Genomic DNA, 280,434 nt, shown 5'->3' with positions numbered 1-280,434 from the left:
TGTACTTAACTATCTTCTTTCTCTTCACATACCTAACAAAGCTTTTGCTATCTTCCTTTATATTCCTGGCTAGCTTGCGTTCGTACCTCATTTTTTCTCCCCGTATTGTCTTTTTAGTTAAGTTCTGTTGTTCCTTAAAAACTTCCCAATCATCTGTCCTCCCACTCACCTTAGCTCTGTCATATTTCCTTTTTTTAATGCTATGCAGTCTCTGACTTCCTTTGTCAACCACTGTGGCCTCTTTCCCCCCTTTGAATCCTTCCTTCTCTGGGGGATGAACTGATTTTGCACCTTGTGCATTATTCCCAAGAATACCTGCCATTGCTGTTCCACTGTCTTTTCTGCTAGGCTATCCTTCCAGTCAACTTTGGCCAGCTCCTCCCTTACGGCTCCATAGTTTCCCCTGTTCATCTGCAACACTGACACCTCTGAGCTGCCCTTATCCTTCTCAAATTGCAGATAAAAACTTATCATGTTGTGATCACTACCTCCTAATGGCTCCTTTACTGTGAGATCGCTTATCAAATCCTGTTCATTACATAACACTAAATCCAGAATAGTCTTGTCCCTGGTCGGCTCTCGTACAAGCTGTTCCAAGAATGCATCCCGTAGGCACTCTACAAACTCCCTATCCTGTGGTCCAGCACCAACCTGATTCTCCCAGTTCACCTGCATGTTGAAATCCCCCATAACTACTGCAACATTACCTTTGCCACATGCCAATGTTAACTCCCTATTCAACTTGCACCCAATATCCATGCTACTGTTTGGAGGCCTGTAGACAACACCCATTTGGGTCCTTTTGCCCTTACTGTTCCTCAGTTCTATCCACACAGACTCTACTTCTCCTGACCCTATGTCCCCCCTTGCAAAGGACTGAATCTCATTCCTCACCAACAGGGCCACCCCACCCCCTCTGCCCACATTTCTGTCCCTATGATAGCATGTATACCCTTGTACATTCATTTCCCAGGTCTGATCTCCCTGCAGCCATGTCTCCGTTATCCCAACAACATCATAGTTACCCATTCGCACCTGGGCTTCAAGCTCATCCACCTTATTTCTGACACTTCGTGCATTCAGATATAGAATTTTTAGCCCATTTCTCCTCTCTCTGTTTGAATCTCTGCCTATCGTGCTTAACCCAGCTCCCCGAACTCTCATCGGGCTATACGCCCCTAGAATTTTGTTGTCCTTCCTAAATTTACTCATTCTTTCAACACAGTTAACTCCATGTTCCATCAGACCATCCCTCTGTACATGAGTCCTCCTTATCACTTGTTCCGCCCCACCTTCCTCTACTACACACTTAATATTCCGGAACCGTGTAGTCCACACCTGTCCTTTATTCTTCCTCTCACTATCCTCTCTCACATTCTGGATCCCCGCCCCCTGCAAATTTAGTTTAACCCCCCCCAAGAAGCACTAGCAAACTTCCCTGCAAGAATGTTAGTACCACTCCAGTTCAGGTGTAAACCGTCCCTTCGGAATGGATCCCACCTTCCCTGGAACAAAGCCCAATTATCTAAAAACCTGAAGCCCTCCCTCCTGCACCATCCTCTCAGCCACGTATCATACACAATCAATACCCGTTCCGGCCCTCTCCCCATATCCCTCGACCCCGCTATCTATAAGAGCTCTAACTAACTCTCTCTTGAAGGCATCCAGAGACTTGGCCTCCACTGCCTTCTGGGGCAGAGCATTCCACATATCCACCACTCTCCGGAGTCAACGGGGCCTGAGTCCTAGCGTGGGGAACAACCTGATGTTTGGATGATCTAAGTGCCAGACCAGATGGTTTAAAAAGGCAGAGTGTTGGGACTGGAGGCTAGGGTCAGGCTGGTTCTGCTTGCTGCTGCATGAAATTTACTCCACTCTCTACTGAGGCTGAGGCTGTGGGCCTACTCTGGGTTTCATGTCCGCTGGCTTCGTGTCTACGGATTCATTTTCGTTCTCAAAGGCGTTGCTTGCTTTTATTGGTTGCACAATTTGTGTCTTTCTGCATTTTGGGTGCTTGTTGGTCTTTTTAAACTTGGGTTCTTTCAGATTTCTTGTTTTGTGGCTGCTTGTAAGGAGACAAATCTCAAGGTTGTATAACTTACACATACTTCAATAATGAATATATTTTGAACTTTGAAAGGGAGATCTAAATTAGATCACAGTTCAGCGAAGGAGACTACAGAGGCATGAGAGAGTAGCCAGCCAGTTTTTTGGAGGGGGATGCTAGCAGGGATGACCGTGGAACTGCAATGGCTCTGGTTTCTGTGAGTAATTTGGAATCAGGATTGGTTCATTGCAAAGAAGAAGTATTCTAATGGAAGGATGAGGCAACCATTGCTGACAAAGGAAGTCAAAGTGGGGCGTGAGACAATTGGGATGCTTTTAAAAACCAATAGAAAGCAACAAAATAGCCATAAGGGGAGAAAAGACCATAAGACATTGTGGTAAACTATGTGAATACCTGTCTGGACACGCCCCTCTGCTGACTGCTCCTGTGGCTCCTCCCACAGACCCCTGGATAAAGGCGATTGGAGGCACTGCTCCTCCCTCAGTCTTCGAAATGTCGTGGTCACGTTTGCAGCTAATAAAAGCCTATCTTTTGCCTCCCGTCTCCGAGAGTTATTGATGGTGCATCAATTTTATTAGCTGCAATTTTAAACCATGGAGAGCATTTTACGACCGGACTGGTTTGACATTGATCCACAATCTCCCGAAGCAGCTATTGCCTTTAAAGTCTGGCTTGCATGCTTCCAATCATACTGCGAATAGATTCCCGTGACTGAGCCTGCCATCATGCACAAAGTTCTGCTTTCCAGGGTCAGTCCGCGGATATACTCCCTTATCAGAGACCTGCCGACCTTCCAAGGGGCACTGGACGCCCTCAAAAGACAGTACCTGCGGCCGGTGAACACAGTCTACGCAAGACATCGCTTAGCGACACGGTGGCAGTGGGTCAGAGAGTCGAGCGCTGAGTTTGTCTGGGCCCTACAGACACTTGTGCGGGCCTGTGACTGCAGGGGACTGACAGCGGAACAGCATGTGGAGCTCCTGGTACGAGACGCCTTCGTTACGGGGATCAGGTCAGTGTACGTACGCCAGCGGATGCTGGAAAGCGCCAATCTTACTTTACAGTCGGCGATCGTGCTGGCCGACACACTGGAGGCTGCTCTGCACAACGCTGACACTGTCCAGCCGCGCAATCTCCCGCCGGCCCCGTGGACGTTGCAGATCCCGCCACCTACCGGCGAATCGACCACAGCTGCTGCCACTCGCGAGTCCGTGAACTCCCCGCAATCCTCCATGAACTCCCCGCAACCCTCCGGCGAATCGACCACAGCTGCTGCCACTCGCGAGTCCGTGAACTCCCCGCAACCCTCCATGAACTCCCCCCAACCCTCCGGCGAATCGACCACAGCTGCTGCCACTCGTGAGTCCGTGAACTCCCCGCAACCCTCCGGTGAATCGACCACAGCTGCTGCCACTCGCGAGTCCGTGAACTCCCCGCAACCCTCCATGAACTCCCCGCAACCCTCCGGCGAATTGACCACAGCTGCTGCCAGTCGCAGGTCCGCGCAGTGTTACTTCTGCGGACTCAAAAAGCACCCCCGAAATCGCTGCCCGGCCTGAAAAGCTACCTGCTCCAGCTGCGGAAAGAAGGGCCACTTCGCCAAGGCCTGTAAGTCCAAACCACGAGCAGGGTCGAGCAGCGCCGCGTGTGAGGCATGGGGGTCACCATCATGGTTGCCGCCATCTTGCCTGCCCGCCTTGTGCGAGGCATGGGGGCGGCCATCTTTGTCGGCGTCACCTCGCCCCGCCTCCGACCAACGGGTGCTTACCGGGCACCAAGACGGCGATTCAACTCTGGCCTCCGTAACCCTCGACCAAAGTGCCCCACACTGGCTTACAAGGTCAATGACGGACATCCTGGTGGAGGGGCACAGGACTAGCTGCCTGTTTGACACGGGCAGCACTGAGAGTTTTATTGACCCGGACACGGTGCAATGCTGCGGACTCGTGACACGGCCGGTAAGCCAGAGGGTCACCATGGCTTCTGGATCGCATTCCACAGACATCCGGGTGGGTTGTGTAGCAACATTGATGGTGCAGGGCACAGAATATCGGGACTTTGCGTTACTGGTCATGCCTCAACTGTGTGTGCCTGTGCTATTGGGGCTCGACTTCCAGAGCCACCTTGAAAGTGTGACAATGCAGCATGACGGGCCCCTCCCACCACTCACTGTCAGGAATCCTCAGTTTTGTGGAGCTTCGTCATATACCCCACTACTGACCACACACACACACCGAACCACACATCTAGGAGATCTAGGAGATCTAGGCCTCATATGGAGCCAGTGATCATTAATGGAGAATGTGTGGAGCAGGTTAAGACCTACAAGTATCTGGGAGTACAGTTAGACGAGAAGCTAGACTGGACTGCCAACACAGATGCCTTGTGCAGGAAGGCACAGAGTCGACTGTACTTCCTAAGAAGGTTGGCGTCATTCAATGTCTGTAGTGAGATGCTGAAGATGTTCTATAGGTCAGTTGTGGAGAGCGCCCTCTTCTTTGTGGTGGCGTGTTGGGGAGGAAGCATTAAGAAGAGGGACGCCTCACGTCTTAATAAGCTGGTAAGGAAGGCGGGCTCTGTCGTGGGCAAAGTACTGGAGAGTTTAACATCGGTAGCTGAGCGAAGGGCGCTGAGTAGGCTACGGTCAATTATGGATAACTCTGAACATCCTCTACATAGCACCATCCAGAGACAGAGAAGCAGTTTCAGCGACAGGTTACTATCGATGCAATGCTCCTCAGACAGGATGAAGAGGTCAATACTCCCCAATGCCATTAGGCTTTACAATTCTACCGCCAGGACTTAAGAACTTTTTAAAAGCTATTATTAATGCTTTTTGAGATAGTGATTTAGATGCATATCATATTTTTTACTGAGTTAAGTATTGTATGTAATTAGTTTTGCTACAAGTGTATGGGACATTGGAAAAAAGTTGAATTTCCCCATGGGGATGAATAAAGTATCTATCTATCTATCCCACCCAGCACCATGCTGACAGCTGCGCTACTGACACCACTTGCAGCCTCTCCACCCTCAAGATCCCTCCCCCACCGCTGTTAGCCAACCTGACCCCCGACTGTAAACCTGTGGCAACTAAAAGCAGGAGGTACAGCGCGGGGGACAGGGCCTTCATTCAGTCGGAGGTGCAGCGGCTGCTCAGGGAGAGGATCATTGAGCTAAGCACAAGTCCTTGGAGGGCCCAGGTGGTCGTTGTTCGGACCGGGCAGAAAAATAGGATGGTCGTGGACTATAGCCAGACCATCAATAGGTTCACGCAGCTTGACGCATACCCCCTACCCCGCATCGCGGATATGGTCAATCAGATAGCTCACTACAAGGTGTACTCCACCATAGACCTGAAATCCGCTTACCATCGGCTCCCCATCCGCCCGGAGGACCGGCCCTACACCGCCTTCGAGGCGGGCGGCAGGCTCTATCACTTCCTGTGCATCCCCTTCGGTGTCACGAATGATGTCTCTGTTTTCCAGAGGGAAATGGACCGGATGGTGGACCAGTGCTAACTGAAGGCCACATTCCCATATTTGGATAACATCACCATCTGCGTCACAATTGGCAGGATCACGACACCAACCTCCAATGAATTTTCCAAGCGACCAAAGCTCTTAACCTCACCTGTAATAGAGACAAGTGTGTGTTTGGAACCACCTGACTTGCTATCCTTGGATATGTCGTGGAGAACGGGGTCATTGGCCCTGACCCCGACCGTATGTGCCCCCTATTGGAATTCCCTCTCCCCACCACCCGCAGAGCCCTCAAACAGTGCCTGGGCTTCTTTTCCTATTACGCCCAATGGGTCCCTCACTACGCAGACAAGGCCCACCCCCCGGTCAAGTTCACCGCATTTCCACTCTCAGCCGAGGCCCGCGCGGCCTTCAGCCGCATTAAAGGGACATTGCCAAAGCAACGATGCATGCGGTGGATGAGACCATTCCCTTCCAAGTAGAGAGTGATGCCTCTGATTTCGCATTGGCTGCTACCCTCAATCAGGCAGGAAGGCCAGTAGCATTCTTCTCTCATACCCCTCAGGGCCCTGAAATTCGGCACTCCGCGGTGGAGAAAGAAGCCCAGGCCATAGTGGGAGCTATTAGGCACTGGAGGCTCTATCTCACCGGCAAAAGGTTCACCTTGCTGACCGACCAGCGCTCAGTTGCGTTCATGTTCAGCAACCAACAGCGGGGCAAAATTAAAAATGATAAAATTTTGAGGTGGAGAATAGAACTCCCCACCTACAACTATGACATCCTGTACCGGCCTGGAAGGCTCAATGAGCCCCCTGATGCCCTATCACGGGGAGCATGTGCCAGCGCGCAGCTCGACCGGCTATACGCCCTCTAAGCAGATCTTTGCCACCTGGGGGTCACCCGACTCTACCATTTCCTGAAAGCCCAGAACCTGCCGTACTCCCTTGAGGAAATCAGGACGATGACCAGGGACTGTCAAGTCTGCGCTGAGTGCAAACCGCACTTCTACCGTCCTGAAAAGGCGCAACTTATCAAGGCCACCCGCCCCTTTGAGCAACTGAGTGTCGACTTTAAGGGCCTCCTTCCCTCCACCGACCGCAATGTCTACTTTCTCAACGTCATCGACGAGTACTCGTGGTTCCCCTTTGCCATCCCCTGCCCCGATACCACTGCCACGTACATCATAAAAGCCCTGCGCCAGCTCTTCACTCTGTTCGGATATCCCTGCTATATCCACAGTGATAGAGGGTCCTCCTTTATGAGTGACGAGCTGTGCCAGTACCTGCTGGCTAGGGGCATTGCTACTAGTAGGACCACGAGATATAATTCCCGGGGGGAATGGACAGGTGGAGAGGGAGAATGCCACAGTGTGGAAGGCCACACTCTTAGCCCTTAGGTCAAAGGGACTGCCGGTCTCTCGCTGGCAGGAGGTCCTCCCCGAGGCACTCCACTCCATCCGCTCCCTGTTATGCATGTCCACCAATGCCACCCCTCATGAGCGACTCTTTTCTTTTCCCAGTAAGTCTGCCACTGGGACCACCCTACCAGCCTGGCTGATGTCCCCAGGGCCAGTGCTGCTCCGGAAACATGTGAGGAGCAATAAATACTCCCCGATGGTCGAGAGGGTTCACCTACTACATGCGAACCCCCAGTACGCCTACGTGGTCTTACCTGATGGGTGGGAGGACACGGTCTCCGTCCGCGACCTGGCGCCTGCAGGAGCACCAGACCCCTACCCCGAACACTCCACGGTGACTATGAACCCCATACCCACCGATGTATATATATATATACCCACGAGACCCCGTGCACACTCCCCTCTCAGCCGAGGCCCACGCGCACACCAAGCCCTACGCAGACTCCTCACGACACTCCCATACCGGGCGCCAGGCACACGCATGAGGGATTACTGACGCCTAACGGGCTGGCGCCTCAAGTCAGGCCGGAGTCAGCACAACCACTGTCTCCGGTGCAATCGCCACCGGTGCTACGTAGATCACAGCAACAGACTCGGCCACCTGATAGACTTAACCTGTAAATATACTTGTGAGAAACTTCGCCCGTGGGGACTCTCTTTTAAAACAAAGGGAGGGGAGGTGAATGTGGTAAACTATGTGTATACCTGTCTGGACAGGCCCCTCTGCTGACTGCTCCTGTGGCTCCTCCCACAGACCCCTGTATAAAGGCAATTGGAGGCACTGCTCCTCCCTCAGTCTCCAAGATGTCCTGGTCATGTTTGCAGCTAATAAAAGCCTATCTTATGCCTCCAGTCTCCGAGAGTTATTGATGGTGCATCAGACATAGGAGCAGAATTAGGCCATTCAGCCCATCGAGTCTGCTCTGCCATTTCATCATGGCTGATCAATTTCCCTCAACTCCTTTGTTCTGCCTTCTCCCCGTAATCTTTCATGGCCTCACCAATCAAGAACCTATAAGCCTTCACCTTGAGTACATGCAATGATTTAGCCTGCACAGCTGCTTGTGGCACTGAATTCCACAGATTCACCTCTCTCTGGCTAAAGAAATCCCTCATCTCCATTCTAAATGGAAGTCCCTCTATTCTCAGGCTGTGCCATTTGGTTCTAGAGACCCCACAAAAAGAAACATCCTCTCCACTTCCACTCTATTAAGGCCTTTCAACATTTAAAAAGCAAACATGAGGAAATCTGCAGATGCTGGAAATTCAAGCAACACACACAAAATGCTGGTGGAACGCAGCAGGCCAGGCAGCATCTATAGGGAGAAGCAGTGTCGACGTTTCGGGCCGAGACCCTTCGTCAGGACTAACTGAAATCAAAGATAGTAAGAGGTTTGAAAGTAGGAGGGGGAGGGGGAAATCCGAAATGATAGGAGAAGACCGGAGGGGGTGGGATGAAGCTAAGAGCTGGAACGGTGATTGGCAAAAGTGATACAGAGCTGGAGAAGGGAAAGGATCATGGGACGGGAGGCCTTGGGAGAAAGAAAGGGGGAGGGGAGCACCAGAGGGAGATGGAGAACAGGCAGAGTGATGGGCATGCAAGTGAGAATAGGTTAAAGATAAGTGGGGAGATTGGAATCAGAACCTAGAGACAGCACTGGCTCAAAGGACTGAATGGCCTACTTTGTGAAATAAATAGACATGAAGTCAAGTCCTTCCAGATTTGTAAATCAAATTTTATTGGATAAAATCTAAATCCCAATTGTTCCCTATGTTTTATTTCTACTTTTACTCTTCAGAATAAATTTTGCCAATAATAACTTACATTAAACCTTAAAATCAAAGACAATCAAGAACCTCCCCAGCACCTTTACTTAATAACATTTTCCAATACTAGGACATTATTTGAATTTTGTATTTCAATTTAACTGATTGACATGGTCATCAAATAAATAAAAATGTCACAATTATTTTATATAGTTCAAAAGCAAACCTGTCCAACTATTCATAAAGTTGTTTTATACTCTATTTATAAGGCCTTTTAACATAAAATGTATAATTCAGAAACAGTTCAAAAATGCCAACATTTCTGCTGTACACTAGCCCCCTTCGACATTGTTTCAACCAGTCTCAATGTATTCCTTCCCACCTCTTCTATTCATATAGCTCCTCTTTTTTCACCCGTGCAGCCTCGAAGTGGAGATCAACAGTAATTGATTAGTAGAGTAGGAAATGCACCTTAACCATTTCTTTTACACAAACACCTTAACCATTCCATATTTGTGAAATGTTAGTCATAATAGCATACACACCTCAGAAGGTTGTGCATCTGCCCTGTTTCAGAGACAAAAACCTCAGCACCACTTAAATCTATCAGAATTAAAGAACAGGTGCAATGTCAAAGGCTAGCTTCTTCAACTGAGATTAAACATGAGTGGCAACATGAAATATGAAGGTAAGCTAGCCAATCATATAAAAGAGGATTCCAAAAGGATTTTCATATATGTAAAAAGTAAGAGAGGCACGACTGGACATTGAACTGTTGACAAATGAAATTGGAAAGGTAGTAATAGGGTACAAGGAAAGGATGGATGAACTGTATAGGCATTTAGCATTAGTCTTCACTGTGGCAGACACCACCAGCACGTTAGAACTTCGAGAGTATTCGGGAGCAGAAGTGAGTGTAGTTGCTCTTACTAAGGAGAACGTGCTTGGAATGCTGAAAGGTCTGAAGATAGATAACTCACTTGGACCAGATGGACTAAACCCCAGGGATCTGAAAGAGGTAGCTGAAGTGATTGTGCAGGCATTATTAGTGAGCTTTCACGAATCACTAGATTCTGGAATGGTTCCATAGGACTGAAAATTTGCAAATGTCTTTCCACTCTTTAAGAAAGGATGGAAGCAAAAGACAGGAATTTATAGGCCAGATGTTAGAGTCCAATACTAATGATGAGGTTTCGGGGTACTTCAAGGCTTCTGATAAAATAGGCCCAAGTCAACGTGGTTTCCTTAAGGGGAATGCCTGACAAATTTGTTGCAGTTCTTTGAGGAAATAACAGACGGGATAGAAAAAGGAGAATTAGTGGAAGTTATTTGCTTAGATTTTCAGAAGGCCTTTAACAAAGTGCCACACACGAAGCTGCTATATGAGAGCCCGGGAAAGATACTAGCATTGCCTGACTGGTAGGAGGCAAAGAGTGAGAATAAATTGGGCCTTTTCTGATTGGTTGTTGGTGTCTAGAGCTGTTCCACAATGGTTGGTGTTGGGTCCGTTACATTTCACTTTATATGTTAATGATCTGGATGACAGAATCGATGCTTTCTGGTCAAGTTTGTAAATGATACAAATATAGGCAGAGGGGCAAGCAATGTTGAGGTAGCAGGTACTTTGAAAAAGACTTGAACATATTAGGAGAATGGACAAAGAGGTGGCAGATGGAATACAGTGTCAGGAAGTGTATGGTCATCCACATCGGTAGAAGGAGTAAAGGTATGGATGATGTTCCAAACGGGGAACAAATTCGGAAATCAGAAGTGCAAAGGACTTGGGAGTCCTTGTGCATATTCTTGCAAGTTAATTTGCAGGTTGAGTTGGTGGTAAGGAAGGCAAATGCAATGCTAGCATTTATTTCAAGAGAACTTGAATATAAAAGCAAGGATGCACTACTGAGCCTTTATGATGTCAGGCCTGCACAGGCAGGCACCTCCCAGTCTCCACCCAACTAATGAGTCAACAGCCATTCGTTTCCATCTCATCACCTGCAGCCTATTTAAACCCAACTCTCATCCACAGTCCTTGTTCACCCATTGAACCAGCCAGCCTCAATTAATTGCACCTGACCTTCAGGTACCTTGTTGTCCAGTCATGTTCAGTATCTGCTCTCTCTCGTTTTGTGGCCCCACATTATTGATACTTTGGAGTTTATTATTAAAGTTATCACTTACTGCTAAATCATCTCTGCTGCTCTGCTTTTGGGTCAAGCCTTCTCTACATTCCCTGAGAGGCTGAATGAGCCAATGATTGGCCCAGCAGAATTTGCTTGCCCGTAGGAAGTTGTTCATCAATGTGAGAACATGATCTAGAAGGTGCAGGAAACCATTGACCAATGAGGAATTCACTGCTGAGATGCACCATGTTTTCAACCAGTTGGGAAGTGGATCAGATACTTTGCCTGCATTGAGGGTCATACTCTGCATTGGATTACACTGTGGAATTCAGGATCTTCATGGCAGAGTGTATTGGAGTATAAAAGTTGAAATTGTTTGCTGTGTAACCAAAACTATGTAGTCAGCTTTGAAACTTGCTATTTGCTATGCATGTACCCAATTTAGTAGGAGAATGAAATCTTAAGAATGTAGAAGACAATGGTGTGTTAATGAGAGGTAGCTAAGAGATGTAGATTAGAACATGATTAAGTCAATGGGTAGAAACAATAGTGGCGGATGTACTTGTGATAGGCAACTATAGACCGATTGGATATGCTAATGCAACTAAACCAGGAGATTGCTATAAAAAATGCTGTGTCCAAGGATCGGTGGGCAATCAGCGACTAGCTCAATGACTGTCTCAGCTTCGATTTGCAAATTAAAGTTTAACCCTTCTTGAAGAATCTTCTGCATTTCCTGGTCGTTTGTGGAGCAAGAGAAACCACGACAAAATTGGCGATCGCGGCAGGACCGGAAAGAGACCGGTGAAAAGGAAACTGCAGATTGGGGACGCTTCCCAGTCCTCTAGGGACCCCCACAAGGCTAACAGAATTAAGGGTGCACCCAAACAAAAGGTAAACGCTTTTTGCGACAATTTGGACTAAGAATTCTGTTGGCTTTGGGGAGGTCTTGGAGTCTCAGAAGTGTGGAACTACTGCCGAAGTGTCTCTCCGGTCCAAAGAATCTGGCAGAATTGGGGGTTAACAGGAGGCTCGGAGGATTGATCAAGAACACTGCAGTGAGGGTAAGTACAAATAAGCTAATAAGAAGTTAAGAAAAATTCCACGTGGTGTTGATAAGTCCCTGTGGATACCGCTTCGTATGAAACGAAGGTCTGAATGGGCAGGGAAAGGGAAAATAGAGAAAATCCTCGTGGATACCGCCTTAAGAGATAAGGGTCTGAATAGACGAGGTGCAAAGAGAAAGATTCTGTGGATACCGCTCTGAATAGAGGTCTGTACGGGCAGAACAGAATAGGAAACAAGGACAGTCCAATATATGGTTTAAAGCACTGGTAGATAGACGATAGACTAGGCATAGAATTAGAGTGAATAATATTATCCAGTAAACGAACTGTGAATCTCTGAAATACCTTAAAAAGAGAGAACAACATGACAGGTAAAGGAATGGCAGTAGAGATTCTGAGCAAAAAAATCCCGGTAAATAAATATGAGATCACAAAAACTTCAGAAAAATGGGAAAAGAGAACCAAAAACCTGGTCACAAAATGGCCAAGAGAAGGAACGTTTGATGTAAGCTTGTGCAAAGAAATGGAGGCACTAATTAAAAATTACAAAGCAAAAGATAAATCTAAGAAAAGAGGGCAAAAAAGAGAACGAGAAATGGAAGTGCTAAAACTCTTCAGAACGGAGGGAGAAAGGCTGAGGAGGACAGGTAGAATATTGATTACAAGCGAGGATGACACTAAGGTGCTGGAGAAACAGCCTGTTAGAGAGAGAGGAGGGTACGGTGAGAAGCTGGCATCGTCTCCATACCCGGATGCGAAAGAAACAGAAAACCCCCTCCCTATAATGTGGAAGGAACACCTAAGCAGTGCCCCCTGCTGACGGGAACAGTGAACATGCAGGGAGAAGTACAAGTTTGGGATAATGAGGAGGAAAAAAAAACAATACGAGAAGGAAAAAGCGGCGATATGGAAGGAGATACAGGCAGAAAGGATAAAGATGGAACAGGTAAAGAGAGATATGGAAGAAGGGATTGAACGGATGAAATACTTGAGAGAGGATAAGGATTATGAGGAGTATCGGTTATACTATAGAAATAAACAGACTAGAAAAGAAAGTGGCTCATCAGGGCAGGAAGAGATGAGGCATTCAAGAAGAAGTGGAAAAAAGATAGGAGACGAGAGTCTTGGAGAAACACAAGAGAGAAGGGAATCAAGCACGAGTAAGGATCATGAGGAGTCCCTGCCACAGGTGTACAGACACGGACAGGAAGAAAGAGAAGGTGACTCATTGGAGGAGCAAGAGTTAAGTGGAGAGAGAGAGGATGTGAGAATTTGTGGGGAAGAGGTAGGAGGCAGAAGCCTAGAAGAGCAGAAGGAGGCGGTAGGGAAGCGACTTGCGGAAGTAGAGAGAGAGCTAGATAAGTTACTGAGAGGGGATTGCCAGAGGAGATGTGAAAAATACTCCAGGGGCCAACCAAGTATTGAATCAGGACAGAAAGGAAGGACTCCACAGGGAGACTGAGGGAAGAAGAGGACCCCGGAGACATTTGTGTGGGAGGCAGTAAAGACATACCCTGAGACAGATGGGGAGTCAGGCGAGGAGGAGAGCCAGGGTAGGTGGGAAGAAGGAGGAAGAATGATGCCGTTGTTAGTTAAAGGATCAGGACAAGTGCAGTATATCCCTTGGGGATCCCAGGACCTAGAAGGGCTGAAAAACACTCTGCCCAATCTACATGAAGGAGCAGGGAAATGGATTAGAGCCTTTGAAGAAGAAATGGCAGGACGATTATTGGCTATGGGAGATTTGAAGGCACTATTGATAAGGTTGATGGGAACCTCCAAATTTAACGAACTAATGGAAATGGCTGGCATAGTAAACTCGAACGACCCAAGAACTGATGGAGACGGGTTTGACAGAGTGAGGCAGAGGGTATGGTAGGCCCTCAGAAAGCTTTATCCACCCAAAGTGGACCCCAAAGCCTTAAAAGGGGATCCCCTGGGAGACACTGAAAACCCAGCAGCCTACGTAGAAAACCAGTTGAAAAGGTGGAGACTGGAGACTGAGCAAGAGGTGGAGAATAGCTTATTTATGACCTCACTGTTCCGACATAGCATTTTGGATGCAATGCCTCCACAAGTAAAATCCAAACTGGAGGAAGTGGTTGGGCTGACGTCAATGACCCCACAAGAATTTAGAGACCACATAGTCCATGCGGTTGAGAAATACCGGAAAGACAAACGAAGGTTGGCTGAGCAGCAGGAAGTGGTGCAAAGAAAGTTAATACAAATGCAGCTCGAAGAACTCAAAAAGAAGGAAAAAGAGAAAAGCAAAAAGATGCTGCCAGCAACCACTGGTTCGAGTACAGCCATCGAACTGGCTGAAGCACTGCTATATGGAGGAACCGATCATACTGTAAGACAAGGGCTGGAAAACCCCAAGCCAATAATCAACGTCTTTGGAGGAGCATTCCCACAAATGCCCTATCAGGAACAGACTAAATTCAAACAGCCCAGACAGGACTGGAAGTCCCAAGGAGGGGTACAGAGGAGCTATGGGCAGAGGGGACCAGTGAGGAAACAGGGCGAAAGAGAGTTAGAGGGATTGTGCTGAGGATGTAATCAGCCAGGTCACATGAGAAGAGACTGTCTGTTTACACCATGGCCTGTCACACACCAGCAGGAACCGATAAGAAGGGAACTAAAGTTTAGCCAAGGACCAGCCCCCACAGGCCCAAGCGGACCTGTGAACCCCTATGCGAGGTATTAGGGGTGCCCCGAGAACCTGAGTGGGAAGGGACGTTACCCAATGATAACAAGGGAGGCAGATGAGGAACCCATTGTTCAGGTTATGTTAGAAGGGCACCTGACACCAATGATGATAGATACTGGAGCCACGTACACTTGTATGCCACAGTATGCCCTTCACCTTCCCATGTCAGGAAAGTTTATTAAGACGGTAGGGTTCTCGGGGAAAACACAGTTGACACAGTGCACTGCTCCAGTGCAGTTGAGAATGGGAAATAAAGGAATTGTTTTGCCGGTGCTAGTATTTAAAGGAACTCCGATTAATTTGTTAGGCAGAGATGCCTTATTGAAACTGGAATTAAAATTAGAATGCACCAGAAATGTGCTGAGTGTGGAAAGAGCAGGGGCTCAATTGATAGTGCGAGAAGACAAGAAGGCTAATGTCTTTTGGATAGGAGACATTGCAGATCAGATTCAGGAAACCTGGGAAAAATGGAAAAAGGGCGTGCAGGCTATATTACCCAGGGCTGTAATGCCCAAATCTGAGCTACATTGTACAGTGATTTTTGACGAGACTCAGAACAGGGAGTTAGAGGAGAGATGGCACCTGGAGGCATGTACCCAACAGCACCTGGAAGGGGAGGCTGTGACAATTGGAAAGCAAGGGGCAGCTTTACAAGTTAAGTGGAACACCTTTTTAGAAAAACGGTACAGGATACCGGAGGCTGCGCCCCACGTAACACTGTTGGTAAACAAGGGATATCAGTCTAAAGACTTAGGACCTTTAGTTAAGAGTGCTGAAACTGTAACGGTGTGGAGGAAAATCACGCCAGAGGTGTGGATATCAGAAGACAACAATTGCATTAAAATAATAGTAAGTGTAGATATGGTAGGGACAGTGAGAGAGGTCGAAATAACCCCCCCAACCACACCTGCCTTTGCTGGGAAAGGAAAGAGGCCAGCAGAAAGATAAAAGGTTAGATGAGTTGCCGTCTATTCTGTGGTCACAGCATGACACGGACGTAGGGAAATTAAAAACAGCTAGTCCGGTGGAAATAAGGCTGAAAAGGGGAGCAATTCCACCCAGGAGACCACAATACCCTCTAAGACCAGAAGCAGAAGAGGGAATAGCATCCACAGTGCAGGGGTTGCTTGAAATAGGAGTGCTTAAAAGAACAAACAGTCCATGCAATACCCCGTTGCTGCCGGTCTTAAAAGCAGATAAAGCTAAGTGGAGATTGGTGCATGATTTGCGAGCGGTAAATGATGTGGTAGAGGACTGGCCAGCGGTAGTCCCCAACCCACACACGCTTTTGACTAATGTTCCACCAGAAGCAAGTTACTTTTTAGTGATTGATTTGTGTTCGGCTTTCTTCAGCATTCCTTTAGCCGACCAGTGTCAGTATCTGTTTGCATTTACTTACAGAGGTGCTCAGTATACCTATACCAGAATGGCGCAAGGATTTAAACATTCACCACACGTTTTTAATCAGGTGTTGAAGGCAGACCTAGAGGGCATGCCATTGGAAAGTACGTTGTTACGGTATGTGGATGACCTGTTGATTTGCTCCCACAGCGAGGAACAGTGTGAGCAGGACACTATAACTCTGTTAGAGAAACTGGCGCGCGGAGGACATAAAGTATCCAAAAAGAAACTGCAATTTTGCACGCAGCAAGTGGAATACTTTGGCAGGGTAATATCCAAGGGACTGAAGGCGATAGCACCAGATCAGATTGAGGCAATAACTAAGGCCCCCAAACCCCAGACTGTAGGGCAGATGATGACGTTTTTGGGAATGGCAGGGTACAGCTCAGATTGGATAGGAGAATATGCTGAGATTGTGGCACCTTTGAGAAAGATAATGAAAGGAGCAGGACATACCAATTTGAAGAACGGCTTACAGTGGAATGGAGAGGCAGAGATAGCTTTCAATACTATTAAGCAGGAATTGCAGTCAGCACCAGCATTAGCTTTGCCTGACTACGAGAAGGTTTTTCATTTGTATGTATCCAACCGACAGGAGGGTTATGTCACAGCGGTTCTAACACAAGAGACAGGCACAGGAAAAGCAAAGCAGCCGATAATATACTACAGTAGGAGACCAGGTGAGGTGGCTCAGGGGTATCCACCCTGTTATCAGGGATTGGCGGGGCTGTACTATGCATATGAAAAGGCATCATCTGTAACCCTGGGCTATCCTGCGACTCTGTACACACACCACAAAGTAGCAGAATTGCTGGAAAGAGGGAAATTTGTGCTGACGCCAGCCAGGATAGCAGCGTATCAGGTGCTATTGACATTTCCAGACATAACTATACAGAGATGCACTACCAGTAATATAGCCGATTTTGTCCCTTTTTGTTATGAAGGAGAACCCCATGATTGTGTAGGGAAGTCGATGGTATTTGCCAAATTGAGAGCAGATTTACGGTCAGAACCACTAGAGGATGCAGATAAAAAGGTTCTGTTCGTAGATGGCTCTTGTTATAGGATTATGATGGAAATCATGCAGGGTTCTCAGTAGTGCAGCAGGATCAGTCGAGCTATAAGATTATTAGGATGGAGTCCTGTCCCCTACCGTGTTCCGCCCAACTAGCGGAAATCAAAGCCCTGACAGCTGCGTGTGAAATGATGGAAAGTGAGAAAGTAGATATCTATACTGATTCGGTATATGCTCATGGAGTATGCCATTTGTTCGGGGCAGTGTGGAAACAGAGAGGTTTTAAAAAAGGCAGTGGAGATCCCATACAACATTGTCAGCAAATTCTAGACTTAATAAAAGCCATAATGAAACCTAAAGCATTGGCTATAGTAAAATGCCAGGCACACAAAAAGGGAAATGATGTAATAACAAAGGGAAATCAAGCTGCGGACGAGGCAGCCAGAAAAGAGTCTGGATGTACATCAGCTGTCATTGCCCCCCAGGTAAGCCTAACTCCAGAACCTGAGGTAGAGGACCTAATTGAAATACAAGGTAAGGCAACTTTGGCAGAACAGACAATGTGATGAAGGGGGGCCAAGCAGAACCCGGGAGGCTTGTGGAGCATGGAAGACGGTTTGTTGGTAGCGCCCACCCCTCTACTGACGATTCTGATTTCAGAATCGCATGGGATTGACCATTGTGCAAGGGGGGAAGTGATAAAGAAAATAAAGAAGGATGGTTTTTGGTCACCTTATTTACAGGCTTCAGTGGACTTTGTCTTGTCACAGTGCGAGGTATGCGCACAGAATAATGTTCGGAAGGGAATTACAACCCCAATAGGTCACATTCCTGTACCTGAAGGACCATTTAAACATCTAGTGATCGATTACGTAGACATGATAAAGACAGTGAGAGGGAAAAGATACATGCTGGTAGTAATTGATCGATTTAGCAGATGGGTGGAGGCGGTACCTTCAAGAGATCAAGGGGCAAAGACAGTGGTAAAATTTCTGACAAATGAAGTGATCCCAAGGTTTGGAATACCTACAGAAGTTAGCTCAGACAATGGTTCAGCTTTTATCCAGAAAGTGGTCAAATTGGTACTACAAGCGCTGAGGATAAAGCAAAGATTTGGATGTGTATACCACCCTCAGTCGCAGGGCATGGTAGAGAGAATTAATGGAACCCTGAAAGCCAAACTGAACAAAATTTGTGCAGACACTAAACTTAATTGGGTCGATGCTTTACCGTTAGCATTGATGAGTTACCGCATGCAAACTAATCGAATGACATGCCTGACACCGCATGAGATGCTCACTGGGAGGCCCATGCCAGTGCCCCAGTGGAGAGGGCCGTATAAAGGACCTAGTTTGGAACAATTGGAAATAGAATTGAAACAATACATGCAGCAGCTAACTATGATACATAGGTCTATTTATGCACAGGAAAAACAGAAAGAGCCGGAGACCGTACAGGGGGAAGGACCGATCAATCCAGGAGACCAGGTTTACGTGCGAGTTTTTCGGAGAAAGTGGAACGAGCCGAGAAGGGAAGGACTCTTTACGGTGACCAAAGCATCACCCACCGCAGTTCAGGTAGAAGGACGCTCCACCTGGTACCATCTGAACCACTGCACGAGGGCAGTCCCGCAAGGGCAATCAGGTGAAGTGTTCGAGGTAAGTGATGCGGAAGAGCAGTTAGCGGGAGACAGACGGGGGAACAAGAAGCTGACATTGCACAGCAGGAGTTTGATCAATTAGTAAGGGAAATTTTTGATTTTGAGGACGGGCCTGAAGACCCTCAGGATGTGGTGGTGGATAGTAGGGCTTCTTCAGATAATGGGGATGAGCTGGGAATGACCAGTCGTGCCCCTGGGGACAAAGCACCCACAAACTCCAATGCAGACTTGGAAGCCATTAGTGTGGCAGATATGGAATGGGACTGTTAAGTCCCCACAGAACCTACAGAAAAGAAGTAAGAGGAGCACAACACTTACCTCCTCACCATGGTTACAGACACGTACTAATCAGTGGTATCAATGGGCAACTTACACGGCAGGAATGATGAAGAGACAGAATTGTTACCTGTGCTCAAGGGAAAGCCCCACTCAGCATGTAGTTCCCATGCCTTATAACTCCTCCACTTGCACGCGGTGGCGAAGAGAGTATAGGGAGCAATGTGAATGACAGTGTTCAGGTTCGATTAAGGCTTGCTTCCTGAAGCTTTGTGTTATAACAGATCTCTGCTATCAAAGCTGTATGAGAAACGCACCAATGTGCCCATATTGGTGTATGTTATATCAGGCTTCCTCGCAGTTTGATCAACGCAAGCTTGCCTCTGACTGCAACTACAGCAGACCATGGGCTGTAAACAAAAGGAGCAAGACACCTACACTGGAACAGTTTATAATGCAGTATAAGTTGAGCTATGGATGTTTTACGAGGAAAGGTGCTCATCCAGTGGGTCATTTCAGAGGTAGCTGCACTCAGATGTGGGATGTACCCCAGGCGAAAGACACATAGTAGGTTCCCCTCCACCCAAAGGTGCATTGGACGCACAGACCATCCCCTTAGCAGACACCTGGTGGCTGTGTGGTAAGGAAGGCGGTCTAAGATCCACGCTTCCCATCAATTGGGCAGGTACGTGTACACGTGTTATGCTACTTCAAGAAGTTATAGTATCCCCTGAAGTACACTTCAACACTGATATCTCTGAACAGCAGACACTATTGCGGAAAAGGAGAAAATATGAACCCGACTCAACGATCTGGATAGATAGTATAGGACAGCTGAGAGGTATACCTAACAAATTTAAGGCGAGAAATGAGATTGCTGCAGGCTTCGAAACATTTCTACCCTTGATAGGAACTATTAAGAATGTTGAATGGATAAATTATATATATTACAATCAGCAAAGATTCATCAACTACACCAATGATGTACTGGAGGCCTTGGGAGAACAGTTAGATGCAACTAGCAAAATGGCGTGGCAGAATAGACAAGCATTGGACTGGCTGTTGGCAGAAAAAGGAGGAGTTTGTGTGATGTTTGGAGAGAAGTGCTGTACTTTTATACCAAATAACACTAGTCCAGAAGGATCGTTTACTAAGGCAATGTATAAGTTGAAAAGTCTAAGAAAGGAAGTTAAACAGAATGCAGGGTCCGGACATCAGTTATTTGACTGGTTAGAAAGTAGACTCGGAGGATGGGGAGCATGGCTGACTAAAATAGCAATAACTGTCAGTATTGTATTGTTGAGCTGTGCGCTTGTGCCGTGCTGTTTTCTTCCTTGTCTCAAGTCTCTTGTAGTGCGTGCTGCAACCAAACAATTTCCGATGCTCGTGGCAATTACTGAAGCAAGCTTAGCGGAGAAAGAAACACCGAAAATGTATCGTTACAGCCTACAACACCTGCAGGATGAACAAGAGCAAAACGACAGTGTGGGAGTAGATTGTAAGGGCTTCTGAGTTTTTTTCCCTGTCTTAGGTACAAAGGGACAGGTTTTTGGCTCAGCGGCCCAGGGTAACAGGGAGTGAATACTTTGAGGTCTTGGCGCAGAAAATTATAGTTTAACCCAAGATTTGGGAATAAGTGCTTGAGTTTATTGGGGTTTTTGTGCGCGGACTCTTAGTCTTCTTTCTCTGTGTGAGACCCTACAAAGGGGGGATATGTTGGAGTATAAAAGTTGCATTGTTTGCTGTGTAACCAAGATTATGTAGTCAGCTTTGAGTTTGCTATTTGCTATGCATGTATAATGAGAATGAAATCTTAAGAATGTAGAAGATAATGGGGTGTTAATGAGAGGTAGCTAAGAGATGTAGATTAGAACATGATTAAGTCAATGGGTAGAAACAATAGTGGCGGATGTACTGTTGATACGCAACTGTAGACCGATTGGATATGCTAACGCAACTAAACCAGGAGATTGCTATAAAATATGCTATGTACAAAGATCGGTCGGTGGGCAATCAGCGACTAGCTCAATGACTGTCTCAGCTTTGATTTGCAAATTAAAGTTTAATACTTCTTGAAGAATCTTCTGCGTCTCCTGGTCGTTTGTGGGGCACGAGAAACCACGACAGCATTAGTCTTCATTGAAGTGTTGCGCCTACTGTGGCTCCTACTACATAAAATTTATGGCTGCCTTGATGTCTCTGATACCTATGATGCATCTCCATGCCACCGAGAGAATGGTGGATGTGGGCAAATGCCCATTAAAAATCAGTTCTTGAATGGAGCAAAACTATTGATGATACAAAGAACACTAAAATGTGAGCAGTGCCCAGAGTAAGTGGATAGACTGCAGAGTGCTGTGGAGAATGTTAACGAATGGTACTGTGGTGAACTACATATACCTGTCTGGACACGCCCCCCCCCCCCCCCCGCTGACTGTTCCTGTGGCTCCTCCCACAGACCCCTGTATAAAGGCAATTGGAGGCACTGCTCCTCCCTCAGACTCCAGGATGCTGTGTGGTGGGCTCTTGCTGCTGATGGTGCTTTCTTCGAGCTAATAAAAGCCTATCTCGACTCACGTCTCCGAGAGTTATTGATGGTGCATCAGGTACACTCTGAGTACTGGTGGCTTTATGAAGAGTCATTTCAAGAGGAAAATCATGAGCAGAAGTTAATTGCCCTGTATGTGAGTAGGAGGTCTTGTTCTACAGATCAATGAGGTTGAAAATCAGGCTGAAGATAAAAACTGGGCCTTGCATTTTTCATTAATGTCATTTGGGACACTTTAATCAAATTTTATTTCCCAGTTCTAACAAAGATCCTACAGCATATTTCGTAATGGAATTTCCCACTGACTCTAGGTATGCAGAAATATGAAATATTTTATTCCTCCCTGGGCTAAACTTTCTTTCAACTGTATATCACTGTTCTATTGAGCATTATGAGAAACATTTTACATCTCAATGCTTCGTTTGCTCGAATTTTAGTCTTATTCACTCTTAGTGTCTTGTAACCAATCTTCAAATTCTCAGACTCTTCACCATCTCTTTGATTTCCCTCACTTTTTTTAAAAGAAGCATATAGTATGCTTCATCAGGGACCTTACTTCCATCATAGGCTCAAAACTGGGTATGTTCACTGATATTTGCTCAATGTTGAGTTCTATTTGCAAATCTTCAGCAAACGAAACAGTCCTTGCCCACATGCAGCACAATCTCAATATTGCAGGTATGTGCATATAAGTGACAGATAAAACTTATATCAAGGAAATTCTAGTCAATGAGAGAGTCTAATCATTGGCCCATTCAATGGCATTATATCACTATTTCTCCTTTTTCATTATCCTGAGAGCCATGATTAACCAGGACTTCAACTGGACCAGCTACCAAATATTGTGGATACAAGAGCAAGTCAGAGACTATACTATTTGCTATGCATGTATAATGAGAATGAAATCTCATTCTAAGAGATGTAGATTAGAACATGATTAAGTCAATGGGTAGAAACAATAGTGGCGGATGTACTGTTGATACGCAACTGTAGACCGATTGGATATGCTAATGCAACTAAACCAGGAGATTGCTATAAAAAATGCAATCTTTATTGGACTATGGCGAGTGACCCACTTCCTGATACCTCAAATTTATTCCACAAGCTTTTTCTGCAAGGTACATGTTAGGACTGTGATGGAAGATTTCCACAAGCCACGTTGATGCAGATCCAACTATTTTCATGCACTTCAACACAATCCATGATGAAGCAGCCTGTTTGATTGTCACACTATCGGAGACCGCCTCTGTCTGTAGATGGAGTAGCAGTAATTTTGTGCTGCTCTTAGTTTTCTCTCTCCCCCCCAGTTTAAAATTTGTATTTAAAATTTTTATTTGCTGATTCTTGAAGGGGAAAATCTTCGTTTATGTCTACGAGGAGTGGGAAGAATCTGCCTGAACCTAGTGACAAAGGTAATGGAAAAGGAAAGATGCCGAAGGAAAGATCTGATGAAATGCCATCATGGGCTGAAGATATCGTTCGGATACTGAATTTAATTCAAGATCAGAATAGATCAATTAAAGACCAACTGGAAAAGAATAATAATGAAATGAAGTCATTTCTGGGAAAACTTAAAGATGTAGAAACTCAAGTTATTGCACATGAAGAGGAACTGAAGTTAACTAAGCAAAGATTGTCTGAAACTACAACCTGTTTAGAAAGATATCAAAATAAAATTATAGACCTGGAAACTAGGTCTTGCTGAAAGAACATACAAATTGTTGGATTGCAAGAAGGAGCTGAAGATGGAGATTTAACGATTTACTTTGGTAAGCTTTTCCATACTCTATTTCCTACTATTTTATCACAGCTGCCTGCTATAGAAAGAGCACATGGAGCATTTACTTTGAAATTTAAGGATTCAAGTAGACCAAGATCCATTCTGGTTCATTTTCATCACTTTAAAATTAAAGATCAATTAATGCGACAGGCAAGAAAACAGAGAGTTTTTAGATTCAAGGAGTCTGAGCTCCGTTTTTATGAAGATTATCCGAAAGAAGTAATGGAACAAAGATCAAGATTTGCTTTGGTAATGAAACAAGCATATGATAAGAAACTGTTTCCCTCTTTGCATTACCCGACAAGAATTAAAGTTTTTCCTCCTAATTCCCCTCCTCACACATTCTTTGATCCAAAAGTTGCACTGGACTTTGTTCAGACTATACCTGCTGCCGCTAGTGATGCCGCTACTGAATGAACTATCTGAAGAGTTGTTTGATTATTTGTATATTATTCACATTTCGAAAAGAAGATATATGAAGGTTATTTGGATATTTCATTGAGAAATTAATAAAAGAAGACAAGAAGACTTGTTCATTATTGCATATTAATGGATTTTTTTGGAAAGAAGATTTATGGTTCAAGTTTGACTGTTTAAATGGCTATTCAGATATTTGACTGAGAAAAGAGGATAAAGGGATTTGTTCCTTTTATCTAATATTTGGTTTTTTTGTTGTTTCTTGTTTTTCTTTTTTTCTTTCTTTTCTTGCTTTTCTTCTTTTTTTTTGTTTTAGGCAGTGACTACTGGGGTACCACAAGGCTCAGTGCTGAGACCCCAGTTGTTTACAATATATATTAATGATTTAGACGAGGGAATTAAATGCAGCATTTCCAAGTTTGCGGATGACACAAAGCTGGGCGGTAGTGTTGGCTGTGAGGAGGATGCTAAGAGGATGCAAGGTGACTTGGATAGGTTAGGTGAGTGGGCAAATTCATGGTAGATGCAATCTAATGTGGATAAATGTGAGGTTATCCACTTTGGTGGCATGAAAAGGAAAACAGATTATTATCTGAATGGTGGCTGATTAGAAAAAGGGGAGGTGCAACGAGACCTGGGTGTCATTGTACACCAGTCATTGAAAGTGGGCATGCAGGTTCAACAGACGGTGAAAAAGGCAAATGGTATGTTGGCATTCATAGCAAAAGGATTTGAGTACAGGAGCAGGGAGGTTCTACTGCAGTTGTACAAGGCCTTGGTGAGACCACACCTGGAGTATTGTGTGCAGTTTTGGTCCTGTAATCTGTGGAAAGACATTCTTGCCATAGAGGGAGGACAAAGAAGATTCACCAGATTGATTCCTGGGATGGCAGGGCTTTCATATGAAGAAAGATTGGATTGACTAGGCTTATACTCGCTGGAATTTAGAAGATTGAGGGGGGATCTTATTGAAAAGTATAAAATACTAAAGGGATTAGACAGGCTAGATGCAGGAAGATTGTTTCCAATGTTGGGGAAGTCCAGAACGAGGGGTCACAGTTTAAGGATAAAAGGGAAGCCTTTTAGGACCGAGATGAGGAGAAACTTCTTCACACAGAGAGTGGTGAGTCTGTGGAATTCTCTGCCACAGGAAACAGTTGAGGCCAGTTCATTGGCTATATTTAAGAGGGAGTTAGATATGGCCCTTATGGCTAAAGGGATCAGTGGGGTGTGGAGAGAAAGCAGGTACAGGGTTCTGAGTTGGATGACCAGCCATGATCATACTGAATGGCGGTGCAGGCTCGAAGGGCCGAACGGCCTACTCCTGCACCTATTTTCTATGTTTCTTAATTAACTAATTGGTAGTTTTCTCCTATTAATAGGGTTTCTTTTTATATATATTTGAATTTGGGAGGGTTTAATTACTTATGATATTATTAATTAATACTTTTGCAAATTTAGTTCGGTTAAATATACTATTACCCTTTTTTCCTCTGTTTTATTATAGCGTCTTATAACCAAATTTAAAGTTTTTTTAGAGATTTAAGGTTAAACTTAAGATGGCGTTGGTTTTTCTCTCTAAGCGATTACCGTAGATTCCGGACTACAGAGCGCACCTGATTAAAAGCCGCTGGCTCTAATTTTAGAAATAAAATCAATTTTTTAATTGTAAAGGCCGCACCAGATTTTAGGCCGCACCGGATTTTAGGCCGCACCGGATTTTCGGCCGCAGGTGTCCCACGTTGTAATATGAGATATTTACACAGAAAGATATTACACGTGAGGATTTTTTTAACTTTTAATTAAATCCATATGGTAACAAAAACAAATACATATTGCAAATGCTTTTTTTCGAACCGGGCCCGTAACGCGGCTACTTTTAAATATACGTTGCGTATACTTCTTTACTGAACAACATTCCAATATCTCCTAACGACTGGTAAAAAATATATATACTGCAGCCTACCAGGAAAAGTTATTGATCAGCTTTAACTTAAAAGCAGCGTTCGCTCAGATCCAAAGCCGCTCGCGTAATGCGCTCCCTCCCTCCGTCCCGTTTCATCGCAAACCGGCATTTTCCCACAAGACACCGCGAAACCGGGTGTGACGTCATAGCATCCCGCGATGTAGTACAGAAAACAAATATAGTTAAAACTCTTCTAACTTTAACTAGAAAATGAATTACTAAGCGAAAATATTATAAACTAAGTAACTGCCATAAGGCAGCACAATGCTTCGAGTGTTTTCCATGTTGATGAGGGTGAGTACAAATGACTGATTTACAATAATTTAATTGTGAAAGTGCGCTTGATTTATCGTACAATTTCATTGGACCTCTGTGAACTACTCATCAATTTTATTGGTCTACTGTTATGAGGCAAAATGTTTACGAGGCGGCATGAAAAAAAACCATGTATTAGCCGCTCTGGATTATAGGCCGCAAAGTTCAAAGCTGTTCAAAATGTGGGAAAAAAGTAGCGGCTTAAAATCCGGAATCTACGGTATATTATTTTGGGTCTTTTTTGTTTAATAGATGATGGAATGTAAATACTTTTCTTTGCTGAGACTTTACCATTTTTCTTGCAAGGTCATTTTATATTTTTTTTGTGCTGGCTGGGGGGTGGGAGAGAGGAGACCAATAGAGCGGTCCTTGGCTTTGTATTCTATCTTAGTTTGCTTGCCTTTTTTTCGGGCTTTTGGGAGGGTGGGTGGGTTTAGAGTTAGGAGTTTTTTCCCATTGGGTGGTTCCAGAGCATGCATGTTTTCTACGTGGTTGTATTCTTCATCACCGCCATTTTTGATCATCCCATATTGGTATGTGTTCTGCACATGTATAAAGTAAATTAGAATAAAATTATAGTATGGCAGTTAAACGGATTAATGTGATAAGTTGGAATGTACATGGTCGGCATCATCCTATCAAACAAAAAAAGACTTTTAAAATTATTAATTGATTCCAACCTGATATAATTTTTGCTCAGGAGACACATATCAAAATAGGTTTTTTGGATGGTGGAATGACTTGCAGTTCCACTCTACTTCTCAGAGTAAAACTAAAGGTGTGTCTATCTTTATTAAATCCAATATATTTATTCAAGAGGATATTGAATTAGATTCTAATGGTAGATTTCTAATTGTTAAAGGAGTGATTTGTAATAGAAAAGTTGTTTTGGTCAATTTGTATGGTCCTAATTTAGATGATCCTTTTTTTAAAAAGGTATTTGCTTTATTGCCTGATTTAAATGAATATATGTTGATAATGGGCGGGGATTTTAACTGTTGTTTAAATCCTATGATTGACAAGAGCTCAGCTAATCAGCGACTTCCAAATCATTCCGCATCACTCATTAATTCCTTCTTGATTGATTTTGGGCTGATTGAATTATGGAGGCATTTGCACCCCGATAATAGAGAATATTCCTTTTTTTTTGCATGTCTATAAAAATATTCGAGGATTGATTATATTATAATTGATCCCCGCTTTTTGCCTAGTGTTAAAAACTGTGAATATGATGCTACTGCTATATCTGATCATGCGCCTCTGAGTCTGTCCTTTGAATTTGATGATGTCATTCTTACCTGTCCACTATGGCGCATGTCTCAGACTTTATTGCAAAACTCTGATTTTATCAGTTTTATTGAAAATCAGATAAAAGATTTTTTTCTTTTTAATGATATAGGGGGTACGTCCAAATTAATTACATGGAATACATTTAAAGCATTTTTACGTGGTCAGATTATTTCTTATTCAACTAAACTTAAAAAACAGACTAAAGTAGAATTAGATAAAATTTCAAAACAAATTAAAGATTTAGATAATATCTCTGCGACTTCCCCTAATATTGATTTATTTAAACAAAGGGTGGAACTTCAATCACAATATAACCTATTATTAACTCATCCAATTGAAGGCTATTTGCTTAAGTTAAAGAGCCAATTTTATATGTTTGGAGATAAAAATAACAACCTGCTTGCATCTCAATTAAAAATGGCTGGAGCCAAAAGGGAAATTTTGAAAATCCGTAGAAAGGATGGTACCCTGGCTTGGGAATATGAAGAAATTAATAAGATTTTTCATGATTTTTATACTGAACTTTATAAATCTCAATGTCCAGTAGATTCATCTGGAATGAATGCTTTTTTTAATGAAAGATTGCTTTTCTTAAAATTTCTGCTGAGGATCAAAAAACTCTTGATGCCCAAATTACTGAATCCTAAATTCATAAAGCCATTTTTTCAATGCAGTCTGGTAAAGCCTCTGGACTTAATGGTTATCCTGTAGAATTTTATAAAACATTTGGAAAACTACTTTCTCCATATATGTTGGAGATGTTCAAAGATTCTTTTGTGAAAGGTGATTTACCCTCTACTTTTTATGAGGATTCTATTTCTTTAATTCTTAAAAAGGATAAAGATCCTACTGATTGTGCCTCATACAGACCTATTTCATTATTGAATACTGATGCTAAGATTCTGTCAAAGATAATGGCCAATTGGTTGGAGAGTATTTTGGGTAAAATTATTTTTAAAGATCAAACAGGCTTTATAAAGGGTCGCTATTCTTTTTCAAATGTTCAGAGACTATTTAACATTATATATTCATCCTCTTTGAAAACTCCACAATGCGTTGTATCTTTGGAATCTGAAAAAGCGTTTGACCGAGTCAAATGGAAATATTTATTTAATGTTTTAGAAAAATTTGGTTTTGGTGCTAATTTTAATAATTGGATTAAAATGATATATGAAGCTCCTTTTGCTACTGTTGTCACCAACAACTGTAGGTCTCCTTTTTTTCAGCTATCACAGGGGACAAGACAAAGTTGTCCATTAAGTCCTTTGTTATTTAATTTAATATTAGAACCCCTTGCTATTGCTCTTCGTGAAGCAAAAAATATTCATGGGATTTTTGTGAATGAGACCATGCACAAGATCTCTTTTTATGCTGACGATTTATTGGTTTATATATCTAAGCCTGATAAATCTATTCCTGCTTTGCTAAAATTATTTAACGAATTTGGAGATTTTTCGGGATATAAAATAAATTTTAGTAAAAGTGAATTGCTTCCTTTAAATGAATCTGTCTCTATATTTGATAATATTCCCTTTAAAGTTACAGATTCTTTTAGATATTTAGGTGTTATAATTGCTAAAAAATATAAGGATCTTTATAAAGCCAATTTTGTTCCCTTAGTGGACTTTATGAAGTATTTATTTAGTAGATGGAGTCCACTTACATTTTCACTTGTTGGTCGTACTCATATAGTTAAAATGATGATTTTACCAAAATTTTTATACTTATTTCAGAATATCCCTGTTTTTTTGACTAAGAAGTTTTTTGGTAGGATTGATTCTATTATTCTATCTTTTACTTGGAATAATAAAAGACTAAGAATTAGTAAATGTCATTTACAAAAGTTGAAAAAGGATGGAGGTCTTGCTTTGCCTAATCTAAGAACGTATTACTGGGCTGTTAATTTGCGATACATGTCCTTTTGGTTATATTGGGTTGATAGGAATGATCGGCCAATTTGGGTAGACCTGGAACTGAGAGTTGTGAAACAGTTTTATTTAACCTCATTATTGGGAGTTGCTTTACCTGTACAATTAGTTAAAGTTGTTAATTTAAACCTATATCCTGTGATTAAGCACTCTTTACAAATTTGGCTCCAGTTCCGCAATTTTTTTAATCTTAAAAAATTTAAACTTTGTAGTTTAATTTATTGTAATTACTTTTTTAAATCTTCTTTGAGTGATCCAATTTTTTAACTTTGGAAAAATAAAGGTTTTAATTCTTTTTTGGATTTATTTAAAGAAGGCAGAGTGATGTCTTTTGAACAATTAGTAGATAGATAGATAGATAGATACTTTATTCATCCCCATGGGGAAATTCAACTTTTTTCCAATGTCCCATACACTTGTTGTAGCAAAACTAATTACATACAATACTTAACTCAGTAAAAAAAATGTGATATGCATCTAAATCACCATCTCAAAAAGCATTAATAATAGCTTTAAAAAGTTCTTAAGTCCTGGCGGTAGAATTGTAAAGCCTAATGGCATTGGGGAGTATTGACCTCTTCATCCTGTCTGAGGAGCATTGCATCGATAGTAACCTGTCGCTGAAACTGCTTCTCTGTCTCTGGATGGTGCTATGTAGAGGATGTTCAGAGTTATCCATAATTGACCGTAGCCTACTCAGCGCCCTTCGCTCAGCTACCGATGTTAAACTCTCCAGTACTTTGCCCACGACAGAGCCCGCCTTCCTTACCAGCTTATTAAGACGTGAGGCGTCCCTCTTCTTAATGCTTCCTCCCCAACACGCCACCACAAAGAAGAGGGCGCTCTCCACAACTGACCTATAGAACATCTTCAGCATCTCACTACAGACATTGAATGACGCCAACCTTCTTAGGAAGTACATTCGACTCTGTGCCTTCCTGCACAAAGCATCAGTGTTGGCAGTCCAGTCTAGCTTCACACTTTTTACAATACCTTCAAGTTAGGCACCTTTTACAAAAATATTTAAGTAATTTTCCTTACATATTGGAGGCTGACCTGTTAGATACTATTATGAGTATGAACCCTTCGATGAAGGGTTCTATTGGAAGAATTTATAATTTATTATTACAGTCCTTTATTTAAGATTAAACAGGATTGGGAAAAGGAACTCAATTTGACTTTTATATGGGAGGATTGGGTGTGGATTCTGAAGCTGGTTAACTCTTCTTCGATCTGTGCTACTCATTCACTGATTCAATTTAAAATTGTACATCATTACCATTTGATGAAGGAGAGGCTCTCTAAAACATTTCCCAATGTTGATAGTTATTGTGATAGATGTAAAACTGAGATAGCTACATTGACACGTATGTTCTGGTCATGCTCTATACTGGAACAGTTCCGGAGGTCAGTCTTTTTGACAGTTTCTAAAGCACTCAGAATTAACCTACAACCTAATAAATTGACTGTGCTTTTTGGAATAATTCCTCAAAATATCCATGGTATTTCTGTGTCTGACCAACATGTTATTGCATTTGTTAAATTGATAGCTAGGAGGGCCATTTTGTTGAAGTGGAAGGATGTATGAGCTCCTACTTTGTCACAATGATTCTCTCATGAAGCTATGTCTTAATTTGGAGAAAATTAGAAGTCGAACCTTTGAACCTTTATTTGATTTTGAGAAAAGATGGGGCTCATTTGCTCGCTATTATCATTTGAGCTCATTGATAGATCTTCTCCATGATCTAATTGTAAATTTTTTTGATATATTTTTCTTTCTTGCTGGCAGTTTGATGTTTATTTTTAGAAACTTTTTGTATGACGCATGGCTCCGGGGTTGTACCCCTAATGGTTTTTTTCCCCCACTTTTTTGCTTAGTAGGGTTTTGTTATTCACAAAATTTTCAATTTTCCTTGAGGCATTGTAAGTGTTGTTACTTTGATGTACTTGTGTTATTTTTGAATAATATAATAAAAAGATTTGAAAAGAAAAAGATTGTCACACTATCAACAATCCTAAACAGTAACTTTCTCCTCGGGTGTGCCCAGTGGCCATAGTGTACAACTGCACTGCAATTGCTATTGGTCCCACAGTAACTCCTAAACCCATGATGTCTCTCACCAAGAAGGATAAGGCCAACAGGACATTACCACCTTCAATTTCCCCTCCATACCCACCATCATGATTTTGAAATATGTCACCTCTCCGTCATTGTTGGATCCAAATCCTAGAACTCACTACCAAGTAGACTGAAATGTTTCAAGAAGGAAACTCATTACCAGGCTCTTAAGGGCAATTAGTAATAGGCACCCAGTTTCAGATAAATAAATAATATTGCTAATGACCGCTCCCTCCATTTTAATCAGATAAACCAAGGATTCTCCAAGCAGAAAATTTTAAAAAAAGTTTTGGAAACATGACTGACTTGAAAATGCAAATAAGAAGAATTCATAGTTATTAAACTTCACCCTTCCTCACACAAAAAAACTGATATACATAATTAAAGACAACTAAGACGTTCCTACATACCATCTTTTGGAAGTTGGCTAATGTTAATTCAAAAGACGGGTTGATACCTCTTTCTCAATAATGGCTCAACACAGAACTGTTCTTTAAGATGTTACATGGAGCCACATTCTCCAGGTTCACTGCCCTGGTTTGTGCTAAAGCATCTACATTTGGCTTCATAAATGGAAAATGTTAAGAGAATGTATAACTACAAGAGCAAGGCAGAGTAAGAAAATAACTAATAATACCATTAATACTTAATGGTCTTATTATAATACTAATACCATTAATATTATATTCTGTCTTCAAATTTGTAATACCGAAATGACCCACTTCACACTTATATGGGTTGAACTCCATCTGCCACTTCTCAGCCCAGTTTTGCATCCTACTGATGTCCTGCTGTAACCTCTGACAACCCACTAGATTACCCACAACAACCTCAACTTCTGTGACATCAGCAAATTATCAACCCACCCTTCTACTTCCTCATCTTCCTTAATATAGTTATTTAATTACCCTGTAGTTCAAATAGTTAAAATAACTAAATTACAATAAGATTGTTACATATTTGTGTGCAAACAAACATATTTAGATTACTTCATTCAATTATATTTTGTAAAAAGTAGAAAATCTATTGTAATTGATTATGTACTATTTATGGAGTTGACAATTTTGATGTCATGTCAACACAGAACATAGAAATCTACAGCACATTACAGGCTTTTTGGCCCACAATGTTGTGTCGACTATGTAACCTACTCTAGAAACTGCCTAGCATTTCCCTACCGCATAGTCCTCTATCTTTCTAAGCTCCATGTACCTATCTAAGAGAGTCTCTTAAGAGACCCTATTGTATCCACCTCGAACACCTCTTCTGGTAGTGCATTCCACGCACCCACCACTCCTTGTGTGAAAAACTTATCTCTGACATCCCTCTTGTACCTACTTCCAAACACCTTAGAACTATGCCCCCCTGTGTTAGCCATTCCAGCCCTGGGAAAAAGCCTCTGCCTATCCATCCACACAGTCAATGCCTCTCATCATCTTATACACCTCTATCAGGTCACTTCTCATCCTCTGTTGCTCCAAGGAGAAAAGGCCAAGTTCACTCAACCTATTCTTGTAAGGCATGCTCCCCAATCCAGCAACATCCTTGTAAATCTCCTCTGCACTCTCTCTCTATTACCCATATCCTTCCTGTAGTAAGGTGACCAAAACTGAACACAGTACTCCAAGTGGGGTTAACTAATGCCTTATATAGCTGTAACATTTCCTCATGACTCTTGAACTCAATCCCATGGTTGACAAAGGCCATCACACCATACACCTTCTTAACAACACTGTCAACCTGTGCAGCAGCTTTGAGTGTCCTATGGACCCCAAGATTTCACTAATCCTCCACACTGCCAAGAGTCTTACCATTAATGTTATATTCTGTCTTCAAATTTGACCTACCAAAATGAACCACTTCAAACTTACCTGAGTTGAACTCCATCTGCCACTTCTCAGCCCAGTTCCGCATCCTATTGATGTCCCACTGTAACCTCTGACAGCCCTCCACACTATCCACAACACCTCCAGCTTTTGTGTCATCAGCAAAATTACTAACCCACCCTTCTTCTTCCTCATCTTCCTTAATATTGACTAAGAAAATGCAGAATATATTAATGATGAATTGTCTTCATGAAAAGCCATTTGATTTGTGCATTGTCCTCTACAAGGATACCACAAGCAACAATTAAGGGCCATTATGTCTGGAATCTTGTCAAGCAGTAAGTAGTTTCAGTTTGTGGCCAAACTTAGTACTTTAAACCTGGAATCTTCTTGGCATCCACGAGATGGCACCAGCGACCAATGGCGACATCCTGCGGATGAGATGCAAATTAATGAGATGCAAACTTATTCTTCATCAATATGCATCTTCTCCTGAACTGCAATCTATTGCAGGCTGCAATTTTCATTTTGATTGTGTATTTTTGGGCTGATTGATCAATCTGGCGCCTTTGCTATCTCCTTGGGTACTCTACGAGATTGAGAGTGGGGTGTACGGCTATCATTTTCTAGTGGCGGAACATGAACCCACGGGCGGCTTCATTACTCCTCTCTGATGAAAGCATTGAGCAAGATTGAAATGAATGAGGGCGAGAGCGGAAGACAAATGGGTGTTCAGCACCTTCTGCCTATGTTTGACCTCTTGCTACTGCTGGAGGAAGGTGCAGGTTCAATCACCTCACCTCATGGTTGTGGTCCCCTTTTTCGGAGGACTCTGTGGTTTGTTGTTTAACATCCTCAGTACTGAATGCACTCCGCGGCTGTGGATTTGTCTCTGGAGGGCTCTGTGGTTTATGTTCCATGTGTTTCTTGTTACTCTTGTTTGCTATTTGCGTGAATTGATTGAGGCATTTTGGCTTTGCGCTGAGTCCTGCAGTCATTGACACAGCGCTAAACTGAACTGATTCGGTGCTGTCACATCTGGACCATTTTGGGAACTCTTGTGGTTTGATGTTTAATATTCTGTGTGGGATTTGCTCACTTTTTGCTGTTTGCGTGATTTGTTCTTTTTTCACATGCTGGGTGTTTGATCTCTTTGTTCCATGGTGTTTCTTTGTTTCATGGCAGTCTGCAGGAGGGTGAATCTCAGGATGTACTAATCTGTATACATACTTTGATAATAAATGTACTTTGAAACCTTGAAGCATAGGAGCAACTTGTTCCTCCAGCATTGTTGGAGATAAATAGAAAAGTAAGGCCAGCTATGCCATTGTCAAATCTTCTTTATTTAAAATAAACACAACGTGCATAAAACTAAATGTGCTTGAAAGGATTATAGTACCATACTTGTCAGACTACACCACAAGGATTATGTTACTTCCTGCAACATTCTTATTTTAATAATACAGGCAAACAGAAAGACCAGATTCTGAATTTTCAACCTCATACTTGAAAGACCAAATTGAAGTTGTCTTCAGCTTACTGATTTCAATCAATGAAAATGGTAAATCATGCCGTCCTGGAACTTTCTTGCTGTGTATCCTCATGAGCAAAAAAAACAGCAATTTCCTGCTCTTTAATTAAGAATCACCCAATAAATTAGAACAAAGGATGTGAAGCAATCATTAGGAACTGCTTCCTTCTCTGCTGCTTTTGAACATAGCTTCCTGCAAAGGTTGGAAATCCTCCAGGAATGCCTTGGAATCTTAGGAAATTAGGGATTCAACTCATTGGCAAGCAACCTCGGGAGAAAATAGTTGTTATTAAACTTGATTTGTATTTTTTCCATCTTTTGACCCAGCAGTTATTAAATATTAGAAATATAACAAAATGCTGTTAGACTGGATGTACTAGCTAGAAATGGGAACTCACATGAAGAAATTGGTAGGGCCACATCAAACCAGTTTTGTTAAGTAGAAATCCTGATTTCATGTGATAAATAAATAATTTCATTAAAATGCGAAGTTAATCAACTGGAGTTCTGTTTCACACAAGTTACAACTTGAATGTCACTTCCTCTATGTACAGTTTTTAACAGCCTCAGGTTATTGATCCCTATACAATCATGTTATGACGAGTTTGTCAGTTACTAGTTTTGTATGATGCTTAAGCCCAAGGCAAAGCTATGACTAAGCAGTTATGTATACTGATGAGATCTTTCCTACATTAGTAATATTTTGCAAAGAGGAATGGATTGAGAGTCACAGTTGCTTTCTGTCAAAACAAGTTTCTGTTGATAACTGATGTTTATATTCCATGTGAATTTCCACCCACGCCAATTGCTCCTTCCACCTTCTTGCTCCCTGAGCTCACACAACCATTAAAATCACTCTCCGGACTGCTAAAAGACAGCAGGTAAGCAAATTATCAAAATGCGTTATTAAACAAAATAACTTGTCTGGAGAGAGCATTTCATTTCTCTCTGTCAGCTTCCATACGGGCAAATTAAATCAAGCATGCTAATGTTGGATAGTTTAAGTGCACTTGCTCATGTGATCTAATTCTTATGGGGGGGAGGGGAAGTAAGCCTCATACCTTACAACTTGCATTTGAAAACAGTTTCTCTATAACTATCAAAGTCGGTGCTGGCAATATATGGGAGCATTTGTGGGCTGATTAAAAACTAATAGATACTCTACTAGATATACTGAACTATAATCACTGCAAACTGCATCCTGTAACTTCCCATTAAGGAATATACTTTTGAACTGTATAAAGGAATTAGCGATTATATGATCTCCTAAAGGATTTGGTAAACTTGAATCTTGAGAAATCAGGTACGGCCAGGGTGGCCATTCCTGGGGTGGATGCTGTGTCGAGGGTAGAGAATGAAAAATTAACCCATGCTTAGCTCTATTACTCTGTGTTGATTAAAGCGCTGAGCCAGATTAAAATGTTGAGGCCTGAGAGTGGAAAACAAACCGATATTTGATGCATCTCCCTCTCTTCTCACTATACCATCAGGATTTACACTGTCCATGTTTGGTGAGGTAGAGAGAGCAGTGGTAATTGGGGTGAAGGTAGAAACTGGTAGAGAGTGGCATCACGTCCAGCAGCCCAGCTCACACACAATCTTCACTTTCTCTTCAGCATCACTTCATCAAATTCCCAAAACTTTACTCAACACCACTATGAGAGTACTTTCACAGACTGTCACAGTTCAAGTCAGAGGCTGATACTAAATCTGGGCCTAGCCAGGGATTCTCTCATCTTAACATTGACTTTTAAAGCTGATCTGGTGTAGTGAAAAGATATACCAGTAATAGTTTAGAGAAGGAGTATTGTGAGCAGTTTTGGGCCCCTTATTTAAGAAAGGATGTGACATTGGAGAGAATCCAGAGGATGTTCACGAATGATTTTGGGAATAAAAAGCTTATCTGAAGAGCAACTGATGGCTCTGGGTCTATACTCACTTAGAAGGGGGGGGGGGGAATCTCATTGAAACCTATTGAATGTTGAAAGGCCTGGATAGAGTGGATGTTTCCTTTAGTGGGGGAGTGTAGGACTAGAGGGAACAGCCTCAGAATAGAGGGAGCTCCATTTAGAATGGAGATGAAGAGGAATTTCTTTAGCCAGAGAGTGGTAAATCTGTGGAATTCATCACCACAGGCGGCTATGGAGGCCAGATCATTGGGTATACTTAGGGTGGAGGCTAAGAGCTTCTTGATTAGTCTGTGCTGAAAGGTTACAGGGAGTAGGCAGAAGAATGTGGTTGAGAGGAAAATGGATCGGCCATGATCAAATGGCAGACTCGATGGGCCAAATGGCTTAATTCTCCTCCTATGTCTTATGGTCTTATGATCGATGAATGAAAAAAGAACTGACTTTTAAAAGACGATTTAATTACAATTAAAACCAAGAAATTTATCCTGAACACATAGTTCTGATAGAGAGATGTAAATTATTAACAGACTTTATTAATGACTGGACTACATTCAATATGTTATAGAGATTTCCAAAATGAATAATAGATTAGATCTGGTAGTTGTTCAGATATTACGATTGAACAATGAATGCTGGCCTTGGCAGCATTACTCTCATCCTGACAATGGTTTTAAATTGCAGCACCATTACAGACAACACACACAAAGTACTGAAGGAACTTAGCAAGCCAGACAGCATTTATGGAAAGTAATACAGATGACGTTTTGGTGGGACTGGGAGAAAAAAAAAAGAAGCGGGGTAGAGATAAAAGGTGGGGGACAGACAAGGTGATAGGTGAAACAGGACAGGGAGGGGTGAAATAAAGAGCTGGGAAGTCGATTGTGAAAAAGATCCAGGGCTGGAGAAGGGAGAGTCTGATAGGAGAGGACAGAAGGTCATGGAAGAAAGAAAAGGGCGGAGGTGCACCAGAGGGAGACAATGGACAGGCAAAGAGATGAGGTGAGAGAGGGAAAAGGGAATGGGGAATGAGAAGAGGGGGGCATTACCAGAAGTTTGAGAAATAGATGTTCATGCCATCAGGTTGGAGGCTACCCAGATGGAATATAAGGTGTTGTTCCTCCAACTTGAGTGTGGCCTCATTGCGACAGTGGAGGAGGCCATGGATTGACATAGCAGAATGGGAATGGGAAGTGGAATTACAATGGGTGGCCACTGGGAGATCCCACCTTTTCTGGCAAACGGAGTGTAGGTGCTAGGCGAAGCAACCTCCCAATCTACATCAGGTCTCACCAATATACAGGAGGCCACACTGGGAGTACCAAACACAGTATATGACTCCAACAGACTCACAGGTGAAGTGTTGCCTCACCTGGCAGGACCGTTGGGGCCCTGAATGGTAGTGAGGGAGGAGGTGTAAGGGCAGGTGTAGCACTTACTCCTCGAACAGGACCCCACTAAGGAGCACCAGGCTTATTAACTTTGGGCATCTCCTATCCACTGCCACCAACCTCATAGTTCCCACACCCTACACCTCCTGTTTTTACCTCCTACCCAAGATACACAAACTTGCTTGTCCAGGTAGATGCATTGTTCAGCATTTTGCTGCTCCACTGAACTCAAATATCATACCTCAACTCTGTTTTATCCCCCCTAGTTCAGTCCCTCCCTACCTACATCCATAACACTTCACACACTCTGGATCTTTTCAATGATTTCCAATACCCTGACCTCCATCATCTTATTTTCACTATGGATGTCCAGTCCCTATAATCTCCATGCCCCATCAGGAAGGCCTCAAAGCTTTCCATTTCTGTCTGGACACCAGACCCAACCAGTCCCCTCCGCCCACCACTCTCCTCCGCCTAGCAGAACTTATTCTCACTCTTAATAATTTCTCCTTTGGCTCCTCCCACTTCCTTCAAACAAAAGGTGTAGCCAAGGGCACTCGCATGGGTCCCAGCTATTCCTGCCTGTTTGTCAGCTACGTGGAACAGTCTACGTTCTAAGCCTACACTGGTGATTGTCCTGCACTCTTCTTATGCTACATTAATGGTTGCATTGGTGCTACTTCCTGTACCTGTGCTGAACTCGTCAACTTCAACCACTTTGCATCCAACTTCCACCATGCCCTCAGATTTACCAGGTCCATTTCCGACACCTCCCTCCCCTTTCTCAATCTCTTTGTCTCAATCTCTGGAGACAGCTTATCTATTGGTATAAAATTAAAAACCCATAGACTCTCACAGTTATCTGGACTATACCTCCTGCCACACTGTTACTTGAAAAAATACCAATCCCTTCTCTCAATTCCTCGTCTCTGCCGCATCTGCTCCCAGAATGAGGCTTCATTCCAGAATGAAGATGTCCTCCTTCTTCAAAGAAAGGGGCTTCCCTTCCTCCACCAGCAACGCTGCCCTCAACCGCATCTCTTCCATTTCACACATGTCTGCTCTCACCCCCATCCTCCCACCACCCTACCAGGGATAGTGTTCCTCATCCTCACCTATCATCCCACCACCAAGCACATCAGGATTTCCCCCCAACTTTCTGCTTTCCGCAGGGGTCGGTCCCTACTCAACTCCCTTGTCCTTTTGCCCCTCCCCACTGATCTTTCTCCTGGCACTTATCCTTGCAAGCGGAACAAGTGCCATAGCTACCCCTACACTTCCTCCCTCACTACCATTCAGGACCCCAAACAGTCCTTCCAGGTGAGGCAGCTCTTCACCTGTGAGTCTGTTGGGGTCAAATATTGGTGAGACCTGACGTAGATTGGGAGACTGCTTCGCTGATCTCCTCCATCCGCCAGAGAAAGCGGGATCTCCCAGTGGCCGCCCATTTTAATTCCACTTCCCATTCCCATTCCGATATGTCCATCCATGGCCTCCTCTACTGTCGTGATGAGGCCACACTCAGGTTGGAGGAGCAACACCTTATACTCCATCTGGATAGCCTCCAACCTGATGGCATGAACATCAATTTCTCAAACTTTCGGTAATGCCCCCCCCCTTCACCATTCCCTATCACCCTTTTCCCTCTCTCACCTTATCTCCTGACCTGCCCATCGCCTCCCTCTGGTGCTCCTCCCCCTTTTCTTTCTTCCATGGCCCTCTGTCCTTTTTTATTAGACTTCCCCCCCCCCCCACACTTCTCCAGCCCTGTATCTCTTTGACCAATCAATCTCCCAGTTCCTTACTTCACCTGTCCCCCTCCCGGTTTCACCTATCATCTCGTGTTTCTCTTTCCCCTCCTCTCCCCACCTTTTAGCTCTACCCCTCATCTTTTTTTCTCCAGCCCTGCTAATGGGTCTCGGCCCAAAACATTGACTGCACTCTTTTTCCATCGATGCTGCCTGGCCTGCTGATTTCCTCCAGCACTTTGTGTGCGTGTCTTGGATTGTCTTGGACACACAAAATGCTGGAGGAACTCTGTGGAAAAGAGTAAACAGTCGACGTTTCGGGCCGAGACTCTTCATCAAGACTGGAAAAAAAGATGAGAAGTTAGAGCAAGGAGGGGAGGGGTAGAAAGAGGCACAAGGCAGTTGGTGATAGGTGAAACTGGGAGAGGGGAGGGGTGAAGTAAAGAGCTGGGAAACCGATAGGTGAAAGGGAGAAAGGGCTGGAGAAGGGGGAATCTGATGGGAGAGGGCAGAAGGCCATGGAAGAAAGGGAAGGGGGAGGTGATGGGCAGGTAAGGAGATGAGGTGCAAGAGGGAAACAGAAATGGGAATGGTGAAGGGGGGGCAATTATCGGAATTTCAAGAAATTCATGTTCATGCCATTAGGTTGGAGGCTGACCAGATGGAATATAAGTTGTTGCTCATGCAACTTGAGTGTGGCCTCATCATGGCAGTAGAGGAGGCCACGGACTGGCATGTCGGAATGGGAACTAGAATCGAAGTGGGTAGCTACCGGGAGATTCCACTTTTCCTGTCGGACGGAGTGTAGCTGCTCAGCAAAGCGGTCTCCCAATCTACGTTGAGTCTCACCAATATACAGAAGGCCACAATGGGAGTACCAGATAAAATGATTGGGATGGTCCAAAGACTGGGGGCCCAGCAGATAGACTTGGAAACCCATACAAATTAATTTGTTCATTGTTACACTAAATTAGGAGACAGTCTCTTAGAAATTTTCAAATAATATTCAAGCATCATACAGGTCACTAAAACTCTTTATTCTTTCTCCACATCCTCCCATCACTCTCAAATCCTGATCTATATACACCAGAGCATTCCTATGTCAAAGAAGGAATGGATCAAGAACAAAATGAAAGACCACAGAAGTTAGTCCTAGTTTACCCAATGTTCAGGCATGCAGATTTTCCAGCTGGATTTAGTGAATCTGGTGCTGAACTGTTGACAAAGCTCCATAATAGGCTGTAGTGAGTCCAGGGGCTTCTTATTTGGTTCACAAATTCAGGATTTTCATCACTAGGACCCCATAAATATTGAGCATGCATGGGATTTCTTATTTTGTTGGCGATAATTCCCAACACTGGGTTTTTCCCAAAGTTTTTAGTGGATTTCATTTTTAACATAAGATCCTAGGAAATAAAAACAATAGGAGGCTGGCCTCCTACTTTGTTCAATAAGATCATTGTTGATACACTGCCCTAAGTGCATCTTCCCACCCTAATTTCCATTATGATGACCAAATATACATGGTGCATTTTAACCACCAATATAAGTGTATTTGTAGTCCTCTTTGCAGAGTTATCCAAAGGTTCATTATGTTATGGTTACAATGTTTTACCTAAGTTCTATGTGACCAATATTTTATCTTGAAATAATACTCTGTAATTTAGACTCTCCTAAGAGAGGTGTGGGCATCACATTATCTGTATAGTAATCCTTACAAAGTCTTACTGATTTCAATGTAGAACCTCTAACTCTTCTGTCTTTCTGTGGGAATATGTGCACTGGCTCTTCTCATAGGCAAACCCATTGTTACTTGTTGAATCCATGCTGGGTCACTTCTAACATCAAGTATATCTTTCCCAAGGAGCAGAGAGAGCAGAACCACATAGATTTCTCATGGAAAATCACATAAGATAATTTGGTTTCAGCAAAGTCCTGTCTAATTGCAGCAAAACTTACCCTTCTCATTCTTTCTAGCTGCACCTATACCTTACAGTCTCAAAACCCTGCCAATACTAACATTTACACAATTCTACTACATAAATTCTTGTTTTCCCATTCTTCTTCACATAGGTATCTTCCCTTACTACACAAAAATACAATTGCAGATGCTGTGGATCAAAGAATACGTACACAATGCTGGAAGAACTCAGCAAGTCAGGCAGCATCTGTGAGAAAAGAGTAGCCAATGTTTTGGGCCGAGACCCTTCATCAGGAATGGGGGGGGGGGAAGAGAGGGCCAAAACCCAGTAATAGAGATAGGGGAGGGGGTAGGGCCTAGAGGCACCAGGTGGAAAACCAATCAGAGAAAAGATAAAGGGGGGAGGGGATAAGCATGAAAGAAGTGTAGAGATAAAGAAGCAGAAAGTTGAAAGGGGAGAGAGGCAGAGAGGGACCTGGGATAGGGGGAGGGGGAAGGGATTACTGGAAATTGGAGAATTCAATGTTCATACCACCAGGCTGGAGGCTACCCAGACGGTAGATGAGGTGTTGTTTCTCCAACCTGAGTTTGGCCTCATCATGGCAGTAGAGGAGGCCATGTATGGACATATCTAGATGGGAATGAGAGGCAGAGTTGAAGTGGGTGGCAACCGGGTGGTCCTGTCTATTGTCACTGACATCTTCTGCAAACCCACTGACTCCCATAGCTACCTTGACTATACATCTTCCCACCCTGCCCAATGCAAAAATGCCATTCCCTATTCCCAGTTCCCCCGTCTCTGCCACATCTGCTCCCAGGATAAGTATTTCTGTTCCAGGACTTCTCAAATGTCCTCTTTCTTTCAGGATCGTGATTTCCCTTATGGTGTCATCAAAGATGCCCTCACCCACATCTCCTCCACTTCCCACACTTCAGCCCTTAACCCATCCACCTGTCACCACAACAGGGACAGGGTTCCCCTTGTCCTCACCTACCACCCCACCAGCCTCCGGATCCAACACATTATCCTCCGCAACTTCCGCCACCTTCAACAGGACCCCACCACCAAGCACATCTTTCCCTCCCTACCCCCCTCAGCTTTTCGCAGGGATCGTTCCCTCCGCGACTACCTGGTCCACACGTCCCTCCCCACAGAACTCCCACCTGGCACTTATCCCTGAAAGCGCAAATGTTACACCTGTCCCCACACCTCCCCCCTTACCACCATTCCGGGCCCCAGACAGTCCTTCCAGGTGAGGCAACACTTCACCTGCGAGTCTGCTGGAGTCGTCTATTGCATCCAGTGCTCCCGGTTTGGCGAGACCCAACGCAGATTGGGGGACCGCTTCGTTGAGCACCTCCGCTCCGTCCGTCACAATAGACAGGACCTCCCGTTTGCCACCCACTTCAACTCTGCCTCTCATTCCCATCTAGATATGTCCATACATGGCCTCCTCTACTGCCACAATGAGGCCAAACTCAGGTTGGAGGAGCAACACCTCATCTACCGTCTGGGTAGCCTCCAGCCTGGTGGTATGAACATTGAATTCTCCAATTTCTGGTAATTCCCTCCCCCTCCCCCTCCCCCTATCCCAGGTCCCTCTCTGCCTCTCTCATCTTTCAACTTCCTGCTTCTTTATCGCTACAGTTCTTTCATGCTTATCTCCTCCCCCCTTTTATCTTTCCTCTGATTGGTTTTCCACCTGGCGCCTCTAGGCCCTACCCCCCTCCCCTATCTCTATTACTGGGCTTCAGTCCTCTCTTCCCCCCATTCCTGATGAAGGGTCTCGGCCCGAAACACTGGCTACTCTTTTCTCACAGATGCTGCCTGACCTGCTGAGTTCTTCCAGCATTGTGTACATATTCTTCCCTTACTACATCTGCCTATCACAAGCCATTTCACTGTATCTCAATAAATAAAACTAAAACATTTGATTCCTGTTTCTATCCTATATCATCATTCTCATCTCCAAAGGGATCCTATCACCAAACATACCTTTACGTCCCTCCCCTCTGCTTTCTGCAGGGATCGCTCCCTCCACGATTCCCTTGTCTATTTGTGTCCCCCCCCGCCCCCACTAATCTGCCTCCCAGCACTTATCCCTGCGAGCAGCCAAAAGTGCCACCCCTGGCAACTCATCTCCTCTGTCAACTCCATTCAGGGCCCCAATCAGTCCTCCCAGGTGAAGCAGCTCATCACCTGTGAATCTGCTGGGCTCGTCTATTCTATCTAATGCTCTCGATGCGGCTTCCCCTACATTGGCGAGATCTGTCGTAAATTGGAGGGGCCCTTTGTTCAGCACCTCCGTTTCATTGCTGGTCATTGAATACCCCACTGGGAAAAAAAATTCTTTTCCTGCTACTCTGTTTTATGTCCTTTAACCAATCCTCTATCAATGCCAATATATTACACCTGATCCTGTGAGCCCTTAGTTTGTGGAAACTTTTGTATGATGTCTTTTGAAAATCAAGTACAGATCTAAATTCTACAACTTTTTACATTATACATTTGAAGGCAATTTGAATTTGACTTTTATGGGATGATTAACAAGTCTGTCCCAAAACGCCTTTGTTGTTTTTTCTCTAACACCTACAGTGCTGCAGCGGTTAGCACAACATCGTTACAGCTTGCGGCTCCAGAATTCAGAGTTCAATTTTGACGTCACCTGTAAGACGTCTGTATTTCCTCCCCATGGAATGTGTAGGTTTTCTTTGGGTGCTCTGGTTTCCTCCCATGTAAAGACGTACTGATCAGTACATTAATTGATCATTGTAAATTGGCCCATATTGTTCTGGAAAGAAAAGCTTCATTTTGAGGGCAGATGCTGCAGAGATGAAGGAACTGAGAAAAGGGATTGGCATTTTTGCAAGTGATGGGTTGTGAAGTGGTATAGTCCAGATAGCAGTGAGAGTCAGTGGGTTAATTAAAAATATCGGTAGATAGACTGTCTCCAGAGATGGAGACAGGGAGGTCGCGAAAGGGAAGAGCAGTGTCAGAGCTTGTTAGGAATGTGATAACAAGAGTTGATAAGTTAGCCCCAGGGACTTGCTCCCATTGAATTCATGGCTGTTTTGAACCCTAGCTGATCTAGCCCTCATTTGCTGCATGTTCCTTGACAGCCCTACCCAAAAAAGGTCTTACATGACCAGTGGAAAAGCAAACCACTGCAGATGCTGGAAATCAGAGATATAAGTGGGAAATGCTGGCAATTACTGGTGGGCCAGACATAATTGTGAAGGGAGAGTGACAACTTAAATGTTTCAACTGGAGCTAGTGTCAGCTACGTCCGAGTGCTGGTCTGACACTTGCATGCTCTCTAGGTCTGACCAGTAATATATGACAATTTCTACATCCCTGGAGACTTCATGGAGCCACCTGCGTGTAGCCAAGAGCAAGATTTACATCAAAGAGATCACGATCCGATTCTACAAATGATTTTAGGCAAGTGCTCATAGGCACCCAACATCAAGGGCTGTCCGTGTGCCAGTTGAGAACGACAATGTTCAGGTCTCGGAGTGGGTGCTCTCGGAAAGATCCAAAGCATGGTTGATAGGAGGTTCAAGTCCTGTTGGGTTGAGCACTTCAGGTCAGCACTGAGGGAGTGCTGTGTGCTGCCATATTATGAGAGTGTTGCAGCCAGCAGAGTCACCTCCTAGACAAGATACAAAGCTGAAGCCTTTCGAGATAGTCCTTTGTGTACTAATGATCCCATGGCATGATTCAAAGGTGAGTAGGAGAGTTTTCTGTTCAGTACTCCAGCCAGTATCTAGTTCCAATATCTAACCCCCAGCACATAAACTGGTCATTTTTTTTCACTATCACTTGAGGGAAGTAGCTCTACTTAAATTGGTAGCCACATAATTTACAATAGTACTACAAAATTAACCGCATATTAACAATATTTCTGCCACTGCCTGTAAAGAGTTTGTACTGTATGTTCTCTGCATGACTTCATAGGTTTCCTCTGGGTACTCTGGTTTCCTCCCACAGTCTAAAGACGTACCTGTTGGTAGGTTAATTGGTTATTGTAAATTATCCTGTGTTTAGGCTAGTGTTAAATCAGGGGTTGCTGGGCAGCATAGCTCGAAGTTACAGAAGGGCCTATTATGCTCTAGATCTCATTAATTAAAAAAAAACATAGAACACTTTGTAAAGTCCTGGGGGCCAAGAATGGAATCATACAAATGCAAAAAAACCCCAAAAGATAGGAAATAACCAACAGTTCAAGCAGCGTCTGTCGAGAAAGAAAAACTCAGTTAACATGAGAGCTTTCTGATATGAAGTAACATTTCTCATCAAAATCTTATTCTTATTTTTATGACATTTTGTTGCAGAAGAAAGTTATCTTTAGGTTTGTTTCAGTTCTTCTGCCCATTATCTTAAACTGGCAGCAACTTATTAAAGTTGTTCCTTGATGAAATGTTCTTTCAGAGCAACAGGTAAAGTAATAAGAAGATCAGATCAAATTGCTAGAATTTCCAAAATAATTCATAGAAATCAAAATGCTTTAAGCAAAAATATTACTAGTATTATTTATTATTAAAGTTATTTATAATCTGCACTGCTTTCATTATTTGGGCAACACAGTAGTACAGATAGTGGCATTGTTGCCTCACAGTTCATGGGCCCAGGCACAATCTTGACCTCCAGTGCTGTTTGTCTCCCTATGACAATGTGGGTTTTCTCTAAGTTCTCCAGTTTCCTCCCACTTCCCAAGTTGGGAGGTTATTTGGCCAATTACATTGCTCCAAATGAGTGGTAGAATCTGTGTGAGGGGATGGGAAGGTGCGATTAATGTCGGATTACAGTAAATAGGTGATTAAAACATAGAACAGCACAGCAATAGGTCCTCTGGCCCAGAACATTGTGCCGAACCAGCTAAAATCAAATCAGAAACACCCAAAATCGAATTCCTCCCACCTACACAGTGTACATACCCCTCCACCTTCCTCATACTCATGTGCCTATCTCAACATCTCCTAAAAGTCTCTAATGTATTTGCTTCTACCACCACAGTGCATTCCAGGCATCCACCACTCTCTGAGTAAAAAAAACTTACCCCTCACATCCCCTGTGAACCTACCCCCTCTCACCTTCAAAGCATGCCCTCTGGAACTAGACAATTCCACTCTGGGAAACAGATACTCCCTGTCCACTCTATCTGATGATAACATTGTTGGGTTACAAGAAAAGGTCGACTGAATGAATTGAAAAAAAAAATCAAGATAATTGCAATTAATGTTTAATTTGCTACTATGTTCATATTACCATTCTTTGCCGAAAATGACAATAGAAATGTTTAAGCGTACTTAGTTCTGTATACTTCATGCTGCTGTTTCCAAATCTGAATTAAAATTCTACGGTGACTTCAAAATTTCAATTCAGCTCAGTAAATTCTGGCATTAAAATGATGAACTCAGTAAACAGCTGGATTATTGTAAAAGCACAACTGTGTCAATAATGTCCATAAGTAAAGAATCTGTTTCATTGTGATGTTATTAAGTGGTAGTGATTTGATTGTTCTTTGAAATGGCATAGGAAAGTGTTCAATTGTTTCAGCCAAGTAAGGCAGCATTTTCTGAGGGGATAGACAATAAGTTCCAGCCTGGACAATGGTGCTCATGTCACGTGACCAAGCAAATTTAATGAAGTTATTTTGTGTCAGTCTCTTGAATTTGGCCTACCATTCAAAAAAAATCATGACTGATCTTTTTCCTCAGCACCACTTTTCTGCATCAACTTTGTATTCTGTGATTCTTGAATGTTGTAAAGTATTTTCCTCCACCATCTCCTCAAGCAGTGCACTCTAGGTCAGGAAATTCTTCCTCAGATCCACTCTAAACCTCACCTTAAACCTACACTCTCTACCTTTAGACACCTCAGCATGTGGAAAAGTTTCTTATGATCTACCCTATCTTTGTATATCTCCATTTAGATCTGGGGTTCCCAGAGCTCTTTATGCCATGGACCAATACATTAAGCAAGGGGTCTGGAGACCCAGGTTGGGAACCCCTGATTTAGATACCCCCTTCCCTCCAATGTTACTCTGTGCTAAAGAAAATATTCCAGCCTTTCCAGTTTCTCCTAGTGGATGCCCTCTGCAGCCTTTTCAGTACAATTACATCTTTCTGTAGTGTGGCAACTGGAATCGTATATAATATTCCAGTGGTGGCCCTATCAATATGTTTTGAAATTGTATCATGACCATCTGCACTTCTATTCTATACCTTGGCTAATGGAGGCAACCATCCTATATCAATTCTTCACCTACTATCTACCTTCAGGGATCTTTGGACTTGTACACCAGGGTCTCTTCATTCCTCTATACTCGCTATGGTCATTCATGGTTTCTGTCCTATCCCTGTGTGATCCCCTCTCCCAAATGATCTCCCCCTTGAATATTACTCAACAACTGTACCTCTACAGCTTGGGCAGAGTGTTCCAGAAATTCAGCGCACTCAGGGTTAAGAAATTTCTTCTTATCTCTGTCCTAGCTAGTAACCCCTTATTTTTGAGGCCAGGACAAAATCAACTCCACATTTATCCTGTAAAAAAATTATGCTGCAGTGAGATTACCTCTCATTCTATTGTACTCAAGAAAGCAAAATTAAATATAAAATATAGATTTATATATTGTGAAAAGAAAAATAAAAAATAATGCACTGTGCTCTGAAAGGGATGCATAACTCTTAAATGCATTGGTAAAGATTTATAAGAATGTGACTTTCTAAGCTGTATAAACAGGAGCACTGGTTATGAAAGAAGAGCAGTAATTACATGCGACTGATGAGGCTGAAGATGGAAGACCGTGGCCAATGTTGTGAACTTCGAAAACAATATTGAAGTACCATGTTAAATGGCCTAACGTTCTTCATTTGTGAGACAAATAAAGATGGTGGAGCTCATTATATTGGAAATTAAAGATCTTCAAACTTACATGTATGTTGTATATAGAAAAGGCTGGAAACAATATTCAATTTCTTTGTCTTTGTGATTTTGATAAACCATGTCGCCTGTACAACATAATACCTTATTTGACTTTCATTCCACTTGTTCTGGATTTCATCAAATGATCCCGCACTGCTGTTCTCTAAATTGGACCATGTGTGACCCATTGATTCATACTGTTGCAGTATGAAAATTATCATTTAGCAAGACCATACCCAACATACAATTTAGAAGCAGTGTACATCTGAACGGTAGACACTGTCTGTTTATAAAACTTCAGCAGAATAGCTCTATCAGGGAAAGAGAACTATTTATTTCAATAGATTGTATGCACACTCTTGTAATCACTCACTATTGCAGAGATATATAGCAATGCCGAAGCTGTGTACAAAAGGGTTATCAACTCATATGCTTTTTGTGAATTTATTCATTCATGGCTGGGGACCACTTAGCACCTATTGTCTATCCCTAATTCCCCCATCATGCTATTTCAGAGAGTAGTTAACAGCCAAATGTCTTGCAGACACAAACAGGCCAGAGTAAAATTAGCAATTTTCCTTTGCCAAAGGGCATTAATATCCAGTCATTTCATAATCGGTACCATTGATAAATGTTTTTTAATTTCAGATTTATTCAATTACCTTGACTATTGCAAACTACAACTTCCTTTAGTGGGATTCAACCTTTTGATCTTCAGGGCTATTGTCCAGATTTCTAAATGTTGTCAAGTAACTATCAACTATGGTAACATACCAGGAGTGCTATTTCTGAGTTAATTGAAAGCTTAGTTTGCAGTTTAATCAAGGGAATAAGATTATTGTATAAAATTGAATGCTCAAATAAAGAAGGCCAATACTTGTTCACATTTTTATAATAGTGTTATTAACTTTTTAAAACTTTGGAATGTTTTTGAATGAAACATTCTCCTTTGATGGCATTGGTACATTTGTACAGGGCCCTGGTGAGACCATACCTGGAGTATTGTGTACAGTTTTGGTCTCCAGGGTTAAGGAAGGACATCCTGGCTGTAGAGGAAGTGCAGCGTAGATTCACGAGGTTAATTCCTGGGATGTCCGGACTGTCTTACGCAGAGAGGTTAGAGAGACTGGGCTTGTACACACTGGAATTAAGGAGATTGAGAGGGGATCTGATTGCAACATATAAGATTATTAAGGGATTGGACAAGATAGAGGCAGGAAATACGTTCCAGATGCTGGGAGAGTCCAGTATCAGAGGGCATGGTTTGAGAATAAGGGGTAGGTCATTTAGGACAGAGTTAAGGAAAAACTTCTTCTCCCAGAGAGTTGTGGGGGTGTGGAATGCACTGCCTCGGAAGGTAGTGGAGGCCAATTCTCTGGATGCTTTCAAGAAGGAGCTAGATAGGTATCTTATGGATAGGGGAATCAAGGGATATGGGGACAAGGCAGGAACCAGGTATTGATAGTAGATGATCAGCCATGATCTCAGAATGGTGGTGCAGGCTTGAAGGGCCGAATGGTCTACTTCTGCACCTATTGTCTATTGTCTATTGTCAAAAGGGAAAAGGGATGGGTTGCATCTTAATAAGCGGGGGACCAGCATTCTGGCAGACAGGTTTGCCACTGCAACACGGATGTGTTTAAACTAAGTAGTGGGGGGTGGGGGGGGAGGGGATGAACTGGAAATATAAGAATGGAGTTAAAGGGAAAGTGAAAATAAGAAAAGTTAAAAAGGACAACAGAATCAATGGAGTAGAAAGCTCAAGAAGAGATCATACAGTATGGCCAAATGAAATAGGAATTGATATGAAAGGAGAGGGGAGTACCGAATGAAAAGTATTATATATGAATGTACGAAGTATAAGGAATAAAGTAGATGAGCTTGAGGCTTAGTTGGAAATTGGCAAGTACGATGTTGTGGGAATAACTGAGACATGGCTTCAAGCGGACAGGGCCTGGGAAATGAATATTCAAGGATATACATCTTATTGAAAGGACAGACTGACTGGCAGAGGGGGTGGGGTGGCTCTGTTGGTGATGAATGATATTCAGTCCCTTGTGAGGGGGTCATAGAATCTGGGGATGTAGAGTCAGTATGGATAGAACTGAGAAATTCTAAGGGTAGAAAGACCCTAATGGGAGTTATCTACAGGCCCCCAAACAGCAGTCTGGATGTAGGGTGTAAGTTGAATGAAGAGTTAAAATTGGCATGTCGCAAAGGTAATGATACTGTTGTCATGGAGGATTTCAACATGCAGGTAGACTGGGAGAATCAGAATGGTGCTGGACCCCAAGAAAGGGAGTTTGTGGAGTGCAAACAGCTTGTACTGGAGCCTACCAGGGAGAAGACAATTCTAGATTTAGTGTTGTGCAATGAACCGGATTTGATCAGGGACCTCGAGGTAAAGGAACCATTAGGAGGTAGTGACCATAATATGATATGTTTTAACCTACAATTTGAGAAGGAGAAGGGAAAATCAGATGTGTCAGTATTACAGTTGAACAAAGGGAACTGTGGAACTACGAGGGAGGAGCTGGCCGAAGTTCAATGGAACAATACCCTAGCAGGGAAGACAGTGGAACAAAAATGGCAGGTATTTCTGGGAATAATGCAGAAGGTGCAGGATCGGTTCATTCCAAAGAGGAAGAAAAATCCTAAGGGGAGTAAGGGGTGGCCATGGCTGACGAGGGAAGTAAAGGGCAGTATAAAAATAAAAGAGAAGTATAACATAGCAACGATGAGCGGGAAACCGGAGGACTGGGAAGCTTTTAAAGAGCAACAGAAGATAACAAAAAAGGCAATACGCCAAGAAAAAATGAGGTACGAAGGTAAACTAGCCAAGAATATAAAGGAGGATAGGAAAAGCTTCTTTAGGTATGTGAATAGCAAAAAAATAGTTAAGACCAAAATTGGGCCATTGAAGACAGAAACGGGTGAATTTATTATGGGGTACAAGGAAATGGCAGATGAGTTGAACAGGTACTTTGGATCTGTCTTCACTAGGGAAGACACAAACAATCTCCCAGATGTAATAGTGGCCAAAGGAACTAGGGTAAAGGATGAACTAAAGGAAATTTATATTAGGCAAGAAATGGTGTTGAACAGACTGTTGAATCTGAAGGCTGATAAGTCCCCGGGACCTGATGGTCTGCATCCCAGGGTACTTAAAGAGGTGGTTCTAGAAATTGTGGATGCATTGGTAATCATTTTCCAATGTTCTATAGATTCAGGAACAGTTCCTGCTGATTGGAGGGTGGCTAATGTTGTCCCACTTTTCAAGAAAGGAGGGAGAGAGAAAACAGGGAATTATAGACCGGTTAGCCTGACGTCAGTGGTGGGAAAGATGCTGGAGTCAATTATAAAAGAGGAAATTACGACACATTTGGATAGCAGTAGAAGGATCAGTCCGAGTCAGCATGGATTTATGAAGGGAAAATCATGCTTGACTAATCTTCTGGAGTTTTTTGAGGATGTAACTATGAAAATGGACAAGGGAGAGCCAGTGGATGTAGTGTACCTGGACTTCCAGAAAGCTTTTGATAAAGTCCCACATAGGAGATTAGTGGGCAAAATTAGGGCACATGGTATTGGGGGCAGAGTACTGACATAGATTGAAAATTGGCTGGCTGACAGGAAACAAAGAGTAGTGATTAACGGGTCCCTTTCGGAATGGCAGGCTGTGACCAGTGGGGTACCACAACATTAGCAAATTTGCTGATGACACAAAGCTGGGTGGCAGTGTGAAATGTCAGGAGGATGTTATGAGAATGCAGGGTGACTTGGAGAGGTTGGGTGAGTGGGCAAATGTATGGCAGATGCAGTTTAATGTGGATAACTGTGAGGTTATCCACATTGGTGGTAAGAACAGGAAGGCAGATTACTATCTAAATGGAGTCAATTTAGGAAAAGGGGAAGTATAACGAGATCTAGGTGTTCTTGTACATCAGTTAATGAAAGCAAGCATGCAGGTACAGCAGGCAGTGAAGAAAGCTAATGGCATGCTAGCTTTTATAACAAGAGGAATTGAGTATAGGAGTAAAGAGGTCCTTCTGCAGCTGTACAGTGCCCTGGTGAGACCCTACCTGGAGTATTGTGTGCAGTTTTGGTCTCCAAATTTGAGGAAGGACATTCTTGCTATTGAGGGAGTGCAGCGTAGGTTCACAAGGTTAATTCCCAGAATGGCGGGACTGTCATATGTTGAAAGATTGGAGCGACTGGGCTTGTATAAACTGGAATTTAGAAGGATGAGAGGGGATCTGATTGAAACATATAAGATTATTAAGGGATTGGACACACTGGAGGCAGGAAGCACATTCCCGCTGAAGGGTGAGTCCAGAACTAGAGGCCACAGTTTAAGAATAAGGGGTAGACCATTTAGAACAGAGATGCGGAAAAACTTTTTCACCCAGAGAGTGGTGGATATGTGGAATGCTCTGCCCCAGAAGGCAGTGGAGGCCAAGTCTCTGGATGCATTCAAGAGAGAGTTAGATAGAGCTCTTATAGATAGCGGGGTCAAGGGATATGGGGAGAGGGCAGGAACGGGGTACTGATTGTGTATGATCAGCCATGATCACAATGAATGGCAGTGCTGGCTAGAAGGGCTGAATGGCCTACTCCTGCACCTACTGTCTATTGTCTATTGTCTATAAAAGGAATAATGTAGGTGAAAACAGTGTGTGATAAACTTGGGCAGCTCTTTCAGCATGGAAAATATGTAAATGTCTGGGCTGCACATGAGGGGTTTTGTTTTAGATAATGTCATTATCTAAGTTAAAACTTCCCTAAACAATGAGATGAACCTTAACCTTCATTTTCCTCATCACAGGCATTCTCCACACTTGTGGAATTGTGACTCCTGCACAGGAAAAATAGGGGGTAGTTTTGTAAATCTTCTGCCTTCATTTAGATAGCACCTTTAATGTTGCAAAACATCTCTAGGTACCACACAAGGTCTGAGATCAGACTATTTTGGTCTACTTTAGCAAAAAGGAACCACATTTAAATCCTTATAATCCTGACCACATAAGTGTAAAAAATAAATTCCTGCCACCACAAACAATTTGAGCAGGAAGCTATTGCCAGGAAGAATCAAATATTAAATAAGAACCAGGTCAGAAAAGTAGGTGCAAAAGATTTAATCTCACTATTTCAATTGTCTTAAAAAAAACTTATCTCAGTACTTAGAACATTAGCAATGTTTGCCATTCTTGAATCATAATACTGTGGCAACCCACTTCCCAGCGCACTCGAACCGGCTCACAAAGTGGCGCGCGACGGCATAGAGGCCGGTCCCAAAAAGGGCGCCAAGTCTGCTTCACCAGCCAGGGGAAAAGCCCGCGCGCGGGACGGAACTGTGTATACGTGCCCCCTACAGCATTCCCGCCCGGGGAGGGCGGGATCAGGAAGGCTTTAAAGCGAGGCCGCGAAGTTTGAATAAATCTCTTTTGCAACTGCAGCTCACCGACTGCGTGTCGTTATTTCAGCGCTGTGTGTAACACACTGCTACAATTGGTGACCCCGACAGCCCAAACGATATTTGGGCCGAAGATGAACGACGCCGCATCTGTTCATGCAGTTTCGTTAAAACTGCCAAGCTTCTGGACGTTGCGACCTCACCTGTGGTTCCAGCAAGCAGAAGCCCAATTCCACATTCGGCAGATAACCTCTGATGACACAGGTTACTACTACGTGGTGAGCTCCCTCGACCAGGAGACAGCCGCCCAGGTTGAGGAGTTCATACAGTTGCCCCCAGTGGACGGCAAATATAAAGAATTCAAAGCCTTGCTCATAAGGACCTTCGGACTCTCACGGCGCGAGCGAGCTGCCCGCTTACTGCACCTGGATGGTTTGGGGGACAGGCCACCATCAGCTTTGATGAACGAATGCTGTCCCTGGCCAGAGGTCACAAGCCCTGCCTCATGTTTGAGCAGGCATTCCTGGAGCAGCTGCCCGAGGACATACGCCTGCTGCTGTCCGACGCGGATTTCAGCGACCCCCGGAAGGTGGCGGCCCAGGTGGACGTGCTGTGGAAAGCCAAGAAGGAGAGTGGGGCGTCCATCGCACAGATCACCAGGCCACGCTCCCAGCAGCAGACCAGACCAGGCCCAGCTGCAGAGCCCACTAACCCCAGAGGGAGGGGTGAGGAGCCCGACGAACAATGGTGCTTCTACCACCAGCGGTGGGGCGCAGAAGCCCAACCTGCAAGTTCTCGGGAAACGCCAGGGCCAGCTGCCGCTGATGGCTATGGCGGCTGGCCATCGGGATAGCCTCCTGTATGGCTGGGACAAGCAGTCAGGACGCCGCTTTTCGGTCGACACCAGAGCTGAGATCAGCGTCTTACCTCCGACGAGTTACGACACCCGCAACAGGGCACTGGGTCCCACCCTGAGGGCCGTGAACGGCAGCACAATAAGGACTTATGGCACCCGTCCGGTGCAGCTACGGTTCGGCTCCAGCCGGTTCACGTGGGACTTCACACTGGCCGCCGTAGCCCAGCCGCTCCTGGGTGCGGATTTTTTGCGGGCTCACAGCCTACTGGTTGACCTGCCCAGGAAGAGACTGGTCCACGCCGAGACTTTTCAAACGTTCTCCCTGGGTGAAGCCCAGTTGCCGGACCCCCACCTATACTCCATCATGCTGTCCGACAATGACTTCACCAGAGTCCTGACGGATTTCCCATCGGTTCTGGCACCACAGTTCACGGCAGCCATGCCCGGACACGGCGTACAGCACCACATTCCGACCCAGGGACCACCCCTCCACGCCCGTGCTCGAAGGCTTCCCCCAGACAAGCTCCGACTGGCGAAGGAGGAGTTCAAGAGGATGGAGGAATTGGGGATCATACGGCGGTCCAACAGCCCATGGGCCTCCCCCCTGCACATGGTGCCCAAAGCAACCGGGGGCTGGAGACCATGCGGCGACTACCTCAAGCTGAATGAGGCTACAACACCGGACCGCTACCCTGTGCTGCACATTCAGGACTTTGCAGCAAACCTGCACGGCGCACGGATCTTCTCCAAGGTAGACCTCGTCCAGGGATACCATCAAATCCCGATGCATCCGGACGACGTCCCCAAAACGGCACTCATCACCCCGTTCGGCCTTTTTGAGTTCCTCCGCATGCCGTTCAGCCTAAAGAATGCCGCACAGACGTTTCAGTGGTTAATGGATGCGGTGAGACGCGACCTGGACTTCGCTTTCATCTATTTGGACGACATCCTCATAGCCAGCAGCAGTCGTCAGGAGCATCTGTCCCACCTCCGTCAACTCTACGCCCGACTGAGTGAATACGGCCTGACAATCAACCCAGCCAAATGCCAGTTCGGGCTCGACACCATCGACTTCCTAGGCCACAGGATTACTAAAGACAGGGCAACCCCTCTGCCCGCTAAGGTAGACGCGGTCCGCCATTTCCCCCGACCCAACACAATCAAAGGCCTTCAGGAATTCGTGGGTATGGTAAATTTCTACCACCGCTTCCTCCCTTCAGCTGCCCGAATCATGTGCCCCCTGTTCGCCCTGATGTCGGGTAAGGGCAAGGACATTACCTGGGATGAGGAGTCCGCCGCCGCTTTCGTTAAAACCAAAGAAGCCTTGGCAAACGCCGCGATGCTAGTGCACCCCAGAATGGACGTCCCTACTGCCCTCACAGTGGACGCATCTAACACGGCAGTCCGTGGAGTGCTGGAACAACTCATCGAGGGTCGCTGGCAACCACTGGCGTTTTTCAGCAAACACCTACGACCACCGAGCTCAAATGCAGTGCTTTCGACCAGGAACTGTTGGCGCTATACCTGGCAATCCGGCATTTCAGGTACTTCTTGGAAGGTAGGCCCTTCACCGTGTTCACGGACCACAAACCGCTTACCTTTGCATTCACGAAGGTGTCCGATCCCTGGTCGTCCCGCCAGCAGCGACATCTGTCCAACATCTCCGAATACACGACGGATGTCTGACATGTCGCGGGAACGGACAATGTCGTGGCGGACGCCCTCTCCCGCCCTAACATCCAAGCCCTGTCCCAGGGGGTAGACTATGAAGCACTGGCGGAGGCGCAGCAGGCAGACGAGGAGATCCCTAGTTACAGGACTGCAGTCTCCGGTTTGCAGCTCCAGGACCTCCCCATAGGCCCAAGTGAGAGGACCCTACTCTGTGACATCACCACAGGCCAACCCCGCCCCGTCGTCCCGGCAACCTGGCGGCGGCGCGTTTTTGACTCCATTCACAACTTAGCGCACCCCTCCATCAGGACAAACGTCCAGATGGTAGCCAACAGGTTCGTTTGGCACGGACTCCGCAAGCAGGTCAGTGAATGGGCCAGAACATGCATGCACTGCAAAACAGCCAAGGTGCAGCGGTACACCAAAGCTCTGCCGTAGCAGTTCCACCCCACCCGCCGGCATTTCGACCATATTCATGTGGATATCGTGGGCCCCCTGCCAGCGTCGCGAGGAGCGCGGCACCTCCTCACTATCGTGGACCGGTTCACAAGATGGCCAGAGGCGGTCCCGCTCACCGACACCACCTCCGAATCTTGTGCCTGGGCACTGATTGCCACCTGGGTATCGCGCTTTGGTGTACCGGCCCACATTACCTCCAACAGAGTCGCCCAGTTCACCTCCAGCCTGTGGTCAGCTATGGCCAGCCTTTTGGGTACACAGCTGCACCACACAACTGCCTACCACCCACAGTTGAACGGACTGGTGGAGCGTTTCCACCGTTACCTGAAGTCGGCTCTCATGGCCCGCCTCAAAGGGCTTAACTGGGTGGACGAGCTTCCCTGGGTCCTGCTCGGAATCTGCACGGCGCCCAAAGAGGATCTGCACACCTCGTCAGCCGAGTTGGTGTACGGCGCACCCCTGGTCGTCCCAGGAGAGTTCATACCAGCCCCAAGGGGGCAAGAGGAAGAACCCGCAGCAGTCCTGGGCAGACTACGCGAGAGGCTCGGTAACCTGGCCCCCATACCCACTTCGCGGCATGGGCAGAACCCGACCTGTGTACCCAAAGACCTACAAAACCGTACGTTCGTTTTTGTACGACAGGGCGGACATCAGACACCGCTACAGCAGCCCTACGAGGGGCCGTTTACAGTAATCAGAAACAATGGGTCCATATTCATGCTAGGCATTGGGGGGAGAGAGGAGGTTTTCACAGTGGACCGACTCAAACCGGCCCATGTGGACGTGGCGCAGCCGGTTGAGATTCCGGCACCGCGGCAGACCTCCCAAACAGAGTCCGACCCAGACTGTGGACATTGGGGGGTGTATCGCCGGTTCTGGGGGGGGGGGGGGGTTATGTGGCGACCCACTTCCCAGCGCACTCGAACCGGCTCACAAAATGGCGCGCGCCGGCATAGAGGCCGGTCCCAAAAAGGGCGCCAAGACTGCTTCACCAGCCAGGGGAAAAGCCCGCGCGCGGGACGGGACTGTGAATCCCGGGGAGGGTGGGATCAGGAAGGCTTTAAAGCGAGGCCGCGAAGTTTGAATAAATCTCTTTTGCAACTGCAGCTCACCGACTCCGTGTTGTTATTGCAGTGCTGCGTGTAGCCACACTGCCACAATACATCCATTTCACAATCCTTGTTGTTTGCCTAATCAGCTGCATCTGTGTACTTCTCTGGGTCAACATTTACAGATTGAATCACCCCCTAAATGTATGTAAACATGAGAACCGAAGCCAAATATGTTTATTCTGCAAGCATACAAACAGAATAGGTAGCCTGCATAAACTTCAGCTATCAATTTACCCCAATTATAAAAAATATTCTTAAGAATTTTCTGATAATTGAAAGTCTGAATATTATTAGGTAAATATCTCAGAATGTTCTCCACAACACACAAATAAATAGTAATATACTTGTACCCCCCTGGGTCGCCTCAGGCTCGCTCAGCTCATTCTCGTCTAGGGGGAGCAGCCTTCGGCCCCGCCAAACTGGGTAATCAGCTGGTGTGGATGCTGTGTGATGTCCCCGCCTCGCCCAAAACAACAGACAGTACACCATATGTGATTAAATGAGTACAATTTATAAAGGTTACTATAACTGTGATTAATAACGATACAGTATATATGAAGGAAAAAAAAATAAAGAAAAGGCGCCAAACTTATCAAAGTCCAAACCACTTTGTGCACAACCGTTGCAGTTCAATTACTGAAGTCTTCTGGCCACCATTCGATCCCCTCCGAACTCCTCGACTCGCAGCTCAGGACCACCCGAAGTGATCAACCAAGCACATCTATCTTCGTCTCCTCTCCTCGGGGTACCTCCTGACCTTAGACCCCCACTTGGGGTCCGTTCCTTGCCCAGTTTACAGCATCGCGTCCTCTCTCTCTCACCCCCTTGCGCCGATCTCCCCAAAAGCCCACCAACAATAGCTTACAGACTCAGAAGAAACAACAACATTAATCTCAATTGGTTTACAAAGGAATACAATTCTCATTATCAGTAAATTTTAACCCAAACAAGCTTCCAGCACTCTCTCGCAACAAAGAAGCATTCCTACTTTTAATAAAATCACAGGTAGATCCCTCCAAATACAACAGAAATTTCTAGGATAAAACTGAATTATTTGCCATTAGTTGAGTGAAGAATATTGGTCAGGGTGTGAGAAGAACTGATCGATCATGCCTCAGCCTTAAATTTGATAATTAAGCGTAGCCAACAATACCAAGCTGAGGATTTTGATACAAGATTACTAACTTCCACTTCTGGGGTAACGCACAACTTTTGTGAAGAAGTATTTTCCCATAGTCAGATGAGATCACACTTTTTCACCTCTTTCATTTCCAAATTGCAAACTCAAAATGGAGTGCAGATCCCTCAGTCATCCAAGTTAGCATTGTCTGAGCATTTTAAAATAACATTTGATTCATAGTGTTGGCGCGTGGCATCGGATAAGGCATCGGACCAATAACCTGAACGTCACTGGTTCGAGCCTCAGCTGAGGCAACTTGTTGTGAGCACTTAACAACATACTTAACAAAGCACTTCACAACACATTGCTCTGCGACATCACCGGTGCCAAGCTGCATGGGTCCTAATGCCCTTCCCTTGGACAACATCGGTGGCGTGGAGAGGGGAGGGCTTGCAGCTTAGGCAACTGCCGGTCTCCCATACAACCCTGCCCAGGCCTCCGCCCTGGAAACCTTACAAGGCGCAAGTTCATGGTCTTACGAGACTAACGGATGCCTATATGATTCACATTTACTTAAATGCCCAGCTATATACATACAGTTCCTGAATGATAAAAGGACATTTTTTAAATTAGTGATTATGAAAAAAAGGCACATTTTGCTCATAGAATGAGCAAAGACTGTTTCTTGGCAAGATGTTCCATTCAATATAAACAATAGAACCAAACCTCAGGTTTGTTTCATTCAAGGCACTTGAGTTCTTTCAAAGTGTAATCAATAACATAATTAGTTACAATTAATTTGAAACGATTGGATGCGAAACAATCTCCATTGTTATTTGGCTTGGCAACAGAAGCCGAGCTGAACTCCTCGTTGGACTTCTGACTAATAGAGAATTAGATAAACAGCACAGAGCGCCACCAGTACAGGCAAGAATTTCAGCAGGATTGGCCAAGAGGCATTTTGCTGACTACTGGGAACCACGCGTGTTTTAGTGGGCTTGATGGTGCGGTGCCACTGTGTCAAGATGGTTTCCCGGGCTTTTGGCCATTTTCCAGGTCCCGTCAATCGAAACTGGAAAGATGTGCAGGGGCCAAGGAAAACTTGAAATGCCAGCTGTGGATCAGTGAGGAGGAGGTGCCTGATGTTGGGTTTTACACCGATCAGCTCAGCTATCTCATCCATGTAGGGTATGAAATCAACTTGAATGGTGTGCCTTTCGGAGCTGACGTATCTTTTGCATGGAAAGAGAAACAGAAGGGAATTAAAGTCAAAAACAATACAATGCAAATGGCTATAGTTAGAAAACAGAAAACTGCTGAAAATCATCAATGGATTAACAGCAACTGCGGAGAGAAACTGCATTACTGTTAGCAACCTTTCAGCCGAACCTCTCTGCTTCGTATGAAACTTCGTATGAAAATGTAACCCCACTTTTTAAAAAAGGAGGGAGAGAGAAACCGGGGAATTATAGACCGGTTAGTCTGACATCGGTGGTGGGGAAAATGCTAGAGTCGGTTATCAAAGATGTGATAACAGCACATTTGGAAAGAGGTGATATCATCGGACAAAGTCAGCATGGATTTGTGAAAGGAAAATCATGTCTGACGAATCTTATAGAATTTTTTGAAGATGTAACTGGTAGAGTGGATAGGGGAGAGCCAGTGGATGTGGTATATTTAGATTTTCAAAAGGCTTTTGACAAAGTCCCACACAGGAGATTATTGTGCAAACTTAAAGCACACGGTATTGGGGGTATGGTATTGATGTGGATAGAGAATTGGTTGGCAGACAGGAAGCAAAGAGTCTGAGTAAACGGGACCTTTTCAGAATGGCAGGCAGTGACTAGTGGGGTACCGCAAGGCTCAGTGCTGGGACCCCAGTTGTTTACAATATATATTAATGATTTAGACAAGGGAATTAAATGCAGCATCTCCAAGTTTGCGGATGACACGAAGCTGGGCGGGGGTGTTAGCTGTGAGGAGGATGCTAAGAGGATGCAGGGTGACTTGGATAGGTTAGGTGAGTGGGCAAATTCATGGCAGATGCAATTTAATGTGGATAAATGTGAGGTTATCCACTTTGGTTGCAAGAACAGGAAAACAGATTATTATCTGAATGGTGGCCGATTAGGAAAAGGGGAGATGCAACGAGACCTGGGTGTCATTGTACACCAGTCATTGAAAGTGGACATGCAGGTACAGCAGGTGGTGAAAAAGGCAAATGGTATGTTGGCATTCATAGCAAAACGATTTGAGTACAGGAGCAGGGAGGTTCTACTGCAGTTGTACAAGGCCTTGGTGAGACCGCACCTAGAATATTGTGTGGAGTTTTGGTCCCCTAATCTGAGGAAAGACATTCTTGCCATAGAGGGAGTACAGAGAAGGTTCACCAGATTGATTCCTGGGATGGCAGGACTTTCATATGAAGAAAGACTGGATCGAATAGGCTTATACTCACTGGAATTTAGAAGATTGAGGGGGGATCTTATTGAAATGTATAAAATTCTAAAGGGATTGGACAGGCTAGATGCAGGAAGATTGTTTCCAATGTTGGGGAAGTCCAGAACGAGGGGTCACAGTTTAAGGATAAAGGGGAAGCCTTTTAGGACCGAGATGAGGAAAAACTTCTTCACACAGAGAGTGGTGAATCTGTGGAATTCTCTGCCACAGGAAACAGTTGAGGCTGGTTCATTGGCTATATTTAAGAGGAAGTTAGATATGGCCCTTGTGGCTAAAGGGATCAGGGGGTATGGTGAGAAAGCAGGTACAGGGCTCTGAGTTGGATGATCAGCCATGATCATACTGAATGGCGGTGCAGGCTTGAAGGGCCGAATGGCTTACTCCTGCACCTATTTTCTATGTTTCTATGTTTCTAGCTCTTCAGTTTGGTGAAGAGCTAGAAGTTTCACCTACCGGAAGAGGTAGAAGTTTCCTTCTATAACGGGTTCAACTGCAATACTTAAGAGGCATTTGGATATGTACATGGAGGGTTATGGGGTGAACGTGAGAACTGGGACTTGCAGGGAGGACACTGTGATCACTATGGACTACTGGGCTAAAGTGTATATTTGTGAGCTGTATTACTCGAGGAATCTCTAGGTTCTGTTTAACCTTCTCTGTATTTTAAGTACTTTCTGCTTTACAAATCTGGTTTTGCCTTGAATTTACCAAAACCAACTCCCTGATAGGCAAAATTCTCACAATGGGGTGCTGTAACAGAGATAGCATCAGTTTCCACTGCAAAAGGCACCCTTGCTGCATGAGCTTTGACAGAGATTGAGAAGCAAGTGATGTTGCCATCATGTCTGAGACTATCCCCTGTTCTTATTCAATGTTCTCTAAGAGAACCATATTTGTCTACTGGCTTAGGATTACACTCAATAATGCAGTTACCCAGCTGGAAGCTCGCATAGTAATCAATACAGTTGTTGACAGTGAGAACGAATTGACTCACTCACAACAAGTAGTCAGCCCCAGCATTATATGAACTTCATTGCGAGAACATTTTGGGGATATATAAACAGTGAAATAATGGTCAAAGTCATATAGGTCACAGAAAGAGGGATAAAACAGTCTAGTAACAATTTACATTGAGGTCTCACCTGTAATAAAATAAAACACACTAAAAGAATTGGAAAGACAAGCTAGCTCGTTTTTACTCTCATATAAATCCTGTCTGTGATAGATGCCATTCGGAAGTAGCCTCTTTGACTCATATGTTCTGGTTTTGCCCTCTTTTGAAGAAATATTGGAAAGACATTTTTGAGATTATTTCAACAGCTTTGAATATTGATTTACATCCCCATCCTATTACTGCAATTTTTGGCTTACCAATGTTGGAACATAGTTGTCTATCCACTTCAGTTCGTCAGATGATTGCATTTGTCACATTAATGGCCAGAAGATCCATTTTATTGAATTGGAAAGAGATTAATCCTCTTACTACATTTCAATGGTTCTCCCAAACTATATCTTGTTTAAATTCAGAAAAAATCAGAAATGTCATTTTTGACCCTTCGGTTAAATTCGAAGAAACTTGGAGACCATTTATTCAACACTTTCATATGATGTAACTTGACCTTTTCCGAATCCTTTTTATTATCCTTAAATATTTGGATAGAGGAGCGGAGTTATTGACTGTATCCGATGCAATATAATAGCCCAGCTTTGTTTAGCTTAGTTTTGTTTAAATTAGTTTAAATTTTTTTTGATTTCTAATTTGGGGGTTTTTCTCGATATGTTTTTTTCTATCATGTTTAATACATCTAGAGTTTGGGAGGCTTAGTACACCTGGGTTATTTATAGCTTATACTCATATATATTGTTTACCAACTATGTATTCCCAATCTCTCTGTATTAATATTGTAACTATGCCTATGTATTTGAAAGTTAATGAAAAGATTTAAAAAGAAAGAAAGAAAGAATTGGAAAATGGCTTTGCAGACAGGGAGTTAATAGGCCAGGCCCTGAGGTACAAATTAATCCTGATTTTAGAGGCTTATATTTACATTTGATTTTATATTAACAATTTATCTTGAAGTAGTGAAATTTTTGCTACATTATTTTAACCTTTCTTTGAAAAATGAAGAATATTGTGACAGGGTAGATTGAAGAGAGTTGGCAAAAGGTCATTTAGGGTCTCAGAGCAAGGAAACAGTGACCAACATGGTTAACTGAGCATTTACCCCATCTCTTTCTAAGCACTGCCTTTCATATACCTGTCCAAGGGGTTTTTGAATGCTGTCAATTTACCTACTTCAATTACTTTTTCTGGCAGTTCATTCCACTATACTGGCTACTCTCTGGGTGAAAATTATATGCCACAGTATTCCAGCTGAATAAAATAACCAATCTCTGTGCTGTCAATTTTGTACAATACTATGTAATACCATATATGGTGACATATATGTAACATTGATAATAAATTTATTTTGAACTTTTAATACCTTTTGGCCATTTGTTCTTTTTTCTCCAATATTTCTGCCATCATGCTGTTAGCACAGGGTAGTATAGCTGAGCCTACAACACAAAATACAACATTAGAGAATGGGGTTTACCTCAGTGAATAACTTAAACGTAGTACAGCGCTAAATGTGGAAGGAATCTGTTGCCCTAAGTTCACTGATAATACAGAGCAGTCCTATGTACCACAAGTGACTGGCTGCTGACAGGATGGCTTTAGCAGCCAGCAAGGTCCTGCAACACCCAGTTCACCCCCATTCCTGTGCAGCCACTAAGCTTGCAGGATGTCCAAACCACCACTGAATTACCTTGTCCTACTTCAATGCACTGTGTAATGATTTGGTTTGTGTCAATGATATGCCAAACAAGCTTTTCATTGTACCTCAGTACATATGACAATAATAAACCAATTCCAATTTCAACGTCACTGCTTGTGGTTGTGTTTCACCGTCCATAAAGTACAGAAAAATTAACATATTACAAAGTATTCAATAATTTTTACTAAATAACTCACAATTCCCTAAATAATTAAACACATAAATTACGTGAAATAAATCAGAAAAGAAAATTGATAGGCAATGTCCTGGCTGCCCAGATCAGAATCCTTCGTTCAATCCCTTTGTCTACTAAATTTTGCCTTGCCTTCTCAAATGTGTAACAGTTCATAATTGGACTCAAACAAGGGGAGAAATAATTTCCCCAACACAGAGAGCTGTACGTTCAGAGAGAAAAAAAAATTAAAGATGATGGTTTCCTTATTATCATAGCAACCACAACCACATCTATTAATCTGAGAGGTCATCTGAGGAACTGCTCATTAATCAAATCAGGGCTACGATCATTGACAAAGTCATGAACTGTGTCATTTTATGGCAGCTGTACAGCACAAGGCATAAAGAATTACTGTAAATTACAATAAAATAAATAAGCCAGCTGTGCAAAAGAGGATTAGTGAGGTGGTGTTCAGGGTCTGTTTAGAAATCTGATATCGGAGAGAAATAAACAGTTTCTAAAATGTTGAGCATGGGTCTTCAAGCTCCTGTATCTCTTCCCTGATGATAGAAATGAGAAGAGGGCCTGTCCCAGATGTTCAGGATCCATAATGTTGGAGGTTGCTTTCTAGAGGCACCACCTTTTGAAGATGTCCTTGATGGTAGGGTGATTTGGAGCTGCTGGAGTCTACAACCTCTTTTGATTCTGTGTATCGAAGCCTCCATACAAGGGTGTGATGCAATCATTCACAATATGCTCCACTGTACATTTGTAGAAATTTGTTAAGAGTCTTTGGTGGTATAACAAATCTCCTCATACTCGTAATGAAGTATAAACGCTGACGTGCCATCTTTGTGACTGCATCAGTATGGTGGGCCCAGGACAGATCCTCTGTAATGTCGATGCTCACCTTTTCCACCACTGATCCCACAGTAAGAATCGTGTGCTCCCGTGACTTCTTCCTCCTGAAGAGACAACCAATTCCTTGGTAATGCTGATGTTGAGGGCAAGATTGTTGTTGCGACTCTAACCAGACCATCTGTCTTGCTCCTGCGTGCCTCCTCATCACTATCTGAGATTCTGGAACAAGTGGTGCTCTTGATGAATTTATAGGTGCATTTAAGTCGCACCTAGCCATACAGCCCCGAGGGTAGAGCGAGTAGAACTGTCAGAAAGGAGGAGATATTATTACTGATCTGCACTGCCTGTGGTCACCTGGTGAAGAAGTTGCAGTACATAAGCCCAAGGTTTTGAAGCCAGTTGAATTGTATTGATGGAATGATGGTATCAAATGCCAAGCTGTAGTTAATAAACATCAGCCTTAATGCAGGTATTGTTGTTGTCCAGGTGGTCCGAGGCTGAGTGGACAAACAGTGAGATTGCATTTACAGCAGACCTTTCGTAGTGATAGGCAAATTGCATTGCGTTCAGATCCTTGCTCGGTCAGCAGTTAATTTTAGCCATGACCAACCTCTTAAAGCGTATTATCACGGTGGATGTGAGCGCTACTGGTTCATAGTCATTGAGGCAGCTTACCCTGCTCTTCTTGGGCACTGTATGACTGATGCCCTTTTGAAGTAGATGGAAACTTTTGAGTGCAGCAATAAAATATCCCCATAACTATATCATCTCAACAACCAATGGAAAATATGTATATTGCATATTATCAATGAAAAATGCTTACAATGCTTGTTACTGATATTTTCAAAAAATGCCTGCATACCTTTAAGCACCCTTGTGGCCCAACGAGCCTGCATTTCAGATATTGGTATAATGGATCCCAATGTCTGGATAAGACCAATGATGGCTAGAGTCGGCTGCTCCAGCTGAGGTGGAAAGACATTCTTATAAAGAAGGGCATGGTTTCTGTTAACTTTGATGACAGACTCATTCAGAAATGGGAAAGCAAAACTGTATCCTGTTGCAAAAATAACAGCATCAATATCTTCCACTGTACCATCTTCAAAGATGGCTGCTGATTCAGTGAACTGCTTCACATTAGGTTTCACAAGAACACGTCCGGATAAAATGCGATTTGGCAAATCATCATTAACTGCTGGATGTTGGCTGTATAAACTGAAAAAAAAAGAGAGAACATCCCATCCGCACTGATTTTAGGGCATTAATGTTAATCTTTCAGAATTGACACAGATGGTTGATACAATAAAATCAGCATGAGATAATCAAAAGCAAAAGGACTTTATTATTGGACTATATTGGGAAGGCGAGTCCTTTCATGGGATTCTCCCAATTGGTGAAAACTAGTAGCGGATAGAGCATAGGGATAATGCAACAGTGACAGAAGTGTGGAAGTTGATATACGATAGACTGGAGATGCTGTTAGACTATACACTCTAATAGATGATCAGAAGTGGAGAATAACCATTTTGGGCAATGAATGAAAAATTCAAGTGCTGCATTGATCTGGTAAAAGAGAAAACCCTTACAAAATAAAAGCATATAAATAAGTAACTACGTCCACAACTACCTGTATGGAAAGTAAGTTGAGCCTGATCAGAATCAAGGGAAAGGTGATGCTAAGATGTGCAGTAGTGAAGTAGATAGGAAAAAAAGGAAAATTAGCTTGGGTGCCATGGCATAGAAATTGAACACATGTGTGAGTACTGGCTTGGTCTTTGCTCCATGTTCCAATGACTCTTGCTTCTGGACGACATTCGGGATCTGGGTTAGTCTGCTCCGGTATAGAACAAATATACACCAGAAAATTGGGAAATTAGGTAGGGAAGAATAAGTAAGATGAAAGCAATTGTCACAATGAGCCGGTCACTGAAAAATAGCAAACTTCTGCCCACTCACAGTTAAAAATAAAAGCTTATCATTACAACCTACAGCAATTTTATGAACCAAACTCAAATGGTGCAGATGCCAAAAACTCTGAAATAAAATAGAAAATGCCTAGCAGCTCCAGCAGCAAATGTGGAGAAAGAAACAAGAGTTAAACTCAAACACAAGAAAATCTGCAGACGCTGGAAATCAAAGTGACACACACAAAGTGCCAACGGTACTCAGCAGGCCAGGCAGCATCTATGGAAAAGAGCAAACTATTAACATTTTGGGCCAAAACGTCAGGTCTCATCTTTCAGGTCAATGATTGGTTATCAGTTCATGGGAATTCCTTCTGCTGGAGACAACCAGTTCAAGGGAGCACAACTTAAAAGCAATATTAGACCATTAAAGAGAAAACCCAGAGGTTTGTTCAAGGGTTGAACCATCTGCTATAAAATGGAGCAGAAGACAGATTAATTTGAGATTGACTGACATTTGGCCAGAAAAAGATATAAAAGTACACAGAGCTGATTTGAAGTATCTACTCCTCAGCTTTTTTTCACCAGTCCTGCCAAAGGGTTTTAGTCCGAAACGTCGACTGTACATTTCCTCCAGCGTTTTGTGTGTGTTACTTGAAATATTATCTCTTGTTTCTCGCTCTTCACAGATGCTGGCTGATACTGTGATTATGTCCAACATCTTCTGTTTTATTTGCAATTCTATAGCCTTTGAAGCATTCCCAAATGTTTCACATGAGAATGAACAAATAAAGTGTGACATTAAAGCACATTTAAATAGGACAAGGACAAAGTGAGGTTTCTAAGAGCAGTTTAAAGCAAAATGAAGATGAATCTGCATCACAAAGTTTAGCCCCATGAGCAGAAAGCTGCCTGGTATTACAGACCTGTGGGTAGATTGCAAACCATAGTTTGCATGATCAAATCGATTGTTTAGCTTTCTCTGCATTAGTGAGGCAGTTAAAGGTGAAAAAAACAGGCTATAAATGCGACGGCTATACATCATGTCCATAGGGTATCCTCTTTCAGCCACACGATTAATTACCCAGATACCCCTTCTTGTACTCAGAAACACCTGCAAGACATTTGAGAAAGTAAAAGATAGCAAATTGTAAAATTTTGCAACTTGGACAAACGTCAAGATACACTATCAAAAATGCATTTATTTTTCCCTCCAGAGAAAGCTATGTGCTTTTGATTCTGGAGGATGATGGGGAAGAAGATGGCAAAGGTAATGTCGCAGTAGTTATGGGGGATTTCAACATGCAGGTGAACTGGGAGAATCAGGTTGGTGCTGGACCCCAGGATAGGGAGTTTGTAGAGTGCCTATGGGATGCATTCTTGGAACAGCTTGTACGAGAGCCGACCAGGGACAAGGCTATTCTGGATTTAGTGTTATGTAATGAACAGGATTTGATAAGCGATCTTGAAGTAAAGGAGCCATTAGGAAGTAGTGATCATAATATGATAATTTTTTATCTGCAATTTGAGAAGGATAAGGGCAGCTCGGAGGTGTCGGTGTTGCAGTTGAACAAAGGAGACTATGGAGCCATGAGGGAGGAGCTGGCCAAAGTTAACTGGACGGATATCCTAGCAGAAAAGACAGTGGAACAGCAATGGCAGGTATTCTTGGGAATAATGCACAAGGTGCAAAATCAGTTCATCCCCCGGAGAAGGAAGGATTCAAAGGGGGGAAAGGGGCCACAGTGGTTGACAAAGGAAGTCAGAGATTGCATAGCATTAAAAAAAAGGAAGTATGACAGAGCTAAGGTGAGTGGGAGGACAGATGATTGGGAAATTTTTAAGGAACAACAGAACTTAACTAAAAAGGCAATACGGGGAGAAAAAATGAGGTATGAACGCAAGCTAGCCAGGAATATAAAGGAGGATAGCAAAAGCTTTTTTAGGTATGTGAAGAGAAAGAAGATAGTTAAGAACAATGTTGGGCCCTTGAAGAATGAATTGGGTGAAATTGTTATGGGAAACAGAGAAATGGCAGAAGAATTTAATAAGTACTTTAAATCTGTCTTCACTAAGGAAGACACAAGCAATCTCCCAGATGTATGGATGGGCCAAGGACATAGGATAACAGAGGAAATGAAACAGATTGAGATTAGGAAGGAAATGGTGATGAGTAGACTGATGGGACTGAAGGCTGACAAATACCCAGGTCCAGATGGTCTGCATCCTAGGGTACTAATGGAGTTGGCCTTGGAAATTGCGGATGCATTGGTAATCATTTTCCAATGTTCCTTCGATTCAGGATCAGTTCCTGAGGATTGGAGAATGGCTAATGTTATCCAACTTTTTAAGAAAGGAGGGAGGGAGAAAACAGAGAACTATCGACCTGTCAGCCTAACATCAGTAGTGGGGAAGATGCTAGAGTCCATTATTAAAGATGAAGTAGTGGCATATCTAGATAGCAGTGATAGGATTGGGCCAAGCCAGCATGGATTTACCAAGGGTAAATCATGCTTGACTAATCTATTGGAGTTTTTCGAGGATGTAACCAGGAAGTTAGACGGGGGAGATCCAGTGGATGTAGTGTACCTCGATTTTCAGAAGGCATTTGATAAGGTCCCACATAGGAGATTGGTGGGTAAAATCAAAGCTCATGGCATTGGGGGGAAGACATTGACATGGATAGAAAACTGGTTGGCAGATAGAAAGCAAAGGGTAGCGGTGAATGGGTGTTTCTCGGAATGGCAGGTGGTGACTAGTGGGGTGCCACAGGGCTCGGTATTGGGACCACAGCTGTTTACGATTTACGTCAACGATTTAGATGAAGGCATTGAGAATAACATCAGCAAGTTTGCTGATGATACTAAGCTGGGTGGCAGTGTGACATGTGATGAGGATGTTAGGAGAATTCAGGGTGACTTGGATAGGCTGGGTGAGTGGGCAGATACTTGGCTGATGACATTTAATGTGAATAAGTGTGAGGTTATCCACTTTGGGAGTAAGAACAGGAAGGCAGATTATTATCTGAATGGTGTAGAGTTAGGTAACGGAGAAATACAAAGAGATCTAGGAGTCCTTGTTCATCAGTCACTGAAGGTGAATGAGCAAGTGCAGCAGGCAGTGAAGAAGGCTAATGGAATGTTGGCCTTTATTACAAAGGGAATTGAGTACAAGAGCAAGGAAATCCTCTTGCATTTGTACAGGGCCCTGATGAGACCACACCTGGAGTATTGTGTACAGTTTTGGTCTCCAAGGTTAAGGAAGGACATCCTGGCTGTAGAGGAAGTGCAGCGTAGATTCACAAGGTTAATTCCTGGGATGTCCGGACTGTCTTACGCAGAGAGGTTAGAGAGACTGGGCTTGTACACGCTGGAATTAAGGAGATTGAGAGGGGATCTGATTGCAACATATAAGATTATTAAGGGATTGGACAAGATAGAGGCAGGAAATATGTTCCAGATGCTGGGAGAGTCCAGTACCAGAGGGCATGGTTTGAGAATAAGGGGTAGGTCATTTAGGACAGAGTTAAGGAAAAACTTCTTCTCCCAGAGAGTTGTGGGGGTCTGGAATGCACTGCCTCGGAAGGAAGTGGAGGCCAATTCTCTGGATGCTTTCAAGAAGGAGCTAGATAGGTATCTTATGGATAGGGGAATCAAGGGATATGGGGACAAGGCAGGAACCGGGTATTGATAGTAGATGATCAGCCATGATCTTAAAATGGCGGTGCAGGCTCGAAGGGCTGAATGGTCTACTTCTGCACCTGTTGTCTATTGTCTCTATTGTCTATTGATTGCATTAGGGGTTTCCACTTCTAGTCAATAGTCAAAGACAAGAAAATCTGCAGATGCTGCAAATCCAAGCAACACACACAAAATGCTGAAGGAACTCAGCAGGTCAGGCAGCATCTATGGAAAAGAGTAAACAGGTTGGAGGCTACCCAGCTAGAATATAAAGTGTTGCTCCTCCCTGATGGAATATAGGTGTTGAACATTGATTTCTCTAACTTCCATTAATGCACCCCTCCCCTTCTTACCCCATCCCTTATTTATTTGTTTGTTTGTTTATTTATTATTTTTCCCTTTTTTTCTCTCTCTGCCCCTCTCACAATCACTCCTTGCCTGCTCTCCATCTCCCTCTGGTGCTCCCCTCCCCCTTTCTTTCTCCCTAGGCCTCCCGTCCCATGATCCTCTCCCTTCTCCAGTTGTGTATCCCTTTTTCCAATTAACTTCTCAGCTCTTAGCTTTATCGCTCCCCCTCCTGTCTTCTCCTATCATTTCAGATCTCCCCCTCCCACTTTCAAATCTCTTACTATTTCTCCTTTCAGTTAGTCCTGACGAAGGGTCTTGGCCCGAAACGTCGACTGAACTTCTCCCTATAGATGCTGCCTGGCCTGCTGCGTTCCACCAGCATTTTGTGTGTGTTGCTGGAATATAGGTGTTGTTTATATTCTCTCTGGGTAGCCTCCAACCAGGTGGCATGAACATTGGTTTCTCAAACTTCTGGTATTTGCGTCCCTCTCTTTACCATTCCTATTCCCGTTTCCTTCTCTCACCTCATCTCCTTACCTGCTCATCACCTCCCTCTTCCTTTTCTTCAATGGTCTTGTATCCTCTCCTATCAGACTCCCCCTTCTCCAGTCCTTTATCTCTTTCACCTATCAGCTTCCCAGCTTTTTACTTCACCCCTCCCCTCTCCCAGTTTCACCTGTCACCTACACCCCTGTACTTCTTTCTCCCCTCCCCCTACCCCTTCGTTCTAACTTCTCATCTTTCTTTCCAGTCCTGACGAAGGGTCTCGGCCCAAAATGTTGGTTGTTTACTCTTTTCCACAGATGCTGCCTGGACTGCTAATTAATAGTCAGTTCCTTTAGCCTAAGAAAATGTGTAAACATCACATAGAGAAAATAATTAGTCCTTGAAATGCAGAAGGAAGAATTTCTAGGTAAGGTATTTAAATTGGCTTTATTAAAGGTGTTATAAGTGTAAAGGGGGTTTCTTCTTTTTCTTTGTTACTGCGTATGTTAATCAAAATGGCATCTTTGTTTTGTTAAAAGTAAAAATGCTTTGTTGCGAGAGAGTGCTGGAAGATTGTTTGGGTTAAAATTTACTGATAACGAGAATTGTATACCTTTGTAAACCAATTGAGATTAATGTTGTTCTTTCTTCTGAGTCTGTAAGCTATTGTTGGCGGGCTTTTGGGGAGATTGGCGCGAGGGGGTGAGAGAGAGAGGACGCAATGCTGTAAACTGGGCGAGGAACAGACCCCAAGCGGGGGTCTGAGGCCAGGAGGTACCCCGAGGAGAGGCGACAAAGATAGATGTGCTTGGTTGACTACTTCAGGTGGTCCTGAGCTGCGAGTCGAGGAGTTCGGAGGGGATCGAATGGTGGCCAGAAGACTTCAGTAATTGAGCTCCAACGGTTGTGCACGAGGTGGTTTGGACTTTGATAAGTTTGGCACCTTTTCTTTATTTTCTTTTCCTTCATATATACTGTATTGTTATTAATCACTTAGTTATAGTAATATTCATAAATTGTAATCATTTAATCACATATGGGGTACTGTCTGTTTTTGGGTGAGGCGGGGACATCACACAGCATCCACACCAGCTGATTACCCAGTTTGGCGGGGCCGAAAGCTGCTCCCCCTAGACGAGAACGAGCTGAGCGAGCCTGAGGCAACCTGGGGGGGGGGGGGTGCATAAACATAAATCGAGCAAAGAATTCAGAAGAAATTCTTTTATCCAGCTGGTGGCTAGAATGTGTAATTTGCTACTGTTGGAATAGTTGAGACAAACAGCATGAAGCACATTGGGAGAAAGAAAGGAATAGAAGGACATGTTGATAGGGTTAAATGAGGAGTTTGAAGGAGGATTGTGCTGTGGGTAATATAGGAGTATAGCAACAAAAGGACTAACTCCCCCTTTATTTCTGGTATTACAAGGTCGACAACATCCCCTGTTCTCCCTGTGCTCCAAATCTAACAACATTTCTGATTAATGCAGATCTAGCCACCTTAGATTTTAAGTTTTAAATTGCTTTATTATTGTCACATGTACTAAGACAGTGATAAGATTTGTTTTGCAAGCCATCAATGCAAATTATGCCAACATATCAGTACACTGTGTTGAAACAAGGCAAAACCAATAACAGGTTGCAGAGTAATCTGGTTGCAAAGAAAATGCTGTGTAGTAAATGATAAGGTGCAAGGCCATAATGAGTTCAAGAGTCCATCTTATCATGCACGGTTCTATTCTGGTCACACAAATAACCAACGAGAGGAGCATTAGCTGTCATTATGGAGTCACAGAGTTATAGACCATGAAGACAGGCTCTTCAGCACAGCTCCGCCAAGCTGAGTTCATCCCATTTCCCCACATTTGGCCCACATCCCTCAAATATTTCTTATCCATATACCCATGTAAGCATCTGTTCAATGTTGTAATTGTACCCACCTCTACTACTTTGTCTGGCAGCTCTTTCCATTTACTCATCATTCTCTGTGTGAAAGTGCTACCTCTCATACCTCCTTTTAAAACTCCCCCCTCACCGTAAACCTATACCTTCTAGTTTTAGACTCCCCTACCTTGGAAAAAGACTGAGCATTCGCCTATCTATACCCCTGATAATACTGTGTACAGTGGATTCCAGTTAATTTGGAAACATCAGGACCAGTACATTGTAGCCCAATTAAACGGCTGCTCCTTTTAGCTGAAGCTACATGGAAATAGTTAAAAAGGTATAAATAAAGGCAAATTGAGCAATAAATTATGTATTTAAGTGAGTACAGAATGAATCAGAACACTACCAATACTACCACCATACTATAAAACTGTATTAGTTCCTAATACTAATTGACAGAGGAACTCATCTGTCTTGCTTTCTTTTTATCCATGGAAAAAAATCAGCAGATGTAATGGACTGCCTTAATACGATGTTGTTGATGATAGCATCCACCAAGTCTTCATTTTAATTGTCACATTCAAGGTAATTATTGATACCTTCAAATTCTTCATAGTGCCTTACTTGTTGAATTAGAGATTGTTTCATGTTCTATCCTGGCCATTTGTGGCACTGCCAAACCTGAATGCTTGAAACCGCAGCGAACAAAGCAGTTCTGAATGGTTTTATTGCTTACTTCGTAACAACTATCAGTGACAAAAACCAATACATCTTGAAAACAAACAGACACAACTGACACTATTTCAAAACTGTTCGCTCTAAGCATGGTGTAGTGTCTAACAGCAATGCAAGTGCATGTGACTGACACTAGTTAGAAACTGTTCGGTAACAGCATCCTGCCACAATTAAATGGCTTAGTGTCCCAAATAAATGAGGGGATTATTTTTCTAGTAGTGTTTGTTCTTTAAGAGTTGTCCCAAATAAGAGACTGCCCCGATTAGCTGATGGCCCAATTAACCAGAATCCATTGTACCTCTCGAAAAGCTCACCCCTCAGTACCCGATACGTAAGAGAGATAATTCTTTATAATTCAATATAAAAGGATGAGTTAATTTAAGTTTATAATGACTTTTAAAGAAATTAGTAGCAAAGAGGGGAACTTTTTCTGCTGGTGGGGAACGTTTAGTTAGGTCATTATGAAGAGAAGCTAAAATACTTCACCCAGAGAATGATAAAAAAAAACTTCTCTTGAAAAGGGCACTAAACGCTTGTTCAATTAATAAATCTTAAATTTGAGACTAGACTGGATTTTAATGTACAGTGACATAAAGGGATACATATGGATGGAACAATGATATATCTCACAGAACACAGACCAGGTTTAGATATTTTTGTCTGTGCTGCTCCTCACCTGTTTCGCACGTTGACTGATTTCCACTGCAAGGTCGCCCCCAGTGCTCCCAGTTCCAATTATTACCACTCTTTTCCCTTCAAATTTTAAGGGTTCTTTATAATCTTTACTATGCATGTATTGACCCTTGAACTTTTCTATGCCTGGGGAAAATCAGGAGAGACAATGTTAGAGCATTTGCTTGGTGAGTATACTCGGTAATTATAGTAAATATACATTACACAGTAAGCTAAGTAAATTTCATATTTATGCTTGTGCAGTAAATTGTCATCAAAATTTCAGTACAGGAGGTGGTTATTTACTCATTGACTCTGGCTGTTTTCTCAAGTCTATTTTCCTACAGCTTTACATTTTCTCAAATCCCTGGTCAAGTTCCACCAATTGGGCTCAACAAGCACAAACTCCATAAATATATTTTGTAAAGAACATGCTAAATATGTCCACGCTGTCCAATCCCACTTGAAAAGTACTGTTCTTTTTCTCACACTTTTCTGTCTGAATTGGGTGGGATTACAACTAGAGGTCATGGGTCAAGGGTGAAAGGTGAAAATTTTAAGGGAAACAGAAAGAGACACTTCTTCATTCAGAGGGTTGTGAAAGTGTGGAATGAGCTGCCAGCGCAAGTGATGCATGCAAGCTCAATTTCAACATTTAAGAGAAGTTTGGACAGGTACCTGGATGGTAGGGGTACGGAGGGCTATGGGCCCGGTGCCAGTTGACAGGAGTAGGCTGCTTAAATGGTTTGGCACGGCCTAGATGGGCTGTAGGGCCTGTTTCTGTGCTGTACTTTTCTATGACTCCGTAACTCTAAACATGTCATACATGTTAAATATTTTCTTTCTCCCCTATCAAATTGTTTAAGATTTCCCAACACTTAAAATATTCTCTAATTTTCGAAACCTTTCCTGTTAACACTTAGACTGATAGTCATTTTTTCCCCTCATTTCTACTGATCTCCTCGATTTGCTTTTCTTTCTGCTTGCTGTACTTCCACTGTATTGTGAACTCTCATTTTATGATAAATCTTTCAATTGGATTTTATTTTTAGTCTCATGTCTTTATCCCTCACACCTGCAATGCCATTTATATTTGGCAAGCCAGATTAAAGCTGCATCCTAATGTTCCTTTAATGTTTCTTTACTAATGTCGCCACCTAGAAAAAAAGTGTCACTGTATCTCCAGTCACTGAATCCTTCTACATTTTACTAATTTTTAAAAAAAACTTAGAAGTGTACCAAAAATAGCACACATTGAAAATTTGTTGCTTAATCCATACTTTGAGATAATTAAGTTGTAAATTCCTGCTAAAGTCAGGATTTGAATAATGAAAATCATTGTTTTAAATTGAATTCAGAAAATATTTGAGAGCTCCTGGGGCTTCCAGATCTCCATGCCAAATCAAGATAAATAGAGAAAATGTGCAGCAAAGGTATAGGACCTCTGTTGAGGTTGCAGTTGGTGGATGGAGTGGTGAGATGGTTAGGAAAGAGGAAAGAACAGCACCCAGGTCTATTTTCACAAATACACACACACACACACACACACACACACACACACACACACACACACACACACACACACACACACACACACACACACACACACACACACACACACACACACACACACACACAGTTTGCTCTTAATGAAAACATTTAGTGATTTATATATTTGCTCTCTCAGAACCCTTTGACCCACAACTTCATTTATATTCTTTTCTTCCCGTGTAAAACATGGCCTCTTAATTTTTTCTTACCAAAAATAATATCTTGCAGTTGTCTATTTTAAAACTAGTTTCTAATTACACATCCATTGTTCATGCAACAAATTACCCAAAGAAGAAATATTTAACCAGTCATCATCCAAGCTGACCATTCCTCCTCGTATGATCTCATCTAAAAATTTTGAAATTGTTATGGAGTCCGGTTTCACAATTTATATTAAAAATAGGTTTCAGCTGGTGGTGTCAGCTCTCATCTTCAAAGGAACTCGCTTCCCAGTTCCTGCCACTTTGGAAATTACACATTCCTCCTGCTCTGTGTTCTACCAAGGACCTAACAAGCTACTTCACAACTTGTCTCCCAACTCTGGATGTACTGACTTTATCAAAAGTTTTGGTTAGTATCACATTGCTCTTTGGGTGACATTGCTGACCATAGACTAGTAGCAGGGTGACATAAAAAAAACATTAATTATAATATTTGCAATGCAGAAGCTGCTTTATGAAACACTGTGCAAACGGAAATACTTTCACTAATTTCTTACACTGTATGTTCAGCTTAATTCCCTCAACCTGTGCTTTAACTGATGAATTGTGGTGAACTACATATACCTGTCTGGACACGCCCCCCCCGCTGACTGCTCCTGTGGCTCCTCCCACGGACCCCGGTATAAAGGCGATTGGGGCCTGAGCCCTGCCTCTCAGTCTCCAGGATGCAGTGTGGTGGTCAATTGCTGCTTATTCTTTCTTCCAGTCAATAAAAGCCGATATCTCGCCTCACGTCTCGGAGAGTTATTGATGGTGCATCATGAATATACTCATTTTACTCACCAGGAAATGTATCCAGAGGTAAATGATGGTCAGTATGATGACCGATACAGACCAAAATAGCATCAAAGGTAGTCGTTTCCAAATTTCCCTCAGTATCACTCGTCACTACATCCCACTGTCCAGTGGTAGAGAAATCTGTCCGCTGTGTAATACTGCAGACATTGGTCTAGAGGAAATGCAAAGGGAAGTGGTTAGACAGTGATTGTGAAGGGAGTTTTCAAAGACAGCATTAAGATGCAAGTAAGTACCGTAGATTCCGGACTACAGAGAGCACCTGATTAAAAGCCGCTGGCTCTAATTTTAGAAATAAAATCAATTTTTTAATTGTAAAGGCCGCACCGGATTTTAGGCCGCACCGGATTTTCGGCCGCAGGTGTCCCACGTTGTAATATGAGATATTTACACAGAAAGATATTACACGTGAGGATTTTTTAACTTTTAATTAAATCCATATGGTAACAAACAAATATATATTGCAAATGCTTTTTTTCGAACCGTGCCTGTAATACGGCTACTTTTAAATATACATACGTATCGGTAACACAAATTACGTTGCATATACTTTTTTACTGAACAGCACGAACAACATTCCAATATCTCCTAGCGACTGGTAAAAATATATATACTGCAGCCTACCAGGAAAAGTTATTGATCGCCTTTAACTTAAAAGCAGCGTTTTCGCTCGGGTCTGATGAGCTCGCGTAACGCGATCGGGTCTAATCGGGTCTGATGTGCTCGGGTCTGACGCGCTCGGGTCTGATCGCAAACCGGTATCCCACAAGACGCGGCGAAACCGGGTGTGACGTCATAGCATCCCGGGATGTAGTACAGAAAACAAATATAGTTAAAACACTTCTAACTTTAACTAACAAATGAATTACTAAGCGAAAATATTATAAACTAAGTAACTGCCATAAAGGCAGCACAATGCTTTTCTTCGAGTGTTTTCCATGTTGATGAGGGTGAGTACAAATGACTGATTTACAATAATTTAATTGTGAAAGTGCGCTTGATTTATCGTACAATTTCATTGGACCTCTGTGAACTACTCATCAATTTTATTGGTCTACTGTTACGAGGCAAAATGTTTACGAGGCGGCATGAAAAAAAACCATGTATTAGCCGCTCTGGATTAAAGGCCGCAGAGTTCAAAGCTGTTCAAAATGTGGGAAAAAAGTAGCGGCTTATAATCCGGAATCTACGGTAAGAATTGCCACGTCATTAAGTTAAATAATAAATATTCCTCTTCCAGTTTTCTGCATTTTCAATGACCCAAAGAAAGCATTGCTACTTTAATAATTCTCTTGTTTAGGCTGACCAGCTCTTTGTATTTGACTCTCACACTACATCTTTTTTGCTGGATACCTGTTTGAGTTAGAAAGTTAATCAGACAATGAAAGTAATTACATTTAAAATAAGTCTATTCACTTCCCCAATTTGACCTCACTGGAAGGAGACTATTAATATTATACATGAGTCTCATGCATCGGAAATACAAAAACAATGATTTGGGCTTCACCTAGTCCAAAGTAGCTTCCTAGACAAGTTTGCATTTGTAAAGATGTAGCCATCACAGGTTTCCTTTTGACGACAATCTCCAAAAGGCACCAATGTCTAACTAGTTTCAAAGGCTAGTAAGAGTAGAATGTGCCTAATAATCATTTTTCACAATTGTCTCCACTGCTCAGTGACACCCTTGTTTTCCAGCTGAGCCCAATAATGTGTTTGGGGTACTCGCTGAATTACATTGCAGAATCTTGTGCATCTGTGGAGCGTAAAAGGGGAAAAGCTCTTGGTGAGTAAGGGAATTAGGTTAATGGAAAAGGAAAGCTATGTTTGTACTTAGAAACAAAGCATTGTGTTTAGTCAAGAATGCACAGCAGTGCCTCCACTTCTTTTGGAGACTGAGGCAAGTGAGGCTTCCCACCCTCATTCTAACCACATTGTAATGGAGCATCATTGAGAACATCCTGGCTGGCTGTATTACTGAATGGGTTGGGAATTGCGAGGCATCTGACTGCAAGTCACTGTAATGGATCGTGAGGACTTGAGAGAGTCAGAGAGTCATCAGGCTCTCTCTTCCACTCCCCCCCCCACCCCCAGGACATGTAACAGAAGTGCTGTGTTCGCAGTGCCCTCAACATTGTCTACCATCCGTCTCTCAATCTCTTTGACCTCATACCCTCAGGCAGAAGGTACTGCAGTATAAGAACAAGGGCTGTTAGGCTTCTTACCCCAGACTGTGAAATTTCTGAACACCCTATTTATGACAGCACCCATAGCATTATACTATTATATATTTATCTATATGTCATACATGCACTTTCTTCAACTTATACTTCTACAGAATATTTTTTAATCTCTTAATACTATTGTGTAAATATCATTTTATGTGTGGTTGTGATATATGCACTGTCTTTTGCACCTTACTACCTGGGAATATTGTTTCGCTTACCTGTATACATGGACATGGTTGAATGACAATGAACTTGAACTTCAACATTCAGATAGCTGATTAACTGATTCCCTGCTGAGCACCCTGGATTTCTCCCTAGCATCAAGAGTGCTACTGGAATCAGCACTAAAAGTGGTATCTCCCAATAACAGTAATAATGATAATAATCCAAAATAGTGGTCCGTTCTATTATTCCTATTTTTGCAGCATTCAATGCTTTATAGCATGCTGAAGAATTTAAGATTGCTATCCTCATCTTAGATCCTTCCAGGTCCTTTCCTTGCTTGGCTCCGTTATTTTTTTGAAGCTTAGTTCCTTCAACAAGATTCTTACTAGTTTTTTTCCCAGCATACAGAAGGAAAAGGGAGTGAGAAAGTCTATAATAAGCACAAAGTAGTCGGCGGAGGTCAGTTAGAATAAAGAGTGTTGGGCAAGTAGAACAAAGTGCAGAATATAGACCCAGAAGTTATTTTAAGTTCATGAAGATCTGAAAAGGGGAGTTTACCTCATTCAGCCTGGTAGTGGCAGTGATGTGGAGGCATTGGTGATTATTTCTATATTAGAAGTGTTGAGAAATGTCTAATATAAGCAATGTTATAAAGTAAACTTACTCTAATTTTGAGGAAATTATATTGCAAGCTCCCAACAGCATGAAGTTCAATAGTCAGATTCATCATGATAATGGCTGGAATGGTAAAAATGTATGGACCCAATTAATATTGAATAGCTTATAGGAAATGTTCAGAGGTGAGAGAACATACCAAATTCCATAAAATTATGTCATTATTTTCTGGATTTCAATTCTCCAGCATGTCTTGGAAGGCAACAAAGGGAGCCTGAATTGGTGAGGTGATACAACAAGCATGTCGTTTCCATCTGGTTATAGATAGCATCAAACAGAGTCACCAGGTCATAGGAGCACAACACAGAAACAGGAGCACACAAGGAGATCATGCTACTTGCATCTAGCTGAGAAGCACTACCTGTGGAGGATTCAGTTGTTGCTTTAAACTACAAGTGAAGATCTGACTGGAATTTACTCTGCTGGATCACCACTGCCTGTTGCTTCAGTGACAAAGGCTGATTCCAGACACCACTGGGGCAGCTGTACCAAAATACATTAATCACTCGACGTAGTGGTGGCTACATCAGAAATATCGCCAAGTGTGATTATACAATATGTAATTCACTGGTGTATACTGAGCTATTGGGAGAGTATTTTGAACCAAATGAAACAGTGAGTGCCAATTTTGCTGAGCTCATCAGGTCTAAAGGTATCCAGTTTGCTTTGGAGTTTGACTGTTCCAGCTGACCATCAGAAGTGAGCTTTCCTGAGATTGTCAAAGTGATGCAGGAACATTTAGAAACAATACAACACAAAACACTGGGGGAACTCAGCAGGCCAGGCAGCATCATGGAAAAGAGTAAACAGTCGATGTTTTGGGCTAAGACCCTTCATCAGGACTGGATGAAGAGTCTCGGCCTGAAACATCAACTGTTTACTCTTTTCCATAGGCGCTGTCTGGCCTGCTGAGTTCCCCTGGAATTTTGTATCTGTTGCCTAGATTTCCAGCGTCTGTTGATTTTCTTTGTTTTGACATTTAGAACCAAAGCCGTTGTTGATTGTAGAAGATTTTAGGTTTCATAAGTGGAATCAAAAAGAAAGGGAGTCCACTTCAGCATATGTGGCTGAATTGCAAAGATCGTCTGAGCATTGTCAGTTCAGTAATGGGCTTAATGATAGTTTGTGGAATCTTAAAAGAAAGCATTCAAAAACAGCTCCTAACTGAAACACAGCTTACATCGAAATGAGCAGTGGAAATCGCTGTTTCAATGGACACTGCAGACAGAGACACAGTCAAGAACAAAAGTGAGCATAGGACAAGCGACTATAAACAGAAACCAGCCTGGCCAATCAAATTGTGCCACCGTTGTGGCAGGGGCACCCATGAACCAAAGAAATGCAGATTTAAAGACAGAACATAGAAAATATAACAAAGTAGGACAAATACAAAGAGTTTATTGGGCAGACAACAGAAGGAATGTCCAGGGAAGAGAAAAAGCTAAAAAGTCAAGTTGCAGTTTCAAAAAGAGCACTAATCTGTATGCTGTTGACAAAAAAAAAATCTGATAATGATGAAAGTGACACAGGATTGTGCAGTCTTGAGATTTACAATGTGAAAATTAATAATAGAAAGCATGGAAACAGGCCATCTCGGCCCTTGTAGTCCGTGCCAAACGCTTACTCTCACCTAGTCCCACCGACCTGCACTCAGCCCATAACCTTCCATTCCTTTCCTGTCCATATACCTACCCAATTTTACTTTAAATGACAATACCGAACCTGCCTCTACCACTTCTACTGGAAGCTCGTTCCACACAGCTACCACTCTCTGAGTAAAGAAGTTCCCCCTCGTGTTACCCTTAAACTTTTGCCCCCTAACTCTCAACTCATGTCCTCTTGTTTGAATCTCCCCTACTCTCAATGGAAAAAGCCTATCGACGTCAACTCTGTGTCTATCCCCCTCATAATTTTAAATACCTCTATCAAGTCCCCCCTTAACTTTCTACGCTCCAAAGAATAAAGACCTAACTTGGTCAACCTTTCCCTGTAACTTAGGTGCTGAAACTGAGGTAATATTCTAGTAAATTTTCTCTGTACTCTCTCTGCCAACTGAAAGCAAATTAAGGAAGGTACTGGATGATGCCACAGCTCTCTCCATGCTGTATGCTATGAGCCATTGTCCAAAGGAAGACAAACAGGCATTGGTGCCAACCTCTGTGTGCCTCCAGTTGGAAAGCATATTGGATCAAAGAAGGACTATGCTGCTCAGAAGAACTGTGGAAGTGATGAAGGCACAGGTCCAACAACACAGTTTTTCTACGCAACATAACTGAGAAAGCTTCTGATATGTTAATCAGGCAGATACTTGTGAAATGTGGCTTGGTGTTACGTATTGGAGTATAAAGTTGCATTGTTTGCTGTGTAACCAAAACTATGTAGTCAGTTTTGTATTTGCTATTTGCTATGTATGTATCCAATTTAGTAGGAGAATGAAATCTCTGTTTTGTCTCTGTACTATTGAACACATCAGTGACTTAAGAATGTAGCCAAATAAGAAGATAATGGTGTGTTAATGAGAGGCTAGCTAAGAGATAACTGTGGCCAGGGATGAGGTAACACGTGGCCCAAAAAGTAGTTTAGAACATGATTAAGTTAATGGGTAGAAACAATAGTGTGAAGTCGGGAGCTGATGTACTGGTGATACGGAACTGTAGATATTGGAGTATAAAATATTATGAAGTATAAAACTTGTATTATTTGCTGTGTAACCAAAACTATGTGAAATGCTAGGAATGTAGAAGACAATGGTGTGTTAATATATGTTAATGAGTGGTAGCTAAGAGATGTAGTCAGCTTTGAAGTTTGCTATGTGCTATGCATGTATCCAATTGAATGTAGAAGACAATGGTGTGGTAATGAGAGGTAGCTAAGAGATGTTTTGCTTTGAACTTGTCTGCTGTGTAACCGAAACTATGTAGTCAGCCTTGATGCAGATTATGTAGTTTGAACTTGCTATTTGAAATCTTAAGAATGTAGGAGACAATGGTGTGTAAATGAGAGGTAGCTAAGAGATGTGGACTAGAACATGAATAAGTCAATAGGTAGAAACAATAGTGGCGGATGTACTTGTGATACGCAACTATAGACCAATTGGATATGCTAATGCAACTAAACCAGGAGATTGCTATAAAAAATGCTATGTACAAGGATTGGTGGGCAATCAGCAACTAGCTCAATGACTGTCTCAGCTTTGATTTGCAAATTAAAGTTTAATCCTTCTTGAAGAATCTTCTGCGTCTCCTGGTCATTTGTGAGGAAAATAGAATAGAATTAGAGTAGAAAATCCTCGTGGATACCGCCTTAAGAGATAAGGGTCTGAACGGGCGAGGTGTTAGACTAGGCATAGAATTAGAGTAAGTTTAGTGAAGAAAAAGTCCACGTGGTGTTAGACTAGGACTAGGTGTAGAATTAGAGTAAATAATATTATCCAGTAAACAAACTGTGAATCTCTGAAATACCTTAAAAGAGAGAATAACATGACAGGTAAAGGAACGGCAGTAGAGATTCTGAGCAAAAAATTCCCGTTAATTAAAAATGAGATCACAAAAACTTCAGAAAAATGGGAAAAAAGAACCAAAAACTTGGTCACAAAGTGGCCAAGAGAAGGAACGTTTGATGTAAGTTTGTGCGAAGAAATGGAAGGACTAATTAAAAATTACAAATCAAAAGATAAATCTAAGAAAAGAGAGCAAAAAAGAGAACGAGAAATGGAAGTGCTAAAACTCTTCAGAACGGAGGGGGAAGGGCTGAGGAGGACAGGTAGAATATTGATTACAAGCGAGGAAGACACTAAGGTGCTGGAGAAACAGCCTGTTAGAGAGAGAGAAGGGTACAGTGAGAAGCTGGCTTCGGCTCCATACCCGGATGCGAAAGAAACAGAAAAAACCCCTCCCTATAATGAGGAAGGAACCCCTAAGCAGTGCCCCCTGCTGATGGGAACAGTAAACATGCAGGGAGAAGTACAGGTTTGGGATAATGAGGAGGAAAAAAAATACGAGAAGGAAAAAGCGGCGATATGGAAGGAGATACAGGCAGAAAGGATAAAGATAGAACAGGTACAGAGAGAAATTCAAGAACAGATTGAACGGATGAAATACTTGAGAGAGGGAAAGGAATATGAGGAGTATCGATTATACCATAGAAATAAACAGACTAGAAAAGAAGGTGACTCATTGGAGGAGCAAGAGTTAAGTGGAAAGAGAGAGGATACGAGAATTTGTGGGGAAGAGGTAGGAGGCATAACCCTAGAAGGACAGAAGGAGGCAATAGGGGAGAGACTTGCGGAAGTAGAGAGAGAGCCAGATAAGTTACTGAGAGGGGATTGCCAGAAGAGATGCGAAAAATACTCCAGGGGCCAACCAAGTATAGAATTAAGACAGAAAGGAAGGACTCCACAGGGAGACCGAGGGAAGAAGAGGACCCCGGAGACATTTGTGTGGAAGGCAGTAAAGACATACCCTGAGACAGATGGGGAGTCAGGTGAGGAGGAGAGCCAGTGCAGGTGGGAAGAAGGAGGAAGAATGATGCCGTTGTTAGTAAAAGGATCAGGACAAATGCAGTATATCCCTTGGGGATCCCAGGACCTAGAAGGGCTGAAAAACACTCTGCCCAATCTACATGAAGGAGCAGGGAAATGGATTAGAGCCTTTGAAGAAGAAACAATGGGACGATTATTGGCTATGGGAGATTTGAAGGCACTGTTGATAAGGTTGATGGGAACCTCCAAATTTAACGAACTAATGGAAATGGCTGGCATAGTAAACTCGAACGACCCAAGAACTGATGGAGATGGGTTTGACAGAGTGAGGCAGAGGGTATGGCAGGCCCTCAGAAAGCTTTATCCACCCAAAGTGGACCCCAAAGCCTTAAAAGGGGATCCACTGGGAGACACTGAAAAACCAGCAGCCTACGTAGAAAACCAGTTGAAAAGGTGGAGACTGGAGACTGAGCAAGAGGTGGCGAATAGCTTATTTATGACCTCACTGTTCCAACATAGCATTTTGGATGCATTGCCACCACAAGTAAAATCCAAACTGGAGGAAGTGGTTGGGCTAACGTCAAAGACCCCACAAGAATTTAGAGACCACGTAGTCCATGCGGTTGAAAAATACCGGAAAGGCAAACAAAGGTTGGCTGAGCAGCAGGAAGAGGTGCAAAGAAAGTTAATACAAATGCAGCTCGAAGAACTCAAAAAGAAGGAAAAAGAGAAAAACAAAAAGATGCTGCCAACAGCCACCGGTTCGAGTACAGCCATCGAACTGGACAAAGCACTGCTATATGGAGGGACCGATCATACTGTAAGACAAGGGCTGGAAAACCCCATGCCAATAATTGACTTTGAGGGAGCATTCCCACAAATGCTCTATCAGGAACAGACTAAATTCAAACAGCCCAGACAGGACTGGAAATCCCAAGGAGGGGGGCAGAGGAGCTATGGGCAAAGGAGACCAGTGAGAAGACAGTGGTATAATTTCTGACAAATGAAGTGATCCCAAGGTTTGGAATACCTACAGAAGTTAGCTCAGACAATGGTTCAGCTTTTATCCAGAAAGTGGTCAAACTGGTACTACAGGCGCTGAGGATAAAGCTAAGATTTGGATGTGTATACCACCCTCAGTCGCAGGGCATGGTAGAGAGAATTAATGGAACCCTAAAAGCCAAACTAAACAAAATTTGTGCAGACACTAAACTTAATTGGGTCGATGCTTTACCGTTAGCATTGATGAGTTACCGCATGCAAACTAATCGAATGACATGCCTGACACCACATGAGATGCTCACTGGGAGGCCCATGCCAGTGCCCCAGTGGAGAGGGCCGTATAAAGGACCTAGTTTGGAACAATTGGAAATAGAATTGAAACAATACATGCAGCAGCTAACTATGATACATAGGTCTATTTATGCACAGGAAAAACAGAAAGAGCCGGAGACCATACAAGGGGAAGGACCGATTAAAACAGGAGACCAGGTTTACGTGCGAGTTTTTCGGAGAAAGTGGAACGAGCCAAGAAGGGAAGGACCCTTTACGGTAACCAAGGCATCACCCACCGCAGTTCAGGTAGAAGGCCGCTCCACCTGGTACCATCTGAACCACTGCACGAGGGCAGTCCCGCAAGGGCAATCAGGTGAAGTGTCCGAGGTAAGTGATGCGGAAAAGCAGTTAGCGGGAGACAGACGGGGGAACAAGAAGCTGACACTGCACAGCAGGAGTTTGATCAATTAGTAAGGGAAATTTTTGATTCTGAGGACGGGCCTCAAGATCCTCAGGATGTGGTGGTGGATAGTAGGGCTTCTGCAGATAATGGGGGTGAGCTGGGAATGACCAGTTGTGCCCCTGGGGACAAAGCACCCACATGCTGCAGTGCAGACTTGGGAACCATTAGTGTGGCAGATATAGAATGGGACTGGTAAGTCCCCACAGAACCTACAGTAAAGAAGTAAGAGGAGCACGACACTTACCTCCTCACCATGGTTACAGACACGTACTAATCAGTGGTATCAATGGGCAACTTACACGGCAGGAATGATGAAGAGACAGAATTGTTACCTGTGCTCAAGGGAAAGCCCCACTCAGCATGTAGTTCCCATGCCTTATAACTCCTCCACTTGCACGCGGTGGCAAAGAGAGTATAGGGAGCAATGTGAACGACAGTGTTCAGGTTCGATTAAGGCTTGCTTCCTGAAGCTTTGTGTTATAACAGATCTCTGCTATCAAAGCTGTATGAGAAACGCACCAATGTGCCCATATTGGTGTATGTTATATCAGGCTTCCTCGCAGTTTGATCAATGCAAGCTTGCCTCTGACTGCAATTACAGCAGACCATGGGCTGTAAACAAAAGAAGCCAGACACCTACACTGCAACAGCTTATAATGCAGGACCATCTGAATTATGAGTGTTTCATGCGGGTGGGCACTCACCCGGTTGGCCACTTCCAAGGCAACTGCACTCAGACAGGGGATATAACCCCAGGTAAAAGACACTTGACGGGTTCCCCTCCTCCTGAGGGTGCAATGGACTCTCAGACTATCCCATTAGCAGATACTTGGTGGCTGTGTGGACAGGAAGGAGGTCTGAGATCTACGCTCCCCCTCAGGTGGGAAGGAACATGTACGCGTGTCATGCTGCTTCAGGAAGTTATAATGTCCCCTGAAGTACAGTCCAATGCTAACTTCCCTGAGCAGCGGACTCTGCTACGGCAGAAGAGAAAATATGACCCGGATCCGACAATCCGGATTGACAGTATAGGGCAGCCAAGAGGTATACCTAACGAATTCAAGGCACGAAATGAGATTGCTGCAGGCTGAGAAGCTATCATACCTGTGATAGGGGTGAGCAAAAATGTTGAATGGATAAACTATATATACTATAATCAGCAGAGATTCATCAACTACACCGATGATGCACTGGAGGCCTTAGGGCAACAGCTAGATGCAACTAGCAGGATGGTGTGGCAAAACAGACAGGTACTGGATTGGCTTTTGGCAGAAAAAGGGGGTGTGTGTGTAATGTTTGGAGAACAATGCTGCACTTTCATACCAAACAATACTAGCCCAGACGGGTCTTTCACCAGAGCAATGAATAAATTAAAGAATCTGCAGACGGAGGTCAGACAGAATGCAGGATTTGAACATCAGTTATTTGACTGGTTAGAAAGTAGACTCAGAGGATGGGGAGCATGGCTGACTAAAATAGCAATAACTGTCAGTATTATATTGTTGAGCTATGCGCTTGTGCTGTGCTGTTTTCTTCCTTGTCTCAAATCTCTTGTAGTGCGTGCTGCAACCAAACAATTTTCAATGCTAGTGACAATTACTGAAGCAAGCTTAGTGGAGAAAGAAACACCGAAAATGTATTGTTACAGCCTACAACACCTGCAGGATGAACAAGAGCAAAACAACAGTGTGGGAGTAGATTGTAAGGGCTTTTGAGTCTTTTTCCCTGTCTCAGATACAGAGGGACAGGTTTTTGGCTCAGCGGCCCAGGGTAACAGGGAGAGAATACTTTGAGGTCTTGACGCAGGAAATTATAGTTTAACCCGAGATTTGGGAATAAGTGCTTGAGTTTATTGGGGCTTTTGTGTGCAGACTCTTAGTCTTCTTTCTCTGTGTGAGACCCTCTGGGTCTCAAAGGGGGGATATATTGGAGTATAAAATATTATGAAGTATAAAACTTGTATTATTTGCTGTGTAACCAAAACTATGTGAAATGCTAGGAATGTAGAAGACAATGGTGTGTTAATATATGTTAATGAGAGGTAGCTAAGAGATGTATTCAGCTTTGAAGTTTGCTATGTGCTATGCATGTATCCAATTGAATGTAGAAGACAATGGTGTGGTAATGAGAGGTAGCTAAGAGATGTTTTGCTTTGAACTTGTCTGCTGTGTAACTGAAACTATGTAGTCAGCCTTGATGTAGATTATGTAGTTTGAACTTGCTATTTGAAATCTTAAGAATGTAGGAGACAATGGTGTGTTAATGAGAGGTAGCTAAGAGATGTAGACTAGAACATGAATAAGTCAATAGGTAGAAACAATAGTGGCGGATGTACTTGTGATACGCAACTATAGACCAATTGGATATGCTAATTAAACCAGGAGATTGCTATAAAAAATGCTATGTACAAGGATCGGTGGGCAATCAGCGACTAGCTCACTGACTGTCTCAGCTTTGATTTGCAAATTAAAGTTTAACCCTTCTTGAAGAATCTTCTGTGTCTCCTGGTCGTTTGTGGGGCACAAGAAACCACCACATACGCTGGGGGTTCAAAGAGCTTCAGAAAAGTTGCAAGCACTCAGCTTTTGTGAGTATAAAGATCCAGAATCTACTCTGTGTGCATTAAAGTTATTGCATGAACTTCAAATGGGAGACAAAAAGCTGCTTGTAAAAGTAGATGCAAAGACCAAAAGTCCAGCTGGATGAATGGAAGGCCGAAAAGAAAGGAGTCAATAGAGATAAGATAACAGAGGTTTTGTCAGAGGATGTTGTGGATGAGGAAATGGACAGGAGAGATCAGGTCATAAAGGGAGCAATAGAACAGTTAATAAGAAAATACCCCAGTGAAACTAAATGGACCTTCCTAAGATCAAGGTGCACAACCTAGAATGAGAAAAACAAGGTGACGAGAAAGGGAAAGGCGTGAGAGGGAGTGGCGTGAAAGAGAATAGGAACATGAGAAAGAAAAAGAAAGGGATTAAAGTAATTCCAGAGAGGGAAAAGGAGAAGAAAGTTGCGCAGAGTTGTCAGAAATATTTCCTAAAATATCAGAATCTTGCAACCACCATGGAAGAGGCCCCAGAATCTGAGGCTACGTCCACACTACACCGGATAAATCCATAACTGAAGCTTTTTCTCTTCGTTTTGATCCGCCGTCCACACTAAAACAGTGTTTTCATCCCCCGAAAACGGAGATTTTCTGAAATGCTCTCCAGAGTGTGTAATTTTGAAAACGCCGGATTTGCCGGAGCAGTGTGGACGGGGTAACCGGAGAAATCTAAAAACACTGTCATGACGTGCCGGAACAGATGGTGACGGCAGCGCGCCATTTCATTGTTTTCTTGAATGCAACCTAACAATTTCAGAACAGACGGCAACAAGACTGAAGCTAGAAGAGTTAGAAATGTACTCACCAAATACTTTGACCCATAACTTACTGAATAAATAAGTATACTCAGTTTGCCCTGTTTTCTGTCCTTGCTTGTATGAAGATGGTTTACCTATTTATGCAAGTACTTCTCTGACAATAGATGTGTAACAGCCTAATGTAACATTGTATGGAAATACAAGATAATACTGATGCAGACATGTTTTATACATTTAACAAGGGGCTTTATTAATGCGACAGAGTTAGTGAGTTTTTCAATGTTCGTCGTCAGCCGGGTCATACTGTCCGTGAACTCCCTGTCGGTTGCCTCCATACGCTCCAGTATTTGCTTTTTTTAACTTTTAAGTCCTCCTGCGCGAGAGCCAACAGCTGTCCGTCGTGTAAGTTTTTCTAGTCTATAACTGAACAAATGCGCACCAAGACTTTCACAGCGAGATTCGACACCAAACATGTCGCTTCTTTTTGGTAGATGTGTCCTGTGCATGCGCAGTAGGAGGAGATTCGCTGAAATATCCATTTTAATGTGGACAGAGATATTTTCAAAAACGCTTAGTGTGGACGCCTATTGTTCTTACGTGAAACCAGCGTTTTCAAAATGATCCGGTTTAGTGTGGACATAGCCTGAGATTGCTTTCACAGCCACAAGTCTCATCTACCAAGCAGAGTGATCCCTGTTTCAGGAAAGACATTATTCTGCAAGAGTAAGAAATCCTCCACAGTGATAAAATATTTAGGCCTGAATGGGACAATTTAAAATTTACTATGCTGTGGATGTCTCTGTATAGTAGTTGTATTACATAGTACACAGTGTATACATAAGAACATAAGAGATAGGAGCAGGAGTAGGCCAATTGGCCCCTCAAGCCTGCTCCGCCATTCAACAAGATCATGGCTGATCCAATCTTAACTCTAGTTTTCACCGAATCCCACAAGGCAACAGTGCCAACCAACAGGGCACCATGCCGCCCATTTTATTTTATTATTCATCCCGCCCAAACCCATGTGATCACCCGGGGAAAAAAAACCGAGTTGCCAATTGAGGAGAAAAAATCTGGAAAATTCCTCTCCGACCCATCCAGGCTATCGAAAACTGGTCCAGGAGATCACATGGCTGATCTAAACCTAGCCTCATGTCCACTTACCTGCTCGCTCACCGTATCCCCTAATGCCATTTTTATCCAGGAAAATGTATATGTATATAATTAAGATGCGTTCTTTATTGAGTTGGAGTTTATACCTAAACAGGAAGGAGCATTGTATAGTATTGTTGTATTTCAATACACACACACACACACACACACACACACACACACACATGTTAATTGCATATGTCAACATGCTACCACGTGACACCTTGCTAAAAGTAAAGATGAAGCTAGACCTGCTTTCCCGGTCTCCCAGGTTTCCTTTGAATTAATTTAAGATTTTGATAATAGACAACAGATAACTTTCCTCAAAAATAGATGTAAATCTTACCGCAAATTGTATATACTTCCTCAGATTGAAATGTGTAGCATAAAGGACCAAATACTCCTTAACTTTGGAGTGATGCATATAGTTTGAACAATCGTCAGGAAATGGAAAGTCACTGTAGCACATCATCTCTTTAGAGGTATTGCTGATCAGCGACTTATAGATGCTAGATCTCCCATCCGTCACTTTTTCCTGAATAAAGTTAAAAAGAATACATTTATTAGCAAGTTAATACAAAATTACTAGTGTGATTCACCCCACCCTCAAATCAGTTCTCCAGAAAATCGGTTGCTTTGTTTTGAGAATGAAAGTTTTATGCACATTTTCCTTGTACCTCTGTCTCAAAGGTACGGCAACCAAGACTGCAATTTCCCCAAGTCACAATAATCAGACTGTTCATGGTGTGACCTATAATCACAGTGTGGCTTGGATTTTGCTTGGCTTTAGTTCACTTGCAGACTGTTGGCAAATCCAAACACAAAAGGTGTCAAAATTGCTGACAGATTCCTGTGGACTAAACCAATCGTCACACTCAGTTGTTGGTCTTATGTACAGAATCCTGCCGTGTACCACAAACAGACTGCAATTGCCCAGTATTTAAAATCTGCTCATTGATCGTACAACATGCACAGGATCCATAAGCCCAGTGCATTAATGGAAATTTCACAGCAGAAATCATGAAAGCTAAATAAATAAAAGGAATCCAGCTATTTTCTCAATTCGTTTTTGTTCTTTAAGAGTTGTCTCAAATAACTGGCTGCCTCAATTAACCAATAGCCCAATTAACCGGAATTCACTGTATTTTCAAAGGCATCTATCCAATGTCAATTATTCTTTCTCTTGGAGGAAAGAAAATCATTTGTTATTTTTCTCCTTATCATTTGGTAGCCACAGCTTAAGTTTTGCTAGTTGTTCGTGTTACATAAATACAACAATTCGGAATTCTAATTTCAAGGAATGTGGAGGGAAGAAGATCTTAATAACGTTCATGTTCCCCACTTTAACTTCTGACTCTGGATCCACAACAAGAAGAGAATGCGACTTGACGTAAACATTTCAATTTTGCTTCTGGATACATTGAGCATCTTCCTGTACTTAATGTAACCAATAAGTGGCCGTGAGGTACATGCTCATGGTCTTCTAGTGCTGTAGACCATCCACATCAAGGTTCGACATGTTGTGAGTTCAGAGATGCTCTTCCGAACACCACTGTTGAAAACCATGGTTATTTGAGTTGCAGTCACCTTTGTGTCAGCTTGAACCAGTCTGGCCATTTTCCTCTGACTTCTTTGCAGATCAGCTATTTGCATTAATGAGCAGGTATACAGGTGTACCTAATACAGTGGCCACTGAGTGTATATTTCCAATACTTTTAAATGCCAAACAGGTGTGCATAATTTGTGAAATATTTAGCAAACTGTGCTTCAGTGTGCAGGACACCACCAAAGTACAGTTAACAGAGATCATCCTCCACTGCCTACATACTATGTCCTCTTTGTGCTCCCATTGCAAAACCAAGGTTCTCAGTCCCATTCTGAATGGAATGCTATTGGACCCCTCAATGTAAATATTCATCCTAAGTTGTCAAACCCGAACAATGAGAATTCCATAGTTTTGGATCATTGTCACAATTGTACCTCTGACACGTGACAGTGTTACACAGTCCTGGTGTTGTATTCCCTCTTCACAATGAAGCTTCATTGTGAGAGCTGGATAGAGAAGTGGGGAGTCAAGTTCGAGAATTACTCAGATATAAAGTTAAAAAATCAAACCCATGGCCAATCCAAACCAATTTGAAAACTGTAGGAATTTGCAGAAAAGCAGTAAATGTGTTGTTGTGCTAAACGAACTTTGTTCTGGGGCACAGAACAGAAGCTAACCATCTTCATTCAAGATGGTACCAGCGAACGATGATCCCTTGGGCAACATCTTTCAGATAGGTAATCCCTTCAATTATTTCACTTTCTCTGCGATTGTTCTTTTGGTCTTGATTGTGTTACAGAAGCTATTGGAGCCTGCGACATGCAGTTTGGAATTCGATCGAATGTTCTAACGCTCTTGCTGTCCAGAGAGGACCGAGGGCACAAGCTGCATCGTGGAAAAGATGAGAAATGGGGTGGGGGGGTGGGGAGAGGCCATGATTAACTCCATTTCAAAGTGCTGAGGAAGATTGAAGCACCGAAGCGAAGGAGGTCGGCTGTCACTCTTCACAGAGGCCATGGGGTCGACAGCGGCTGGCAGCCTGATCGACAGCTTTCAAACCCGGCACGGCAGTCGCTCCTCACAGAAGGACTGAGTTCGTGCAGCTGCTCTCCTCAATGCTGACAGGAAGGTGTTTCCAAAAATCTGAGATCTCTGTGATTATTGGACTGTACTTTATATTGCTGTCCTTCAGTTTTTGGTGTGTTCTTTCTTGTTGCCGGCTGGCAGATGGGGGATATGTTACTTTCTGTGCAAGGGAGGGGTTGGGTTTTTGATGCTAGTGTCACTATTCTCTCCTGCGAGGGAGGAGGTTGGGGGTTTGATGTTACTGTCACTTTCGTTTTGTGAGGGAGGGGTTTGATGTTACAGCTGCCGTTTTCCATGTGGGTGATCTGTTAGTTTATGTGCGAGGAAGGGGGTGGGGGGTTTTGGGGTCTGCGAGTTTTGTTTCTTTTTCGTTTTCATGTTGGGGGAGGGAGATTGAGGTTTTTTGTCCTTCAACAACCCCCATGGTTTTTCTGTACTTTGTGGCGATCTGGAGAAGATAAATATCAGAGTTATGTTGTACATGCATACTTTGACAATAAACTGAGCCTTCAAATGAATGATTTGAAGTTGAGAAAGTACCGAGTTAGTTTGGTAAAACATGACCTAAACTGAACTCACAATTTCAACCTCAGCGCAAGTCATCAAGGTCCCTTGGGACTGGATAGCTGAGCACCAAGTTAATATACATAAAAATAATATTTTTGTGGAGTTACACCCATTTTAAATTGATCTCAGTGAAAGCAGGAGATTTTTTTTAAGTGCAAATGTTGGATAGTGGAATAAAAACAGGTGTGCAAAAACTCAGGCCAGGCAGCATCTGTGGAAAGAGCAATACAGTTAACATTTCAGGTCTGGGATCCTTCAACAGAACAAACTTTGTGGAAACTCACTTTCTTCCACAGGATTACTCAATAACAAGTAGGTTTCATTGGTGTCTAGGGCAGTGGTCCCCAACCACCGGGCCGCAAAGCATGTACTACCGGGCCGCGAGGAAACGATGTGATTAGGCGATATGAAACGATATGAGTCAGCTGCACCTTTTCTCATTGCCTGTCACGCCCACTGTTGAACTTGAACGCATGCGAGGTCATTACCCATGCGAAGTCATCAGTCGCCTAAACGCAGTGACACCCTCGCGCCAGGGATCACTGGTTAGCCTCAGGTAACCAGCTGGCGAGAAGTGCCGATGATACTGGCCTGGAGCCTGGACTGATGGGCGCTGCCTCTAAACCTGTTTGGTACACCAAACGCTCGTGGGGAACCCGGTGCTAAAATATTCGCTGACGACCTAATTCGGGCTCGGGGTTTCGTAAGAGGCAGAGCAGCTACCTCGCTGTGATCTACTGAAAATCATCCCTCGAGTCAAACTTTCATTAGCCAATAGATTCTACCTACCTACAAGGGGGCTGGGCCGCGCCCTGTCACACCCCTCGCTCGGTCGGTTGCTCTCTCTGGATTACGTCCGCCACGGCCCCCGTACGGGGACCTCCGGCCCTTACCTTGTCCTCTCACTGGTGTGTTGCAATGATTTTATATGTTCATACGAGGAAAATATGTGCTGTGTGTTTAATATCCAAACGTTACTTAAAATGTTACGATGCTATTGACTTAAAAGTGAGTTATAATTAGCTTATCGCTATGTTCATGCGATGAAAACATGCACTGTGTGTTTAGTATTAAATTCGTTAGATAAACCCTTTTAGAAACGAAATTGAGTGTATTAGCCACTTATAACTGACGTAGTAGTTGACTTATCACCTATATTCTGGTCGTTATTAACAACCCCCCCACCCCCCATCGGCCGGTCCGCAAGAATATTGTCAATATTAACTGGTCCGCGGTGCAATAAAGGTTGGTGACCCCAGGTCTAGGGGTTCATGCTGTTACCATATCTGATTAGGTCTCCCAGGCCTGAAACATTATCTGTTTTTCTTTTCACATATGCTGTCTGATCTGTTGAGTATTTTCTCTTTTTATTGGCAAGGGACGGCATGGAAACACCAAAAAACTAATAAAACACCCAAACGTACCTGAAAGTTCCAGAGCCCTCCAATGTCGTTGCTTTTTTCAAAACATACAGGCTCCAAGCCTTCATCCAAACAGCATTTTATACACGCTAGCCCACTGGCTCCAGCCCCAATGATAGCGACTCGCTTGGCCATCTTCACCTAACAAAGGAAACAGCCAGTAGCTTGACTTCATTTTACAAAGTAAGAATAGATCTGGAAACCATATTTATCATGTTCCCCAAATATTTACAGCTATACTTTAGAGCACAGCTACACTATATTTGGGGCAGCATGGCAGTGTAGTGGTTAGCACAATGCTTCACAGTGCCAGCTACCTGGGTTCAATTCCCACCGCTGCCCGTAAGGAGTTTGTATGTCCTCCTCGTGACCGTGTGGCTTTCCTCCAGCTGCTCCGGTTTCCAAAGACGTACTGGCTGGCAGGTAAATTGTCCTGTGATTCGGTTAGGATTAAATGGGGGATTGCTGGGTGATGCTGGTTGAAGCCTAATCTGTGCTGCATCTCAATAAATAAATATTACACAGCACAGCATGAACTCTTTTTAGGGTCGTTACACCAAGCTAATGGAAATGTTGGGCTCTTTTAGGTTTAAATTTTTGTTGAGTATTGTCTATGGTTGTTAAGTAATAATAATGGATAAAATGTGGGGGGTTCCTGTTACAACATGGTACACATTCTGCGTAACAACACTAACCACCCCCCACCTCACCATATGGAGCAAAATCTCGGTTAAGTCCGCACAATGGCATTAGCTGTTCCCAATCAGAATGTCTGTCAGAAATGTGTCTAATTATCACCTTTTTTTAAAATCATCGGACAAGAAAGCATATCCTTCAGAAACACAAAGCCATCCAGGATAACAACACACACAAAATGCTGGTGGAACACAGCAGGCCAGGCAGCATCTATAGGGAGAAGCGCTGTCGACGTTTCGGGCCGAGACCCTTCATCATGACAGGATGACAGCTCTGGAAATTGTGACCCAACCTTTGCTCTGACTGCGAGATCCAGCAGATCATGTTTACTAAGCCTCTAACCCTGGTCTTTCCCCATACCAGAAAAAAAAAGCATTTAAATTTGTTTTTCTGTTCTTATTCTAAATGCCTGTTTAACATGCTGTTTTAAACAATGCACTGCATTAGCCCTTCATATGACAATAAAATCCAGTCGTCTTTATTTTTCTTTGTTCTATTCATTGACAATACATGCGCAATCTTAACTGTGAGATTCTATTTCCATAATGTTAAATCAGACTTTAGATCCAAGTTCCCTTGAAGATTGAGATTAACATAGGATTAGTGACAGTGGATGACTGATGGTCAGTAAAGAATCGATGGGCCAAAGGGCTTGTCTCTATGCCAACCTGGAGCAATCCCATTCCTCCAGTTATTTACTGGAACACTAACTGTCCACACCCCCCCCCACCCCATAGATGCTGTTTGACGAGCTGAGTTCTTCCAGTGTTTCATATATTGGTGCTCGAGTATCATTGGGGTCATAAACTGGAAACACAATAATATTCTAAGCAACAGCTGTTCATTCAGTGAAACAAAACATATTCCAAAGTGAAGGCATCAAAGCTATAATGTTAAACTTCTTCAGTAAAAGCAAACCTCTGCATGGGTGGCATCATTTTCCTCTGATGAAGATGGACATTTAGAATTCAGCTGAGCACAGCAATCTGGTTTACTGGCAGAAAGTCTCCATTGTGGTCTGGGCAAATAAATTTAGGATTCAACCTCCACTTAATCAAGAAAATTGACTTTACTTGCTTTACTAGACACTTTAGAATAGTTTTGGTGTTAGGCAACACTAGGTATGAAATTTAACAGGTGTGTGAGAGTAGGCTCCCAGTTCTGTCAATCACTGTGTTTTTAAATTTAAAATAAGAATCTAAGCCGTTATTTAAAAAAATCTCCCAATTGCTCTTCTTACTGGGTGAAATTTCAGCCATATTTTAGTTCTTTTGTATAATCAAACTTATTTATTTATAATTATAGGGAAAAAATGGCTCTCTGGTGGGAATTGAAGTTGATGTAACAAAGTTTAGCTTTGTGTATTCATTCTTAATAATGGCAAGTAAATAAAACATGGTTAACACAACTGATGCAGACTTTTCTTTTGGAATTTGCATAAATAGTATGGTAGAATCTTCAGATTAGTTTATACCTCAGATTGCAATGAAAATTCTTGCTTGTGTGAAGCTTCTTAATTCCTTGCAGTTTTCCCTGGAAGTGAAAATTATGCCGAATCTATTGCAATTATTTCATCTTATTTATCTCTGAGAGATTGTAACTGACAAAAAAAATCTTCTGTGTCCACTGTTAATAATTGCTGGAATCCCACAATATTAAATAGTTCAACACGTTCAGTGTAAAACATTGAAGTACACTTAGCTTGATGGTCTATCAATATGTAATTTTCTCCCATTTATTTTATATATAGTTGGAGGGAGCACAAATTCTTAAACGTGTTACCATCAGAGGCACTTCCTGACAGATAGGCAGAGTGAGCTTATAATTACCCTGCTCTGCTGCCAAGTATTAACTTACATTGAGTCACTGTGCCACCAGCCGTGATGTCCACAGAGTGGGAAGGTCATGATGTTAATCATCACAGTCTGTAACTAATGCACTCTCTCAATCACATGTGGCTGAAGATACATTTGGCACAGGAGGAATGCCATCTAACTGACCCATCTCCATGCTGGCTGGTAAACTGTTGGAGGGAATCAATGAATCTGACAGATATTTGGATGAATGTCAAGTGCAGTGAGGATTTTAGAACTGGCAAATATTTTGGTGACAAGAAGGACGGGGTGTCCAGTGTTTGAAGGGTGCAATAAAGACAGGACTGGCAGCACATATTGGAGTCGGTTTGTGAAGAGCTGAGGAAGTGAAACAAGAGGGAACTGGCCCAGAGGAGTTCAGCTGAGATCAGCCGTGATCATATTGAATGATGGGGCTGACGGGCTTGAGGGGCCAGGTAGCTTAATCTATCTCCTAGTGTTTTTGTGCAGTCCGGCAGTGGGTAGGAAAGGGTGAAGCAGTCAGGCTTGAAATCAGAGTAAAGTCGAGATTGCAGGTTAGTGTGAACCATGGTGAAGGAGCCAGGTTGAAGATGCTATCACTTTACAGACCTCCCAGCTGTTGTATTCCAATGATCAAGCTATCCTGGAGTGTTCAACAACAGACAACCCCAAGCCAACCCGATCCAAGCTCCAAACTATGTTCCGGAGGGAAAGGTGTAAGGAGAGTGAAGTTATCCCATGTGCTTCATAGCTGGAAATTTCATTGGATGCACAAGTGTGCCTCACATTGGGAAATGTCTGTTCATATTTTTTTCAAGTGACACACTATAATCCTGGAAATGGACATCACTGTGTGTTGGTCAGAAGCAAAAAACAGCAATGACACTGATATACAACTGGATGCACCTGAATCATAATCAGAATCAGGTTTAATATTGTTGGCATATGTTGTGAAATTTGTTGTTTTCCAGCAGCAGTACAGAGCAATACATAATAAAAACCCTATACATTACAATAAGATATATACATACACACACACACACACACACACACACACACACACACACACACACACACACACACACACACACATATATATATAAATTAAATAAGTTAGGCAGAAAAGAGAGCAAAAATAGTGAGAAAGTGTTCAAAGGTTGGTTCAGAAATCTGATGGTGGAGGGGAAGAAATTGTTCCTAAAGCATTGAGTATGTGTCTTCAGGCTCTTGTACCTTCTCCCTGATGGTAGCAATGAGAAGAGGGCATGTCCTGGGTGATGTGAATCCATAACGATGGATGCTGCCTTTTTGAGGCATCGCCTTTTGAAGATTTTATTTATTTAGCGATACAGTGTGGAGTTGGCCCTTCTGGTCCTTTGAGCAGCGCCACCCCGATTTAACCCTAACCCAATCACAGGACAATTTGCAAATGACCAATTAACTGACCCGGTATGTCTTTGGATGGTGGGAGGCCACTGGAGCACTGGGGGGAAACACATGCATTCCATGCAGAGGACATACAGTCTCCTTACAGAGGATGCTGGGATTGAACTCCAAGCTCCCACGCCCCAAGCTGTAAATGCATCATGCTAACCACTATGCCCACATGGTGGCCTCTATGTCCTCACTGTTGTGGAGGCTAGGGCCCGTGATGGAGCTGCCTGTGTTTGCAACCTTCTGCAGTTTTTTTTTGATTATGTGCAGTGGTCCCTGGATACCAGATGGTGATACAACCATTTATCTCCATTGTACACATGTAGAAACTTTTCTGGAGTCTTTGGTGACACAGCAAATCTCCTCAAACTCCTAATTTTCATGCCTTCTTTGTATTTGCATCAATAGATTAGGCTCAGGATAGACCTTCAGAAATGTTGGCACCCAGGAACTTGAAACTGCTCACCCTTTCCATTGCTGATCCCTCAATGAGGACCGGTGTGTGTTCCCTTGACGGCTCCTTCCTATAGTCCACAAACATTTCCTTGGTCTTACCGATGTTGAGTGTGAGGCTGTTGTTGCAACATCATTCAACCAGCTGATCTATGTCGAGCTGTGGGTTAAGCTGCCATCTTTTGAGGTGTGCTGGTGTTGATGGCCAGCAAAGAGGGGACGCTTCTTCTGATCTGCACTAACTGTGGTCTCCTGGTGAAGAAGTCAAGGATCCAGTTCCAGAGGGAGGTACAGAGGTCCAGGTTTTGAAATGTGTTGACTAGTACTGAGGGCATAATGGTAGTAGCTGGTTGGGTGACTCAGGTCCCCAATGATCCTTAAGGCTCTTTCCACATGCCTGTCTTTGTGCGTGTCCTGAATCCATGGCTTTTGGTTTGGGTATGTCCGGTATGTTCTCGGAGGCACACACACATCCCCATAGGTTCTGATGAAGTTGGTGACAACTGTGGCGTATTCACTCAGAATCCAAGATGAATCACTGAATATTGTCTGGTCCTCTGAGTCGAAGCAGCCCTGCAATCGCTACTTTGCTTCCCTTCATCACTAGTGCTGTGGGTTTTAGCGTCAGCCTGGAAGCCAAGAGTAGAAGTACAGCCAGATAATCGGACTTGCCAATGTACAGGCATGTGATAGCACGGTAACTGCTCCTGATTGTGATAAAACAGTATTCAAGTGTGTTGGCTCCTCTGGTTCCACAGATGATATGTTGGTGGTAGTTATTCAGAGACTTCTTCAAGTCGACCTGGTTGAAGTCCTCTGCAGCGACAGGGAAGGCATCAGGGTACACTGTTTTATGACTGCTGATCACGGTGCTCAGCTCATCCACTGCAGGCCTGATGTTGGCCAGGGTGGAATATACACTGCTACCAGGATGACAGCAGAAAACTCACTCGGCAGATAAAATGAATGACACTTGGCTGCTAGAGGTTCCAGTTCTGGTAAGCAGGACTGAGATAGCACTGGGTCTGTACACAACAATGAGTTAAACATGAAGCACACTCCACCCTCTCTACCTTTAAGAGTCTCTCCAATCTGTGAGTGCAGTGAATGGTGAAGCCCTCGGGCTGCAGCACTGCGTCTGAAACAGTAGGAGTAAGCCATGTTTCCATGAGGCAAAGTACACAGCGGTCCCTGATGCCACTCAGTTCCTGCAATCGTGCTCTGAAGTCTTCAGTTTTAATTTCCAGAGCACGTACATTCATCAGCAAAATGCAAGGGGATGGGAGTCTTAATCCTCTGTGTGTCAATCTTACTTGCAGCCCAGTACGTTTCCTGCATTTCCTTTCTCTTAAAGGGAAACAGCACTCGTGACCTGAGTCGACAGTCCAGGATCCATCAATTTTGAGGATTAACAGATTTTTTAAACAGTTGCTAACTGATCTACCCAAGGCTGTGAGTGTGAATTTTGTAACACCAACGGTTCTAAACAAAAGCCCTTATCTGCACTCATTGTCATATAGATATCACATTGTATATCATCTTTCATTTGTTTTACTGATGATAGGATACCAAGGATAATTAAAGTCACTAACGGTTATTTTTAAGTTGAAGATATAGATAGATAGATAGATAGATAGATAGATAGATAGATAGATAGATAGATAGATAGATACTTTATTCATCCCCATGGGGAAATTCAACTTTTTTCCAATGTCCCATACACTTGTTGTAGCAAAACTAATTACATACAATACTTAACTCAGTAAAAAAATATGATATGCATCTAAATCACTATCTCAAAAAGCATTAATAATAGCTTTTAAGAAGTTCTTAAGTCCTGGCGGTAGAATTGTAAAGCCTAATGGCATTGGGGAGTATTGACCTCTTCATCCTGTCTGAGGAGCATTGCATCGATAGTAACCTGTCGCTGAAACTGCTTCTCTGTCTCTGGATGGTGCTATGTAGAGGATGTTCAGAGTTATCCATAATTGACCGTAGCCTACTCAGCGCCCTTCGCTCTGCTACCGATGTTAAACTCTCCAGTACTTTGCCCACGACAGAGCCCGCATTCCTTACCAGCTTATTAAGACATGAGGCGTCCCTCTTCTTAATGCTTCCTCCCCAACACGCCACCACAAAGAAGAGGGCGCTCTCCACAACTGACCTATAGAACATCTTCAGCATCTCACTACAGACATTGAATGACGCCAACCTTCTTAGGAAGTACAGTCGTCTCTGTGCCTTCCTGCACAAGGCATCTGTGTTGGCAGTCCAGTCTAGCTTCTCGTCTAACTGTACTCCCAGATACTTGTAGGTCTTAACCTGCTCCACACATTCTCCATTAATGATCACTGGCTCCATATGAGGCCTAGATCTCCTAAAGTCCACCACCATTTCCTTGGTCTTGGTGATATTGAGACGCAGGTAGTTTGAGTTGCACCATATCACAAAGTCCTGTATCAGTTTCCTATACTCCTCCTCCTGTCCATTCCTGATACACCCCACTATGGCCGTGTCATCAGCGAACTTCTGCACATGGCAGGACTCCGAGTTATATTGGAGTTATATATGATCAATACATGTATTCACCATCCAACAAAGTGATTAAATCAGTAAAAGAGAGATACTTATGTGGAAGTTGAATCCAAAAGAATAATGGGTAACAAATTCAAATAAGAGAAAATTTGCAGATGCTGGAAATCCATGCAACATACACAAAATGCTGGAGGAACTCAGCAGGCCAGGCAGCAGCGACAGTCTGGAGAAAAAAAGATGAGGGGTAGAGTTAAAAGGTGGGGGAGAGGAGGGAGAAACACGAGGTGATAGGTGACACTGGGAAGGGGAGGGGTGAAGTAAAGAGCTGGGAAGTTGATTGATGAAAGAGATACAGGGCGGGAGAAGTGGGAGTCTGATAGGACAGGACTGAAGGCCATGGAAAGAAAGGGGGGAGGAGAGATGGGCAGGCAGGGAGATAAGGTGAGAGAGGGAAAAGGGGATGAGGAATGGTGGGGGAGGGGGGCGGAGATGGTGCCATTACCAGAAATTGAATAAATTGATGTTCATGCCATCAGGTTCGATTGCTTATAAAATACATAATCCTGAAGCTTCAAACTTTGAAACTACAGGTATTCACAAATGAAATCTTAACATAATACACTTGCTGCAGGGAAGATTTAGCTCCATTCTTCACAAGTAGTAGAATGACCTAAAAGATGCGGATTTTTTCCTGTGGTGTAAAGATAATTATCCACAAGAAATCAGAGTGTGTGAATGCGGTCCAGTCTATCACACATACCAGCCGCCCCTCCACTGACTCAGACTACACCACCCACTGCCTCAGGAAAGCGGCTGACATGACCGAGGATCCCGGCCATTCTCTCTTGTCGCCTCTCCCGTCAGGCAGAAGGTACACAACCTTGAGATCACCTGCCATCAAACTCAAGGGCAGCTTCTATTTCATTCTTATCAGATTCTTGAAAAATACTAAAAGAACTCGATCGCCTAAACTGCCTCGTGGCGACCCTTCCTTTGTACTTTATTTGTCGACCTGCAGTATCTCTGTAACTATCACGATATTGTTCTCCTATTACTAACTGGATGTCCTGGTCTGTCGGCGTCGCTCACAGCGGTTTATCGCTGTCTTGGTACACGTGACGGTAATAAAACTATCCAATGGTTTTTTGATTTACTACTTTCAGGAGTTTTGTGGCAGATATCACTTTCTCCTTCTTGTTTTCACTGTCCAGTTTCACTTCCTCATTCTCTTGCAAAGCTTTAATCTCAGGCCAGTTTCTGCAGTTGGATCGCTTGCTGCGAAGAGTGCAAGTCCAATCCCAACACTGACCGAATGACAGGCAGTGACCAGAGTTTGTCCGGTCCCAGTAGGTGGACACGGTCTGGACTGGTTCAGCCCCATTCGGTAGCCAGTCTGATCTGTGTCTGATCCTAGAATCAAATAACGTCCTAACAGTCCCTTCTGCCGAAGTTGCTCGGGCCAACCGTGATGCCTTCTTGACATCCTGAGCTAGTTTCCTTGATCTGTATTTAGCCCACATCTCTCCGAGTCTTTCCTGTCCACATGGCTGATCCTATCTGATGGCCAAGATTTGGATGGGTCAGCCCCGGGCGGGTGTGGGGGTCTTGGTCCAATGTGGTCTCCTCTGGACATCGGGAGTCTGACCAGCCTCGGACCTTGACTTGAATCACTTGTCAATCGGAGACGGTAGCAGGTTGCCGAGTCTCCGCTCCTGGTGGGACAACAGCTCATGACCTGACCTCTCCGAACGGCTGATCTGAACTAGTCCCAATTAACCTGCATCTGACCCCGCATCCCGCCGATCCTTTCCTACCCATGACCTATCCAAATGTCTTTTAAATGTCTGATTCCCTCTAATAGCCAGATTTTGACCATTAGGACATTGACTGCTCATTTCAACGGATGCTGCCCGACCTGCTGAGTTCATCCAGCTTGTTTGTACGTGTTGATTTGACCACAGCACCTGCAGTGTACTTTGTGTTTAGGTCATTAGGTCAACCTCGGCAGGTGTGGAGATCATCGTCTGGGGAATCGGGAATCCGACCAGGTTAAGACTGGGCTGCCTCGGACCCCAACTTAATCATCGGTTAGTCAGAGGTACGGAGTCACCAGCTCTTGAGCAGGACAACAGCCCACGGCCTGGACTTCTCCGGCAGAATGAATGATATTCAAATAGACCAGAGCAGCAGGAAACACTTCTTCCAAGACCGGGGGGGGGGGCGAGGCACACCTTCAGTTATGGGTAATACGAAACAAAAACTCTGTAATTCTGTAATATGCTGTATTAGTTAATTTTCACCTTGGTGAAAATTCCCAGAAGGATGGGGGTGTTATGAGTGATGAATAGATCTGATGGACAATGGGGTGCAGAGTTACCGATTCTCCCCCCCCCCCCCCAGAACTACGAACGATTACTGTTGCTATGCTGCTCATGAGAGAGAGAGATGGAAAGCATGCAAGAACATCTGCTACAGATAAGAGAGGGGAGAGAGACTTTTGATTTACTGTATTATGACTTCTGCAAGGGTTATTTATCTTCTACTATTTTTGCTCATTAACATTCCTCAGTGGACTGCAGGAGTGGGCTGGTTTGATGGACCCAGTCATTCAAAATTGATTGATAGCTGACACCCGTTAGTGGAGATAAAAAGACAGGTCTGGAGAGACACCCTTCAGACACACCAGTGGACCCTGACTGAGGGTTGTGAACCCACAAGGGAGGTGGGGGCATCGGAGACCGAACCAGGAGATCGGTCAGTTAAACTCACAGTGTTACAGCAGGGCCGGTGGGGGCTTGTGTGTGTGTCCACTCATGCCAGAGTGACGAGTCCACCACAGAAGAACGGTCTAGCTGAATGACAGAGGGGTCATAATTGAATGGCCACAACGACACGACAGATCAAGAAAGGAGTAAAAGGTTTGCCTGCCGCAACAGTTGCTGTTACATCTCGCTCGCTCTCTCTCTCTCTCTCTCTCTCCAACGATTACAACACAACAACCATAACTACCTCAGCACGAATGAACTGAACTGAACTTTATACTTTTCTAAGACAATTCATTTACCCCTAGACATTGATACAGCTTGTTTATTATTGCTTATTATTATTCCTACACTTTTAGGTTCATTATTGCTAACTTGTGTTATATATATATATATATTTTCATTATTGGTATTGTTTTGCCTATTTTACTAATAAACACCTTTGAATACAGTACCACCAGACTCCAATGGATTCTTCTTTCTCTGCTGGTCAGACACCCAGTTACGGGGTATGTAGCATCCAGGACTTTTGAAATTTCTGAGTTAGAGAAAGTAGAGCAGGGGTGTCTAAAACAAATGGCGGTCGCGTTCCAAAACAGGTTGAAAACAACGTTCGGGTCAACTTCACCATTCCGTCTGACCAACTCACCCGTTGAATAACCTCGGCTGCCGGCGGAACTCATTCCAAGGACGACCCGACGTCGCTCTCTCTGTGCAATGTGTGAAGCTGCAGCGAATCCGATCTGATCCTTGCTTCGCCACTGTCTGTCTTTTCGGTTGTACGTTCACCCTCTAATCCGGGCTAGCTCCCAAGTGCGTACGGGTTGGTACATTCACTGGTGTGTATGTGAGGCAAAATCAGTGGGTGGAATTGATGAAATCGTTGTAAAGATAAAATTGTATTAGAGGCAACAACTCAGTCGTCCGTTTCAACTACTGATTTGCCTTATTATTGAATTAAACGTCTATTTTTAAATTATAAGGGAAAAAACTGCCTTTTCCAAATGCTACCCAACCTCCTTTCCGATCTACTGGTCACCAATTTGTGTTGAGCTACTAACACAGTATTTTTTGTTGTTTGACATTGGAGACACTTTCTTTTCCAACTGACTTACATTTAAAATTCTGTTCTCTGGTTAACAAATTCTGAAATGTACAAGATCATACTGTTACGAAGCCCGTAACTGGGTCACTTACCAGCAAAGATAGAGAGGTCCGCTGAAGTCTGATGGTACTATTTTTAAACGTTTTTATTTGTAAAGGGGCACAAAAGTAAGGTTAATACAAACATTCAGATAATATACATCGTCAACACTCAATCTAAAGCGCGGGTATAGTAATAATCATCAATAAGAAGTAGCTCTATCGTTTTGTCTGGGGGTAAAAATATTGTCCGATGGAAATATAAAAGTCTTTCAAGTTCATGCAGGCTTTTAGCCTTTTGGGGACCGCTGGGTTTCACTTGTTGGAGAGAGAGAGATTTTGGTGAGAAAAGAAACTTGCCAGTCTTTTGGACGCAAACCGTTGAATCGGGAACGTGGGTTCCCCGTTGTCACTTCGAAGTCCTTTTCGGTGTTATCAGCCACCCGTTCCCCAGGCAAGGGGAGACAAACCACACGTGGCTTCCGAATAGCTTCCCGTTATCACGGGAGCGATGAGCGATGGTGTCTCCTTCTGGTGCGTCGCAAGGGGACTGCCTCCTGCAGCCCCTTTTTATCTTGACTTGCAGAGTTGTAGATGTCAATCAAGGTGGGGTGATACAATCCCCACCCCACATTGCCCGAGGGTGTACACGTAGCCCTGCTAGCTGGCACGTAGCATAGGGTCGCAATCCACAAAGGTGTCTCCAAGAAACAAAGGTCAAATCCGTTGCGTTGTCTTTCTGAGGATTCTCTCTCATTTCCTGGGTCCAAGACCCGAATTAATAGCGATCTTGCGATTCCCAGGAAGGAGGGGGCTGGGGTCTTAACACCTCCCCTCTTAAAAAAACGTTTTTACCAGCGGTTAAAACGGAGTGGTACAGAGTCTTACAGGATTTTAGAATCTAACAGAATACAAAAGCTTTTCTTTTAACTACAGAGCCATACAGTTATACATTTAATTCAGCATCTAAATAAACAATCCGCTATCACATTATCACTCCCCTTAATGTGCTGTATCTTAATATCGAATTCTTGCAGCATCAGACTCCAGCTCAATAACCTCCTGTTTTTATTTTTCATATTGGCCAGGAATACCAACGGGTTGTGATCGGTATAGACCACTAGGGGATTTTGTGTTGGACAAATGTACACTTCGAAATGTTGTATCGCCAACACAAGTGCCAACAATTCCTTTTCCACGGTAGAGTAATTTTTCTGGTGTACATTGAACTTCCGAGTGAAATATGCTACCGGGTGCTCCACTCCATTCCCTGCTTGCTGTAAGCGGACTGCTCCTGCAGACTCATCACTGGCGTCCGTGGCCAAGGAGAAAGGTGCTAACAAATCGGGTGCTTTTAACACAGGGTGATGGCACAATATGGCTTTTAACTTTTCAAAGGCATTCTGACAAGAATGACCCCACTCAAATTTTTCCTCCTTCCGTAGGAGTTTTGTAAGGGGGAGCGCAATGTCCGCGAAATTTTTACAGAATTTCCGATAGTATCCGACCATGCCCAAAAACCTCCTCAGGGCCCTTTTCTTGTAGGGTACAGGGACCTCAGAAATAGCCCGGACCTTCGCCTGCACAGGAGCCAACTGCCCTTCTCCCACCACATACCCCAAATAGGTGATCGTGGCATGACCAAATTCACTCTTTGCGAGGTTTACTGTAACGTGGGCTGCCGACATTTGGGTAAACAGATTTTCTACAGCCTCCAGGTGCTCCCCCCAGGTGTCATTCCAAACTACCACGTCGTCAAGATAAGCCTTGGTGTGGCTTAACTCCTTTATCACAGCGTCTATCATCCGTTGAAATGTCCCTGGTGCATTTTTCATCCCAAACGGCGTAACGTTGCACTCGAACAACCCGGACGGGGTGACAAAGGCTGAAATCTCTCGAGCCCTGTCCGTTAAAGGAACGCACCAGTACCCCTTTAACAAGTCAATTTTTGTGATGTACCTCGCCTTCCCCACTTGATCAATGCAATCATCCACCCGGGGGATAGGGTAAGCATCTGTCTGGGTGACCGCGTTGACCTTCCGGTAATCGGTACAGAATCTTATGGTACCGTCCGGTTTTGGGACAACCACGCAAGGGGAAGCCCACGCGGAAGAGGATTCGCGGATTATCCCAGCAGCTAGCATATGTTCAATCTCCTTTTCTACTAGCTGGCTCTTTTCAGAATTCATCCGATAAGGGGCCTGTTTTATAGGTTGGGTTGAGGTAACTATCACATCATGTTTCGTCCCACTATACCTTCGGGGAATATCTGGACATAAGTCTGCATGCCGGTTAATGAGCTGTTATTACCTGCTCCCGCTGTTCAGGCTTTAAGTGGCTAACTTTATCCGCAAGCCTTGCCAATACGATAGAGTTCTCCAATCTGGTGGGGACTATACCTATCTTTTCAAACCGCTCTGGTCCCTCCTTACCATCCCCCTCTACCTCATCGGTTTTCATGGCCGCACCGACCACCGCGGGGGTGGTTTCAAGGTACCTTTTCATCATGTTCACGTGAACTAACTGGGTCGGCTTTCGCCGGTCGGGGGTTTCAATCACGTAATTCAGCGAGTCTATTTTCTGACGCACTGTATATGGTCCTTGAAACCTCGCCTGAAGGGGGTGGATAACTACCGGGAATAGGACCAAAACCTGGTCACCTACGTGAAACTCTCGTTCTCTCGCTCTCGGGTTATACCACTGACTCATTTTGTCCTGGGAGTCTTTAAGGTTTTCTTTTGCCAAGGCGCATACTTTATGCAGCCTTTCCCGGAATTTCAGAACATAGTCGATCACACTGACTTGAACAGTTGGGCTAGACCACTTTTCTTTCAGTAGGGTTAGAGGTCCCCTGGGCCTGTGACCGAAAACGAGCTCAAACGGACTGAACCCCAGTGAGCACTGGACTGTATCCCTTACGGCAAATAACAGAAGGGGTAAAGCCTCATCCCAGTCTCGAACGTTCTCCTGACAATAAGCTTTAAGCATGGTCTTTAGTGTAGCGTGGAACCTTTCCAACGCTCCTTGGGATTCCGGGTAGTACGCAGAGGCTAGAATTTGTTTGACCCCTAGCTGGGTCATCATCTGCCGAAATGCGCTAGACGTGAATGTACTCCCCTGATCCGATTGTATCTCCTTAGGCAGCCCCACTGTGGTAAAGAATTTAATGAGGGCCTTCACCACCACAGAGGTCCTAATATTACCCAGAGGCACGGCCTCTGGAAATCGTGTGGCGGCACACATCAGGGTGATGATATACTGCCGCCCACTCGCAGTTTTAGGTAAGGGTCCCACAAAATCCACAATGATTCGGGAGAACGGCTCCTCGCATGCGGGGATGGGTCGGAGGGGTGCCTTAGGGATAACTTGGTTCGGCTGACCCACCACTTGGCATGTATGACACCTTTTGCAATACTCAGTAATATCTTTTCTCAGGTTTGGCCAATAGAACTCTCTCTGAACCCGATCCACTGTCTTGGTTATTCCCAAATGCCCACCTAAAGGTCCCTTATGAGCTAAGTTCAAAATTTCGTCCCGATACACTTTCGGAACTACTATCTGATGTACCACCATCCAGTCCTCATCGACCGGCACCGCGGGGGGCCTCCATTTCCTCATCAACACACCCTCCTTCAGGTAGGAACCCTCGGGCTCTGCCTCAACCTCGGTCTCAGAAAGAACCGACTCTCTCAAGGCTATCAGCTCCTCGTCACCTTCCTGTTCCCGTACAAACTCTCTTCTTGCTAAGGGCAGGTCTACCTCCCCCCTTTTACTCTCTCCTCCCTCCCTACTCCCCGGTTTTCCTTCCTCTGACCCTCGCTGGTACAGAGTCGGTAGAAACGTCTCGGCCAAATCAAAACTGCTCAGATTTAAACTGCTCTCGGTCTCAGCTGCCTTTTTCGACATGCTGCGAGTGACCGCGTATGCGGGATAGATCTTAGGATCTGAGGGTGGGGCCTCAACCCTAGCAGGCTGGGTGGTCAGCTTCACGGCTGCACCCATCTTCCCACCCGCTAGGTCGTTACCCAGAAGGACGTCCACGCCTTCCCCCGGCAACTCAGGCAGGACCCCCAGTTCCACTGGTCCCGACACCAACTCGCAATCTAGAAGGAGCCGATGCAAAGGCACACTTCGGTCCATTTTCCTATGCCTCTCAGGGCTACCTCTCCCGTCTGAGGTCCGAACTCTAACACTTTACTGCTAATCAATGATAGCTCAGCCCCACTGTCTCTCCAGATCCGTACTGGAATTTGTGGGCCTCCCTCCTCCACAGACACGGTTCCTTCGGAACTAAACGTCTCACGCCCCTCCGGTACTCCTTCTACCGGGGGCCCTGTCGTCGATTTTCTGATCGACGCAATACAGCCTATAGTGATAGCTGCTTTCCCTTTTTCTGGCTCTTTCCTCGGAGCGGGGCATTTAGATGCAATATGTCCCACCTTTCCACAATTAAAACAGGTCAAACCAGGAAATCTCCAGGTTTCTGGCCTGTTATCCTCACTTTTTCTGCTAGCTCCCGACTGAGTTTCTCCCTTAGCCGGCGGGCTTTCCCTACCGTTCCCACGGTCTCTCCGGTAACTGTTTGTCGAGGAAAACTTTGTCTTGTGGGTTAGGGCATATTCATCTGCGAACCTAGCAAATTCTGAGATGGACTTATTCGGCCTCTCATTCAAATACATCCGCATCTCTTCCGGAACACAACCTTTAAATTCCTCAATCAAAAATAACTCCCTGAGACGCTCATAATCCTCGTCCACCTGTTCCGCGGTGCACCAACGGTCCAAGAGCACAGCCTTCTCATGGGCTAGTTCGGTATACGTTTGATTCCACCCTTTCCTTAAATTTCTGAACTTTTGTCTATACGCCTCAGGTACCAATTCGTAAATCCGGAGAATGGCCTCCTTTACTTCGGCATAATTATCCGCTTCTCCCTCCTCCATGGACAACGCCGCATATGCTCGTTGTGCCTTCCCTTTTAACACACTTTGTAACAACGCCACCCACTGCTCTTTGGGCCACTTCTAATTCAATGCTGCCTTTTCAAAAAGCAAGAAATAACTATCAACATTCGTCTCCTCGAACGGAGGTACTAACCTCAACGCCCGACTAATATCAAACCCCTCCGCTCGGTCTAGCCCTTGATCTCTTCGCTCTTGCCTTAACTTCTCCATCTCCAAGTCATGTTTCCTCTGTTTCTCTGCCTCCTCATACTCTCTCTCCTTCTCGGCTCTTTCCTTTTCTTTCTCGGCTCTCTCCCTCTCTTTTTCAGCTGCTTCCAGCTGCTTTAACTGAATGTCATGCTCTCTTTGCTTCACAGCTTGGTCCTGCTCCCTTTTCACCTCTAACCCCTTTAGCTGGAGCTCATCATCCCGTTTCACCTCTAACTCCTTTAGTTGGAACGCCTGCTCCCTTTCTTTCTCTTTTTCAGCTGCTTCCAGCTGCTTTACTTTGATTTCATGTTCCAACCTTAATTTCTCCAACTCTAACTGATCCGTCCCACTCGCTGGTACCCTTTCAGGGATATTTTCCAAATCCTCAGCTGTAAACACCTTCTTCTCAATGTAATACTGAGTTATGGTCCTTCGCACTTCCCGCTTTTTCATTGACGACCTCACCTCTGTGAGGCTTAACCCCTTCGCCAGATTTACCAAGTCTAATTTGGTGGCCGCCTCTAGCGCCCCCAGAGTCGGGTTTCTCATAAATTCCTCCACGTCCATCTTTGCTGGTTTCCCGTCTGGCTACCCGCGTACCAGATCCAAGTTTTGACTTACAATCCCGATTCACTGGCCTCCCCATTTGGTGTCAAATCCTGAGATGAGAACCCCAATGTTGTTACGAACCCCGTAACTGGGTCACTTACCAGCAAAGATAGAGAGGTCCGCTGAAGTCTGATGGTACTATTTTTAAACGTTTTTATTTGTAAAGGGGCACAAAAGTAAGGTTAATACAAACTTTCAGATAATATACATCGTCAATACTCAATCTAAAGCGCGGGTAAAGTAATAATCATCAATAAGAAGTAGCTCTATCGTTTTGTCTAGGGGTAAAAATATTGTCCGATGGAAAAATAAAAGTCTTTCAAGTTCATGCAGGCTTTTAGCCTTTTGGGGACCGCTGGGTTTCACTTGTTGGAGAGAGAGAGATTTTTGGTGAGAAAAGAAACTTGCCCAGTCTTTTGGACGCAAACCGTTGAATCGGGAACGTGGGTTCCCCATTGTCAGTTGGAAGTCCTTTTCGGTGTTATCAGCCACCCGTTCCCCAGGCAAGGGGAAACGAACCACACCTTCCTTCCGAATAGCTTCCCGTTATCACGGGAGCGAAGAGCGATGGTGTCTCCTTCTGGTGCGTCGCTAGGGGACTGCCTCCTGCAGCCCCTTTTTATCTTGACTTGCAGAGTTGTAGATGTCAATCAAGGTGGGGTGATACAATCCCCACCCCACATTGTCCGAGGGTGTACACGTAGCCCTGCTAGCTGGCACGTAGCATAGGGTTGCAATCCACAAAGGTGTCTCCAAGAAACAAAGGTCAAATCCGTTGCGTTGTCTTTCTGAGGATTCTCTCTTATTTCTTGGGTCCAAGACCCAAATTAATAGCGATCTTGCGATTCTCAGGAAGGAGGGGGCTGGGGTCATAACAATACTACAGTGAAAATTAAAAGTTCAAATAATGAAATGTACTGTAAGTTGAACTTTGTATGTTTAACTCTCAATGCATAATCTTGTGTATTTCAGAATATAAATTGTTTTAGAGTAGGCCTAACTGGTCTATACTAACCAAAGTTGAGCACAATGTGTAATCTTATTGATCTGTATTTGCCCATTTCCCTCTAAAACTTAATTGTCAGTGTAAATTTTATTTCTGTATCTGCCTTAATGACTTCCTCTGTCAGCTCATTCTATACACTAACCACTCTCTAAGTGAAAATTACTTTACTCTTCAGGTCCCTTTTAAAATTTTCCTCTCTCACTTAAACCAATGCCCTCTCGGGTTTGATTTCCCAACCCTGGGAATGAGAATCTCTGCATAAATTACTATTTCCTTACCTAGTAATTTCTCATCCTTTACCTCCCGTTGTTCTATTTTCTGGAGCACGCCTGACCACATGCTTCCCCTGTCCATTTCTCTGCTGCCTGTTCTGATCTATGTAAACTCAGCACTGTGCTACATTTGCTGTGTTTTTCCCGGCTGATAACACACAAATTGTCCCCAGCGTAGACATCAGTAATAGAATCAGCAGAGGCTGAGGGGAGATCTGATAGATGTTTATAAGGTTATGAGAGGCATAGATTTAGCAGACAAACAATGTCTTTTTCCATGGGTTGAACTATCTAATACAAAGGGGGCAATTTTAAAGGAGGTGTTGGGGATAAATTTTTTTACACTGGGGTGGGTGCCTGGAGTGTGCTTCCTGGGGGGGGGGGGGTGGTGTGGTAGAGGTAGAAACAGAGTCTTTTAAGAGACACTTAGATAGGCACAAGGATGTGAGGAAAATGGAAGGATACGGACATTGTGTAGGCAAAGGGGATTTGTTAGGTTGCCTATTTGATTACTAATTTACTTGGATTACAACACTGTGAGCTGCAGGGCCTGTTCCTGAGCTGTACTCTTCACTATTCTATGTAGAATCTGAGGGGAGTTGGTGGGAATGTGAAGAGAATAATATAAGATTGTAGGTTGAGCTTTGGAGAGCTGAGCAGTCTGTATCCATGCTGTGTGACCCAATAGCAGCATCGTGTCTCATTGTGCACACAAGCTTGTGTCAGCTGCTAATTCTTATATTAAATTCCAAAGTCCAAATTCCTCCAACAGCTATCACCAGGCAACATTTATCAAGTCAAGTCACTTTTTATTGTCATTTCAACCATAACTGCTGGTACAGTACACAGTAAAAACGAGATATGGTTTTTCAGGACCATGGTGCTACATGAAACAGTAGAAAAACTACACTGAACTACCTAAAACAACACAAAAAAAAAACTATACTAGACTACAGACCTACCCAGGACTGCATAAAGTGCACAAAACAGTGTAGGCCTTACAATAAATAATAAACAAGACATTAGGCACAGTAGAGGGCAGAAAGCTGGTGTCAGTCCAGGCGCTGGGTGTTGAGGAGTCTGATGGTTTGGGGGAGGAAACTGTTACATAGTCTGGTCGTGAGAGCCCGAATGCTTTGGTGCCTTTTCCCAGATGGCAAGAGGGAGAAGAGTTTGTATGAGGGGTGCGTGGGGTCCTTCGTAATGCTGTTTGCTTTGCGGATGCGGCATGTGGTGTAAATGTCTGTAATGGTGGGAAGAGAGACCACGATGATCTTCTCAGCTGACCTCACTATCTGCTGCAGGGTCTTGCGAACCGAGATGGTGCAATTCCCGAACCAGGCAATGATGCAGCTGCTCAGGATGCTCTCAACACAACCCCTGTAGAATGTGATGAGGATGGGGGGGTGGGAGATGGACTTTCCTCAGGCTTCGCAGAAAGTAGAGATGCTGTTGGGCTTTCTTTGCTTTGGAGCTGGTGTTGAGGGACCAGGTGAGATATATAAAACGATTTGAAAGTTTAGGACTTGTATTTTCTCTTTGGTAAGCAATGACATAACAAAATACTTTAGACAGTGGCTCCATGTGCTGGGTAAAGTCAGAAGTCAGGAGGCATTGTTAATTATCTGCTTAATTACAATACATTACTACAGTTGCCCTTTGTTTGGTCTACTGAAGTGATTTACTCACCTGTTGCTGAAATCTACAGTACCTTCAAAGTTTTCAAATTAGAGTGTTGTGGGCTGAAGTGACTCCTAGCATTAATTTTAAGAGCCTTCACAATCATCCAATATTTCTGAGTTATAGTAAATCATACACTACTCAACTGAAAAGAGGTTGTATCAACAGGAACTGTAATGTTCCTATTGCTTCAACAGAGCAGAATAAATTTGCTGATGCATGCATTAGAGTTACGATTAACATTATTTTAAAAGTTTTTGAGTTTTCTTGAACATTTACTGCTTCTATAACTGGCTCATTATCTGAAACTGTTGAATTAATCTCCCCCCCCCCCCACACCCCACCTAGCTATGGATTTACAGGGCCAAACTTCGTATCAACCCTCAGATCCTCAATCAAATGAAAATGGAGAAAGCTGATCACTGGTTGTTTTCCCATCTTGTAACTGCACAAGTGATACAGTAAACATTGGGGGAAAAAATGTGTGGGAGGCAACAGCACCTATAATTTATATTAGCAGAGCCAGTAGACTTCTGGTTTGCTTTGCCATGTTTGTATGGTTCTTATGCACAGACCTTGAGTTTTAATTTAATTTATTTATTTATCTAGAAATACAGTGCAGAACAGGCATCTCCAGCTGCATCTCCCAACAACCCTCAGTTTACCCCAAGCCTAATCACAGAGCAATTCACAATGACCAATTAACCTGGTCTTTGGACTGAGGGAAGAAACTGCAGCACCCGGAGAAAATCCATGCATTTCATTGGGAGGACATATAAGCACCTTCCAGAGGACAGGAACCGATCTGACCTTTGGCCTCAGCTCCCAGTTTACTCTTTGAATCTCAGTATCCTTGATTTTCCTGTTAATCAATAAAATTAAGTGCAGCTTTGAAAACACAGTTTGAGCCAACCTCTACAGTTCTCTGAGTGGAAAATTCTGAAGATTCATTATTTGAGGAGAATAAATTTCCCTTCATCTTAGTCTTGAGTGGTGAACAATCTTTTTCCTGAGATTCTACCCTATTGTTCTAGACTTTGGACTAGGAGAAACATTCTTACAGCACCTATCCTGTCAAGAACTTTCAAAATTTTCCATGTTTCAACAAGACTCTCAATCTCTAAAACTTCAGAAAGTTTTGGTCCATATCACTCAATGTTTCTTCATATCGTAACCTCACGGCAGGAGTCTTCATTAACCTTCACTACAGAGCCTGGCTATACAAATGAAGGAATTAAACTATATGTTTCTGACTCAAATTGGGTTGTGGGTATAACCTTACGAACCAGTTGGGTTCAGTTGGATCTGGCTAAGTTGTGATTTGAGAAATGAAAAAGAGAGAAAATGAGATGGGTACATGGAGAGAGGCAAACAATGTACATGAAAGAGGTGGAGAGATGGGCTGGGGGACAGGCAAGCAGAGAGAAGGCATTGGGTCAGACTGATCTTACACCTATACAAAACTTTATTTAACTTCACTGCCTCTAGGTTAGTACATGTAGTACTCCAGTTGTGGCCACATTTAAGTTCATAATGGTTAGGCAAAACAGCCTACTCTTATTTTCTATTTACCCCATGTGGTAAACTATGTATATCTGTCTAGACATGCCCCTCTGCTGACTGCTTCTGTGACTCCTCCCACAGACCCCTGTATAAAGGCGATTGGGGCACTGCTCCTCCCTTAGTCTTCGACATGTCATGCTCCCTTTTCACTGTCAATAAAAGCCTATCGTTCACTTCCAGTCTCCTAGAGTTATTGATGGTGCATCACCCCACAATAAGGACCAATATTTAATCTGCCAATTGACTACAGTACTTGCAAAGACTAATCTAACCTTTGGCCTCAGCTCCCATTTTACTGTTTGAATCTCATTATCCTTCATTTCCCATTGATCAATAAAATTAATTGCAGCCTTGAAGACACTAAATGATGCAACCACTAGAGTTCCTCCATGCTAACTTTCTGCAATCCTAGCTGCACTGCACATTCTTTGTAACTGCAACACCATTATATATTATGCATTCACTTTTTAAAAAAAAATCACCTTGACGTAATTGTGTATGGCATAGTCCACCTGGGTGGTATGCACAACAAAAGCAACTCATTGTATCTTCTCACATGCGACAGATCGTTTGTTATGTGCCATGTCTATGATGTGCGAGATCATGATCTTTCCATGACCGTGGTTGTTCTTGGAAAACTTTTCTACAGAAGTGGGGTGCTATTGTATTCTGGGCAGTGTTTATACAAGACAGGTGACCCCTACCATTATTAACATTCTTCAGCGATTGCCTGGCATCAGCACTTGTGATATGCACCAGCTTCTCATATAACCATCCATCACCTGCTCCCATGGCTTCACATGGCCCTGTTCGGGGGGCTAAGCAGGTGCTACACCTTGCCCAAGGGTGACCTGCAGAGTAGTGGAAGGAAGGAGTGCCTTACACCTCCTTTGGTAGAGACGTATCTCCACCCAACACCCAACTTGTGGCAGTAATAAACCAATATTAATTATCTTGTAAAAGGATTTCTCTGAACAATAACTTTTATCAAAATTAGAAATGGGATTTCTAGAAATCTAGAATAATGGCAAAAAAGTGTCAGATAGTCTCAGCAGCTCAGGCAACATCTGTGGAATGAGAAACAGTTAATTTTTCAGCTCTGGGATTCTTTGTCAGAACTGGGTATTTCATGAGTACACTTCTGACAAACAGCATAAAAGGACAGAGATAAATTTTCCATCAGTCATGTTTGATTCCTATTTGGTATGTACTAAGATGTGATTGTACTACAAAATCAGAATCAGGCTTATTATCACTGTCTTACATAATGTAAAATCTATTCCATCAGTATGTGGACTTTGCAATGAGGGGGGAGAACATGTTGAACCTGGTTTACACAAACATCCCCGACGCGTACTGGGCAGAGCCCCACCCCCACATCGGATACTCAGACCACATCTCTGTTATGTTAATCCAAGCATACAGACCGCTCGTCAGGCGCTCCAGACCAGTTCAGAAGCAGGTGAAAACCTGGCCAGCAGGAGCCATCTCTACTCTTCAAGACTGCTTTGAGCACACTGACTGGCACATGTTCAGGGAGGCTGCAACCGATGGCGACTCTACCAACTTAGAGGAGTACACGGCATCAGTGACCAGCTACATCAGCAAGTGCGTGGATGATGTTACTCTGTCCAAGACCATCACTATACGTGCTAACCAGAAGCCATGGATGACCGCAGAGGTGCGTGCGCTGCTGAGGTCCCGTGACTCTGCCTTCAGAGCAGGCGACAAGGCAGCTCTAACAACAACTTTTTTAATAGTTATCAGACCACTGGAAAATGATGCTGTAAAAGTAGTAGTAGAGGACAAGGAAAGGTCTGATGCACTGCAAAATACTTATTGCATCAGTCTTCACTGTCGAAGACACTAGCAATATGCCGGAAGTTCGAGAGTGTTGGCAGTTGCTATTACTGGGGAAAAGGTGCTTGGGAAGCAGAAAGGTGTGAAGGTAGTTGAGTTACCTGGACCAGATGGACTACAGTCAGGGTTCTGAAAGAGGTAGCTGAAGAGATCATGGAAGTATTAGTAATGATCTTTCAAGAATCAATAGATTCTGGCGGCATGGTTCAAGAGGACATGAAAATTGCAAATCTCACTCCGAGAAGGGAGAAAGGAAATTATAAGCCAATTAGCCTGACCTCAGTGTTTGGGAAGATGTTGGATTCAATTGTTAAAGATGAGATCTCAGGATACTTGAAATAGGCTAAAGTCAGCATTATTTCCTTAAGGGAAAATTTTGTCTCACAAATCTGTTGGAATTTGAGGAAATAACAAGCAGGATAGACAAAGGAGAATTGGTGTACTTCGATGTTCAGATGGCCTTTGACACATGAAGCTACTTAACAAGACATGAGCCCGTGGTATGAGAGGAAGGATACTAGCTTGGATAGAGCAGTGGCTGATTGGCAGGAGGCATAGCGTTGGAATAAAGGGAACTTTTTCTATTTAGCTTGTGGTGTACTGCAGGGGTAGGGGTTTGGACCGCTCCTTTTTACATTATATGTTAATAACTTGGATTATGGAACTGATGACTTTGTGGCCATTTGTGGATGATATGAAGATTGGTGGAGAGGCAGGTAGTGATTAAGAAGCAGGGAGACTTAGATCAGAATGGGCAAAGAAGTAGCAGATGGAATACAGTGTCAGGAGTGGATGATTATGCACTTTGGTAGAATGAATAAAAGTGTAGACTTGTTTTCCAAACATGGAGAAAATTCAAAAACCTGAGGTGCAAAATGACTTGGGAGTCTTCGTGCAGGATTTCCTAGAGGTTAACTTGCAGACTGAGTTAGTGGTGAGGAAGGCAAATACAATGTTAGCGTTCATTTCAAGAGGACTAGAATTAAAAAAAAGCAAGGATGTAATGCTAAGACTTTATAAGGCACCGGTGAGGCCTCACTTGGAGTGACACGAGTAGTTTTGGGCCCCTTATCTAAGAAAAGGTGTGCTAACATTGGTGAGGGTTCAGAGGAGGATCACTAGATCGATTCCAGGAATGAAAGGGTTATTGTATGAGAGTATTTGATGGCTCTTGTCATGTGCTCATTGGAGTTTAGAAGGGTGGTTGGGGGGGTGGGGGGTTGAGGGGAGTAATCTCATTGAAACATATCAAATGTTGAAAGGTCTAGATAGAGAGGATATGAAGAGGACATTTTCTACCGGCTGTATAGGATCAGAGAGAAGGTACAACCTCAGAATAGAGGGGGCACAGCCTCAGAATAGAGGGAGATTCCATTTAGAATGGAGATGAGGAGGAATTTCTTTAGCCAGAGAGTGGTGAATCTGTGGAATTCGTTGCCACAGGTGGCTGTGGAGGCCAAATCATTGGGTGTATTTAAGGCAGAGATAGACAGGTTCTTCATTAGCCAGTGTGTGAGAGGTGATGGGGAGAAGGCAGGAAAATGGAGTTGAGAGAGAAAATGGATCAGCCATGATGAAAATGGCAGAGCAGAGCAGACTTTGCTCGGCTGAATGTCCTAATTCTGCACATACGTCTTTTGTTCTTATTATTGAATACTAAGAAAATTCCTACATACCATAGTTTGGAAGGTGGCCCATGTTAAGCCAAAGGACCTGGATATTCCTTTCTCAATAATGACTCAACACAGAAGTGTACTTCAAGATGTTACATCAAGCCACATTCTCTTGGTTCCTTGCCCTGGTTTCTACATTTGGCTTCAGAAACTGGAAGTTGTTTTTACAAGAGCAGTGGCAGATGGAATACAGTGTAGGAAAGTGTATGGTCATCAATGCAAGAAGATCACTGCTGTGAGCTTAACACCCCAAGATACACAGCAGACCAAAAGGACAGGCAAGCGGGAAGAGTGGCTGTGGTGGCTTTATTGCTAACAATGAAATCAAATCCTTAGAAAGAGGTGACATCGGATCAGAGGATGTAGAATCCCTGTGGGTAGAGTTAAAGAAACTGCAAGGGTAAGAAGACCCTGTTGGGAGTTATATTCCCAACAGTAGCCAGGTTGTGGGGTACAAATTAATAAGGAAGACAGAAAAGACATTTAAAAAAGGACAATGTTATGATAGTCATAGTGGATTTCAATATGCAAGTAGATGTGGAAAAACAGGCTGGAACTGGATCGCAAGAAGGAATTTGTATAATGCCTATGAGATGGCTTTTTAGAGCAGCTTGTGGTTGAGCCCACTAAGGGAATGGCAATTCTTGACTGGATGCTGTGTAGTGAACCAGATTTGAATAGAGAATCCTTCAGAGGTAGTGATCATATTATGATAGAATTCACCCTGCAGAATTTATCTTAAACTTCCGGTTTAAGATGGCCCGGCTGAAGATGGGCGACAGCTTACTGGCAGTTCATAAAGCAAGAAATGCAATTAAATGCTTTATTAATAACATTTTTCTGTGGAAAAGTGTAATATGCAATCACCACACTGCAAACAACGAAAAGCTGAACAAAGGTGAAGCTGACTCCAGGGTCGAGGTGTAATGCAAAGTCAAAGTGAGGTCGAGGAGCAGTGATTGGAGTGAGGTGGAGACATGTTCAAGCCAGAGTTGGAGCAAGTGGAGCGGAGAAAAATTGGAGCAGAGGAGTTTTGGAGCACTTCCACCTAAATCGAGAGCGAGGTCTGATTGATTTAAGCGCCGGGCTGATTTGGAAAGGTCGGGGACGGGCCAGAATGTGGAGACAATAGACAATAGATGGTAGGTGCAGGAGTAGGCCATTCGGCCCTTCTAGCCAGCACCGCCATTCACTGACAATAGACAATAGACAATAGGTGCAGAAGTAGACCATTCGGCCCTTCGAGCCTGCACCGCCATTTTGAGATCATGGCTGATCAATTACTATCAATACCCAGTTCCTGCCTTGTCCCCATATCCCTTGATTCCCCTATCCATAAGATACCTATCTAGCTCCTTCTTGAAAGCATCCAGAGAATTGGCCTCCACTACCTTCCGAGGCAGTGCATTCCAGACCCCCACAACTCTCTGGGAGAAGAAGTTTTTCCTTAACTCTGTCCTAAATGACCTACCCCTTATTCTCAAACCGTGCCCTCTGGTACTGGACTCTCCCAGCATCTGGAACATATTTCCTGCCTCTATCTTGTCCAATCCCTTAATAATCTTATATGTTTCAATCAGATCCCCTCTCAATCTCCTTAATTCCAATGTGTACAAGCCCAGTCTCTCTAACCTCTCTGCGTAAGACAGTCCAGACATCCCAGGAATTAACCTCGTGAATCTACGCTGCACTTCCTCTACAGCCAGGATGTCCTTCCTTAACCCTGGAGACCAAAACTGTACACAATACTGCAGGTGTGGTCTCACCAGGGCTCTGTACAAATGCAAGAGGATTTCCTTGCTCTTGTACTCAATTCCCTTTGTAATAAAGGCCAACATTCCATTAGCCTTCTTCACTGCCTGCTGCACTTGCTCATTCACCTTCAGTGACTGATGAACAAGGACTCCGAGATCTCTTTGTATTTCTCCCTTACCCAACTCTACACCATTCAGATAATAATCTGCCTTCCTGTTCTTACTTCCAAAGTGGATAACCTCACACTTATTCACATTAAACGCCATCTGCCAAGTATCTGCCCACTCACCCAGCCTATCCAAGTCACCCTGAATTCTCCTAACATCCTCATCACATGTCACACTGCCACCCAGCTTAGTAACATCAGCAAATTTGCTGATGTTATTTTCTATGCCCTCATCCAAATCGTTAACGTAAATGGTAAACAGCTGTGGTCCCAATACCGAGCCCTGTGGCACCCCACTAGTCACCACCTGCCTTTCCGAGAAACACCCATTCACCGCTACCCTTTGCTTTCTATTTGCCAAACAGTTTTCTATCCATGTCAATGCCTTCCCCCCGATGCCCTGAACTTTGATTTTACCCACCAATCTTCTATGTGGGACCTTATCAAATGCCTTCTGGAAATCGAGGTACACTATATCCACTGGATCTCCCCCGTCTAACTTCCTGGTTACATCCTCGAAAAACTCCAACAGATTAGTCAAGCATGATTTACCCTTGGTAAATCCATGCTGGCTCAGCCCAATCCTATCACTGCTATCTAGATATGCCACTATTTCATCTTTAATAATGGACTCTAGCATCTTCCCCACTACTGATGTTAGGCTGACAGGACAACAGTTCTCTGTTTTCTCCCTCCCTCCTTTCTTAAAAAGTGGGATAACATTAGCCATTCTCCAATCCTCAGGAACTGATCCTGAATCTAAGGAACATTGGAAAATGATTACCAATGCATCCGCAATTTCCAGGGCCACCTCCTTTAGTACCCTAGGATGCAGACTATCTGGACCTGGGGATTTGTCAGCCTTCAGTCCCATCAGTCTACTCATCACCGTTTCCTTGCTAATGTCAATCTGTTTCATTTCCTCTGTTATCCTACGTCCTTGGCCCATCCATACATCTGGGAGATTGCTTGTGTCTTCCCTAGTGAAGACAGATCTAAAGTACTTATTAAATTCTTCTGCCATTTCTCTGTTTCCCATAACAATTTCACCCAATTCATTCTTCAAGGGCCCAACATTGTTCTTAACTATCTCTTCACATACCTAAACAAGCTTTTGCTATCCTCCTTTATATTTCTGGTTCGCTTGCATTCGTACCTCATTTTTTGTCCCCGTATTGCCTTTTTAGTTAAGTTCTGTTGTTCCTTAAAAATTTCCCAATCAGCTGTCCTCCCACTCACCTCAGCTCTGTCATATTTTCTTTTTTTTAATGCTATGCAATCTCTGACTTCCTTTGTCAATCACTGTGGCCCCTTTCCCCCCTTTGAATCCTTCCTTCTCCAGGGGATGAACTGATTTTGCACCTTCTGCATTATTCCCATGAATACCTGCCATTGCTGTTCCACTGTCTTTTCTGCTAGGATATCTGTCCAGTTAACTTTGGCCAGCTCCTCCCTCATGGCTCCTGTTACGAATGTGAAGCAACTCTGAGGGGCCGAAGGGTACAAAGTCGCCCCCTCCTTTTTGAGAATCGCAAGATCGCTATTATTTTGGGTCTGGGACCCAGGAAATGAGAGAGAGACATCCAGAATACACAAGGTTTGGAATGTGTCCTGACATCGGCGGAACGGAACCACTGATAAAATGCCATTGTCTCTTGGAGAAGAAATTGTGTATTGAGTACCGTACTATTCATTGAAACCCCTCAGGGGACAACCAGAGTAGTCTGGTTGAGGGATTGCATCATCCCAACCTGATTGACATCTGAGACCCCGTGAGTAAGGATAAAAGAGGGGTCTGGGGAACAACCCCTTTAGACGCACCAGGAGAAACGCTAGAGATCCCGTGACAGCGTTTTATAGCGAAAGCCGGTGGGGGCTCGTGTGCATCCTCCCTTGCCTGGGTGGCAGGCTCACCACGGAAGAACGGTTTAGCTAAAGGAGAGGCCACAATTGAATGGCCACGACAATGAGACACCTGACGGATCGAAATCATAAAGGTTGGAAAAACCCGTAGGGGTAAATGTTCCCATGATATCTCTCTCTCTCTCTCTCTCTCTCTCTCTCTCTCTCTCTCTCTCTCTCTCTCTCTCTCTCTCTCTCTCTCTCTCTCTCCACACTCTCTCTCTCTCTCTCTCTCTCTCTCTCTCTCTCTCCAACAATTGCAACACAGCGGTCCCCAACGGCTGCAGCCTGCATGAGCTGAACAAACTATATATTTCCATCGGACAATACATTGTCCCCTAGACAACGATAGAGCTTATTTCTTATTGATTATTATTATACCCGCACTTTTAGATTTAGTATTGACGACATATATTATCTGTATATTTGCATTGATATTATTTTTGTGTATTTTTACTAATAAATACTGTTAAAAATAGTATCATCAGACTTCAACGGACATCTCTATCTTTGCTGGTAAGTGACCCAGTTACGGGGTTCGTAACACTCCAAAGTCTCCTTTGTTCAACTGCAACACTAACACCTCCGATCTGCCCTTATCCTTCTCAAATTGCAGATAAAAACTTATCATATTATGGTCACTACCTCCTAATGGCTCCTTTACTTCAAGATCGCTTATCAAATCCTGTTCATTACATAACACTAAATCCAGAATAGCCTTGTCCCTGGTCGGCTCTCGTACAAGCTGTTCCAAGAATGCATCCCATAGGCACTCTACAAACTCCCTATCCTGGGGTCCAGCACCAACCTGATTCTCCCAGTTCACCTGCATGTTGAAATCCCCCATAACTATTGCGACATTACCTTTGCCACATGCAGCTGAGCACAGCAATGTGGTTTACTGGCAGAAAGTCTCCATTGTGGCCTGGGTAAATAAATTTAGGATTCAACCTCCACTTAATCAAGAAATTTTACTTTACTTGCTTTACCAGGCACTTTAGAACCATTTTGGTGTCAGGGCAACACTAGGTATGAAATTTAATAGGTATGTGAGAGTAGGCTCCCAGTTCTCTCAAAGGAAAGCTCACTTCTTAAGAAAACTACACTAAATCACTGAATCAACATGAGGAATTCTGCAGATGCTGTGGTCTTGGCCCAAAGCATCAACTGCCAACTGTAATATGTGGTTCTTTTGTGCAATCAAACAATTCATCCTAGTTATAGGAAAAGAAAGTGGCTTGCTGGTCAGAATGGAGGTGACCATCAGGTTTGTTAATTGTCATATGCATCAAAGTGCAATGAAGAGTCCTGCTTGTGTGAAACTATTTAATTCCTCACAGTTTTCCCTAGAAGGGAAAATTGTTTTAGTGCAATTGTTTTAGCTCGTTTTGTTCATTATCTCTGAGAGATTGTATCCAGCTAAACTGCTGAGTTATCGGCTGATGCCATTACATGACGGACGATAATCAAAAACTTCTGTATCCACTGTCAGTGAATGCCCAAATCCCACAATATTAAATGCATCCTCTTGCTCTGTGTAAAATCTTGATACCCACTCAGCCTGTCTATTCCCCCACATTATGTCCATATGTAGTGGGTGGAGTCGAAATGGTTAAATGCTTTACCACCAAGGACATTTTCTGACAGGTAGGCAGCTAGATTATAATAATTACCCCACTCTGCTGCAATGCAATAACTTGCATTGAGTCACTGTACCACCAGTCGTGATGTGCACAAAGTAGTTTGGTCATGGTGTTGAACAGCACAACCTGCAGCTAATGCACTCTTCTAGTTGCTGAAGATACACTCAGTGGTCATCTCATTAGGCACGATTGTGCACCTGCTCGTTAACACCAATACCTAATCAGCCTATCATGTGACAGCAACTCGAAGCATAAAAGCATGCAGACATGGTCAAAAGGTTCAGTTGCTCACATCAAACATCAGAAATGTGATCTAAGTGACTTTGACGGTGGGGTGGCTGTTGGTGCCAGATGGGGTGGTTTGAGTATCTCAGAAATTGCTGATTTCCTGGGAATTTGACACATAACAGTCTCTAGCGTTTACCGAGAATAGTGTAAAAATCAAAAAAAACATCCAGTGAGCAGATGTGGGTGAAAATATCGTGTTAATGAGAGAGGCAGAGGAGAATGGTCAGACTGGTTCAAGCTGACAGAAGGTCGACAGCAACTCAAATAAACCTGGATTACAGCAGTGGTGTGCAGAGCATCCCTGAATAGACAACACGCCAAACCTTGAAGTGGATGGACTACAGCAGCAGAAGACCACGGACATACACTCAGAGGCCACTTTATTAGGTGCAGGAGGTAGCTAAGAAAATGGCCACTGAGCATACATTTGGTACAGGAGGAAAATCATCCACCTGACCCATCCCTTCACTGGCTGGTAAACTGCCGCAGGGAATCAAGGAATTTTAATAATAATTGGAGGATGTGGTCAGTGGAGGATGGGTATTAGGATTGGTAGATGTTTTGGTGACAAGAAGGATGAGGATTCCAGAGTTTAAAGGGTGCAATAAAGTCAGGACTGGCAGCAAATTGCAGAGTGGATTTGTGGAGAGCTGGGGAATTGAAGCACCATGGAACTGGCCTGGCAGAGTTAAGCTGAGATCAGCCATGACAATATTAACTGATCTGGCAGGCAGGCTTGAGGGACCAGGTAATTAATCCCTCTCCTATTGTTTTTCTGCAGTTTGACAGTTGGGGTGAGAAAGGGAGAGGCAATCAGGCTTGAAATCAGAGGAAACCGGGTGAGGTTGCGGGTTAGTGTAACCCATGGTGAAGGAGCCAAGTTGAAGATGGTATCACTTTACAGACCACCCAGTTTGGTGTGGTGTTACAATGATCAAGCTATCCTGGTGTGTTCACCAACAGACAACCCCAAGATGACCCAATTGAAGCTCTCAGCCATGGGAAAGATGAAAAGAGTATGCGGTGATCCCATGTGACCCAAACCTGGAAACCTCATTGGATGCACAGGACATTTGAAAATGTCTGCTCATATTTCCTGAGTGACGTGACATAGCCTTGGAAATCGATGTCACCGTGCCTCCATCAAAAGCAAAAAAGCATCATTGCAGGACACTAATATAGAACAGAGCTTGATGGAACTGATTTTGTGACACCAACAGTTCTAAATAAAAGGCCTTACCTCCACTCTTCGTCAGTTAGGTGATCACATTATATCATCTTTGATTTGTTTTGCTAATGACAAGATTCCAAGGATAAAGAAAGTAATTGGTATTTTTTAAAAAATTGAATATATGATCAATACTTGTAATCACTGTTGTTACGTACCCCGTAACTGAGTTAACAAACCAGCAGAAATGGAATGATACATTGGAGTCTGGTGGTACTGTAACTGAATGTGTTTATTAGTAAACTAAGCAATACAGTATGAAAAATGGAAATATACATATAAAATAGGTTAGCAATGATATGTATATTTATATACATATCATTGGGAGGGGGAGGGAGAGAGGGAGGGAGGGAGAGAGAGAGAGAGAGAGACAGAGAGAGAGACAGAGAGACAGAGAGAGAGTGAGAGAGAGAGAGAGAGAGAGAGAGAGAGAGAGGTCTCTCTGTAACTATCACGACCTCTGTCGGCGTCCCTCACAGCGGTTTATCGCTGTCTCAGTACACGTGACAGTAATAAAACTATCCACACAAAATGCTGGTGGCCAGGCAGCATCTATAGGGAGAAGTGCTGTCGACATTTCGGGCCGAGATTTTGATTTACTACTTTCAGGAGTTTTGTGGCAGATACCACTTTCTCCTTCTTGTTTTCACTGTCCAGTTTCACTTCCTCATTCTCTTGCAAAGCTTTAATCTCAGGCCAGTTTCTGCAGTTGGATCGCTTGCTGTGAAGAGTGCAAGTCCAATCCCAACACTGACCGAATGACAGGCAGTGACCAGAGTTTGTCTGGTCCCAGTAGGTGGACACGGTCTGGACTGGTTCAGCCCCATTCGGTAGCCAGTCTGATCTGTGTCTGATCCTAGAATCAAATAACGTCCTAACAGTCCCTTCTGCCGAAGTTGCTCGGGCCAACCGTGATGCCTTCTTGACATCCTGAGCTAATTTCCTTGATCTGTATTTAGCCCACATCTCTCCGAGTCTTTCCTGTCCACATGGCTGATCCTATGTGATGGCCAAGATTTGGATGGGTCAGCCCCGGGCGGGGTTGGGGGTTTTGGTCCAATATGGTCTCCTCTGGACATTGGGAGTCTGACCTGATTAGGGCCGGTCTGCCTCGGACCTTGACTTGAATCACTTGTCAATAGGAGACAGTAGCAGGTTGCCGAGTTTCCGCTCCTGGTGGAACAACAGCTCACGACCTGACCTCTCTGAACGGCTGATCTGAACCTCACACGGGCAGGTGACATTTCTCCAAAATCCGGGCAGGAGGAAGAAGCCCCGTGGTTATGATTATTTCAAACTATATTTTCCCGGGAGTTTTGACGTAATCTTTTTCAATCTTATTATTATTATTATTATTATTATTATTATTATTATTATTATTATTATTATTATTATTATTATTATTATTATTATTAATATCAACATAATAAGATTGATACATAGATAATGGGATTACAAACATACACATTTCAACTGAACATGAAAGAATACATAAGCAATAGTTACAATATAAATGAGTCTTCCCAAATCATGGACGATACAAGTAACATATAAACAAAGCAAAACTAGGTATATCATAATATATATTTAAAAAAACAGAAAAGAGAAAAAGAAAAAAAATATGCTAGAAAAACTAATCTAACAATCTAATAACTAATAAGGAAAAAATGAAAAATGAAAAAAGGGAAAAAGAAAAAATGAAAAAAAGGCTGTTTGTAATATCTAACAAAAATACAAAATCATCAGTGTCGTCAACTCCGATCCTCTCAACATATGTAAAATCAAAACTGGAAAAACAAATAGGCTTGGAACAGGGTCATATTACATCATATGAAAATATTGAATAAATGGACTCCATATCTTTTCAAATTTAATAGAAGTATCAAATACAACACTTCTAATTTTTTCTAAATTTAGACATATCATAGTTTGAGAAAACCAATGAAATACGGTAGGAGGATTAATTTCTTTCCAATTCAACAAAATAGATCTTCTAGCCATTAATGTAAGAAATGCAATCATTCGACAAGCAGAAGAGGATAAATGGCCTGAGTCCATCATTGGTAAACCAAAAATTGCAGTAATAGGATGAGGTTGTAAATCAATGTTCAATACTGTGGAAATAATATCAAAAATGTCTTTCCAATATTTTTTCAAAAGCGGACAAGACCAGAACATATGAGTTAAAGACGCTATCTCAGAATGACATCTGTCACAAATAGGATTTATATAAGAATAAAAATGAGCCAATTTATCCTTGGACATATGAGCCCTATGCACAACCTTAAACTGTATTAATGAATGTTTAGCACATATAGATGATGAATTAACTAATTGAAGAATTTTATCCCAATTCTCAATAGGGATAGTAAGGTTAAGTTCTCTTTCCCAATCATTTTTAATCTTATAGAAGGGCTCTGAACGTATCTTCATAATTATATTGTAGAGTTTTGATATTAGCCCTTTCTGAGAAGGATTTAGTTCAAACAAATTCTCCAAAATACCTGAAGCCACAAGATTTGGAAAGGTAGGAAGTACAGTATTTAAGAAATTCCTAATCTGTAAATATCTAAAAAAATGAAATCTAGGCAAATTATATTTATTAGATAATTGTTCAAAAGACATAAAACAATTATCCAAAAATAAATTGGAAAATCGTAGTAATCCTTTAGTCTTCCAAGCCGAATAAGCTTGGTCTATAATAGAAGGATAAAAAAAGCAATTGGATACAATAGGAATATTTAAAACAAACTGAGTCAACCCAAAAAAATTCCGAAATTGAAACCATATACGTAAAGTATGTTTACCTATCGGATTGTCAATTTGTTTCTGCAATTTAGAAAGAGCAAAGGGAAGTGAAGACCCTAAAATAGAACCCAATGAAAATCCTTGTACAGATTTAATTTCCAGGTTCACCCAATGAGGGCTAAAAGATAAATCCCAATCCTTTAACCAACATATCAAATATTGGATATTAACTGCCCAATAATAAAATCTAAAATTAGGCAATGCCAATCCACCTTCCTTCCTTGCCTTCTGTAAATATTTTTTACCTAATCTAGGATTTTTGTTCTGCCATATATATGAGGAAATTTTTGAATCAACATTAGCAAAAAAAGATTTTGGAATAAAAATTGGTACCGCTTGAAATATATATAAAAACTTGGGTAAAATAACCATCTTAATAGCATTAAACCGACCTATCAGAGATAAAGATACTGGTGACCATTTAGTAAACAAACATTTAATCTGATCAATTAGGGATAAAAAATAACCTTAAATAAGTCCTTATAGTTTTTTGTGATTTTAATCCCTAACTAATTTAAAAGGTAAATTTCCATAAATTGGAACCTGTCTAATTAAAGGAAACAATTCACTCTTATTAAGATTTAATTTATACCTGGAAAAATTACTAAATTGAGCCAACAATGATATAACTGCGGGAATGGATTTCTCAGGATCAGAAATAAATAATAATAAATCATCTGCATATAATGATAGCTTATGTATATCTGCCCCACGATTAATGCCAAAAATGTTCTGTGATTCTCTGATAGCAATTGCCAAGGGTTCTAAAGCAATATCAAATAATAATGGACTAAGAGGACAGCCTTGTCTAGTACCCCGAAATAAACGAAAAAAGGGAGAAAGTTTTGACGTCGTCGAGATAGAGAAAAATGAGCAGGGTTAACAAAAGGAAATAGCAGTCGCATTCGAGGAACAGGTTCTGTTTAATTTCCCCATTCTGTGTGCACTACTCACCTGTTCAACCACAATTCACAACGTCCAGTGGAAGTCTGCTTCCAGCCCGAGCACTGTTCGCTTAAATAGGGGCGCGGGATTTAAAGTGCCGCCTTCGAGAGGCAGTGACATCGATCCGATCCCTGCCTGAGCGCTGGGCACGTACGGCTTTACAGTACGTTCACTTTTTGAAGTGGATAGATCGCATGTGCGCCTGGATTGGTGCATTTATTGGTGTGTATGTGAGATAGGTGATTGAAAGGAAAGTGGGGAGAATAATTAGGATTATGCCACTGTTGTGCAAAAACTCAGTCGCCCGCCCATTTGCCTTCTTATTATTAAATTAAAAATAAAAAGACTGGTCTTTCCAAAACTACCCAGCTCGTTTTCCGATCGACTCGTCATTAATTTGGGGTTGAGTTACTAACTGACACGGTTATTTTTGTTGACCGTTTTCAAAGAAAAAGACAGTTTCTCTTCCAGCTCACTTATATTTGAAATTCTGTCCTCGGGTTAATTCTCAATCTTGTATAATGGATGCACAGCATGGAAACAAATCCTTTAGCTAAACTCATCCATACTGTTATGAGTGATGAACAGACCTGATGGACAATGGGGTACAGAGTTAACCATTCCCCTCCTGAGAAACACGAACTATTACTGTTGCTATGCTGACCATGAGAAAGAGAGACGGAAAAACAAGCAAGAACATCGGCGACAGATAGGAGAGAGGGGGAAATTGCTGATTAATCGTATTATGCCTCCTTTTTGAATTATTTACTGTTTCACTGCAAGGACAATAGTTTGCTCATAAACATTCCTCAGTGGACTGAAGGAGTGGCCTTATTTGATGGACACAGTCATTCAGGAGTGATGGATAGCTGAGTCCCCGTGAGTAGGGATAAAAGACAGGTCTGGAGAGACACCCTCCAGACACGCCAGTGGACACTGATTGAGTGTTGGAACCCACAAGAAAGAAGGGGCTTCGGAGACCGAACCAGGAGGTCGGTCATTAAGGCAATCAGTGTAAAAGCAGGGCCGGTGGGGACGTGTGTGTGTCCACTCATGCCAGAGGGACGAGTCCACCACAGAAGAACGGTCTAGCAGAAGGACGGAGAGGTCATAACTGAATGACCACACCGATACGACGGATTAAGAAAGCAAAGGAAGGTTTGCCTGACTGTAGCTGTTACATCTCGCTCGCTCTCTCTCTCTCTCTCTCCAATGATTGCAATACAACAACCATAACTACATCAGCACTCATGAACTGAACTGAACTTTATACTTTTCTATGACAATTCATTTACCCCTAGACATCGATAGAGCTTGTTTATTATTGATTATTATTATTCCTACACTTCTAGGTTTATTACTGCTAACTGGTTTTATATGCATATTTTGCATTATTGATATGGTTTTGCTTATTTTTATTAATAAACACCTTTAGTATCGTACCACCAGACTCCAACAAATTCTTCTTTATCTGCTGGTTAGACACCCAGTTACGGGGTACCTAACAATACTAACTAAGATGTCAATATAAGCCAGTCCCATTGGCTCGTATTTGGTTCATTTCCTTCTAAAATTTTATCTGTATACTTGTCCATTTTTTAAAATGTACCTGCCTTAATCACTCCACCTGGCAGCTCATTCTATATATTGGCCATATTCTATGTGAAGATAATGTTGCCTTAAACCTATGCCCTCTAGGTTTTGATTCCCAAACCACTGGAAAGAGAATCCGTGTTTACTTTTAAACATTCCATCAAGGTCACCCCGCAGTTCCCAATGTCCCAAGGAATAAAACCCTAGCCTGCCCAACCTCTCTCTATAGTCTTCAAGTTTTAGCGATTCAAAAGTTTGGACTTTTTTTTTGGAAAACAAACTTGTTTAATCTCTAACTAGTACTTTCCCCTTCTTTATCTCCCATTGTTCTATTTTCCTGCAGCACACCTGGCCACATTCTTCCCCTGTCCATTTCTCTGTTCTGACCCATACAAATTCATTTGCTGTGCTTTTCCTGGCTGATAACCTCATAAGTTGTCTGTAGTCTATAGGTGACTGACAGAATCTGATGGGAAAGTAGTGAGAATAAAGAGGGATTAGTAAAGAATTTTTTCTCAATGGGTGCTTGATGATGTCTTTGGTGAGGTGAGCAGTCCCTATCGATGTTGCAGGACACAAGTCTCATTGTGCACATAAGCTTATGCCAGTGTCTAATTCTTCTACTGAACTTATAGACACATGAATGTGAGGAACATGGAAGCATGTGGCATTGTGTAGGCAGAGATGTCACAACCACGGATCCGGCAATTGCGCTCGTGAACATGCATGCGTCAGCTAATTGTTATTTAATTGTGGTAATATTTAACTACATTCATTTTGTTGAGGTATTTGTCGAGTCTTGGGCACAGCAATGCTTCGCTGCCCACTTGTAGTCTACCTTGCCTGAGCAATTGGACTGTTGAGTTAACTGACTCTGAAGACTAGCGGTATTCATTTTAATCTTAGTTGTTCTTTTCAGCCGCAGTGTAGGCTTCGTTTTCCATTTGAGAGCTTTAGTTAATGGCCCTGTTGGCCTAGCATTTATTATTTTCTTTTCCCTTTAACACTGTTCGCGTTAAAGTCTGTGAACTATCGACCTGCTTCAGTGTCTCTCACTCGCCACTTGGGCCATATCCGCATCGGGTGGCAGAGGGGATTAGTTAGGTTGCCCATTTGATTACTAATCTACTTGAATTACAACAGTGTGGGCCACAGGGCCTGTTCCTGAGCTGTACTCTTCACTATTCTATGTAGAATCTGAGGGGAGTTGGTGGGAATGTGAAGAGAATAATATAAGATTGTAGGTTGAGCTTTGGAGAGCTGAGCAGTCTGTATCCATGCTGTGTGACCCAATGGCAGCATGGTGTCTCATTGTGCACACAAGCTTGTGTCAGCTGCTAATTCTTATATTAAATTACAAAGTCCAAATTCCCCCAACAACTATCACCAGACAATGTTGATACAAAACAATTTGAAAGTTCAGGACTTGTGTTTTCTCCCCATTGGGAAATAATCTTATAAAATACTCTGGCCCCATGTGCTGGGTAAAGTCTGAGATCAGAGAAATAATGTTTTATAATATACAAACTACATACTCTGTGCCAAGTATGAATAGGTGGAGTCAAAGACCTGCAAAATCTCTTTTCCAAATAGCTCCACTATATTCTCAGTGGTGAAACTTTTTCAGATGCCTGCTTGCTAGACTTCTCTGTAGAAAATGCTCTAGATTTGTTGTATTCAGAACTGTCGAAAACTGTGGTGCTGATTGTCCCTTTCCCAGTGTCCTAATTAATCCAGATTCCAACTGTTAACTGTTAACATACATAAACATACCTTTCCAACCTACAGCACATCGAGAATTTTTTTTGTGTGTGTGTGGTGTTGCTTTGGATTTCCTCATGTTCGTAGCATATCTAGAATTGTTATGTTTGCAGCACAGCGGACTCAAAGCCAGGTAGCCCTTATACAAACTGAATGATGAAAAGGTTACTCACACAGGGACTAATACCGTTTGTCACACATAGGCTGCAATACCTCACAGTCTCCTCGTAAATATACTTTATCGAGTGGTTGACCACGGCAGCAAAAACTGGACAATAATATTCCTTATTACCATAATACTGGAGACCATTATGGTTGAACAGGAATATGCAGATAGAGAGAAAGGACTCTATGCAGTGAACAATGAAAGGATGTATTTTCTTCAAAGTAATTCTAAAGTTGGAGCTCTTGGTTACATACATGTTATAAGCTGGCTATGGGAAAAAATCAACAAATACCAAATGGGCATTGTGGGTCAACAAGGCCTGTTTCTCTGTCTTATGATCAATCTGGATTCAGTCAAATCTGGCCAAGACATGATGTGAGAAAGGAAAGAGAGAAAATGAGGCTGGTAAATGAACAATATATATGGCAGAGGTTGAGAGAAGGGTTGGTGGCGGGCAAGCAGAGAGAAGACACTGGGTCAGACAAACAAGAGAAAACCTGCAGATGCTGGAAATCCAGGTAACACACCCAAAATGCTGGAAGAATTCAGCAGGCCAGGCAGCATCTACAGAAAACAGTACAGTCGACACTTTGGGCCAAGACCTTTCAGCATAAGATGGGTTAGACCAGTATTATACCCATACAGTGCTTTACTTCACTGCACTGCCCATAAGTTGGTATATGTATACTCCAAGTAAAATCACATAATTTTATAGAAACTAGCATGTTCTCTAAATTCTGAACATTTCCTGTCATTTATTTGGCTCTGGTCAGTGAACTAGACTATTCCATCTCATGCCGATTGGAGCTAACAATATCATTTCCCCAGAATCACAGTAAGCACTTATTTACACTATACAGTCGGCCCTCCTTATCCGAAGGTTCCGCATGCGCGAATTCAACCAACCGCGGATCGGGAAAACCCGGAAGTTCTATCTCAAGCACTCGTTGTTTGAGCGTGTACAGACTATTTTTTCTTGTCATTATTCCCTAAACAATACAGTATAACAACTATTTACATAGCATTTACATTGTATTTGGTATTATAAGTAAACAGAGATGATTTTAAAGTATAAGCAGTCCCCGGGTTATGAATGAGTACCGTTCCTGAGTCCGTCTTTAAGTCGGATTTGAAGTTGGAACAGGTACATCCGGTATTATTTAGCGTCAGTTAGTCAAACGTTTGTCTTACTATATAGTATATATTTTACCTTTCTATGCATATAAAACACTTAAGAAACGTATGTATTTGAATAATTAAACCACTGCATTGCTTAGTAATAATTGTAGCTTTCATCCGGGCAGAGCCTTTCACATGCTCCATTAAAATTGTTCCGATCGTTGACCGACTGTAGTCTAACGATTTTCCAATGACCGATGGCGTTTCACCTCTTTCTGATCGCTTTATTACTCCAACTTTATTTTCAATCGTGATCGTGATTACTTTCGTGAACAGAAACACTGTGGATTCAGAGCGGCACCGCTGGGTCCTAAAGACCACCGCACTGAGACAGGTTAAATAAGGGACTCAAGCATCCGCGTTATTTGGTATCCACGGGGGGGGGGGTCCCGCAACCAATCCCCTGCAGATAAGGAGGGCCGACTGTATAACATCACCTCCACACTTCACAAACCAGCCAGTCTCAACAAGTTGCTTTTAGTTTTTTGTTTATCTTGTTGTATTTAATGTCTGTTCCCTCTTGTTTTCTGGCCCATCTTGGATTGTTATTTTGCAGTTTATTACTAAAGTTATCACTCACCACTTAATTGTCTCCACAGCTCTGTTTTTGGTTCTAGCCTCAGCTCATTTCCTGGCTAGCTAATTATATAAAAGAGGTTACCAAAAGTTTATGAAGAGTACAAGAGAGGCAAGAGTGGATATCAAACTGCTGGAAGATGGTGTTAGTGAGGTTGTAATAAGGAACAAAGAAATGGTGGATAAGCTTAATAAGTATTTTGCATCAAACTTTGGAAGATCAGCAGTATGTCAGAAATTCAACAGTGTCAGGAAGCAGAACTGAGTGCAGTCATTATTACTAAGAAGAAGATGCTGAAAAAGTAGATACGTCACTTAGATCAGATGGACTATACCCTGGCATTCTGAAAGAAGTAGCTGAAGAGATTATAGAGGCATTAATTCCCCATAATGGAATGGTTCTGTAAAATTTCAAATGTCACTCCACTCTTTAAGAAGAGAGGGAGGGAGGAATCGGCAGGAAATTTTAGGTCAGTTCACCTGACTTCAGTGGTTGAGATGATGTTGGAGTCCATTATTAAGGATGAAGTTTTGGGGTACTTTGATGCACATGATAAAATAGGCTTAAGACAGCATCGCTTGCTTAAGGAAAATCCTGCCTGAGAAATCTGTTGGAATCCTTTGAGGAAATAACAGGCAGGAGAGACAAGGGAGAGTCAATGGATGTTCTTTAGTTGGGTTTTCTGAAGGCCTTTGACAAAATGCCTCACCCAAGGCTGAAAATCAGGACAATTGCTAAAAAGGATGGAAGATTGGCAGGCTGGCAGGAGGCAAGGAGTGGGAATTAAGGGGGCTTTTCTGGTTGTTTGATGGTGACTAGTGATGTTCTGCAGGGATTGGTGTTGAGTCTGCTTCCTTTCATGATATATGTCAATGATCTGGATGACGGCATTATGGCTTTGTGGCCAAGTTTGCAGAAGATACAAATAGACGGCAGGTGTGGGGGGCAGTGTTTTAGAAATAGGAAGTCTGCAGAAGCGCTTGGACATATTAGGAGAATGGGCAAAAAACTGGCAGATGGAATACAGTGTAGGGAAGTGTATGGTCATGAGGTATGGTAGAAGAAATAAAGCCATAAAATATTTTCTAAATTGGCATTAGAGAGGGTCTGGAGGAGGTTCTTGAGAATGATAGGGTTAAGACATGAGAAGCATTTGATAGCTCTGGGCCTGTACTCACTGGAGTTTAAAAGAATGAGGAGGGAACTCATTGAATATTGAAAGGCCCAGATAGAGTGGACAGTGAAAGAATGTTTCCACTAGTGGGGGATTCTAGAAACAGAGAGCACAGCCTCAAGTCCATTTAGAAAACAGATGAGGTGGAATTTCTCTAGCATGAAGGTGGTGAAACTGTGGAATTCATTGTTGCAGACAGCTGTGGAAGCCAAGTAATTGGATATATTTAAAGCAAAGGTTGACAGGTCCTTGATTAGTAAGGCTGTCAAAAGTAATGGGGAGAAGGCAGGAGACTGGGGTTGAGAGGGCTAATAAATCAGCCAAGATGCACTGAATTGTCTAATTGTGCTCCTGTGTCTTATGGTCTTAATATCCGCTACACAATCCTTCTTGAAATTCCACATTTATCTCTATCAATAAATCCTTTTCTTCCTCCCAATGTGGTTCATGTAATTTGTCTCACCTGTTCCAACAGTAACACATTACACATTATAGCAAGAAGTTGGATAAAGGAATTTCTTCTGAATTCGTTGGTGGATTTACGAGTTCCACATCATTTCCCTGCTGTGCGTCGAGGCAAATATCTTCTTCAGCGCCATTTCCAATCGGCTGTGCACCTACCCAGCAAAGAACATCAGTCCAGAAGGGTGGCATTTCAGGGATGCCGGGCTGTCTGGAGCACACCGGTGTGGTGACACAGGGAGGCCAGAGAGAACAAGGGCAACCTGTCAGTGCTGTGGCTCGACCTGGCAAATGCACAAGCTGGTGCAGCTCACACTGACCAAACATCAGAAAGTACTCTGCAGATGCTGTCATCAAATCAACACATACAAACAAGCTGGATGAACTCAGCAGGTCGGGCAGCATCCGTTGAAAGGAGCAGTCAACGTTTCGGGCCAAGACCCTTCGTCAGGACTGAAGAAGGAGGGAGCAGGGGCCCTATAAAGAAGGTGGGGGGAGGGGAAGGTGCAGGTGATAAACCAATCAGAGGAAAGATCAAGGGGTGGGGAAGCAGGGAGGGGATAGGCCGGAGAGGTGAAGAAGGAATGTAATGGGAAAGCACTATGGGTAGTAGAAGAAGGCAGAATCATGAGAGAGGTGATAGGCAGCCAGAAGAGGAGGCAGAGTGAAACTGGGATGAGGGAAGGGAGAGGGAGGGAATTACCGGAAGTTGGAGAATTCAATGTTCATACCAAGGGGCTGGAGACTACCCTGACGGTATATGAGGTGTTGCTCCTCCGACCTGAGTTTGGCGTCATCATGGCAGTAGAGGAGGCCATGTATGGACATATCTAGATGGGAATGAGAGGCAGAGTTGAAGTGGGTGGCAACCGGGAGATCTTGTCTGTTGTGGTGGATGGAGCAGAGGTGCCCGATGAAGCGGTCCCCCAATCTGCGTCGGGACTCGCCGATGTAGAGGCCACACCGGGAGAACCGGATGCAATAGATAACCCCAACAGACTCACAAGTGAAGTGTTGCCTCACCTGGAAGGACTGTCTGGGGCCCTGAATGGTGGTAAGAGAGGAGGTGTAGGGACAGGTGTAGTACTTGCACTTACAGGGATAAGTACCAGGTGGGAGATCTGTGGGGAGGGACGTGTGGAACAGGCAGTCGCGGAGGGAACGATCCCTGCGAAAAGCTGAGGGGGGTAGGGAGGGAAAGATGTGCTTGGTGTTGGGGTCCTGTTGAAGGTGGCGGAAGTTGCGGAGGATAATGTGTTGGATCCGGAGGCTGGTGGGGTGGTAGGTGAGGACAAGGGGAACCCTGTCCCTGTTGTGGTGACGGGAGGATGGGGTGAGGGTCGAAGTGCGGGAAATGGAGGAGATGCGGGTGAGGGCATCATTGATGACGGCAGAAGGGAAACCACGATTCTTAAAGAAAGAGGACATTTGACATGTCCTGGAATGGAAAGCCTCATCCTGGGAGCAGATGCGGCGGAGACGGAGGGACTGGAACCAAACACCAAGTTCCAGCAGAATCAGAGACCTTATCGTTGATTATTACAGCAACTTCAGGACGAGAGTCTCTTCAGGAGCAATTACATCGAGCTGGCACTAGGTGGAGATCGGCATCATCGCAGGGTGCACTATCTCAGTGACACTGTTCTCCCTAGCCATGAACATGCTCACTAAGTCAGCTGAAACAGAGTGCAGAGGGCCCAGAATGGATTCCGCTCAACGGCAACCACCCATCAGGGCATTCATGGATGACCTCACAGTCACCACAGAATCAGTCCCAGGCTGCCGGTGGATTCTGCAGGGGCTCGAAAAGCTGGTGGAGTGGGCCCGGATGCGTTTCAAACCAGCCAAATCAAGATCAATGGTGCTGAGGAGAGGGAAGGTGGAGAACAAGTTCCGGTTCAGCATCGCAGGCACAGCCATCCCAACCATCACAGAAAAGCCCGTCAGGAGCTTAGGTAAGATTTTTGACAGCTCTTTAAGGGACACAACATCCATTCAGGCGACCCGCACAGAGTTGGATGGCTGGCTGAAATCTGAACAAGTCTGGCCTACCTGGGAAGTTCAAAGCCTGGGTGTATCAGCATGGCATTCTTCCCAGAATCCTGTGGCCCCTCCTCGTCTATGCAGTTCCGATCACGATGATCGAAACCTTAGAGAGGAGGGTTAGCAACCACCTCAGGGGATGGCCGGGTCTGCCAAAGAGCCTGAGCAGCATCAACAGACACAACAAACTATGGACACCACAACAAACTGCAACTGCCCTTCAAATCCTCGGAGGAGGAATTCAAGGTAACAAGAGCCAGAGAAGTGGTACAGTACAGGGACTCAAGTGATCCGAAGGAGACTCGAGCAGGGATCCAAGTGAGGACCGGTAGGAAGTGGAGGTCAGAGGAAGCTGTTCAGGAAGCAGAGGAAAGGCTGCGTCACAGGAGGCTGGTGGGAGTGGTCACACGGGGCCAAGCTGGGCTAGGATCCTTTCAAACTCCCCAAATGGACACCATCAGAGGGAAGGAAAGGCGCCGCCTAGTTCAGGAGGAGGTGAGAGCAGCAGTGGAGGAGACGAGAACCTGCATGGTGGTCGGAATGAAGCAACCGGAAGCTTGGACAAGATGGGAGAATGCGGTGGAGAGGAAAGTGACCTGGGCTGAGCTTTGAAAAGCCGAGCCTCACCGCATCCAATTTTTCATCCAGGCAGTGTACAATGTGCTTCCAAGCGCATCAAACCTGCACACATGGGGCAAAGCAGAGTCATCTGCGTGCCCACTGTGTTCCAAGCGAGGAACCCTGGAGCACATCCTCAGCGGCTACACAAGGGCAGTTGGTGAGGGACGGTACCGATGGAGGCATGATCAGGTCCTGAAGACCATCGCTGAAGCCATCAGCGCAGGAGTTGAGTGGGTGAACGGCAGCTGAAGTTTCCCAACCATATCGCAGCCACCACCCTGTGACCAGACATTGTCCTTGTGTCGGAGTCTACCAAGCAAGTGGTGCTGCTGGAGCTGACAGTCCGACGGGAAGATCGCTTGGAAGAGGCCTTTGAAAGGAAGCTCTCCAAGAATGCAGGACTGGTCAGCAACCGCCAGCAGGCTGGATGGAGAGCAAGGTGTCTCCCAGTGGATGTTGGTTGTAGGGGATTCGCAGCCTGTTCCTTAGTCAGAGCCTTCAGCAATTTGAGCATCGAGGGAGAGAGGAAGAGGAGAGCCATCCGCAGTGCCACCGATGCGGCAGAGAGGGCCACAAGATAGGAACATCATTGAAGATGTGTCGAGGCATCAGTAGATGTATGTACACAGCATGTTTATATACCCCCTTTATTAATTTATGTCATATTTAAATATCTTCTCCGTAAAGCCTTCCTTCTGCAATTTAAGGACCAATAATTTCCCTACCTGATATTTATATATGATTTCAGCTGGAGAAGCTGCTATTAATTAGAAGTGAAAAATCCTACACGAGGAAATCTGCAGATGCTGGAGATTCAAGCAGAGGAACAACACCTTATATACCGGGTGGGTAGCCTCCAACCTGATGGCATGAACATTGACTTCTCTAACTTCCATTAATGCCCCTCCCCTTCTTACCCCATCCCTGATATATTTAGTTTTTTCCCCATCCTCTTTTTTCCTCTCTCTGCCCATCCTCCATCTCCCTCTGGTGCTCCCCTCCCCCTTTCTTTCTCCCTAGGCCTCCCGTCCCATGATCCTTTCCCTTCTCCAGCTCTGTATCACTTTTGCCAATCACCTTTCCGGCTCTCAGCTTCACCCCACTTCTCCTATAATTTCACATTTCCCCCTCCCCCTTCTACTTTCAAATCTCTTACTATCTTTCCTTTCAGTTAGTCCTGACGAAGGGACTCGGGCCAAAACGTCAACAGTGCTTCTCCCTATAGATGCTGCCTGGCCTGCTGTGTTCCACCAGCATTTTGAGTGAAAAATCCTATTGCAATTGGTATCCTTACCCCTCGCCATCCAGATTTGTAAACACATAACTGTTGCTCTTGAGAGAAAAATAAATACAATTTTGACAGCATCTTTTGGTGTTCCTCCAGCATTTTGTGCGTGTTGCTCGGATTTCCAGCATCTGCAGATTTTCTTGTCTTAGACTATTGATTAGAAGTGGAAACCCCTAATGCAATTGATCTTCTTCCCCATCATCCTCCAGAATCAAAAGCACATAGCTTTCTCTGGAGGGAAAAATAAATGCTTTTTTGATAGTGTCTTTTGGCGTTTGTCCCAACAGCAAATATTAAAACTTACTATTCTTGATTTCTTCAAACATCTTGCAGGTGTTCCTGAGTACAAGACAGGGTGCCTGGGTAATTAATTGTGAGGCTGAAAGAGGATACCCTGCTGACATGAGATACACCCACCACATTTGTAACCCATTTGTTTCACCTGTAACTGCTTCCCTAATTCAGAGATCCTTAAACAGTCAATTTGATCATGGAAATTATGGTTTGTAACTTGGTGTGTAATGCTAGATGATGTCCTGTCCATGGGGCTAAATTTGCTGTGCGAGTTCATCTTTGTATTCTTTTAATCTGTTCCTTGAAACCTCATGTTCTGTGCATATATATATATATATATATATATATATATATATATATGTATATATAGCAGTACACAGGGAAATCTTTTTTGTGTAATGGATTTGTTCACTGACTTTTATGAATACTGAAATAGGGGCCCTCAACTCACAAATAGGAGGGGTTATCCCCCACAGCTAGACATTTCCTCTAGCTCAACGCAGCGTCATTTACTAGAGACCTCAGCCTTGGAATCACATGTTCGTTGCCATTTTTGTTATTATTTGAGTTTCTTGGTTCTTATTTGTTCAGGGTGTAGATTGATTAATTTTTTTTCTAATTTCAATGATACATTGACAGATAAATAAAGATGGCTAAGGACAAGGTAAAATTCATTTCTTTTAATGTAAATGGGCTATTAAATCCAATCAAACGTAAGAGAATTTTTATCCAAAATGAAAAAAGAACAAGCCCATGTAGTATATTTAGAGGAAACTCATTTAAGTGACAATGAGCATAAAAAACTAAAGAGAATGGGCTTCACTAATCTGTTTTTCTCCTCATATAAATCAGGACATAGGAGAGGAGTTGCTATTCTTATCTCAAGTAAGCTAAATTTTGAAAAAATATTCGAAATGGGAGATAAAGAAGGCAGATATATTCTGGTAAGGGGGAATATAGACGGCAATTCAGTTACTCTATTGAATATATACGCACCCCTGGGAAGTGATATTGGTTTCTTTCAGAAAATTACTGATATTATGGTAATGGAAACAGAAGGTCTCCTGATATGTGGGGGAGACTTAAATTTATAATTACAACCAAACTTAGACTCTTCCAATAGAAAAACCTATGAAACAAAATCTTTACATAAGAAAGTTAATACACTTTTTGAGGATGTTGATATATGGAGGGACCTTTTCCCTGACAGAAGGGATTACACTCATTATTCTGCTCCACATTCTGTATATACAAGAATAGACTATTTCATAACATTTGGAAAAGACAAAGACAAAATAAACACCTGTGGAATTGGGACAATAGATGTAAGTGACCATGCACCTATATATTTATCTGTTGATTTTGACCTACAACCAAAGAATACTATTTGGAAACTAAATTCAAGTCTACTCAATGACCTGTACTTTAAGGAACAAATTAAAAAAGAAATTGGTCTCTACTTAGAATTTTAATGATAATGGAGAGGTCTCACCTCCCATTTTATGGGATACTCTGAAGGCGGTCTTAAGAGGGAAAATTATAGCGATATCTTCATATAAGAAAAAAATGAGGAATAAAACATTAGAGGAATTACAAAATAGGCTGAAGGAACTAGAGAAAAAACACAAATTGAATTTGGCACAGGATACATTAAGGGAAATTAAAAGAATTAGGAATGAAATAAATAATTTGGCTACACAAGAAATCAGGAAAAACTTAATGTTTCTGAAACAGAGACATTATGAAAGTGGATCGAAATCTATGAAAATACTGGCATGGAAACTGAAAAAAAAGATAGCAGAAAATACAATTCATAGAATTAGGGACCCAAGAATGAAAATGATAAAAATTAAGCTAAGTGAAATTCAAGAAGCTTTTGAAGTGTTTTACAAAACGCTATATTCCAAAGTTCCAGGGGGAAGCATAACCCAAATTGACACCTTCTTGAATTCCCTAGAGTTACCCACTTTAAGCGAAGAACAAAATAGAAGGATGACTGCTGACATAACTGAAGTTGAATTAAAAGCTGCAATTAGTAGGCTTAAATTAAGCAAGTCACCAGGATCAGATGGGTATACGGCAGAGTGGAACAAAGAATTTAAAAATGAGTTAATTCCTGTTTTACTCCCCACACTGAACTGGGCTCTAAAAAGGCACAAATGCCACCCAGTTGGGAGGAAGCGATAATCTCAGCTATACCAAAAGAAGGCAAGGATAAAATGGAATGCGGGTCATTTAGACCAATATCCGTTCTTAATGTAGATTATAGGTTATTTACCTCCATCATGGCCAAATGATTAGAGGAGTTTCTACACATGCTGATACGTAATGATCAGACAGGTTTTATACGACAACGCCAGACTCAAGACAATATACGAAGGACACTTCACATTATGGATCATATACAAAAAAATAAAATTGAAGCAATAGTGATAAGCGTGGATGCTGAAAAAGCATTTGATTTGGTTAATTGGAATTTTCTTTACAGAGTTTTACATAGATTTGGTTTCCAAGACACAATTATTAAAACTATACAGACACTATATGACAATCCTACTGCTAGGATTAAAATCAATGGATATTTATCAAATAGTCTTACCCTAGAAAGGGGCACGAGACAGGGTTGTGCATGGTCACCACTACTCTTTGCGTTATATCTGGAACCATTAGCTCAATACATCAAACAAAATGAAGATATCAGGGACAGAGCATAAATTGGCTTGTTACGTGGATGACATTTTGATCTATCTAGGGCAACCAACATACTCCTACCTAAATTGATGCAATCCTTTGAACAATATGGTCAATTATCAGGATACAAGATCAACATAGATAAAACCCAATTACTTTCATATTACTATAGCCCACCAAGAGAAATTGAAAGTCGATACCCCTGGGCATGGCACACAGAGTCTTTCAAATATTTGGGCATATTATCAGCCTTTATATAAAAAAATTAAGGAAGATGTGGCAAGGTGGAGCCTGATTCCTTTTTTCAGTCTCAGTTTAAGGATTGAGTCTATTAAAATGAATATACTGCCCAGACTGTTATATCTCTTTCAGACCCTACCAATAGAAATTAATCAAAATCAATTCAATGAATGGAACAAGATGCTATCAAGGTATATTTGGCAGGGTAAAAGGCCTAGAGTTCGTCTCAAAACTTTGTAATTAGCAAAGGAAACGGGGGGATGGGGCTTGCCTTCTCTTAGAGATTATTATTTTGCAGCACAGTTGAGAGCGGTGATATGTTGGTGCAACCCATCATATGACGCTCAATGGAAAAACATTGAGGAGCGGGTACTTCCCATCCCCATACAAGCAATTTTGGCTGATACCAACCTGCAAAGGTACATAAATACAATGATAACCCATGGGTGAAATTGACTCTTAAAATATGGAAAACTACTATAAAAGAATATAATCTAGAGGGAGATATTGCAATTCTTAAATGGTGTGCATATGACTCTGATTTTACACCAAATAAATTGGATGCTAGATTTAAGGACTGGACAGCTAAAGGAATAACAGTTCTTTACAACATAATGAAAGAAGGAACACTGTTCAGATTTGAAATGCTTTAAGAGAAACACTTATTAGAAAAAACAAGATTTTTATCGGTATTTACAGATGCGACAATATGTTAATAAGACGCTTAAAAATGTAACCAAGGCAAATACATGCTTGATAGAGCTCTTTAGAAAAGCATATAATTCAGATAATGGTAGTAGAATCATTTCAAGCAGGTATAAGGGGTTGTCAAATCTTAAAACACATTCGACTTCATATATTAAAACAAAATGGGAGAAGGAAGGAGGGATAATTATATCTGAGGAAGAATGGACAACAATATGGAGATATCAGTGGAAGTGTACCAATTCACAGAAATGGAGGGAGTTTGGATGGAAAAACTTGATAAGATATTTTATTACACCCTCTCAGAAATCCCATTATGATGGTAACTTCCCTGTTTGCTGGAGAAATTGTGGAAATCAAAATGCAAATCATTATCATATTTTTTGGGACTGCCCTGTATTAAAAACTATTGGAGGGGGATACACAATGCCCTACAAGACATCTTTAAATGTGAAATACCCTTGGAGAGTAAGACCATATATTTTGGATATATACCTCAAGAATGGTTGAAAAGAGATAAATATTTAATGAATATACTGTCGGTGGCTGGTAAAAAGACTCTTACTAGGAAATGGTTATAACAGGAGAGCCCAACTTTAAATACATGGATGGAATTTACAATGGACATTTACAAAAAGGAGAAGATAACAGCATCTGTTAATCATAAGCTGGAACAATTTGATTCCTACTGGGAAAAATGGTTTAACTACATAATGTCTCATAGGCCTGATTTTATTCTCACAAATCAATGAATCTGTTGTAAAAAAAAAGATCACTCCCTACTTGTACATAGTTCTTTCCTTTTGCTTGTTTTTTCTTTCCACTCTTTTCTATAAGTGTATAGCTCAGATAAATACTTTGTGGAGATTTTGTGATATATATGATTATATGATAAATATGTACAATGTCTGAAATACATCTTATGGAAATATTTGTTTGATGAACTTCAATTAAAAAAATAAATTACAAAAAAAAAGAAACCTCATGTTCTTTTGGTCAAATGTCCCATTTGAATGTGACTCAATCTGATGATTCTCATGTGAAGCCTTCAGGAATTGTTCAGTATTTAACAAATGTGAGAGAGTTGCAAATAAAACAGACATTGTTGTTAGAACCCACAATATCATCCAGGCTCTCTGAATGGTGAGATACAACAGTATTTCAAATCAGCTCTATCTACATTTATATTCTTTTTCTAGCCAACTGTCAGTCAATATCAATCCATCTTTTCCTCCATTTTGCTGGAGATTGTTCAGCTCTTGTACAATTCTCTGGGTGAAGAAGTGCCATCTAACTTTTCTTCTTAATGGTCTAATGCTTATTCTAAGTTGTGCTCCCCTGAACTGAATATCTCCATCAGAAGGAACTCCCATGAACTGATGACCAGTCACTGACTTGAAAGGTTAATTCTATTTCTACACATATGCTGTCAGAGCAGTAAGCTTTTTCTATTTTATTTCAGAGTTTTTGGCATCTGCACTATTTGAGTTTGGAACATGTATTTGCTGTTTGTTATAATGATAAGCTTTTATTTTTAACCATGCGCTGATATAACCTTAAAACCGTATGCAATTTATCTGCAACCAGTTCATTCCGACATTTGCCTCTATTACTTATTATTCTATACTGAATGTCTCCATTCACTGGTGCAACTTTGCTCCAGGCTGGGGAAGCCTGACCCAGATGCTGAATTGTCTTCAGGAACCAAGGATCACTGGAACATTGAGTCATGACCAATCTAATCAGTACTCTGTCGTATGCAGTGGATTCTGATTAATTGGTTATTCAGGGCAGCCACTTATTTGAGACAACTCTTAAAGAACAAAACGTAATTGGAAAATAGCTGGGATTCTCCTTGTTGATTTGGGACTTTAAGCTGCTTAGTTGGGGCAGGAGACGGACGTGGAACTGCTTCTATCTCGCGTCAGGCCCGTGCACTTGTGTGGCCACTAGAAACTACACCATGCTTAGGGTGAACGGTTTTTCAATTGTGTCAATTGCGTGTGTTTGTGTCCAAAAAGCAGCGGTTTTTGTCACTGATATAAGCAGTAAGACAATTCAGAACCATTTTGCTCTCTGCAATTTCAAGCATTCAGGCTTGGAGGTGCTAGAAATGGCTGTGTGTGAAACTTAAAAGATTCCACAACTGCAACTACAAACAATTTGATGATATTGACAATCATCTTGAACGTTACAATAAAAATGAAGATTTGGAGGATGCAGTTGTCACTAGCATTGTATGAAACAGACCATTATCTACATTAGGCATCTGTGTTGATTTTGTTCATTAACATTTAATCAGAAGAACAGGGCAGGGTACATTTGATGAATTATTAAGTTTTATAGTACTGTAGTAGTGTTGCTAGTGTTCCAGTTTGTTCTGTATTTCAATTAAATTATAATTTGTTACTCAATAAAATGGAAGTTTGTTTTACATGTTTTAATTCTTTCCGTGAAACTTCAGCTAACTGGGGCAGATGCTTAATAGGGTCAAAATGTCCTGGTCCTGATGTGTCCCAATTAACCAGAATGTTCTGTACTTCTTTTCTGTGCCATGGGCACCCAAGATATTATTTCTCTTCCCTGTCTAATTCACTGCTGTGCATTCAAGCACCATCTCTCATTTTGATTCCAATCAACTGATTAAACAGAACTGCAATGCATTTTCTTTATCAAACACTGATATGATCTCATGTACATAGTTATCAATTGAAATGTTTTTATTTAGTTTTTCTCCTTCACCAGTTCAATGCTGCATTTGACTTTGCACTCACTGCCAAAATGTTTATTCTCCAGTGCTGTATGAGAGTGCTTTGTAAAATGGTTTATTTCATCAATCATCTGTTAATTCTGAAATATTAATATTCTCAAGTCAATGGAGAGTGGACGTTATCTCTTTTTTTCAGTTTATACAGCCAACATCCAACAGCTAATGACAATTTGCCAAATTGCATTTTATCTGGACGCGTTCTTGCTTAACCTAATGTGAAGCAGTTCACTGAATCAGCAGCCATCTTTGAAGATGACACTGTGGAAGATATTGATGCTGTTATTTTTGCAACAGGATACAGTTTTGCTTTCCCATTTCTGAATTTTATTTGTCATCAAAGTTAACAGAAACCATGCCCTTCTTTTTAAGAATGCCTTTCCACCTCATCTGGAGAAGCCAACTCTAGCCATCATTGGTCTTATCCATTCATTAGGAGCCACGATGCCTATATCTGAAATGTGTAGCAACAAGGATTTCCTGGTGGACAACCGTGTTTATTCCATTCACATCCATGGTCCATATGCCCTCCACTGCTGCCATAACAAGGCCGCTCTCAGGTTGAGATCGCACACCTCATATTCCATTTGGGTAACCTCCAACCTGACAGCATGAAATTGATTTCTCCAGCTTCCAGTAATATCTATCCCACCTCTCTCCCTTTTCCATTCCTCATTGTGGCTCCCTCTTACCCCATCTTTACTCCTCACCTGGCAGTCACCTCTCTCTGGTACGCCCTCCTCTTTCTCGCAAGGTCCATTCTCCTAACAGATTATTTCTCCTTCACCCCTTTGCTTTCTACCTATCACCGCCCAGCTTCTCACTTCATCCCCCTCATCTGTCACCATCCAGCTTGTACTCCATCCCCTCCACCCACCTTCCTGTGCTCACTTCTACCTCTTCCTTTCCAGTCCTGATGAAGGCCGTTGTTCCAAAATGTTCACTCTTTATTTCTCTCCGTAGATGCTGCCAGACCTGCTGAAATCTTTTAGCATTTTTTACATTGTGTTGTTCTGGATTTCCAGCATCTGCAGAATCACTTGTGTTTATGAACAATATTCATTTTACTTTCACACTATTGGCAAGTATTGTGTAATCTGCAATTTATAAATGTTTGCTTGCACCTGCAGGTCAGGTAATTAATATAGATGGAGGCGGGGGAAAAATCAATGGTCCAGTATCATGTGAATGCCAATATTCACCTTCCTTGGGTCTGATCAACAAACATTTACTATGGTCCTCTGTTTACTGTTAGTTAGGGCAATTTCTTCTGCCCACTCAAGTGGTACTTTTTGACTGTTGACTCTGAACTCAAAACCACATCTTCTATTTCAATATTTTACTTACCAACTAACTTATTTAATCTTTCAATATTATTGTTACGCTTTCCTTCACCTCACCCCTCTAGCCCATTAAAGTCCCTACTGAAACCACAGAGTGAATTGTCATAATGTAAGACAATGGGGTTATGTTAATTGGCCTGTATCAAACCAGACAACACTGTCCAACTTATTTAGTTCAAGGGAGCTTGCAGACCAGACTGATACTATCACTTAGCACATGAAATAACTGATCTATCAATAGTTGGGAGATTTGTGAACTCGGTGTAAGTCCTCACAGCGTTAATTGTAGGTGTTTGGGGTTTCTGTTACCAGAAGCTTTGGTGTGAAGTTACCAAGTGGCAGAGAAACAGTATAGATGTTAGAGAGCAGTCAGGCTTGTTAGGAATGTTTACAGTACAACAAGAAGAATGAAAGAAAGAGGAGGTGACTAGAATCCATTTCTTTGCCTTCTATTTCTGATTCAGGCGACTCTTTCTTCAGCAATTTGGTATGTCTTTTTAGCTTAAAGGAATTGTATCTGTGGTTTAGAAATCCTCTATGTTTGTGATGTGGAAATCTTTTATAAGATAGTATTACGTACCCCATAACTATGTTGTCAAACCAGCAGAAATGGAACACTCGTTGGAGTCTGTAATTACTAGAAACTAGTAATGTTTATTAGTAAATTAAGTAATACAGTACACTAAATGCAAGGATATAAATATAACAGGTTAGCAATGATAACATACACATATACACAGAAATATGGGAATAGGAATCAGCCAAGCTCTATCGAAGTCCAGGGGTAAATGATCAGTCTTCAGGTGAAGCAGAGTTCAGTTCAGTTTAGTGTAGTTCGAGGTAGTTGTTGTGGTACCATTGGAGAGAGAAAGAGAGTGAGAGATACAGCTGAAATTTCAGGCAAACCTTCCGTTGTCTTCTTGTCCCATTGTGGTCACCGACTGTGACCCCTCCGTTCCAGATGCGACCATTCTTCCATGGTGAACCCGTCACCCAGCCAAGGGTGGACACACAACAGGTTCCCACCGGTCGTACCTTTACACCCTGCGAGCCTCTGGCTGATTCCCGCGAATAGGTCCTCCAAACTCCCACCAACTTGTGGGGGCACAATGCTCTCTCCAGGGTCTCGTGGCGTGTCTGCCTGTGTCTTAGCAAACTCGCTATTTTATCCACCCCTGATGGGATATCACCTGTCCATCAAACTTCACCACTCCCTGATGTCTCAGCAGGAGTGTTAACGAACAGTTCAGGTTCAAAGCAAATGTCCGTGGCAGTATCAGTGCAGACGCCAAAATACTGAATTAAGTGTCTCTCTCTCGTTATCTCTCTCTCATTAGCATTTTGAATGGCTCTCCCTTATCTCTGTCTTATTAGCAGCATCCGTTCTGCAGCTCTGCTTGGCTTCACACATAACACCCCCACCCTTAAAAGAATTTTTCCGGGGGGTAAAAATTAGGGACATGAATGCACATTACAAAAAACACTCTAATATACAGGTAGTCATCAGCTATTTGGCTAATACAGAGAACTTTAAATTTAACACCTGGATAGACAATCAGCAATGACATTTTCATTTCCTCTTACATGTTTTATCTTTATATCAAATTCCTGTAATATCAGACTCCAACTTAACAAGCGTTTGTTTTTATCCTTCATGGTGGTCAAAAACACTAATGGATTGTGATCCGTGTAAACTATCAGTGGCTTCCGTGCCGGACAAATATAAACCTCAAAATGTTGTAACACCCGAATAAGTGACAGTAATTCTTTTCCTACAGTGGAGTTAATTCTCAGCTTAGGTGTATATTACAAAGTGTGAACCAATACATGTGTGATTATAATGTGGTACATTACAGAAGTGTATGCAAACTCTAATCTCCAGTTTTCTTTTAAACCTAATTAAACAGTCAATCTTCCATGATGCTTTTATCTTTCACATGATTTGTTACAAACAAAAAAAAGTCAAATTCCTGCAAAATCAGATCCTGTTATTCCAATAATGATGTTTGCTCACTCTTGGCCTTTTTCCCACTCTGAAACAGAACATTTAACCCTTGCGTGGTCAGCTGGCTTATCAGCTTGGATACGGCTTTCAGAGACCCCCTTCACAGGTGTTAGCTTATCACCAATGTTGTCCAGACTAAGCCCATTTGCTGAACTTTCAAACAACTCATTAATTTCAAGCAAGTTATTAATTTTATCTTCAGGGTCTTTAATTTGATTAGTTTCCTTAATGACACTAGCAGATGGTCTCTCTGGGTCAAAACAACTCTTCACGTTTTTCCTCTCCAAATCACATACTTGAACAACATCACCACGTCGTTTATCTTTATTTTAAAAAATAAACTGTAATTGACTAGCAGGCATCTTGTTAACAAACCATTGTTTAGTTAACGGTCCCTTCACTCTGATCAACAGTCCTGGAACCAAACCCGACTTTAAATTTATTTTATTCAGAAGTCCAGTAACACTTTTTCCCTCAATATCTTCAATAATATCCATCTCACCAGCTTTCATCTCATCACTAACTTTTAACACAAGTGACAGAATCCTCACTTTCTACTGGTGCCAGGGTTAACCCTTTCTTCACTGAACCAAGTTCATCTGACCCAAAAGGACTGCATTCCTTTTCAACTAAGTCAGACCCCTCAGACTTTTCCTGAGCTTCAACACTAGGTTCAGTACCCTGTGCATCCACAGGTACCTTCACAACCTGCACACAGGCCAACGGGACATCTGCCTCTCCTAGGCTTTCAATCCCAGTCCCCCTTTCAAATTCCAAGTTCCCCTGATCCTCCCAGGTACTCTCTGGGCAGACACACACACATCTGCCTCTCCTAGGCTTTCAATCCCAGTCCCCCTTTCAAATTCCAAGTTCCCCTGATCCTCCCAGGTACTCTCTGGGCACACACACACACATCTGCCTCTCCTAGGCTTTCAATCCCAGTCCCCCTTTCAAATTCCAAGTTCCCTTGATCCTCCCAGGTACTCTCTGGGCACACACACACACATCTGCCTCTCCTAGGCTTTCAATCCCAGTCCCCCTTTCAAATTCCAAGTTCCCCTGATCCTCCCAGGTACTCTTTGGGCACACACACACACATCTGCCTCTCCTAGGCTTTCAATCCCAGTCCCCCTTTCAAATTCCAAGTTCCCCTGATCCTCCCAGGTACCCTCTGGGCAACTCCCCTCCGGAGTAAACTCAACCTTGCAGGTTAAGACAACCTCGTCTGCTAACCCAGCAGACTCCCTCAAGGTAGCAGCATCCTTTTTATCTAGGACTGCCCTCACATCATTGGGAACACACTTAAATTCTTCAACTGCAAACAGCTCTGTCAAGCTAGATAGATCATGTGTCCAACCCAGGACCTTCTAGCTGCCACATCTGTTTCTCATCTTGGCTCTGTGCCTCCATAAATTCCTTCCTCACTCCAAAATGTCCACCTAGGGGTAGCTTATGGGCAGGGCTCAAAATCTCGTTCCTTGACAACCCTAAATTTGCCTCGTCTCTCTTAATTTCCTTAGCTCCACTATTCTCCGTTTTACCACCCTCTAACCCCTCTTGGTACAGGGCTGGTAAAAATGTCTCAGCTAAATCAACGCAGGACTCATTTAAACTGGCGCCTGTCTCTGCTGCTTTTCTGGCCAGGCTTCGAGTTACTGCGCAGGCGGGATTAACTTCAGAAACTATGGGCGGGTCCTCAGTCCTGGCAGGCTTGCTAGTCAGCTTCACTGCTGGGTACACATCCCCACTTGCCAGGTCGTTCCCGAGCAAGACATCTACATCGGGTATCGGGAGTGCAGGCCGTACCCCTATTGTGACTGGTCCGGAAACCAAAGCACACGTCACAAATACTTTATGTAATGGTACGGCCTCGGTCCCTTTTCCAACCCCTTCTATCACGTTCACGTCACCAGTATCTGTCTCGCTATTGAATTCCAACACTCTGCTTAGGATTATGGACTGAAAAGCCGCAGTGTCTCTCCAGATTCTTACTGGCACTGGGGGTGACCCGTCCTTCACAGATACCAACCCGGTTGAAAGGAATTTCTCACATCCCTCCTGAACTCGGTTTAGCTCCTCCTCTTTTAACGGCATTTCAATCAGCTTAACACAGCGCACGGTCGCCTTTCCTTTCCCTGTCTCCTTCTTCAGAGCAAAGCACCTAGACGCAATATGACCGGCTTTCCCGCAATTAAAGCACACAAAACTAGGAGACCTCCTGCCAGACTATTTCCTGTCTTCCTTACCCTTCTCACTGGTCCCCAGCTTACTTTCTCTGCCCTCTCTACTACCCTTCTGGTAGCTCTTACTCGAGGTAAACTTTGCTTTGTGTGTTAATGCGTACTCATCTGCTAACTTAGCAGTCGCGGCGAAGGTTTCTGCATCTTTCTCATCTAGATAGGTCCGCATACCATCAGGGACTCAAACTTTAAACTGCTCAATCAGCAGTAGCTGTAGCAGTTTGTTATAATCCCCAGTGACCCTTTTCGAGGCGCACCAACACTCACAATACATTTGCATCTCACGGGCAAACTGTAAATACGTGTGGTCCCACTGCTTCCTCACCTTCTGGAACCTTTGCCGGTATGCCTCCGGGACCAACTGATAGATCCTGAGTGTAGCCTCTTTTACCATATCATACTTCTTTGCATCTTCTGCTGACAACGCTGAGTAAGCCTGCTGAGCCTTCCCCTTAAGCACACTCTGGAGTAAAACAGCCCACTTAACCCTCGGCCAGTCCTGACTTACAGCGACATTTTCGAAATGTAGAAAGTACCGATCAACATCGGGCTCCTCAAATGGGGGAACCAACTTAACCTCCTGGGTCGCCTTGAACCCTCCACCTTGGTCCGGCATTCGGCCCCCCTCTCGCATTATCTTTCACTTCTCCAGCTCAAACTCCCTTTCTTGCTCCCTCTCTCTCTCTCTTTCCTCCCTTTCTAGCTGCTTTTCCCTTTCCTCCCTTTCTAGCTCCTTTACTCGTAACTCATGCTCGAGCCTTAATTTTTCCATCTGCAGCTGAATCGCAGCCTCACCAGGTTTGCTCTCAGACACCACCTCCAGGAAATACATCCTTAGATACAAAATACTCAGCGATGGTTCTTTGTATCTCCGATCTCCTCATTGCCTGCTTCCCTTTCAAAGATTCAACCGTTTTGCAACATTCACCAAGTCTGATTTCTTTGCATCCTCTAATGCCTCCAAGGTTGGTGTCTTTAGAAATTCCTCAATCTCTATTTCTGCTGTTTGTCCTTTTTGTTGGGTTTTTTTCCCATGACCAAATCAGATACGGGAATTTAACCCAATCAATTCACCCAGTCCCAATTTTGGCGTTCAAAATCCCGGACAGAGCCCCCACTTATGTTACGTACCCCATAACTGGGTTGTCAAACCAGCCGAGATGGAACACTCGTTGGAGTCTGTAATTACTAGAAACTAATGAAGTTTATTAGTAAATTAAGTAATACAGTACACTAAATGCAAGGATATAAATGTAACCGGTTAGCAATGATAACATACACATATAGACAGAAATATGGGAATAGGAATCAGCCAAGCTCTATCGAAGTCCAGGGGTAAATGATCAGTCTTCAGGTGAAGCAGAGTTCAGTTCAGTTTAGTGTAGTTCGAGGTAGTTGTTGTGGCACCGTTGGAGAGAGAAAGAGACTGAGAGATACAGCTGAAATTTCAGGCAAACCTTCCGTTGTCTTCTTGTCCCATTGTGGTCACCGACTGTGACCCCTCTGTTCCAGATGCGACCATTCTTCCATGGTGAACCTGTCACCCAGCCAAGGGTGGACACACAACAGGTCCCCACTGGTTGTACCTTTACACCCTGTGAGCCTCTGGCCGATTCCCGCGAATCGGACCTCCAAACTCCCACCAACTTGTGGGTGCACAATGCTCTCTCCAGGGTCTCGTGGCGTGTCTGCCTGTGTCTTAGCAAACTCGCTATTTTATCCACCCCTGATGGGATATCACCTGTCCATCAAACTTCACCACTTCCTGATGTCTCAGCAGGAGTGTTAACGAACAGTTCAGGTTCAAAGCAAATGTCCGTGGCAGTATCAGTGCAGACGCCAAAATACTGAATTAAGTGTCTCTGTCTCTCTCTCTCTCTCTCTCTCTCTCTCTCTCTGTCTCTCTCTCTCTCTCTCTCTCTCTCTCTCTCTCTCTCTCTCTCTCGTTATCTCTCTCTCATTAGCATTTTGAATGGCTCTCCCTTATCTCTCTCTTATTAGCAGCATCCGTTCTGCAGCTCTGCTTGGCTTCACACATAACAATAGAAACATAAAAAACCTACAGCACAATACAGGCCCTTTGGCCCACAAACTTGTGCCGAACATGTCCCTACCTTAGAAATTATTAGGCTTACCCATAGCCCTCTATTTTTCTAAGCTCCATGTACCTATCCAAAAGTCTCCTAAAAGACCCTAACGTATCCACCTCCACCACCGTTGCCAGCAGCCCATTCCACGCACTCACCACACTGCGTAAAAAACTTACCCCTGACATCTCCTCTGTACCTACTCCCCAGCACCTTAAACCTGTGTCCTCTTGTGGCAACCATTTCAGCCCTGGGAAAAAGCCTCTGACTATTCACACGATTAATGCCTCTCATCATCTTATACACCTCTTTCGGGTCACCTCTCATCCTCTGTCGCTCCAAGGAGAGAAGGCCAAGTACACTCAACCTATTCTCATAAGGCAACATACTGGTAAATCTCCTCTGCACCCTTTCTATGGTTCCACTTCCTTCCTCTAGTGATGCGACCAGAACTGAGCACAGTACTCCAAGTGGGATCCAATCAGGGTCCTATATAGCTGCAACATTACCTCTCGGCTGCTAAATTCAATTCCACGATTGATGAAGGCCAATACACCGTACACCTTCTTAACCACAGAGTCAACCTGCGCAGCTGCTTTGAGCGTCCTATGGAGCGTTAGCATCCTAAGGCTCTAAGATCCCTCTGATCTTCTACACTACCAAGAGTCTTACGATTAATACTATATTCTGCCATCATATTTGACCTACCAAAATGAACCACCTCACACTTATCTGGGTTGAACTCCACCTGCCACTTCTCAGCCCAGTTTTGCATCCTATCGATGTCCCGCTGTAACCTCTGACAGCCCTCCCCACCATCCACAACACCTCCAACCTTTGTGTCATCAGCAAATTTACTAACCCATCCCTCCACTTTCTCATCCAGGTCATTTATAAAAATCACGAAAGGTAAGGGTCCCAGAACAGATCCCTGAGGCACACCACTGGTCACCGACCTGCATGCAAGTCCTCTGTGAGTTTTAAATGTTTTAAGAGATTTACCTAAATTTAAAAACGTATCACTAAAAATAAATGAACTGTATTTAAACTACTTAAACAGCTGGAAGTGCATTCTCCTTAGTGGGAGGAAGGGGAATCCCTATGCTTAAAGAGTGGGTTTTGGCAGCTAAACATGCCATGGAGCTTCAACAGGGGAACGATCAAGCCTTTGAAATGTAGGTGGCTACAGTATAACATCTCTTTAGTGAGCATACCTGTAGCTAGCTATATTGTATAAGGCTTCAGATCTTCGAGTTCAGAATTTCACGGGCAGCAAACCCAATATCATCACACCTAAACTACCTTATTGTAATCCTTACACTTTATTTGCCTAACTGTGCTGTCCCTGTAAATGCAACAGTATAGTCTGCTTTCCTTTGACCCCTTCATGCAATGATGTGCCTACGTGGCACTCAAAAGGTTACCTCTGTAACTCAGAACATTGGGACAGCAAAAATAAAAGTGAATCAACATTTGATTCACTGCTTTCAGGTGCTTGTGTCTGACATTAGTTTCTCCTTCTTGTTTTCACTGTCCAGATGCACTTGCCCTTTCTCTAGCAAAGCATTAATTTCAGGCCAATTTCTGCAGGTGAAACGCTTCGGCCCAACGGCTCACCTGGTGGTTATCTGATTCAGGGCCTAGGCCGGGACAGGGGTGGGTGGGTGTGCATGCGTGCGTGCGTGTGCGCGCGCTGTAACCAGAGAGCTGTGCCTGTCCCGTGACAGCACTGCCCTCACCTGGTCGGAGGTCACACCACCTGCCAGTCAACATTTCGCCCCTCCCAACTACTCAATGCACACTTAACCACTGGCCACTTTAATTGGATTAACCTGTCTAGCACCAAACCGTTGGCCCCCTGACCTATAAAGGGTGCTACATGTGCTTGGCTCGCTCTCTTTTGCCATCCTCGAAGGACCACCCTGCTTCACTCCAGGTAAGGTGTGCATTGAATAGGGTTGTGGGAGCGTTTATTGTTGTCCCTTTAGCAAAGAGCCGTGCTTGCCCATAGCCAAAGGGAGGGCAAGTATTGTAGTTACTTTTCCCCTGCTTGTATGTGTACCTGTACTCCGTTCCCACACCGTTTTCCCATGTATTGTACTGAAGACCCGACTTTTCCCACGCTCCTCTATTCTAAGTGCGTTTGTACGAATACTGTAGCTGCTTGTGTTGTTCCCAAGCTTTTTCTCCCCTTGTAAATAAACTCCTTATTGTTAAAACTGTGTGTCCAGAGCTCTTGCCTTGAGACTCAAAGAACCTTTCTCATTTCATCACAACATTTGGCACTGCGAGCAGGGTCTTATAGGCCTTGGCTGGACACAGAGCACAGGGAAGAATGTTCTGGAACAAGGGGAGAAAAGCCAGTGCAGGCACCCAGAATAAGATCCCCGGGTGGACTGATGAAAGGGAGTGGTTTGAGAGTCCGGCCAGCATGCTGGCAGACCACGGGATACCAGTGGACTGGTCTGAGCAGTTAGACCCCCGTGGCAAGAAGCTGGGCCACCACGTGGTCTCCCTCCTTAAGGAATCAGGGTTCCCCGAAGCCAGGGGGAGTCAAAGGGGTGCCTTCTGGTTGTTTGCGTCCCTGCTGAGACGCCAGGTCAGGATTAGCGACCACATTCAGCACTGATGTGGTCAGAAGGACAAGGAGCCCGAAGAGCTCCTGCAGTGCTGCTACACGCTGTGAGAGGCAGCGCAAGCTGCCCAGAGCCGAGCCAAGGAGCTCGGGGTCAGGGGAACTGAGGCCGCCTGCAGGCTCACACATCTGCTACACGCTGTGAGAGGCAGCGCAAGCTACCCAGACCCGAGCCAAAGAGCTCGAGGTCAGGGGAACTGAGGCCGCCTGCAGGCTCACACAACTGCTACACGCTGCGGGAGGCAGCGCAAGCTGCCCAGACCCGAGCCAAAGAGCTCGAGGTCAGGGGAACTGAGGCCGCCTGCAGGCTCACACAACTGCTACACGCTGCGGGAGGCAGCGCAAGCTGCCCAGACCCGAGCCAAGGAGCTCGGGGTCGGGGGAACTGAGGCCGCCTGCAGGCTCACACAACTGCTACACGCTGTGAGAGGCAGCGCAAGCTGCCCAGACCCGAGCCAAGGAGCTCGGGGTCGGGGGAACTGAGGCCGCCTGCAGGCTCACACAACTGCTACACGCTGCGGGAGGCAGCGCAAGCTGCCCAGAGCCGAGCCAAGGAGCTCGGGGTCGGGGGAACTGAGGCCGCCTGCAGGCTCACACAACTGCTACACGCTGCGGGAGGCAGCGCAAGCTGCCCAGAGCCGAGCCAAGGAGCTCGGGGTCAGGGGAACTGAGGCCGCCTGCAGGCTCACACAACTGCTACACGCTGTGAGAGGCAACGCAAGCTGCCCAGAGCCGAGCCAAGGAGCTCGAGGTCGGGGGAACTGAGGCCGCCTGCAGGCTCACACAACTGCTACACGCTGTGAGAGGCAGCTCAAGCTGCCCAGAGCCAAGCCAAGGAGCTCGGGATCAGGGGAACTGAGACCGCCTGCAGGCTCACACAACTGCTACACGCTGTGAGAGGCAACGCAAGCTGCCCAGACCCGAGCCAAGGAGCTCGAGGTCGGGGGAACTGAGGCCGCCTGCAGGCTCACACAACTGCTACACGCTGTGAGAGGCAGCGCAAGCTGCCCAGAGCCAAGCCAAGGAGCTCGGGATCAGGGGAACTGAGACCGCCTGCAGGCTCACACAACTGCTACACGCTGTGAGAGGCAACGCAAGCTGCCCAGACCCGAGCCAAGGAGCTCGAGGTCGGGGGAACTGAGGCCGCCTGCAGGCTCACACAACTGCTACACGCTGTGAGAGGCAACGCAAGCTGCCCAGAGCCAAGCCAAGGAGCTCGGGATCAGGGGAACTGAGACCGCCTGCAGGCTCACACAACTGCTGCAGGCGCGGGTAGCCCGTCGGTCTGGCTGGCAGCCGGACCCACTAAAGATTCGAGCCTTGGTCCAGTGTGGCGACAAGCTGGACGCATGGCTGGGGGATGGGGACATCTGGCTGGATAGCGACAGGGAGGGGGAGCCCGAGGAGTCTAGGTCCCACAACCACCCTTCCCCCTTCTCACCCGGGCTCCAACATGCCCAACCCATCCCCACGCGGTCCCAGATTCACCACAGGGAGGAAGGGGATGGGGGGACCTGCCCAGACCTACCCCTGGTCACTCCGAGACCACGGCGACCCGGGACCTCTTCCCCAAGGAGCTGACCCAACTGGCGAATCGGTACCGCCAACGACTGGGGAGCACCTCGCTGCCTGGCTGCTCCGGCTGGTGGATGAGGGGGGCCCCAACCTCAGCCTCTCCCATCAGGAGGCAAGCGCCCTGGGAAGCCTCTCTGACCAGCAGAGCATAAACAATGCGCTGCGGGCGCCACAAGCAGAAATCCGCGACGGCACAACCCTGTGGGATCGGGTAGTGACCGCGGTATGAGCTCGCTATCCCACACTGCTGGAGTGGGATCTACACGGGCGGCCGCAATGGGGTACGGTCGGTGAGGGCACCTGGGTTATCAGGGAATGGGCACTGGTCAACGGCATCTATCAAGGTGCCTGCGACCGCAACTTCCTTGAAAACACACGAGTGACCGGTGCCCTAGCGGGATACTTGGTCACTACCGCACGCCCCGACCTGAAGTCAGTCATCCTGCCCCTCATGGCATCAGTCAGCGGTAGGACTGTAGGGGAGGCCATCACCTTCCTAGAGTGTCTGGAATATATGCGGAGGGGTGCACCCGCCCAGGTCCGCGAGACCGAGGCAAGGGCTCCAAACACTATCCCTCCCCGCTTTACACTCAGACAGCTGTACACAGACCTGCTGCATGCAGGGGTGGACCGTGACAGCAAAGATGGCATCTCCACCCCAACCTATGTGCCATGTGGAAGGAGCATTGCAGGGGCAAAACTAGCAAAAAAAGACCACCATCCGCCCCGCCACCAAGCCCGACGCAGTGGGTGCCCCCAGCCCCCAAACCGCCTGGCCAGACCATGCCCACACCAACCCACCCTCTGCACCTCCCTTACCTGAAACTGCCTCGCCTGCTCTCAAGGCAGAACTCATAGTTTCTGAGACAGGAAATGTCCCACCTCCACCACCAAGGTGCCTCACCACAGGGGTGGCAGACCCTTTCCCCCCTCCCATAGGATGAAGGCCAGGGCCCCCGGCGCATTTGCTCTCTGGCCCTCTCCCGCACGGGGGACCTCAGGCCTCATATACCTGTCGTAGTACACTGGGGAAAGGGAAACACGCAGAGGTGGATGGCACTCGTAGATACAGGTACCCAGCACACCATCATCCCAGGCAATCCTGCCGCATGGAGGGGCAACGACATGCAAATTGAGGGGTTGGGGGGGCTCCCTTTTGCCCACCAGAGAGGTCACACTTTGCCTAGCCATAGGCAACCATTCGCCCCCCCACCCCGACCTGTACAAGTCCTTATTGCCTCCTCCCCGGAATGTATCCTCAGGATCAATGTTTTAAAGGGACAGTCCCTTCAAACAAACAGGGGCAAGTTCACCTTCGGCATTGCGTGAGTCACTACTGTCGTTGGGGCGGCTAAGTGGGAGCCCATTTTTGTCCCCCCTCCCTCCAAGGTCATCTGCAACCATCAGTACAGAGTACCAGGAGGACACCGAGAAATCACGGACTCCATTCAAGCCCTGCTACGGGAGGGAGTTATTCGACCCACAGCCTCCCCTATCAACAGCCCCGTTTGGCCCGTCCGCAAAAAGAACGGCTCCTGGTGGATGACCGTTGATTACAGGTACTTAAACAAGGTTGCACCCGCCCCCCCTCGCCACCGCTGTACCCGACACTGTCACCCTCATTGAGGACATCTCAGGATGTCCATATAAACCCTGGTATGCGGTCGTTGACCTTGCTAATGCATTTTTCTCTATCCCCCTGCATCAGGATAGCCAGGACCAATTTGCATTTACTTGGGATGGCAGACAATACACCTTTCGTCGCCGACCCCAAGGCTATGTCCACAGCCCCACTATCTGCCATGGCCTCATCTCCCGTGATTTACACCGCATCCAGCTTCCCTCCGAGGGGTCAATCGCCCATTACGTTGATGCCCGTCTGAGACCATTGTCTCAGGTTACATCCACACTAGACCGGATAATTTTGAAAACGCCGGTTTCGCGTAAAAACGATAGGCGTCCACACTATGCATTTTTGAAAATATCTCTGTCCACAGTGAAACGGAGATTTTGGCGAATCTCCTCCTACTGGGCATGTGCAGGACATATCTACCGAAAACAAGCGACATGTTTGGTGTCGAATCTTGCCGTAAAAGTGCGCGTTTGTGTAGATACAGACTGGAAAAACTTAAACAACGGACAGCTGTTGGCTCTCGTGCAGGAGAACTTAAAAGTAAAATAAAACAAATACTGGAGCTTATGGAGGCAACCGACAGGGAGTTCACCGACAGATTGTCCCGACTGACGGCGAACATTGAAAAACTGACTAACTCTGTTGCATTAATAAACCACCTTGTTAAATGTATAAAACATGTCTGCATCAGTGTTATCTTGTATTTTCATACAATGCTACATTAGGCTGTTACACATCTATTGTCAGAGAAGTACTTGCATAAATAGGTAAACCACTTTCATACGAGCAAGGACAGAAAACGGCAAAGTGAGTATACTTATCTATTCAGTAAGTTATAGGTCAAAGTATTTGGTGAGTACATTTCTAACTCTTCTGGCTTCAGTCCCGTTGCCGTCTGTTCTGAAATTGTTAGGTTGCGTTCAAGAAAACAATGAAATAGCATGCTGCCGTCTGATAGTATTTTCAAACGTCTCCGGTTACCCTATCCACACAGATCTGCCCAAGCAGCGTTTTCAAAGATATCCACCTTGGAAAGCGTTTCTGAAAAGCTCTAGTTTCGGGGGACGAAAACGCCATTTTAGTGTGGACAGAGGGTAAAAACGAAGAGAAAAAGCTTCGGTTACAGATTTATCCGCCGTTGTGTGGATGTAGCCTCAGAAGCCCTTCACATGCTAATTGAATCCCTCAGGGGACGAGGCTGGGCAATTATGGAGAAGGTACAGGGCCACAGCCAAAATGTGCTCTTTCTGGGAATACAATGGAACTCTGGCCATAGAAACATCCCTGATGGTGCTACAAATAAAATTTTAAATTTTGCTGTCCTCTCTAATAAAACGGACACACAGAGATTTGTGGGGCTTCTGGGCTATTGGCGACAGCATATACCCCACTTGACCATGCTTCTTCGGCCACTCTATAGGATCCCCAGGAAAAAATCCACATTTCTATGGGGACAGGAGCAACAGGCTGCTTTTGATACAGCTAAACAGGCTGTGGAACAAGCAATGCCACTTTCTCCCCGCCAGGCAGGTCTGCCCTTTGAGTTACAGGTGTCAGCCAGTGAGACGGTTGCCGAGTGGAGCCTCTGACAGAAGACGCACGGGCGCAGAGTCCCCCTCGGCTTCTGGACTAAGTCCCTACCTGAAGCGGCAGCGCACTACAGCCCCTTCGAGCACCAGCTACTAGCCTGTTATCTGGCGCTCCTCACCACGGAACACCAAACAGGCACCAACCCTGTCATCCTTTGCACCCATCTCCCCATAATGCTATGGGTCAAGTCCCCCGATTCCACCCACAAAGAGGGCCGTGCCCAGAGGTCCTCCATTGTCAAGTGGAAGCGGTATATTATGGACCGGGCTGAACCCGTCCTGAAGGGGTCAGCCGCCTCCATGAACAAGTCATGGCTTTCCCCCAGTCCCAGGACCCTGCCCCGGGCATTCCCAAGATGTGACCCTCCCCAGCGTGTTGGGGTCAACCCTTCGATTCCCTCGATCCCGACGAGAAGCTGAATGCCTGGTTCACAGATGGCTCCAGCCGCTAGAAAGGGGGAAAACCATTGTGGAAAGCGGCAGCACTTCATCCCGCTGTCAACCTGAAATTACTAACCTGCTCAGTTGAGGAAAAACACCAGAGACACGAAATTACCTTTGAAACGGTTTTTGTAGTGTTCTCACACAGGTGTAAAAGAACTCTGAACTAAACACCAAGCATAAACCAGTCAATGAGGCGGTCCCAGTAAGATTAGCCGTTTACTGTTCAAGGGGTTTTTTCCTAAACGTTCTGCATTTTTTGAGGGGGTGGGATTTGTTGTGCAGTGGACAATTCTTGCTAGGGTCATTGTTAGTTGTAAAGGCTTCAGTTTTACACACTGAGACAGATTTATTAATGTTGAAATTATTCGAAGTGGATTTAACTGCCTTGGTGTAAATTGTACTGCTTCCTGGACCCATGAGGCTAGGGTCGTTTCGCTTCTTCGCCTCCTTGCACACAAACCTAGTGAAATACTCAAAGGGAGGAAATCGACCATCGTTCTCTTCCTTGGACTCTGAGCCAACAGACACCCACCTTTCCTGCAGCCCAAATGGAAGTTTGTCCACGATTGGTCTAATCCCGTATGAAGTATCTAGGTATGACAGACCAGTTAAATAGCCATCTTCTTTGGCGCCTTGAATCTCCATGAGTAAATCTCCGAGCTCTCTTAACTTAGTGTGGTCCTTGGCTGACACCTTAGGAAAATTTTCCAGACGTCGAAATAGTGCCGTTTCAATAATTTCAGGGGCCGCATAGCACTCCCGAAGTCTCTCCCATGCTTTGCGTAAGGTTAGCTTGGGGTTGTTAATGTACACTGAACGTATGCGTCTCACCTGTTCGCATGATTCTTTTCCCAGCCATTTCGTCATAAGATCCAACTCTTGGGTTGCTCCGAGCTGGACTCCGTGGATAGTGTTGGCGAATGAGGAGTACCATGCACGGTAATTTTCAGGTTTATCGTCAAACTGATATAGCCCTGAAGTGACGAGATCTCGTCGTGCTAAATACTGTGCCATGGGTTCAACTGCAAGTGGCATGCTGGCTGAGGGAATATGTCGGTGGGTATATGACTGAGGGTGTACATTTGTTATGGGATTTGCTGTTCTGAATTCAGCCTTTGCCTCTCCTCTCGCCAAATCTGGTAAGTTTGGTGTCAAGAAGTACTTGTCATCAGCCCTTTCATTCTTGAATTCATCGCGGAGTTGCAAGGGTAAATTGTCTTCCTCAGATGGATGAGATGCAATTGGGCCTCTCTGAGTCTCCTCCTGAGGTGGGATGTTAGCATATAAGTATGGAGAGGAAGAACGAATCTTCAAGTCCATTGGAGATCGGACATAGTCGCTTGTGCGTTCCAATCTGGTCCTTACTGGTCCTTACGTCATCCAGAACATGCATTTCTTCAGCACTTTCTATTATCTCTGCTTCCACCCTGGCAGCTTCTGCTTCTCGGTGTAGCGTCAGCACTTCTAACGCTGACGCTATCCCTACCTTTTCCAACTGGTTTTCGGCTTCTCTGGCAGCCGCTTCCTTTTGGTTTTCGGCTTCTCTGGCAGCCGCTTCCTTTTGGTTTTCGGCTTCTCTGGCAGCCGCTTCCTTTTGGTTTTCGGCTTCTCTGGCAGCCGCTTCCTTTTTCAATTTTGCTTCTTGTTCGGTGTACAACACTTGCACCTTGGTGGCTTCTGCCTTAGCTCTTGCACGGGCAGCCTTACTTGTTGATGCCCTACTGCCCCTGTCGCTGGATGGCAACGACTTGATGCTGGATCGTGATGCCATTGTAGCACTTGAAAACACCTGGTAATGTCGCCTTTTCAGTGTAGTGTTCTCGCACAGGTGTAAAAGAACTCTGAACTAAACACCAAGCATAAACCAGTCAATGGGGCGGTCCCAGTAAGATTAACTGTTTACTGTTCACTCTTCCACATTAACGTATGGTGAAAACTGTTGATAAAACTATACAAAATATATACAGTATTTGTTTCATTCTTGACATCACATTTACATCATAAATACTTGCAAAAGTAAAACTACAACAACTATATTTACATTAAAGTGCAACATACAGTCAGAATCTACCTACGCCATCGACTGGCTTTAAATACACTTCAACACAAACTATCCGCAACTCTTTAAATAACAAAAAACATAAACTTTATCAACCATCATTACTTTTAACATAATCAGCGTTAACATTTTTAATTCAACATATCAATTATCTCATGAACTTACGGCGTTGCTTCTCTAATGTTTCTAGTGCGTAGAAAGAAAACTTTTCTCGCGCTGATCCTGCACACACATAAGCCCCTCCTTCCCGTTTCTCCAAACCGGTATTTTCCCACAAGACGCGGCAAAACCGGGTGTGATATCATCGCATGCCACGATCTATCACAGACAACGAATTTACTTTAAACAACCTTAACTTTAACTAGAAAACGATAACAAATGAATTACTAAAGCGAAAATATAATAAACTAAACAAATGCCTTAAAGGCAACACACTCCCCGCCTGACCTTCGTAAGGTCACAATGAACATAATACAAAACTTCAGTCTCTAAATCAGTCCTTAGGGAGAAGTAGAATGACTTCTGCAACTGGCCTTTGGTAAATCTTCACATCACCTCGGTCAGAAGTTTTCAACTCAACCTTCCTGACATGTCCATCCCTACTAGGGAATGTGGCAGTGATTCTGGCCATTGGCCAGCAGTTGCAGGCGATTTGCTTGTCCCTGAGTAGGACTAAATCTCCAACTTGAAGATTCCTGCGAGGTTCTGTCCACTTTTGTCTGTGTTGCAACAAAGGTAGATATTCATGTCTCCAACGAGACCAGAACCGATTTGCAAAAGCCTGAACCTGTCTCCATTCCTTTGTGTACAAATTCTTATCAGAGAAATCCCCTGGTGGAGGGGGAGCTCCTGCCTTCTGCGTAAGGAGCATTGATGGCGAGAGTATGAAGGGGCTTTCCGGGTCAGAAGACACAGGTAGGAGTGGTCGTACATTTATAATGGCTGTGACCAATCAAGAATTCTTCTGGCGATACCAATCATCCGCTCCCATGCACCTCCCATGTGAGAGGTGTCTGGTGTGTTAAAACTCCCAGTTGCATCCCTGCTAACTGAGGTACCTTTGCACCATTTTGTCCATTCCCAGCTCCTTAGATGCTCCAACAAAGTTTGTGCCGCAATCAGACCTTAACTGTTTTGCAGGGCCTCTTAGCGCAAAGAAGCGCCTGAGAGCATTAATGCAGCTGGATGTATCCAAAGATTCGATGACCTCAATGTGTACCGCTCTTGAACTCATGCAGCTGAACATGATGGCCCACTGCTTGCTCTCTGCTTGTCCTCCTCTGGTGCGTTAGTAGTGATAGTCCAGGGACCAAATACGTCGAGCCCCACATATGTAAAAGGAGGACAGACCTCGAGGTGTTCTGGTGGGAGGTCCGCCATACGTTGAGCTTCCATCTTCCCTCGCAGTTTCCTGCAGGTTACACATTAGTGAAGTGCTGAATTGATCAGTGTTTTACCTCCCAAGATCCACAGTCCCGCTGCCCTTATTGCTCCTTCCGTCAGGTGACAGCCCTGATGCTTTACCTGTTCATGGTGATGGTGAGTGAGCAGTAAGGACACATGGCTGTCTTTGGGCAGGATTACTGGCCTCTTTTCTGCAGCTGGAAGTTGAGAGTGTATTAACCGGCCTCCAATGCAAATTATATCGTTCTTCAGGATCGGGTTGAATTTCCTCAAAGGGCTGTCCTTTGGTATTTGTTTATTAGCTTGGAGAGCCAAAAACTCCCTTGCAAAAGCTGCTCTTTGAGTTGCTTTAAAGATGACGTCCTTTGCCTGGGCCAATTCGTCCACAGTGCGAGTTAAGTTACATTTGTACCATAAGAAACGGAGGAAATTGCGATGGTCCTCCTGTACTAAGAAGCTATGGAACATCTGCTGGATGTCCGCTAAGATTGCGCCCTTCTCCTTCCAGAAGCGCATCAGGACCCTGAGAAGGGTATTGTTAAGGTCGTGGCCTGTAAGGAGCACGTCATTAAGGGAGATACCAGCGCACTGAGCACTGGAGTCAAAGACCACCCTGATCTGACTAGGCTTTTGTGGGTGGTAAACCCCAAACGTTGGGAGGTACCAGCACTCCTCGCCTTCCCTCAGTGGTGGTGCTACTTTAGCATGTCCATTAGCGAAGATCTTCTCCATAAATGCTACGTATTGTTGCTGCATCTTAGGTTTCCTTTTCAGGGTTTTTTGCAAGGACGTGAACCGCTTGACTGCCTGCTCTTTGTTGTTTGGCAAGCGCTGGCGTGGTTCTCTGAAAGGTAGTGGGGCAACCCAATTATTTGCTTCATCTTTGAAGACCTTGGTGTCCATTATTTTTAAGAAAATGGCGTCTTGTGCTGATGGAGCAAGTTTATTATCATGCTCAGTTTGAGCGAAGACCGACTGTCCCAGTGTCTTGTCGGTTACTTTACATTTGTTAAAGCATTATCGTGCTTCCTTGATACACATGAAACTTGTGCAGGGTTGAAAAATTGAATGGCGGCCACTCTCTAGCACATTGGTCTTGAGTGTGTTAACTGTCGGTTTGTGTACTTTGCCAAGGCACACCTCTCCTATCACCACCCAGCCCAGATCCAGACGTTGGGCAAAGGGGGCATCGTGTGGTCCATTGACCTGCTGCCTGACCTTGTGCACCTGGAGAACGTCTCTTTCTAATAGCAGGAGTATTTCTGCTTTTGGGTCCAGTTCTGGGATGTGTTTGGCGACGTGGTGGAGATGTGGCTGGTGCTGCACTACACTTGGCGTCGGGATCTCAGTGCGGTTGTTCAAAATTTCATTGCACTCTAAGAGTGGAGGGAGACAGATGACAACTTTACCATCCAGCGACTCGAGCTGGAAGCCTTCTGCCTTCCTTCCATATGTTTCCACGCTGCCTGAGCAAGTTCTAAGGTGGTATGGGAACTGATTACTCTCAATGTTGAACAAGTCAAAGAACTCTGGTCTGACTAGTGAGCGATTGCTCTGATTGTCCAGAATTACATAGGCTTTGATGGCCTTGTCTTTGGCTCCCTTAGGGTACACCTTAGTGAGGCAGATCTTTGAACAAGAACGGCTTGACTGAGCTTGACCGCAAACTTCTGTGCAGCTCGAGCTGACAACAGTTGTCCTGGAGTGAGCCTCTCCCTCCCCGCCGTCCTGTTGTGGGGGTGAAGGAGCGTTGTCAGTTTGTGGTAACGGGCCGGGATGCATGGCCCCATCGTGATTAGTGCTATTACATTCCGGGCACTTCACGGAGATCGTACACTCTCTAGCAAGGTGAGAGGTAGAGGAACAACATTTAAAACATATTTTTTTCTCCTTAAGAAGGGCCATCCTCTCTTCAAGGGGTTTTTTCCTAAACGTTCTGCATTTTTTGAGGGGGTGGGATTTGTTGTGCAGTGGACAATTCTTGCTAGGGTCATTGTTAGTTGTAAAGGCTTCAGTTTTACACACTGAGACAGATTTATTAATGTTGAAATTATTCGAAGTGGATTTAACTGCCTTGGTGTAAATTGTACTGCTTCCTGGACCCATGAGGCTAGGGTCGTTTCGCTTCTTCGCCTCCTTGCACACAAACCTAGTGAAATACTCAAAGGGAGGAAATCGACCATCGTTCTCTTCCTTGGACTCTGAGCCAACAGACACCCACCTTTCCTGCAGCCCAAATGGAAGTTTGTCCACGATTGGTCTAATCCCGTATGAAGTATCTAGGTATGACAGACCAGTTAAATAGCCATTTTCTTTGGCGCCTTGAATCTCCATGAGTAAATCTCCGAGCTCTCTTAACTTAGTGTGGTCCTTGGCTGACACCTTAGGAAAATTTTCCAGACGTCGAAATAGTGCCGTTTCAATAATTTCAGGGGCCGCATAGCACTCCCGAAGTCTCTCCCATGCTTTGCGTAAGGTTAGCTTGGGGTTGTTAATGTACACTGAACGTATGCGTCTCACCTGTTCGCATGATTCTTTTCCCAGCCATTTCGTCATAAGATCCAACTCTTGGGTTGCTCCGAGCTGGACTCCGTGGATAGTGTTGGCGAATGAGGAGTACCATGCACGGTAATTTTCAGGTTTATCGTCAAACTGATATAGCCCTGAAGTGACGAGATCTCGTCGTGCTAAATACTGTGCCATGGGTTCAACTGCAAGTGGCATGCTGGCTGAGGGAATATGTCGGTGGGTATATGACTGAGGGTGTACATTTGTTATGGGATTTGCTGTTCTGAATTCAGCCTTTGCCTCTCCTCTCGCCAAATCTGGTAAGTTTGGTGTCAAGAAGTACTTGTCATCAGCCCTTTCATTCTTGAATTCATCGCGGAGTTGCAAGGGTAAATTGTCTTCCTCAGATGGATGAGATGCAATTGGGCCTCTCTGAGTCTCCTCCTGAGGTGGGATGTTAGCATATAAGTATGGAGAGGAAGAACGAATCTTCAAGTCCATTGGAGATCGGACATAGTCGCTTGTGCGTTCCAATCTGGTCCTTACTGGTCCTTACGTCATCCAGAACATGCATTTCTTCAGCACTTTCTATTATCTCTGCTTCCACCCTGGCAGCTTCTGCTTCTCGGTGTAGCGTCAGCACTTCTAACGCTGACGCTATCCCTACCTTTTCCAACTGGTTTTCGGCTTCTCTGGCAGCCGCTTCCTTTTGGTTTTCGGCTTCTCTGGCAGCCGCTTCCTTTTGGTTTTCGGCTTCTCTGGCAGCCGCTTCCTTTTGGTTTTCGGCTTCTCTGGCAGCCGCTTCCTTTTTCAATTTTGCTTCTTGTTCGGTGTACAACACTTGCACCTTGGTGGCTTCTGCCTTAGCTCTTGCACGGGCAGCCTTACTTGTTGATGCCCTACTGCCCCTGTCGCTGGATGGCAACGACTTGATGCTGGATCGTGATGCCATTGTAGCACTTGAAAACACCTGGTAATGTCGCCTTTTCAGTGTAGTGTTCTCGCACAGGTGTAAAAGAACTCTGAACTAAACACCAAGCATAAACCAGTCAATGGGGCGGTCCCAGTAAGATTAACTGTTTACTGTTCACTCTTCCACATTAACGTATGGTGAAAACTGTTGATAAAACTATACAAAATATATACAGTATTTGTTTCATTCTTGACATCACATTTACATCATAAATACTTGCAAAAGTAAAACTACAACAACTATATTTACATTAAAGTGCAACATACAGTCAGAATCTACCTACGCCATCGACTGGCTTTAAATACACTTCAACACAAACTATCCGCAACTCTTTAAATAACAAAAAACATAAACTTTATCAACCATCATTACTTCTAACAGAATCAGCATTAACATTTTTAATTCAACATATCGATTATCTTATGAACTTACGGCGTTGCTTCTCTAATGTTTCTAGTGCGTAGAAAGAAAACTTTTCTCGTGCTGATCCTGCACACACATAAGCCCCCCCCCCCCCCCCTTTCCCGTTTCTCCAAACCGGTATTTTCCCACAAGACGCGGCATAACCGTGTGTGACGTCATCGCATGCCGCGATCTATCACAGACAACGAATTTACTTTAAACAACCTTAACTTTAACTAGAAAACGATAACAAATGAATTACTAAAGCGAAAATATAATAAACTAAACAAATGCCTTAAAGGAAACACAGTTTTTATTCAGAGAGGAGTTCGCAGCCCCACTCACTTCGTGCATAAGATAGCCAACTCCCAATTTGTCGGTTTACAAAGGTCATACTTATACCCAAAAGCAGGGTACTACATTCGCAAATATGGTTACCGATTCAAATCCATCAATTGATTGGCTATTGCATAGCTAAACACGCGAAATACTCGGAATAAGCATAGACGCAAACGTAATACTTGGAATGGGTATGGACGCAAGCAAAACACTCAAAATAGGTACATAGCTCAAAATACTTTGCCGAACACATTGTCTTGTGATCGCAAGGTTCCTCTTCTTTGTGGTGGCCACATGCTGTCTGGCATCTTATTTTAGCTACCTCTTCCCTGTCCTCCTACACTTCCCCAATGACGTATCCTCTCCCTGGTCCTGTCTACATAGTTTGCTACACTTACCCCTCGCCCACCCCTTCTACACGTACCCCTTACCCTCTTCACATTCTCATTCCCTCCTGTGATCATGAAATGATCACTCATCAATATGGTGAAAATCCTCTGGTGCAGGTTCGAGGAGTTCGGTGGCCTCGATGGTTGCCCGTACTACCATCAGTGGCTTAGCCGGCAGCAGGTCCCCTAACGAGGCCATCATGCGGTTCAGAACACATCTGACAATGGCGATACAGACAAAAATCCCTATAATGGCCGTCAGCGCGTAAATAGCCCCATTGATCAACCAGTCCTTCCATGCACTTAGTCCCCAGTCCCCCCATCCTGCCCAACCTGTGCCTTCCTTGATGGATCCTAACTGTTCATCTATTTTGTTGATATACCGCGTTATGTTGGCAGTAGCATCATCTAGCCCCATTATGCATTTGTCCTTTATGATAGCACAGAGCCCACCCTCCCTGGCGAGGAGGTAATCAAGTGCATAGTGGTTTTGCTTGGAGAAGAGCCGCAGTTGGTTAAGGCTGTCAGTCATGAGTCTTAATGCTCCCCTGGTGGCGTTCCCGAGGCTCATGAGACCACAGGCCAGATAGTTCCGATTGTGGGCCGCCATAGTGGCTCCTGATGCCCCCAAAGAGAAAAAGCCAGCTGCCCCGTATCAGGCCACCTGACCTGCGGTTAGGGTGGTCAGGACTTGTAATCTGCACAAAATTCCTGGGAGACCTCTCTCTTGTACCTCCCAGGCGGGCGGCGTGAGGGACCCCAAGTTCCGGGGCAAGGGACCGCAGTAGGGAGGAGGGTGCCATAGGCCACCGAGGAAGGGTAAAGGTACTCCAGGAAGTTGGTAGCAATGCCGTTATAGAAGAAAAAATACCCCGGGAGGGTATACATGGTCTCAGTGCAACCCTGACCCTTTAGGTGTATGGCATCACTCCATTCTCCTATACCGGCAGAGGCGTACACTCGTTTGGTACCCCTGCGATATTCAGGTAGTAAGAATACATGATCATTGACTTGGAGGTGGGTGTGGTTCCCCTCCCCACAAAGAAGTTGCACCCCCTGGGCCAGGGACTGGCACTTTGTCTCATGGCAAGAGCAAGAGATCCCTAAGGGGTCCTTGGTGGGGTGACACTCCCTTTTCCTACAGGGCTTGGAGAGGCAGGTGACGTTATTCGAGACATACACGTCTGAACATCCCCACCCTGTTCCGAAGTAGCAGTTCTCATATATTCGGTCACCCTTCGGGGGCTTGGGATTCCCCTCCCACCAGAGATCTTTTCTCATCCACAGAAGGAGTCCATGATTTGACCGCTTACTGATGGACGGGGGAAATGGGCAGTCCGCGACAGGGGCCGTGGAAGAGTCATAGGTGAATTCCACCCTCTTTCCCTCAGGCAATGTTTTGCTGGCGGGGGCACATTGGAAGGGTTGATCCCAGTGCAGGAAAATGGTAAAAAGCGAGGAGACACTGGCGGGGTGGGGATAGCAAACGATGGTTGTAGTGCCATACAGTCGTTTGTGCACGTTCCACGATTCCTGCGGCTCGGGGGTGATAGGCATTTGTTTACTTTCCCAATGAAGTGCGAGCCGTTATCAGATGAGAATCTTTGTGGGATACCAAAACGAGGAATAACTTCTTTCAGCAGTATTTGCACTACCGTGGAAGCCTTGTTGTTCGTTGTGGGGAAGGCTTCAATCCATTTACTGAAGACGTCAATTATAACTAAACAGTACTTGTAACAATTCACCTTAGGTAACTCAATAAAGTCCATTTGTAATGTGTCAAATGGTCCTGCTGGGGTTGGGGTGCACCCTTTATCACATCTAATAAATTTACCCGGGTTTACTTTATGGTAAATTAAGCAACCCCTTGCCTGTCTCTCCGCTGCCTCATTCAAACTGGGGACCACCATGTTTTTAATACACATTCCCTCCTTGCCGAGGTGGGTGTCAGACTGGAGGCGGTCGACCAGGACAGGCAGGAGAGTATCAGGAATACAAGTCTGGCCTGCTGGGGTCTGCCAGAGGCCTGTTGCGTTATTAATAATACAACCATGTTTCTTCCAAACATCAATCTCTGCTGCAGGGGCGTCCCCCTGTAATCGCGCGCTGTCGGATATGCCTGGGCTATCAACCGGCAGAAGGCGTGGGGCCAAATCCACAGTTATTGTTTTAGAGGAGGCGGCTCGCTTGGCTGCCAGGTCTGCCCTGGCATTGCCTTTACTTACGGGAGAGTCATCGGATAAGTGGGTGGCACATTTTATAATAGCAAGCGTACCGGGAAGATGGATGGTTCGGAGCAAATTATCAATGTAGGCAATGCTTTTGCCAGCCGACGTTTGGAAGCCCCGCTGCGCCCATAGTGTGCCAAAATCGTGAGTGACCCCAAATGCGTAGCGTGAATCCGTGTAAATATTGTCTGTCTGACCCGAGGCGAGGATGCATGCGTGAGTGAGGGGGAAAAGCTCAGCCTGTTGGGCCGAGACCGGTGGGTGGAAGGCTGCCGCCTCCAAGGTGGTGTGTGGGGTCACAATGGCATAACCTGATTGCCGGCCATCGTCCGGGGAGACAGAGGACGAGCCGTCCACAAGTATCAGGTCCGGATTGTCGAACTCAATGTCCTGGAGGTCTGGCCGCGGGGAAATGAGGAAGTGGTTTTGCTCTACGCAGGAGTGGGGAGGCTCGGATAGAAGGTCGGGCGGGTGATCCACAAAGGTAGCCGGGTTAAGTGTGGTACAATAGATGAACATCAGCAACGGATTATGGATAAGAGCAATCTCATAGCGGCTGAGTCTCGCCTGAGTGAGATGTTGAGTTTGGTGCGTGGTTAGGAGGGCAGTTACCGCATGGGAAGAGTAGACCGTCACTGGATGATGCAGGGTTAAGTTGGATGCTGCGGTGACCATAAGGTAACCGGCAGGAAGTATTTGAGTGCACGGGGGGTATCCCTGGGCTACCGGGTCCAGCGACGCTGAATAACAGGCAACCGGACGCCGCTGGTCCCCATGTGTCTGGGTGAGAATAGCTGTTGCACATAAATCGACAATGGAAACGTAGAGCTGAAAAGGCCCGTCATTCAGTGGCCGACCCAGTGCAGGTGGGGCAGAAAGGGAGGCCTTAAGAGAGTTAAAAGCGGCCGATTGGTGCTCGTCCATTATCAAGGGAGAGGGGGCCTTTGGAGAGGCTAAAGGGGTGAGCAGCTTAGTCAGACATGCAGCGTTAGGGATCCACTGCCTGCAAAAGTTCACTAGCCCAAGGAATTTACGCATTTGCTTTGGAGTCTGTGGAGGGGGTGTCTGGGTTATGGGTCGAGTTCTGTCAACCATAAGTGCTCGATCTGCGGCACTAAGCAGGACACCTAAAAACTTCACCTGTGTCTGAGTTCGTTTCACCTTTGTCGGAGGAATCACGTATCCCAGGGAATGTAGGACGTGGAGCAGATAGTTTGTGTTCTCCTCACAGGCGTGCTGAGTGTCGCTAGCCAAAAGCAGGTCATCAACGTACTGGACAAGCGCTGAGTTTTTGGGAAAGGTGATGTCCTTCAGTTGGCCACAAAGGGTCTGTGAGAAAACAGTGGGGGAGTCCCTAAAGCCCTGGGGAAGTCGGGTCCAGGTGTATTGGCGACCCTGGAAGGTGAAGGCGAATAAGTAGCGCGAATCCTCAGGTAAGGGTATGGAGAAGAAGGCGCGTTGTAAATCTATAATGGTGAACCATCTTGCAGTGGCGGGTATCTGGCCCAGAATGGTTGCGGGGTTGGGGACGGCAGCATGCAGGGAAGGGATTGTCATTAATTGCCCTTAAATCCTACACCAAGCGCCACTCGTGGAGTCTGGGCTTTGGCACTGCTAAGATCGGGGTATTACAGGGCGAAAGGCAGGGGACCAGGACGCCCTGTTCGAAGAAAAGAACGTTACCACTTCTTTGGTAAGAAATCCTGCGGGTTTCGTGTCAGGGAAGGGTCTGCCTGCTGCAGCACCCTAAAGATGGCGGGGCCCAATTCCTTAGCTGCATGACCCTCATTTACGCGGAGGGTTATATGGGGGCTTATTCTAGGGGACTGCTGCCACAGGAAGTCGGGGACATGGGCGGCTAGGGCTATGCCTGCCTCCGCAGTCACAATGGCAAAGACTGAAATTGGGAATTTCAGGGTCAAATGGGGAGTGTATGGGGACTCGAGGGCGACTGGTGAGCAGGAGGGGAGGTGGGCGAGGTCCAACGCCCACCATTGTGGGGGAATATGAAGCCAGAACGCCCAATGGGTAGGAGGTTCGGTCAGGGTGAGACCATCACTGGTGCAGGTAACGGTGGGATGGAAACGACAGAGTATATCCCTTCCGGCCAGGTTGACGCCCAAATTGGGGGTCACCACAAATCTGATAAGGGACTCGTGGTGGTTATAGCGATTGGGGAGTTCTTCGGTCATCTGGAACTCCTGCACCAGAGCTGACAATCCCGGAAAGGGGAGTCGGGAGTCGGAAAGCGGGAAGGCGTATTGAATGCAAATATCACGGTCCAGGGTGGACGTGGTGGCCCTGGTATCAAGGAGGAAGGGTATGTGTACAGAATGGACCCAGAGGTGAAAAATTGGTCTGTCTTCTGCAGACAGAGAGAGGACCGGCAGGTTGTGTGGATGGCCTTGAGAGTCCCATTCGCCCGCCTCCTGTCATTGTCGGAAAAGGTTGGCGGTTGTATAAGGGGGCCTATTCCGTGGGGATCCAGGTTGACCCCTATCCCAGGGTGCCAGCGCAGGGAAACGAGGAGGGCAGGGGTCAGTCGTTCGGGGGCAATACCGCCACCAGTGGCCCCTCTCGCCGCAAGCGAAACAGTAATCTGTTGGCAGTGGCATTCTGTTGGGCAAGCGCTGGGGACCCCTGGGAGAGGGTCGACGGGCAGGTCCATCTGGATGTTTGTAATACCCATTTCCATAGTCATCTACCCACCCGCAGGTACACACCACAGATTCCATCAGATACCCTGTTCCCCCGTCAGCATCGGGGAGGGGACTGTATCATTTCTCGCTTAACAAGAGTCGGCGCAGATTTGCCCTGTGCCCAGAAATGGGTTACCAGGTGCCGCATCTGGCTTCTGGTCTTGTCAGCCCAGTCTAAGGTATGGGTCTTTATGGCCTTCGAGACCTCGTCTGGGAGGCACTGGATAAGGATGGCCCTGAAGTGTGGGGAGGGCTGTCCAGTGTTAAATGCCACATCCGCCGCATTAGTGGCATAAGTGGAGCAGAAACAGTTAAAAAAGTCAGGACTGTCCTCTTCCTTTTTCGGGCGGGTCTCCATCATGAGATCTAAAGGTTGTTGCAAAGCCCTTCGGAGAGCTCGGCAGACGCGTTCCGTTTGCTCCCTTCCACCGGGAACCTCCCGTACCAAATCCTCCCAGGTTTCTAATGGGCCATTATCCCCCAGATTAGCCCGCCATTGTTCTGCCTCAGTAGTGGTGAGGGCCATACAACATAAACTAAAAAGATCCCTCGGGGTCGCCCTGTAGATCTTAATAGTACTCAGCAAATAATCAATGAACTCCACTGGTTTCTGCTTTCTGTCCGGAGCGCCCTGCATCACTACCAGCATTTCATTGGGCTTCCAGGGGGTGTACACAGAAACCGTCAAGGGGTTTTGCACAGCATCCTCAGCCTGGGCTGGATTGTGACGAGGGCTGGGGACCTCTCACATTGGCATCTGTCGGGGGGGAGGGGGGGCTTGGATCTACCCAGATCTTTGGTGGGGTAGGGCCAATCGGGGTACTTTCGAGCAAGGGCTGCGTCAGGATTATCCTCGGGGTCAGTATCATCACTGGAGGTGGTAAAGTCTGAGTCGGGGTCAAACTCGTCCCCTTGGGGGTCTATCGATGGGCCGTCACCCACACAGAGGTTCCGTCTTGTAGTCCATTTACGAGCCATGCGGTTCTTAGGGCTCGCAGGTTTAGTACCTTGTGTGTCCCCTTTCCTGGTTTTAGCTCGGGTACGGGCCGCAATGGGGTTGGTGAACCGTGGACTTGGGGTCGGGAGTGCATGGGGGGGGACGATCATGGGCACAGGGGGAGCGGAAGGTTCTGAAGGTACAGGCGGGACGGGATCCGCAGCCCCCGCAGGCGAAGGGACCTGCTGCTCCTCCTCCTCCTCAGTGTCCTCATTAGGGCCAAATAGGGTCTGCAGCCCAGTCATATCCGGTGCCGGCCTTTTATCACCAAGTTTTACATTATGATCATCAATCCTACGCTGCTCATCATAGATTTCACATCAGGCCTTCAGTACCGGCCAGCCCCTGGGTTTTCCGTCACTATCATTGATGGGTATCTTTCTATTTCTTTCATTCACCTCCCAGGAGGTCTGGCGGGAGTGCTCATTAAGTCTGCTGGTCACGGTATACCAACGCGTAATTAGATCTTTCCATTTCTGTGAGATATTCTGTTGCCACAACTGTCTCTCTGCTCGTTTACACTTCTCAAGATCCCAGGTTCCCCCTAATGGCCTAAATTCATTCCCCAACTTCTTATTCATCCGCACACTCAGTCTCCGTAAATCTGTCTCGTTTTCAGGGAATTCTTTACACATTTTCCATAATGGCGTATTTGGTCCTGTTTTATCTAGAGTCTGACCCATTTTGGTAACTTACTCTCGCATCCACTTTAGTGTCCTGACCTTCGCGTGGCAGATTTCTGCTCTTAACGACCAGTCTAAGGCAGGATGCGGTTTCAGTTAGATGTTGGGACCAGACCTTAATCAAATTAAATATGTATTGCTCCGGAGCCTCCAACCCCAAACCCCACGCAGGGACTCTAACCCCGCTTCCTAAACCAGGGGACTCGAACCCCAAACTCTATGCAGGGACTCTAACCCCACTTCCTATACCAGGGGACTCGAACCCCAAACTCTACGTAGGTCTTACCTGTTATCCGTGTCTCCCAACTGAGGTTCTCCGTTTGGTCCGTGGAGGCCGTAGGATGGTCAGCCGGAGCCAAAGGGGTTGGAACGGGGAGTCAGAGAGGGAGAGAGAGACCGAGAAAAATCTCTCGGAGGGCCCTTCCGTCTCAACCCGCTCGTACCTGCCCACCGATCTCTTACGCCGAATCCCCGAACTGCCAGCCGTTAGGCTCCTGGCTCGGCTCGCAAAATTGTCAACCTGAAATTATTAACCTGCTCAGTTGAGGAAAAACACCAGAGACACGAAATTACCTCTGAAACGGTTTTTATTCAGAGAGGGGTTCGCAGCCCCATGCACTTCGGGCGTAAGGTAGCCAACTCCCAATTTGTGGGTTTACAAAGGTCATACTTATACCCAAAAGCAGGGTACTACATTCGCAAATATGGTTACCGAATCAAATTCATCAATTGATTGGCTATTGCATAGCTAAGCACGCAAAATACTCGGAATAAGCATAGACGCAAGCGTAATACTTGGAATGGGTATGGACGCAAGCAAAACACTCAAAATAGGTACATAGCTCAAAATACTTTGCTGAACACATTGCCTTGTGGTCGCAAGGTTCCTCTTCTTTGTGGTGGCCACATGCTGTCTGGCACCTTAATTTAGCTACCTCTTCCCTGTCCTCCTACACTTCCCCAATGACGTATCCTCTCCCTGGTCCTGTCTACATAGTTTGCTACACTTACCCCTCGCCCACCCCTTCTACACGTACCCCTTACCCTCTTCATATTCTCATCGCCATGGGCAAAATTTTGACCACAGAGGGGGAGGGGGCTTCCAGTCAACTTGCTGAGCTGGCACCCAGTAGCCCTCACCCTCCAAAACACTACTGGACCAGTCCACATCTATACTGACTCCTGGGCAGTAGCTAACGGCATTGCGGTGTGGATGGCCCGGTGGCAAGACATGGGGTGGGGAATACACGGGCATCCCCTCTGGGGACAGCACCACTGGCATTTCATTTGGGACCAGGCTACCCACAGAAAAATTTCTGTGCACCATGTGGATGCTCATACCTGAAAAGATAACGAAGAGGCAACATTTAACGCCGCTGTGGACCAGGCTGCCCAAATATCATCTGGCACCACTTCCAGCTCTGACACAGACCCCAGGGCACTAGCTGCGTGGGCACACAGACCCCAGGGCACGAGCTGCGTGGGCACACAGACCCCAGTGCACTAGCTGCGTGGGCACACAGACCCCAGGGCACGAGCTGCGTGGGCACACAGACCCCAGTGCACGAGCTGCGTGGGCACACAGACCCCAGTGCACTAGCTGCGTGGGCACACAGACCCCAGGGCACTAGCTGTGTGGGCACACAGACCCCAGGGCACGAGCTGCGTGGGCACACAGACCCCAGGGCACTAGCTGCGTGGGCACACAGACCCCAGGGCACGAGCTGCGTGGGCACACAGACCCCAGGGCACTAGCTGTGTGGGCACACAGACCCCAGGGCACGAGCTGCGTGGGCACGCCGCAAAGGTGGCCACTTAGGGGCCGATGGCACGCGACGCTGGGCTGAACAATTCGGTGTCGCCTTGACACTCGACCAATGCAAAACCTCTGTAGCTAACTGCCCCATCGGCCAGCAGGTCAAGCCACAGGGCTACCAGGCCATATCTGTCGCGGCACGGGAGCGGGTCGGGTATGGCAAATCGACTATATTGGACCGCTCCCACGACAGAATAAGAAGCAGTATGTCCTCACGATGGATGACACATACTCGGGTGTCCTGATGGCAGTGCCCTGTGAGAGGGCCGACCAGAATGGCACCATCAGAGGATTGCAGCACCTCTCCTCTATCCATGGGGTCCCATGGGAGGTACAATCCGATTCGGGCTCACATTTCGCTGGGACCAAAGCCCAGACCTGGGCGGCTGAGGCGGGGATCGCGTGGCTGTTCCACATACCCCACCACCCCCAGGCATCGGGCTTAATTGAAAGAATGAATGGCCAAATCAAGGAAAAAATTCGCACTGACACCCTCTTGCACTCTGCAGGGGTGGCTAAGTGCCCTTCAGCAGGCCGTTGACCAATTAAACACATGGCCAACTGGCCAAGGGGGGGTCCCCATTGTCCCGCCATCTGGCACACTCCCCATCGCCTGACTTGGAAACCACTGAACCCCCCGAGACCGAGGACTCGGGTAGAGTATGGATAAGACAGCCACCGGGTCCCCCCAAGAAGGGAGAAATTGTTGCGCGCGGCCCAGGGGACACCCGCTGGGTTGCCATTCCAGGTAAATCCGATTTATCCTGTATACGTACCCAGCATTTAACCAGACGGGAATGAGTTTCCTCCTGCCCCCACAGGACAAAGGTGTGACTCCAGTCATCTCTCCTGGTCGCTGCGATGGTCGGCTTCGTGACAGCTGCCAACACCTTCCTCAGGGTCGCTTACGAGTTTGCCAGCAACACCAACAGATCGGACTGCTGGATCTGCTTCTGAACCCCAGCACACGCCGATGATGCACTGCTACTCACGCCGATCCTGCTGGATGACATCGGATGAATTGTTTACAGACTGTTTGCTCCTGCTGGTTTTGGTATATCTGTTTGGGGGGGCTCTGCTGGCAGTCCCCCACCACTCTCCTCCCCACTACACAACGTCTCTTCCCTTGATCCCCGATGGGGTGGGTGCTTCAGGAATTGGTATTTCCCTTCCTACAATTTGACCTCCACTCGAGTCCCTACCCTCAGAGTTATCCCTCAGCCACTGAGTAGACCCAGGGAATGCTGGTGCAGGCTCCGCAGTGAGCACACTTCCAACCTGTCATTTCATTTTTCAATCTTTTTATTGATTTTCCAATAAAGAATATACAAATCAGAGGAGAAGTTTAGCAAACAGATAATACAAAAAACATATAAACAGCAATAAAAAAACAAAGTATATATTGTCAAAATCAGATAGGTAAAATGTTACGCTGTTATATATACAATATAGTCGAAAAAAACTACAACTCATAACAATCATAAAAAAAGATTGGAAATTTTATTTGATAAAGGAAAGAAAAACACCACTAACTAAACTAAAACAAAAAAAAAGGAAAAGAAAGATTGAGCAGTCCAATTGAGGATAAAATTAGAAAAAAGAGAAAGAGAAAAAACATCCTTCCAGTCATCTCCGAACCTTCACGGATAAGGATTTTCCCCAGAGAATAAAGAAAAATAAATAAATAAAAATAAATTAAATCATGTGAAAATAATGAATAAAGGGTCACCAGACTTGCTCAAAAGTAAAAGATGTATCAAATGTCTGGCTTCTAATTTTCTCCAAGCTTAGACATGACATAACGGAGGAGATCCAATAAAAAACAGTAGGCAGCTTAGAGTCTTTCCAGTATAGCAAGATAGCTCTCCTAGCCAGTAAAGTTGAAAAGGCTATCACATGTTGAGTGGAAGCAGACCCTTTGCTTGCTTCCTCTGGAATAATCCCAAAAATTGCTGTAAGTGAATTGGGTTGAACATCCACATCTAAAACTTTAGATAATATTCCAAACACATCCCTCCAAAAATTATTTAAGTTTACACATGACCAAAACATATGAGTTAGAGTAGCCACTTCTGTGTTACATCTGTCACAAATAGGGTTTATATTAGGAAAAATATGTGCCAATTTATCTTTGGACATATAGGCCCTGTGTACTATCTTAAACTGAATTAAAGTATGGTGTGCACAGATAGATGAAATATTGACTAGATAATAAATTTTACTCCATTGATTATCTGAAAGTGAATGTTGAAGTTCTATTTCCCAGATGCATTGAACCCTATCATTAGGCGTCATGCGAGCACTCATTAACTGTTTATAAATGATAGCTATTAATCATTTTTGAAAAGGTTTAAGCTGAAAAATAGCATAAGCCAAATTTAAAGAGCAGGCCAAGGGGTAATTCGGTAAAAAAAAATCACGTAAAAAATCCCTAACCTGTAAGAATCTGAAAAAATGTGTATTAGAGATGTCATATTTATCCATTTACTGCGAAAAGGACATTAAACAGTCCTGTAAAAACAAATCTAAAAAAGTTTTTATTCCCTTAATTTTCCATGTTAAAAAGCCTTATCTAAAGTTGATGGTTTAAAAAAGAAATTAGAATAAATATTACTAGAAAGTAGAAAATCATTTAATTCAAAAAATCTACGAAACTGAAACCAAATTTTTAAAGTATGTTTAACAATACGGTTCAGAGCTTGTCTACCTATTCCGGAGAGTGAAAATGGAAGGGGAGCTCCTAATAAAGAAGCTAATGAAAACCCCATTACTGAATTTTCCTCCAACTGTAACCATGAAGGGTGATCTTGGTCATCTATATCATAAATCCAATAAGTAATATAACAAATACTAATTGCCCAATAATAAAATCTAAAGTTTGGTAAGACCAGTCCTCCATCTTTTTTTGGTTTTTGCGATAAAAGTTTATTCACTCTAGAGCTTTTATTATTCCAAACATAAGACAAAATCAGAGAATCTATTTTATGAAAAAATGTTTTGGAACAAAAGAGGGAACTGCTTGAAATATATATAAAAATTTCGGTAGAATAACCATTTTTATAGCATTTATTCGACCTATCAATGACATCGACATAGGCGACCATTTAGAAAGTGTCTGCTGAGTATATTCAACTAAAGGGGAGAAACTATACCTATATAGGTCTTTAAAATTTTTAGTAATTTTGATACCAAGATAAGTGAAATGGTTTTGGGCAATATTAAAAGGTATTTGATCATAATAATCAGAATAATTATTAATAGGAAATAATTCACTTTTATGTAAATTAAGTTTATATCCAGAAAAAATACCAAATTCTGTAAATATAGATAACATAAAAGGAATAGATTTCCTAGGATTTGAAATGTAAACTAATAAATCATTCGCGTGTAACGAAACCTTATGTAATTTATCCCCTCTCTTATCCCCTGCACAGAATTAGAATCCCTAAGAGCAATAGCAAGTGGTTCTAAAGCCAAATTAAATAATAAAGGACTAAGGGGACAACCCTGATGGGTACCTCTATATAATCTAAAATAAGGAGACTTTTGATTATTAGTTATAACCGCAGCTACCGGGGCCTGATAAATCAATTTAATCCAGGAAATAAATCCCGGACCAAAATTAAACCTCTTCAAAACCTGAAATAGATAAGGCCACTCCACCCTATCAAAGGCTTTCTCAACATCCAAATACAATACATTCAGATTCTTTGGCTGAGGGGGAATAAATAATATTTAACAATCTTCAAATATTAAAATATGAGTACCTATTTTTGATAAATCCTGTTCGATCATTTGAGATAACATTAGGTATGATATTCTCAAGCCTATTTGCTAGGATCTTAGAAAGGATTTTAAAATCTACATTCAATAAAGAAATAGGTCTGTAGGATACACATTCCAGTGGGTCTTTTCCTTTTTTTGGAATCAATGAAATTAGTGCCTCATAAGAAGTTTTAGGAAGGTTCCCAGAGGATGTAGAATCGGTAAACGTTTGATGAAGATGTGGTATAAGCATTTCATGAAAAGTCTTGTAAAATTCTACCATATAACCATCATGTCCCAGAGCTTTACCTAATTGCATAGAGGATATAGCCTTGGCTATCTCCTCTTGTTTAATAGGTGCATCTAACATATCAACATCTTGAATCGAAATTTGAGGTATGTTTAACCTTTGCAAAAATCTATTCATAATAATAGTGCTATCAGAGAATTCAGAGTTATAAAGATTAGAAGTCCATAAAGATATTATTAATTTCATAAGGATCTAAAGTTTCTGTTCTATCTGGTCAACGAATTTTTAAGATCTGTCTTCTGACCATCCCAGCCTTTAACTGACCCGCCAAAAGCTTAGCAGATTTTTCCCCATGTATATAAAATAAACTTTTAGATTTAAAAATTTGCTGTTCAATGGGAAAGGTCAGAAGCAAATCATACTGTGATTGAAGTTCGACCCTTTCTTTATAAAGGTCCTCAGTAGGTTTAACTGAATACGCTTTATCTATCTGTTTAATTTTATTAATAAGCACTGACAATTCCGCTTTAGTTTTCTTTCTCAAAGCTGCTGAATATGAGGTTATCTGTCCACTAAGAAAAGATTTCAATGTGTCCCATATAACCAGATTTGACATTCCTTCAGTTGTATTAAATTCAAAAAATATAGAAATTTGCTCCTTAATAAAATTAACAAAAACTGAATCCTGTAACAATACAGGATTCAGTCTCCACTGTGACATTTTCAAAAATCTATCCGAAAGCTTAAGGTTTAACTTTAAAGGCGCATGATTTGAGAGCACAATGATGTCATACACACATTCAACAACGGAGTTTAACAGACGTGTATCTAAAAAAAAGTAATCAATTCGAGAATACTTATGATGAATGTGTGAGAAAAAAGAGATATCTTTATCATTGGGGTGTTTATATCTCCAAATATCGACCGGGCCATATTCTATTAAAAAAGAGTTAATACAAGCTGCCGCTTTTTTTTAGGAAGCGATGGATTGGTTGATGACCTGTCAATCGCCGAATTTAAACAATAATTAAAGTCACCACCCATGATCAACTTATATTCGTTCAGATTCGGTAACTCAGAAAAAGGTTTCTTAAAAAAATCAGAATTATCTACATTAGGTGCGTATACACACACCAGAGCTACCTTTTGCTCGCATAATAAACCAGTAACAATTAAATATCTTCCAATCGAATCGGTAGTAGTATTAAAGTGTACAAAAGGGATTTTGGGGCTAAGAAATATAGAAAAACCTCTGATCTTACAATTAGACAGCAAGTGGAACAGAGGGCCTTTCCAAAATCGGAAAAACCTGTCCTCATCCTGTTTTCGTATATGATTTTCTTGCGCAAAAATAATATCTGCATTAAGTGTTTTTAAGTTCTTAAAAATCTTTTTATGCTTAATGGGGTGATTGACACCATTCCAATTCCAAGATATTATATTAATTTTATTAACATCCATGTTTAAAATTGAACTTAATATTATATAAAAGAAATGTTACGCAAGTACAGATTAAACCAAAAGGCTGTTTGGATTCATTGTTAATTGGATTAACCTGTCTAGCACCAAGCCGTTGGCCCCCTGACCAATAAAGGGTGCTACATGTGCTTGGCTCGGTCTCTTTTGCCATCCTCGAGGGACCACCCTGCTTCACTCCAGGTAAGGTGTGTATTGAATAGGGTTGTGGGAGCGTTTATTGTTGTCCCTTTAGCAAAGAGCCGTGCTTGCCCATAGCCAAAGGGGGGGCAAGTATTGTAGTTACTTTTCCCCTGCTTGTATGTGTACCTGTACTCCGTTCCCACACCGTTTTCCCGTGTATTGTACTGTCGACCCGACTTTTCCCACGCTCCTCTATTCTAAGCGCGTTTGTACGAATACTGTAGCTGCTTGTGTTGTTCCCAAGCTTTTTCTCCCCTTGTAAGTAAACTCCTTATTGTTAAAACTGTGTGTCCAGAGCTCTTGCCTTGAGACTCAAAGAACCTTTCTCATTTCCATCACAACACACGCGCACATATATGTATGTGTGTGTGTATGTGTGTATGTATGTGTGCGTGTGTGTGTGCATGTATGTGTGCATGTGTGTGTATATATACATATATATGTATGTGTGTGTGTATGTGTGCATGTATGTGTGCATGTGTGTGTATATATACATATATATGTATGTGTGTGTGTGTGTGTGTGTGTGTGTGTGTGTGTGTGTGTGTGTGTGTGTGTGTGTGTGTGGGCGTGTGGCCAAGTGGTTAAGGCATTCGTCTAGTGATCTGAAGGTCGCTAGTTCGAGCCTTAGCTGAGGCTGCATGTTGCGTCCTTGAGCAAGGCACTTAACCACACATTGCTCTGCGACAACACCGGTACCAAGCTGTATGGGTCCTAATGCCCTTCCCTTGGACAACATCAGTGGCGTGGAGAGGGGAGACTTGCAGCTTGGGCAACTGCCGGTCTTCCATTAAAATGAACAACTTTGCCCAGGCAACTTTCCTTTTTCAATCTTGTTATTAGTATTAATAATATTATGAACAAAATACAATTAATATATTAATAAAGGGATTACAAACATACAAATTCCCATTACACGTGAAGGAATACATAAGCAATGAATACAGTATAAGTAAGTTTTCCCGAAACATGAACCATATAGTATATATATGAACAAGGTAAATCTAGATATTTCATAATATATAATATAAAAAAAGAAAAAAATATGCAAAGTTGACTAACCTACTAATCTAGTATCTAAGGGGAAAAAAAGGAAGCAAAAAAAGAAAAAAAAACTAAAAAAAAGAGAAAAAAAAGGGCTGTTTATAGTATCTCACAAGAATACATAAACATCAATGTCATCAACTCCGATCCTCTCAACATAAATACGATTAAAGCTGAAAAAACCAATAAGCTTGGCACAGGGCCATATTACATCATATGAAAATATTGAATAAATGATCTCCATATCTTTTCAAATTTAATAGAAGTATCAAATACAGCACTTCTAATTTTTTCTAAATTTAGACATAACATAGTTTGAGAAAGCCAATGAAATACCGTGGGAGGATTAATTTCCTTCCAATTCAACAAAATAGATCTTCTAGCCATCAAAGTGAGAAAAGCAATCATTCGACAGGCGGAAGGAGATAAATGGAGTGAGTCCATCATCGGTAAACCAAAAATTGCGGTAATAGGATGGGGTTGTAAATCAATGTTCAGTACCGCAGAGATAATATCAAAAATATCTTTCCAATATTTTTTCAAAAGCGGACATGACCAAAACATATGAGTTAAAGACGCGATTTCTAATTGACATCTGTCACAAATAGGGTTTATATAAGAATAAAAATGAGCTAATTTATCCTGGGACATATGGGCCCTATGTACAACCTTGAATTGTATTAATGAATGTTTGGCACATATAGATGATGTATTAACTAATTGAAGAATTCTATCCCAATTCTCAATAGGAATAATAAGATTGAGCTCTCTTTCCCAATCATTTTTGGTCTTATCAAAGGGCACTGAACGTATCTTCATAATTATATTATAAAGTTTTGATATAAGCCCTTTTTGAGAAGGGTTTAATTCAAACAAACTCTCCAAAATATCTGAAGACACAAAATTTGGAAACGTAGGAAGTACCATACTTAAAAAATGCCTAACCTGTAAGTATCTAAAAAAATGAAATCTAGGCAAATTATATTTATTAGATAATTGCTCAAAAGACATAAAACAGTTGTCCGAAAATAAATCAGAAAATCTTAATAAACTCTTAGTTTTCCAAGCCAACCAGGCAACTTTCCAAGGTGCAAATCAATGGTCTATCAAGACTAATGGAAGCCCCTCTATATAATACACACACACACACACACACACACACACACACACACACACACACACACACACACACACACACACACACACACACACACACACACACACACACACACACACACACACACACACACACCATTTGGCCCAACTTGTCCATGCTAACCAAGGTGTCTTCCTTCAGATCAGTGACCTTTCATAAGAACTAAAGAAGTTCTGATGAAAACATGAGGAAATCTGCAGATGCTGAAAATTCAAGCAACACACACAAAATGCTGGTGGAATGCAGCAGGCCAGGCAGTATCTATAGGAAGAAGTACAGTTGGTGTTGGGGCCAACACCAACACCTTTCATCAGTTGCTAACAGTAATCAAGTTTCTCTCCACAGTTGATGCTTAAATTGTTGACGATTTTCAGTACTTTTCTGTTTTTCTGGCTATAAACATCTGCAATATATTAGACCATAAGATATAGGAGCAGAATTAGGCCATTTGGCACATTGAATTTGCTCCACCATTCAATCAAGGCTAATCCTTTTCTCTCCCTCCTCCGCCTTCTCCCCGTAACCTTTGATGTCCTGTCCAATCCAGAACCCATCAAGTTCTGCCTTAAATACACCCAACGACCGAGGCTCCACAGCTGCCTGTGGTAATAAATTCCACAAATTCACCACCCTTTAGCTAAAGAAATTTCTCCACATCTGTTTTAAATGGATGCCCCTCTCTCCTGAGGCTGTGCCCTCTTGTCCAAGACTCCCCCGCCATGGGAAACATCCTTTCCACATCTACACTGTCTAGGCATTTCAACATTTGAAAAGTATCCATGAGATCTCCCTCATCCTTCTAAATTCCAGAACTACAGACCCAGAGCTATCAAGCATCCCTCGTACAATAACCCTTTCATTCCAGAATCATCTTTGTGAACCTCCTCTGAATCCTCTCCAATGCCAGCACATCTTTTCTTATGAGACCAAAACTGTTCACAATACTCAAGGTGAGGCCTCACCAGTGCCTTATAAAGCCTCAACATCACATCCCTGCTCTTGTATTCTCGACCTCTTGAAATGAATGCTAACACTGCAGTTACCTTCCCCACCACTGACTCGACCTGCAAGTTAACCTTTAGGGTGTTCTGCACAAGGTCTCCCAAGTCCCTCTGCATCTCAGATTTTTGGACGTTCTCCCCATTTAGAAAATAGTTCCCACATTTACTTCTACTACTAAAGCACATGACCATGCATTTTCCAACATTGTATTTCATTTGCCACTTTCTTGCCCATTCTCCTAATCTGTCTAAGTCCTTCTGCAGCCTACCTGTTTCCTCAACACTACCTGCCCCTCCACCAATGTTTGTATCATCTGCAGATAAGGCAACAAAGCCATCTATGACATCATCTAAATCATTGATATATAACATAGAAAGAAGTGGTCCCAACACCAACCTCTGCGGAACACCACTAGTCACTGGTAACCAACCAGTAAAGCATCCTTTTATTCCCACTTGCTGCCTCCCACCAATCAGCCAATGCTCTAACCATACCAGTAACTTTCCCGTCCACCTGAGTATTACATCTATCACAAATGGCATTAATATTGGGAAAAATATGGGTTAATTTATCCTTTGACATATGTACCCAATGCACTACCCTGAACTGTATCAAGGATTGATGGGCACAAATAGATGCAGTACTTACCGGATGAAAAATTTTACTCCATTGATTATCTGAAGGTAACTCTTGAAATTCCAATTCCCAGACAACTTTAATTTTATCATTAGATAACATTCGTAAATTCAATAACCATTTATAAATTGTAGCTATTGATCCTTTTTGGAGTGGTTTAACCTGGAAGAGGATATCTATTATATTAGACGGATAAGCAGAGAGATAATTTGGAAGCAAAGTACGTAAAAAAAAAATCCTAATTTGTAAATATCTAAAAAACTGTACATTGGATAAATCAAATTTATCCGCTAGCTGAGTAAAAGACATTAAACAATCCCCTATAAACAAATCCAAAAAAGTTATTATACCTTTGGTTTTCCAAATTTAAAAAGCCTGATTTAAAATTGAGATCCTATTTGTGATAGATGTAATACTCAGGTGGCCACTTTAACTCGTATGTTTTGGTCTTGCATAAAGTTGGAGAATTTTTGGAAAGATGTTTTTAAAACCTTATCTAAAATGCTGGATCTGGATTTACAACCAAACTTATTTACAGCTGTTTTTGGGATTATTCCATCGGAAGCAGGATATATTCCTGCTTCCGCTCAGTGGATCATAGCCTTTTCAAACTTATTGGCTAGGAAAGCCATTTTACTTAAATGGAAGGACCCTAACCCTCCTACTGCCTTTTATTGGCTTTCCTCTATCATGTCCTGTTTAAGTCTAGAGAAAATAAGTCGGACATTGGATACATTCTTTAAATTTGAAGAAATCTGGCGATCTTTTATTTAATATTTTCATATGATCTGATTTTTGTACTGATTCTCTTCCAGCTATTTTTTCAGAAACTTGGATTTGATCAGAGTCTCTCTTCTCTTGGTTTTTCTCTCGAGATGGACTGCCCAGTCCTTTTTTTCTGTTTAGAATAGTGGGTTTTTTTCCTTCTCTTTTCTTTTATACAAAAATTTCTAATAGTCCTTCCTTTCTTCATAAATTGATAAGAGGAGTTATACATTCTATATCAAATTCATACTTTGTAGATCAACACTGTGTGATTCTGATATTGTTTATTTTAACTTCTGTATGTACTGCTATTGACATAGATACCAGATATTCTCCTCCTGTTTGTATACACACTTTTTAAAAAATCAATAAAAAGATTGAAAAAAGAAAGAAAGAAAGAAACTTTCCTGTCATACCATGGTCTCCTAACTTGGTTAGCAGCCTCATGTATGGCACCTTGTCAAAGGCTTTATGAAAGACCAAATATACAACATCTACTGCATCCCTTCATCTATCCTACTTGTAATCTCTTCAAAGAATTCCAACAGATTCATCAGGCAAGATATTTCCTTAGGAAACCAGGCTGGCTTTTCCTATCTTGTCCTGTGTCACCAAGTATTCCATAACCTCATCCTTTACAACTGACACCAACATCTTCCCAACCACCAAGGTCATGCTAACTGGTCTATAATTTCCTTTCTGCTGCCTTGCTCCTTTAGAGTGGAGTGACATTTGCAATTTTCCAGTCCTCTGGCACCATGCCAGAGCACAATGATTTTTTTTTTGAAAGATCAATTCTAATGTCTCCATAATCTCTACCGCTACCTCTTTCAGAACCCTAGGGTGCAGATCATCTAGTCTGGGTAACTTATGTACCCTTAGGTCTTTCAGCTTTTTGAGTACCTTCTCCCTTGTAATAGTAACTGCACTCTCTTCTCTTCCCTCATACCCTTCAACATCTGGCACCAGCTAGTGTCTTCCACAGTGAAGACTGATGTAAAATACTCATTTAGTTCATCTGTCATCTCCTTGGCCCCTGTTATGATTTCTCTGGCCTCATTTTCTAGTGGACCTACATCCACTCCCAGCTCTTGTAGTTTTTTTTACATACTTGAAAAAGCTTCACTATCCACTTTGATACTGTTTGTTAGCTTGCTTTCATATTTCAACTTTACCTTCCTAATGATTCCTATAGCTGCTCTCTATAGGGGTTTAAAAGCTTCCCAATCCTCTATCTTCCCACTAATTTTTGCTTTGTTGTATGCCCTCTCTTTTGCTTTTACATTAGCTTTGACTTCCCTTGTCAGCCACAGTTGTACTACTTCGCCATTTGAGTATTTCTTCACTTTTGGAATACACATGTCCTGCACCTTCCTCACTTTTCACAGAAACTCACACCATTGCTGCTCTGCTGACATCCCTGCCAGCAGCTCCTTCCAAATTACTTTGCCAGCTTCTCTCTCATACCACTGTAATTTCCTTTACTCCACTGAAATTTTGCTACGTCAGACTTTACATTCTCGCCATCAAATTTCAAGCTGAACTCAATCATATTGTGATCACTGCCTCCTAATGGTTCTTTTACCTTAAGCTCTCTAATCACCACCGGTTCATTATATAACACCTGATCCAGTATAGCTGATTCTCTAATGGCCTCAATGACAAACTGCTCTAAAAAGCCATCTCATAGGCATTCAACAAGCTCACTCTCTTAAGATCCATTTTCAACCTTATTTTCCCAATCGACCTGCATTTTGAAATCTCCCATGGCTATCATAACATTGCCCTTTTGACACACCTTTTCTTTCTTCCGTTGTAATCTGTGGTCCACATCCCAGCTACTGTTGGGAGGCCTAAAAATAACTGCGATCAGGGACCTTTTACCCTTGAAGTTAATGAACTCATCCCACAAGGATTCAACATCTTCCGATCCTATGTCACATCTTTCTACTGATTTGATGCCATTCTTTACCAGTAGAGCCACACCACCCCCTCTGCCTACCTTCCTATCCCTCCGATATAATGTGTAACCTTGGACATTCAGCTCTCAACTACAACCATCCTTCAGCCATGATTCAGTGATGGCTAGAACATCATACTTGACAATCTGTAAAAGTGTAACAAGATCATCCACCATATTTCTAATAACACTTTGAAAACTGTATTTGCTGCTTTTGTTGATTCTGCATCCCTAATACACTGATACACACCCTTATGACTTATCATCCACCTGCCCTTCCTGACTGACTGCTTTAATATCATTTGTTCTATCCCGAATCCCTTCACTCTGGTTCCCACCTCCTGCCAGGTTAGTCTAATCCCTCCCAAACAACTCTAACAAACCTGCCCGCGAGAATATCGGTTCCCCTCAGGTTCAGGTGCAACCCGTCACTTTTGAACAGGTCAGAGCTCCCCCAGAAGAGATCCAATGATCCAAGAACCTGAAACCCTGCCCCCTGCACCAGCTTCTCAGCCTTGCAGTAATTTGCCAAATTATCCTGTTTCTACCCTCACTGGTGCATGGCTGAGACAGCAATCTAGAAATTACAACCCAGGAGGTCCTGCTTCTCGGCTTTCTACCTAGTTTTCTAAATTCTCTTTTCAGGACCTCATTGCTTCTCCTTCCTATGTCATTGGTACCAATATGTACCAAGACACCTGGCTGCTCCCCCTCCCTCTCCAAAATGCTGTGGACGTGATCTGAGACGTCCCTGACCCCGGCACCTGGGAGGCAACATACCATTTGGTGTACCATTCATGTCCATAGAATCTCACGTCTGTTCCCATGACTATTGTGACCCCTATCACTACCGCTCCCCTCTTCTCCCTCATTCCCTTCTGCAGCACGGACCCATGCTCAGTGCCAGTAATCCAATCTCTGTGGCATTTCCCTGGGAGGTCATTCCCACGACAATATCCAAAACAATATACTTATCATTGAGGGGAACGGCCACAGGGGTGCCCTGCGCTGACTGCCTATTCACTTTTCCATTTCTCCTGACAGTCACCCAGCTACTCGCCTCCTGCAACTTCGGGGTGACTACTTCCCTGTCACTCTGATCGATTATCTCCGCACTCTCCTGTACAAGCCCAAGGGCTGCTGCTCCAGATCCCTAACATGGTGTTCTAGGTCTATTGCAAGTAGCACCAGTGACCCAGGTTCAATTCCTGCCACTGCCTATAAGGAGTTTCTGTGTTCTTCCTTTGACCATGTGGGTTTCCTCCGAGGACTCTGGTTTCCTCTGGTTAATTGTGTGGTGCAGGGTCATTGGGCTGGAAGGGCCGGTTACCGTACTGATCTCTAAATAAATAAATTCCCTTCTGTTTCTCTTTCCATGCAAAGATACGTCAGCTCCCAAAGGCACACCATTCAAGTTGATTTCATACCCTACATGGATGAGATAGCTGAGCTGATCGGTGTAAAACCCAACATCAGGCACCTCCTCCTCACTGATCCACAGCTGGCATTTCAAGTTTTCCTTGGCCCCTGCACATCTTTCCAGTTTCGATTGATGGGACCTGGAAAATGGCCAAAAGCCCGGGAAACCATCTTGACACAGTGGCACCGCACCATCAAGCCCACTAAAACGCGCGTGGTTCCTAGTAGTCAGCAAAATGCCTCTTGGCCAATCCTGCTGAAATTCTTGCCCGTACTGGTGGTGCTCTGTGCTGTTTATCTAATTCTCTATTAGTCAGAAGTCCAACGAGGAGTTCAGCTCGGCTTCTGTTGCCAAGCCAAATAACAATGGAGATTGTTTCGCATCCAATCATTTCAAACGAACTGTAACTAATTATGTTATTCACTACACTTTGAAAGAGCTCAAGTGCCTTGAATGAAACACACCTAGCGTATTATTCACATTTTAACTGTTCAGACAACTCTAATCTTGTATTCTAATATTTAACATTCATTGAATAAATCCCTTCAGAGATAGCCAGTTGTCTGAGGTGTTACGAGTGACTGAGGGATCTGCACTCCATTTGGAGTTTGCAATTTGGAAATGAACGAGGTGAACAAGCATGTTGTGATCTGAATATGCCAGAAGTATTTGCACACTTTTTCACAGAAGTTGTACTTTATCCCAGAAGTGGAAGTTTGGCTGTGTTGGTCATACTCGACAACTGTTAAATTTCAAATCCCAGACCAAGGATGGAGCATGGTCCATGGGTTCATTTCACATCCTGACCAACATTTCTCCATCAACTAATGCCCAATTAGGCAGTTTTATCCCAGACCTTTCTCTTGTAATCGGGGATTTTACTGACATATATGGATCTAACTGAAAAGTACAGAACTTAATTGTGTTTTTTTCTGAAAATGGTATAATAGTGTACTATATTTGTTTCTGTGAATTGTTATGTAATTCTGAAAGATGCTTACCTAATAATATTCAGATTTACAATTATTTATCAACTCTAACTTTTTTTTAAAAGATCAGACTAAAATGATAGTCGAAGCATGCGCAGGGAACAACTGTAGTAATTAGCGAATAAGCCCTGCTGGCTTTCTATTCTCATACTTGATTAAGGGGGAAAGTATTTACAAACTTGTTCATATGACGTACTGTATCCCGGTAGTGGAAGTTACCAGATTGCATCACAAATTCAGTGTGGGTCAGGTCACTGCAGTGAACAAATTATTCCGGAAGTGTTTGTGTTGGCAGAACATTCCGTTCACTTACGTGCTCAGGATTATATCGATCAAAATTTTTTTCGCGAAGTAGATCAAAGTAGACCTTTTGTAGTGCTGACAGGTATTTTGCGTCTAAACGCAAAGAGAAAGCCTTACAAAACTGCTCCTCCCCTGTGCTGTCATGCCCGTGTTGTCAGCGGTCGCACTCGAGCAACAAGTTTGTTTTAACCACAAATCCGAGCAACGCACTCAAAATGCTGGAGGAATACTGACGGGCCAAAACTTTTTTCCATAGATGTTCCTGGCCTGCTGAGTTCCTCCAAAATTTTGCGTGTTGTTTACGTTTAAAATTATCATTCTGTGTGGCGGCCTTACTCACCCGTTCAGTCACAGTTCACAACCTCGGCTGCCAGCCAGTCTCAATAATACTGGTGCAGTGTGTAAAGTTCTGGTCGGGTACGATCTGTGCCTGAGCGCTGTGTGTGTTTACTTGTACATCTTCCCGCTGTCATGGAGCAACCCCCAATTGTGGTATTGATGTGACTCGGACACCGCTGTAGACTGAACAACCACGCTTATTCAACAGACTTCCATTTTTCTTATTCCTTCCCTCCCCCTGTCTTAACATCATACGCACTCTGACCTACGAATACTCACACAATCCACACAATACATTACATCCTCCTTCTCAAGATATTTTTTACAACACTGAATTACCAAACCAATGCCTTTCTTACATTGCAACAGACATAACATAAACTAAAAAAAAATTAACTTTTAATTAGCTTTCAAGAAGGAGCTAGATAGGTATCTTATGGCTAGGGGAATCAAAGGATATGGGGACAAGGCAGGAACCGGGTATTTATAGTAGATGATCAGCCATGATCTCAAAATGGTGGTGCAGGCTCGAAGGGCCGAATGGTCTACTTCTGCACCTATTGTCTATTGTCTATACTGTATTCGACATTGTATCTTACAATACTAACAGCAGTGTATTTTCTTTTACTAACATAAACTAATAAACCTTTTATTTCACACCTTGGAACTTATAGCATGTGTGACTTTGCCTCAAACTGTGTGAGACTGTGTGAACTAGTCTCTGTATCCAGCTGGAAGTTTGACTTGTCTCCCAGACCGTGTGTAACACAACTGTGACTATGCTTGTCCTTCATCAGTGTCAGTCTCTTGAGTGACCTCTGCGTCTTTGCGGTCTGCATCACTCTTGGTGTCGTTTGTTTCCATGTCTGTATCTGTGGAAATGTCCTGTGCATCTGTACGTGGAAACTCCCTCTCGCCTGTCTTCTGTAGATGCTTCATGTTCCTCCTGTAGACTCTTCCATCTGGCGTGCAAACTATGAAGGATCTTGGTTGCTGATGTCTGTTCACAACCACAGCTGGTTGCCAAGTGTCTCCTCTCTGTATTCTGACATTTTCACCTGTATGCAGATCTGGTAACTGTCTTGTATGTCTGTTATAGTAGCTCTTTTGCTTTATTTGCTTGTCATGACCTTGAGCATTACTTTCAGGAGTCAGTAGAATTGTGGCTGTTGGCAGCTTGGACTTCAGACGACATCCCATCAACAGCTGTGCAGGAGAGAACCCCACACCCTCAATCAGTGTGTTGCAGTATTCAAGCAGAGCAATGTACGGGTCACTGTTGCTGCTTTGTGCCTTCTTGAGCATGTTCTTCACAGTTTATACAGTTCTCTCTGTTTGTCCATTACACTGAGCGTGCCCAGGATGGGAAGTAACATGTTGAAATTCCCAGCTTTCTGAGAACCCTCTAAACTAACCACTGGCATATTGTGGACCATTGTCACTAATGACAATATCTGGAATACCAAGTCTTGCGAATGTCAACTTCATTGCGGTAATGACACCTTGACTGGACATGTCACTTAACTTGGTGATTTCCAGATATTTTGAATAGTAGACCACACAAAGCAGATATTCATTTGTTTTCATTACAAACAGCACACTGAGACACAATGTCCTCTATCTGAGTTGACATACCCGGCCAATACAGAATGTCCCTTGCTCTTTCTTTACATTTCACTATCCTCAGGGGTGACTCATGAATTCTGTTGAGCATTTCCCATCTCATTTGGTTTGGTACGATGAGTTTTGCCGTTTTGAACATTAGTCCTGATGCATAGCTGATTTCCTCTTTATTTTAAATGTCCAGTATTTCTGCATTTCCTTTGGAACATCTTTTCTTTCTGTTGGCCATCCATTCATTGTACTGTTTTTTAGCATTTGCATTTCAGGATCATCCGCAGTCGCTTTCCTGAACATGTTTAACTTCTCCTCAGAGATGGGTAGCTGAGGTGTAACCCAGTTGACCTCCATCTCTCTTCCTAGCAACTCTTCCTTTTGCTCTTTGAGGTAAGCACGGCTCAAAGCATCAGCGATGTGCAGTTCTTTTCCTGGCTTATAGGTAACTGTGAGAGTGTACCTCTGTAGCCTGAGAAGCATCCTTTGCAGCCTCATAGGAGCTTGATGAAGTGGCTTTTTGAAGATGCTCTCAAGTGGTTTGTGATCACTTTCAACCTGGATTTCTTTGCCATTCGCATATTGATGGAACTTCTCACACCCATAAACTATGGCAAGTAATTCCTTCTCGATTTGAGCATATCGGCGTTGACAGTCTGTGAGTGCTCGTGATCCATATGCCACAGGCCTCCCAGCCTGCAGTATAACAGCTCCTATTCCCTCCGAACTGGCATCCACAGACATTGTCACCAGTTTATTGACATCATAGAACTTGAGTGCTGGTGCATTGGTAACCAACTGCTTCAATGTGTCAAAACTTTTCTTTTGTTCGTCTTCCCAATGCCATTCAGTGTTGCTCTCTAGTAGCTTTCGAAGTGGAGCACTGACCTCTGATAAGTTGGGAATGAACTTGGCAAGATACTGTATCATGCCCATGAACCTCAAAAGTCCTTGCTTGTCTTCAGGTGGTGGTAGCTGTACCACAGCCCTGACCTTTTCATTATCTGGTTTTAGCCCATCAGCGCTGAGTACATAATCTATGTATTTGATCTCTGTAGTTCTGATCCTACATTTACTTTTGTTCAGTTTTAGGTTGTACTCACGTGCTCTCTCCAGAAGCTTCCTCAATCTCTGATCATGTTCCTCAATTCTGTCACCCCATATCAGCAAATCATCAATGATATTGACCACTCCGTCCAGGCCTTCAACCATTTGTGCCACGGACCTCTGGAATACCTCTGATGCAGAAGGAATCCTAAAGGGTAGACGCAGGAAATGATATCTCCCTATGGGTGTGTTGAAAGTGCATAATTTGGAACTTTCTTCATCCAGCTTGATCTGCCAGAAACCTTGATTTGCATCCAATACTGAAAAGTGTTTCACATTAGGCATGCGGGAGACAACCTCTTCAACTGTGAGCAGCTGATAGTGCTCTCTTTTGATGGCTTGGTTGAGAGCTTGTGGATCCATGCAAATCCTCATCATTTTTTTCTGTGACCACTGTCACTATACTATTCACCCAGTCAGTCGGTTCTATTTGTCTCGTTATGACTCTCATCTGTTCCATTCTGTGTAGCTCGTCCACTACTCGATCCCTGAGAGCTACTGGAATCTTTCTCGGAGCATGTACGACTGGTGCAACAGTTGGATCAATCTGGATATGGTGTTTCCCTGATAAACATCCTAATCCAGAAAACAAGTCAGCAAAGTCTTTGAGAATGTAATTTTCTTTCTCAACACCATAGATTCGCTTCACCAATAGACAATAGACAATAGGTGCAGAAGTAGACCATTCGGCCCTTCGAGCCTGCACCGCCATTTTGAGATCATGGCTGATCATCTACTATCAATACCTGGTTCCTGCCTTGTCCCCATATCCCTTGATTCCCCTATCCATAAGATACCTATCTAGCTCCTTCTTGAAAGCATCCAGAGAATTGGCCTCCACTGCCTTCCAAGGCAGTGCATTCCAGACCCCCACAACTCTCTGGGAGAAGAAGTTTTTCCTTAACTCTGTCCTAAATGACCTACCCCTTATTCTCAAACCATGCCCTCTGGTACTGGACTCTCCCAGCATCTGGAACATATTCCCTGCCTCTATCTTGTCCAATCCCTTAATAATCTTATATGTTTCAATCAGATCCCCTCTCAATCTCCTTAATTCCAGCGTGTACAAGCCCAGTCTCTCTAACCTCTCTGTGTAAGACAGTCCAGACATCCCAGGAATTAACCTCGTGAATTTACGCTGCACTTCCTCTACAGCCAGGATGTCCTTCCTTAACCCTGGAGACCAAAACTGTACACAATACTCCAGGTGTGGTCTCACCAGGGCTCTGTACAAATGCAAGAGGCCTAGCTTTGTGCATGTTGCTTTGCCCAGTATTGCTGGAACATGTTGCTGTATTATCTCAAACTCTATCTTGTGTTTTTGTCCTTTGTACACACAGGTGAGTGCTTTCTTTCCCAATGGCGCCATCATGTGGCCTAAATATGCAACAAGCTTGCAGGTGAATTTTCTGTCTTCCTGATGTCCAGTGAGTTGAATGTTTCTGCTGACATTACATTGCACTTTGCCCCAGTGTCAAGCTTAAATGTCATATTCCTCCTGTTTATTATCAGATCTTGAGTCCAATCATCTTCATTCTCCATCTCTGCATTGTCAATATTCTTTATGCATACCTCCTGTTCCACGTCAACTGTGCCAATGAACATGTCACTGTTGCCCTCACTCTGTTCCACAGCATGCATTTTCCTTGCGTGCTCCTGCGAATTGCACATCTTTGAAAAGTGATTTCTTTTCTGGCATAACTTGCATGTCTGACCAAAGGCTGGACATTTTCTGTATCCATGTTTATAACCACATCTGTTGCAGTTAACTTCCTTTCGGTCATCCTATGGAGCTGGTTTTGTCCTACTCTTGTCAGTTTTCAGTATTTATTTTGTGCACTTCAATCTCTTCATTGAGTACTTTAACTTGACTTGACGTGATCTCGCTGGCACGGCAAACATTAATTGCCTTCTCTAATGTAAGATCCGCCTCTCTCAATAGCCTGCCTCCCACTTGATCATCTCGTATGCCGCATACAATCCTGTCACGTATTAAAGAATCATGCAGTTTTCCAAACTCAGTCTTTTTCCTTGTTCTTCAAATCTGTTACATAGGCATCTATGGTCTCTGTTGGTCCTTGAGCCCTTGTGAAAAATGTGTCGGATGTACGGTAGGTTTTTTCTCGGTTCGCAGTAATCTTGAAACTTTTTCTTCAACATTTCAATTTTATCTTGCTCATCATCTTGGAAGACAAACGTGTTGCAAACCTTATCGCCTCTGCCCCCCACCACTGCAGAAACGTAGCACATTGCACTTTCTCCGTCTTTTCAGCTACGCCACTAACGGTGTAAAACAGCTCAAACTGCTGGATCCGTATTTTCCAGTTCTCAGCAAGATTACCTTGTAGGCTTAAACTTGACGGTGGCTGTAACTGTGACATCTTCTATGTGTCTTCTCTTCCTTTTTTTCCACGATTTCTTCTGACACCATGTAGTATTGATGTGACTCGGACACCGCTGTAGATTGAACAACCGTTTATTCAACAGACTTCCATTTTTCTTACCCCCATATGCACTCTGACCTACGAATACTCACACAATACATTACAGGTATATTCTCTGGTGTGTGTGTGTGTGTGTGTGTGTGTGAGGCTGAATCAGTGGGTGGAGTTCATAGGGACGTGGAGAGAATGAAATGGGATTGTGCTGATGCTGTGCAATAATTCTGTCACCTGATTCAACTTCCCTTCTTCTTGTTGAATTAATTATCTGCTTTTGAAATAAAAGGAAAAGACTGACCTTTCCAAATGCTACCCAGCCCGCTTTCCAATCTGCTCATCATTTGTATTGAGCTACTGCCTGACACGGTTATTTTTGTTGATTTTTACATGAAAACAGTTTCTCTTCCAATTTACATTTAAAATTTTGTCCGCGGGCTAACCTCAATTTGTGTAATCTTTTACACTGCAGAACCTAAATGGTTATAGAGTAGTTCAACATGGAAGTAGGCTGCTTGGCCCAGCTGGTCCATACCAACAAAGATGACCATTTAAGCCAATTCCATTAGCCTATACAGTTGTCCCCGCTTTACAAATGTTCACTTTACGCCACTTCACTTTTACAAAAGACCTACATTAGTAACCTGTTTTCACATTACAAAGCGGATTTTCGCTTTTACGTTAATTTTTCCCATATAAATTAATGGTTCTTTGCTTTACGCCATTTCGGCTTAAGAAAGGTTTCATAGGAACGCTCTACCTTTCTAAAGGCGGGGGGGACACCTGTATTTAGCTCATACCCCACCCTCAGCTCTCTTATCAGTATACCTGCCCATATGTTTTTAAAAATCTTGTTACTGTATCTGCCTCAACCACTTTCACTGGCAGCTTGTTTCATGCATTCTTCACACTTTATGTAAAGACAATGTTCCCCTTTAGGTCTGTAGTGTACAGATCTACTTCTTTTAGCAGAATAACCCGCCTTAGCACTAATTATTGACTGACATCCATGTGCTTTGATTTGTTGCTCTCTCTGCAAGGTAAATATAAAAGTTAACCACCTCCTACTGCATGCCTTAATTTTATTTTGATATGTAGTGATACAGTCACAACAAATTGGCGACGAGTACGAACCTGAATGTCAGCGAATATCACCAAATGCACTAGAGGGTTGAACTATATTGTAATGTTGATGGTGTGGATAAGGTGAAGAAAGCCTCTACACTTCTTAGCTTAGTATAATCTCTTATTCAACCTAGTAACAACCTGGAAAGCCAGCAAGCAAGATGTTTGATGAAATTGTTGAAATTTTACAAAATCACTTGAGCACAAAACTGCTAATAATAGCTGAGAGAGTTAGGTTTCACAAAAGGAAACAGTCAAAGGATGAACGCATTTCTGAATACTGTACATGGCAGAATTTTCTAATGTGCTAATTTTCTCAGTACTCTGACTTCGGAGATTGGCTTTCTGATGAATTAAGGGGCAGGCCTGTATAGTCAAAGCACTGTCAGAAAGAGACCTAACCTTGGAATGGGCATTGACCATTGCAATATCAATTGAGACAGCAGCAATGAATGTATCAGAATTAAAGAGTTTGGAATGTGAAATGCACAAAATTTCCTGAATGGTGCAAAGGGCCAAAACTGTTATTGATGTGGTAGATTCTCCATTATGTAAATGACTGTTGTTCAAAGAAAAAGTTTGCAGAAAGTAGCACAGACAAAGCCACATAGAGAGAGTGTACAAGTCTGACAAAAAGCACAACGAAAGAGAAAAACCACACTGAAAAGTTTCAAACACAAAACCAAACAAATGCATAAAGTGACTGAACGTGAGACTGAATCAGACAATAGAGACTCTGACAAAGGTGAGCTGTCATGCCTAGAATTGCATAGCATTACTGTAGCAGATCACGAAATCATATGGATGACAATAATGTGTTTGGTGTAAAACTGAAAATGGAGCCGGAGACAGGGTCAGCTTCCTCTGTAATTTCAGAGGCTGACTACAACAGACTGTTTTTAAGCTTCCATTAGAAAAGACCTCGATGATGCGAAAGACCTACACGGGCATAAATGTGCCTCCCAAAGGCAAACTGAAAGTGAGTATGACGTGTGGAGGCAAAACACTGCATTTAGAGCTTTATGTGTTGAGAAGTGGAGGGCCAGCACTTTTTGGATGTGAGTGGTTGAGAAAAATCCAACTAGACAGGTACACAATCAAAGCTCTCAATGTGTCATCAACAGGCAACTGCAACCCAAATGGTAGCACTAACCAGAGACTGTCACAGCTGCTTAATGCTAATGAGTGGGTGTTTGAGAAGGGGAATGGTAAATGTAAAGGCATAAAGGCAAGAACTGAACAGGATGAGGCGGCAATGCCGAGATTCCACAAAGTGCGCCCATGGTCTTGCGCATTAGTTCCTAAAGTGGATGCTGAACTTCAGATTGGAGGCAGCTTGCAGTCTCTCCAAGGTTGAGTGGGGCGATTGGTCCATGCCAATTGTCCTGGTGATCAAGAAAGGGAAGGTCGAAGCTGTTCACATATGCAGGCACTTCAAAGAAAGCATCAGCCCTGTGTTGTGCCCTGTAAAATACCCCCTGCCACAAATTGAAGGCATTTGGTAGGCAGGGAGAGGTTTTCAAAGGTCGATGTCACAAGCCTAGCTGCAAATAGAGACAGAGGAGCCAAGCAGGAAGTGCCTCACAATCAACACTCAGAAGGGTCTGTTCCAGTATAATCATCTCATCTTGGGCGTCAAATCATCTCCAGCATTTTAGCCAAGAGCAATGGACCAAGAGCTCCAAGGTATCCCAGGAACAAGATATCTCTTGAGGACATTAATATGATTGGCAAGAATGATGACGAGCACCTCCTGAACCTTGGTAAAGTGCTTACCAGGCTGAGTGAGTGTGGTCTGTGTGCAAAGAGAGACAAATGTGAGCTTTTCAAGAATGAAACCTCATATTGTGGACATGTCATTTTTCAAGCATGGCCTACAAATGTCACAAGAGAAGACTGAAGCACCCAAACTGGAAACTGTGTGACAACTTGGGTCATACGTCGGTCTTGTAAATTGTGACCACAGGCTTCTCCCAAATCTTGCTACAGTGCTGCACCCATTGAATGCCCTGTTGCAGACAGGAGCAAAGTGGGAGAGATCAAAAAGATGTGAAAGAGCATTCATGGTAACAAAGAGACTAATGACATCAGATGAACTGGTCACCTATTATGACCCATCTCTGCCCATCAGACTGGCGTGCAATGCACCCCCTTATGGCACTGCTACCTTTTTGTCACATACTGTGAGAGATGGATCTAAATGTCCCATTGCACTTGCTTCAAGATCACATACAAGCATAGAATGCAAGTATGCATAGATCAACCGAGAGGCCCTTAGTCTAGTATGGTGAGCAAAGAAGTTTCTGCATTACCTCTACAGTCAAAAGTTTACTCTAGTGACAGACCACCAGCCCCTTGTGTCATTTTCAATCCCAGAAGGGGAATCCCAATGATGTCTACTACCTGGTTGCACTATTCCTTGAAGTCCACTCTTATGACATAGAGTTCAAGGGTACCAAACAACACAGCAATACTGACAGCTTGGCATATCTTCCACTGTTGACCCAGCAGAGGTGTTCCACACAGCAATGGTGGACTAGCTGCTGATAACAAATTCTGAAAGACAAAGAGAAACAAGGAATGACCCTACATTGTCAAAAGTCTATGACATCACCACGCAAGAATGGCCAGCTCATGGTAATCCTACGTTTCCAGAGTACTCAGTGAGATGAGACCAATTATCTGTATGTCAAAGATGTGTGGATCTCGTGTCGTGGTTCCCTCTAAACTGCACCAGAACGTTAGAGAGCCTGCATGAAGGACACTTGGGTACAGTCAAGATGAAGGGTCTTGCCTAGAGCAATGTGCGGTGGTCAGGAATAGACAGACAGATTGAAGACTTGGCCAAAAAGCCAGTTGGGATGCCACAAATTTAAAAATGCACTCCAACAGGCACCGTTACACCCGCAGGAGTGACTGTCATCACCATGGCAAAATGTACATATTGACTTTGCTGGGCCATTCATTGAGTCCATGTTTCTGATTGCTGTGGATACTCATTCGAAGTGGCTGGAGGTCATGCCAAAGAAGTCAACCATATCAGAAAAGACTATTTCTGCTCTGAGGACTATCTTCTCCAGAAATGGCTTAACTGAACAAATTATGAGTGACAACGGACCACAATACACGACAGAAAAGTTCAGACTAATCATGAAGAAAAATGGCACCAAACATTTCAAGTCAGCTCCTCACCACCCAGCAACAAATGGATTAGCTGAAAGGTTTGTTCAAACCTTCTAGAAGTCCATTAAAGGTATGGACAAGGAGGACATTTCTCTACAACTTATTTTTGTCTATCAAAACTCTTCATGCAACGACATCAAACATCTGCAATATTGTTCATAAGCAGGAATCTGAGATCTTGCATAGACCTCCTGAAACCAGATCTACGGAGGGAAGTGCAGAATAAGCAGTTCAGCCAGTTGCCAAGAGAATCAGCAAGGAGCTTCGAGATTGGACAGGAAGTCCTGGTGTGTAACTACAAAGAAGACAAGTGGACACCCAGTAGGATAGCTTTAAGAACCGGATCACTGATGTACACAATGGATGTTGGAGATCATACATGGAGATGTCATGTGGACCAGCTACTGGATGCTCCGTCGAAGAACACACCCGAGTCGACTGCATCCAACAAGATGGACACATTACAGCCACTAGACTTGCCTCTCTGTGATGACCACATCACAGATAGTGATGTGACACCAACAACTGAGAATGTTGCCTTTGATACCTGATGCCGCTCCACAGGTCCAGATGCACTATCCTGAAAGAAACAGAGCGCCACCCAAAAGACTGACTCTTTCGTATAGAGAATTTTAGTTATGGACTGTTATTTTAAAAAAAATCAGATCAACCCTGTTATTGTGAAAGCATATTTATTTGACCATGGTCTGTAAAAGGGAAATTGTTACATATAGATCTAAAGGGGGAGGAAGTGTAACAAACAGATCTATATCTTTTAATGCAATGACTCCCTTAGCACTAATTATTGACTGATATCTTACCCATGCACATTGATTTGTTGCTCTCTCTGCAAAGTGAATATACAAGTTAACTTCACCTCTGAGTGCGTGCCTTTATTTTCTGATATGTAGTTGTACAGACAAAAAAGGTCCTTCTAAATCTTTCCCCTCTCACCATAAACATAAGCCCTCTAGCTTTAAGGGTGTAAGGTTTCAACCCATGGAAAATGACTCTGTGCATAATTTTTAACCATTTCTATAACGTTGCCCCACAGTCTCTTATGATCCAAGGAATAATATCCTACCCTGCACAACCTTTTCATGTAACTTGGGCCTTTAACCTGTCCAGCCTTTCTCTACAGGAGGAGCTTGCAACCTTGTTTATGTCATTAAGGAAGAGGTCAGAAGGCCCCAGGTTGGGAACCCCTGCTCTATAGCATTCAAGTTTTACTGATAATAAGTTCGGACTTTTTTCAGACTTGTTCTTTCTTTCTTTCTTCACCAGCAATTCCTCCTCCCTGATCTCCCATTCTTCTATTTTCTGAAGCACATCTGACCACATTCTTTCCCTGTCCGTTTCTCTGCTGCCCTTTCTGGATCTATGTAAATTCAGTACTTCATTTGCTCTGGTGTTCCTGGCTGATAACATCATAAATTATCCCTAGTGTATACATGACTGATAGAATCTGAGCGGAGCTGAGAACAGATAACAGTAAGAAACCTCCTGATGAAGGGTTTCGGCCCGAAACGTCGTCACTGTCTCCTCTCATAGATGCTGTCTGGCCTGCTGAGTTCTGCCAGCATTTTGTGTTTTTATTTATTTCCAGCATCTGCAGATTCACTCGTGTTGACAGTAAGAAACATGTTCTGCTGCAAAACATGATGACTATATATTTAAATTATGTGCTTGGGGCAAAGCTCATGTGAATTAAGAGTGCACAGGGAGGTATTCTGACTGAGAAAAATATTAAGACAGAGGATAGAAACAAGTGAGAAGGTCGGACTAATACACACAAAATGCTGGAGGAACTCAGCAGGCCAGGCAGCATCTATGGAGAAAAGTACAGTTGATGTTTCAGCCCGAAACCCTTCCGCAGGACTGGAGGAAAAAGCTGAGGAGCAGATTTAAAATGTGGGGGAGGGGAGAGAGAAACACAAGGTGATAGGGGAAACTGGGAGGGGTAGGGATGAAGTAAAGAGCTGGGAAGTTGTTTGGTTAAAGAGATACAGGACTGGAGAAGGAGGAGTCAGATGGAAGTGGATAGAAGACCATGAAAAAAAAGCAGGGGGGTGGGGAAGCACCAGCGGGTGGTAATGGGCAGGCAAGGATTTAAGGTGAGTGAGGGAAAAAGGGATGGGGAATGGGACTTACATGTTCACATTTTCACTGAACTGTACAGCTCAGAAACAGACCCTTCACCACAACAAATCTGTATTTATTTCAATTAATCCTACACCAATCCCGTGTTACTTCCCCACATTCCCATGAACTTGCTGCAGATTCTGTGCATTAGGGGCAAATTACAGTGGCCAATTAACCCTGCAGTCTGCAAGCCTTTGGGAGCACACCAGAGCCACCAGTGGAAACCAAAGCTGTCACAGGGAAATAATACAAGCTCCACATTGGCAGTCCCCAAAAGTCAGGATTGGACGTGATCACTGGACCTGTCAGGACTGGACGTGATCACTGGACCTGTCAGGCGACAACTCCAGCAGCTGCAAAAGTGCCGCATCTTGTGAAATTTGAACCGGCAACCCTGTGAGTGAAGTGAAAATGCCACCAACTCAGTTCAGATGAAAGATTGAATGTTTTGTTACTTTTGACATTTTTATTAAATTAAGTTTATTTAAATTCATTTCTGAAGTTGTTAAAAGCTGCTGGGACTCAAGCTCACAAGAATGTTGAGGTAACCTAACAAGGGAAGGTCTACAGCATTTAACAACAATTTAAAAACAAGGGGAAGTCTACAGAAGCTGGAAATCCTAAGTGCTGAGGACTCCTGAGGAAGGGCCTTGGCCCAAAATGTCAACTGTTTATTCATTTCCATAGATGCTGCCTGACCTGGTGAGTTGCACCAGTATTTTCAAGATTCAAGATTCATTTAGAGCAGAAAGCCATAAGATATAGGAGAAGCGTGAGGGCATTTGGCCCATCAAGTCTGTTCCACTATTTAATCATGACTGATCAAATTTTCCTCTCAACCCCAATCTCCTGCCTTCTCCCTGTATCCCTTCATGCCCTGACCAATTAAGAATCTATCAACCTCTGCCTTAAATATACATAAAGACTCAGCCTCCACAGCTGCCTATGGCAAAGAATTCCTCAGTGTCTCTACTGTTTGGCTAAAGAAATTTCTCCTCATCTCCATTCTAAAAGGACACTCTATTCTGAGGTTGTGCCCTCTGGTCTCAGACTCTCCCACCATAGGAAACATCCTCTTCACATCCATTCTATCAAGGCCTTTCACCATTTGATAGGTTTCAATGAGGTCACCCCTCATTCTTCTGAATTCTAGTGAATACAGACCCAGAGCCATCAAACACTCTTCCTATGACAAGCTGTTCAATTCTGGAATAATTTTTGTGAACCTCCTTCGAACTCTCTCCAGTTTCAGCACATCCTTTCTAAGAAGAGTGGCCCAAGACTGCTCACAATACTCCAAGTGAGGCCTCACCAGTGCTTTATAAAGCCTCAACATTACATCCTTGCTTTTATATTCTAATTCTCTTAAAATGAATGCTAATATCACATTTGCCTTCCTTATCAGAGACTCAACCTGCAAATTAACCTTTAGGGAATCTTGCACAAGGAATCCCAAGTCCTCTTGCACCTCAGTTTTCTATATTTTCTCTCCATTTAGAAAATAGTCAGCCCTTTTATTTCTTCTACCAAAGTGCATGAGCATTCACTTCCTGACACTGTATTCTATTTGCCACTTCTTTACCCATTCTCCTAATCTGTCGAAGTCCTTCTGTAGTCTCTTTACGTCCTCAAAACTACCCGCCCCTCCACCTATCTTCATATCTTCTGCAAACTTAGCTACAAAGCCATCAATTCTGTCATTGAAATCATTGACATATAGTGTAAAAAGAATTGGTTTCAACACAGACCCCTGTGGAACACCGCTCGTCACCGGCAGTCAGCTGGAAAAGGCTCCCTTTATTCTCGCTCTTTGTCTCCTGCCGTTCAGCCACTGCTCTATTCATGCTAGAATCTTCCCTGGAAAACCATGGGCTCGTAGCTTATTAGGCAGCCTCATGTGTGGCACCTTGTCAAAGGCCTTCTGAAAATCCAAGTACACAACATCAACCGATTCTCTTCCGTCCTGCTTTTTATTTCTTCAAAGAATTCCAACAGATTTGTCAGGCAAGATTTTCGCTTGAGGAAATCATGCTGACTACAGCCTATTTTTTTTCAGACTATTTTATCAAGTGTCTCCAAGTACCCTGAGACCTCATTCTTAATAATCGACTCCAACATCTTCTCAACCACTGAGGTCAGACTAACTGGCCTAGTTTCCTTTCATCTGCCTTTCTCCCTTCTTGAAGAGTAGTGTGACATTTGCAATTTTCCAGTCTTCTGGAACCATTTCAGAATCTACTGATCCTTAAAAGATCATTACTAATGCCTCTATGATCTCTTCAGCCACCCCTTTCAGAACTCTAGGATGTGCACTATCTGGTCCAGGTGACTTACCTACCTTCAGACTTTTCAGTTTCCCAAGAACCTTCTCTATAGTAATGGTAACTTCATATGCTTCCTGACCCCTGACACCTGGAACCTAAACTATACTGCTAGTGTCTTCCACAGTGAAGACTAATGCAAAATACTTATTCGGTTCATCCACTATTTTGTTGTCCCCCATTACTACCCCTCCAGCATTGTTTTCCATCAGTCCGATATCCACTCTTGCCTCTCTTTTACACTTTATGTATCTGAAAAAGCTTCTGGTATCTTCTTTAAAGTTATTGGCTAGCTTACTTTTACTTTCTTATTCCATCTTTACCTTCTTAATGACTTTTTTAGTTGCCTTCTGTTGGTTTTTAAGAACTTCCCAATCCTCTAACTTCCCACTAATTTTTGTTCTATTATATGCCCTCTCATTGGCTTTTAGGTTGGCTTTGACTTCTTTTGTTAGCCACAGTTGTGTCATCTTTCCTTTAGAATCCTTCTTCCTTCTGGGATGTTTATATCCTGTGTCTTCCAAATTGTTTTCAGAAATTCCAGCCATTGCTGCTCTGCCATCATCCCTGCCAGTGTTCTTTTCCAATCAATTCTGGTCAACTCCTCTCTCATGCCTCTGTAATTCCCTTTACTCTACTGTAACACTGATAATACTGATGCATCTGACTTTAGCTTCTCCTTCTCATATTTCAGGGAGAATTCGATCATATTATGATCACTTTCCCCAAAAGGTTCTTTTACCTTAAGTTTGCCAATCAATTCTGGTTCATTGCACAACTTCCAACCCAGATTAGTAAACGCAAAGTGCACTGCAGATGCTGCGGTCAAATCAAGATGTACAAAAAAGCTGGATGAACTTAGCAGGTCGGGCAGAGTTCCTCCTGGAATCCATTACCAACTTGATATTCCCAATTTACCTGCATATGGATCCCCATGACTATTGTGACACTGCCCTTTTGAATGCATTTTCTATCTCCCATCGTAATTTGTAGGCCATATCCTTATTACTATTTGGCGATCTGTATACAACTCCCATCAGGATCTTTTTACCCTTGCAGTCCCTTAGCTCCTTCCACAATGATTCAATATCTTTTAGCCCTATGTCACCTCTTTCTAACGATTTGATATTATTTTTAACCAACAGAGCAAAACCGCCTCCTTTGCCTTCCTGCCTGTCCTTTCAATACAATATGTATCCTTGGACATTAAGCTCCCAGCTATAATCTTCTTTCAGCCATGATTCCATGATGCCTACAACATCATGTCCTCCTTTCATGTCGCATCTCATCCTGTTGACTGCAGTTTTGCCCTATCAACAGTCTGTTCTCACTACACTTTGCCACTGTTTGTAAACCAGCTACATCATCTTCAGCACTATTATCCAGCTTTCCTACGATACTTCCTGCACTGAAATCTACGCAGCTCAGGACACTAGTTGTACAATGCTCACCTTTTTGATTCCTCATTTTGTCCGAGGTCTTACCAACATCTACCTCCACAATCTCTCCACCAACTGTTCTGCCACTCTGCTTTCCATTCCCCTGCAACTCTAGTTTAAACCCCACCCTGCGGCACAAACAAACATTCGTGCCAGGAAATTAGTCTCCCCTCCAGTTCAAGTGCAAGCTGTCCCTTCTGTACATGTCCCAACTTCCTTGGAAGAGAGCCCAATGATCTGAAAATCTTATGCCCTCCCTCCAACACCAGCTCCTTAGCCACGTCTTAAGCTGTATAATCTTCCTCGTTCCGGCCTCACCAGCAAGTGACAAGGGTAGTAATCCTGAGATCACAACTCTGGATGTCCTGCCCTTTACTTAGCATGCCAACTCGTGTATATGGCTAACATGAGAGGGCACAGTTTTAAGGTGCTTGGAAGTAGGTACAGAGGAGATGTCAGGGGTAAATTTTTTACGCAGAGAGTGGTGAGTGCGTGGAATAGGCTGCCGATGATGGTGGTGGAGGCGGATACGATAGGGTCTTTTAAGAGACTCCTGGATAGGTACATGGAGCTTAGAAAAATAGAGGGCTATGGGTAACCTGAGGTAATTTCTAAGTAAATACATGTTCGGCATAGCATTGTGGGCTGAAGGGCTTGTATTGTGCTGCAGGTTTTCTATGTTTCTAATTCCCTGACCTCTCTATGCAGAACCCCATCACTTGTCCTACCCATGTCATTGGTATCTATGTGGACTACAACTTCTGGCTGTCACCCTCCCATTTAAGAATGCTGAGGACTCGATCCAAGATATCCCGGACCCTGGCACCCAGGAGGCAACATACCATCCGCGAATCTTTTTCTCATCCACAGAACTTCCTATCCGTTCCCCTGACTAATGAATCCCTATCACCACAGCGTGCCTCTTTATTTCCCCCCCACTTCCCTTCTGAGTCACAGAGACAGTCTCAGTGCCAGAGAGTTGACCACTGTGATTGTCCTCTGTTAAGTCATCTCCCCCTCCCCACCCCGACAGTTTCCAAAGTGATATACCTGTTGATGTGGGGGATGGCCACAGGGGTACTCTGCACTGACTCCTTAACCCTTTTTCCCTTCTTGACTGTCACCTAGTTTCCTGTGTCCTGCATCTTGGCTGTAACTACCTGACTGTGTCCTATCTATCAACCGCTCAGCCTCCCGAATGACCTGGAGTTCATCCAGTTGCAGCTCCAACTCCTTAACGCTGTTTGTCAGAATCTGTAGCTGGATGCACTTCTCGCAGTTGTAGTCATCAGGGACAGTGGAGGTCTTCCTGCCTTCCTATATCCCGTAAGAGGAGCATTCCACTACCCTGCCTGTCGTCACTACTGTCCTAGCTGAACAGATATGAAGAAGAGAACAAAAAAAATTGAGCTTTTCCTTCCTTCGCTTTCTCGGATTGAAGCCTCACTTTGCAGAAGGACTGAAGCTTCAGGATCACCTCTCTGACTATGTTCACTCCGATGACAGCTGCTGTGACGATGGCCACTGTGCCTGCTGCTGCCTACCTTTAATTTGCTCTTGCTAATTAATCCCAGTCGCCGATTGCTCGTTGGTCAAAGCTCTTTTTCACTGGATTCACCCGCTGCTGCCTTTCATCTTCGGGCAGTGGACCTGATTGACGACCCTTCCTCTCTAAACTTCCAGTGTCTGGATTGGCCACCGGTCAAAGATCTTTTCTGTTATCAGAGAATGTATATATTATACAGCCTTGAGATGTGCTTGTTCACAGGTAGCCACAAAGCAAGAAACTCGAAAGAACCCAATTAAAGAAAGAAAAGGATAAAAAAAAGAACTCAATGTACGTGTGTTGCTAAGGTTAATTTAGGTCCCTCCAGTGAATGAAACCTATTTCTTCTACCAAACGTTTAGTTACGCTACATAGAATCTACTTCCCAGATATTGTGTCAGAATTTGTCTCATTATATTGCTGCATGCTACCTTAAAACATTTCCCTGTATTAGAGGCACTAGCTGGATATGAGTTCTTATTCTTGGAATGTCTAAGTGAGAGCCTGATACAATATTTTGGTAGTCAATCTCTGAAGACTATTGATAATCGCTGGCGTCACTTGTCTTGTAAAGACACTGCCCAGAAGAAGGCAATGCCAAACCACTTCTGTAGAAAAATTTGCCAAGAACAATCATAGTCCTGGAAAGACCATGATCACCCACCCATGTCATACGACATGGCACATAATGGACAATTCCAACCCTGTCCATGATCTACATGTATTATCATGGAATTTGCAATGTATAACCACAGCAATATTATCAACTCAGAGTAAAGCCAGGATATCTGTGTAAATACATTCTATTAGTGAAAACCCAAAGCTGTTTTCAGTGACTCATTGCTTTTTCTCAAGATTACTACCTCTGATGTGACATAATCATATTTACAAACTAGTGTGGTTGTAAAATATCTAAAATGTTATACCTTGTATTGTGAGATCAGAGTTTTTTAAATGGCATTCAAAGCCATAAATAACAACATTTGTTTCCCCAAAATACTAGTTCAATGAATGTATTTTATAAATCCTTCAGAGAAATATTTCAAAATGTCAAGCATTTTTTAAAATCGTAATTTTAAAAATTGTTTAATTATGGTATTTTAGCTTGCAACTTAATCATTCCTCTAAGTTCAAGTTTTGATTTAGAACTTTGTAAAATGTTTAAAAAGGTTATTAATTTGTTGTTCTCTTCCTGCTTTCTGTGACACATTTTCTATTTAACTTGTTGCTTGGCCTTCTTCATGACATCACAGCTGTCTCCTTGTACTCTTTTGACTAAGTCCTGCATGGGAGGCTGGTCCAGAGGGCTCAGTCACTTGGCATTCAGGACGAAGTTGTAAACTGGGTTCAACTCGGGCTTTGTGTGAGAAGCCAGAGAGTGGTGGTAGACAGTTGCCACTCTGACTTTGGGCCTGTGACTAGTGGTGTACCACAGGAATTAGTGCTAGGTCCATTGTAGTTTGTCATATTAAAATGTGGTAAACATCAGCAAATTTGAGGAAAACATCAAGAATGGGGGCATAGCGGACAGCAAGGAAGGCTATCAAAGCTTGCAGCAGGATTCGGACCAGCTGGAAAAAGTGAGCTAAAAATGTCAGACAGAATTTAATGCAGACAATTACGAGGTGTTGCACTTTAGGAAGACAGACTAGGGTAGGATTTATATAGTGAGCGGTAAGGCACTGGAGTGTGGTAGAACAGAGGGATCTGGAATACAGATCCATAATTCTTTGGAAGTGGTGTCACTGGCTGACAGAGTTTTTGGCACAATGGCCTGAGTATAAGAAAAGACAGTTGACGATTCAGGTCGAGACCCTTTGGCAGGACTGGAGTGGAAGGGAGAAGAAGCCAGAATTAGAAACTTGGGGTGGGGAAGGTGTAAAAGCAAGAAGGTGAGGCCAGGTGGGTGGGGGAGAGGGGAGGGAATGAAGTGAGAAGCTGGGAGGTGATAGGTGGAATGGGTGGGAGCTGAAGAAGAAGGAATCTGATAGGGAGGGAGAGTGGACTATGGGAGAAACGGAAGGAGACAAGGCACCAGGAAGGTGACAGGCAAATGAGGTGCAGAGAAGAGGTAAGAGGGGAACCAGAGTGCAGAATGGAAGAAGGTGGAAGGGGATGGGGGAAAATTACCGGAAGTTAGTCAAGTCAAAGTTTATGCCATCGGGTGGGAGGCTACCCAGATGGAATATGAGATGTTGCTCCTCCAACTTGAGAGTGGCCTCATCATTTCAGTGGAGGAGGCCAAGGCTGGCATGTCAGAATGGGAATGGGGATTGAAATAAAAATGGTTGGCCAATGGGAAATCCTGCTTGCTGCGAATGGAGCGGAAGTGCTCTACAAAGCTCTAGTTGCTTTACATTTAAGACTATGTGGCTAAACACAGCTCGAGTGCCATAGTCAAACTTGCTGATGACACCACTGTCGTAGGCTGAATCAAGGGTGGTGAGGAATCAGCATATTGGAAGGAGATTGAAAATCTGGCTGAGCGGTCCACAACAACATCTTACTTAGCGTCGGCAAGACCAAGGAGCTGATTATTGACCACGAGTAGGAAACCAGAGGTCCATGAGCCAGTCTTCACTGGAGGATCAGAGGTGGAGAGGGTCAGCAACTTTAAATTCCTCAGTGTTATCATTTCAGAGGACCTGTCCTGGATCTAGCACAAAAGTACAATAATGAAGAGGGCATGGCAGAGCCTCTACTTCCCTAGATGTTTGTGAAGATTTGGCATGACATCTAAAACTTTGACTAACTTCTATTGATATGTAGTGTAGAATATATTGACTGGCTGCATCACAGCCTGGTATGGAAACACAGGTCCTACAAAAAGAGGTGAATATGGCCCAGTCCATCATGGGTAAAGCCCTCCTCACTATTGAGCACTGCTGCTGCAAAGCAGCATCCATTATCAGGGACCCCCACCCAGATCATGTTCTCGCTGCTGTAATTAGGAAGAAGGTAGAGGAGCCTTAGGACTCACACTCACACCACCAAGTTCAGGAACAGTTATTATCCCCCCCCCCCCTTAACCATCAGGCTCTTGAACCAAAGGCAATAACTTCACTCAACTTCACTTGCTCCATCACCGCAATGTTGCCATAATATAGGGACTCAGTTTCAAGAACTCTTCATCTCATGTTCTGAAGGTTTATTGCTTATTTATTTATTAATTATTGTTCTTTCTTTCTTTCTGCATTTGTACAGTTATCCTTTGCGCACTGGTTGAACGCCCAGTTGGTGTGGTCTTCCATTGATTCTATTACGGTTATTATTCTATTATAAATTTACTGAGTATGCCTGCAATCAAAAGAATCTCAGGGTTGTAGATGATGATGTATAGGTACTTTGATAATGCATTTACTTTGTATTTTAAACTTTGAAAGCAGTCCCCCGATCTACGTGGGTCTTACTGATGCAGAGGAGGCCGCATCGGAAGCACCAGCTACAGTAAATGACTCCAACAGATTTGCAGTGATCCCTCGCTCCATGATTCCCTTGTCCATTTGCCTCTCCCCACTAATCTCCCTCTTGGTGCTTATCCCTGCAAGTGGAGGAAGTGCTACCTGCCCATTCACCTCCTCCCTCACTTCCATTCAGTTCCCCAATCACTGCTTCCAGGTGAGACAAAGCTTCACCTGCAAATATGCTGGGGTCATTCACTATATCTGGTACTCCTGATGCAGCCTCCTCAACATCTTTAAGTCTGAACATAAATTGTGAGTCCACTTTGTCGAGCACCTTCACTCCATTCGTAACAAGCAGGAATTCCCAATGACCAGCCATTTTAATTCCAATCGCCATTGCCACTCAGACATGTCAGTCCATAGCCTCCTGTACTGCAGTGTTGAGGCCATCTCAGGTTAGAGGAGCAATGCCTCATTTTCTGGCTGGGTAGCTTCTAACCTGACGGCATGAACATCGATTTTTCCAACTTCCAGTAATTTCACTTCTCCATTCCTCACTCTGGCTCTCCTCTTCTCCTCTCCTAACTATCTCTGCCCCCCCCCCCCCCCCCGGTGCCCTTCCACATTTGTCTTCTCCCATGACCCACCCACCTTTCCTATCATATTTCCTCTTCAGCTCTTTACCTTTTTCACCTATCAACTCCAAGCTTCTCACTTCATTCCCTCCCTTGTCCCCCACCCACCTGGCTTCACCTATCACCATCTAGCTAGTAGTCCTCCCCCTCCCCTACTTTCTAGTTTTGGCTTCTTACCCCCACTTTGCCATCCTGATGTAGAGTTTCCGCCTGAAACATCAACTGTTTATTCTTTTCCATAGATGCTCCCTGACCTGCTGAGCTCCTCCAGCAGTTTGTCTGTGTTGCTCAGGATTTCCAGCGTTTGCAGAATCTCTTGTGTTATTGAGTACAGGAGTTGGAGATGTTACGTTGAAGTCGTATAAGATGTTGGTGAGATCAAATATGGAGCTTTGTGTGCAGTCTGGTCCTCTACTGTATCTGCAGGAATGATATTAAGATTTAAAGAGTACAAAGAAACTTACAAGGATGTTGCTAGGATTTGAAGACCCAAGTTATAGGACTTTATTCCCATGAGCTTATGGGAAAAAGGGGAGATTTCACAGAGGTATACAAAATTTTCCAGGTATAGATAAGGTAAATGCAAGCAGGCTTTTTCCACTGAGGCTGGGTGAGACCAGAACTAGAGGTCATAGGTTAAGGGTGAAAGGTGAAATACTTAAGGAGAACCTGGGAGGGAACTTGTTCACCCAGAGGGTGGTGAGGATGGGGAATGAGATGCCAGTGGAAGTGGTGGATGCGGGTTTGCAATGTTTAAGAGAGGTTTGGATAAATACACGGATGGAAGGGTTATGGAGGGATATGGTCCAGGGTGGGACTGGACAGAATGAAAGTTCAGCATGGACTAGATGGGCCGAAGAGCCTGTTTCCTGCTGTAGTGCTGTATGACTATGACTCTATTACTCTAGGATGCCTGATGTCACCCATTGTTGAAAAGGGTCATGCTTTTACTGCAGAGATCATTACATCTTTCTGGGGGATGTTTTTTCAAGGTCAGTGGTGAATTTTATTGTTTTTCAGCCAAGCACCTACTCCAGGCTGTATCATCTTCAGCTGAGATGCCTTGTGAATTGCGGGTGAAGGTCAAATAATGCAGGAAAGCAGTGCAGTCTGCAAACTGAGCCAGAAACTGTCATTATTCTAAATTTTATCAGCTAATTAATAAAGGAGCAGTTGTACAATCTCTGATCTCATATAGATAAAGCACCTCCAGAATCAGTTTTAATTTCTCTAGTCAAGTTGAAGTCTAAAGTTTATTGTCATAGGCATACACGCACTAGGTATAAATTAACCTTTTTTGCCTCAACAGCACAGTACATTCCAAATATGACAGCATAAATTATGCATAAGTAACATGGGAAAATTAACAAAGATAAGCATAACAAAGCACACACAAAATGCTGGAGGAACTCAGCAGTCCAGGCAGCACTAAGTTATGGAAGTGACTTTACTTTAATTCACAATATTGTCTTTCATTATTTACAACCTATCGGGTTTTAATTTCCAACTCTCTACATCACACTCCAGTCCGGTTGGTGGCGGTATTGTATCTTTGGATTGGACTGGCAACTACCTTTAAAATTCAGAAGAAAGTGGCCAGGCAGCATCTCTGGCAAAGAGTAAAAAGTGTTGCTTTGGATTTTCCAGCATCTGCAGATCTCGTGTTTGTGATAACCTAACAACATCCATTTCAATAGTTCAAACACTACTTATGAAAATAGTTTGATTTTCAAGATTGTTAACACTTTATTTATAAGTACTGTTTTCAACATGTCAGCATTTTAAATTCATTTCTTGTTAAACATTGAAGTATTAAATTTTGCTTTTCCTTGAAAGCAGCTGCAGTAGTCACTAATATCTGCCACTTGGTGGTGTCCTATACCAGCTCCTGTCAAGTTTGCTGTGACAGTGGGTGTTGCTAAGGCCAGCACTCTACCATATTGCTCTTTGTAAACAACACAAAAGTTCACAGCATCCTCAAGGTTTCCAGCAAACCCAGTTTAAAGCTGAAATTATGCAGTTGCTTTAAGTGACTCAATGCTCGGCTTGCTGCAGTTTCTTCAATGGAATTAGGACATTTTAAAGGCCTCAGCAATATTAAATACCTCATCCAACAGAATCACACTCTCTAAATGTTACAAATCTTCATTTTCTTGGAGCCGTAACATCAGGCAATTTTCTGCAACACATTTCTTCCACTCTTGCAGAATTTTGAGGGCGTCACCTTATTGCAAACTGTTATCAACTACAGCTTTTAGAACAGCGCTACAACATATCATTTTCTTTCCTATTTTTGTAAGTCACCTGACTCTTAATTAATTCAATGCTAATTACTCATGAATAAAAAAGGATGTGCAGTTTCTAAATTACTAATTATTTGCATCTCACGGAACATTTTGATCACTAAATGAACACCCACAGTTGGCAGTCTGCATCTTGATGAAAAATTCTTTTTTTCCCCCCATTCAACACAAAGGCTGAACCAGAAATGGAACTTGTTTCAATCAAGGCATTTGGAATAAGACAGGAATCAAAGTACATCAGGTAAGTCATTATCACCAGCCATCTCTGGGATTTAGGGTGATCCCTTTCATGGGTCTTTAATGAGTTTTTAAGTGGTTGTCAAGCCTGATCTTGGAGCCATAATGCATTACAGGTTATCCTAGAGGCCAAATTACACCGTGATTCCTACCAATATTACTCTCTTTCCGTCATTTATCTGTGACTAGAGAGAAATAGTTTTCCTGAAAAGTGGACACTCCCTTTCTGCCAAGTCTTTCTAATAGCCGTGAGCCAGCCGAGTGTCTCATAGAATGCAACACCGATGCAGCATCTCCTGATAATTGTTTTGAGGGTGACTTTAAAATGTTTCTTTGAGCATAAGCATTTGCTTTCTCCATTGGTGAGTTGCACACACAGCAATTGTCTAGATGGACGTACATTAACAAGAGTTCCTCCATCATAACAAAGAGTGCTGATAATTGAGTGTTGTTTTTATTCCTACTTGCAACCTTGTTTATAATGAAGTAATGCATGCCTGCATGAAACAAAACCAATACTAACAATGTGTGAACAGAAAGAGTCCAGTCACCTTCCCTTGACATTCAGTGATTGCCACGATCAACATCCTAACCATTGACTGGAATTCGAACAACTACACACATACAAACTGCGTGAGATCAGAAGATGGATATTTTGTATTCAGCTACTCACCTCCTGATTTCCTGAAATCTTTCCCCCATTTACAAGCCACTCCTGTGATGGAATCATTCTCACTTCCAGATGAGAGTGTCTCCAACAATGGTTAAGAAGCTGAACATCTTTGCCAGTTCTTTTCAGACCCACAATGTCTTAGAACAGAAAGGCAGCTAGTTCCTGGGGCACCATCATCTGGAAGTTCCCTTCCTAGTCATAAACCAGCCTGGCTAGGACATTTCTTACCATTCTTTACCCTTGCTGTGTTATGGAACTCACTCACTGGCAACACAGTGGGAGTATCTTCACCGTGAAGACTACTGGAGATCAAGATAAGGCTTACCATCTTTTCAAAGGCGGCTAGCATTAGCCAACGAATGCGCTGTCCATGGTAAGAATAAATAACTCCAAGAATGCACTGCAGCAGTTAATTCAAATTTTTTTACTTCATGTAACCAAGGATTGCAACCTGGTCTGGCAACAGAAGAACAATATGAAGATGGTTATGATGAAGTCAGTGTGGGTGGAAGTCAGAAACATGAAGAAAACAAGCAAATCTATTGGAACTATCATATAGGCACCCTCACAACCCCCCACCACCCATTGCAACAAAGACAGTGAGGAGCAGATTGGTAAGCAGGTCTAGGAATTCCACCGAGATGCAACACGGAGCGTCATAGGAAGTCATTCCTGCCTGTGGCCATCAAACTCTACAACTCCTCCCTCGGAGTGTCAGACACCCTGAGCCAATAGGCTGGTCCTGGACTTATTTCCACGGCATAATTTACTTATTATTATTTAATTATTTATAGTTTTATATTGCTATATTTCTATGCTATTCTTGGTGCGACTGTAACGAAACCCAATTTCCCTCGGCATCAATAAAGTATGTCTGTCTGTCTGTCTGTCTGAAAGAAGCAAAAATAACGGGGGTTGTAGTCATCGGTGACTTCAACTCCCCTGATATTGATTGGTATCTCCCTAGTGCAAAAGGTTTCAATGGGGCAGAATATATTAGGTGTGTCCAGGAAGGATTCCTGACACAATATATAAACAGGCCAGCTAGAAGAGAGGCAAAGTACTGGACCCAGTACTCTGCAATGAACCTGGTCAGGTGACAGATATGTCAGTGAACATAGGTGAACGTTTCTGCGACAGTGACCACAACTCCCTGATCTGGCCTAGGGCAAGGGTAGGAGCAGATTTCATGGGAAAATATTTAATTGGGGTAGGGTGAATTATGATGCTATTGGGCAGGAACTTGGGGGCATAAATTAGGAACAGATATATTCAGGGAAATGCACAATGGAAATGTGGAGGTTGTTTAGTGAGCACGTATGTGATCTGGATAGATTTGTCCCATTGAGGCAGGAAAAGGATGGTCTGGTGAAGGTACCACCATTGACAAAAGAAGTGGAACATCTATTCAGAGTAAGAAGAAACCATATTTAAGATTTAGGAAACAAAGATGGGACAGAGCTCTCGATAGTTATAAGGTAGCCAGGAATGAGCAGGAGAACTAGAAGGGAATATGCAAAGGCCTTGACGAGCAGGATTAAGGAAAACTTCAAGGCATGCTACACATATGTGAAGGACAAGAGTGAGAGTAAAGATCAGGGATAAAAGAGAAAACATGTGCATGGAGCTGCAGGAGATAGGGGAGGTCTTTAATCAATATCTTTCTTCACTATTCACCAATGAGAGAGACCTTGATGATTATGATGTCAGTGTAGAATAGACTAATATGCTGGGACATGCTATGTTAAGAAAGAGGATGTGCTGGAGGGTGATAAATGCTATTCCTTTGTTCAAGAAAGTTAATAGGGATGACGCTGGGAATTACAAACCAGTAAGTTGTACATTAGTGGTGAGAAAACTATTGGAGAAGATTCTTAGAGACAGGATTTTAAAGCATTTGGAGAAGTATAGTTTAGGGAAAGTCAGCATTGCTTTGTGAGGAGCAGGATGTGACAAAACAAATTGATAAAGGTAGAAAGGTGGATGTGGTGTACATTTTAGTAAGTCATTCAACAAATTTCCCCATGCTACACTCATTCATAATATCAGGTGGCATGGGATCCAGGGAAACTTGGCTGTGTGGATTCTGAATTGGCTAGCTCACAGAAGACAGAGGGTGGTAATAGAAGGAAGTATTGTGCCTAGGTTTATGGCTAGTGATGTTCCATAGGCATCTGTTCTGGTACCCCTGCTCTTTGAGGTCTTTAGAAATGACTTGGATGAGGTAGTGATAAGTTTGCAGATGTCATGAAGGTTGGTGGTCTTGTGGATAGTGTGGAAAATTGTCATGGGTTACATTGGGACTTAGATAGGAGCTGAGAAGTAGCAGATGATGTTCAATCCAAGGAAATGTGAAGTGATTCACTTTGGAAGGTCAAATATGCAGGCAAAGTACAAGGTTAATGGCAGGGTTCTTAAGAATGGAGGAATTTGGGATCCATGAGCATAGATCCCTCAAAGTTGCCATGCAAGTTGATAGGGTGGTTAAGAAGGCACGTGGTGTGTTGGCCCTCATTATTTAAGGCATTGAGTTCAAGAGCCGTGGGGTAATGCTGCAGCTCTATAAAACTCTGGTTAGACCACCTTTGGAATATTGTGCTAAGTTCAGGTCTCCTCCTTGTAGGAAAGATGTGGAAGCTTTGGAGAAAGTGCAGAGGAGATTTACCAGGATGCTGCCTGGATTAGAGGGCATTCCTTATAAAGAGAGGCTGAGCGAGCTCGGGCTTTACTCTTTGGAGTGAAGGAAGATGAGAGGTGACTTGATAGAGGTGTACAAGATGATAAGAGATATTGATAGAGGAGACAGACTGTGCCTTTTTCTCAGAATTGCAATGGCTAATATGAGAGTACATACTTTTAAGGTGATTGGAAGAAATATAGGGTTATGTCAGAGGTGGGTGTTTACAAAGAGTGGTGGAGTGTGGAACTTACTGCCAGGATTGGTGCTAGAGGCAAAAAGATTAGGGGCATTTAACAGACTTTTAAATAGGCACATGGATGAAAGAAATATTGGAGGGCTATGTGTTAGGGAAGGGATAGGTTGATTTTGGAGTAGGTTAAAAGTTCGGTACAACATCTTGGGCTGAAGGGCCTGTATGGTGCAGTACTGTACTGTGCTCTATGTTCTAAGCCATACCTTATTTAATTCCACACTCACAAATGTGGTTCAGGAACCAACATCCAGCAGGCGGTGAGATGCTGGGTACGGGTGGTTTGCAGTCAGAGGAGGAGGCAAGGATGGCATGAGTGACAGCTCACTGAAGGACAACTGCTTCCGCAAATTCTTTTGCAGAGGACAGTGTTGGAAGATTTGATGGTGCAAGCTACAGAAGAAGATGTAAACAGTAAAATGCCTGGTGCATTGCAACACTCCCAAAAGCCTCAAGTGAAAAAATCAGGATATCCCAAAGGGCTGCGGCATCAACTTGCTTTGCACGATGCTTCAGGCTCATCCTTTCAAATGCAGAACAGATAGCCAGCTCTCTAGTCCCAACCCAACAGCAGGGTCTGATACTGCAATATCAATATAGCAGAGTCAGATCTGAGTGCTGTAGTGGACGTTCAGACAGCTATCAAGCAAGCTGATTGTATTGCCACTGCAGTCCTGCATCAGTGTTTAAAGAGATTTATCAGCAGCCTCACCTCCGACAGATTACTGCAGTGCAGCGTTAGTGCAACCAGGGATATTTGCAATGTATGAAATTTGCCATCGGTTATTCTTTAACAGAGGTCACCCAAGGTGTCTGTTTACAGGGAACAAAGCCCTAGCATCATTCACTCCTGCCAGAGACCAGCAGAGGGAGAAAACATACAGCTACACTTGCTCTGCAGGCTTTGCCTAGGGCCAGGATGCCGGTAATTGTGTGTGCCTTGCATTTCAGGTGCTGCATTTCAACTTTGTTTTATACCAGAATCAAAAGGAGTTCAAGTCCATTCCCTCAACAAGCCTGGAAATACAATCACAAAACCTTGTTTTGTTTTCTGTTATGCATTGAAAGTTAATTTTCCCTAGGGTGAAATGCAGTAATGCCTATCACTACCCAGATGGTGAGCGCTTCCTATGAATCATTGTTTAATGTCCTAAGGTTCAACAGGTCTTCCAAGTCCATGCTCTTCAATATTGTCGTGCATCACCTCTAGGAGGTCCACTAGTTTTGCTGCACTGTTCACCAGTCTGGTGGATTTTTTGTCCAAAGCTAATTTTAATCCCCCGAGATACTCATTACTTTCCATGACATCAACAAAACATTGAAAATAGTGTGAAAATGTTATGAAAATCTAATCAAGAGCATGGGTTAATGTGAATTAAAATTGATTATTTTCCGTACTGATGCAAGCCTATTGGTCATTTTTCTTCCCTTTTTTTATATCTCTACCACTGTGGTGCTGTTAGGCAGTTTAATTAAATCTGAAAAATCTCATACAAAATAAGGAAGTATTCCAATAAACAGAAAATGAACTTCATTGGTATTTGAAAGTATTCACAGTTGTAATCTATATCTGCACGGTGCTGCATACAACAGAGGACAGTACCGTTTAACTTGCTATTCCACAGTGACAGAATCATCTAAGAGGCAGGTTAGCTTGTTATTGGAGTTTGTGTTGAGATTGTTACACAAGTCTATGATATAGTTCAGTCCCAAAGTCGAAAGAAGGGTAAAGCTGAGCAAAATTAATCAATTCTAATAACAAGTTTATGCAATGTCCAGCAAGTCAACTTCATTTGCCCAATTTCTTAAAATTATTGCCAATTGCTGAATACCAACTACTTAATGGCAATTCTTTTTTCTGCAAGTCATAGATTGCGAGCTTATAGAATATAGAACATAGAACAGTACAGCACAGTGCAGGCCCTTTGGCCCATGATGTTGTGACAACCTTTTAAACTATTCCAAAATCAATCTAACCCCTTCCCTCACACACAGCCCTCCATTTTATTTTCATCTGTGTGCCTATCTAAGAATCTCATAAAAGTCCCTAATGGATCAGACTCCACCACCAATCCCAGAAGTGCATTCCAAACATTTACCAATCTTCATGTGAAAAAAAACTACCGCTGATCCCCAATACTTTCCTCCAATCACCTAAAAGCATGTCATCTTGTATTAGCTATTGCTGTTCTGGGAAAATGATGCTGGTTGTCCACTGTCTCTCTGTTCCTCCACACTGCTGAAAATCCTACCATTAACTTTGAAAGCTGCCTTCAGGTTTGACCTTCCAAAGTGTATCACTTCACACTTTTCCAGACTGAACTTTCATCTGTCACTTCTCAGCACAGCTGTCCATCTTGCTAATGTTCCACTGTAACCTACGACAATCTTTTACAATATCCACCACACTATCAACATCTGCAAACTTACAAGTTCACCCTTCCTCTTCCTCATCCAACTCATAAAGAGTAGGAGTTCCAGAACAGATCCCTGTGGACCACCGCTGGTCACCAACTTCCAGGCAGAATACACTCCATTTACCACCACCCTCTGCTTTCTGAGGGCAAGCCAGTTCCAATTTCACCACTCAAGCTTCCCTGGATCCTATGCCTCCTGACATTCTGATTGACTCTACCATGGGAAAGCCAGTGGAACACCTGGCTAAAATGCATATACTGTATGCACATCCACCATTCCATCTTCATCAATTTGTTTTGTCACTTTCTCAAAAAAGTCAGTCAGGCTTGTGAGGCATGACATGCTTCCTCACAAAGCCATATATCAATGTCTGATCAGACTATGCTTCTCCAAAAACTCATAAATCCTGTCTCTGAGAACCCTCTCCAGAGGATCCTCTTATGTCAATTATTGAATTGAGGCATCCACATTCACCCTCAACTGCTCTCATCCTGTATCCATTGAATTCCAATTGATGACGATCCAGAATATGAAAGCAAGCATTATTTCCCTTCTGGTACCTTTTCATCATGTTCACGTGAACTAACTGGGTCGGCTTTCGCCGGTCGGGGGTTTCAATCACGTAGTCAGCGAGTCTATTTTCTGACGCACTGTATATGGTCCTTGAAACCTCACCTGAAGGGGATGGATAACTACCGGGAATAGGACCAAAACCTGGTCGCCTACGTGAAACTCTCGTTCTCTCACTCTCGGGTTATACCACTGACTCATTTTGTCCTGGGAGTCTTTAAGGTTTTCTTTTGCCAAGGAATTTCAGAACATAGTCGATCACACTGACTTGAACGGTCGGGCTAGACCACTTTTCTTTCAGTAGGGTTAGAGGTCCCCTGGGCCTGTGACCGAAAACGAGCTCAAACGGACTGAACCCCAGTGAGCACTGGACTGTATCCCTTACAGCAAATAACAAAAGGGGTAAAACCTCATCCCAGTCTCGAACGTTCACCTGACAATAAGCTTTAAGCATGGTCTTTAGTGTCGCGTGGAACCTTTCCAACGCTCCTTGGGATTCCGGGTGGTACGCAGAGGCTAGAATTTGTTTGACCCCTAGCTGGGTCATCATCTGCTGAAATGCGCTAGACGTGAATGTACTCCCCTGATCCGATTGTATCTCCTTAGGCAGCCCCACTGTGGTAAAGAATTTAATGAGGGCCTTCACCACCACGGAGGTCCTAATATTACCCAGAGGCACGGCCTCTGGAAATCGTGCGGCGGCACACATCAGGGTGATGATATACTGCAGCCCACTCGCAGTTTTAGGTAAGGGTCCCACAAAATCCACAATGATTCGGGAGAACGGCTCCTCGCATGCGGGGATGGGTCGGAGGGGTGCCTTAGGGATAACTTGGTTCGGCTTACCCACCACTTGGCATGTATGACACCTTTTACAATACTCAGTAATATCTTTTCTCAGGTTTGGCCAATAGAACTCTCTCTGAACCCGATCCACTGTCTTGGTTATTCCCAAATGCCCACCTAAAGGTCCCTTATGAGCTAAGTTCAAAATTTCGTCCAGATACACTTTTGGAACTACTATCTGATGTACCACCGCCCAGTCCTCATCGACCGGCACCGCGGGGGGCCTCCATTTCCTCATCAACACACCCTCCTTCAGGTAGGAACCCTCGGGCTCTGCCTCAACCTCGGTCTCAGAAAGAACCGACTCTCTCAAGGCTGTCAGCTCCTCATCACCTTCCTGTTCCCGTACAAACTCTCTTCCTGCTAAGGGCCGGTCTACCTACCCCCCTTTACTCTCTCCTCCCTCCCTACTCTCCGGTTTTCCTTCCTCTGAACCTCACTGGTACAGAGTCGGTAGAAACCTCTCGGCCAAATCAAAACTGCTCAGATTTAAACTGCTCTCGGTCTCAGCTGCCTTTTTCGACATGCTGCGAGTGACCGCGTATGCGGGATAGATCTTAGGGTCTGAGGGAGGGGCCTCAACCCTCGCAGGCTGGGTGGTCAGCTTCACGGCTGCACCCATCTTCCCACCCGCTAGGTCGTTACCCAGAAGGACGTCCACGCCTTCCCCCGGCAACTCCGGCAGGACCCCCAGTTCACTGGTCGCGACACCAACTCGCAATCTAGAAGGAGCCGATGCAAAGGCACCACTTCGGTCCATTTTCCTATGCCTCTCAGGGCTACCTCTCACGTCTGAAGTCCGAACTCTAACACTTTACTGCTAATCAATGATAGCTCAGCCCCACTGTCTCTCCAGATCCGTACTGGAATTTGTGGGCCTCACTCCTCCACAGACACGGTTCCTTCGGAACTAAAGGTCTCACGCCCCTCCTGTACTCCATCTACCGGGGGCCCTGTCGTCGATTTTCTGATCGACGCAATACAGCCTATAGTGATAGCTGCTTTCCCTTTTTCTGGCTCTTTCCTCGGAGCGGGGCATTTAGATGCAATATGTCCCACCTTTCCACAATTAAAACAGGTCAAACCAGGAAATCTCCAGGTTTCTGGCCTGTTATCCTCACTTTTTCAGCTAGCTCCCGTCTGAGTTTCTCACTTAGCCGGCGGGCTTTCCCTACCGTTCCCACGGTCTCTCGGGTAACTGTTTGTCGAGGAAAACTTTGTCTTGTAGGTTAGGGCATATTCATCTGCGAACCTAGCAAATTCTGAGATGGACTTATTCGGCCTCTCATTCAAATACATCCGAATCTCTTCCGGAGCACAACCTTTAAATTCCTCAATCAAAAATAACTCCCTGAGACGCTCAATATCCTCGTCCACCTGTTCCGCGGTGCACCAACGGTCCAAGAGCACACCCTTCTCATGGGCTAGTTCGGTATACATTTGATTCCCCCTTTCCTTAAATTTCTGAACTTTTGTCTATACGCCTCAGGTACCAATTCGTAAATCCGGAGAATGGCCTCCTTTACTTCGGCATAATTCTCCGCTTCTCCCTCCTCCATGGACAACGCCGCATATGCTCGTTGTGCCTTCCCTTTTAACACACTTTGTAACAACGCCACCCACTGCTCTTTGGGCCACTTCTGATTCACTGCCACCTTTTCAAAAAGCAAGAAATAACTATCATATCCGACTCCTCGAACGGAGGTACTAACCTCAACGCCCGACTAACATCAAACCCCTCCGCTCGGTCTAGCCCTTGATCTCTTCGCTCTTGCCTTAACTTCTCCATCTCCAAGTCATGTTTCCTCTGTTTCTCTGCCTCCTCATACTCTCTCTCCCTCTCGGCTCTTTTCTTTTCTTTCTCGGCTCTCTCCCTCTCTTTTTCAGCTGCTTCCAGCTGCTTTAACTGAATGTCATGCTCTCTTTGCTTCACAGCTCGGTCCTGCTCCCTTTTCACCTCTAACCCCTTTAGCTGGAGCTCATAATCCTTTTTCACCTTTAACCCCTTTAGCTGGAGCTCATAATCCCCGTTTCACCTCTAACTCCTTTAGTTGGAACGCCTGCTCCCTTTCTTTCTCTTTTTCAGCTGCTTCCAGCTGCTTTTCTTTGATTTCATGTTCCATCCTTAATTTCTCCAACTCTAACTGATCCGTCCCACTCGCTGGTACCCTTTCAGGGATATTTTCCAAATCCTCAGCTGTAAACACCTTCTTCTCAATGTAATACTGAGTTCTGGCCCTTCGCACTTCCCGCTTTTTCATTGACGACCTCAGCTCTGTGAGGCTTAACCCCTTCGCCAGATTTACCAAGTCTAATTTGGTGGCCGCCTCTAGCGCCCCCAGAGTCGGGTTTCTCATAAATTCCTCCACGTCCATCTTTGCTGGTTTCCCGTCTGGCTACCCGCGTACCAGATCCAAGTTTTGACTTACAATCCCGATTCACTGGCCTCCACATTTGGTGTCAAATCCTGAGACGAGAACCCCAATGTTGTTACGAACCTCGTAAATGGGTCACTTACCAGCAAAGAAAGAGAGGTCCGCTGAAGTCTGATGGTACTATTTTTAAACGTTTTTATTTGTAAAGGGGCACAAAAGTAAGGTTAATACAAACATTCAGATAATATACATCGTCAATACTCAATCTAAAGCGCGGGTATAGTAATAATCATCAATAAGAAGTAGCTCTATCGTTTTGTCTGGGGGTAAAAATATTGTCCGATGGAAATATAAAAGTCTTTCAAGTTCATGCAGGCTTTTAGCCTTTGGGGGACCGCTGGGTTTCACTTGTTGGAGAGAGAGAGATTTTTGGTGAGAAAAGATACTTGCCAGTCTTTTGGACGCAAACCGTTGAATCGGGAACGTGGGTTCCCCGTTGTCAGTTCGAAGTCCTTTTCGGTGTTATCAGCCACCCGTTCCCCAGGCAAGGGGAGACAAACCACACGTGGCTTCCGAATAGCTTCCCGTTATCACGGGAGCGATGAGCGATAGTGTCTCTGCTTCTGGTGCGTCGCTAGGGGACTGCCTCCTGCAGCCCCTTTTTATCTTGACTTGCAGAGTTGTAGATGTCAATCAAGGTGGGGTGATACAATCCCCACCCCACATTGCCCGAGGGTGTACACGTAGCCCTGCTAGCTGGCACGTAGCATAGGGTCGCAGTCCACAAAGGTGCCTCAAAGAAACAAAGGTCAAATCCGTTGCGTTGTCTTTCTGAGGATTCTCTCTCATTTCCTGGGTCCAAGACCCGAATTAATAGCGATCTTGCGATTCTCAGGAAGGAGGGGGCTAGGGACATAACACCTCCCCTCTTAAAAAAACGTTTTTACCAGCGGTTAAAACGGAGTGGTACAGAGTCTTACAGGATTTTAGAATCTAACACAATCCAAAAGCTTTTCTTTTAACTAAAGAGCCATACAGTTATACATTTAATTCAGCATCTAAATAAACAATCCGCTAGCACATTATCACTCCCCTTAATGTGCAGTATCTTAATATCGAATTCTTGCAGCATCAGACTCCAGCTCAATAACCTCCTGTTTTTATTTTTCATATTGGCCAGGAATACCAACGGGTTGTGATCGGTATAGACCACTAGGGGATTTTGTGCTGGACAAATGTACACTTCGAAATGTTGTATCGCCAACACAAGTGCCAACAATTCCTTTCCCACGGTAGAGTAATTCCTCTGGTGTACATTGAACTTCCGAGAGAAATATGCTACCGGGTGCTCCACTCCATTCCCTGCTTGCTGTAAGCGGACTGCTCCTGCAGCTTCATCACTGGCGTCCGTGGCCAAGGAGAAGGGTGCTAACAAATCGGGTGCTTTTAACACAGGGTGATGGCACAATATGGCTTTTAACTTTTCAAAGGCATTCTGACAAGAATGACCCCACTCAAATTTTTCCTCCTTCCGTAGGAGTTTTGTAAGGGGGAGCGCAATGTCCGCGAAATTTTTACAGAATTTCCGATAGTATCCCACCATGCCCAAAAACCTCCTCAGGGCCCTTTTCTTGTAGGGTACAGGGACCTCAGAAATAGCCCGGACCTTCGCCTGCACAGGAGCCAACTGCCCTTCTCCCACCACATATCCCAAATACGTGATCGTGGCATGACCAAATTCACTCTTTGCGAGGTTTACTGTAAGGTGGGCTGCCGACATTTGGGTAAACAGATTTTCTACAGCCTCCAGGTGTTCCCCCCAGGTGTCATTCCAAATTACCACGTCGTCAAGATAAGCCTTGGTGTGGCTTAGCCCCTTTATCACAGCGTCTATCATCCGCTGAAATGTCCCTGTTGCATTTTTCATCCCAAACGGCATAACGTTGCACTCGTACAACCCGGACGGGGTGACAAAGGCTGAAATCTCTCGAGCCCTGTCCGTTAAATGAACGCACCAGTACCCCTTTAACAAGTCAATTTTTGTGATGTACCTCGCCTTCCCCTCTTGATCAATGCAATCATCCACCCGGGGGATAGGGTAAGCATCTGTCTGGGTGACCGCGTTGACCTTCCGGTAATCGGTACAGAATCTTATGGTACCGTCCGGTTTTGGGACAACCACGCAAGGAGAAGCCCACGCGGAAGAGGATTGGCGGATTATCCCAGCAGCTAGCATATGTTCAATCTCCTTTTCTACTAGCTGGCTCTTTTCAGAATTCATCCGATAAGGGGCCTGTTTTATAGGTTGGGTTGAGGTAACTATCACATCAAGTTTCGTCCCACTACACCTTCGGGGAACATCTGGCCATAAGTCTGCATGCCGGTTAATGAGCTGTATTACCTGCTCCCGCTGTTCAGGCTTTAAGTGGCTAACTTTATCCGCAAGGCTTGCCAATACGATAGAGTTCTCCAATCTGGTGGGGACTATACCTATCTTTTCAAACCGCTCTGGTCCCTCCTTACCATCCCCCTCTACCTCATCGGTTTTCATGGCCGCACCGACCACCGCGGGGGTGGTTTGCAGGTACCTTTTCATCATGTTCACGCGAACTAACTGTGTCGGCTTTCGCCGGTCGGGGGTTTCAATCACGTAATTCAGCGAGTCAATTTTCTTACGCACTGAATATGGTCCTTGAAACCTCGCCTGAAGGGGGTGGGTAACTACCGGGAATAGGACCAAAACCTGGTCGCCTCCGTCAAACTCTCGTTCTCTCGCTCTCGGGTTATACCACTGACTCATTTTGTCCTGGGAGACTTTAAGGTTTTCTTTTGTCAAGGAATTTCAGAACATAGTCGATCACACTGACTTGAACGGTCGGGCTAGACCACTTTTCTTTCAGTAGGGTTAGAGGTCCCCTGGGCCTGTGACCGAAAACGAGCTCAAACGGACTGAACCCCAGTGAGCACTGTACTGTATCTCTTACGGCAAATAACAGAAGGGGTAAAACCTCATCCCAGTCACGAACGTTCTCCTGACAATAAGCTTTAAGCATGGTCTTTAGTGTACCGTGGAACCTTTCGAACGCTCCTTGGGATTCCGGGTGGTACGCAGAGGCTAGAATTTGTTTGACCCCTAGCTGGGTCATCATCTGCCGAAATGCGCTAGACGTGAATGTACTCCCCTGATCCGATTGTATCTCCTTAGGCAGCCCCACTGTGGTAAAGAATTTAATGAGGGCCTTCACCACCACAGAGGTCCTAATATTACCCAGAGGCACGGCCTCTGGAAATCGTGTGGCGGCACACATCAGGGTGATGATATACTGCCGCCCACTCGCAGTTTTAGGTAAGGGTCCCACAAAATCCACAATGATTCGGGAGAACGGCTCCTCGCATGCGGGGATGGGTCGGAGGGGTGCCTTAGGGATAACTTGGTTCGGCTTACGCACCACTTGGCATGTATGACACCTTTTACAATACTCAGTAATATCTTTTCTCAGGTTTGGCCAATAGAACTCTCTCTGAACCCGATCCACTGTCTTGGTTATTCCCAAATGCCCACCTAAAGGTCCCTTATGAGCTAAGTTCAAAATTTCGTCCAGATACACTTTCGGAACTACTATCTGATGTACCACCGCCCAGTCCTCATCGACCGGCACCGCGGGGGGCCTCCATTTCCTCATCAACACACCCTCCTTCAGGTAGGAACCCTCGGGCTCTGCCTCAACCTCGGTCTCAGAAAGAACCGACTCTCTCAAGGCTATCAGCTCCTCGTCACCTTCCTGTTCCCGTACAAACTCTCTTCTTGCTAAGGGCAGGTCTATCTCCCCCCCCTTTAGTCTCTCCTCCCTCCCTACTCTCCGGTTTTCCTTCCTCTGACCCTCGCTGGTACAGAGTCGGTAGAAACGTCTCGGCCAAATCAAAACTGCTCAGATTTAAACTGCTCTCGGTCTCAGCTGCATTTTTTGACATGCTGCGAGTGACAGCGTATGCGGGATAGATCTTAGGATCTGAGTGAGGGGCCTCAACCCTCGCAGGCTGGGTGGTCAGCTTCACGGCTGCACCCATCTTCCCACCCGCTAGGTCGTTACCCAGAAGGACGTCCACGCCTTCCCCCGGCAACTCAGGCAGGACCCCCAGTTCCACTGGTCCCGACACCAACTCGCAATCTAGAAGGAGCCGATGCAAAGGCATCCCTTCGGTCCATTTTCCTATGCCTCTCAGGGCTACCTCTCCCGTCTGAGGTCCAAACTCTAACACTTTACTGCTAATCAATGGTAGCTCAGCCCCACTGTCTCTCCAGACCCGTACTGGAATTTGTGGGCCTCACTCCTCCACAGACACAGTTCCTTCGGAACTCAACGTCTCACGCCCCTCCTGTACTCCATCTACCGGGGGCCCTGTAGTCGATTTTCTGATCGACGCAATACAGCCTATAGTGATAGCTGCTTTCCCTTTTTCTGGCTCTTTCCTCGGAGCGGGGCATTTAGATGCAATATGTCCCACCTTTCCACAATTAAAACGGGTCAAACCAGGAAATCTCCAGGTTTCCGGCCTGTTATCCTCACTTTTTCTGCTAGCTCCCTGCTGAGTTTCTCCCTTAGCCGGCGGGCTTTCCCTACCGTTCCCACGGTCTCTCGGGTAACTGTTTGTCGAGGAAAACTTTGTCTTGTGGGTTAGGGCATATTCATCTGCGAACCTAGCAAATTCTGAGATGGACTTATTCGGCCTCTCATTCAAATACATCCGAATCTCTTCCGGAACACAACCTTTAAATTCCTCAATCAATAATAACTCCCTGAGACGCTCATAATCCTCGTCCACCTGTTCCGCGGTGCACCAACGGTCCAAGAGCACAGCCTTCTCATGGGCTAGTTCGGTATACGTTTGATTCCACCCTTTCCTTAAATTTCTGAACTTTTGTCTATACGCCTCAGGTACCAATTCGTAAATCCGGAGAATGGCCTCCTTCACTTCGGCATAATTCTCCGCTTCTCCCTCCTCCATGGACAACGCCGCATATGCTCGTTGTGCCTTCCCTTTTAACACACTTTGTAACAACGCCACCCACTGCTCATTGGGCCACTTCTGATTCACTGCCACCTTTTCAAAAAGCAAGAAATAACTATCAACATCCGACTCCTCGAACGTAGGTACTAACCTCAACGCCCGACTAACATCAAACCCCTCGGCTCGGTCTAGCCCTTGATCTCTTCGCTCTTGTCTTAACTTCTCCATCTCCAAGTCATGTTTCCTCTGTTTCTCTGCCTCCTCATACTCTCTCACTCTCGGCTCTTTTCTTTTCTTTCTCGGCTCTCTCCGTCTCTTTTTCAGCTGCTTCCAGCTGCTTTAACTGAATGTCATGCTCTCTTTGCTTCACAGCTCGGTCCTGCTCCCTTTTCACCTCTAACCCCTTTAGCTGGAGCTCATAATCCCGTTTCACTTCTAACCCCTTTAGCTGGAGCTCATAATCCCGTTTCACCTCTAACCCCTTTAGCTGGAACGCCTGCTCCCTTTCTTTCTCTTTTTCAGCTGCTTCCAGCTGCTTTACTTTGATTTCATGTTCCATCCTTAATTTCTCCAACTCTAACTGATCCGTCCCACTCGCTAGTACCCTTTCAGGGATATTTTCCAAATCCTCAGCTGTAAACACCTTCTTCTCAATGTAATACTGAGTTCTGGCCCTTCGCACTTCCCGCTTTTTCATTGACGACCTCACCTCTGTGAGGCTTAACCCCTTCGCCAGATTTACCAAGTCTAATTTGGTGGCCGCCTCTAGCGCCCCCAGAGTCGGGTTTCTCATAAATTCCTCCACGTCCATCTTTGCTGGTTTCCCGTCTGGCAACCCGCGTACCAGATCCAAGTTTTGACTGACAATCCCGATTCACTGGCCTCCCAATTTGGTGTCAAATCCTGAGTCGAGAACCCCAATGTTGTTACGAACCCAGTAACTGGGTCACTTACCAGCAAAGATAGAGAGGTCCGCTGAAGTCTGATGGTACTATTTTGAAATGTTTTTATTTGTAAAGGGGCACAAAAGTAAGGTTAATACAAACATTCAGATAATATACATCGTCAATACTCAATCTAAAGCGCGGGTATAGTAATAATCATCAATAAGAAGTAGCTCTATCGTTTTGTCTGGGGTTAAAAATATTGTCCGATGGAAATATAAAAGTCTCTCGAGTTCATGCAGGCTTTTAGCCTTTTGGGGACCGCTGCGTTTCACTTGTTGGAGAGAGAGAGATTTTTGGTGAGAAAAGATACTTGCCAGTCTTTTGGACGCAAACCGTTGAATCGGGAACGTGGGTTCCCCGTTGTCAGTTCGAAGTCCTTTTCGGTGTTATCAGCCACCCGTTCCCCAGCCAAGGGGAGACAAACCACACGTGGCTTCCGAATAGCTTCCCGTTATCACGGGAGCGATGAGCGATAGTGTCTCTGCTTCTGGTGCGTCGCTTGGGGACTACCTCCTGCAGCCCCTTTTTATCTTGACTTGCAGAGTTGTAGATGTCAATCAAGGTGGGGTGATACAATCCCCACCCCACATTGCCCGAGGGTGTACACGTAGCCCTGCTAGCTGGCACGTAGCATAGGGTCGCAGTCCACAAAGGTGTCTCCAAGAAACAAAGGTCAAATCCGTTGCGTTGTCTTTCTGAGGATTCTCTCTCATTTCCTGGGTCCAAGACCCGAATTAATAGCGATCTTGCGATTCGCAGGAAGGAGGGGGCTGAGGTCATAACACCTCCCCTCTTAAAAAAACGTTTTTACTAGCGGTTAAAACGGAGTGGTACAGAGTCTTACAGGATTTTAGAATCTAACACAATCCAAAAGCTTTTCTTTTAACTACAGAGCCATACAGTTATACATTTAATTCAGCATCTAAATAAACAATCCGCTAGCACATTATCACTCCCCTTAATGTGCAGTATCTTAATATCGAATTCTTGCAGCATCAGACTCCAGCTCAATAACCTCCTGTTTTTATTTTTTATTTTGGCCAGGAATACCAACGGGTTGTGATCGGTATAGACCACTAGGGGATTTTGTGCTGGACAAATGTACACTTCGAAATGTTGTATCGCCAACACAAGTGCCAACAATTCCTTTTCCACGGTAGAGTAATTCCTCTGGTGTACATTGAACTTCCGAGAGAAATATGCTACCGGGTGCTCCACTCCATTCCCTGCTTGCTGTAAGCGGACTGCTCCTGCAACCTCATCACTGGCGTCCGTGGCCAAGGAGAAGGGTGCTAACAAATCGGGTGCTTTTAACACAGGGTGATGGCACAATATGGCTTTTAACTTTTCAAAGGCATTCTGACAAGAATGACCCCACTCAAATATTTCCTCTTTCCGTAGGAGTTTTGTAAGGGGGAGCGCAATGTCCGCGAAATTTTTACAGAATTTCCGATAGTATCCCACCATGCCCAAAAACCTCCTCAGGGCCCTTTTCTTGTAGGGTACAGGGACCTCAGAAATAGCCCGGACCTTCGCCTGCACAGGAGCCAACTGCCCTTCTCCCACCACATACCCCAAATAGGTGATCGTGGCATGACCAAATTCACTCTTTGCGAGGTTTACTGTAAGGTGGGCTGCCGACATTTGGGTAAACAGATTTTCTACAGCCTCCAGGTGCTCCCCCCAGGTGTCATTCCAAATTACCACGTCGTCAAGATAAGCCTTGGTGTGGCTTAACCCGTTTATCACAGCGTCTATCATCCGCTGAAATGTCCCTGGTGCATTTTTCATCCCAAACGGCATAACGTTGCACTCGTACAACCCGGACGGGGTGACAAAGGCTGAAATCTCTCGAGCTCTGTCCGTTAAATGAACGCACCAGTACCCCTTTAACAAGTCAATTTGTGTGATGTAACTCGCCTTCCCCACTTGATCAATGCAATCATCCACCCAGGGGATAGGGTAAGCATCTGTCTGGGTGACCGCGTTGACCTTCCGGTAATCGGTACAGAATCTTATGGTACCGTCCGGTTTTGGGACAACCACGCAATGGGAAACCCACGCGGAAGAGGATTGGCGGATTATCCCAGCAGCTAGCATATGTTCAATCTCCTTTTCTACTAGCTGGCTCTTTTCAGAATTCATCCGATAAGGGGCCTGTTTTATAGGTTGGGTTGAGGTAACTATCACATCAAGTTTCGTCCCACTACACCTTCGGGGAATATCTGGACATAAGTCTGCATGCCGGTTAATGAGCTGTATTACCTGCTCCCGCTGTTCAGGCTTTAAGTGGCTAACTTTATCCGCAAGGCTTGCCAATACTATAGAGTTCTCCAATCTGGTGGGGACTATACCTATCTTTTCAAACCGCTCTGGTCCCTCCTTACCATCCCCCTCTACCTCATCGGTTTTCATGGCCGCACCGACCACCGCGGGGGTGGTTTGCAGGTACCTTTTCATCATGTTCACGTGAACTAACTGGGTCGGCTTTCGCCGGTCGGGGGTTTCAATCACGTAATTCAGCGAGTCAATTTTCTTACGCACTGTATATGGTCCTTGAAACCTCGCCTGAAGGGGGTGGGTAACTTCCGGGAATAGGACCAAAACCTGGTCGCCTCCGTCAAACTCTCGTTCTCTCGCTCTCGGGTTATACCACTGACTCATTTTGTCCTGGGAGACTTTAAGGTTTTCTTTTGTCAAGGAATTTCAGAACATAGTCGATCACACTGACTTGAACGGTCGGGCTAGACCACTTTTCTTTCAGTAGGGTTAGAGGTCCCCTGGGCCTGTGACCGAAAACGAGCTCAAACGGACTGAACCCCAGTGAGCACTGTACTGTATCTCTTACGGCAAATAACAGAAGGGGTAAAACCTCATCCCAGTCACGAACGTTCTCCTGACAATAAGCTTTAAGCATGGTCTTTAGTGTACCGTGGAACCTTTCGAACGCTCCTTGGGATTCCGGGTGGTACGCAGAGGCTAGAATTTGTTTGACCCCTAGCTGGGTCATCATCTGCCGAAATGCGCTAGACGTGAATGTACTCCCCTGATCCGATTGTATCTCCTTAGGCAGCCCCACTGTGGTAAAGAATTTAATGAGGGCCTTCACCACCACAGAGGTCCTAATATTACCCAGAGGCACGGCCTCTGGAAATCGTGTGGCGGCACACATCAGGGTGATGATATACTGCCGCCCACTCGCAGTTTTAGGTAAGGGTCCCACAAAATCCACAATGATTCGGGAGAACGGCTCCTCGCATGCGGGGATGGGTCGGAGGGGTGCCTTAGGGATAACTTGGTTCGGCTTACGCACCACTTGGCATGTATGACACCTTTTACAATACTCAGTAATATCTTTTCTCAGGTTTGGCCAATAGAACTCTCTCTGAACCCGATCCACTGTCTTGGTTATTCCCAAATGCCCACCTACAGGTCCCTTATGAGCTAAGTTCAAAATTTCGTCCAGATACACTTTCGGAACTACTATCTGATGTACCACCGCCCAGTCCTCATCGACCGGCACCGCGGGGGGCCTCCATTTCCTCATCAACACACCCTCCTTCAGGTAGGAACCCTCGGGCTCTGCCTCAACCTCGGTCTCAGAAAGAACCGACTCTCTCAAGGCTATCAGCTCCTCGTCACCTTCCTGTTCCCGTACAAACTCTCTTCTTGCTAAGTGCAGGTCTACCTCCCCCCCCCCCCTTTACTCTCTCCTCCCTCCCTACTCTCCGGTTTTCCTTCCTCTGACCCTCGCTGGTACAGAGTCGGTAGAAACGTCTCGGCCAAATCAAAACTGCTCAGAATTAAACTGCTCTCGGTCTCAGCTGCCTTTTTCGACATGCTGCGAGTGACCGCGTATGCGGGATAGATCTTAGGGTCTGAGGGAGGGGCCTCAACCCTCGCAGGCTGGGTGGTCAGCTTCACGGCTGCACCCATCTTCCCACCCGCTAGGTCGTTACCCAGAAGGACGTCCACGCCTTCCCCCGGCAACTCCGGCAGGACCCCCAGTTCACTGGTCCCGACACCAACTCGCAATCTAGAAGGAGCCGATGCAAAGGCACCACTTCGGTCCATTTTCCTATGCCTCTCAGGGCTACCTCTCCCGTCTGAGGTCCGAACTCTAACACTTTACTGCTAATCAATGATAGCTCAGCCCCACTGTCTCTCCAGATCCGTACTGGAATTTGTGGGCCTCCCTCCTCCACAGACACGGTTCCTTCGGAACTAAAGGTCTCACGCCCCTCCTGTACTCCATCTACCGGGGGACCTCTCGTCGATTTTCTGATCGACGCAATACAGCCTATAGTGATAGCTGCTTTCCCTTTTTCTGGCTCTTTCCTCGGAGCGGGGCATTTAGATGCAATATGTCCCACCTTTCCACAATTAAAACGGGTCAAACCAGGAAATCTCCAGGTTTCCGGCCTGTTATCCTCACTTTTTCTGCTAGCTCCCTGCTGAGTTTCTCCCTTAGCCGGCGGGCTTTCCCTACCGTTCCCACGGTCTCTCGGGTAACTGTTTGTCGAGGAAAACTTTGTCTTGTGGGTTAGGGCATATTCATCTGCGAACCTAGCAAATTCTGAGATGGACTTATTCGGCCTCTCATTCAAATACATCCGAATCTCTTCCGGAACACAACCTTTAAATTCCTCAATCAATAATAACTCCCTGAGACGCTCATAATCCTCGTCCACCTGTTCCGCGGTGCACCAACGGTCCAAGAGCACAGCCTTCTCATGGGCTAGTTCGGTATACGTTTGATTCCACCCTTTCCTTAAATTTCTGAACTTTTGTCTATACGCCTCAGGTACCAATTCGTAAATCCGGAGAATGGCCTCCTTCACTTCGGCATAATTCTCCGCTTCTCCCTCCTCCATGGACAACGCCGCATATGCTCGTTGTGCCTTCCCTTTTAACACACTTTGTAACAACGCCACCCACTGCTCATTGGGCCACTTCTGATTCACTGCCACCTTTTCAAAAAGCAAGAAATAACTATCAACATCCGACTCCTCGAACGTAGGTACTAACCTCAACGCCCGACTAACATCAAACCCCTCGGCTCGGTCTAGCCCTTGATCTCTTCGCTCTTGTCTTAACTTCTCCATCTCCAAGTCATGTTTCCTCTGTTTCTCTGCCTCCTCATACTCTCTCACTCTCGGCTCTTTTCTTTTCTTTCTCGGCTCTCTCCGTCTCTTTTTCAGCTGCTTCCAGCTGCTTTAACTGAATGTCATGCTCTCTTTGCTTCACAGCTCGGTCCTGCTCCCTTTTCACCTCTAACCCCTTTAGCTGGAGCTCATAATCCCGTTTCACTTCTAACCCCTTTAGCTGGAGCTCATAATCCCGTTTCACCTCTAACCCCTTTAGCTGGAACGCCTGCTCCCTTTCTTTCTCTTTTTCAGCTGCTTCCAGCTGCTTTACTTTGATTTCATGTTCCATCCTTAATTTCTCCAACTCTAACTGATCCGTCCCACTCGCTAGTACCCTTTCAGGGATATTTTCCAAATCCTCAGCTGTAAACACCTTCTTCTCAATGTAATACTGAGTTCTGGCCCTTCGCACTTCCCGCTTTTTCATTGACGACCTCACCTCTGTGAGGCTTAACCCCTTCGCCAGATTTACCAAGTCTAATTTGGTGGCCGCCTCTAGCGCCCCCAGAGTCGGGTTTCTCATAAATTCCTCCACGTCCATCTTTGCTGGTTTCCCGTCTGGCAACCCGCGTACCAGATCCAAGTTTTGACTGACAATCCCGATTCACTGGCCTCCCAATTTGGTGTCAAATCCTGAGTCGAGAACCCCAATGTTGTTACGAACCCAGTAACTGGGTCACTTACCAGCAAAGATAGAGAGGTCCACTGAAGTCTGATGGTACTATTTTGAAATGTTTTTATTTGTAAAGGGGCACAAAAGTAAGGTTAATACAAACATTCAGATAATATACATCGTCAATACTCAATCTAAAGCGCGGGTATAGTAATAATCATCAATAAGAAGTAGCTCTATCGTTTTGTCTGGGGTTAAAAATATTGTCCGATGGAAATATAAAAGTCTCTCGAGTTCATGCAGGCTTTTAGCCTTTTGGGGACCGCTGCGTTTCACTTGTTGGAGAGAGAGAGATTTTTGGTGAGAAAAGATACTTGCCAGTCTTTTGGACGCAAACCGTTGAATCGGGAACGTGGGTTCCCCGTTGTCAGTTCGAAGTCCTTTTCGGTGTTATCAGCCACCCGTTCCCCAGGCAAGGGGAGACAAACCACACGTGGCTTCCGAATAGCTTCCCGTTATCACGGGAGCGATGAGCTATAGTGTCTCTGCTTCTGGTGCGTCGCTAGGGGACTGCCTCCTGCAGCCCCTTTTTATCTTGACTTGCAGAGTTGTAGATGTCAATCAAGGTGGGGTGATACAATCCCCACCCCACATTGCCCGAGGGTGTACACGTTGCCCTGCTAGCTGGCACGTAGCATAGGGTCGCAGTCCACAAAGGTGTCTCCAAGAAACAAAGGTCAAATCCGTTGCGTTGTCTTTCTGAGGATTCTCTCTCATTTCCTGGGTCCAAGACCCGAATTAATAGCGATCTTGCGATTCGCAGGAAGGAGGGGGCTGAGGTCATAACACCTCCCCTCTTAAAAAAACGTTTTTACTAGCGGTTAAAACGGAGTGGTACAGAGTCTTACAGGATTTTAGAATCTAACACAATCCAAAAGCTTTTCTTTTAACTACAGAGCCATACAGTTATACATTTAATTCAGCATCTAAATAAACAATCCGCTAGCACATTATCACTCCCCTTAATGTGCTGTATCTTAATATCGAATTCTTGCAGCATCAGACTCCAGCTCAATAACCTCCTGTTTTTATTTTTCATATTGGCCAGGAATACCAACGGGTTGTGATCGGTATAGACCACTAGGGGATTTTGTGCTGGACAAATGTACACTTCGAAATGTTGTATCGCCAACACAAGTGCCAACAATTCCTTTTCCACGGTAGAGTAATTCCTCTGGTGTACATTGAACTTCCGAGAGAAATATGCTACCGGGTGCTCCACTCCATTCCCTGCTTGCTGTAAGCGGACTGCTCCTGCAGCCTCATCACTGGCGTCCGTGGCCAAGGAGAAGGGTGCTAACAAATCGGGTGCTTTTAACACAGGGTGATGGCACAATATGGCTTTTAACTTTTCAAAGGCATTCTGACAAGAATGACCCCACTCAAATTTTTCCTCCTTCCGTAGGAGTTTTGTAAGGGGGAGCGCAATGTCCGCGAAATTTTTACAGAATTTCCGATAGTATCCCACCATGCCCAAAAACCTCCTCAGGGCCCTTTTCTTGTAGGGTACAGGGACCTCAGAAATAGCCCGGACCTTCGCCTGCACAGGAGCCAACTGCCCTTCTCCCACCACATATCCCAAATACGTGATCGTGGCATGACCAAATTCACTCTTTGCGAGGTTTACTGTAAGGTGGGCTGCCGACATTTGGGTAAACAGATTTTCTACAGCCTCCAGGTGTTCCCCCCAGGTGTCATTCCAAATTACCACGTCGTCAAGATAAGCCTTGGTGTGGCTTAGCCCCTTTATCACAGCGTCTATCATTCGCTGAAATGTCCCTGTTGCATTTTTCATCCCAAACGGCATAACGTTGCACTCGTACAACCCGGACGGGGTGACAAAGGCTGAAATCTCTCGAGCCCTGTCCGTTAAATGAACGCACCAGTACCCCTTTAACAAGTCAATTTTTGTGATGTACCTCGCCTTCCCCTCTTGATCAATGCAATCATCCACCCGGGGGATAGGGTAAGCATCTGTCTGGGTGACCGCGTTGACCTTCCGGTAATCGGTACAGAATCTTATGGTACCGTCCGGTTTTGGGACAACCACGCAAGGAGAAGCCCACGCGGAAGAGGATTGGCGGAGTATCCCAGCAGCTAGCATATGTTCAATCTCCTTTTCTACTAGCTGGCTCTTTTCAGAATTCATCCGATAAGGGGCCTGTTTTATAGGTTGGGTTGAGGTAACTATCACATCAAGTTTCGTCCCACTACACCTTCGGGGAACATCTGGCCATAAGTCTGCATGCCGGTTAATGAGCTGTATTACCTGCTCCCGCTGTTCAGGCTTTAAGTGGCTAACTTTATCCGCAAGGCTTGCCAATACGATAGAGTTCTCCAATCTGGTGGGGACTATACCTATCTTTTCAAACCGCTCTGGTCCCTCCTTACCATCCCCCTCTACCTCATCGGTTTTCATGGCCGCACCGACCACCGCGGGGGTGGTTTGCAGGTACCTTTTCATCATGTTCACGTGAACTAACTGTGTCGGCTTTCGCCGGTCGGGGGTTTCAATCACGTAATTCAGCGAGTCAATTTTCTTACGCACTGAATATGGTCCTTGAAACCTCGCCTGAAGGGGGTGGGTAACTACCGGGAATAGGACCAAAACCTGGTCGCCTCCGTCAAACTCTCGTTCTCTCGCTCTCGGGTTATACCACTGACTCATTTTGTCCTGGGAGTCTTTAAGGTTTTCTTTTGCCAAGGCGCATCGTTTATGCAGTCTTTCCCGGAATTTCAGAACATAGTCGATCACACTGACTTGAACGGTCGGGCTAGACCACTTTACCCTCAGTAGGGTTAGAGGCCCCCTGGGCCTGTGACCGAAAACGAGCTCAAACGGACTGAACCCCAGAGAGCCCTGAACTGTATCACTTACGGCAAATAACATAAGGGGTAAAGCCTCATCCCAGTCTCGAAAGTTCTCCTGACAATAAGCTTTAAGCACGGTCTTTAGTGTAGCGTGGAACCTTTCCAACGCTCCTTGGGATTCCGGGTGGTACGCAGAGGCTAGAATTTGTTTGACCCCTAGCTGGGTCATCATCTGCCGAAATGCGCTAGACGTGAATGTACTCCCCTGATCCGATTGTATCTCCTTAGGCAGCCCCACTGTGGTAAAGAATTTAATGAGGGCCTTCACCACCACAGAGGTCCTAATATTACCCAGAGGCACGGCCTCTGGAAATCGTGTGGCGGCACACATCAGGGTGATGATATACTGCCGCCCACTCGCAGTTTTAGGTAAGGGTCCCACAAAATCCACAATGATTCGGGAGAACGGCTCCTCGCATGCGGGGATGGGTCGGAGGGGTGCCTTAGGGATAACTTGGTTCGGCTGACCAATCACTTGGCATGTATGACACCTTTTACAATACTCAGTAATATCTTTTCTCAGGTTTGGCCAATAGAACTCTCTCTGAACCCGATACACTGTCTTCGTTATTCCCAAATGCCCACCTAAAGGTCCCTTATGAGCTAAGTTCAAAATTTCGTCCCGATACACTTTCGGAACTATTATCTGATGGAACACCGCCCAGTCCTCATCGACCGGCACCGCGGGGGGCCTCCATTTCCTCATCAACACACCCTCCTTCAGGTAGGAACCCTCGGGCTCTGCCTCAACCTCGGTCTCAGAAAGAACCGACTCTCTCAAGGCTGTCAGCTCCTCATCGCCTTCCTGTTCCCGTACAAACTCTCTTCTTGCTAAGGGCAGGTCTATCTCCCCCCCCTTTAGTCTCTCCTCCCTCCCTACTCTCCGGTTTTCCTTCCTCTGACCCTCGCTGGTACAGAGTCGGTAGAAACGTCTCGGCCAAATCAAAACTGCTCAGATTTAAACTGCTCTCGGTCTCAGCTGCATTTTTTGACATGCTGCGAGTGACAGCGTATGCGGGATAGATCTTAGGATCTGAGTGAGGGGCCTCAACCCTCGCAGGCTGGGTGGTCAGCTTCACGGCTGCACCCATCTTCCCACCCGCTAGGTCGTTACCCAGAAGGACGTCCACGCCTTCCCCCGGCAACTCAGGCAGGACCCCCAGTTCCACTGGTCCCGACACCAACTCGCAATCTAGAAGGAGCCGATGCAAAGGCATCCCTTCGGTCCATTTTCCTATGCCTCTCAGGGCTACCTCTCCCGTCTGAGGTCCGAACTCTAACACTTTACTGCTAATCAATGGTAGCTCAGCCCCACTGTCTCTCCAGACCCGTACTGGAATTTGTGGGCCTCACTCCTCCACAGACACAGTTCCTTCGGAACTCAACGTCTCACGCCCCTCCTGTACTCCATCTACCGGGGGACCTCTCGTCGATTTTCTGATCGACGCAATACAGCCTATAGTGATAGCTGCTTTCCCTTTTTCTGGCTCTTTCCTCGGAGCGGGGCATTTAGATGCAATATGTCCCACCTTTCCACAATTAAAACGGGTCAAACCAGGAAATCTCCAGGTTTCCGGCCTGTTATCCTCACTTTTTCTGCTAGCTCCCTGCTGAGTTTCTCCCTTAGCCGGCGGGCTTTCCCTACCGTTTGCCACGGTCTCTCGGGTAACTGTTTGTCGAGGAAAACTTTGTCTTGTGGGTTAGGGCATATTCATCTGCGAACCTAGCAAATTCTGAGATGGACTTATTCGGCCTCTCATTCAAATACATCCGAATCTCTTCCGGAACACAACCTTTAAATTCCTCAATCAATAATAACTCCCTGAGACGCTCATAATCCTCGTCCACCTGTTCCGCGGTGCACCAACGGTCCAAGAGCACAGCCTTCTCATGGGCTAGTTCGGTATACGTTTGATTCCACCCTTTCCTTAAATTTCTGAACTTTTGTCTATACGCCTCAGGTACCAATTCGTAAATCCGGAGAATGGCCTCCTTCACTTCGGCATAATTCTCCGCTTCTCCCTCCTCCATGGACAACGCCGCATATGCTCGTTGTGCCTTCCCTTTTAACACACTTTGTAACAACGCCACCCACTGCTCATTGGGCCACTTCTGATACACTGCCTCCTTTTCAAAAAGCAAGAAATAACTATCAACATCCGACTCCTCGAACGTAGGTACTAACCTCAGCGCCCGACTAACATCAAACCCCTCGGCTCGGTCTAGCCCTTGATCTCTTCGCTCTTGTCTTAACTTCTCCATCTCCAAGTCATGTTTCCTCTGTTTCTCTGCCTCCTCATACTCTCTCCCTCTCGGCTCTTTTCTTTTCTTTCTCGGCTCTCTCCGTCTCTTTTTCAGCTGCTTCCAGCTGCTTTAACTGAATGTCATGCTCTCTTTGCTTCACAGCTCGGTCCTGCTCCCTTTTCACCTCTAACCCCTTTAGCTGGAGCTCATAATCCCGTTTCACTTCTAACCCCTTTAGCTGGAGCTCATAATCCCGTTTCACCTCTAACCCCTTTAGCTGGAACGCCTGCTCCCTTTCTTTCTCTTTTTCAGCTGCTTCCAGCTGCTTTACTTTGATTTCATGTTCCATCCTTAATTTCTCCAACTCTAACTGATCCGTCCCACTCGCTAGTACCCTTTCAGGGATATTTTCCAAATCCTCAGCTGTAAACACCTTCTTCTCAATGTAATACTGAGTTCTGGCCCTTCGCACTTCCCGCTTTTTCATTGACGACCTCACCTCTGTGAGGCTTAACCCCTTCGCCAGATTTACCAAGTCTAATTTGGTGGCCGCCTCTAGCGCCCCCAGAGTCGGGTTTCTCATAAATTCCTCCACGTCCATCTTTGCTGGTTTCCCGTCTGGCAACCCGCGTACCAGATCCAAGTTTTGACTTACAATCCCGATTCACTGGCCTCCCAATTTGGTGTCAAATCCTGAGTCGAGAACCCCAATGTTGTTACGAACCCAGTAACTGGGTCACTTACCAGCAAAGATAGAGAGGTCCGCTGAAGTCTGATGGTACTATTTTGAAATGTTTTTATTTGTAAAGGGGCACAAAAGTAAGGTTAATACAAACATTCAGATAATATACATCGTCAATACTCAATCTAAAGCGCGGGTATAGTAATAATCATCAATAAGAAGTAGCTCTATCGTTTTGTCTGGGGGTAAAAATATTGTCCGATGGAAATATAAAAGTCTCTCGAGTTCATGCAGGCTTTTAGCCTTTTGGGGACCGCTGCGTTTCACTTGTTGGAGAGAGCGAGATTTTTGGTGAGAAAAGATACTTGCCAGTCTTTTGGACGCAAACCGTTGAATCGGGAACGTGGGTTCCCCGTTGTCAGTTCAAAGTCCTTTTCGGTGTTATCAGCCACCCGTTCCCCAGGCAAGGGGAGACAAACCACACGTGGCTTCCGAATAGCTTCCCGTTATCACGGGAGCGATGAGCGATAGTGTCTCTGCTTCTGGTGCGTCGCTAGGGGACTGCCTCCTGCAGCCCCTTTTTATATTGACTTGCAGAGTTGTAGATGTCAATCAAGGTGGGGTGATACAATCCCCACCCCACATTGCCCGAGGGTGTACACGTAGCCCTGCTAGCTGGCACGTAGCATAGGGTCGCAGTCCACAAAGGTGCCTCCAAGAAACAAAGGTCAAATCCGTTGCGTTGTCTTTCTGAGGATTCTCTCTCATTTCCTGGGTCCAAGACCCGAATTAATAGCGATCTTGCGATTCTCAGGAAGGAGGGGGCTAGGGTCATAACACCTCCCCTCTTAAAAAAACGTTTTTACCAGCGGTTAAAACGGAGTGGTACAGAGTCTTACAGGATTTTAGAATCTAACACAATCCAAAAGCTTTTCTTTTAACTAAAGAGCCATACAGTTATACATTTAATTCAGCATCTAAATAAACAATCCGCTAGCACATTATCACTCCCCTTAATGTGCAGTATCTTAATATCGAATTCTTGCAGCATCAGACTCCAGCTCAATAACCTCCTGTTTTTATTTTTCATATTGGCCAGGAATACCAACGGGTTGTGATCGGTATAGACCACTAGGGGATTTTGTGCTGGACAAATGTACACTTCGAAATGTTGTATCGCCAACACAAGTGCCAACAATTCCTTTTCCACGGTAGAGTAATTCCTCTGGTGTACATTGAACTTCCGAGAGAAATATGCTACCGGGTGCTCCACTCCATTCCCTGCTTGCTGTAAGCGGACTGCTCCTGCAGCCTCATCACTGGCGTCCGTGGCCAAGGAGAAGGGTGCTAACAAATCGGGTGCTTTTAACACAGGGTGATGGCACAATATGGCTTTTAACTTTTCAAAGGCATTCTGACAAGAATGACCCCACTCAAATATTTCCTCTTTCCGTAGGAGTTTTGTAAGGGGGAGCGCAATGTCCGCGAAATTTTTACAGAATTTCCGATAGTATCCCACCATGCCCAAAAACCTCCTCAGGGCCCTTTTCTTGTCGGGTACAGGGACCTCAGAAATAGCCCGGACCTTCGCCTGCACAGGAGCCAACTGCCCTTCTCCCACCACATACCCCAAATAGGTGATCGTGGCATGACCAAATTCACTCTTTGCGAGGTTTACTGTAAGGTGGGCTGCCGACATTTGGGTAAACAGATTTTCTACAGCCTCCAGGTGCTCCCCCCAGGTGTCATTCCAAATTACCACGTCGTCAAGATAAGCCTTGGTGTGGCTTAACCCGTTTATCACAGCGTCTATCATCCGCTGAAATGTCCCTGGTGCATTTTTCATCCCAAACGGCATAACGTTGCACTCGTACAACCCGGACGGGGTGACAAAGGCTGAAATCTCTCGAGCTCAGTCCGTTAAATGAACGCACCAGTACCCCTTTAACAAGTCAATTTGTGTGATGTACCTCGCCTTCCCCACTTGATCAATGCAATCATCCACCCAGGGGATAGGGTAAGCATCTGTCTGGGTGACCGCGTTGACCTTCCGGTAATCGGTACAGAATCTTATGGTACCGTCCGGTTTTGGGACAACCACGCAATGGGAAACCCACGCGGAAGAGGATTGGCGGATTATCCCAGCAGCTAGCATATGTTCAATCTCCTTTTCTACTAGCTGGCTCTTTTCAGAATTCATCCGATAAGGGGCCTGTTTTATAGGTTGGGTTGAGGTAACTATCACATCAAGTTTCGTCCCACTACACCTTCGGGGAATATCTGGACATAAGTCTGCATACCGGTTAATGAGTTGTATTACCTGCTCCCGCTGTTCAGGCTTTAAGTGGCTAACTTTATCCGCAAGGCTTGCCAATACGATAGAGTTCTCCAATCTGGTGGGGACTATACCTATCTTTTCAAACCGCTCTGGTCCCTCCTTACCATCCCCCTCTACCTCATCGGTTTTCATGGCCGCACCGACCACCGCGGGGGTGGTTTCATGGTACCTTTTCATCATGTTCACGTGAACTAACTGGGTCGGCTTTCGCCGGTCGGGGGTTTCAATCACGTAATTCAGCGAGTCTATTTTCTTCCGCACTGTATATGGTCCTTGAAACCTCTCCTGAAGGGGGTGGGTAACTAACGGGAATAGGACCAAAACCTGGTCGCTTACGTGAAACTCTCGTTCTCTCGCTCTCGGGTTAGACCACTGACTCATTTTGTCCTGGGAGTCTTTAAGGTTTTCTTTTGCCAAGGAATTTCAGAACATAGTCGATCACACTGACTTGAACGGTCGGGCTAGACCACTTTTCTTTCAGTAGGGTTAGAGGTCCCCTGGGCCTGTGACCGAAAACGAGCTCAAACGGACTGAACCCCAGTGAGCACTGGACTGTATCCCTTACAGCAAATAACAGAAGGGGTAAAGCCTCATCCCAGTCTCGAACGTTCTCCTGACAATAAGCTTTAAGCATGGTCTTTAGTGTACCGTGGAACCTTTCGAACGCTCCTTGGGATTCCGGGTGGTACGCAGAGGCTAGAATTTGTTTGACCCCTAGCTGGGTCATCATCTGCCGAAATGCGCTAGACGTGAATGTACTCCCCTGATCCGATTGTATCTCCTTAGGCAGCCCCACTGTGGTAAAGAATTTAATGAGGGCCTTCACCACCACAGAGTTCCTAATATTACCCAGAGGCACGGCCTCTGGAAATCGTGTGGCGGCACACATCAGGGATGATATACTGCCGCCCACTCGCAGTTTTAGGTAAGGGTCCCACAAAATCCACAATGATTCGGGAGAACGGCTCCTCGCATGCGGGGATGGGTCGGAGGGGTGCCTTAGGGATAACTTGGTTCGGCTTACCCACCACTTGGCATGTATGACACCTTTTACAATACTCAGTAATATCTTTTCTCAGGTTTGGCCAATAGAACTCTCTCTGAACCCGATCCACTGTCTTGGTTATTCCCAAATGCCCACCTAAAGGTCCCTTATGAGCTAAGTTCAAAATTTCGTCCAGATACACTTTCGGAACTACTATCTGATGTACCACCGCCCAGTCCTCATCGACCGGCACCGCGGGGGGCCTCCATTTCCTCATCAACACACCCTCCTTCAGGTAGGAACCCTCGGGCTCTGCCTCAACCTCGGTCTCAGAAAGAACCGACTCTCTCAAGGCTATCAGCTCCTCGTCACCTTCCTGTTCCCGTACAAACTCTCTTCTTGCTAAGTGCAGGTCTACCTCCCCCCCCCCTTTACTCTCTCCTCCCTCCCTACTCTCCGGTTTTCCTTCCTCTGACCCTCGCTGGTACAGAGTCGGTAGAAACGTCTCGGCCAAATCAAAACTGCTCAGAATTAAACTGCTCTCGGTCTCAGCTGCCTTTTTCGACATGCTGCGAGTGACCGCGTATGCGGGATAGATCTTAGGGTCTGAGGGAGGGGCCTCAACCCTCGCAGGCTGGGTGGTCAGCTTCACGGCTGCACCCATCTTCCCACCCGCTAGGTCGTTACCCAGAAGGACGTCCACGCCTTCCCCCGGCAACTCCGGCAGGACCCCCAGTTCACTGGTCCCGACACCAACTCGCAATCTAGAAGGAGCCGATGCAAAGACAGCACTTCCGTCCATTTTCCTATGCCTCTCAGGGCTACCTCTCCCGTCTGAGGTCCGAACTCTAACACTTTACTGCTAATCAATGATAGCTCAGCCCCACTGTCTCTCCAGATCCGTACTGGAATTTGTGGGCCTCCCTCCTCCACAGACACGGTTCCTTCGGAACTAAAGGTCTCACGCCCCTCCTGTACTCCATCTACCGGGGGACCTCTCGTCGATTTTCTGATCGACGCAATACAGCCTATAGTGATAGCTGCTTTCCCTTTTTCTGGCTCTTTCCTCGGAGCGGGGCATTTAGATGCAATATGTCCCACCTTTCCACAATTAAAACGGGTCAAACCAGGAAATCTCCAGGTTTCCGGCCTGTTATCCTCACTTTTTCTGCTAGCTCCCTGCTGAGTTTCTCCCTTAGCCGGCGGGCTTTCCCTACCGTTCCCACGGTCTCTAGGGTAACTGTTTGTCGAGGAAAACTTTGTCTTGTGGGTTAGGGCATATTCATCTGCGAACCTAGTAAATTCTGAGATGGACTTATTCGGCCTCTCATTCAAATACATCCGAATCTCTTCCGGAACACAACCTTTAAATTCCTCAATCAATAATAACTCCCTGAGACGCTCATAATCCTCGTCCACCTGTTCCGCGGTGCACCAACGGTCCAAGAGCACAGCCTTCTCATGGGCTAGTTCGGTATACGTTTGATTCCACCCTTTCCTTAAATTTCTGAACTTTTGTCTATACGCCTCAGGTACCAATTCGTAAATCCGGAGAATGGCCTCCTTCACTTCGGCATAATTCTCCGCTTCTCCCTCCTCCATGGACAACGCCGCATATGCTCGTTGTGCCTTCCCTTTTAACACACTTTGTAACAACGCCACCCACTGCTCATTGGGCCACTTCTGATACACTGCCACCTTTTCAAAAAGCAAGAAATAACTATCAACATCCGACTCCTCGAACGTAGGTACTAACCTCAGCGCCCGACTAACATCAAACCCCTCGGCTCGGTCTAGCCCTTGATCTCTTCGCTCTTGTCTTAACTTCTCCATCTCCAAGTCATGTTTCCTCTGTTTCTCTGCCTCCTCATACTCTCTCCCTCTCGGCTCTTTTCTTTTCTTTCTCGGCTCTCTCCGTCTCTTTTTCAGCTGCTTCCAGCTGCTTTAACTGAATGTCATGCTCTCTTTGCTTCACAGCTCGGTCCTGCTCCCTTTTCACCTCTAACCCCTTTAGCTGGAGCTCATAATCCCGTTTCACTTCTAACCCCTTTAGCTGGAGCTCATAATCCCGTTTCACCTCTAACCCCTTTAGCTGGAACGCCTGCTCCCTTTCTTTCTCTTTTTCAGCTGCTTCCAGCTGCTTTACTTTGATTTCATGTTCCATCCTTAATTTCTCCAACTCTAACTGATCCGTCCCACTCGCTAGTACCCTTTCAGGGATATTTTCCAAATCCTCAGCTGTAAACACCTTCTTCTCAATGTAATACTGAGTTCTGGCCCTTCGCACTTCCCGCTTTTTCATTGACGACCTCACCTCTGTGAGGCTTAACCCCTTCGCCAGATTTACCAAGTCTAATTTGGTGGCCGCCTCTAGCGCCCCCAGAGTCGGGTTTCTCATAAATTCCTCCACGTCCATCTTTGCTGGTTTCCCGTCTGGCAACCCGCGTACCAGATCCAAGTTTTGACTTACAATCCCGATTCACTGGCCTCCCAATTTGGTGTCAAATCCTGAGTCGAGAACCCCAATGTTGTTACGAACCCAGTAACTGGGTCACTTACCAGCAAAGATAGAGAGGTCCGCTGAAGTCTGATGGTACTATTTTGAAATGTTTTTATTTGTAAAGGGGCACAAAAGTAAGGTTAATACAAACATTCAGATAATATACATCGTCAATACTCAATCTAAAGCGCGGGTATAGTAATAATCATCAATAAGAAGTAGCTCTATCGTTTTGTCTGGGGGTAAAAATATTGTCCGACGGAAATATAAAAGTCTCTCGAGTTCATGCAGGCTTTTAGCCTTTTGGGGACCGCTGCGTTTCACTTGTTGGAGAGAGCGAGATTTTTGGTGAGAAAAGATACTTGCCAGTCTTTTGGACGCAAACCGTTGAATCGGGAACGTGGGTTCCCCGTTGTCAGTTCAAAGTCCTTTTCGGTGTTATCAGCCACCCGTTCCCCAGGCAAGGGGAGACAAACCACACGTGGCTTCCGAATAGCTTCCCGTTATCACGGGAGCGATGAGCGATAGTGTCTCTGCTTCTGGTGCGTCGCTAGGGGACTGCCTCCTGCAGCCCCTTTTTATATTGACTTGCAGAGTTGTAGATGTCAATCAAGGTGGGGTGATACAATCCCCACCCCACATTGCCCGAGGGTGTACACGTAGCCCTGCTAGCTGGCACGTAGCATAGGGTCGCAGTCCACAAAGGTGCCTCCAAGAAACAAAGGTCAAATCCGTTGCGTTGTCTTTCTGAGGATTCTCTCTCATTTCCTGGGTCCAAGACCCGAATTAATAGCGATCTTGCGATTCTCAGGAAGGAGGGGGCTAGGGTCATAACACCTCCCCTCTTAAAAAAACGTTTTTACCAGCGGTTAAAACGGAGTGGTACAGAGTCTTACAGGATTTTAGAATCTAACACAATCCAAAAGCTTTTCTTTTAACTACAGAGCCATACAGTTATACATTTAATTCAGCATCTAAATAAACAATCCGCTAGCACATTATCACTCCCCTTAATGTGCAGTATCTTAATATCGAATTCTTGCAGCATCAGACTCCAGCTCAATAACCTCCTGTTTTTATTTTTCATATTGGCCAGGAATACCAACGGGTTGTGATCGGTATAGACCACTAGGGGATTTTGTGCTGGACAAATGTACACTTCGAAATGTTGTATCGCCAACACAAGTGCCAACAATTCCTTTTCCACGGTAGAGTAATTCCTCTGGTGTACATTGAACTTCCGAGAGAAATATGCTACCGGGTGCTCCACTCCATTCCCTGCTTGCTGTAAGCGGACTGCTCCTGCAGCCTCATCACTGGCGTCCGTGGCCAAGGAGAAGGGTGCTAACAAATCGGGTGCTTTTAACACAGGGTGATGGCACAATATGGCTTTTAACTTTTCAAAGGCATTCTGACAAGAATGACCCCACTCAAATATTTCCTCTTTCCGTAGGAGTTTTGTAAGGGGGAGCGCAATGTCCGCGAAATTTTTACAGAATTTCCGATAGTATCCCACCATGCCCAAAAACCTCCTCAGGGCCCTTTTCTTGTCGGGTACAGGGACCTCAGAAATAGCCCGGACCTTCGCCTGCACAGGAGCCAACTGCCCTTCTCCCACCACATACCCCAAATAGGTGATCGTGGCATGACCAAATTCACTCTTTGCGAGGTTTACTGTAAGGTGGGCTGCCGACATTTGGGTAAACAGATTTTCTACAGCCTCCAGGTGCTCCCCCCAGGTGTCATTCCAAATTACCACGTCGTCAAGATAAGCCTTGGTGTGGCTTAACCCGTTTATCACAGCGTCTATCATCCGCTGAAATGTCCCTGGTGCATTTTTCATCCCAAACGGCATAACGTTGCACTCGTACAACCCGGACGGGGTGACAAAGGCTGAAATCTCTCGAGCTCAGTCCGTTAAATGAACGCACCAGTACCCCTTTAACAAGTCAATTTGTGTGATGTACCTCGCCTTCCCCACTTGATCAATGCAATCATCCACCCAGGGGATAGGGTAAGCATCTGTCTGGGTGACCGCGTTGACCTTCCGGTAATCGGTACAGAATCTTATGGTACCGTCCGGTTTTGGGACAACCACGCAATGGGAAACCCACGCGGAAGAGGATTGGCGGATTATCCCAGCAGCTAGCATATGTTCAATCTCCTTTTCTACTAGCTGGCTCTTTTCAGAATTCATCCGATAAGGGGCCTGTTTTATAGGTTGGGTTGAGGTAACTATCACATCAAGTTTCGTCCCACTACACCTTCGGGGAATATCTGGACATAAGTCTGCATACCGGTTAATGAGTTGTATTACCTGCTCCCGCTGTTCAGGCTTTAAGTGGCTAACTTTATCCGCAAGGCTTGCCAATACGATAGAGTTCTCCAATCTGGTGGGGACTATACCTATCTTTTCAAACCGCTCTGGTCCCTCCTTACCATCCCCCTCTACCTCATCGGTTTTCATGGCCGCACCGACCACCGCGGGGGTGGTTTCATGGTACCTTTTCATCATGTTCACGTGAACTAACTGGGTCGGCTTTCGCCGGTCGGGGGTTTCAATCACGTAATTCAGCGAGTCTATTTTCTTCCGCACTGTATATGGTCCTTGAAACCTCTCCTGAAGGGGGTGGGTAACTAACGGGAATAGGACCAAAACCTGGTCGCTTACGTGAAACTCTCGTTCTCTCGCTCTCGGGTTAGACCACTGACTCATTTTGTCCTGGGAGTCTTTAAGGTTTTCTTTTGCCAAGGAATTTCAGAACATAGTCGATCACACTGACTTGAACGGTCGGGCTAGACCACTTTTCTTTCAGTAGGGTTAGAGGTCCCCTGGGCCTGTGACCGAAAACGAGCTCAAACGGACTGAACCCCAGTGAGCACTGGACTGTATCCCTTACAGCAAATAACAGAAGGGGTAAAGCCTCATCCCAGTCTCGAACGTTCTCCTGACAATAAGCTTTAAGCATGGTCTTTAGTGTACCGTGGAACCTTTCGAACGCTCCTTGGGATTCCGGGTGGTACGCAGAGGCTAGAATTTGTTTGACCCCTAGCTGGGTCATCATCTGCCGAAATGCGCTAGACGTGAATGTACTCCCCTGATCCGATTGTATCTCCTTAGGCAGCCCCACTGTGGTAAAGAATTTAATGAGGGCCTTCACCACCACAGAGTTCCTAATATTACCCAGAGGCACGGCCTCTGGAAATCGTGTGGCGGCACACATCAGGGTGATGATATACTGCCGCCCACTCGCAGTTTTAGGTAAGGGTCCCGCAAAATCCACAATGATTCGGGAGAACGGCTCCTCGCATGCGGGGATGGGTCGGAGGGGTGCCTTAGGGATAACTTGGCTCGGCTTACCCACCACTTGGCATGTATGACACCTTTTACAATACTCAGTAATATCTTTTCTCAGGTTTGGCCAATAGAACTCTCTCTGAACCCGATCCACTGTCTTGGTTATTCCCAAATGCCCACCTAAAGGTCCCTTATGAGCTAAGTTCAAAATTTCGTCCAGATACACTTTCGGAACTACTATCTGATGTACCACCGCCCAGTCCTCATCGACCGGCACCGCGGGGGGCCTCCATTTCCTCATCAACACACCCTCCTTCAGGTAGGAACCCTCGGGCTCTGCCTCAACCTCGGTCTCAGAAAGAACCGACTCCCTCAAGGCTGTCAGCTCCTCGTCACCTTCCTGTTCCCGTACAAACTCTCTTCTTGCTAAGGGCAGGTCTACCTCCCCCACCTTTACTCTCTCCTCCCTCCCTACTCTCCGGTTTTCCTTCCACTGACCCTCGCTGGTACAGAGTCGGTAGAAACGTCTCGGCCAAATCAAAACTGCTCAGATTTAAACTGCTCTCGGTCTCAGCTGCCTTTTTCGACATGCTGCGAGTGACCGCGTATGCGGGATAGATCTTAGGATCTGAGGGAGGGGCCTCAACCCTCGCAGGCTGGGTGGTCAGCTTCACGGCTGTACCCATCTTCCCACCCGCTAGGTCGTTACCCAGAAGGACGTCCACGCCTTCCCCCGGCAACTCCGGCAGGAACCCCAGTTCACTGGTCCCGACACCAACTCGCAATCTAGAAGGAGCCGATGCAAAGGCACCACTTCGGTCCATTTTCCTATGCCTCTCAGGGCTATCTCTCCCGTCTGAGGTCCGAACTCTAACACTTTACTGCTAATCAATGATAGCTCAGCCCCACTGTCGCTCCAGATCGGTACTGGAATTTGTGGGCCTCCCTGCTCCACAGACACGGTTCCTTCGGAACTAAAGGTCTCACGCCCCTCCTTTACTCCATCTACCGGGGGCCCTGTCGTCGATTTTCTGATCGACGCAATACAGCCTATAGTGATAGCTGCTTTCCCTTTTTCTGGCTCTTCCCTCGGAGCGGGGCATTTTGATGCAATATGTCCCACCTTTCCACAATTAAAACAGGTCAAACCAGGAAATCTCCAGGTTTCTGGCCTGTTATCCTCACTTTTTCTGCTAGCTCCCTGCTGAGTTTCTCCCTTAGCCGGCGGGCTTTCCCTACCGTTCCCACGATCTCTCGGGTAACTGTTTGTCGAGGAAAACTTTGTCTTGTGGGTTAGGGCATATTCATCTGCAAACCTAGCAAATTCCGAGATGGACTTATTCGGCCTCTCATTCAAATACATCCGAATCTCTTCCGGAACACAACCTTTAAATTCCTCAATCAAAAACAACTCCCTGAGACGCTCATAATCCTCGTCCACCTGTTCCGCGGTGCACCAACGGTCCAAGAGCACACCCTTCTCATGGGCTAGTTCGGTATACGTTTGATTCCACCCTTTCCTTAAATTTCTGAACTTTTGTCTATACGCCTCAGGTACCAATTCGTAAATCCGGAGAATGGCCTCCTTTACTTCGGCATAATTCTCCGCTTCTCCCTCCTCCATGGACAACGCCGCATATGCTCGTTGTGCCTTCCCTTTTAACACACTTTGTAACAACGCCACCCACTGCTCTTTGGGCCACTTCTGATTCACTGCCACCTTCTCAAAAAGCAAGAAATAACTATCAACATCCGTGTCCTCGCACGGAGGTACTAACCTCAACGCCCGACTAACATCAAGCCCCTCCGCTCGGTCTAGCCCTTGATCTCTTCGCTCTTGCCTTAGCTTCTCCATCTCCAAGTCATGTTTCCTCTGTTTCTCTGCCTCTTCATACTCTCTCTCCTTCTCGGCTCTTTCCTTTTCTTTCTCGGCTCTCTCCGTCTCTTTTTCAGCTGCTTCCAGCTGCTTTAACTGAATGTCATGCTCTCTTTGCTTCACAGCTTGGTCCTGCTCCCTTTTCACCTCTAACCCCTTTAGCTGGAGCTCATAATCCCGTTTCACCTCTAACCCTTTAGCTGGAGCTCATAATCCCCGTTTCACCTCTAACCCCTTTAGTTGGAACGCCTGCTCCCATTCTTTCTCTTTTTCAGCTGCTTCCAGCTGCTTTACTTTGATTTCCTGCTCCAACCTTAATTTCTCCAACTCTAACTGATCCGTCCCACTCGCTGGTACCCTTTCAGGGATATTTTCCAAATCCTCAGCTGTAAACACCTTCTTCTCAATGTAATACTGAGTTCTGGCCCTTCGCACTTCCCGCTTTTTCATTGACGACCTCAGCTATGTGAGGCTTAACCCCTTCGCCAGATTTACCAAGTCTAATTTGGTGGCCGCCTCTAGCGCCCCCAGAGTCGGGTTTCTCATAAATTCCTCCACGTCCATCTTTGCTGGTTTCCCGTCTGGCTACCCGCGTTCCAAATCCAAGTTTTGACTTACAATCCCGATTCACTGGCCTCCCCATCTGGTGTCAAATCCTGAGACGAGAACCCCAATGTTGTTACGAACCCCGTAACTGGGTCACTTACCAGCAAAGAAAGAGAGGTCCGCTGAAGTCTGATGGTACTATTTTTAAACGTTTTTATTTGTAAAGGGGCGCAAAAGTAAGGTTAATACAAACATTCAGATAATATACATCGTCAATATTCAATCTAAAGCGCGGGTATAGTAATAATCATCAATAAGAAGTAGCTCTATCGTTTTGTCTGGGGGTAAAAATATTGTCCGATGGAAATATAAAAGTCTTTCAAGTTCATGCAGGCTTTTAGCCTTTTGGGGACCGCTGGGTTTCACTTGTTGGAGAGAGAGAGAGATTTTGGTGAGAAAAGATACTTGCCAGTCTTTTGGACGCAAACCGTTGAATCGGGAACGTGGGTTCCCCGTTGTCAGTTCGAAGTCCTTTTCGGTGTTATCAGCCACCCGTTCCCCAGGCAAGGGGAAACGAACTACACGTGGCTTCCGAATAGCTTCCCGTTATCACGGGAGCGAAGAGCGATGGTGTCTCCTTCTGGTGCGTCGCTAGGGGACTGCCTCCTGCAGCCCCTTTTTATCTTGACTTGCAGAGTTGTAGATGTCAATCAAGGTGGGGTGATACAATCCCCACCCCACATTGCCCGAGGGTGTACACGTAGCCCTGCTAGCTGGCACGTAGCATAGGGTTGCAATCCACAAAGGTGTCTCCAAGAAACAAAGCTCAAATCCGTTGCGTTGTCTTTCTGAGGATTCTCTCTCATTTCCTGAGTCCAAGACCCAAATTAACAGCGATCTTGCGATTCTCAGGAAGGAGGGGGCTGGGGTCATAACAATACTACAGTAAAAATTAAAAGTTCAAATAATGAAATGTACTGTAAGTTGAACTTTGTATGTTTAACTCTCAATGCATAATTTTGTGTATTTCAGAATATAAATTGTTTTAGAGTAGGCCTAACTGGTCTATACTAACCAAAGGTGAGCACAATGTGTAATCTTATTTATCTGTATTTGCCCATTTCCCTCTAAAACTTGATTGTCAGTGTAAATTTTATGTCTGTATCTGCCTTAATGACTTCCTCTGTCAGCTCATTCTATAAACTAACCACTCTCTAAGTGAAAATTACTTTACTCTTCAGGTCCCTTTTAAAATTTTCCTCTCTCACTTAAACCAATGCCCTCTCGGGTTTGATTTCCCAACCCTGGGAATGAGAATCTCTGCATAAATTACTATTTCCTTACCTAGTAATTTCTCATCCTTTAACTCCCGTTGTTCTATTTTCTGGAGCACGCCTGACCACATGCTTCCCCTGTCCGTTTCTCTGCTGCCTGTTCTGATCTATGTAAACTCAGCACTGTACTACATTTGCTGTGTTTTTCCCGGCTGATAACACACAAATTGTCCCCAGCGTAGACATCAGTAATAGAATCAGCAGAGGCTGAGGGGAGATCTGATAGATGTTTATAAGGTTATGAGAGGCATAGATTTAGCAGACAAACAATGTCTTTTTCCATGGGTTGAAATATTTAATACAAAGGGGGCAATTTTAAAGGAGGTGTTGGGGATAAATTTTTTTACACGGAGGTGGGTGCCTGGAGTGTGCTTCCTTGGGGGGGGGGTGGTAGAGGTAGAAACAGAGTCTTTTAAGAGACACTTAGATAGGCACAAGGATGTGAGGAAAATGGAAGGATACGGACATTGTGTAGGCAGAGGGGATTTGTTAGGTTGCCTATTTGATTACTAATTTACTTGGATTACAACACTGTGGGCTGTAGGGCCTGTTCCTGAGCTGTACTCTTCACTATTCTATGTAGAATCTGAGGGGAGTTGGTGGGAATGTGAAGAGAATAATCTCAGATTGTAGGTTGAGCTTTGGAGAGCTGAGCAGTCTGTATCCATGCTGTGTGACCCAATGGCAGCATGGTGTCTCATTGTGCACATAAGCTTGTGTTAGCTGCTAATTCTTATATTAAATTCCAAAGTCCAAATTCCTCCAACAGCTATCACCAGGCAACATTTATCAAGTCAGGTCACTTTTTATTGTCATTTCAACCATAACTGCTGGTACAGTACACAGTAAAAACGAGATATGGTTTTTCAGGACCATGGTGCTACATGAAACAGTAGAAAAACTACACTGAACTACCTAAAACAACACAAAAAAAAACTATACTAGACTACAGACCTACCCAGGACTGCATAAAGTACACAAAACAGTGTAGGCCTTACAATAAATAATAAACAAGACATTAGGCACAGTAGAGGGCAGAAAGCTGGTGTCAGTCCAGGCTCTGGGTGTTGAGGAGTCTGATGGTTTGGGGGAGGAAACTGTTACATAGTCTGGTCGTGAGAGCCCGAATGCTTTGGTGCCTTTTCCCAGACGGCAGGAGGGAGAAGAGTTTGTATGAGGGGTGCGTGGGGTCCTTCGTAATGCTGTTTGCTTTGCGGATGCGGCATGTGTTGTAAATGTCTGTAATGGTGGGAAGAGAGACCCCGATGATCTTCTCAGCTGACCTCACTTCGTATCAACCCTCAGATCCTCAATCAAATGAAAATGGAGAAAGCTGATCATTGGTTGTTTTCCCGTCTTGTAACTGCACAAGTGATACAGTAAACATTGGGGGAAAAATGTGTGGGAGGCAACAGCACCTATAACTTATATTAGCAGAGCCAGTAGACTTCTGGTTTGCTTTGCCATGTTTGTATGGTTCTTATGCACAGACCTTGAGTTTTAATTTTATTTATTTATTTATCTAGAAATACAGTGCATAACAGGCATCTCCAGCCGCATCTCCCAACAACCCTCAGTTTACCCCAAGCCTAATCACAGAGCAATTCACAATGACCAATTAACCTGGTCTTTGGACTGTGGGAAGAAACTGCAGCACCTGGAGAAAATCCATGCATTTCATTGGGAGGACATATAAGCACCTTACAGAGGACAGGAACCGATCTGACCTTTGGCCTCAGCTCCCATTTTACTCTTTGAATCTCAGTATCCTTGATTTTCCTGTTAATCAATAAAATTAAATGCAGCTTTGAAAACACAGTTTGAGCCAACCTCTACAGTACTCTGAGTGGAAAATTCTGAAGATTCATTATTTGAGGAGAATAAATTTCCCTTCATCTTAGTCTTGAGTGGTGAACAATCTTTTTCCTGAGACTCTACCCTATTGTTCTAGACTTTGGACTAGGAGAAACATTCTTACAGCACCTATCCTGTCAAGAACTTTTAAAATTTTCCATGTTTCAACAAGACTCTCAATCTCTAAAACTTCAGAATGTTTTGGTCCATATCACTCACTGTTTCTTCATATCGTAACCTCACGGCAGGAGTCTTCATTAACCTTCACTACAGAGCCTGGCTATACAAATGAAGGAATTAAACTATATGTTTCTGACTCAAATTGGGTTGTGGGTATAACCTTACGAACCAGTTGGGTTCAGTTGGATCTGGCTAAGTTGTGATTTGAGAAATGAAAAAGAGAGAAAATGAGATGGGTACATGGAGAGAGGCAAACAATGTACATGAAAGAGGTGGAGAGATGGGCTGGGGGACAGGCAAGCAGAGAGAAGGCATTGGGTCAGACTGATCTTACACCTATACAAAACTTTATTTAACTGCACTGCCTCTAAGTTAGTACATGTAGTACTCCAGTTGTGGCCACATTTAAGTTCATAATGGTTAGGCAAAACAGCCTACTCTTATTTTCTATTTACCCCATGTGGTAAACTATGTATATCTGTCTGGACATGCCCCTCTGCTGACTGCTTCTGTGACTCCTCCCACAGACCCCTGTATAAAGGCGATTGGGGCACTGCTCCTCCCTTAGTCTTCGACATGTCATGCTCCCTTTTCACTGTTAATAAAAGCCTATCGTTCACTTTCAGTCTCCTAGAGTTATTGATGGTGCATCACCCCACAATAAGGACCAACATTTAATCTGCCAATTGAGTACAGCACTTGCAAAGACTAATCTGACCTTTGGCCTCAGCTCCCATTTTACTGTTTGAATCTCATTATCCTTCATTTCCCATTGATCAATAAAATTAATTGCAGCCTTGAAGACACTAAATGATGCAACCACTAGAGTTCCTCCATGCTAACTTTCTGCAATCCTAGCTGCACTGCACATTCTTTGTAACTGCAACACCATTATATATTATGCATTCACTTTTTTAAAAAATCACCTTGATGTAATTGCGTATGGCATAGTCCACCTGGGTGGTATGCACAACAAAAGCAACTCATTGTATCTTCACACATGTGACAGATCGTTTGTTATGTGCCATGTCTATGATGTGCGAGATCATGATCTTTCCATGACCGTGGTTGTTCTTGGAAAACTTTTCTACAGAAGTGGTGTGCTATTGTATTCTGGGCAGTGTTTATACAAGACAGGTGACCCCTACCATTATTAACATTCTTCAGCGATTGCCTGGCATCAGCACTTGTGATATGCACCAGCTTCTCATATAACCATCCATCACCTGCTCCCATAGCTTCACATGGCCCTGATCGGGGGGCTAAGCAGGTGCTACACCTTGCCCAAGGGTGACCTGCAGAGTAGTGGAAGGAAGGAGTGCCTTACACCTCCTTTGGTAGAGACGTATCTCCACCCAACACCCAACTTGTGGCAGTAATAAACCAATATTAATGATCTTGTAAAAGGATTTATCTGAACAATAACCTTTATCAAAATTAGAAATGGGATTTCTAGAAATCTAGAATAATGACAAAAAAGTGTCAGAAAGTCTCAGCAGCTCAGGCAACATCTGTGGAATGAGAAACAGTTAATTTGTCAGCTCTGGGATTCTTTGTCAGAACTGGGTATTTCACGAGTACACTTCTGACAAACAGCATAAAAGGACAGAGATAAATTTTCCATCAGTCATGTTTGATTCCTATTTGGTATGTACTAAGATGTGATTGTAAAACAAAATCAGAATCAGGCTTATTATCACTGTCTTACATAATGTAAAATCTATTCCATCAGTATGTGGACTTTGCAACGAGGGGGGAGAACATGTTGATCCTGGTTTACAGAGGCAGAGTCCCACCCCTACTTCGGATACTCAGACCACATCTCTGTTATGCTAATCCCAGCATACAGATCGCTCGTCAGGCTCTCCAGACCAGTTCAGAAGCAGGTGAAAACCTGGCCAGCAGGAGCCATCTCTGCTCTTCAAGACTGCTTTGAGCACACTGACTGGCACATGTTCAGGGAGGCTGCAACCGATGGCGACTCTAACAACTTAGAGGAGTACACGGCATCCATGACCAGCTACATCAGCAAGTGCGTGGATGATGTTACTCTGTCCAAGGCCATCACTATACGCGCTAACCAGAAGCCATGGATGACCGCAGAGGTGCGTGTGCTGCTGGGGTCCCGCGACTCCGCCTTCAGAGCAGGCGACAAGGCAGCTCTAACAACAGCTTTTTTAATAGTTATCAGACCACTGGAAAATGATGCTGTAAAAGTAGTAGTAGAGGACAAGGAAAGGTCTGATGCACTGCAAAATACTTATTGCATCAGTCTTCACTGTCGAAGACACTAGCAATATGTCGGAAGTTCGAGAGTGTTGGCAGTTGCTATTACTGGGGAAAAGGTGCTTGGGAAGCTGAAAGGTGTGAAGGTAGTTGAGTTACCTGGACCAGATGGACTACAGTCAGGGTTCTGAAAGAGGTAGCTGAAGAGATCATGGAAGCATTAGTAATGATCTTTCAAGAATCAATAGATTCTGGCGGCATGGTTCAAGAGGACATGAAAATTGCAAATCTCACTCCGAGAAGGGAGAAAGGAAATTATAGGCCAATTAGCCTGACCTCAGTGTTTGGGAAGATGTTGGATTCAATTGTTAAAGATGAGATCTCAGGATACTTGAAATAGGCTAAAGTCAGCATTATTTCCTTAAGGGAAAATTTTGCCTCACAAATCTGTTGGAATTTGAGGAAATAACAAGCAGGATTGACAAAGGAGAATTGGTGTACTTCGATTTTCAGATGGCCTTTGACACATGAAGCTACTTAACAAGACATGAGCCCGTGGTATGAGAGGAAGGATACTAGCTTGGATAGAGCAGTGGCTGATTGGCAGGAGGCATAGCGTTGGAATAAAGGGAACTTTTTCTATTTAGCTTGTGGTGTACTGCAGGGGTAGGGGTTTGGATCACTCCTTTTTACATTATATGTTAATAACTTGGATTATGGAACTGATGACTTTGTGGCCATTTGTGGATGATATGAAGATTGGTGGAGAGGCAGGTAGTGATTAAGAAGCAGGGAGACTTAGATCAGGAGAATGGGCAAAGAAGTAGCAGATGGAATACAGTGTCAGGAGTGGATGATTATGCACTTTGGTAGAATGAATAAAAGTGTAGACTGTTTTCCAAACATGGAGAAAATTCAAAAACCTGAGGTGCAAAATGACTTGGGAGTCTTCGTGCAGGATTTCCTAGAGGTTAACTTGCAGACTGAGTTAGTGGTGAGGAAGGCAAATACAATGTTAGCGTTCATTTCAAGAGGACTAGAATAAAAAAAAAACAAGGATGTAATGCTAAGACTTTATAAGGCACCGGTGAGGCCTCACTTGGAGTGACACGAGTAGTTTTGGGCCCCTTATCTAAGAAAAGGTGTGCTAACATTGGTGAGGGTTCAGAGGAGGATCACTAGATCGATTCCAGGAATGAAAGGGTTATTGTATGAGAGTATTTGATGGCTCTTGTCATGTACTCATTGGAGTTTAGAAGGGTGGTTGGGGGGGGTGGGGGTTGAGGGGAGTAATCTCATTGAAGCATATCAAAAGTTGAAAGGTCTAGATAGAGTGGATATGAAGAGGACATTTTCTATCGGCTGTATAGGATCAGAGAGAAGGTACAACCTCAGAATAGAGGGGGCACAGCCTCAGAATAGAGGGAGATTCCATTTAGAATGGAGATGAGGAGGAATTTCTTTAGCCAGAGAGTGGTGAATCTGTGGAATTCGTTGCCACAGGTGGCTGTGGAGGCCAAATCATTGGGTGTATTTAAGGCAGAGATAGACAGGTTCTTCATTAGCCAGTGTGTGAGAGGTGATGGGGAGAAGGCAGAAAAATGGATTAGAGAGAGAAAATGGATCAGCCATGATGAAAATGGCAGAGCAGAGCAGACTTTGCTCGGCTGAATGTCCTAATTCTGCACATAGATCTTTTGTTCTTATTATTGAATTCTAAAAAAATTCCTACATACCATAGTTTGGAAGGTGGCCCATGTTAAGCCAAAGGACCTGGATATTCCTTTCTCAATAATGACTCAACACAGAAGTGTACTTCAAGATGTTACATCAAGCCACATTCTCTTGGTTCATTGCCCTGGTTTCTACATTTGGCTTCAGAAACTGGAAGTTGTTGTTACAAGAGCAGTGGCAGATGGAATACAGTGTAGGAAAGTGTATGGTCATCAATGCAAGAAGATCACTGCTGTGAGCTTAACACCCCAAGATACACAGCAGACCAAAAGGACAGGCAAGCGGGAAGAGTGGCTGTGGTGGCTTTATTGCTAACAATGAAATCAAATCCTTAGAAAGAGGTGACATCGGATCAGAGGATGTAGAATCCCTGTGGGTAGAGTTAAAGAAACTGCAAGGGTAAGAAGACCCTGTTGGGAGTTATATTCCCAACAGTAGCCAGGTTGTGGGGTACAAATTAATAAGGAAGACAGAAAAGACATTTAAAAAAGGACAATGTTATGATAGTCATAGTGGATTTCAATATGCAAGTAGATGTGGAAAAACAGGCTGGAACTGGATTGCAAGAAGGAATTTGTATAATGCCTATGAGATGGCTTTTTAGAGCAGCTTGTGGTTGAGCCCACTAAGGGAATGGCAATTCTTGACTGGATGCTGTGTAGTGAACCAGATTTGAATAGAGAATCCTTCAGAGGTAGTGATCATATTATGATAGAATTCACCCTGCAGAATTTATCTTAAACTTCCGGTTTAAGATGGCCCGGCTGAAGATGGGCGACAGCTTACTGGCAGTTCATAAAGCAAGAAATGCAATTAAATGCTTTATTAATAACACTTTTCTGTGGAAAAGTGTAATATGCAATCACCACACCGCAAATAACGAAAAGCTGAACAAAGGTGAAGCTGACTCCAGGGTCGAGGTGTAATGCAAAGTCAAAGCGAGGTAGAGGAGAAGTGATTGGAGTGAGGTGGAGACATGTTCAAGCCAGAGTTGGAGCAAGTGGAGCGGAGAAAAATTGAAGCAGAGGAGTTTCGGAGCACTTCCACCTAAATCGAGAGCGAGGTCTGATTGATTTAAGCGCTGGGCCGATTTGGAAAGGTCGGGGATGGGCCAGAATGTGGAGACAATAGACAATAGACAATAGGTGCAGAAGTAGGCCATTCGGTCCTTCGAGCCTGCACCACCATTTTGAGATCATGGCTGATCAATTACTACCAATACCCGGTTCCTGCCTTGTCCCCATATCCCTTGATTCCCCTATCCATAAGATACCTATCTAGCTCCTTCTTGAAAGCATCCAGAGAATTGGCCTCCACTACGTTCCGAGGCAGTGCATTCCAGACCCCCACAACTCTCTGGGAGAAGAAGTTTTTCCTTAACTCTGTCCTAAATGACCTACCCCTTATTCTCAAACCATGCCCTCTGGTACTGGACTCTCCCAGCATCTGGAACATATTTCCTGCCTCTATCTTGTCCAATCCCTTAATAATCTTATATGTTTCAATCAGATCCCCTCTCAATCTCCTTAATTCCAACGTGTACAAGCCCAGTCTCTCTAACCTCTCTGCGTAAGACAGTCCAGACATCCCAGGAATTAACCTTGTGAATCTACGCTGCACTTTTTCTACAGCCAGGATGTCCTTCCTTAACCCTGGAGACCAAAACTGTACACAATACTCCAGGTGTGGTCTCACCAGGGCTCTGTACAAATGCCAGAGGATTTCCTTGCTCTTGTACTCAATTCCCTTTGTAATAAAGGCAAACATTCCATTAGCCTTCTTCACTGCCTGCTGCACTTGCTCATTCACCTTCAGTGACTGATGAACAAGGACTCCTAGATCTCTTTGTATTTCTCCCTTACCCAACTCTACACCATTCAGATAATAATCTGCCTTCCTGTTCTTACTCCCAAAGTGGATAACCTCACACTTATTCACATTAAACGCCATCTGCCAAGTATCTGCCCACTGACCCAGCCTATCCAAGTCACCCTGAATTCTCCTAACATCCTCATCACATGTCACACTGCCACCCAGCTTAGAATCATCAGCAAATTTGCTGAAGTTATTTTCTATGCCTTCATCCAAATCGTTAACGTAAATGGTAAACAGCTGTGGTCCCAATACCGAGCCCTGTGGCACCCCACTAGTCACCACCTGCCATTCCGAGAAACACCCATTCACCGCTACCCTTTGCTTTCTATCTGCCAAACAGTTTTCTATCCATGTCAATGCCTTCCCCCCGATGCCCTGAACTTTGATTTTACCCACCAATCTTCTATGTGGGACCTTATCAAATGCCTTCTGGAAATCGAGGTACACTATATCCACTGGATCTCCCCTGTCTAACTTCCTGGTTACATCCTCGAAAAACTCCAAAAGATTAGTCAAGCATGATTTACCCTTGGTAAATCCATGCTGGCTCAGCCCAATCCTATCACTGCTATCTAGATATGCCACTATTTCATCCTTAATAATGGACTCTAGCATCTTTCCCACCACCGATGTCAGGCTGACAGGTCGATAGTTCTCTGTTTTCTCCCTCCCTCCTTTTGTAAAAAGTGGGATAACATTAGCCATTCTCCAATCCTCAGGAACTGATCCTGAATCTAGGGAACATTGGAAAATGATTACCAATGCATCCGCAATTTCCAGGGCCACCTCCTTTAGTACCCTAGGGTGCAGACCATCTGCACCTGGGGATTTGTCAGCCTTCAGTCCCATCAGTCTTCTCATCACCGTTTCCTTCCGAATGTCAATCTGTTTCATTTCCTCTGTTACCCTATGTCCTTGGCCCATCCATACATCTGGGAGATTGCTTGTGTCTTCCTTAGTGAAAACAGATCTAAAGTACTCATTAAATTCTTCTGCCATTTCTCTGTTTCCCATAACAATTTCACCTAATTCATTCTTCAAGGGCCCAACATTGTACTTAACTATCTTCTTTCTCTTCACATACCTAACAAAGCTTTTGCTATCTTCCTTTATATTCCTGGCTAGCTTGCGTTCGTACCTCATTTTTTCTCCCCGTATTGTCTTTTTAGTTAAGTTCTGTTGTTCCTTAATAACTTCCCAATCATCTGTCCTCCCACTCACCTTAGCTCTGTCATATTTCCTTTTTTTAATGCTATGCAGTCTCTGACTTCCTTTGTCAACCACTGTGGCCTCTTTCCCCCCTTTGAATCCTTCCTTCTCTGGGGGATGAACTGATTTTGCACCTTGTGCATTATTCCCAAGAATACCTGCCATTGCTGTTCCACTGTCTTTTCTGCTAGGCTATCCTTCCAGTCAACTTTGGCCAGCTCCTCCCTTACGGCTCCATAGTTTCCCCTGTTCATCTGCAACACTGACACCTCTGAGCTGCCCTTATCCTTCTCAAATTGCAGATAAAAACTTATCATGTTGTGATCACTACCTCCTAATGGCTCCTTTACTGTGAGATCGCTTATCAAATCCTGTTCATTACATAACACTAAATCCAGAATAGTCTTGTCCCTGGTCGGCTCTCGTACAAGCTGTTCCAAGAATGCATCCCGTAGGCACTCTACAAACTCCCTATCCTGTGGTCCAGCACCAACCTGATTCTCCCAGTTCACCTGCATGTTGAAATCCCCCATAACTACTGCAACATTACCTTTGCCACATGCCAATGTTAACTCCCTATTCAACTTGCACCCAATATCCATGCTACTGTTTGGAGGCCTGTAGACAACATCCATTTGGGTCCTTTTGCCCTTACTGTTCCTCAGTTCTATCCACACAGACTCTACTTCTCCTGACCCTATGTCCCCCCTTGCAAAGGACTGAATCTCATTCCTCACCAACAGGGCCACCCCACCCCCTCTGCCCACATTTCTGTCCCTATGATAGCATGTATACCCTTGTACATTCATTTCCCAGGTCTGATCTCCCTGCAGCCATGTCTCCGTTATCCCAACAACATCATAGTTACCCATTCGCACCTGGGCTTCAAGCTCATCCACCTTATTTCTGACACTTCGTGCATTCAGATATAGAATTTTTAGCCCATTTCTCCTCTCTCTGTTTGAATCTCTGCCTATCGTGCTTAACCCAGCTCCCCGAACTCTCATCGGGCTATACGCCCCTAGAATTTTGTTGTCCTTCCTAAATTTTCTCATTCTTTCAACACATTTAACTCCATGTTCCATCAGACCATCCCTCTGTACATGAGTCCTCCTTATCACTTGTTCCGCCCCACCTTCCTCTACTACACACTTAATATTCCGGAACCGTGTAGTCCACACCTGTCCTTTATTCTTCCTCTCACTATCCTCTCTCACATTCTGGATCCCCGCCCCCTGCAAATTTAGTTTAACCCCCCCCAAGAAGCACTAGCAAACTTCCCTGCAAGAATGTTAGTACCACTCCAGTTCAGGTGTAAACCGTCCCTTCGGAATGGATCCCACCTTCCCTGGAACAAAGCCCAATTATCTAAAAACCTGAAGCCCTCCCTCCTGCACCATCCTCTCAGCCACGTATCATACACAATCAATACCCGTTCCGGCCCTCTCCCCATATCCCTCGACCCCGCTATCTATAAGAGCTCTAACTAACTCTCTCTTGAAGGCATCCAGAGACTTGGCCTCCACTGCCTTCTGGGGCAGAGCATTCCACATATCTACCACTCTCCGGAGTCAACGGGGCCTGGGTCCTAGCGTGGGGAACAACCTGATGTTTGGATGATCTAAGTGCCAGACCAGATGGTTTAAAAAGGCAGAGTGTTGGGACTGGAGGCTAGGGTCAGGCTGGTTCTGCTTGCTGCTGCATGAAATTTACTCCACTCTCTACTGAGGCTGAGGCTGTGGGCCTGCTCTGGGTTTCATGTCCGCTGGCTTCGTGTCTACGGATTCATTTTCGTTCTCAAAGGCGTTGCTTGCTTTTATTGGTTGCACAATTTGTGTCTTTCTGCATTTTGGGTGCTTGTTGGTCTTTTTAAACTTGGGTTTTTTCAGATTTCTTGTTTTGTGGCTGCTTGTAAGGAGACAAATCTCAAGGTTGTATGACTTACACATACTTCAATAATGAATATATTTTGAACTTTGAAAGGGAGATCTAAATTAGATCACAGTTCAGCGAAGGAGACTACAGAGGCATGAGAGAGTAGCCAGCCAGTTTTTTGGAGGAGGATGCTAGCAGGGATGACCGTGGAACTGCAATGGCTCTGGTTTCTGTGAGTAATTTGGAATCAGGATTGGTTCATTGCAAAGAAGAAGTATTCTAATGGAAGGATGAGGCAACCATTGCTGACAAAGGAAGTCAAAGTGGGGTGTGAGACAATTGGGATGCTTTTAAAAACCAATAGAAAGCAACAAAATAGCCATAAGGGGAGAAAAGACCATAAGACATTGTGGTAAACTATGTGAATACCTGTCTGGACACGCCCCTCTACTGACTGCTCCTGTGGCTCCTCCCACAGACCCCTGGATAAAGGCGATTGGAGGCACTGCTCCTCCCTCAGTCTTCGAAATGTCGTGGTCACGTTTGCAGCTAATAAAAGCCTATCTTTTGCCTCCCGTCTCCGAGAGTTATTGATGGTGCATCAATTTTATTAGCTGCAATTTTAAACCATGGAGAGCATTTTACGACCGGACTGGTTTGACATTGATCCACAATCTCCCGAAGCAGCTATTGCCTTTAAAGTCTGGCTTGCATGCTTCCAATCATACTGCGAATAGATTCCCGTGACTGAGCCTGCCATCATGCACAAAGTTCTGCTTTCCAGGGTCAGTCCGCGGATATACTCCCTTATCAGAGACCTGCCGACCTTCCAAGGGGCACTGGACACCCTCAAAAGACAGTACCTGCGGCCGGTGAACACAGTCTACGCAAGACATCGCTTAGCGACACGGTGGCAGTGGGTCAGAGAGTCGAGCGCTGAGTTTGTCTGGGCCCTACAGACACTTGTGCGGGCCTGTGACTGCAGGGGACTGACAGCGGAACAGCATGTGGAGCTCCTGGTACGAGACACCTTCGTTACGGGGATCAGGTCAGTGTACGTACGCCAGCGGATGCTGGAAAGCGCCAATCTTACTTTACAGTCGGCGATCGTGCTGGCCGACACACTGGAGGCTGCTCTGCACAACGCTGACACTGTCCAGCCGCGCAATCTCCCGCCGGCCCCGTGGACGTTGCAGATCCCGCCACCTACCGGCGAATCGACCACAGCTGCTGCCACTCGCGAGTCCGTGAACTCCCCGCAATCCTCCATGAACTCCCCGCAACCCTCCGGCGAATCGACCACAGCTGCTGCCACTCGCGAGTCCGTGAACTCCCCGCAACCCTCCATGAACTCCCCCCAACCCTCCGGCGAATCGACCACAGCTGCTGCCACTCGCGAGTCCGTGAACTCCCCGCAACCCTCCATGAACTCCCCCCAACCCTCCGGCGAATCGACCACAGCTGCTGCCACTCGTGAGTCCGTGAACTCCCCGCAACCCTCCGGTGAATCGACCACAGCTGCTGCCACTCGCGAGTCCGTGAACTCCCCGCAACCCTCCATGAACTCCCGGCAACCCTCCGGCGAATTGACCACAGCTGCTGCCAGTCGCAAGTCCGCGCAGTGTTACTTCTGCGGACTCAAAAAGCACCCCCGAAATCGCTGCCCGGCCTGAAAAGCTACCTGCTCCAGCTGCGGAAAGAAGGGCCACTTCGCCAAGGCCTGTAAGTCCAAACCACGAGCAGGGTCGAGCAGCGCCGCGTGTGAGGCATGGGGGTCACCATCATGGTCGCCGCCATCTTGCCTGCCCGCCTTGTGCGAGGCATGGGGGCGGCCATCTTTGTCGGCGTCACCTCGCCCCGCCTCCGACCAACGGGTGCTTACCGGGCACCAAGACGGCGATTCAACTCTGGCCTCCGTAACCCTCGACCAAAGTGCCCCACACTGGCTTACAAGGTCAATGACGGACATCCTGGTGGAGGGGCACAGGACCAGCTGCCTGTTTGACACGGGCAGCACTGAGAGTTTTATTGACCCGGACACGGTGCAATGCTGCGGACTCGTGACACAGCCGGTAAGCCAGAGGGTCACCATGGCTTCTGGATCGCATTCCACAGACATCCGGGTGGGTTGTGTAGCGACATTGATGGTGCAGGGCACAGAATATCGGGACTTTGCGTTACTGGTCATGCCTCAACTGTGTGTGCCTGTGCTATTGGGGCTCGACTTCCAGAGCCACCTTGAAAGTGTGACAATGCAGCATGACGGGCCCCTCCCACCACTCACTGTCAGGAATCCTCAGTTTTGTGGAGCTTCGTCATATACCCCACTACTGACCACACACACACACCGAACCACACATCTAGGAGATCTAGGAGATCTAGGCCTCATATGGAGCCAGTGATCATTAATGGAGAATGTGTGGAGCAGGTTAAGACCTACAAGTATCTGGGAGTACAGTTAGACGAGAAGCTAGACTGGACTGCCAACACAGATGCCTTGTGCAGGAAGGCACAGAGTCGACTGTACTTCCTAAGAAGGTTGGCGTCATTCAATGTCTGTAGTGAGATGCTGAAGATGTTCTATAGGTCAGTTGTGGAGAGCGCCCTCTTCTTTGTGGTGGCGTGTTGGGGAGGAAGCATTAAGAAGAGGGACGCCTCACGTCTTAATAAGCTGGTAAGGAAGGCGGGCTCTGTCGTGGGCAAAGTACTGGAGAGTTTAACATCGGTAGCTGAGCGAAGGGCGCTGAGTAGGCTACGGTCAATTATGGATAACTCTGAACATCCTCTACATAGCACCATCCAGAGACAGAGAAGCAGTTTCAGCGACAGGTTACTATCGATGCAATGCTCCTCAGACAGGATGAAGAGGTCAATACTCCCCAATGCCATTAGGCTTTACAATTCTACCGCCAGGACTTAAGAACTTTTTAAAAGCTATTATTAATGCTTTTTGAGATAGTGATTTAGATGCATATCATATTTTTTACTGAGTTAAGTATTGTATGTAATTAGTTTTGCTACAACAAGTGTATGGGACATTGGAAAAAAAGTTGAATTTCCCCATGGGGATGAATAAAGTATCTATCTATCTATCCCACCCAGCACCATGCTGACAGCTGCGCTACTGACACCACTTGCAGCCTCTCCACCCTCAAGATCCCTCCCCCACCGCTGTTAGCCAACCTGACCCCCGACTGTAAACCTGTGGCAACTAAAAGCAGGAGGTACAGCGCGGGGGACAGGGCCTTCATTCAGTCGGAGGTGCAGCGGCTGCTCAGGGAGAGGATCATTGAGCTAAGCACAAGTCCTTGGAGGGCCCAGGTGGTCGTTGTTCGGACCGGGCAGAAAAATAGGATGGTCGTGGACTATAGCCAGACCATCAATAGGTTCACGCAGCTTGACGCATACCACCTACCTCGCATCGCGGATATGGTCAATCAGATAGCTCACTACAAGGTGTACTCCACCATAGACCTGAAATCCGCTTACCATCGGCTCCCCATCCGCCCGGAGGACCGCCCCTACACCGCCTTCGAGGCGGGCGGCAGGCTCTATCACTTCCTGTGCATCCCCTTCGGTGTCACGAATGGTGTCTCTGTTTTCCAGAGGGAAATGGACCGGATGGTGGACCAGTGCTAACTGAAGGCCACATTCCCATATTTGGATAACATCACCATCTGCGTCACAATTGGCAGGATCACGACACCAACCTCCAATGAATTTTCCAAGCGACCAAAGCTCTTAACCTCACCTATAATAGAGACAAGTGTGTGTTTGGAACCACCTGACTTGCTATCCTTGGATATGTCGTGGAGAACGGGGTCATTGGCTCTGACCCCGACCGTATGTGCCCCCTATTGGAATTCCCTCTCCCCACCACCCGCAGAGCCCTCAAACAGTGCCTGGGCTTCTTTTCCTATTACGCCCAATGGGTCCCTCACTACGCAGACAAGGCCCACCCCCCGGTCAAGTTCACCGCATTTCCACTCTCAGCCGAGGCCCGCGCGGCCTTCAGCCGCATTAAAGGGACATTGCCAAAGCAACGATGCATGCGGTGGACGAGACCATTCCCTTCCAAGTAGAGAGTGATGCCTCTGATTTCGCATTGGCTGCTACCCTCAATCAGGCAGGAAGGCCAGTAGCATTCTTCTCTCATACCCCTCAGGGCCCTGAAATTCGGCACTCCGCGGTGGAGAAAGAAGCCCAGGCCATAGTGGGAGCTATTAGGCACTGGAGGCTCTATCTCACCGGCAAAAGGTTCACCTTGCTGACCGACCAGCGCTCAGTTGCGTTCATGTTCAGCAACCAACAGCGGGGCAAAATCAAAAATGATAAAATTTTGCGGTGGAGAATAGAACTCCCCACCTACAACTATGTTATCCTGGAAGGCTCAATGAGCCCCCTGATGCCCTATCCCGGGGAGCGAGTGCCAGCGCGCAGCTCGACCGGCTATACGCCCTCTAAGCAGATCTTTGCCACCTGGGGGTCACCCGACTCTACCATTTCGTGAAAGCCCAGAACCTGCCGTACTCCCTTGAGGAAATCAGGACGATGACCAGGGACTGTCAAGTCTGCGCTGAGTGCAAACCGCACTTCTACCGTCCTGAAAAGGCGCAACTTATCAAGGCCACCCGCCCCTTTGAGCAACTGAGTGTCGACTTTAAGGGCCTCCTTCCCTCCACCGACCGCAATGTCTACTTTCTCAACGTCATCGACGAGTACTCGTGGTTCCCCTTTGCCATCCCCTGCCCCGATACCACTGCCACGTACATCATAAAAGCCCTGCGCCAGCTCTTCACTCTGTTCGGATATCCCTGCTATATCCACAGTGATAGAGGGTCCTCCTTTATGAGTGACGAGCTGTGCCAGTACCTGCTGGCTAGGGGCATTGCTACTAGTAGGACCACGAGATATAATTCCCGGGGGGAATGGACAGGTGGAGAGGGAGAATGCCACAGTGTGGAAGACCACACTCTTAGCCCTTAGGTCAAAGGGACTGCCGGTCTCTCGCTGGCAGGAGGTCCTCCCCGAGGCACTCCACTCCATCCGCTCCCTGTTATGCATGTCCACCAATGCCACCCCTCATGAGCAACTCTTTTCTTTTCCCAGTAAGTCTGCCACTGGGACCACCCTACCAGCCTGGCTGATGTCCCCAGGGCCAGTGCTGCTCCGGAAACATGTGAGGAGCAATAAATACTCCCCGATGGTCGAGAGGGTTCACCTACTACATGCGAACCCCCAGTACGCCTACGTGGTCTTACCTGATGGGTGGGAGGACACGGTCTCCGTCCGCGACCTGGCGCCTGCAGGAGCACCAGACCCCTACCCCGAACACTCCACGGTGACTATGAACCCCGTACCCACCGATGTATATATATATATACCCACGAGACCCCGTGCACACTCCCCTCTCAGCCGAGGCCCACGCGCACACCAAGCCCTACGCAGACTCCTCACGACACTCCCATACCGGGCGCCAGGCACACGCATGAGGGATTACTGACGCCTAACGGGCTGGCGCCTCAAGTCAGGCCGGAGTCAGCACAACCACTGTCTCCGGTGCAATCGCCACCGGTGCTACGTAGATCACAGCAACAGACTCGGCCACCTGATAGACTTAACCTGTAAATATACTTGTGAGAAACTTCGCCCGTGGGGACTCTCTTTTAAAACAAAGGGGGGGAGGTGAATGTGGTAAACTATGTGTATACCTGTCTGGACAGGCCCCTCTGCTGACTGCTCCTGTGGCTCCTCCCACAGACCCCTGTATAAAGGCAATTGGAGGCACTGCTCCTCCCTCAGTCTCCAAGATGTCCTGGTCATGTTTGCAGCTAATAAAAGCCTATCTTATGCCTCCAGTCTTCGAGAGTTATTGATGGTGCATCAGACATAGGAGCAGAATTAGGCCATTCAGCCCATCGAGTCTGCTCTGCCATTTCATCATGGCTGATCAATTTCCCTCAACTCCTTTGTTCTGCCTTCTCCCCGTAATCTTTCATGGCCTCACCAATCAAGAACCTATAAGCCTTCACCTTGAGTACATGCAATGATTTAGCCTGCACAGCTGCTTGTGGCACTGAATTCCACAGATTCACCTCTCTCTGGCTAAAGAAATCCCTCATCTCCATTCTAAATTGAAGTCCCTCTATTCTCAGGCTGTGCCATTTGGTTCTAGAGACCCCACAAAAAGAAACATCCTCTCCACTTCCACTCTATTAAGGCCTTTCAACATTTAAAAAGCAAACATGAGGAAATCTGCAGATGCTGGAAATTCAAGCAACACACACAAAATGCTGGTGGAATGCAGCAGGCCAGGCAGCATCTATAGGGAGAAGCAGTGTCGATGTTTCGGGCCGAGACCCTTCGTCAGGACTAACTGAAATCAAAGATAGTAAGAGGTTTGAAAGTAGGAGGGGGAGGGGGAAATCCGAAATGATAGGAGAAGACCGGAGGGGGTGGGATGAAGCTAAGAGCTGGAACGGTGATTGGCAAAAGTGATACAGAGCTGGAGAAGGGAAAGGATCATGGGACGGGAGGCCTTGGGAGAAAGAAAGGGGGAGGGGAGCACCAGAGGGAGATGGAGAACAGGCAGAGTGATGGGCATGCAAGTGAGAATAGGTTAAAGATAAGTGGGGAGATTGGAATCAGAACCTAGAGACAGCACTGGCTCAAAGGACTGAATGGCCTACTTTGTGAAATAAATAGACATGAAGTCAAGTCCTTCCAGATTTGTAAATCAAATTTTATTGGATAAAATCTAAATCCCAATTGTTCCCTATGTTTTATTTCTACTTTTACTCTTCAGAATAAATTTTGCCAATAATAACTTACATTAAACCTTAAAATCAAAGACAATCAAGAACCTCCCCAGCACCTTTACTTAATAACATTTTCCAATACTAGGACATTATTTGAATTTTGTATTTCAATTTAACTGATTGACATGGTCATCAAATAAATAAAAATGTCACAATTATTTTATATAGTTCAAAAGCAAACCTGTCCAACTATTCATAAAGTTGTTTTATACTCTATTTATAAGGCCTTTTAACATAAAATGTATAATTCAGAAACAGTTCAAAAATGCCAACATTTCTGCTGTACACTAGCCCCCTTCGACATTGTTTCAACCAGTCTCAGTGTATTCCTTCCCACCTCTTCTATTCATACAGCTCCTCTTTTTTCACCCGTGCAGCCTCAAAGTGGAGATCAACAGTAATTGATTAGTAGAGTAGGAAATGCACCTTAACCATTTCTTTTACACAAACACCTTAACCATTCCATATTTGTGAAATGTTAGTCATAATAGCATACACACCTCAGAAGGTTGTGCATCTGCCCTGTTTCAGAGACGAAAACCTCAGCACCACTTAAATCTATCAGAATTAAAGAACAGGTGCAATGTCAAAGGCTAGCTTCTTCAAGTGAGATTAAACACGAGTGGCAACATGAAATATGAAGGTAAGCTAGCCAATCATATAAAAGAGGATTCCAAAAGGATTTTCATATATGTAAAGAGTAAGAGAGGCACGACTGGACATTGAACTGTTGACAAATGAAATTGGAAAGGTAGTAATAGGGTACAAGGAAAGGATGGATGAACTGTATAGGCATTTAGCATTAGTCTTCACTGTGGCAGACACCACCAGCACGTTAGAACTTCGAGAGTATTCGGGAGCAGAAGTGAGTGTAGTTGCTCTTACTAAGGAGAACGTGCTTGGAATGCTGAAAGGTCTGAAGATAGATAACTCACTTGGACCAGATGGACTAAACCCCAGGGATCTGAAAGAGGTAGCTGAAGTGATTGTGCAGGCATTATTAGTGAGCTTTCACGAATCACTAGATTCTGGAATGGTTCCATAGGACTGAAAATTTGCAAATGTCTTTCCACTCTTTAAGAAAGGATGGAAGCAAAAGACAGGAATTTATAGGCCAGATGTTAGAGTCCAATACTAATGATGAGGTTTCAGGGTACTTCAAGGCTTCTGATAAAATAGGCCCAAGTCAACATGGTTTCCTTAAGGGGAAGGCCTGACAAATTTGTTGCAGTTCTTTGAGGAAATAACAGGCAGGATAGACAAAGGAGAATTAGTGGAAGTTATTTGCTTAGATTTTCAGAAGGCCTTTAACAAAGTGCCACACACGAAGCTGCTATATGAGAGCCCGGGAAAGATACTAGCATTGCCTGACTGGTAGGAGGCAAAGAGTGAGAATAAACTGGGCCTTTTATGATTGGTTGTTGGTGTCTAGAGCTGTTCCACAATGGTTGGTGTTGGGTCCGTTAAATTTCACTTTATATGTTAATGATCTGGATGATAGAATTGACGCTTTTTGGTCAAGTTTGTGAATGATACAAATATAGGCAGAGGGGCAAGCAATGTTGAGGTAGCAGGTACTTTGAAAAAGACTTGAACATATTAGGAGAATGGACAAAGAGGTGGCAGATGGAATACAGTGTCAGGAAGTGTATGGTCATCCACATCGGTAGAAGGAGTAAAGGTGTGGATGATGTTCCAAACAGGGAACAAATTCGGAAATCAGAAGTGCAAAGGACTTGGGAGTCCTTGTGCATATTCTTGCAAGTTAACTTGCAGGTTGAGTTGGTGGTAAGGAAGGCAAATGCAATGCTAGCATTTATTTCAAGAGAACTTGAATATAAAAGCAAGGATGCACTACTGAGCCTTTATGATGTCAGGCCTGCACAGGCAGGCACCTCCCAGTCTCCACCCAACTAATGAGTCAACGGCCATTCGTTTCCATCTCATCACCTGCAGCCTATTTAAACCCAACTCTCAACCACAGTCCTTGTTCACCCATTGAACCAGCCAGCCTCAATTAATTGCACCTGACCTTCAGGTACCTTGTTGTCCAGTCATGTTCAGTATCTGCTCTCTCTCGTTTTGTGGCCCCACATTATTGATACTTTGGAGTTTATTATTAAAGTTATCACTTACTGCTAAATCATCTCTGCTGCTCTGCTTTTGGGTCAAGCCTTCTCTACATTCCCTGAGAGGCTGAATGAGCCAATAATTGGCCCAGCAGAGTTTGCTTGCCCGAAGGAAGTTGTTCATCAATGTGAGAACATGATCTAGAAGGTGCAGGAAAGCATTGATCAATGAGGAATTCACTGCTCAGATGCACCACGTTTTCAACCAGTTGGGAAGTGGATCAGATACT

General features: G+C 44.5%; 1 protein-coding gene and 1 pseudogene across 1 annotated transcript; one reads left to right on the top strand and one right to left on the bottom strand.

Annotated features, from left to right (window-relative positions):
- Positions 1-58,666: 58,666 nt before the first annotated feature.
- LOC140737397 (flavin-containing monooxygenase 5-like) lies at positions 58,667-196,749 on the bottom strand. Its single transcript, XM_073063881.1, has 11 exons — positions 196,549-196,749; positions 182,036-182,258; positions 179,730-179,963; positions 96,248-96,385; positions 91,971-92,159; positions 77,812-77,977; positions 75,261-75,403; positions 68,378-68,565; positions 66,410-66,762; positions 64,179-64,251; positions 58,667-60,464 (listed from the first exon to the last, which is right to left on the bottom strand). The coding sequence occupies exons 4-11, from the start codon at positions 96,377-96,379 to the stop codon at positions 60,116-60,118; spliced, it is 1,593 nt and encodes a 530-aa protein (XP_072919982.1). The 5' UTR covers positions 96,380-96,385; positions 179,730-179,963; positions 182,036-182,258; positions 196,549-196,749; the 3' UTR covers positions 58,667-60,115.
- LOC140736652 (uncharacterized) lies at positions 159,222-164,770 on the top strand (annotated as a pseudogene).
- Positions 196,750-280,434: the final 83,685 nt, after the last annotated feature.

Source organism: Hemitrygon akajei, chromosome 12 (assembly GCF_048418815.1).
Source record: "Hemitrygon akajei chromosome 12, sHemAka1.3, whole genome shotgun sequence".
Taxonomy (NCBI): domain Eukaryota; kingdom Metazoa; phylum Chordata; class Chondrichthyes; order Myliobatiformes; family Dasyatidae; genus Hemitrygon; species Hemitrygon akajei.
Note: the sequence above shows the minus strand (reverse complement) of the source record. Positions and strands in the feature narration are given on the sequence as shown.

Excerpts from the sequence above, each read along its gene's own strand:
- LOC140737397 (XM_073063881.1), bottom strand. The coding sequence starts at position 96,379 with ATGGCCAAGCGAGTCGCTATCATTGGGGCTGGAGCCAGTGGGCTAGCG. Across the intron at positions 92,160-96,247 it reads GAGGGCTCTGGAACTTTCAG|GAAAAAGTGACGGATGGGAG; the intron begins GTACGTTTGGGT and ends AACTTTATTCAG. Across the intron at positions 66,763-68,377 it reads GGTTTGCAATCTACCCACAG|TTTATACAGCCAACATCCAG; the intron begins GTCTGTAATACC and ends TTTTTTTTTCAG.